The sequence below is a fragment of the Trifolium pratense genome, linkage group LG1, assembly GCF_020283565.1.
Source record: "Trifolium pratense cultivar HEN17-A07 linkage group LG1, ARS_RC_1.1, whole genome shotgun sequence".
Taxonomy (NCBI): domain Eukaryota; kingdom Viridiplantae; phylum Streptophyta; class Magnoliopsida; order Fabales; family Fabaceae; genus Trifolium; species Trifolium pratense.
Genome location: NC_060059.1, coordinates 46,803,307 through 47,091,664, shown reverse-complemented (window position 1 = coordinate 47,091,664; position 288,358 = coordinate 46,803,307). Strand labels below are relative to the sequence as shown.

The window sequence follows — 288,358 nt, the reverse complement described above, 5'->3', positions numbered from 1 at the left end:
TTTTAGATTCTTATAGAATTGAACATGAATGATCTATATGATATAAACTTTCAATCCAACGGTGGATTTTGTAAAATTTGTATTCGTTGAAGCGTTATTGAGCGGTGTAACATTACTCAATTGTTACACCGGTGTAATTTGATCCCTCCCCTATATATATATATATTCTCATACTATAACACCTTCAACAATATTGAAATCTATTTAAAAAAAAGCATCTTTCACATTTCAATGTCTCGTGTTAACAACTTCACCACAATTCGACTTAATTTACTCAGAGGTGTGTATAAACTTTCATTCTGTTTTGTGATTTATTATCTTTATTCCTGAAATCGATATTGTTTTAAAAATTTATGATAACTATATATATATATATATATATATATATATATATATATATATATATATATATATATATATATATATATATATATATATATATATATATATATATATATATATATAAACAGGTCCTTTGAATCCCAATCCTTTAACTGATCAGGAGAAGTTGGTTAATGAATTGCAAATTAGATATCGGACCTACTGCGTTGAGTTTTGCGTAACCGAAGTTAGTATAGTTCCAAATTTTTTAATAGTTTTTACACAAAAATTCTCAATTATTTATATTTAATTTTAAGCCAATAGGTTTGGTCTAGTGGTGAGGGGTTTGGGTAGTATGTTATAGGTCATGGGTTCGATTCCCACTCATTGTAAAAAAAAAATAATAATTATTTTATATGTTATTTCTATTAAAATTATGATACCGAGTATTGATATTAGGATTTTCACACACGACACAATTTTGCATTTAGTGAGTGATTTCTATTATATTTAGATTTAGATTGATACTTAATAAGGAATAAATAATATGCAGTATTCATCTTTTTATAGAACATTGTTAAATGGAAAAAACTCAAATTTCTTTTTTCCTAACATTTTTATTGTTCATTGATTTTATAGGGTGCAGTGATGCTTCTGAAGATGTTTTCTGCTGATTTTCGACACGAAATTTATCGTTTCGCGACTTTGGTAGATCCGTTCGCGAATCAATTTGAAGTATTAGTCGAAAAAATTAACAATAACATTTATTTAACGCATGGCTGGTATGCTTTAAAAGATTTTTACAATATCAGCCGTATCTGGGCTTGGGTTACATTGGTATACACCGGAAGAGGACAATTTGGTATAATTTTAAGGGATAGGTTTCGTGCAGTTATAAATTCATACTCATTATTTTGATGTTAACATTGCAGATTTAATATAAACTGATGATCAATTGATACAATATTTACTAGCAGACACATCATTAGTTCCCGATATACAAAATAGTTTAATACACGACGAATTGAATTAACAAACAATCATTAGCTGAAGAACATGTTAGATTGATGTCAACTATGACTTCAAAGCATCGTAAAGTATATGACACAATCATGACAAGAGTTAATGAAAACAAACCTGGTGTGTTTTTTCTTTATGGTTATGACGGTACAGGGAAGACATTTATCTAGAGGGTCATGTTAGCCGCATTACGCTCAAAATGTGAGATAATTTTAACAGTTGCCTTAAGTGGGATCGCTGCATTGCTCATACGTGGTCGTAGAACAACACATTCAAGGTTTTGCATTCCTCTAAATGTTGACGAGTTTTCAACATGTACCATAGTTCCTAAAAGCCATTTGGCGCTATTAATACAAAAAGCAAAGCTCATTATATGGGATGAAGCATCAATGATGCACAAACACTGTTTCGAAGCTGTTGATTGAACTTTAAAAGATATTCTCAAGTCTGTTGATGAAAAAAATAAACACATTCCCTTCGATGGAAAAGTTGTTGTTTTTGGCGGAGATTTTAGATAAATTCTACCAGTAATACCCAAAGGTACAAGACCAGAAGTTGTTCATGCTACTATTAATTCTTCGATTCTTTGGAATTTTTGTGAAGTTTTAACATTGAGTAAAAAAATGAGGTTTCTTGGTGGTGCTTCGAGTGCAGACATTGAACAAAGAAGATTGTTTTCTGAATGAGTTTTGAGTGTTGGCGATGGAGAAATTGGATATGACAACGACGATGATTTAGAACTTGACATTCCATCAGATTTATTGATTCCAAATTCAGGTGATCCTCTTGCTTCTATCGTTGAAAGCACATATCCCCAACTTTTACAAAACATGAACGATATAACGTATTTCCAAAATAGAGCTATACTAGCTCCTAAAAATTCAATAGTCGACACAATAAATGATTATATGTTGGATTTAATTCCCGGCGAAGAAAAAACATATTTGAGTTATGATACCCCACTCACACAAAATGTAGACGGTCAAACAGTGGATGATGTTCATACTCCCGAATTTTTGAACACGATTTCTACGCCGGGACTTCCAAATCATAAGTTGAGACTTAAAGTTGGAGTTCCAATTATGCTATTAAGGAATTTGAATCAAAAATTAGGATTATGCAAATGGAACAAGACTTATTATTACGAGATTGGGAAAACGTGCTCTTGAAGGAAAAATTATTTCAGGAAGTAATAGTGGTGATCAGGTTTTCATACTTAGATTTTCTCTGACACCATCTGACGTGAGAATTCCTTTTAAATTTCAACGGAGACAATTTCCTATAATGATTTCTTTTGCGATGACTATTAATAAGAGTCGGAGACAATCTTTAAAGCATGTTGGGATATATCTTCCGTCGCCAGTGTTTTCACATGGTCAGTTGTATGTTGCAATTTCAAGAGTTACTTCTATAAACGGATTAAAAATTTTGATCATCGATGACGACGGTGAAGATACGACTAAGATTTCAAATGTGGTCTATAAGGAAGTTTTTGTAATATAACATAATTTTCTTTGTATGAATATTTATCCAAAATTATTGTTGAACTATCGTTTAGTGTACTCAACTTTTTTCATATACCTTACATTATTGGAATTATCATATCTTATTTAATCATTATATATATCATTATATATCTTACAGCTAATCAGACCCGTGCACCGCACGAGTCGATGTTCTAGTTTTTAAAAAGCTAATTAGAATGAAGATCCGCACGTAAAAGTTTGTTTTTTTTTGTGAGTTTATTTGTATATCTATCTATTTATTTCCTTCCTATACTTTTTATTTTCTCATTGAATAGTTCTCTCACCTATTATTATTATTATTATTATTATTATTATTATTATTATTATTATTATTATTATTATTATTATTTTTATGATATCATTGGATTCGTAAATTTAAATAATTTCGATCTAAAATATAACACATTTTTTGAAGAACTAAAATATAACACATTAACACGGATGATGCCAGGACTATAAACTAATTTTGTGTAAAAGTATAAATTGTTTAAGGGAATTGTATAATTGTGTATCTTTAGAACAAAATGTATATAAGTTGCATAAATATATATGATATTGTAGTGAGATATGAATCTCACTCAAAGTGAGTTTCTTGCAAAATGAGCGTCTTAAAGGAAATTGAGAATGGTAGTAGCGCATACACTCGCACCTGGTCCGCACCTCTGTCGGCGAATATCCGTTTGGTTATTTAGCACAAAAATTAACTGTAGCATCTGATGCAACATAACAGACCTTTTGGTTGGGGGGTTCAAATTGCATTGCACTGCACGACCCATTAGGAATGCCGTCTCCGTCAACTCTGTGTGGGTCCACCTACAACCAATCATCCACAGCTGCACTGCAACGCACACTTTTATTCCACATTACCGGAATATGCGGATAATGCGATCATATATATGCTGCTGATTCATGGCTGAGTAAGAATAAGGCACTTCTTTTCTCTTTTGGACAATTAATCAATTAATTTATTTATTGGTTTTATATTGCCCGTTTAACTGATTAATATTATAAATTGATTCTTTAACTAACTAAAGTTATAAATTAATCAATTAACTTTAATTATGTTTATTGGTCATGTCAACAAATGAAATCTACTTGGCATCTGCAAAATCATTGAAAATTTGACATGTCAGAAAAAAAAATCTAGTTTATAGACCATTTTAAAATATTTGAGATTTTGCAGGGACTAAAATAAAAAAAAAAGTAATTACAGGGACCAAAATCATATTTAAGCATATTATCTATAAGGATGACACAAATAATCATTGCCCAAATAATTTCAAAATGTCCGTGATAAAAAAACTAGGAAAAATAATATGCATTGATAATTTTACACCGTTAATTAATAACAACTATGTTTTCTGTCATGCTACCACACTTCATTCCATTTTATTGATATGACAAAAAAGATTAAATCATTTTTATTAGCTGTCAGCGTAAAATTAGTTTACACTTTTTTTATAAGGCGACAAACATCAAGGGACAAAACAATATTTCACCCCATAATTTGCCGATAACTCTTTATTATTATTATTATTATTATTATTATTATCATTATTATATTAATAAAAAGAAGAAAAAAAAATAAAATACAAACAACAAAGAACCGAGCGAACATAAACCTAACACGATGAGCCCATATAAAAGCACGTAGGACAATGAAACATACCAAGTGAATGAACCGACTTTCAACACGGAAAGGGTCCACGTACCTGTTACACATTGCAGCAAATGACGATGGATTTTTCAAGCCAAATAGTCCGAAATCAAGAAACGATAAGTATATTGAAATAGACTGACACTATTTGTTTAGAATCCAAAACAACGTAAAACCAATCGAAAGTCAGATTGAGGGATGTTCAATCAAGTAGGTTGAGCACCTTAAGCATAAAAATCACAAAAAAAACTAGTGAACTCCGTAGCTCGGCGAACTACCACTATAGTCAGCACGGAGTATCTACGCACCTAGTCCTTTCGAACAATATCAGGCTGAATCTGATTCGATCTTGATGGTTCCAACTCGTGGGAAAAACTTTCAACAAAAAATAGTGTCAATCCAACAACACGCGTCAAGAAACAAACACGTCACAATGGAGAAATTTTAACAGCCCAAAAAGGGGTTAAAAACAATTTGAAACAACATGTTTGTTGAATAGTATGCAACACCGATGCAACCAAAGCAATCTCAAATATTTAGCTTCCAATTAATCAAATAAAACATCAATTAAACGCTGGAATTGGAAACACATAAACCTGGTTCAACTAGTGGAGAACAACATCAATCTGGTTATGAACAAACCCAATAGAGAACAAACTTTTATCGGAATAAAAAACAGCAATTCCCCTTTCTGGTAATCATCCATCAACCGCCAATCAACAATCACAAAAAACTGACAGTGTGTATCATTTTTTTTTTTGAACCAGACGGTGTGTATCATTTAAACTCAAAAAAAGACATTATTTATTTTTTATAAAATCACTCTATATAAATAAATTAAATTCATAAAAGAAATAGAAAAAAATATTAAAAATATAGTAGTAGATAGCGTAGAAGTAGAATAGTGATACTGAATGAAAGGTAAGAAAATTCCTTGATTCCATGGGATATATGCCCTTTTTATTTTTTTCCCTTAAATATAAAAAACAGAGCGGGAAGAGAACGCGTCGCTTACACCTCACATTTTCTCAATTCCTCCTCTACTTAAGCATCCTCTTTCCTTCTCCCTTTTCCATTGCACACTCAACAAGCAAACCAAACCAACCCATTCACACTTTCGTTACTCCCATTTTCTCTTCGAGATCTGTGCTTCCTCTTTATCCTTCCTTCTCAACTGTCTGTCGGTGAGTTTTCGTTTCCACTTTTACCTCACCGTATCGCTAGGGTTTTCCTTCCATTTTCATTTCTCCGATACTCCAAAACCACACGCAACATTTTTTTTTTTTTTATAATCTACATAATAGTTTCTTGTTTGATCGTTTTTTTGTTGAAGCGTTGGTTTTTCAAAGGTCAAAGCCGTTTTGCTGATTTTCTTTGTGTGTGTGTGCGCGCGCGCGTTAGGATTTTTATGCAATCGAATAGTTCAGATCTATGGTCGTTTTGAGTTTTTCTACCGTTTTTAATACTGTGATGATGTTATAAATTGTAACGGTTGATGTTCAGGAGTGTTTTGTTCTGCAAATGGCTTCTGAATCGGAAATTATGACAGTGGTTGGTTTCAACTAATTTTACAATTCTTTATTCAACTTGTTTATGGTTTTTTGTTTTAATCTTAAGAAACGTGTTTTATTTGCTTTCTGAAGGGTGTTTCTGAGGTAGTACCAATTGAAGTTACCGAAATCGTGATGAATGTTAATTTTGTAAGTCGTAATTGCAATGTAACAATCATTCGTGTTGTTGTGATGGTGTTTTTGTCAGATTAAGGGATGTATTTTTATGTGTTAGATTATTTCAGTTTTAATTAGTTTGATCTTCAAATGGTGTGAATGTGATTGACTTTTTTATTTTACTATTATTAGTAGTTAGATTTTTTGGTACCTTTGTGTCTGGTGTCACACACGTGTCAGTATCTAACATTGCTTCACATTATTACTAGTGTAGTGTCTGATGTCCATGTTTGTGTCCGTGATTGTAAAATTATGTTGAAATTTTAGTGAAATCATGTCCAATTATTTGAGTATGCTCATTTCCTTTGTTTGGTTGTGTATGCCATTCTTTTTATCATTATATAAAAAAAGTATGAGTATGATGGATTTGATTATGATTATAATTATTTTATTTATATTTTCAGGCTGAAGATATGGCTCCACCAATTGAGACCCCAAACAAGGTTCCTACCTCGAATTATACCTCGCCTCCACCTCTAAATGAGAGGATCCTTTCATCCTTGACTAGGAGATCTGTTGCTGCACACCCTTGGCATGATCTTGAGATAGGTAAACAATTTAATTGAAACGATGGCTACATGTTAATCACTTAATTGGTTGGTCACAATGTGCTGATACTATGTTTGTTTTCTTTACTTATTTTGCATTGTTTTATTCTAACCGTCTTTTCCCAACAATGTAGGTCCTGAAGCTCCAAAGATCTTCAACTGTGTAAGCATGCTGGACACCAATTTACAATGATTTGTATATGTTTCTATGAATAATAGAATTACTTGGGTCCCATTTACTTTCTAACAATGTTATCAATTTTTACTTTGTATTTGTTTGGCTGAGTGACATTTAGTTATTTTTCTTTTTAATTGTGATTGAGAGAACATGGAAGCGAACTAGAGAAAATGCATTTCTGAAAACACTGAAAATAATGTTTTGAAGTTTTATAGAATTTTTTAAAAAAAAGATTCAATCTATTTTTAAAATTTATTTTCAAAAACTTCCATAATGTCTTTTCTAATATTTATTTTTAAAGTGGAAATGTATTAGGCCTTATGGCTATTCTATTATTCTATGCGGGTCTTGAGTTTTTTCCAATAAACTTAAAAAAGTCAGCAGGCCCTTAGTTGATGTCGACTACCTACCCGCTTTTCTTGCCTGAAAATTAACAGATTAGATAGTTCTGATTCTGTTTTCATCCTTGTTTTATCTAGTTAGGGACTTTTATTATAAGAAATGGCTTTCTTGTTATATTGCTGACCTGTTGAAGGGCCACATGTTGATTACCCAGACACAGATCGGACTTTATTATTTATGTTTTGTTTTTTTTTTTTTTTTTTTTTTTTTTTAAATTCCTTGCTTCTCCTTACATGCTATATAATGGTATGTATAAGCTTTTTCAAAATTGTAATGTAATTTTCTTCTATCACAATTTGATCTTAGGTTTGTTTACGTTGAGCTTGAATTGTTATTTTCTCTATTAGACTTCAATTAAGATCTTCATGAGAAATCTCATTTGAATACTTCATTTGTGAAATGTTGATAAATTTTTAGGTGGTTGAAATTGGGAAAGGAAACAAGGTGAAATATGAACTTGACAAAAAAACTGGACTTATCAAGGTTATTATGGTTTTATCTCTTTTTGTCCTTTGTTGTACTTGTTGCCCTTGGTTATTGCTGATCATGCTTCTATGTTCAGGTTGACCGTGTTCTTTACTCATCAGTTGTGTACCCTCACAACTATGGGTTTATCCCCCGCACTATTTGTGAGGATGGTGACCCCATTGATGTCTTGGTTATTATGCAGGTACTTGTTTTCTAGCTCATATTGTCCACTTCCCATTACACATTAACTATTGTGATCATTTCAGATAAATATGAAATGTGCACTACATATTTATACAATACTGTTCTCAAATTTGGAATCTGTTTTTAGTTGTTATGCGATTTGCCTAGTTATTCACTGAATTCCAAAGGGAAACCTCCATGTATTGGAAAAAAATTCGAAGTTAATCTATGACTATGATTTAGCCTCCTTATTACGGTGATCAAAATGTGAGCAATTTCAAAATATGACTACTCTAATACAATTTCACAATATTCAAAAAGATGCTGATTAAGTAATAAGCTGACTTTATCAAGTAATTAGTAGGGATGGCAAAAATATCCGTACCTGCAAATATCCGCGGATCCGCCACGGATACGGGGCAGATAATTTATTGGATATCCACGGATGAAATAAATGGATATTTTAATTACCCGATACTTAATGGGTATGGATACGGATTTAATTATATTCATGCCCACGGATATCCGTACCCGCTAATAAATAAGAAAATTACTTAAATATCCTTAGTTATTAAATATAAAAGAGGCTTTTATATTTCGCATAACTTTATGATGAATTTTATTTTAGTTAGAAATGTATGTATATTATTTTTTAAAAGAGAAATATATGGATATTATATTAAGTTTTGGTAAAAAGAAGAAAAATGAATGTGGTTACATTGTTGTTAAATTGAAAGTGAAATGTATGAATATATTATTATGTGTTAATATTTTTTTTTTACTTCTTTTAAGAAATTTTAGATAATCAGAAAAAAATATTTTTTTAACAATTTATCATCCATGAATATCTGTTAATATCCGCGGATACCTCAAAACCCGCGGATTATCCGCTTAGTGGATACCCGCACGGATATGGAGCAGATACGGATATCATATTTATCTAATGGGGTGAACACTGATATTATACTATCTGCGCCCATGGATATCCATTGACATCCATAGTAATTAGCTGGCTTTATTGAGTAGTAAGTTGACTTCATCTAGCTTTACTATGTTTGATGCATCTTCACTGCTCTGGGATGCTAATTCTTGTGCTTAAATAAAATAGGAGCCAGTTCTTCCTGGTTGCTTTCTTCGGGCCAAAGCTATTGGGCTCATGCCTATGATTGATCAGGTATGTGAGACATTCCATTTGGCAGATGGCAATAACCTGTCTTTTGATTGTTATCGATCAACCACTAATTATTGTGAAACTCAGGGTGAGAAAGATGACAAGATAATTGCTGTCTGTGCTGATGATCCTGAGTATAGGCATTACAATGACATCAAGGAGCTTCCTCCACATCGTTTAGCTGAAATCCGTCGTTTTTTTGAAGATTGTATCCTTCCAAAAATTTCAATCTCTATACTAGACTAACTACACTGAAATACATGAATTTTTCTTTTACTGCGGTATTATATATGATACTTCTTTTTATATAATTTTTCCTTAATAAAAGTAATTAGACAAGAAGAATGAGAACAAGGAAGTTGCAGTAAACGATTTTCTTCCTTCCTCATCTGCCTTTGAAGCGATTGAGCATTCCATGTAAGTATCAATGATCTGACTCATGCATACTAAAGTAATCATTTTCTGTTTGCGGATGGATAATCGTGACATTGATTTGTGTAAAAAATGTCTGTTTTCTTCCTACTTTATATCATCTGTTAAACATAGTAAATGTAATCCAGAATTTCAGTTTTCGTACTCTCTTTTAATAAATGCATTGCTCAAGGATAATTTAGAGTTTATAATATTTTTATTTTTGGTTGTGAAGGACCTTGTATGCGGACTACGTTGTGGAGAGCTTGAGGCGGTAGTGTTGATCCATGTGGGATTCTGCTTGCTTGGTGTTGAAGATATGTTTTGAAGGCTGCCAATTTTATTACTATGATTACGACGAAAAAAATGATTTGTACCGTAATCCTATCCTATATAGCATGTACATTTGTCTCACAACTGACACATGCATATTCTACACATATTTGTGCTAAACTACTTTGTTAAATTTTGATTGTCAAATGATATATTCGTTTTTTGATATAAAAATTTGTTTAATATTCATTCTTGCCTCATTTATGTTGTAAGATGCCACTCGGTTATTTCCTACACATGCAATGATATCATTAATTAGAGGGGTTCACGTCTATACCAATTTAAAATTCACTTATTTTAAAAATAATGTTTCATGTTTGGTGGTAGCTGCTCTGACTCCTTCACCTATCCTTACATAAAATGGAAGGCAAGTGGTTAACAGTGTTGAGTTAGAAAATGCACATGAATGAAACTCACGTTCAAAATGGACTAAAAGAAAGGAGCTGTGATATATCAAAACCAGACTATATATGTAATAAGCATTATTCGGTCAAAACCGCTTATAGGACTCTTCAGATTAAAAACGGACTAATTTGAGAGATACTGATCTCATTATTCACTAGTGGAAGGCCTAATTAAAGTCATGTTTTGCTATGTATATGAACTGATCTTGCACAACAAGTGGCATCAGCTGTACAGGAGAAAACCTAATGCAATTTCAACCCTCTATTATTTCAAAAATGTGATCTTATAGAATCTTCTCTCCGGTAGTATGATATTGGAGCAAGGTAAAAAACCAGAAGATTATCTCTACTAGGAAGAAGCCTATACTTATACTAGTGCAATCCACTCAAGAAATGTCTTTTCTAATTAACCATTTGCAAACAACTAGCCAACTTGCACATTTCCTTTCTTGTCTTTGGTCTCTAGTTTCTACTTACTCAGTAGAGATAATCTTTTGTCTTTGATCCAAGATAAAAGCATAATACAAACTTTTTTGGAATAGGCATGATAATCTTAAATCCACAAAATATATACTTCCTCTACTCCTTATTATTAAAAAAAATAAATTATTTTTTAAATTCATTAAATGATTGATAATATAGATCAAATCTATCAATTATTCAATGAATTGATTTTTTTAATATAAGAATTAGCAGGAGTATAAGACAAATGTCTGTTCAATTTTTAACTGAATCTGATAGGCAAAAACACCCAATCCTAATTATGAAAGAGGAATAAAATCCTATTGTGAATAAAATATCCAAGACTTTTCAGAACAAATCAAACATTGTACCAGGAAATAGTATTGAGTAATGGTGACGCGACATGAGTGTTTTTGGGGTTTCTGAAGGTGACTTTTGCAATGGTGGTGCCACTGCCAGCGCTGGTGAATCAATGAGAATGAAAGCTTCATACGACAAATATTTCAAATACTATTAAAATAAATTGAGATCTCACTCGAGATGGTGTGTAGAAATAATTTCTTTTCCTAATTTTTTTTGGACTAATTTTCCTATAATTTTTTTAATCTAAACAAAATATATTAAAAACAGAAATGCTATTGAAACACATTTCAATACCAAAAATCCAACAAAAATACTATACTATTCATTTATACCAATATTTCTATTTTATTTTTATTTTTTATATCACACTTTCACACATGTGACTTTCTTTTCCATTTAATTTTTTTTCCTTTCTCTTTCTTCACCAAACAGCAACACACACAGGACACATTCTCAACCTTCTCATCACTTGTCTCCGGCTTCTCTCCCTCACCACATGTATTTAGCGCCTTGCCACCTTCGTTAAGCTCACTTTTCCTCTTCTCTGCATTGTGGATTTATTTTTCTTGACATCTTGCTTTTAGAGTTTCATCTTCAATTCATAGAAAATCTGATTTTAAAAGGTGAGTTAGTTAATTTCATCTTCAATTTCACATTTTTCTTATTTACAATAACCTTCAATTTCTCGTTTCCTTTCAATTCTTCAAATTAAATTTTCAGTTTAGGGCAATTGTACTTCCTGGTTTCCAAATTATTTCGGTTAAACATATGGTTCAATAATTAATGGTTGTCACTGATTTCTTCTTGTCTTGGATTTGATATATAATTATTTTTATATTTAGATGTGATGAGTAGTTTAAACATATATGTTGGAAGATTTGTTAATTGTTAGTGTAAGTGCTTATAATGACTATGAGGGGAAATTTTTGCTTTCTATTTTTTTAGTATTCTCACTATCTATGAACATTCATCATCATTGTACACAAGCTATTTGATAAAATGCTTAGAAGAAAAATAGTGTACTTTTTTGGAGTGATTTTTTTTTTTTGACACAAGTTTGGAGTGATTTTTTAAAACCATGTATATGGTTTATGTTTTCAATGGTTTTTTTATGTGGCTAGTAAATTTATGGAAGTTTAGAGTTGCTAATATATTCACTAGTTTCTAATGGTTCAGTTCACAGTCCGGATTGATATAGCCTTACTCCGGTCTACAATCTATGACCGAACCGCACCGCCGCTGTTCTCCCTCGACCACAATACAATTGCCACGGCCGCTCTTCTCTGTCGATCGATTTCTGTTTTTCGCTCTTCTCCGTTGTTCTCTCTTTTCGGCAGAAAATGTAAATGTTCAAGTCTAACATTATTTGGAAAACGGATGGACAATGACATTTGCCAAAGGAACCCATGCTTATTTGATAAGTGAATGATAGTCTATGTATTTGGTATTCTAGACGATGAGGCATTAAAATGCGTACTATGAATTATCATGGGGCGTTGTAGAAGTATTAACTTGGTTGCATTTCTTTGAAGTGTTGGTGCTACCATTGAAAGCTTTCTCTTTGTAAGAGGTGTGCATAGTACTACATGTGAGTATACGTGCTTTTTGGCATAGTGCTTCAATTAAGCAAACTGGTATAAGATGTACATGTCAATCTGTTCTCTTTTTTTAATGAATGAAATCTTCTAAATCATGTGATTAATTTTGAATTGATTCATTTGATTACTATACAAAAGTTGGACTAAGAAAGAAAATAGATGCTCACTGAGGCCTTGAAGGAATAAGGATAAAAAATGGGCTAAGCTCATTGTAACAGTTGTCATAATATTCTTGCATTTTTAGGTTGGTTCATTGAATGCGGTGCTTAGATCAATCGACTTATTTAGGATTGATACTTATCATTGGGAATGCAAGCTGATAAACTAATTGGTTAACTCAATCACAGGACAAGATTCACCAGTTTGCATGAAATTTGTAAATTAGTGGTAGTACATGATGAATTGTAATTTTATTGTAAAATTGTGTTAAGACATGATGAGTTGTAGTTCCATTGTAAAGTGTTATCAATTTGTTAGTACAAGTTTGTAAATTTTGTATTTGGGTATAATGAAATAAGGTTATTTTGTTTCATTGCAAATTTTTCTTACCCACAATGCTGCAAAGACTTGCAATAATATCAATTTGATATGGTTTGAACCCATACAGAGAAAAAATTGGGATTGATCACTAATTTTGTGAATAGATTGACCGCTTTTTTTTTTCTGATGGATTGATCACAATTTTATTGAGTATGAATTATCGACAGGAACATGAAATTAACCAATAGGAGACCAATATGATAAAATTATATATTGACATGAATTATTGAGAAAATTGACAAAATTGGGTTTAACCATTCTTTTATGAAAGATAACCAATTAGTTATTCTGATGTAAATTATTGGCTTTAAATTATTGATTCACATATAAATCGTGTAAAATCATGCACATTTAACTTTATTTTAACATATAAATCACACACCAGTTATGAACAAACGCGCATAAATCACAACATGCAGCATGAAAAAATGTACAAACAGAAATCACCAAAGCTAAAGAGATCATTTTAGACCACGGTCCTACTTCACGTTGGCTCATTTAACCTAAATTAACTTTAATTTTACCAACCAGGTGGGTGGGTTATGTTTATATAACTGGGGAGTTGTTTAATAGATTTGGTTAACTAACTTCAAATCTTTTAAAGATAAAAATATCATTCAGCTTTAACTTTGTTTTAACTTTTTCATTTGAAAACAATCAAAAGTGTGTCACATGTACGCTGTACAGTGTTGGTCATGAACAAATAATGAGATTCCTTAAAATTTCACCAACATGGATATGTGGAGTCGCGTGTATATAACCGGGGAGTTCTTCAACAGATTTGGTTAACTGGCTTAAAATCCTTCAAACTTGAAAAAATATTTACCTTTAACTTTATTTTAACTTTATCATCTGCAAACAATCAAAAGGTGTCCCATGTACAATGTTGGGTTTTGAGTGTTGGCTACAATTTTGCAAAAACAACAACAACCAACTATTGGACCAAGATGTCGTAGCATGTTTGTACAACATGTGTCTCCTGAAGCAGAACGCGTTATACTCTGTTTTTATATCTTGTGAAGATTTGATTTACAAATAAGTTCGTGCTCATCCAGCAAGCTAAACACGCCTTCCACTACAAGTTGTTTAAAAGGCGATTTGTTTTATTTGTTACAAAAATATGTTTCAATATTTTTGCATCAAATCTTTTAGTTGAAGAAATCTTTTTTTGGAGAAAATATTTTCTCAAAGAAATATTTTTGGGAGTGAAGAGTTTGTTGAAGAATATCTTGTGAGCTGACATCGCGTTTTCCAGCTGTCAACAAAAGATTTACTAGGTTGATTTGTTCCTCAAGTTTCTCAAGTTTGTTATAAAAGTTTAAGGAATTATTTAAAGTACGATATGTAGGCACCTTAAAGTTATTAAAACCGTTAACATTTTGGATGTATTGATGACTTTGATATTATGTAATGTGAGATACTTATGTTTATGATGGAAAAAGTTGATGTTTGCAAACAAATATCTAGTTTGGGATGAATTTTTTAAATTATTCAAGGAATTAAATTTGTGCAAAAATTATTAAAAAATAGAAATTAAAAAGAAATAGAAATATTTTAAAATGAAATAGAAATTGGGACGGAATATAAAGAATATGTCGCCAAATTGGGACGGAATTTAAAACATTTGTCGCAATATTGGGACGGAATGAAATAATGTGTTTAATCAAATAGTTCACAATCTAGATGTGGGGGTTATGTGTAGAATTTGTAGATGACCGGGGAGTTGGGGTACAAATTTGGTTAACTAGCTTAAAATCTCGAAATTTGAAAAAATCATTCACCTTTAACTTTGTTTTAACTTTATCATCTACAAACAATAAGAAGTGTGTCCCGTGTACAATTTCACTCTTGAACAAATAGTGATATTCCTTGAAATTATTCACAATCTAGATGTGGGGAGTTGTGTGTAGATAACGGAGGAGTTGGGCTACAACTTTGGTTAACCGGATTAAAATCTTCCAAATTTGAAAAAAAAAATTCACCTTTAACTTTATTTTAACTTCATCTATAAACAATCAGAAATGTGTCTCGTGTACAATTACACTCTTGAACAAATAATGATATTCCTTGAAACTAGAACTTTGACCCATGCGGTGCATGGGTCTAATTAGGTGTAATATGTAACAATAAAAAATAAAATACAAAAATTCTAATAGCATTTTCAATAAGAGTAGTATAGGGAATTTCATGGACTAATTATTCTATATTTGTTTATGTGCTTATTTTATATTTTATATATTTTTTAAATAATTTTTGAACCCCATCGTTTTGTTTACTTATTAAAAAAAATTGCTGATAACTAAAGGTTAAAAAATTGATGATAATTAAAGGTTAAAAAAAAAAAATTAAAGACATAATCAAGAACATAAACTTAAGTAGACATCCATAAATAAATAAAAATTGTGATTAATTCCGCCGTTCAAATTTATTGAAAACAGGGTTAACATATTAGGATTCCTAAATTCTTTCATAATTGAAGCACATGTTTTAGCGGTTGAAAGGTTTTATTGTAAGTAAGAGATGCAGGTTCGATGACAAATCTGTATATTTTTAATATAAAGCTGCAATAAAAAGAAAGAGAAAATGAGGGGAAAAAAATTTGGTTTAGGGTTAGCTTATGTTAGCAAGCTTATAATATAAGAGATTATCGGTTTTTAATTGTTTAAATTGTGCAATGAAAATTGATGGTGCTTAATTGTCGTATGAAATCTTTTCTATGAAAGTTGATGGAGCTTAACACTTTGTGGACATAATTTAAATCACAATTGGTCTGCTAGTGCATATTATATCAATTGATCATCGGTTAATATTAAATCTGCAATATTAAAAACAAAATAATGAATGTGATTAGTGACATGACTATGGTTGTGTTTGGTTGTATTGCAAAAAAAATTGATTTAGTAGAATTGAGTTTGATAATAACTTTCCAAATTACACGTGATAATAACTTTCCAAATCTCACATGATAATTATTCTCTAAATTTATGATCCGGTAGAAAAAAAAATCATTGATCAGGAAAGACATAAAAATATTTCGTGATGAATAATATAGTCAACAATAATTTTGATATGATATACTTTTAAAATTGATGGTGCTTATCAATTATTGCACATAATTTTAATCACAATTGGTATACTTGCCATAATGGTTGGAAATATTGTCTTGCATTGAAGGGTTGTGGGTTTGAATCCTAGTCAAGACAAAATTGTATTATTTTTTAATAAAAATTGCAAGATAAAATGGAGGGAAAACAGGGAAAACAAATTAGGGTTTAGAGTTTGCTTGTGTATACAAGCTTATAATATAAAAGATTATTCACAATCTAGATGTGGGGAGTTGTGTGTAGATAACGGGGGAGTTGGGCTACAACTTTGGTTAACCGGATTAAAATCTTCCAAATTTGAAAAAAAAAAATCACCTTTAACTTTATTTTAACTTTATCATAAACAATCAGAAATGTGTCTCGTGTATAATTCCACTCTTGAACAAATAGTGATATTCCTTGAAATTATTCACAGTCAAGATGTGGGGAGTTTTGTGTAGATAACGGGGGAGTTGGGCTACAACTTTGGTTAACCGGATTAAAATCTTCCAAATTTGAAAAAAAAAAATCACTTTTAACTTTATTTTAACTTTATCATCTATAAACAATCAGAAATGTGTCTCGTGTATAATTTCACTCTTGAACAAATAGTGATATTCCTTGAAATTATTCACAATCTAGATGTGGGGAGTTGTGTGTAGATAACGGAGGAGTTGGGCTACAACTTTGGTTAACCGGATTAAAATCTTCCAAATTTGAAAAAAAAAATCACTTTTAACTTTATTTTAACTTTATCAATTATAAACAATCAGAAATGTGTCTCGTGTACAATTACACTCTTGAACAAATAATGATATTCCTTGAAATTATTCACAATCTAGATGTGGGGAGTTGTGTGTAGATAACGGGGGAGTTGGGCTACAACTTTGGTTAACCGGATTAAAATCTTCCAAATTTGAAAAAAAAATCACCTTTAACTTTATTTTAACTTTATCATAAACAATCAGAAATGTGTCTCGTGTATAATTCCACTCTTGAACAAATAGTGATATTCCTTGAAATTATTCACAGTCAAGATGTGGGGAGTTTTGTGTAGATAACGGGGGAGTTGGGCTACAACTTTGGTTAACCGGATTAAAATCTTCCAAATTTGAAAAAAAAAAATCACTTTTAACTTTATTTTAACTTTATCATCTATAAACAATCAGAAATGTGTCTCGTGTATAATTTCACTCTTGAACAAATAGTGATATTCCTTGAAATTATTCACAATCTAGATGTGGGGAGTTGTGTGTAGATAACGGAGGAGTTGGGCTACAACTTTGGTTAACCGGATTAAAATCTTCCAAATTTGAAAAAAAAATCACCTTTAACTTTATTTTAACTTTATCAATTATAAACAATCAGAAATGTGTCTCGTGTACAATTCCACTCTTGAACAAATAGTGATATTCCTTGAAATTATTCACAGTCTAGATGTGGGGAGTTGAGTGTAGATAACGGGGGAGTTGGGCTACAACTTTGGTTAACATTCACCTTTAACTTTATTTTAACTTTATCATCTACAAACAATCAGAAATGTGTCTCGTGTACAATTTTACTCTTGAACAAATAGTGATATTCCTTAAAATTATTCACAATCTAGATGAGGGGAGTTATTTGCAAATAATTGTTTTATCATGTTTGGAAGGTTTTAAGTTTGTTAACCAAATTTGTTCCCAATTATCTACACATAACTCCCCACATTGATATTTTTAATAATTTAAAAGAATCTCACTATTTGTTCACAAGTGAGATTGTACATGAGACACACTTCTGATTATTTTTGAAGATTTTAATCCAGTTAACCAAAGTTGTAGCCCAACTCCTCCGTTATCTACACACAACTCTCCACATCTAGACTATGAATAATTTCAAGGAATATCAATATTTGTTCAAGAGTGAAATTGTACACGAGACACATTTCTGATTGTTTGTAGATGATAAAGTTAAAATAAAGTTAAAGGTGAATGTTTTTTTTTTCTTTTCAAATTTTGAAGATTTTAATCAAGTTAACCAAAGTTGTAGCCCAACTCCCCTGTTATCTACACACAACTCCCCACATCTAGACTATGAATAATTTCAAGGAATATCAATATTTGTTCAAGAGTGATATTGTACACGAGACACATTTCTGATTGTTTATAGATGATAAAGTTAAAATAAAGTTAAAAGTGATTTTTTTTTTTCAAATTTGGAAGATTTTAATCCGGTTAACCAAAGTTGTAGCCCAACTCCCCCGTTATCTACACAAAACTCCCCACATCTAGATTGTGAATAATTTCAAGGAATATCATTATTTGTTCAAGAGTGTAATTGTACACGAGACACATTTCTGATTGTTTATAGATGAAGTTAAAATAAAGTTAAAGGTGAATTTTTTTTTTCAAATTTGGAAGATTTTAATCCGGTTAACCAAAGTTGTAGCCCAACTCCTCCGTTATCTACACACAACTCCCCACATCTAGATTGTGAATAATTTCAAGGAATATCACTATTTGTTCAAGAGTGAAATTGTACACGGGACACACTTCTTATTGTTTGTAGATGATAAAGTTAAAACAAAGTTAAAGGTGAATGATTTTTTCAAATTTCGAGATTTTAAGCTAGTTAACCAAATTTGTACCCCAACTCACCGGTCATCTACAAATTCTACACATAACCCCCACGTCTAGATTGTGAACTATTTGATTAAACACATTATTTCATTCCGTCCCAATATTGCGACAAATGTTTTAAATTCCTTCCCAATTTGGCGACAGATTCTTTATATTCCGTCCCAATTTCTATTTCATTTTAAAATATTTCTATTTCTTTTTAATTTCTATTTTTTAATAATTTTTGCACAAATTTAATTCCTTGAATAATTTAAAAAATTCATCCCAAACTAGATATTTGTTTGCAAACATCAGCTTTTTCCATCATAAACATAAGTATCTCACATTACATAATATCAAAGTCATCAATACATCCAAAATGTTAACGGTTTTAATAACTTTAAGGTGCCTACATATCGTACTTTAAATAATTCTTTATGTTCTACATTCAAAAATCATCAATATACTCATCAACATGTGTACCATCATTTGCATTACTTCCATGAGTAGTATTACCAATAGAAGGATTTCGTTCATTCAAATCTGTTGGATCCATATCTATATTTCCATGTTTAGCTTGCGGCAATTGTTTTATTTTGACAAGCAACTGTTGTTTGTAATCGGCTGTCTTAATAGCGGATAGATGCAGGCCAAAAAATACAACTGATGAAAGGCTCCAAGCATAGAAACAGATCAACCAAACATGCCTGAAAACCACCAGCAAAAAACAAATGCTCAAAACAGAATCACAACTGCATAGAGAAAAAATAGGCAGCATTGCATCTCAGAAATCCAAAACCAAGGTCAGGCTAAAAAAGGGTACCAAAACAAACCCAGAAGATACACTAGTCATCTAGCTAGAAACTCAAAATCCTTAAAAACAAAACACATTTTTCATACCAAGACACCTATAACAGTACTATACAACTTAAATTGAAGCTCCCCTCTGATTTACACACTTTAATCCTCACACTGAGTACACTATAAATTAGCTTATGGTATCTAACACATTACTACGAGTACTCCAATTCTAATCATGACACACCGGACACCTAGAAACAAACAAAACAAAACAAAACCACCAGCAGGAAAATCCAAGCGATAAGACACCCACAAACAACAGATTTAGTTCATGTAGCCTAACCTTTAAGCCATATACCATCACCAATATATACTCCACACCCAACCCTCACAAATATAGTCCACATACAAGATGGGAAGAATAAAAAAAATCCACTTAGTACTGAACTATGATTGTGGTATGAATCAGACCAACTTCAACTCCACAACAGATCCTCACAATCCAAGAAAATAGCAATTATATATCATGTCAATTACTTCAAACCATTATCATTGCAGCACACAAAATTTAAAAGAAAATAAAAACAATTTTGCATAGTCATTCAATCATAGTTTTTCACAATTTAAAACGCGAAGTTGAAGAATAAACAATATCAGTTGACATCACGTTTTTTACACAATTGAGTAAAATTAATCACCAGTTACTGTTACATATTCACATTCACTTATTCAGTTGAAATACTTTCAAACACATTCATACAGTTTATTTATTTTCTGGAAACCCAATCAGCAATAACAATTTGTTAGGTAACAACAAAGTGAATTATTAGAATAAATATTTTACATGTTTCACCATAGACATTGCACAAACTTTGTAAAAATTTCACATAAACAATATACTTTAAAACCAACATTTAAATGCAGAGAGAGGAAAATGAAAAGTCAAGTGTAATACAGCATCAGTACAGCTATTTCTAACAGAAGTAATGTAGTTCATGGTTTATATGTTGTTCATACATAAGATATAATTTGGTATAAATAGAAGAGCTGGAACTGAGATATAGTTTTCCTCTAGCTTAAAACTTTGCTTCTATCAGATTTAGTGGTAAGTTGTAATATTTGAACTTTGAAGGAAAAAATAGAAACCATGTTAAATTAATTGTATAAATTGTAAGGCAAATTTAGGCTAAAAGTGATCATCAGATAGATTTCTAAGAAACCTCACATAAGCTAATCAGTCCTTACATTATCCTTGTTGTGCCGTAAGTTTGACCTTTCAACTGAGTAGTAATTGACATCAGTTATTTTATTAAGGTTTTCAAAGTCAAAATACCAATTACTAGAGCCTATGCTCCCAACAAGTTTAGATTGATGACATTCGAAATTAATTGTAAGTCATAGTTATTACCTTATCTTTCATGATTTAAATTTATAAAGCTTTGAAAAGACTTCTGCAAAACAATAAGCTATGCTTATCAAGGAACTTGTGTAACGTCAAACTGGTTGACTCACTTCCGGCAGTAGAAGAACCTACAAAACCTACAAAATGGAAATTGTTATTACAGTACAAGAAATAAAGGGAATTAACATGTAAGCTCTCATACTTCGTAAGAACTCATTAATAAGTCATAAAAAACTTTAGAATTGCATGCTCAATCTTCCAACAAAGGAACTTAAAAAAAGACACCCTTTATCTTTTGACAACTAGGATCCCAAAACACAAATCATGGTTAAACTTTTTGGATCATAATCTATTATAACTCTTTTCAAAAGGATATGTGTGTTATCATCTAAAAAGAGTTCTTCCAAGTTTTGTGATGAATACGTCTCATTAGATGTCATGATTTCACATTTTATCATAAACCAATTCCACATGTTACATAAAAGTATATTATTGAACCATTACACATAGGGGAATTACACCAATAACAAACACAAAACTCAGAGTCATGTTTACACGCTTAAATATCGGTGAAAACTTGATTTCAAACATTAACTTCATATTCATTTTGATATACAAATTTTAAACATTGAAAGCTTGAAAGAAAGTTGAAAGAAGATTGAAATTTTAAAAACCTAATTACTAAATTTCAAAATCATACTGAAATTTCAAAAACCTAAAAAATTTAACAATAAACAAATGAGAAATTGAACCTGGATTTTGAAGATTGAAGCTGAAGGTTGAACGAATCTGAGGAGAAGGTTGAATGAAGGTGAAATCAGAGAACGGCGGTGGAGGAGATTGAACTGTGTTTTGGGTTGAGATTAGGAATTTCACATGTGTTTTGGTGGTGTGAGGGAGAAGAAAAAAAATTAAAATATAAAATCTGAAAAAGAAGGCCACACGTGTGGTTGATGAGCAAATTGACAAATATACCCCTTTGTGTTGTATATTTGTTTGGTCTTTGTGTCCCTATAGCATTTCTGTATTAAAAATTACGGAACCTGCACATCTTTTTTAATAGACTTGTTTTTTTCGCGTTTCTACCGTTTCTCACTCGCGTTCCCCACCTTCTTCTCCCCATTTCTGCAAGTTAAAAAAATGAAAAACCCTTAAAAAGAAATCACTAAATACCCTAAAACGTGAAAAACATTGTCCAACTAAGGATTCCCGGGAAAGAAGTGAAGATTGACATAAGGTAAGCCCCTATTTGAACGTTTCATTCATTTTTCTGCCTTTTTTTGCGACAGGTGCGTTTCACTCTCTGGATGCGAACTATGTATTAGATGTTCGCTTTCCAGAAAGTGAACTCCTCTGTTCCTGAATCAATGGTTGATTCAGTTATGTTTTTTGGTTTTTGTTGGATCGTGAGTTGATTGAAGTAGTTAGCAATGGGGGGAAGTTGTTTAAGTTTGCTGTTGACATACATAGGATTAAGTGGTGGGAACCAGCCAGCCATTAAGGCCACAGGAATGTCGGGGCTGGCCGACACAGGATACACGTTCTTTGATCCCGGGTTGTTGTCTATGTCATCTGTTAGGCAAGATATTTACTGCGCCTGGTGAAAGAGTCTTAAGAGATTGTTAAAGAAAGAAGTTTAGGACCAAGAGAAGTTGCTGACTAAGTTGAAGGCTGACATGAAACAAACTAAAGAAAGTTTACTGGATGTGAAATAAAAGAATTACTTCTAGACTTCAAGAATTATCTTCATGGCTCGAATATAACTTTTGTTATCAAGGAGGAGGAGGTGTTCTGTGGCACATGCATGTTGCTGCTTCTGGGGAATACAACAGCACACCAATTTCAAATGGAGGAGGTGGTTTTGAGATCAATGGCAGCAGAGCTAAACCAGGAGACAAGAAAAGCTGGTTCAAGAAACGAAGGGAGGAGGGAAGGTGCATTCGTTGTGGTCCGGGTCATCGTTGTCCAAGTGTTAGTGAATGGACCTGCACAAGTGTTAAGTATAAACGATGATGGAACAAGAGTGTAAGTGAATAGACCTGCACAAGTGTTAAGCAGGAGGATTGACTCAAGCACACATTATGGGCAATCTATAACAGACAGTGTGAGGGGAGAATAGCTAATCTTTTCTTTTGTGAACCAAACTGAAATAGTATGAGCTGAACTTCTATCTATAAGAACTCAACTGTTTTTTTTTTTTACAAAGATAAGAAATATGTGGCCTAGTTGACCTTAATTAACTATTTTCATCTGAGTATTTCTGTTAAGTATAACAACTTTATATCATCAAACAGAATAGATGGAAAATGCATAGTTTCATTGCTAAAATCACATAAGTTGGCAACAATCAGAAGAGTTGGGGTACGTCAGATGGTAAGTTCTGTTTATACGGTTATACCTATTAATTAGCACTCACAACTGTTAATAAATTAAGACCATACATAACAAGATTAAAGTTTATCTAAATAGAGATAGATATAGAAAATATATAATATAGATAGCATAGAAAAGCAACATGTGGATTTCCATAGTATCTTGTTTTCATAGATCAGATATACTCCCATTTGCTCCATAGAATAGCTATTCCAATTTGCTCATAGCTTGATGTAAGTGTCTGAAATCATAAGAAAGCACCAATCTTCCATCCATTCTCTCCAATACAAAACTTTCAACCAACACATAACAACTCAATTTCTTCCATTTATCTTCAACTTTTGTTACTCTCACTGGTCTTCCAGTTGCAGCAATCCGTCCAAATATTTCTTGTTCCCATTTCATTGCTTTAACAACTTCCAACCTCAATCCAACACTAGTCTCTTCTCCCACACATTTTCAACACTCTTAAACTACAAAACTCCACCAACCGATCTATTTTCATCCAAAACAGCTTTCCTTCCTGCAACCTCAGCAACTTTTGCTTGAATAGCAACATCTACAAGTACATTATTCTCTTTATTGTTTTCATTTTCTTTTGAAACTATCTTCTCCCATCGTTGCACAAGTGTTAGCTCATAAAACATTGACATCTTCATCCGCTTTTTTAATTTCATTCTTTCCTTCACAAACATAAAAGGGCAATATACCACTTTCCAACAACCACAGATTTAGAGCGATCGTTGGACATTGGAAAGTCGAAATTTGGTAGCTTGGAACGCAAGGAATCATTTGAACCTAAAGCTTGTTCTAAATGGTAATTGTGAGGAGTACTAGCACTAATACTCCACCCGTATTCCCTTAATACACCAGGAGAGATTCCATCTGATGCAACCAATTGCCTGGAAAAAAAATTCATTCATGATTAACTCAACCTGCTGATAATCTTGAAAGGTTCCAACGGTCTTGGTTGAACCAATGGTCCAATCAAACTACTCAAAATAATTTATATCAACTTGTGCTATTATATTCTTATTTTAATAATTAATTAAACTAATTTACTTAGTTAAAAAAATTCACATATAGGGTCTATTTTAAATTTAGTTATAATAATTATTAATTTATTTATTATTTTAACACACGCACATGCGAATGCACGCACGTACATTAGAAGAGGATTGATGAATTGAATGATTCTTTTCCATTTTTTGTTTTTAGATACATGGTAGAAAAGGATGTAGTTTCTTAAATTGGTTTGATGAAGAGATGACAACGCGTGGAAAAGAAATTATTTTATCTCTAATGAAGAGGATTGATAAATTGAAGAACAATCAAATCGGGACATGTTACTACTGACGGTTTTTTATACGGTTAGGACGCAATCAAACTACTCAAAATAATTTATATTAACTTGTGCTATTATATTCTTCAATAACTTAAGCACCAATCTTCCATCCATTCTCTTCAATACAAAACTTTCAACCAACACATAACTAAATTTCTTCCATTTATCTTCAACTTTTGTTACCCTCACTTGTCTTCCGGTTCCAGCAATTCATCCAAATCTCTCTCGTTCCCATTTCATTGCTTTAACAACTTCCAACCTCAATCCAACACTAGTCTCTTCTCCCACATCTTCAACACTCTTAAACCACAAAACTCCATCAACCAATCTATTTTCATGCCAAACAGCTTTCCTTCCTGCAACCTCAGCAACTTCTGCTTGAATAGCAACATCTACAAGTACATTATTCTCTCTATTGTTTTCATTTTATTTTGAAACTATCTTCTCCCATCGTTGCACAAGTGTTAGCTCATAAAACATTGACATCTTCATCCGCTCTTTTAATTTCATTTTTTCCTTCACAAACATAAAAGGGCAATACCACTTTCCAACAACCACAGATTTAGAGCGATCGTTGGACATTGGAAAGTCGAAATTTGGTAGCTTGGAACGCAAGGAATCATTTGAACCTAAAGCTTGTTCTAAATGGTAATTGTGAGGAGTAATAGCACTAATACTCCACCCGTATTCCCTTAATACACCAGGAGGGATTCCATCCGATGCAACCGATTTTGCCTGATAAAAATATCCATTCATGATTAACTCAACCTGCTGATAATCGTTGAAAGGTTCCAACGGTCTTGGTTGAATCAATGGTTCAATCAAACTACTCAAAATAATTTATATTAACTTGTGCTATTATTTTAATAATTAATTAAACTAATATTCTTAGTTAACAAAAATTCACAAATAGGATCTATTTTAAAATGTAGTTATAATAATTATTAATTTATTTATTATTTTAACACACGCACACGCGAATGCACGCATGCACGCTATATCTTGATCTTTGATATGAATTAGATTGTACATGAATAGAAGTCAATCACTCTTAACACAACTTATTTGATAGAAGATGATAAATATTACAATTTCCCCGAAGTTTTGTAGTCAATTCACGAATATGATGACAACTTAATCGTGAAAATATATCACTTTCTTCGCTTGTGATGACCAACTATTTTCACGATTTCTATGACTACCCTTGTCTCTTTCTTCTAGTTCACTGTGTCCGTTTACCATTTTTCTACTTATCCTTCCTATCTTTTTTGTTGAAACAGTTTTTATACATGCATTGAACCATTGATTCTCTACTACACAAATGCAACAATTCTATCCTCTCTGGCTCTATCATTTTGGCATTCACCTTCAGTTCCCTTCCGCCATTTTTCTTTCATTTTTCAATATTTGACTTTAATAATAAAGGATAATAAATCTTTTTTATTTTATATGGAATTTGTTTTTAGAACAAGTATCAAGAATGGTGAACTTCTTAGAGATTTTGATTGGGTGGTTTTTGTTGGTTAACAGTATTTACAAAGATGGGTAATTTGAATAGTCCTTTTGGTCTGACCTTGGTGAAGAACATAAGGCGACTGGTTGATATGGAGTGGGAAGTTCACATCAATCATGCTTATAGAGAATCAAACCAGTGTGTTGATGCTTTGGCCAACATTGGGTGCACCTTAGATAAATAGACTATCTATTATGAGGATTGTCCTTTGTCAATTAGAGATCTATTGTTAGCTGATGTAATGAGGATTACTTATTCCTAGAGTTATTTCCGTGTAATTTTTTTCCTTTGGGCTTGGGCCCTCTATTCTATAAAAAAAAAAAAAGTATTTACAAAATCCCCACTTTCTCTATTCTCACTTTCTTCTTACAACCAAACACACCCTTAAATTAAGTTGAACTGAAAAATGGTAAGGATGTGTCATCTTTGTTATGCAGATTTTGGGACAGACTCCGACCTCCACAGTCTCTCTATCCAACCATAATTGATATTGCTAAGTAATGTGATTTGTAAAACTATGATTCAGCTGGAATATCCAAAATGGTTATCTGGTGATGAAGATGACAGCCATTGACTACACGGATTAAAAGTCAAATGAAAGTATAGAAGAGTGACTATATCATAATACTTGCATACCAGAGATAAATGATAGGTGACATTGAAAATTTAATTTAACAACAGTTTGGAATTGTATTTTCTTGAGAAAATAATGCCACATACATTGCCATATTCATCTTTGTATCATACTACCAAGAAAATTATTAGCACTTCTATAAGATTGAAATGAAATAAAACCAATATTCAAAGTCAACTAGCAGCAGAAAAAATAAATTGAAGGTTGTGTGCTTGATACAACGCAGAGTTGCCCTGAATTGCAGGCCGGTCAACAAGATGCCACAATTCGGGTTGTTGGAAAGGTGTTATCGGTTCCATGACATGAATCATAAGTATTACAGAATAGGTAGTCCATATGAAATCGACTTCCAGCGTATTCTCATTAAAAATCTTGACAAACCATTCAACGGATTGGAATCAGGACTTGTTTGTTTCTTTTGTATCAACATGTCTCCAAGGGTTGAGAGCCTCTCTAACTGCCTGAGCATCTGGGGAATTCTCCCAGGCGCGCTTTTCTGACTCCAAAACAGTTACTTTGTCATCTGCATAATGCAAAATCAAAGTGAAACAAATTCAAATTTTGTAAAGCTAAATCCTTTGATGAAGACAGAATTTGAGAGAGAATACAAATATCCTCTTCATATGCAAAATATCAAGTTAATTGGATAATTTGACCAAAATAAATTATGTATAAGACATGGAGGACTTTGTTTAAATTTACGTAAATTCATTCGAAAATAACTTCTCAAGAATATAATGAAGGGGATTCCTAAGAATTATTTATTAACGTGGACTGTGGAACCAGTATAAGAAGGAATTATAAAAAGAAATTGTAAATAAAATTTCATACTAACTTCATGGGAATCAATTTCCCCAACCCTTCTCCATTGGGAATAAAATCATGGGAATGTGGAAGTTATTTGTTTTCTCATGGAAAACTATAATATCCAATAATACTAATTTTTTTAACCAACATGGGGAATACGTCATCCGTTGGGCAAGATATTATTGCACCTAGTGAAAGGGTCTTGAGAGTTTATCAAAGAAAGAAGTTTAGGGACAATAAATAGGCCTCTGTTTGTATATTTTGCGAGGCAGCAGTTGGGGCCTTAGGGGTCAGTTAGAGTAGTTAGGTTGTTATTTCTGTTAGTCTTTTCTGTTATGGTCAATCTATAAATAGATTCCTCTGTTTCTAGTTTAGGTATCTCAAAAATTCATTGAGTTGTCTTTTTTGTTTTGATGGGTGGGCACAATGGAGAGCAGAGTCAGCACCGTGGAAAAATTGGAATGTGAACAAGAGAAGTTGCTGACTAAGTTGAAGGCTGACATGGAACCAACCAAAGAAAGTTTACTGGATGTGAATTGTGAAATAAAAGAATTACTTCTTGACTTCAGGAATAAGACGATGCCATCAGAATCGACAAAGGCGAGAAACCAGACGGATAAGATCCGGACAAGCATAAATCTGACGAAGGTGATGAGAAACTGCGACACTCGTGGTTGAAACGAGTGAAATTACGCACCTTTAAGCGAAGCAACCCTGTGGGTTGGGCTGCAAGGGCTGAGAGATTTATGGAAGTGCAGAGTGTCAAAACCTCTGAAAGATCAAGCTTAGCCTTCATCAATATGGAGGGGAATGCAGTCCATTGGTTCCAATGTTGGCACCAAAAATCCAAGAATGCTTCTTGGGCGGAGTTTGTGACGGCACGGTTGCAACGATGCGGAGGAAGTAGATGTGGAACTGTGTGCGAAAGGCTCGCGGCGATACGAAAAGGGGAGAGTGGAAAATTAGATCCAAGATTTTGAACTCTTGGTGTCTGAAGCAACTCTGATCCCAGAAGAACAACTGATGGGGTATTTCTTTGCAGGATTGCGTCAAAAATATTCGTAATCATATACATCCTCATGACCCACAAAGTTTGATTCGAGCCATGGAGATAGCGCGCGACGTGGGAGAAACTTTAAAAGAAATGAGCTAAATAGGACGGTCTAAAAATCAAAATTCAAGTTCTAGGTTTCGTTATCAAGGAGGAGGTGTTGTGTCGCATGTTGCTGCTTCTGGGGGAATACAACAGCATGCTAATTTCAAATGGAGGAGGTCATTTTAAGATCAATGGCAGCAGAGCAAATGTGCAAAATTCAGGGGCTAAACTAGGAGACAAAACAAAATGTGGTTCAAGAAACAGGAGTTTTTGATATCTCTCTTACCTGGAGCATCTGAAACGAAGGGTGGAGGGAAGGTGCGTTTGTTGTGGCTTGGCTTATGGTCCGGGTCATTGTTGTCCATAGAAGAACTTAATGGCAATCATATTGGCCGAGGATGAGAAATTAAATGATGAGGGAAAAATCACAAAAATTGAAGTAGAGGAAATGGAGGTGATGGAACAAGAGTGCAAGTCATTGGACCTGCACAAGTGTTAAGCAGGAGGATTGAGTCAAGCACACATTATAAGCAACTTATAAATAGATTTCCCTGTTTCTAGTTTAGGCATCTCGACTATTTGTTGACTGGTTTATCCGGTGTGAGGGGAGAATAGCTCCTTTGTGTAATCTTTTCTTTTGTATGAATAAACTCAGGGGCGAATGTATCCCTTTCTGCTTGTGGGTTGTTCAAAGTATCCTGGCATATCCCCTACCTACCTATATATATATATATATATATATATATATATATATATATATATATATATATATATATATATATATATATATATATATATATATATATATATATATATATATATATATATATATATATATATATATATATATATATATATCACAGGAGAGTATTTAGATGACTTAAAACAAACACACTATATGATGGGGGCCTATGACATTTCCCCAAAACTCATTTTCCATTGAAAGACCGTGATACTACACATAACTCAAAATTCACTACATTAAGTAGTGATGTATCATGTAGTAACGGTAGCAATATATTTTACTTTAAGATAGTAATAGAATAACCAGAACCACTATTCTGCTACTGTACAGCCCAGCAGTTCATACTACCATATCAAACAATAATTTGAAATCGGAATTTCTATATAATAGATTTTTAAAGGCAGTATTATGAGAACATGAAATGGAAAATACATGAAAAGGAAAAGATGAAAAGAGTATTTAAAGAATGAGTAAGGAAATTTTTCACACAGAAGCCAGTTTTGACCATGAAAAATTCCATGGAAGCACCAACCAAAGCCGACGCAACCCCAATCTTGACGTACCAATCGAGAAACTTCATTTTCATCTGGATGAAATTGCAACAATGATTATTAAATGAACAAGAATTGCATGTGAAACAAACTAAAGGTTAGATTAATCAGGTATTCTGAAGGGAAATTGAAAGGGGAAAAGGTAGACACGAGAGAGATCAGAATTTGAGAATAGTTATTACCAAACAATTGCAATTCACTTTTTTTTTTATTTGGGTCTCGTCCAAGTCCCTGCTTGTGTCACGCCACAAGATCTTCAATGGAGGAGATTGGTACTAGGTTTTTATTTGGGAACGCCGTGCCAGAGAATAAGAAGATGAAGCGCGATTCACCTTTTTTTTTTTTTTTTTAATTTTACATACACTCTCTATCACACACCATAAATAATTAGCCACGTCATCCCTCTCTTTTATTTGTTCACCTGTTAACCGGTTGTATAGGTTGAGATGAGTTGAGATCCTCTCTATTTTTTATGTTTTCCATTTTTTTTATTATCAAAGTTTTTAAATATTTTGGGGTGTATAAATGACATTTGGATCACTTGATGTCACATTTTTGCATTTATATTCCCAAAACTATATAATAATGGAGGAAATGGGAAGAATTGAAAATGGAGAGAATCCTAACTCGATTGAGATATATGCAATTTACACGCAAAAAATAAAATAAAATAAAATTACAATCCATGTATTAGAGATATAGTTAGTTGCATTAGTTACTAGTTAGTTAGACTATAAATAAGTCAATTGTAAGGGTGGACAACAGGCCGGTTTGGGTCGGTACGGGCCCAAAACCTCAAACCGGCCCAATCCACAGGTGGAGATTATTAGCCTATACCGAACTGAATCTGGAAATCGGGTTAAACGGGTTTGGGTTTAACGGGTACCGGGTAAGGCGGATGGATTTTTGCGAGTTGAGCTAGTTGTAGCCCAATTGATCTTCTTTTTTTTTAGTGGGCTTTTTTGTTTTTTTTTCTTCTTATAACAGTCCAATTCATTTTTTTTGCTCTTTTTTTGCCAGATGAGTCAAAATCTGAGCCTTTTTATATCTTGGATATATTTTTATTTATGACCTTTTTTGCTGTCATTTTTCATTGGACACTTTTGGCCAATATTAATTATAAGTAAAATACAATATAAATAACAAGTATAAAATATTCAACAAACCACTTGTTGAGATAATAAACATATAACCATGTTAAGTTTTGGTTACAAGTAATTAGATAATAAACACCTACTAATTGTTTAATTTGACTCTACAACTAACTATATTATATAATATATTACAATAAATGACTGCATGGTTTATGACTTCAGTGTCATTTTTAATAACACCTACTAATAGATATTACAAAGTCACCGATTCAAGAAGCAACATGCCCAGGGATTCATCTTGCATTCAATCAACAAACTGTGAAATTAAATATTGCATTCAATCAGCAAATATAAAATACAATTCTCAAGAAATAATTTAAACATTTTAATCAAGGAATCAACAGTTTCACACAGGGCATTGAGATTTGATCTCCTAAAATATCACGAACAACAAAAGTAAATAAAAATTATCATAAAAAAATAATTAAGTTAATGTAAAATCATGTTAGTAAAAGTTAATAAAGAAATAACATTGATGCATATTCTTCCATCGATAAAAAATATATCGATTAAATCAATCTGATCTCAAACTCTGAAATTTTGCATTCTTTACATTCAATTCTAATTATCATAATCTTGAGTCTCCACATTTTATATGTATTTTTTATGGTTATATTATCAATGGAGAGAAACTTGTAGCCATAGATTTTTAAAAGAAACCATAAACGATAACCATGATGATAAATCAATCTCAGATGTTTAGCATGGGAATTGATGTAGGGGCAAGGACGAGTTTTTCCCTCCTCAAACCAAAACTCATAAAGTTTAAGTATCCCAATACTCGTCTCAATTCTTAACGGAGATAATAAGTAGAACCTCAAACTCATATCTGACGGGGTTCAGGTATCCCCAATAGGGTTCGGATATCCCCATTTCCCTCCACCCACATAAATTTGGATTGTATTTTAGTATTTTTTTTTTATTAAAAAGTCTCAAACCCAAAAAAAATTATTCCAACAATATAATTTTTTTAAACAAGAAAAAAATATGGAGCAAAACAATTGTTTAAATACTCAACTCAAAAATAAAATTTCGATGTAAGTATTAATATCTCCATTATTCCGCTCATCTTCCTTGAGTCATTTTCCATCTTCCTATGAAGAAAATTTTTTATTTTTTATTTTTTTGGTGAGTAAAGAGGGCAAAGCCCAAAGAGAAAGAAACACTACAGAACTACTCTAACACTCCTAGGCATGCAAGCCCTGGATACATCATCAAAGAGGATTTGTTGGAGTTCCCTAGGAGGATCCTCCAAAATTCTCACATCATATGAACTCTGGTTGAGACTAAAACTAGCTAGCCAATCCGCACATCTATTTCCTTCGCGCCATGTGTGTTTAAACATAACGTGCCACTGTAGGTTCGAGAGGTCTTGGATACGATTAACCAAGATAGGAGTTTTTCCATTGAGCTTGCACCTTCCCGTTACCATATCAATCAGAAGCTTGGAGTCACTTTCCACTATGAGGTGTGTATACCCTTGTCTTCTCGCCATTTCCATTCCCGTAAACATTCTCCACATTTCAGCATGAAGAGCATCACAATCTCTGATCCTTTGTGTATACCCTTTTAGCCACCGACCATCTGAGTCCCGAAAAAGACCGCCACATCCTGCAATGTTCATTGAGTCCTTGTATGCCCCATCACAGTTAAGCTTGATCCAATCTCCATGTGGATTTTTCCATCCGATGTAAATTGTTTCACGTTATCTACGAATTCCCGTCATGAGAGTACGTTCATATTGCTCAATATCCTTAGTCATCCTAAGAATCACTTGTGATGGATCATTAGGTCGTTGAAAGTCTTCTTCAAAAATGGCTTTGTTTCTCCAATTCCAAAGGTGCCAACAGGCCACCATGAAAATTGATTGCCAGCTCCCCTCTTGACTCCCAATGTCTCTGTTGTTTAAGTTCATGAAAATCCACTCCCTGCAATCAAAAGAAAAAAAAAATTAGTAATTTGATTAGAACTTACTAACTTGATCCAAATGCGAGTTGCAAAAATGCAATCCCTAAGAGTGTGAATAACAGTCTCATCGTCATTTACACAAATAGAGCAAATAGGTGAAACTCCTACTCCCCACTTGCTTCTACGAGCATTTGTTAAAAGACGGCCATGAGCTGTAATCCACATAAAAGTTTGGATCCGATGAGGCCCCTTCCAAGCCCAAATCTTATTCCAATCCCCATTTATGTGATGGTCATTCCCATGTTGCAAATCATAAGCGCTTTTAATGGTGAAATGATGGGTATTAGTGTCTTTCCAACCAATCGTATCATCTCTGTCTGTACCAATAGGTGCCGGAATAGCCATTATTTGGCTCATTATGTTGGGATTGAGATGAGTATGTAGAAAATTAAGATCCCAATGTCCTTCCGTCGTCAAGACATCTTTAACCAAAAGAGTTGTGTCAATTATGTTATTAGTGGCATTTATCATTAGAGGAGAGCCATTAGGAGTCCATTTATCCATCCAAAAGTTGATACTGTTACCATCCCCCAATTGCCATACAATGTGATTTTGGAATTGCTCCCAAATGCTAGACAAGGCTTTCCACAGAGGGGAGTCATAGGGCTGGGAACTAATCTCATATTGAAGGTCTTTATTTCTTCCGTACTTACTATAGAGCACTTGGCACCAAAGATCATCAAGCTTATTAATCAAGTTCCAAAGAATCTTCATGAGAAAAGCTTCATTCATAAGACGAGGGCTTTTAAATCCTAGCCCCCCATCATTCTTGGATAAACAACATATATCCCACCCAATCAAATGAGGTTTGCGTCGCTCCTCTTTGTCACCCCACAAAAAACCCCTTTGAATCTTCTCCATATCATCACAAAGAGTTTTAGGGAGTTTAGCATACTGCATGTGATAGTAAGGGATTGAACTAAGCACAGACTTTGATAAGGTAAGTCTACCCGCAAAGCTCAGGCACTGCTGCTTCTAGGGTTGGGAATAGGCCAGGCGGCCTACAGGGGCCTTCGGCCTGGCCTATATAAGCCTGGCCTGGCCTGGCCTGGTTATTAAAAATGTCAGGCTTAGGCTTTGAAAACGGCCTGTTTACATAAATAGGCCAGGCTTAGGCTTCTAAAAAGGCCTACGAAGCCTGATAGGCCGGCCTGTTTATAATAATTATTATTTATATAATATTATTATTTATATCTTATAAAAAAATATTATTTATATAAATATTATTAGCTTTTAATTATTGCGACTTTTCGTAATCGTATTTGTTATTTGATTAGTTTTTAATTATTGTGTTAATTATATTATTAGCTTTTTCTTAATGTTGTAGAAATTATAAAAATTTAAATGTGAACTTTTTAAGGCCTGTTTAGCCTATTTAAAAAAACTATATAGAGAAGTTTTAATGTAACACAGGCTTTTAAACAGGCTACAAGGTCAGGCCAGGCTTTTAAAAGGCTCAGGCCAGGCCAAAAAAAATATCATTTGATAGGCCACATGCCAGGCTTAGGCCTGAAAAAAAATCGTAGGCCAGGCTCAGGCCTGTCAAGGCCTGGCCTGGCCTGGCCTGTTCCCAACCCTAGCTGCTTCCAACCACTAAGTCTATTTTGAATCTTGCCAATGATGTGTTGGAACTTTCCCCTAGTTGATCGACTCCTTCCTATGAAGAATATATGAAGAAGTTGTCAACAAAATTATTTATGAAAAAGAAGATTAAAAAATGACGATAACACTTCATTTAATGTTGGTAACTAGGGGGTTCTTATGCAAAGAAAAACTATGGAATGATTGTGAAATTGACTTCCATAAAATTAAAAAGCTTGCTTCTCCAACAGTGGGAATTGCCCCACATAATAACTCTGCAAGCCGGTGAAATCGCAACACCCTAATCTGAGTGTTTGACCCACAGATTTGAACAATATTTATAGCCAGATGGTTATCAAAATCAAAATTAGGTCGAGCTCGATGGCAACTTCATCGTCTGGAGCCAAATATCATCTCAACCAACCATGGGTGTTTCTTCTTCAAAAGTAGTATTATTTGTCCATCAAAACTTTTATGTTCTTCGTTAATCTCCATTTCATCAGAAGATCCGAAACTTTTCTTACACTAATGCAACAAAAGAATAAACAAACAATCTTTTTGGTAGATAAATATGAAGGATTTTAAATTAGTCTTAGATCATAGATACATGATTATAGCATATTTACTTTTATTAAATAGATCAAAGAAAGGAATTGTGTACCTTGAATGACAGCGGATGAATCTACCATTGATCGAAACTGAGGAAAGGTTGAGAAGGTGCTTCTACCTCTCACTGATGAGAGATTATGCGTGTTATGTTTTCCAGTGTATCTAGCTTAATGGGATGACTAGAATATATACTCATCAGTGGAGGCAGTGACCTCTCAATAGGCTGACTAGAAAGAACGGCCCAACCCATCACGGTCCGTTCATCATTAAGCCTTATATTAAATATGACAAGTAATTGTATTTGATATTATACACTTTTAGTTATATTTTAAATAAATAATTAAAGTAAATCCAAAATATTCAACAATCTCCCACTTGGATTACTTTAATTAGTCTTTAAAATATAACATAAGAATAGTGATAGAAGTATATCAAATATTAATAATAAAACTTGTCTTTAAAATAGTATAAGAAATATAAGATTTAAACAGTGCAGAAATTGAATACGATAAGGCAAACAAAATCATACATGTTAAACCTTAAATTTCACATAGAATGGTAAATATGGATTAACATTATAACATTAAGAATTTGTAATCCAATAATGGTCCATGCATCTAAAATGCTACAACAAACTCCCACTAACCCAAAATATAGAAGACTTAATCAAATATATATAAGTCTGTCGTTAGTGGTTCTGCCAATGAGTTTTTGATTTTATAAAAGTCATAGAATATCCACATAGGTCAAGTAATTACTAGCTTATAGGGATAGCCTATTAAGAGAATAATTACTTTTAGTTGAAATCAATAAATGTTCTACAATGTTTGACATTCAATTAATCCAAATTTTAGCAAAAATTGTGACTATGAAAATCCATAAAGAAATAGGAGACCGGAGAATCTCCGATTGGATTAACATAACCATTTAGTTTAAAGAAAATAAGATATGGATTAATGTGGCCACAAGAATGTCAATAATGAACAAATTATGATTATCCAATTCATAAGTACTTTAGGAACACAATATCATACTCGATAGGAGTATTGATATTATACGTAGTACTTACTATTTATGACCTTATAAATTGTGTAATGTTGGTAAAAGAGAAAGCACAATATATTTGCATGCTAAGAGATAATTGTGCATTTTCCAACAGAATTGACTTAAGCATCTGATTATGATGCTTCCTGAGATTAGAGAGAATTTATGTATATCTCAATATAGTAGAATGAGACTGAAATTTAAAGTCTCGTAAGTTATGCCATATTTTATTTAGCGCGCAAGAGTATATGGCAAAAGTGAGATCATAACTTTAAGTTTTGTGTTTATATCATTGTGTACATATTTCCATTGATCTCAAATATATGAACAAGAGTGAAATTTCTTATTTGAGCTCATAGTATATAATATTATGTACACACTCCCACTGATCCCACATATATAAACAAAAATGAGTGGAATTTTTTTTAGTGTTTTCATTAGTGATCACTGATATACAAATATTATGATATGTAATATTTAACAGTGGGATACTTATTTGCTAGTGCAAAATTTTCTATGTATATGTGGTTATATAATTTTATTTTATTTCAATACTAGAGTGTCACAAACTCAACCACATTTTGCACATGAATATAGCAGAATTACTAACACAAGTGGTAACTCAATATAGGGATGACAATTTGACCCATACCCAGAGGGTACCCGCAAAAATTACCCACAACGGGTAGGGTAAAAACCCGCATTTTGGGTATGGACACGGGTATGGGTAATTACCCGCAAAAATAAACGGGTATGGGTGCGGGTACGGGTACCTTAGTACCCACCCCGCCCCATACCCGCATAATATATATTTATTTGTTTTATTTATATTATTATATTATAATATATGTAAATCAATTTAAAACAATAGAACTCTACTAAATTATTACATATTTTTAATAAAAATGTTTATTTATAACATAATATAAAAATAATATGAATATTTAACATAAATATGAACTTTAACATAAGGTTAATAATAATTTTGTTTATAATTTTCATTAGTCAATATTAAAATCCTTGAAATTTTTTTAATTCTATTAAAATTATATGATATTTTATAATTGATCAATTTATTTTTAGTAAAAATGCGGGTAACGGGTACGGGTATGGGTACCTAGGTACCCATAAGGTATGGGGACGGGGGCAAAAGTTGTTACCCACGCGGGTATGGGTACGAGTATTTTTTCAATCCGTGGGTATGGGGATGGGTATTATAGTACCCTACCCATACCCTACCCATTGAGTCTCAATAATAATATAAAATCCAATATATACAAAACTTTTCAATGGCAGATTTTTATAAGTGTTGGATTTCATGGTTAACCACATATTATGCATTTAGAATTAAGGAGATTGTTAATTTTCACTTAACAATTTATAATATAAATCTCCCTATAACAAATAAAATTCTCAAAAGAATTTTTATATATAAAGTAGCTATCATATAAAGAGTATGATGATCATATATAAAAGGTTTATCATCATATGAGTGAGATTAAGTCTCTAGTATTGTAAAATAGGGTATGAGACTATATATATTAAAAGTTTAATAACTCACTCATAAAACTCAAATGCTACAATTATAGACACACACATTTGAGAAATAGTTTGGTTACACGCAGCGGAAATACACGAGACTTACATTTTATTATTATTGAGGATATATGAGAAAATAGTCATTAACTTCCATAAGTGTTGAAAAATAACAATAATATGAAATATGTCAAATATAGTGCAAATTGAAAAAATTTAATATCTCAAATGTACAATTTAAAATAATGACATAAAATAAAGAGAATTTTTCTTGATAAAATTGTTAAACATTTGAGATTTTTGACATATTGCGTTTACAAAATGAGTTTGCAAAAATATATAATGATATGGAAGTGTATAATAATTTATTAGAGAAGACTATAATTAATATCCTCAATATAAGTCTCTACGGTAGTTTTATGTCTAGAATTATGAGACAAATAAATATATTTGTTTCTTAGCTATAGTTAATTTGCATGTAGAATTTTCCTCACTCGACAAAGAATGATAATTAAAATGGTGAGATATTTTTCTTACACCAAGGAGAGGATGATCATGTTAAGCAATGTCATACCGATAGGGTATGTCCATCACGTCACACAATACATAGTGAGGATTCTCCCACTTGATAGAGAATGATAGTTGAATTTAAGGTTTGAAAATATTTTAAATAAATATTCAACTATTTCTCTACCACATGATGATCGTGTTGAGTAACGTCACACCGATAGGGTTATGTCCGCCACTTAACAAAATCAAGGGATAGATGACAATCCAATTTTATTTTATTTTATTTTTAAAAGGTTTAAATAATTCATTAATTAAAATTAGGATAATATTGGATTGCAGAATTAAGATAGTAGCTACATGCGCTATAATATATTTAGTAAAATTTCTTACTTATCGTAATCTCGGTATTAAGGATAGTAAGTAAGAAGTATAGCATTTCAATGTACGGTTTTATGTCACAACATTTTAATAGTGCCAAAGTATTTGAAATATAAGTATATAAAATTAAAGTACATTGAGTAATAACGAATATTATATTAACAACAACACACCGATAGGGTATGATTGTTGTCGATACACTTTGCATAATTGTATCCACGATAGGTGAGATTACAATTATACAAATCATTAATGTTTATGCTTAAAAGAATATGATAAAATAATACGATGCATAAACAATCTATTTAATTTACTCAATTTTAGTCATATTCAAGTAATAGAAAAACATGCTTAAAAGTATTTCAAATTAGCACATCATAAATATGACTTTATAATTTATATATGAAAGAGTGTGATAGCAAGAGTTATTATTTAAAATAAAAGTGTGTAATATAGTTTTTGTATTTTATCCAGAATAGAACTCTTAGAATAAAGTTTTAAATACTCCCACTATAACTTAAATATAAATTGAAAATGGAGTATTATCGTAAGAAAACAATATATATACGATCTTTATAGAGTTCTATTTAAATTTTTCTGGAAAAAGAATTCCACTTTTATATACATAATTGCTAAGAGAAAGAAGAAATAAATTTCTTCATATATGCAATAACAAATAATGGGTCACAAGAGGTTAAAGAATTTGATTAAATTGTGACTAACCTCATAAAGTGTGACATTCATCCTTGTCTTTAGAGTTATTGACTTTTGATGATTTGGCGAGAATACCACTTGATAGCATCATCTCAGAATATTCATGAATAAAGAATAAACCATTATAAAAGAACATACATGAGACTCTAATTATAAGTCAATGTGATTTATATAAATATTTCGTTACAAGGATGATAATAGTTTTAAAATAGCCTCAATTTCAATAAACTTATTTTGATGATATTTAAGTGATAAACAACAATGAGGCGTATAAATTTTAATTCATACTTAGAATTTTAGCATAAAAAATGCAAGATTGCATCATTGAATAAAATAAAATATATAGTTTAATATTAACTTGATCCAAATATTTAATTGCGACAAGACACTTAATTAACATAATTAGAAAGTTTATAATATTTGTCAGAAAATTAAGAACAAGTGTCTAAATTTATATTTGTCACAAAAGAATTGTTCAACTTTAAATATTTGGATCTTTATGCTAAAATAATATCAATTGAAGAATTTGATTAATAGAGTAAATACACAATTGTCCGGAATAGAACTCTCAAAATGATTTGATTTTGAATACTCCCAAAATAGTTTTTAATTTTAAATGGAGTTAATTAACAAGAAATAAGAGATTAAAGAGTTCTAAAATTCAAAATTATTCCGGACAATAGTTTATTTTATATATATAATTGCACATTTTATATTTTCACAAAAGGAGTATATGCAACTTTCTCCTTATATACAATTATATTATATAATTCAAGTCACATACCTCAGAGAGTGTAACTTTCATCCTTGTATGTATGGTCACTAAGCTTTAACAACTTTAGCCAGATTCCAGGAAGTCTTTTACGACCACATCTCAAGCAGTTCATAAAATAAACAAAGAGAAAACCCTTATATCAAGTCATAAAACTCTATTTTAATAAATCAATACAAGGATGTTATAATTTAATTTGCCTTTGAGAATTTACAAGTGGAAATTTTAACTAATAATAATAAGGCAACATATAATTTAATAATAATGATAATTTTAAATTCAATAATATACATTTGGTGTCGATAATCTCCAAAGTTTGAGCCTAAATAATTTACGATCATAACACTTTCATAGAAAATAAAATACATTAGTGTCACTACTATTTATAAAATTTTAGAAGACGGCTCAAATTAATGTTTGAGAATATGTTATTCAATAGTATGCAATTCTCACATTTAATGATTTAAATAACACCAATATTATTATCATTATTAATTTATTTTGAAGGTCATAAATCAAAATTACCATTTTGTTTCAAAATAACAGAGTAGCAATTTGAATGATATGGAATAAATTAAAATAATTTAATGACACATTAATTTGATGCAGAATGAATAATTTCTTTAAGTGTCATAAAAGAGTAAAGAAATTACCATATTAATTTTGGACCAAAATATTTTGAGAATACGAAATGAAAATTACAATTTATTCTCAAAGTAATAATTAATGTAAAATATTTTAAGTGTCCAAAATTTGTGCCAAAAGGATTAGAAAAATAAATAATAATTAATGGGCAAAAAATAAAGAATAAAATATGGAATTTTTAAGATGGCACGCTCCCCACACGCCTGAGGCGCGAGTGGCCATTGATGCTGGCTGGACCAGCTTCTTCTTTACCCAAAAAACAGGAAAACGGGTCACGAAAACCCGCGGTTTAACCCGGGTTGTTCTCTCTCTAATTGCTATGAAACGCAGCGGTTTTATGTGGCTTTTGTTCATATCGATTGGATTTATAGAAGCTACATATCAATTGAGAATTTTAATTCTTTCCCCCTTAAAAAAAAAAAATTGTTCTAAAAATTTTGAAGAGTTTTGCGTTAAACAAGAAAATCATGATATATGCATCAGAAACTTTTCTAAATATCTCAACGAGAATTTGTGATTCATGAGAAAAATTGATCGCATAACTATACAGTAAATGGGCATCAATCAACAAAACATATATCATACTTTTTATTTATTTACTGAGATATTGGATCCAAGAATTTGGAAATCAAATGACTACGCGAGTGAGCAGCGATATATTTGTTCAATTTCTATTTCTCACAGACTCACACATAGAATTGAAACCTTGTCTCTACCAAAAAAAAAAAAAAAGAATTGAAACCTTGTACAAATTAATAACCCTCATGCCAGTTTTGGTTTTCGTGTATACATAAGAAATAACGATTTGGATTATTCGTAACCATAAACACGAAAAAGAGATATATGCGATTAATTATCACTACTAAGAATGTAAATTAAAACAATAGCTATGACATGCATCTAAGCGGCTCTGATACTAATTGAAGGATTTTAAATTAGCTTTAGATATGATTACAGCATATTTACTTTTATTAAATAGATCAAAGAAAGGAATTGTGTACCTTAATGACAGTGGATGAATCCACCATTGATTGAAACTGAGGAAAGGTTGAGAAGGTGCTTCTACCTCTCACTGATGAGAGATTATGCTTGTTATGTTTCCGGTGTATCTAGCTTAATGGGATGACTAGAATATATACTCATCAGTGGAGGCAGAGAGCTCTCAATAACGGCTCAACTCATCACGATTCGTTCATCATTAAGCTTTATATTAAATATGACAAGTAATTGTATTTGATATTATCCACTTTTAGTTATATTTTAAATAAATAATTAAAGTAAATCCAAAATATTCAACAAAATAAACAAACAACTTAATTATATATAAAATTGAAATTATTACAAGAGAAAAGTTTTTTGCCTCAATAACAACAACAATTACACTATATGCTGCTGTTGTAGATCAATGGCGGCAAGAGGGTAGAAGAAAGAATGGCTTTTTTATTTAATTTCATATTTTTAGAATAATTGAGAAACTGTCGGCACGTGCAATCTTTACTTTTCACACGTTTCATCGATTTTCGTCACTATATGGTTCGCACTAGCATGGCTCGTTAAACAACAAAGGCTCCGGATCCAATTATGCAACACATAAAGCCCAGGTGTACGTTTCAATCACCTTATTTTAGCTTAAACGTTACTTTAAAAATAAAGTTGAAAATAAAAATTTTAAACTTAAAATTAAAGTTATTTGGTATTTATTATTTTTTTCAATTTAATTATCACTTTTAAGTTAAATCTATTTGGTAAAATAGATTAATAACTAACTTATCATAAATTCATATTATCTAAATTTAAAAAATAATTATCCTAATAATATAACAAACTTAAAAATAATAATAATAATAATCACTTGAAAAAGATAATTATAATAAATTCTTTTTTTATTGCTTCAAAAAAAAAATCTTTTTTTAAGTCACTTATACTAAGTTTTTTTCATTAGAAAAAAAACACTTCCTATTTTAATAATTTTATCAAAATTGTATTTGACCCTACTTCTCTTAAAAAAATAGAAAAGTAAAACATAAGGAGGGTGAAGGGACACTTGGTCTATATCGAATATGATAACTTATACCCCACAAGGCTAACTATACCCCATTAACATTAATTTGGCACATTATTAGCCACAAAGGTGGCCTTGTTTGAACATGAGACTTTGACAACATGTCACCAAATCTTTTCTTAGAACGACTCCTCCAAAGTCATATATAAAGGACCATTGACATCCATCCACAAAGGTTACACAAGTCATGCAAAGTTAGGTTTCCGTCCTAGTCAACCAATTTTGTTTACTTCTCTATTTTTTTTCTGACTATGTTGTTCTTCCCCCAATAAACTCTTTGATTGAATCCAAATTATCCACAATAATTAAGATCATCATATTCATATATACCCCTTATTTTGATTTCTATTCCAAACTATGGAGTTAAACACAACTACTACAAATCTAGAGGATGACACAATAAAAACACTCTACAATGCATCCTTAAACGGTTGTGCAAATACCTTAAAACACACTCATCCAAAACCATTCTCTAATTTTACACAAAGTTTCACTCTCTCCCTTTAGTGAAACTCCATTACATATTTCCTCTCTTCTTGGACACTTAGAATTTTGTGAAATTCTTCTAAGAAACAAACCAAGTTTCACCAATGAAGTGGACTCAAAAGGACGTTGCCCTCTTCATCTAGCTTCAGCTGAAGGACACACTGAAGTAGTGAAAGCTCTTTTGTTAGCAAACCAAGATGTTTGTTTGGTTTTTGACAAAGATGGCATGATTCCTTTGCACTTAGCTGCGAAAAGAGGACGGGTAGGAGTAATTAAGGAATTGATTAATGCTAGACCGGATTCGGTTTGGGATGATGATGGTTCTGTTCTGCACTTGTGTGTTTGGTATAACAATTTGGAGGCATTGAAGTTCATACTACAATCAGGTAGAGGAGACCAAGAGCTGTTGCTTGCCAAAAACAAAGAGGGGAATACAATTCTGCACTTAGCAGTTATGCTCAAACAAATTAAGGTAAAGTCTGATATTTAAGTAATTCATTTTAGACGTTAAATTTATTATTTTGGCGTGTTAGTGATTGGGTTTTCAATAACCATTTTTTACTTTTACAGAACATAAAATACTTACTTTTGCAGCCTGAAATAAGAACAGCAATTGCTTTGAACAGGTTAAGTTTCACAACTTTTGAGCTGTTAGAACCCTCCTCAAGAGATTTCATAAGCCTTAAAATTGAAGAGATGTTAATTGAAGCCGGGGTTATAATATCTGAGCCGCAACATGCACCATCACCAAACATAGCTAGTCAAGAGCAACAGAATCAATCTAATCAAGAACATCCAAATGAAAGAAGGAAAATGTGGGAAAACTTGTGGTACAAGTATCTACAATTCCAAGGTAATTGGATAGAAGAAACAAGGGTAACATTGATGTTGGTGGCTACTGTAATTGCCACAATGACTTTTCAATCAACAATAAGTCCACCAGGTGGTATTTGGCAAGAAAGTACACATACTGGTGGACTTAACTGCACTACTTATGGTATATGTGAAGCAGGCACTGCAGTTTTAGCTTATGCTTGGCCACATGAATTCATTAAGTTTATGACATACAACACCACTTCTTGTTAGAATATTTTATGATATTCCAATAATATTATGTGGACAAATATCTTTATATAATTATATTAGCTATTTATCAATTAGAAGCCTTAATTGATTAAGTGATCAAGTAAAGTTAAAAGGTTAATTAGATTTCTATTTAGAATTAATTAATTAATTTGATATGGGCTCAATATGAGTGGATGTCAGGATGGCCCATTTCGGAATAATGAGAACCCTAATTGGCCATCACACTATATATATAGGCTATGGTCCTCAATATACCGGACACACTGCATATCACCTCTTCTCCCCATCTGAAGAGTGCTTAGGGCATAAGGAGTCCCGTTTGAGGAAGAACCACAAGCCAACAGATACTCGTCGTCCGTCTCTCTCTTTACATTTCAGGATCGGTTTGTTCTACTTCCATCTGACGGTTAGTATCTAATGGATTCTTCTATCCAGGTATTCCTAATACTAATTCTTGATAAATCAACATGTTGTAGATCCTGTTTTATATACATGCTCATGTTTATTAAGCTTCCGCATTAAAGTAAGATTATGGATTTATAATCTTTATATTGTTGAGCATGATTTGTACGATTAATATTAAATTAAATCCAACAAGTGGTATCAGAGCGGGTCTTCATGTTTGATTTATTGAGATTGCTTAAAATTTTACGCGTGGTTGAAAGTTTTGCCCTAAATTTTTTATGAACCCTGAAATATTGAATATAGGATTCTAGTGTTTCTTTTATGTTCGGTTTGCGATGATTGTCTTACCATCGCAAAATTGCTTCTCGTAAAATGCTTCATGGTAAATTACATTAATTCTGTTTTCGGCTTTCTTTTCTTTGATACAAGTTTTCGGCTTTCTTGAATATTGTTTTGACGGCACTCCATTATTCAACCACCTGTATTTCATATACTTATTTCATGAATAATATAATTTTTATTTAGAGATTTGTTTTTCTCTAATGGTGAACGTTTTGATATTTGTTCCAAATATATTGCTTTGGTCAAATATATACATGTAAAAGTAAATAATTTATTTTTTTTTGTTTGTTTGATTGCCTTTGGTAATTAATTTGAAACCATGTATGTTTTGATAATCGATGGTTTCGTTCAGCAATCATAGAAAATTACGTATAGTATAAGGATTCGGATGAAATTTGTTGTGCAATTTTAATTATTTGATTTTAATTATTAAAATCTGGTATATGAATTTTTTTTGTAGAATATTAGGATGTGGATAAGGTTTATATCACTATATGAATTCAAAATAATAAAGTTTCCCTTTTATTTGATTTCAAGTGATCCACAATTTTTGTTTAAATCAAATCTTTCAATATGATTTATTCGTAAAGTTTGTTGTAGCTATATACCTAGTTATCATTATAGCCAATAAAATAAGTCTATTTCCTAAAATTAAAGATTTAGATTTGACTTGTTTTATTTCGAGTAATTCTCAGTTTTCAAATCAAATCTTTCAGTTTGGCTTGTTTATTAAGTTTATTGTATTGTTATAATTTTTCGGTTATTGTTATAGCAAATACATTTTGTTGCCTAAAAATAAGGATTAGAAATTATATTAAATTTCTGCTTGACTGGATTATCTAGACATTATTATAGGAATATGGTTTTGAAGTTCAGTTGATTTTGGTGATTTGAAAATTAAACTTATCTAAACTTGGCCTAATTTTCAAATATCAACATGCAGTTTGAATTCCTATTTGAAATTTAAATCGGTTCACAAATTTTTGTACTTAAAGTTTATTTTGAGAACTAAGACATATAGATTTAGTTATACATTTGGTTATTATATATACTTCTTTGTAGAAGATTAATTATCGTTAAAAGATAATTGATAATCATTCTCAAAATATTACGATCCAATTTGGTATGTACAAATTTAAAGTTTTCGATTCTTTAAATGTTTTGAAAAATATAATTATAGAATTTTATTTATTTATTTAAATAATCCTTGAGTATATTGAGTATATATGTGAATTAGTTCTAGCATGACAATATTTTGCTACATAAAGATGCAATTTTTATTTGATTTAAAAATTGAATATTTGGACTATAGCATGATTATGATGTCTAAGGTTATTGTTATTAAGTTTCTACAATATTTTTTTTCTTCATGCTTTTCAAATTTATTTCATGCTAATGTTTGTTTAATAGTGTGATTTTATTCTCACATAAGGGATGTCATTTGATCTTATGATTATCAGGCGACATCATAAAGAAAAATGACCTACATTTTGTGGGTAGTGCCTTGTAAATTAAAGAATTTTCCCATTTTAATTTATTAAATTGTCTAGTAATGACAATTGAGTTGGTTGAAACAACATGTTGCCGAAGTAACCTCTGTTGGGTAGATTTGATTCGATTGAACTTACAAAAGATGTAGTGTGAAATTATTCATGTGAGTTGTCGTCGGGCCGAAGCAAGGCACAACTTGACCGGATAACTGCATACTTGTGATGGTAAATGTGTGGTGATTATAAAGTTATTTACCATGTGGATAATAGGATGCCCGAAGGTGACTGTTATTTGACAGGACTTATCACCAATGTTTGATCATTCTTACAATCCGAAGATTGAGGATTGATGGTGCGCTTGGTATCTTGTTTGAGTATTTTAATTTACAAATAAAGTTTTGCATGTCTCTATAATAATTTATTGACATGTCTAATAAAGTGGTGTTGGTGTAAATCCATACAAGTATTTAGTGGATTGCATTAACACTTATAATGGTAAGCATGTGGCGATCATAAGGAATTATTGTTTGTCAATATTGATTGTCAGTGTTTGATCATTGTCACGAAATACCACTAGCAATTGATGTGATTTTCTAAGGGCTTGACATCAATGGTGCACTAGGTATCTTGGTGAGTAATTTTTTGTTCTCTATAAACTAATATAGTTTATGTATCTGCAAATTCATGTTAGAATTTTAATGAATTAAAATTCTAGCGATTAGGAATATAGGAAGAACATTTTGTTCTTGGATCTAAACCTTATGTAAAAGTGAAGAAACTCAAATTCTCTCACAATTTAGTATATTTTAAGTGAGACTCAGGTTAACAAAGTGAGTATACTCCAAATCACATAAGTCATATGGTCATAAAGTTTTGAATTCCAGAGACATTTGAGGTATTACTTAAGATGACATAATTTTTGTCATGTTTTCTTTGCTTAAATTAAAGGGCTTCTAAAGCAATGAAGCGAAAAATAAGCTCTCGTCGGAGAGATAATATTTCATTCGGATTATTAAGCAAAGAAAATCTCAAGAGCACATTAGGTAACTATTTAATCTTGCTAAAGCGATATAATTTTGACAATCAAGTTACTTTGTCGAAAATTTAGCATATAGTGTTCTATTTGCACAAGCACAATTAGTCTTATAACTATTAAAGTTAGAAATGATTCTTTAATAGAATCATTTCATAAAGTGTGCAATAAAGAAACAATTGAAGCAAGAGATAATAAAATAGTGCTCATTATGTAAATACCTCAAAGGATAAAGACAAATAAATAATAATAAGAAAATTTGATCAAAACTGACAAATTTCCAATTTGAAAAACACATCAATCTGACGGGGAAATAAGTCGGTGAAGATTGATGGTTTTTTCAACTATTTGTTAGATTGTTGTTACTAACTTATATTTGTATTTAAAAGACAATTTGGTGAATCATTGTTGGATTTTTGTATGTTGGCTACATTTTGCAAAAACATCTTTTAGCCAAGTGTTGAGACATATGTGCATACGACATGTGTTGAGACAGATGTGCGTACACATTGGAACAACACCTGTCTGTCTGAACTGCGCGCCAGCTAGCGTTTTTATTTTCTACTCAATCTTTCGAAGATTTGATTGAAGAATTGTTTCGTGGTTTCTTACTCAACAAGGCGCACGTGATCAACGTGTTTCAGAAGGCAGCTGAACCCTAGTTCTATTTTCTAAAGGAATAAAATAACTTTTAGAAAATATAATATTTGTTTCAAAAATATATCTTGTGAAGATTGCTGCAGAAAATATAAAAGATTTATTTCAAATAAATCTTTGTGCTTCAAGAAGATTAGAAGATTTAATTTTAAAATATATTCACAACAAATATATTTATGGGAGGAATATTTGATGCAAAGAAAGATTTGGTAAAAATATATATTTTGCATCTAGAAGATTTCTTGGAGCTGAAGCATTGTGAAAAGCCCACGAGGCTCTGCTATTTAAAGGGTGCTGCTAACCCTGTTTTATTCACCGAAACTTGAAGCTAAAATAGAATATCAAAGATGTAGTCTTTTAAGGGTTTCGTGTCTTTAAGCCACTCTCTAGGAGAGTTGATGTAAAGTGAACCACTCGGGTTGTGAGATGGTCACTATGTCCTCACTCAGAAACCTGTAGGTAATGAGTTGAGAATTGTACTTGAAGGAAGCTTTTAAGCAACTCCAAATTGTGAACTTAGTCGTTGGTTAGGTGTTAATGTCATTGAAGTGTGCCTTCATCTTTGTCAAGGAGAGTGTCTCCATTCTGTTGTTATTGAAATCCTTACTGGTTGTAAGGTTGAGGGGAGTGAGACGGGGTCTCATATCTAGGAGTTCCTAGGTAGAAGTTGCATTGAGTAGGGATTAAGTGAGGAGTTGTAAACGCGGGAGTTTAGCTCTGAATTAATAGTGCTGATAGTGAATTTCCTCCTGGATTGGTATCCCCCTAGATTAGGCTGTTAGGCTGAACTGGGTTAACAATTATGTGTGTTGTTTATGCTTTTCAATATCTGTTTTTAATACTCTGCTTTATTGTTCTCTCTGTTAAGACAAGTGTTACGACAAGTGTCTGAATATCGTGGACAACACTTGTCTACTGTGTACCAGAATTTCAATTGGTATCAGAGCAGTCATCCTGTTCTGTATCTGGGTGAGATCCTAGGGAATATACTTTCTGGTTATGAACAAGTAAGGAATACTGAAAAGTTGTTTGGACTCGGAGAAGTTCATATTTGTTTGAATGGTCCCTAGAAGTGGAGGATGGATTATTCATGGCAAGGTGTGTAGCTTTGGTGCTGAACTGCTGTATGGTTTGATTTATTTTCAAACCTATGTTAACCTGTTGCACCTGGAGTTTGGAGTTTGTGCAAAGGTCATTATGGTGTGCCTGAAGTTTGTTGAGGAGTTTTCTGGTTTGAATTCCGCTGCATATATATATGATGGAAAACTCCTAGTGGTTTTGAGTGTGCAACACTCAAGTCCACTCATAAAGGCAATCATACATGAGTTTGTTGAAGAGAGATCTGAAGGGAGTTATGAGCAATTTATTTTTTGCCTCCAACCCTAAAAGCCAACCTCCAGTGGCTTTGATAAAGGATCTCTTGGTGTGTTCCTTGAGAAGGGGACTAATGTCCTCCCAGATGTTGGTACATCTGACCAGCAGTATGCAGAATCTTGTTGGATTTATTTTTACACTAGAAATTTATGGTTGACTTCTTGGGTGAGTTTATTTCTGATCCAAGTAAGTGATAGTGCAGATGTGTGTTTTTCTTTTCCTGTGGAAGCTTGATAAAGGTATCTAATTCAGATTCTTTATGTGGAGGTCAAGCTCAAATGTCAAGGACATTTTCTCTGACATCTGGAGAATCCTTCTGATCAAAGGAGCCAGATTTATGGAATCTTGTTTATGGCCATGAAACAGATTCTGTTTGGTGATGAGGAGTCCTTAATCTGAAGCTGTGAGACCTTGAAGACATGTCAGGCGTAATGTTTTGACATCTTTATAATGAGAATTTATTTTTCTCAATATATCTGATGGTATTTCTCTGAAATAGGATGGAGGTTGTTTACTCTAACTTGATATTATCAAGTCTATGAGAGCATGGAACTCTTGTTCTGTTGTAGTGAAAAGAGCTTTATGGGATTATGAACATTGGAGCTGCTTCAACCTATGTCCAATGGTTGAATTGTCATCTGCACTTTGGGGTGTCATCCAAATCACCTAGGACAGACATTTCAGTTGTTTCTAGCAAGGAGGGGTTATTATTTTTGGAGCAAAGGATTATTGTTCTTTGGTATTGAAAGTTGATGATGGTTGATTCTCTTGTGTCCCCCTGCTGTTGTTAATTATGATGTTGGTGCTTCCACTAAGGCCACAAGTGAGTTGCTGCTGATTCACTCATGGAACTCGTCCCTAAGACGGATGTTGTGTCAGATGTTGACACATCTATGGCACTGGAGACTGGTGTTGTGCCAAGTGAGGATACATCTGCAGCACCTGAAACTGTAATAGATCAGAATGTTTCAGATATTTTTTACCAGATGAATACTATTGAGGAAAAGAATACTACAAAGTAATGATGACTGGTAATAATTCTGCTGATCACAATGTTGTGAACTCTCAATTTGATGAGAGTATGAAGACTGTGTCTAAAAATCTTGGGGATAATTAGCTTGTTGGTGATCTTGCAGCTCATGCTCTGATTAGTAGTGTGCTAGTTTTTGTCATGATGTTTGTGGATGTGTTCTGCTATGAATCTAGTCATCCTGATCTAATCTGTTCTTTTGTGAGAATTTATTTTTCTCTGTCAATGTGCTCTGTGGGCTGGGTGAACCCAATTCCGCTACTGCATGCCTCTAGTGTGTTTGTGTTTAAGTGAAAGATGGTATGTCATGTATCTCTCTCTCCATTGTCTGGTGCACGCTAATCAAGGGAAATATGATTTAAATTCTTCGGCAAATGTTAATTCTGCTGTTGATGCTTCTACTAAGGTCAATAGTTACTGTATTGATGAGTATATCAAGGAAACTGTTCTTGAGACTAATGTTGTGCCAGATGTTTATACATTTGTGGCACCTGATACTGATGTAGGCAAGAATGATGAAGATAATCCTGACCAGGTGGATACTACTAAGCAAGAAAGAATTCATGTAGTAGTAAGGACTGATAATAACTCTGGTAATAATGTTATGGGTTATTCTAAATCTGATGAGAGTATTAGGTCTTTGTTTGCTGATAAAGAACCTTCTGTTGACAAAAGTGTGGGGTGATGATCCTGATGTTGTCATTGTGTATGATATAGTGGCTGGTGACAAGTCACTAGATAAGACACCTAGTGCTAATGTTGTAGGAAGAATCATAAGTAGGGCTGATAAAAATGTGACAACTGTCAATACACTTGTCCAAAAATCTAAATCATGAAAGGTGACAAGATTTGCTGGGAAGAAACCTTTGTATGGTCCACCAAGGACAAAGAGTAATAATGTATCTGTTACTGGGGAGAAGAAAAAGAGTCTGAAAAGAAAAGAACCCCCTTCTAGTAAATCAGACTTTGAAAGGGAGACAAGTGTAGCTACATCTGGTGGCACATTCAGAAGAAGTGTGAAAGGAAGGAAGGTCTAATGAGAACAGTGTCTAATCTAGGTGACTGTTTTGATAAGCTGGTAAGGGAATTTGTAGTGAATGTTGGTGACAATTGTGATGATCCTAAAAACCCTGAGTATAGGCAGGTCTGTGTGAGAGGCAAGTGTGTTCATCTCTCTCCATAATTAACAAATTTTTGGGAAGAAGTGATGAGGAAGTAGCTGAGCTGGAAGCCACAGATAATGAAATTTGTAGAACAATTTGCTGCTGTTAATTGGGTTCCTACCACTCATTCCAGTAATGTAGCCAAAGAATTGGCTAGGTTCATTTATGTTATTGGAACTAAGGTCAGGTTTGATTATGGTGCTTATGTCTTTTATGCCACTTTGGAACATGCTAAATCTTTTGCTCTGCAACTACCCATAGCATTTCCTACTTTACTGTGTGGTATTGTTCTTGACCAACATCCAAGTATTTTGATCAGCTTTGATGTTGTCTGTAAGAGGGAATCTCCTCTCACATTGCACTATAGACTAGTTGAAGGGACAAATGTCTCACATAATGTTGCAACATCTGGCACGAAAACTTATGGGTTCATGACCAGAAAAGAGATGATTACTGATTTGATGAGACCTATGCAAGTTGGAAATCTTGGTCGAAAAAAGTATGTCTTTTTAGTTGTTGATGATTCCTCCAGATTTACTTGGGTAAATTTTATTAAAGAAAAATCAAATATTTTTAATGTCTTCAAAGACCTTTGTCAAACGCCTCCAAAGAGAGAAGGAGGGTATAATTATTAGGATCAAAAGTGTCCATCGGAAGGAATTTGAAACTGCTAAATTCTCTAACGTCTGCTCCTCTGAAGAATTAGTCATGAGTTCTCATCTACCCTCTATGAGCTTTGGAAGGGGAGAAAACCAAATGTTAAATATTTACATGTGTTTGGGAGTAAATGCCATATCTTGGCTAATAGAGAACAAAGACGAAAGATGAATCCCAAAAGTAATGGTAGGAATGGTGATCCTTTTGTTGTTGTCAATGAATCTCATACTATGACATGTTTGTATCTTGAATCTATCAAAACCCCTAATGTCGAATCAAATGTTGTTACTCATGTTAAAGGTTTTGTCAGTTCAAATGTTGTGGGTAGTGTTGGAACATCTGTCAGATGTACCTCTGAAACTTTCAATCTAGTATGAATGTTGTTGTTATTGATGACACTGTTGTTGAAATTGTGCATGTGTCATCTTCCAAGGTTGTTGGTTCTGACGCTTTGTCATCTCTCACTAAAGTTGTGGTTGAGTCCCCCAAAGGAACATCACATAAGTCTGTCATATCGGATGTTGAAACATCCTGGACCAACCCGTTAGTGTTGTTGAAACCTATTCTGCAATCCCCCAAACTGATACTGATATGGTTCTGAGAGTCCTCAATCTAATGAGGATCAACTAATGGTGGTTTGGAGTATTGAGGTTTTGAATGTGGTAGAAGAAACTGATCTTGATGATCTTCCACTTGACCAAAGTTGTTGCTCAAAGTGTGACTAAAAGAGAACTAGCATGGTACGATTGTTTGTGTGGATGTGCATTCTGCTGAGAAGTATTATATGTGTTCAGATGTGTTATGATCAGATGCGATAATGCTCAGATATGTAATGATCAAAGGTGATTACTACTATTGTAAGTGACTGTTTCAGACCTATTTCTGAAACCTCTAGTTTGATGTTCTTATGTGATGACAATATATCTATTGTTGAAGATGCTTTTGGTATATGTCTCTTGAGATTGAAACTAAATAATATTCATCTGTGTTGAATAACTTGTCTGTTCTGGTACGAGATGTTGTAACATCTGTCTCAACATCGTGTTATCTCAAGTATTCCAACATTGTGTACAACATCTGTCGCCAGAATGTGGTTGACTATGAGCCAAATATTGAGGATGGTGTTCTGGGCATCATGTCACTTGATAGGAAGAAAGTTGACATCTTTGTCCTCTTAGAATGTTTCATTCATCTTAAAGAAAATGTCTAGAAATAGAAATTTGTGTTTTAAAGGAGATAATGCTATGAGAAGCTGGATTTTTTGTGAGTATGTTTTTAACTATGAAGCAAGCTACAACGTTTATGGTGAAGCTACCAATAACCTTTATGGGTGTAATCTCTAAGAGTATTATGAGACAACTCTTTGAGATTGAAAGATCAGAAGCACTCCAAAGCCAAAAAGGGAGTGTCTTTGACTTCTGACTATATTGTCGGACCACATGTTCCTAACATTGTTTTCTCTGTCGGTTGGTACATGTTGTTTCCAAGAACAATGTTTTCTCATGCTCTTGTCATGTTGTGGAGATAAGGGGAAAATGTCTATTTTATGAGTGTTGACTATGGAGTTTGATGTGGTGGATATGATATGGTTCCTCCACTACTGATTTATATATGATAAGGTATGTATCCCATGGTGTTATCTTCAGTAGTAGTAGCTCTGTGCACTATGTGGTTGATGTGATGAAGATAGTATAAGTATATACCTTATGACTTATGATCTTCATGCTATACTGTTGGAGTTTGGTTATGGAATTGTGGATGAAAGTTCGCATGTTCTCCTTCCACTACTTCTGTTTTCCGTATCTTTTGTGGGCTAGGCCCTGGATTTCTAGCACCTGTATGTGCCTATGGTCTGTAATATGTGCACTCTGGATATTTCTGTTTTTGCTACTCTGTGTTCTGATATGTATGATGTTTGTCAAAATTATGACTAAAAAGAAGGAGTAGTACAAATGTGTGGACCGATGTTCTTACATTTGGTGAAGTTGTTGTTCTTATGCTTCTATGCTCGTATTGAGGGGGAGTGTAGGTTATATATATATATATATATATATATATATATATATATATATATATATATATATATATATATATATATATATATATATATATATATATATATATATGCATGTGTTGAGGGGGAGTAATGCTATTCAGGAGGAGTAGTAGTGTGTAGCTAGCTTGATAATGTGTTCTGCTAGCTTATGCTCTGATAGTATGCTTGATGGTTGTGGGAGTGCTATGTTCCTAACGTGTGATGTCATGCCTGATGTCTAGACATCCTGATATGATGTGTGAGAATTTATTTTTCTCAGTATGTGGGAGTTTATTTCTCCTTATGTGGTTCTTTTGTTATATACTGCTATGGTACCTCTATTGACTTTATTTGTCAGAATTTGTGGCTAAAAAGGGGGAGTAGTGATCTGTGGTATGAAAGATATATATGTGCGGGATGTGTGGACAGATGTGCTGACATCTGGTGTGTTTGTTGTTGTTGTAGTTCCTCCTGTGATGTGTTAATCTGTTAGGCCTATGTCTGAGCGGAGTAAATGTTACCTTAAGCTTTGTGTGATGTGTTGCAAGAATTCCAAAAAGCATTTAAATTTGTAGCATAGGGCATGATCATAATCATAGTCATAGAAATATGGATGATTCATCGTGCTTAGTCACAATCATAGAGATATGGATGACTTTTATGCTTAGGATCACAATCATAGAAATATGGGTGATTTGGGTCACAGTCATAGCAATATGGGTGACTTAGTTAGTTACAGTCATAGAAATATGGGTAACTTGTACATGCTTATTTATGAATGCACACATGTGTGTCTACAACAACCATTAAGCGTTGATCACTGAAGCGGGTGGAAAAATGCGCGGGCGTAAAACGCTCGCTTAAACAGTAAAGTCGCCACCGAACTTTATTTATTCCCAAAGGAAAAGAAAAATATCGATAAAACCTTGAAAGAATAGAAAAATGGTTGTCGCAATCATTTCCGAGTTCGGGAGTCGATTATGTGAGGGGAAGGTATTAGCACCCCTCACATCTGTTGTACTCAACGGGAACCTTCTCGTTAATTTTAGGGTTAAAAGAGTGTTTTAATTTATTTGCTTGCTTTTATTAATTATCGGAATTATTTACAAGTGGGGAAAAAAATTAGTTTTTTATTAATGGGCTCGACAAGATGTTGAATCCTGCTCCTACGTATTCCCTGGTGTGATGGGAAACTCAAAGCCCCGTAGTTCTGTGTAGAAAATGTTTGTGTGTTAGTTGATTTTATTTGTGAAAATTTACTTGTCGCGCTTTAGCAAAAAAAAAAAAAGTTTGTTTGATTGAGAACAAGACGAACTCATGCTTGAGCGATAGTACCCATTTCGGAAAAAAATAATAATTAGAAGTGTGCGTACGAGCGCAAAAAGTGATTAAAGTTTGGTGAGTTAAAATTGGTTTTATTTGTGGAAGACGAGCAACCAGTCGACAAAGCGTTTCGCTAAGCCTCCGATCATTCGAGAAACAAACTGATGTACATCCGTCCACCCTCTTTTAATCCAAATTTTATTGTTTTTCTTTGATGTAAATTTAAATTGATGTTTTGTATTTCTTTTAGGTTTTTTTAGCATTTTTATATCTTCTGAATTAAATAAAATAAAGCTAAAATAAATGAATAAGTATATAAAAAAGTAAATAAATAAAAAATAAAAAAACCATAATATCGCACGGAGATGCAGAAGGTAAACAGGGGGTGCAGAAAACAACAGAAACAAAATAGACCCAATCTGATCAATCAGACGGTCTTGATGAGACTTCGCTGAGGGACGTTTTCTGGCCGCTTGATGAAGATCAACGGCCTGGGATAAGTGTGCTACGGTGGACATGCGAGCACTGGATCGGAACACTATATATACCACCATCTACGGATTCTCCTTTATTATCACAAATTTTTCTCTTCTTCTCTTTCTCTCTCTCGGTCTCTCATATCTCTCTGCTAGGGTTCTTATTTTTCATCCCTTCCGGCCAGCCACCACCGCACGCCCAGAATCCGGCGGCGGTGCCACCGAGCCGGCCGCTGTTAACCACCGCCAGAAAACCCAAAATTCCCAAAAAATCCAGAATGCAACCAAACCCCTTTTAACACCTATTTATCAATTCTAAACACGGATTAAGCCTCAAAACCCGAAATAAACACCCAACAATTTTTACCCAAAAAGACAATTTCAGATTCGCTACTATTTTATATTATTACCATGAATACAGCCACAAAATCAAACAAAAATTACTCTACCAATACATATAAATACACAGCAACAACAAAAATAGAGATTTATATCAAAAATCAAATTTAGGAGAATAATAACCAGGAACGCAGTAAACTCCCTTGCTTCTCTGTCCTTCCGCTTTCTGTTCCTTCTGCTTTTCGTCCTTTTGATTCTTTTCGATTTTTGCTGCGAGATACTCCAAGACCAGTGGAGATGGAATTATTTTTCTCTGTGATTTTTCGTTTTTTTTTGTTGTTCTTCTCTGTGTGTGTGTTTTTTACGTAGAATTCTGTGCTATTTATATAGCAATAGGACTAAGTTTTGGCATTGAATCCTGATTGATTTGATATGAATGATGATTGAACAAATTTGCAAGTGAATGAAAATTTTCCTTTTTGGTTTGATTTGTTCTCATCTACAACTAACTAGCAGGACACCCGTGCGTCCGCACGGGAGTCGCGGCGTTGCCGCTCCTCACTTGGTATGAAAGGATATAATATTTGGTAAAAAAAATAGAAAAAGAACAATGGTAAAACCATCACAAAAAAACTTTAGGTCTCCGTATTAATTTAGGAATATAAATATAGATAATGTAGAAATTATGAAGAAAAAAATAGGCTACCTTATTAATATATTAGTAAAAACATAGGTGTTGAAAAATCACAAAAAAAACTTATGTCCATGTATTAATATATGAGTATAAATATAGTCCCGTAAAAATTATTAAAAAATAGGCAATCATATTAAAATGTTAGTGAAAATATAGGATAGGTCTCGCCACAGTCATCAAAATAATCAGGTCATCGTATTAAATATGAGTATAACCAGAAAAATTGTAAAAAAAATAGACAACTTAATTTTTATTTTATTTTTGTTTCAAACAACTTAATTAATATATAATTAAAAGTATAAGTCCCGTAGAAACCACACAAACAAAAAAGTTTCCATATTAATATATGAGTTTAAATATAGGTCCCCGCAGATGTTATAAAAGAATGGGCAAACTTATTAATATGAGTAAAACACATAGGTCCCCATGTACAAAAAAAAAACACATAGGTCCCCATGTACCAAAAAAAAAACACATAGGTCCCCAGAAATCACACAAAAGATTAGGATCTCGTATTAATATATAATTATAAATATAGGTCTAAAAAAAATAGTAAAAAATTGAAAACTTCACTTGATAACATAAAATAGTAATTTATTGGGAAGTAGATTAAAAGATTAAAAAAATATAAAGATATAATATTTGGTAATAAAATAGAAAAGAACAATGGTAAAACTATCACAAAAAAACCTTATGTCTCCGTATTAATATTTGAATATAAATGATAATGTAGAAATTATGGAAAAATAGGTTACCTTATTAATATATTAGTAAAAACACAGACCTTGTAAAAACCACCAAAAAATTAGGTCTCTGTATTAAATATATGAGTATAAATATATCCTTTTAAAATTATTAAAAATAGGTAACCTTGTTAATATGTTAGTGAAAATATAGGTCTCACAAAAATCATCAAAATAATTAGGTCACCGTATTAAATATGAGTATAACCCGTAAAATTGTAAAACAAAATAGGCAACTTAATTAATATATAAATAAAAGTATAAGCCCCGTATAAATCATAAAAAAAAAGTTTCCATATTAATATATGAGTATTTTATAGGTTCCGTATATGTTATAAAAGAACGGACAAACGTATTAATCGTATTAATATGAGTAAAAAACATAGGTCCCGCATAAACCACATAGAAGATCAGGTTATCGTATATTAATATATGAGTATAAATTTAAGTTCACAAAAAATAGTTAAAAACTGTAAATTTTATTAATAAGAGTAAAAACATAGGCCCTGCGTACATGTATGATATAAACTGTTGTTGTTTTGTTTGGCACACCTTGTGTCAATCAGGACTCATTATTAATAATAAAATTCATTTTAGTTTGTTAAAAAAAAACACAGGCACCGCAGAAATCACACAAAAGATTATATCCTTCTGTTAATGCATGAGTATAAATATATGTCAAGAATGAGCAACCTTATTAATATATTAATAAAAAAAATATGGCTCGTAAAAATGAACAAAATAATTAGGTCCTTGTATTAATATTTGATCTAGTATAACCCGTAAAATTATAAAAAAATAAACAACTTTATTAATATATGATTAAAATTATAAGTCTCGTACAAATAAAAAAAAAGGTTATCTTATTAATTGATGAGTATAAATATATATAGTCCTACATAAATTATTAAAGAACATGAAATTTTATTAATAAGAGGAAAAACATATGCCACTTTTTGCTTTTTCATAGTCGCCCCACAACAACAACATAGTAAACCCTACTTTTTGCTTTTTATTTTTGTTCATCTTTCAATGAGGGGTGATTTTGGATCAATTTTGATCTAAAATCACCCCTTTTTTATTGTTTTATATTTTTTTTTTTATTTAAATAAGTGATTTTTCACACATTCTTATGTTTCATTTGAGTTTTCTTTCGTTGTTCTTGTCTGATGTTGTTTTAATCCCGTCTTAGTGCAGAGTTTTTTTGTCTTGAGTTCGCGTCTTGGTACGGTGTCCGGTTTAATTCTGTTGTAGTACAATGTTTGTTTTGTTCAGATTTGCAGATTTGCTCCGATTCACATTCAGTGCAGATTCACACGTACTCTACTTACTTGAATAAATGAATATTGTTTGTTGTTAGTCTAAAAAAAAAAAGAAAAACATAGGTCCCGTAGAATTCACACGAAAGATTATGTCCCCATATTAATATATGACTATAACTTGTAAAATTATAAAAAAAAAATAAACAACTTTACTAATATGTGAGTAAAAATATAAGACCCGTAGATATATCCAAAAAATTAGGTTCCCGTATTAATTTGAATATAACCCGTAAAATTATTTTAAAAAAATAGTCAACATAATATTTTAGTCCTTTTTTTTCTCCGATAATTTTCTTCCGCATAGAAAAATCTCATAAGAATGAAAGTCATATCTTTCTTATTATATCTTTCTTGTGTGATTTGTTTATGGTTTTGTTTCTCTGACTCTTTGTAAACTTTTGTAGTCTATGTTAATATATCTCATTTTAGTTTGTTAAAAAAAATATTAGTCCTTATATCAAAAACAAAAACTCTTTAAAAAAAAAACTTCTAAAAAATGTCATTTATTTTTCAACTATTTTCAACTTTATATTTAATTTTTACTGCTTTTTTTTAAAACTAAATGTATTATTCACGCGCAACTGTAGAGAATAATCCTCTTGAGGTAACTGACAATTTTTATTATTTTTGTCTCACCATTTTTTTACGGGAGTTTTTCAGTTTTTCTCCCACCATATTCTTGTATTAAATTAATTAAATTTATTGAGTTGAACTACAAATTGAAAATTAACTTAATTAAATATTGGATTGAAGTCCATAAATCAAGTTGAGTGAATCTAAAATAACGAAACATAAACAACAAATGATAAAATTACACTAAAGAAATGGTTGAACTCAAATAAAATATCATAAATAAATGGAAACAACACCATGTACCTCTATATTGTAAAAAAAAAAAAAAAAACATACATTTGTTGTCTTATTTGGTATAATGCACTTATGACGTTGAAATAAAGAATTTCATTGAATCTCTCCTTTTATTTGTACATGAATTTTACTCTCTTATTATAAAAAAGAAAAAATAAATAAACACTTCCCCTTTCTTCTTTTAACTTAACTCATGTTAATTATATGTTGGTTCCAAAAATATAACAAATTAATTCATATGGTTTAGTGGTAAATCTAATAAGAATTGTAAGTAAAAGGTTAAGGGTTCGATTCCTACTAAGAAATTTTTTAGCATTTTTCTACTAACGTTTTTTAATAAAGACACAAAATAACCCTGAATTGATTATGTGTCAAAAAATGAAAAAGGGGCAAATTAGGAGTTTCATAGGTACTTTCTTTTCTTATATAGTAGATGTGATTCAATGTTGTTTATGAGTGAGATTTGAATTTTCCTTTCCTTTCCTGGATTAATACGCGTACTGTACCCTTATCCTTTGATTTATTTTTATTTTTTATTTTTGATTTTTTTTTTTGTGTTTTTTTTTTAGTAATAAAAATAAATAAATAAATAAATAAAATAAAATGAAATAAAATGAAATAAAATAAAATATAAAAAGGACACCAGTGGGATTTGAACTCATGAACTTACACTTGCAACTCCTCAAACTCTCTTCTCAATACCAAACGGACTAAGTTAAATATTTGAAAGTGAAATGCATTGCAAATAATATAACACTAACCATGAAGTCAAAATTTGGGGTATGACAATCACTCTGATTGAATGCTTCTGCTATTACAAGGATGTTTGTAGTTCCTATGGTTGACTACATTGTATGCTTGTGCTCTGTCATGCACAAATTCAGGGGGAGTGGTAGTATGAATAAGTGACAAGTGTGAAGCCAGATGCTGAGACATCTTGGCTTTATTCTCTGGTGACTGAGAATTTATTTTTCCTAGTTCTATGTTTGTGGGAATTTATTTTTCCCTGGTGATCTTTTGTTGAATGGATGTACTCTGATTGTAGGAGTTTATTTCTCTTATCTTTGAATCCACTGTGAGAGTTTATTTCTCTCTATCTGCTCTGTGAGGCTATATGTGTTCATTCCTGCTGTTGCATGCCTCTGTTACTACATACAAGTTATTCGTAGTTGAAGAGCTCTCTTGGAAGTAGTCTTACTTTGTTTTACTGTCTTTCCTAGTTGTGTGATCATGTTGACTCGAAGGAAAGGTGATACTGTATCTCTATATATACTGGTCTAATATTGTTTTAGCCAAAATTTGCCAAAGGGGGAGATTATTGGGTTTTTGTATGTTGGCTACATTTTGCAAAAACATCTTTTAGCCATGTGTTGAGACATATGTGCATACGACATGTGTTGAGACAGATGTCTGTCTGAACTGCGCGCCAGCTAGCGTTTTTATTTTCTACTCAATCTTTCGAAGATTTGATTGAAGAATTGTTTCGTGGTTTCTTACTCAACAAGGCGCACGTGATCAATGTGTTTCAGAAGGCAGTTGAACCCTAGTTCTATTTTCTAAAGGAATAAAATAACTTTTAGAAAATATAATATTTGTTTCAAAAATATATCTTGTGAAGATTGCTGCAGAAAATATAAAAGATTTATTTCAAATAAATCTTTGTGCTTCAAGAAGATTAGAAGATTTAATTTTAAAATATATTCACAACAAATATATTTATGGGAGGAATATTTGATGCAAAGAAAGATTTGGTAAAAATATATATTTTGCATCTAGAAGATTTCTTGGAGCTGGAGCATTGTGAAAAGCCCACGAGGCTCTGCTATTTAAAGGGTGCTGCTAACCCTGTTTTATTCACCGAAACTTGAAGCTAAAATAGAATATCAAAGATGTAGTCTTTTAAGGGTTTCGTGTCTTTAAGCCACTCTCTAGGAGAGTTGGTGTAAAGTGAACCACTCGGGTTGTGATATGGTCACTATGTCCTCACTCAGAAACCTGCAGGTAATGAGTTGAGAATTGTACTTGGAGGAATCTTTTAAGCAACTCCAAATTGTGAACTTAGTCGTTGGCTTGGTGTTAATGTCTTTGAAGTGTGTCTTCATCTTTGTCAAGGAGAGTGTCTCCATTCTGTTGTTATTGAAATCCTTACTGGTTGTAAGGTTGAGGGGAGTGAGACGGGGTCTCATATCTAGGAGTTCCTAGGTAGAAGTTGCATTGGGTAGGGATTAAGTGAGGAGTTGTAAACGGGGGAGTTTAGCTCTGAATTAATACTGCTGATAGTGAATTTCCTCCTGGATTGGTATCCCCCAGATTAGGCTGTTAGGCTGAACTGGGTTAACAATTATGTGTGTTGTTTATGCTTTTCAGTATCTGTTTTTAATACTCTGCTTTATTGTTCTCTCTGTTAAGACAAGTGTTACGACAAGTGTCTGAACATCGTGGATAACACTTGTCTACTGTGTACCAGAATTTCAATCATCATGTGAATTAAATTTTGCTTTAATGTTATAAATTCTTTATTATTATTATTTTAAATGAGAGATTCAATTTGTCTTTTAAATTCAAATATTATTATAATCAATTCAGTGATGACTTGTGACAATCTATAATTGTTGAAAATTTTGAGAAATATAAACTTTGGTCCCAAGTTAAGGAACATTTTGAGACAAAAAAAAAAACTACAAGTCTCTTGAAGATATTGAGTTTGGGGGAGAGATAGGGTAAAAGAACAAAATTGAGTGAGGAAGAATTGGTTCTAAATCAATTCATATAGTTACTATTTATATAGTAAATTTGGATCCTCATAAGGACATTAGCGTTCTTCCTCTCAATTAAAGTTAAGAGATTAATTCATTAAGATCAAACTCAATACCTTCAAGAATTAAAGTATCAAGTGTCATAAAGTATTGACTGAAAAGAGAAATCATATTCGTTTTGTTTTGAAAACTCTATTAGGACAGTCACGACACTTGTTATTTGTTATAGTTTTTGGAGGTAAATAATATGGATATCAAGATAATGTTTTTTAAGGGCAACATTAAGAAACACGATAAAATGCAATTAGGTTAAACTTTATGTCAATAGACACAAAGTAGATAATGTGCAAACAAAAGAAATCCATTTATTTGTTAAGAAATATTGTCACAAAAAGTCTCATAAGGTGATTGTCTCATTTGATTTTGAGATATATATTATGGAGAGTTGTGGGTTATACAAATTCAGTGGGAGTATGCTTATATTTCTAATAAGTTTAATGAGTCGATTTTATTTTATTTAGTCAACATTGATATATGATTGTTGTGTGAAACCAAGAAATCACTAACAAAAGTTTAGTGACAAAAGATCTTGGGCACATCTCTTTTGTATTAGGCACTTTGATACTTAGATTTCTCAATGTATCATTCGGTTATCACAAAAGAGTTGTATCAATAAAGTTGAAAGTAAAATCGACATGAAAGTCAATAAACTAAGGGATTGCCTTAATCACAAAGGGAGATTGTTTAGTCTCAACCATTGTCCAAAAGAAAATCTGGAAATTTAGAAAATAAAGTATTTTCCTATATGCTTTAGCATTGAGAAACTTATGTATGATCTTACTTATACGCATCCGAAAATAGTGTATATAATAAGATCATTTGGCAGATTCTTGAGCAATTCAAAAATTTGAATTGTTGAAATGAGGCAACCATAAGGATTGTTATAGAGGACAATAATTTGTGCTCATATATCGGAGATTTAACAATTTGAAGATCATATGGATGTTCAACTCCGATCCTTTTAGATGTCTATATATAATGGACAATCTAACTCAAGAAATGACTGTAAATATTTATGTCACTTGGTTGCATAAAGTAAAAGATTTTGAAAGATAACTCAAGGTATATTGTGACATACATCGGTCGGATAATGTTTCAACATCTATTTTATAAAGTTTGTTGACTTATTAGTTGTTGTTGAATGATAGAACATATAGAGATAAAGTTTATGCTAGCTGACTCACTAATCAAAGACATGACACCTAAGGTCTTTCATATTAATTTTGTCACTAAGGATGTCTTGGATTAGTGGGAGTCTCTCATTCGTTATGTTCTAACTTTGGTTTTGACACTTTGTTAAAGTTTTCTGCAGAAATAAAGTTTAAGGTTATTATTGTTATAACCGGTTCTGTACCTTTTGTGCAAATAATGAACTTGCAAACTTCAGTTTGATCTCACTAAAGTTTTCAGTTGAACTAGTTGGAAATAAGCATGATATAGAGATCACATTGCATGAAATTTCCATGCCACTCATCCATATCTATCTATGTTGTCAAGTACATTGATGTGGTGGTCGTCGGGGTTCCGTCACGTTATACGTTTGTGACGACAGCCGCGGTGGTCCCATTATTGATGTATGAGATGGACCAGATTGTAAGGTTGAAATCTAAAGATAAATAGCATTCGGATGCGCGCCTAAGGAATAATGATATAATTATTACGATATATTGCCCAAGTGGGAGATTGTTGGAATATTTTATGATATTCCAATAATATTATGTGGACAAATATCTTTATATAATTATATTGGCAACGTCTATTATGCACTCTTTTAAGGTGCACCCCCTTATACACCCCCTCATTTTGACTGTTTTACCGTGGGCCCACTTAAGGGAGAAAAATTAAAAAAATTGAAAAGCATTATGTGATTACGTTTTTGCCCTCTTGCATTGATTCCATTTCTCAATCTCTTGTCCCTTCATTCATTTTGCAGAAACCACTTTTCTCTTACTTTTCTACTCTTTTCTCTCTCTTTATCTTTCTTTTCCATCTTCTATGAACTCAATCTTTAATTAACAGATATGGATTTTTTACTGTTAAGTGGAAGCTGTTTGTAAGATACATGTTGTTTGTTATAGCTCTGATCGTCCAGCTCTTGTTCCTATTTTCTTGCCTTTTCTTCCCTAGTTCTTTGGTGTTGATTTGTTATGACTTTTTAGTCTGTGAATTAATGGGTGGAAGACGAGCAATGAAGGCTGCATAACTCTTGAAGAATATGTTCAATAAATGGTTTTTTTTTTTTGGTACCTTGTTCAATAAATGGCTTTTTAATTTAAAAGAAGTGGTTTTAGTTTTAAAGAAATGTTTTATTAGTTGTTGAAAAGTTATCATTTTAAATGTGATATATGCTACTTTCTATTCAATGTTTGGGTCAATCTTCTTCCTGCAATTTTTTTCTGTTCTTCCGCCTGCAATTATTTTTCCATGTGCGCTACAGTGACAACATATCTTAGGTTAGGGAAGAAGAGTAATGGGTTCTATTCATTTTTCTGGGCTCGTTTTTTCTTAAGGCCCATTATATTCATTTTTTTTTATGAAATGTTTTTACATTTAGCAATATTTTATTATTTAATGAAGATAAAACAAGGTGGCTTCTAACACGAGGGAGCTATCAAATCCCTCACAGGTGAGGCACTTAAAAAATACCGTTAGATCAAATGGATGGTTATGATCTTTTAAAAAAAAAAGGAGAACATCTATAGATATCTACATTCAATTTTACCCTCAATATTATTCCTAATTTCTTATAACATGTTTCGTATGAGTTTCTTTTTCATCGATCTGCAGATTTACAACAAAAACAAGTCTTCATCAAATCACATAAAGCATCTGCAATCATAACCATTTCCTTTAACAAAACCCTAATTTCAACACTCTGGCCCTCTTCTTCATCTTCCACCAATTCCCAAAACTTGTTAAACCTAGGAATTCAAATTAGACGATGACTATCACTAATTCCATTATAAAAATTATAATTTAGACATTCGAATTCGAATTAGACGATGCTTATGTCTAATTGCACTATAAAATACTTAATTCATCGTCTAATTTGAATTCATAGGTCCAAAGTAAGTATTTTATAATGCTATTAGTTGTAACTATCGTCTAATTTGAATTCCAATTTCTAAATTACAAATTTTATATTGCGATTAGGCATAACCATTGACGACAGTCAATTATATGATGTTTTTAGTAGTATTTTATGTTAGTTTTTAGTAGTTTTAGTAGTGTTTGAAAACCAAATTCAAGCAAATACATGAAGTTACGAAGTTACTTAACCAAGAAGCAAGAAAAGTGAAAAATGCAAAAAAAGGGCAAAAAAATGAAGAAATACGCTCAAAACCACATCGTACCAAAGCGAAAGCAAAACTATCTTAATTCCTAAATGAAACTAGTCGCCTTGACATGATCCCTGTGGATACAAACTCATTCTAAACACTAGAGTGTGAATTATTACTCGACGACAGACTGGTCCACTTGTCAGACTGCAGTCAACCATCATCTAATTTGAATTCTAATGTCTAAAGTAAGTATTTTATAATGTGATTAGTCGTAACCATCGTCTAATTTGAATTTTAAGGTCTAAAGTAAGTATTTTATAATGGATTTGTGGTAGTCATCGTCTAATTTGAATTTCCAGGTCTAAAGTAAGTTTTTTATAATGGATTAGTTGTAATCATCGTCTAATTTGAATTTCTAGGTCTAAAGTAAGTATTTTATAATGCGATTAGTCGTAAATATCGTCTAATTTGAATTCCAATGTCTAAAGTAAGTATTTTATAATGCCATTAGTCGTAAATATTGTCTAATTTGAATTTCAATGTCTAAAGTAAGTATTTTATAATGCGATTAGTCGTAACCATTGTCTAATTTGAATTTTAAGGTCTAAAGTAAGTATTTTATAATGGATTAGTGGTAATCATCGTCTAATTTGAATTTTTAGGTCTAAAGTAAGTATTTTATAATGGATTGGTGGTAGTATCGTCTAATTTGAATTTCTAATTCTAAAGTAAGTATTTTATAATGGATTAGTCGTAGTCATCATCTAATTTGAATTCATAGGTCTAAAGTAAGTATTTTATAATGCATTAGTCGTAGTCATCGTCTAATTTGAATTCCTAGATCTAAAGTAAGTATTTTATTGTGCGATTAGGCATAAACAATGTCTAATTTGAATTCGATGATCTAAATTAAGTATTTTATAGTGCGATTAAGCATGAACATCGCCTAAGTTGAATTCGAAGGTCGAAATTAAGCATTTTAGAAATCGATTTTTCAAATAGAAGAGTTAAACAATTGTTTAAACAATTGTTACATGCCCTTGAAGAATAGTCATAATCATCGTCTAATTTGAATTTCAACTTTTAAACAATTTGAATTTGAATTTGAATAGTCATAATCATCGTTTGGGTAGATAACCGGTTCTTCCGGCTTATTAAAAAAGAGATAATTCGCACTATGACTTTTTGTGTTTTCTTCATATGAGTTTCATGAGAAGTTTTAAAAAGAATTTTTATTGGTTCACATTTCGGTCGATTGTGAGTCCAACGGATCCAACTTTCTAAAATTGCACTCGTTGATAGTTTTATAGAAACAATCTCACAAGTGATTATGTCAGTAGATAAACTCAAAGAAGTTGATTCAAATAGCACTAAATCAAATTTCTATAATCTATTATGTCCTTGCTATATTAGCGAGAACAACTAAGGCAGAATCACAACTAAAGGTATTTATATAACTAAAGGTATTTAAATTAGACAGTGTTTTATGCCTAATCGCATTATAAAATACTTAATTTATACCTTATAATTCAAATTTGATGATGATAATGACTAATCGCATTCTAAAATACCTAATTAATACCTTACAATTTTAATTAGACCATGTCTACCACTAATGTCATTATAAAATACTTACTTTAACCTAGGAATCCAAATTAGACGATGAATACCACTAATTCCATTATAAATATTTAATTTAGACCTTGAAATTCAAATTAGACGATGGTTACGACTAATTGCATTCTAAAATGCTTAATTTATACCTAGGAATTCAAATTAGACGATGACTACCACTAATTCAATTATAAGTACTTACTTTAGACCTTGAAATTCAAATTAAATGATGGTTATGACTAATCGCATTATAACAACAGTATCATCGAAAATCTAGTTTTAATGAAAATGTTGTGAAGTTTGACTAAAACTACCGATCTTGACTGGATATGGTTATGACTAATCGCATTATAAAATACTTACTTTATAAACCTTACTTATTCTTCAAGGGCGTGTAAGACTTTGTTTAAACAATATTTAGTGTTATACAAACATTGTTTTATCTTTGATTGTTATTCTCTTTATTGGTTTATTTCATTGAGATTGTTTCTCTCGATATCAACAAGTGCGATTTTAGAATGTTGGATCCATCGAGCTCAAAATCGACCGAAATGTAAACCAATAAATTTGCGTGAAGATACATGTAGCTTAAGTTCTAAAATACCTAAGTTTCATCACCTCCATGAACACTAGCTTAAGTTCTAATTTCAAAATTAATTGAAATTCATTACCGTAAATCAATTTCCCCCTGATTAAATTGTGACTTCTTCAATCTATATCCACCCTAATAATCTTGAAAACAGCCTTAATGAATACATATACATAGTGATAATGAAATTCAATGTTATTTTCACACATAATAAATTGTAATCAAGGTCTAAATTTAAATTATAAGGTCTAAATTAAGTATTTTATAGTGCAATTAGGCATAAGCAATGTCTAATTTGAATTCGAAGGTCAAAATTAAGCATTTTAGAATTCGATTTTTCAAATAGAAGAGTTAAACAATTGTTACATGCTCTTGAAGAACAATCATAACCATCGTCTAATTTGAATTTCAAGTTCTAAAGTAAGTATTTATAATGAGATCAGTGGTAGTCATCGTCTAATTCGAATGTCTATATTATGATTTTTATAATGGGATTAGTGGTGGTCATCGTATAATTTGAATTTCTAGGTCTAAAATAGGTATATTTTATTATGGAATTAGCAATAGTCATCGTCTAATTAGAATTCCCACGTCTAAAATAAGTATTTTATAATGTGATTAGTCATAACCATTGTCTAATTTGAATTCTTAGGTCTAAAGTAACTATTTTATAATGGTAGTAATCGTCTGATTTGAATTCGTAGGTCTAAAGTAACTATTTTATAATGCGTTTAGTCATAGTCATCGTCTAAATTGAATTCTTAAGTATAAAGTAAGTATTTTATGATGGATTAGTGGTAGTCATTGTCTAATTTGAATTGTAAGGTATAAATTAAATATTTTATAGTGCGATTAGGCATAATCATCGTCTAATTCGAATTCGAATGTCTAAATTATGATTTTTATAATGTGATTAGTGGTAGTCATCGTATAATTTGAATTTCTAGGTCTAAAATAGGTATATTTTATTATGGAATTAGCAGTAGTCATCGTCTAATTAGAATTCCTACGTCTAAAATAAGTATTTTATAATGCGATTAGTCATAACCATTGTCTAATTTGAATTCCTAGGTCTAAAGTAACTATTTTATAATGGTAGTAATCGTCTGATTTGAATTCGTAGGTCTAAAGTAAATATCTTATAATGGATGAGTGGTAGTCATCGTCTAATTTGAATTCCTAGGTCTAAAGTAAATATTTTATAATGTGTTTAGGCATAGTCATCGTATAATTTGCATTCGTAGATCTAAAGTAAGTATTTTATAGTGGATTAGTGATAGTCATCGTCTAATTTGAATTCTTAGGTCTAAAGTAACTATTTAATAATGTGTTTAGTCATAGTCATCGTCTAATTTGAATTCCTATGTCTAAAGTAAGTATTTTATGATGGATTAGTGGTAGTCATTGTCTAATTTGAATTGTAAGGTATAAATTATGTATTTTATAGTGCGATTAGACATAATCATCGTCTAATTCGAATTCGAATGTCTAAATTATGATTTTTATAATGAGATTAGTGGTAGTCATCGTCTAATTTGAATTTCTAGGTCTAAAGTAAGTATATTTTATAATGGGATTAGCGGTAGTCATCGTTTAATTAGAATTCTCAGGTCTAAATTAAGTATTTTATAATACGATTACTCAAAACAAAGAACGCATTAATTTCGATGCCAAAATATCGTTTCAAAACTTATTGTTGCGTGTCACTCACCCATTTGGATAATTGGATCTCTCCTTTTGTTCTTAATACAAATTCTTAATCATGACTTTTAAATGACAACTGAATAGCAATTAATTAATTTTAATCCCTTAGTTAATGCGGTTACAACACTGTATGAAGTAATATATATTAGTAGAATCATAAATTTACAAATAAAGTAAGGACAGCTTTGAGGAATTTCACACTAACATCCAAGTCCAAGTCTCTAGTTCGAATCCTGCTTAGGAAAAGCATTTATTTATTTTTTTTTTATAAAAACTCTTTTTTCTGCGTTTTTTTTAACTCTCCTTCAACCTCTAGACGGGTCAAAACGACCCGGTTAAAACCCGCGAAACCCATATCTGGAATACACGATTTTAGGGCATTTTAACACCAGAAATTCAAGTTTTAAGCATAGAATCAAGAATCTAACAACATTTTCATATTGTTTTGGATTGAAAACTGGTGGATGAAGTTAAAATCACGTCTTGGAAATGGTGGATAGGAAGACCCAAAGCTTCTCCTTGCTTGTTCTATGAATGGATTTTGGAACCGGAGATTTCCTTGAAGAGATGAAGAATCGGAATTGATGGAGTTGGATTCAGATTGAGATTGAATTTGTTTAGTTTGAAATTGAAAATCAAAATTTAAGGAGGGTTGTGAAATAGGAGATGGAAGTGGAGAAAATTCACCAAAAAGATGTAATGAGAGTTCAGAAGAAAGAGATTAGGATGGTAGCAGGAAGTGGAGAAATTAAGATGGTGTTGTGAAGAATTTGGTGTTGTTCTTGTCATGTGAAGGAGAAATAGAAGGAGGTGGTTAGTAAATCAATCCAAAAGGGCATAAACGTAATCTTACATTGTTAATTAAAATAATCAGATATTAAATTGAGGTGGGACCGCAGTAAAAATGGTTTGGTGCACCATAAACCCCCATTTTTTGGGGTGCATAATAGATGCTGCCAATTATATTAGCTATTTATCAATTAGAAGTCTTAATTGATTAAGTGATCAAGTAAAGTTAAAAGTTAATTAGATTTCTATTTAGAATTAATTAATTAATTTGATATGGGCTCAATATGAGTGGATGTCAGGATGACCCATTTTAGAATAATGGGAACCCTAATTGGCCATCACACTATATATAGGCTATGGTCCCCAATATACCAGACACACATATCACCTCTTCTCCCCATCTGAAGAGTGCTTAGGGCATAAGGAGTCCCGGTTGAGGAAGAACCACAAGCCAACGGATACTCGTCGTCCGTCTCTCTCTTTACATTTCAGGATCGGTTTGTTCTACTTCCATCTGACGGTTAGTATCTAATGGATTCTTCTATCCATGTATTCCTAATACTAATTCTTGATAAATCAACATGTCGTAGATCCTGTTTTATATACATGCTCATGTTTATTAAGCTTCCGCACTAAAGTAAGATTATGGATTTATAATCTTTATATTGTTGAGCATGATTTGTACGATTAATATTAAATTAAATCCAACACTTCTTTCTTTTCCTCTCTTGGTGTTGTGCTGCTACTTATTAGTGGATTCCCTCTTAAGAATAGTGGATCTTGACAATCACTATGACCGTTGCAGTGACGTTCATGGCACTCACGTATGTGTTTGCACAAGGTTTGGTTACCCCGTATCATATTATTCAGCAAGTTTTTAGCATGGCTTATCCTCTTGTTTTTGCTTGGGGAAGATTGCTTTTGGTTATTGGTTTGATTCACACACTCAGGTTGGTTTTCTGGGTAAAGGAGAGAATAAAAATGAAACTGCACAAATCAAGACGTGTGTTCGTTCACAAGGGAAAGTTACCCGGCTGTTTAACCATCTAGGAAAGATAACTTAATTGAATTTCAACAATAAGAGAGTCAGTACCCGGCTGTTTAACCATTTAAGTTGGATTTACGGCCTTTTTTTTTATGATGCAAACTTCCAATTCCAACAACCTAAGCAATTGCATCTGCTACATGGAGTAATAGACCCTTCACCGTGAAACAAATCACCGAACCTCTCCTTCCTAGTTCCTTCACCATAAACTCAATTCACGGAACCTCACCTCTGTAAATATGTTTAGAGCTTGTCTGATAAAGGAATTGGAAGATAAAGGATGATAAAAAATCCTTAGAAATGAATTGAATTGCGGTAAATTGAATTATAGAAACAGGAATTAATCGAAAGCTATTAACCGTTGATGAAAAATCAATTTCAGGACTGAAAAATCAATTACTTTGAAATATCAATTTCTAAATCTGCGTTTTTGCTTGCTCGTCATCTCTCTTTGCATTTAGGACAGTACCTATATCAGGACATTTTTCGTAATCAATCAATCAATTTCAGTATTCTATATAAATCAACTTCAGAACGTAAAATCCGAAGCTAAGTGTCTTCGAAACTTACAATCCAAATCTTTGTATAAATTCAATTTACAGTTATGATTAAGATGGAAGCAGTAGCAGCATTTCTTTGGGGTTGAATTGATTGTCGTTCTCTTTGTTTGGGTGGTTGTATACTGTGTTTGTTTCTTTTATTTATGTATGTACTGATAGAGTAAGTTTGAGACACCAACTAGCATAGATAATCCTTCGATGCCATTAATTCTCTACAACCATGAATGCCAGGCTCAATTGTTGTTGGTAAGTTTGTGTATGTACTGATTTCAGACCCTAAGTTCCGAAACCCACTTTTTCACTGTATGTTGCATAATTTCGGAACTTAGATTCCAATCTTGCATAATTTCAAATTTCATAATCCAAATCCCTTCTTAATGAAGAACTTGCAGTAATGATTGTTGTTCCTTTTCCATAATCCTTTTTTATGTAGGAAAATGCAAGGAAGTCAACTTATCTTTAACCTTTTCCAGTACTGGTATATATCGCTCTGTTTTGCAACTTCATTGACCAGAGTTGTTGTGCTCCTTGGTCTTGAAGGATAGGCTCTTTTTAGAATGGTCTAGACTTGTTTTTAGTTTGGTATTTGGCTTATCCTGTTGCTCCTATGTATCAGACTTGCTTAAAACTGATTTTCCTTTGTATAATGCATAATTCCCAAACTTACATTCCAATGTTATATAATTTCGGAATGTATAATCCAAATGCCTTCTTAAGAGCATTTTGGTCAGAATGGGGGGGCTGGAGAGCAATAAAGGGGGCCTAAAAAGCAAAATTCCAAGAGGAGGGGAGGACAAATGGTTTGAAAAGACTAGTCTGCCTCAATCTCAATCTCAATAGCAGTGAAGCAGAAATCCATTCAACGACAAGAAAAAACTTGCAATACTTTTGAGCTAGTTAATTGCAATCACAGGAGTTTGGATATAGAATAATGTATGTAACTAGGGGCATGATAGTTTAATTTGCTACCATGCATGGAAGTTAAAGAATACTATGTAGCCAATTTCAATGAGCAGCAGCATATGGATGAACTAAATCGATGAACAGCAGCAAAGCGACCTCAATCATCATAATAGGATATGAAACAATTTCCAAATTCAATGAAATTTGAAAGAAAATATGTGGAACTAAAATGAATCATAGTTTACATTCAATTTTCCACACAACTGACTTTACCATAGTTTACCTGCATATGGATAAAGTTCAACTTTCATAATACAAAGAAGTTGCCATTTTTTAGTAAATGTATAACATAGAAGACCAAATAAAAATTAAAAAGGCCGGGGATAATCGAGGATGTTGTTTCACATATATAGTCCTTCTGGCACTCCTTCTTTCTTCTTAAACATCACTTTATCCTTTGCCTTCTTAAAGTCAGGATGAGTCACCTGAACAAGATATAAAAAAGTAATTGTAAGATTATCATAAATTGGAGGATCAAACTTAAAATAATGTGTACAAAGTACAAACCAAAAGATAATACAGACAAATGCTTATAAAATAACAGAAGATTGATAGGTTAAGATGGGAACTGATTCAATTGATAGGTTAAGATGGGAACTGATTCAATGAATGAAGTAAAAAATTGGACCTAAATATACACTCAAGTTACCAATGAAATGTAACTGTACGGTTAGGAAAAAAATAAAAATTGGGGAGGGTATGTAGTCCCATTCTAAAGTCAAGACACGCCTCAGGCTCAGCAAGCCTAATACTTCCGATAACCTTTCAATATAGGACCACCCACTGGAATCAAACCAACACTTTTTATCCTGAGACTGGAATCCTCCCCCTTGCGCGGAAGTATGATGATCCAAATGAACAAAAGCAGGTTGGTGCTTTAAAGAGGCACAAGGAAGTGAGTTCCATGATTTATTTTAAAATTAAAATAATTTGCTGCATTGATTTAATTAGTGTATGTTACTTTTTCTTGCATATTTCTCCCGTCCTAACATGAAAAGATGAAACCAACAGATTTCTTTCACTAAAACACTAAGTAGGAACTCTAATATCCAGTTGTGATTGTTTGTTTGAAGTGGAGGAAGTAGAAAATACTACGATTTTTTTTTCTTTTCATTTTTATATTTTTTTTCCTTATGAATGTGTTGTTTTCTTTTAGTATTAAGATGTTAAGTATGTCATGCAGGATTCTTAATATGACTAACTGTTTAATACATCCACACCCAACCCAATATATACTGTATTATATAAATATATGAAACTTGGTCAGCATTCTTAATTTTTTTCTTCTCTCATAATTCTTAGAAACATAATCAAAGAAATGTTATTTTCCAGTTCCTCCACAATTTTTCTAGCATCATAAGTTCATAATACAATCCACCCCACCTCGCCCTTTAGTAGTGTAGGAGGTTGCCAAACCTTGGAATGTTTTAACTTGGAGAAATTAACCTAGTTTTATGTTTCCATACTATATTTGGGTCATATTAAACTGAGCTTGTCAAAACAAGCAACTTAGTTACAACAAACAGCATTATTATACTGTATAAACAATAGAAACATGAATAAGTTTCTAACCTTCATTCGGCGTTCCCGTAGAGCAAGTAAACCAGCTTCAGTGCATATTGCCTTTATATCAGCTCCAGAGAATTCATCCTTGGTCATAACAAATTCTTCCAAGTTGACATCATCAGCTAATGTCATCCTTGATGTGTGTATCTTAATTTCAAAGCATGAAGTCATTCAGTTATGATCAAACAGAATATGCATATTAAGATATCACATAGAATCAACAGAAATAGGAGTTGGTTTCACAAAAAACAAGTCATGTCTACCTGAAAAATGCGTCTCCTTGTTTTGATATCAGGAAGAGGAAATTCAATCTTCCTGTCAATACGACCAGGTCGTAGCAAAGCCGGATCAAGACTTTCAATTCTGTTGGTAGCCAGAATTACTTTAACATCTCCTCTTGAATCAAAACCATCTAACTGGTTCAGTAACTCTAACATAGTCCTTTGAATTTCACGCTCTCCACCTGAGTGAGCATCATACCTGTAAGGCATATTAATAATTAAACTCATGAATGTAATGAGAAAACCTTAAAAGAGTCCATGAAATGATGCAATAAATCACTCTTCTACACCCCCACCCACTTATACAAATCCTAAAGTTGGGGGTTCAATAGCTTACCTCTTTGTACCAACCGCATCAATTTCATCAATGAAAACAATAGAAGGAGAAAGATCATCAGCAACTCTGAAAAGTTCCCTTACAAGTTTCGGACCATCTCCCAGGTACTTTTGTATCAATTCACTGCCAACTACACGCAAGAATGTCGCTGATGTTGAGTTTGCCACAGCCTGAAAGCACAAGAAAAATGTCTTAGACCTAACTGATAGTGCATGTCTTTGTGTAACACGTTACAACTTTACAAGCAATAAAAAATACAATATATCAATTTTGTAACTATTTAAAGAAGCAGATTTTCAGTTGGTTTTTTTCCAGATAAGTTGTTTCTTACTACTAATACAACTGTGTGCCTGTGACAAAACTATGGTCAGAAGAAGAGTAAACTGTATTTAATTTTTAAGCACATGCACACTCTCAAAGTAACATCATAGACAATGCAGACAATCATTTCCAAACTGTACACATCTAATAATAACTCACACAAATTTATTTTGTTCACGTACACTAGAGAAAAACATTCTAAATTCCAAATCATTGATTCATTATTTAGCAATTTTAAGCAAAGTAAACAAGTTCAAACCTTTGCAAGCAAGGTCTTTCCTGTTCCAGGTTCTCCGTATAATATGACCCCCTTAGGAGGCTTAATCCCAATATCTTCATATAGTTCAGGATGTGTCAGGGGCAGCTCAACTGCCTCTTTAATTTCCTGTATCTGTGCATCTAAACCACCGATGTCAGCATAAGATTCCAAAGGAGCCTTCTCAACCTTCATCACAGAGACCATCGGATCAACTTCATCTTGCAGAAGGCCAACAACCGAAAGAACCTGATAGAAAACCAATCATGATAATCATTATATCATCTTAGATCAAATTGAACGAACAATAACAAGAGATACCTAATTGGCTAATTCTATACAGAATATTTCAACAGCAACTTATGTTAAATTTCTTTCCAGGTTCAGAATTCAGATTCTCTCCTAAACAAATTACAATGCAGTATCCGGTTAAGCACATTACTAATTGAAGGATATGAATGCGTCTATGCTCATACGATGTGCAGACAATTCTCAATAACTCCCATTCCCAGTCTACATTAAACAGTAAACTTCTCTGATGCCTCAACTCACTCTAGTTTTATAAAAGGGACGAAATTGTGAGACGAAGTCTAATGATTGAGTTAAAACTCCACTCTCAATTTTCAACACTGCCAACCTTTAGTTAAATCAAGCATAGCTAATGAGCCAAAAAAAAAAAGGCTTGTTTGAATAAAAAGCTTAATTAAGTGCTTATAGCATAAGCGTTATCATAAGCATATGTATATGCTATTTCAATAACAAAAGATAAAATGAAGTATAATTGTTTTCATAAAAACAATAAGCTTTCCTAGACAGTTTAAGAAAATAAGTTGGAAACAGCTTATGGACATATGTTATAAATTGTTTCCATATGCTCTCTGAAAAAATCTCACAAATATTTACCTCACTAAATAAACTGAAAAAAGTCAATCCAAACACGCCCTTATAATCAAAATCATCGTTTTAGAACTTGACATCTTTCTTTAATATGCATCGAATTCCAACAAAATTATAAAAACCAACACCAAACTAAACAATCAATCCTTCAGAAAATAACAAACAACACATCCTTTAAATTTAAACCCTAGATTCATAATTAAAATTTCTCACAAAATTTAAACAATTAAAAATTCAAACCCTAGATTCATAATTATAATATTTCACACAAAATTTAAAAAATTAGCACATACCTTGTTATGCATCAAAATAGCACAACCAGGCTCCAATTGATCCTTATCAACAAAAGACAAAATCCCAACATAATACTCAGGTCCAACCGAAGACGAAACAATCGCATGATTCTCATCAATCAATTCTTCAAGGTTCCCAACACTCATCGGCGAACCACGAAGATCATCAACCTTAGATCTATCTTCTTCCGCCTTCTCTTCCTGAGGTTTGAGTCGCTCTTGATACGCTACAAACTCTTCCTCCATTAACAGATAATCCTTAACACGCTCAAGCTTTAACAACCTCAGTTTACACTTCGACACTGGAGTCACCGTCGGTAAACGAGATGCTGCATCTGGACCCTTTTGTTTCCGTTGCTTACGACCAACACGTGCCGGTGGTGCTGCTGGTTCGAATTTCTTCTCCTTTTTGTCGCTGCCGTCTTGTTTCCGGTCACCTGGATGACCTTGTCGGTTCATGCCGCCGGGAGTTCCTTGACCCATCGCTGAGATTTGGAAAATTGAAGAAGGTGAAGTCTTTCGCACGGTCAAGGGTTCAAAGTTGGGACCTTTGGATTTGCACACTTCCTTTTGGAACCTCACTCTTCTATTTTAAGTTTTTCTTTTTTTCTTAAGTAAATAAATAAAATAACTTCTTTAAAACGAAACAAATTTAACATAAGAATATTTGTTTTTATAAATTAAATAAATCTAAAGAGTGTATGAAAGATTATATTGTACTTTATTAAGAAATATTATTATATAAATAATTCATAATAAATCATCAATTTGATCTCTAAAGTCTAAACTATTGATCTCTCTTCGATTTTAATTTAGTCCCTCAATTTTTTTAAAAATATGAGAAAAAATTATAATTTAGGGACCAAATTGATAAATTTATTCTATTACTTATATATAAAGAGGATACAAAAAAATTTAGTGTGGATTTTTCATAATACCAACAATATCTTTGATTTTTTTTATCAGCAAAAATCTCTTATTAACAAACTCACCATAACATAAGACATGTTTTTTTTAAACATAAATTTGCATAATAGAAAATACGGATCATTGTCTGGCCGCCGGTTGTTAATAATTTAGAGACCATTTAATATATTTCTATAACTTACTTAGAAACCAAATTAGAGAGATGGATAATTCGAGAACAAATTGAAGATTTATTCAAATAATTCAATAGTGATTTGTTTTATTTTACTTTTTTATTGACTAATCATTTTATTTTAATTTTGATTTAATTAGTATTGTGGTTCCTTAAATATATTTTTGATTTTACATTGGTCCATAAAAAAATAAGTTTTGTTTAAATTCCTTGAATATACATTCGTTGCTTCTTAACTTTAAATGTTTAAGGTGGACCAATATTATAGATGGTTTACCATAGACCTCGTTAATTTTTTTAATTTTGACCATTTGATTTTTCACGAGTATTATATCTAATTGTGGAATATCAACGCTTTATACTATTTAACTTTTGTTCATCTTCTTCACTCACTTTCATCATCTTCATAAACAACCTCGTATCTTCAAACAACGAACCCAGAAGAGAAGAAAAATAACAGTAAAAAATTCTCAAATCTCTACCAAATTTAGTATACAACCTTTCACACCAGATACTTTTTTTCCACTGCCTTTCATTCATCGTACCACTGCTCCACACACACACAATACCCATTCAGATCTGAAAGTGTGATCAATAGAGAGAAGATGAGTCAAGGACTTCAGATCTGAAACTTCAACGACTTTCTATCCATTGTTTCAAAGTACATACTCAATACTTAAGAAGCACAAGGATTTATTGTTTATTCTCTCTCTTTGTCTCTCTCTCTCTTTCTCTCTCTGACCCCAGGCAAGTGTACCAGTTTATCGTCGAGTAATAATATTTATAAAGATTCGTCTTCTCTACAAGGATCGTCGAGGTTTCTAGAATTAATTTAGGAAAATAACAGAAAAGTAGAGTATTGCATTCGCTTATAATTTGGTAAATGATAGATTTTGATAGATTGAGAAAGATGGTTAGGCTCTTTCGAATACCTCTCATATTCCTACTTGATAATTTGGCGTCATATCTCTTGCAATTATTTCTATTATCTTGGTTGATTTAACCCTAAAATAGTGAAATGTGCTATCGCATAGTAAAATCACCCCATGCAATTGAAGACACTGACCACTAACACCGGTTGGAAATCATGCAAGCATATTTGTGAATGATAATCTTATTGCCTCTAGCCTCCGGTGCTTGAGTTACATTTTCTAAACATATACAATGCTAAATTTATTGAACTTGTGGTGTATTCAATTATCTAAACATTAAATTCTTTGTATCATTAAATGCTATATTTCTATTTTTAGATAGCTTAACATGTGCTCTTAGACCATATACAATGGTGGTGTTGAGTTTGAACTCAACATGATAAAAGTGGTGCAATGGGTGTTGATAGATGTGTTGAAGGTGAGGTGGAAGAGAGAAGTGTTGAGAAAACTCAACACAATTGAAACTGACAGTGGGGATCACGGGGGAGAGTGGGCGAGAATGGATGCGGAGAGAGAAAGAGTCTTTAATAAGATTCAGCCACATGGCTGGCTCTGATTGGTTGGCTGGATTTTTATCCATTCAATATTTTGAACTCAATTATTTCGTTGCAAATTTGTTTATTTTTTTATTTTTTTTTTACCAAAATTCATGATTTTTTTTTGTCTACAAATAGAGACTTGGTTCATTTGATTTGGACACAGAAAAAAAAATCAAGTTTTTCACTATCTTAATCCTATTATTATCTTTATATTAGTGTTTATTTTAAAGTTTTAGTCTTTTTGTTTAGTGAAATGAATCTCAATAATCATTTTAACACCCAAAATTCTTCTAATTATCCCAACAATTATCAAAATCCCAACAAATTACCAAAATCCAAATCAATTTTCCAACCAATATCCTTAAAACATACATAATTTTGGTTTTGCACTAAATTTCAATCAGCCATCCTCTGTTCCAAACTTTCATCCATATTATGGATCTATGATGAGAAATTCATCTCAAACACTCCCGTTTAATGGTTATATTTAAATAATTTTGTTTTTATTACAAAAAACTAAAAAATAAATCGTTAAGTGTTAATTATTTTAATTTAATTTTAATCGATAATTGTAATTTTATGTAATCATAAAAACAAAAATATAAATTTAAATAAGAATATGAAATAAAAAAGTGGTGGGGTAGAGAAAGGTGAGATAGAGTGTTGAATGAAAAAACTATTGGAAAGTGTAAAAGTTGAATGAGTGTTGAATGAGTAGGTGGAAGAAAGAGAAAATGATGTGGAGTGAAAAAAGTGGTGTTGAGTGTTGAGACCATTGTAGATGGTCTTAGGGCACAAGTTAACATTAATTGCAAGTAATATACATATTTTTCAAACTAAATTACATGTTTCAAGCATTTTTAGGGGAGTTCATCTACTCGACCTAATCTTAAAAATTTAGCTACTCATAGGCATAATTAACATAAAAAAGAGTTAAAAAAATTACACATAAAAAGTAACCTTGATAAAACGCTAAAGATAATTATTATGTTTACTTTAACAAAGCGGTCGAAATAAGAAATGAACCGAAAAGACCACCACAAAATACATATTATATTCAAATATCGTACAAGTACATATAGATACAAAGATAAATTCAAGTGGACTTGACCAATTTGAAAGTTGATATAATGAAATATTAACATTGATTTCGAATTATATTATGGGTGTTGCTAAACAGGTTCCCGAGAACATTTTTTAAGCATTTTTTTTGGGTATAAAAGAGGGCCTAAGCCCAACAAAAAACAAAGCTAAAGATTTATTCTAACATTTCTAGGCATGCAAGCCCCGGATAAATCATCAAAAAGCAAACTACGGAGTTCACTCGGAGGAGACTCCACTATCGAACAACTAAAGGAACTCATTGAAATGCTATAGTTAGCAAGTCAGTCAGCACTTATGTTTCCCTCCCGCCATGTATGACGAATTTGGACCTGCCAATCCAAAGCCAAAAGATTGCGAATACGCCTAATCAAAATGGGAGTCACCCCTCCAATATTGCAGTTTCCCGTAATCATGTCAATCAAGAGTTTTGAGTCACTCTCAACAATGAGATGCGAAATATGATCTCTCCAAGCCATATCCAAGCCCAAATATAGACCCCACATTTCTGCGTGAAAAGAATCGCACGATCCGATCTTCTTTGCATAACCTTTAATCCACCTCTCATCTGAATTGCGAAAGAGGCCTCCACACCCTGAAATGTCGTTATTTCCCTTGCAAGCACCATCACTATTAAGCTTGATCCATCCTTCAGGAGGTTTCTTCCAACCAATATAAATTGTCTCTTTTCGTTGAGGGATCTGAAGGACACGTCGAAATGTACACTGATCGATGTCCATAGAGTATTTCTGGATGATGCGAATCGGGTCGTGAGGCCGCTGAAAATTGTTTTCAAAAATTGATTTATTTCTCCACGTCCAAAGTAGCCAACATGTAGTCATGAAGGTAGTTTGCCATCCATCCTTGGAAGCTCCAAATCCCTTCTTGTTGATGTTGTCAAAAATCCATTCCCTGCAATTAAAAGAGAAAAAATTAGTAATATAATTAGATGGAACAAGCTGAATCCAAACTCGGGTTGCATGCACACAATCGCGCAACACATGGAGGGTAGTTTCATCTTCCCTCATACAACTGGCGCATGTAGGAGAAATTCCCACTCCCCACTTGCTTCTGCGAGCATTGGTGAGAATACGCTCATGGACAGCTAACCACATAAAAGTTTGGATACGGTGGGGTCCTTTCCAACCCCATAAAGTTTTCCGATCACCCTCAACCACAAGCGGCATAGCAATAACATGTTGCAATGTGTAAGCACTTCGAACAGTAAACTGGTGTGTGTTGGTTCCAATCCACCCTAAAGTATCAGGACCGTCAACGTCGGTAGGGGCCGAAAGGGCCATCACTTGACTCACAATGTCATTCGAAAGGTTCTCACTAAGAAATCTCACATCCCAATCTCCATCCTGGTTCAAAACATCTCTAACAGAAAGAGTAGTGTCAATGTGATCCCTTGAAGCTGAGTGGAGAAGCTCTACATTATTCGGAACCCATTTATCCAACCAAAAATTTGTATTTCGACCATTTCCAATTTGTCTCACCACATGTCGCTGAAAGCTATGCCACACCTTCGAAAGAGCTTTCCATAACTGAGAGTCATAGGGTTGCGAGATGCAAGATGAAACGATGTCATTATTCCTCCCATATTTGCTAAGAAGCACTTTGCACCATAGATCATCCGGTTTGTGAATAAGATTCCAAAGAATTTTCATGAGAAAGGCCTCATTCATAATATGGGGTTTCTTTATTCCTAATCCACCGTGTATCTTTTGTTGGCAGCACATATCCCAACCAATAAGGTGGGGCTTGCAACCTTGCTCGGTATCTCCCCACACAAAATTTCGTTGGATTTTCTCAATTTCATCACAAATAGATTTTGGAATGCTCGCATATTGCATGTGATAATATGGAATGGTGTTGAGCACAGAGTTAGAGAGAGTCACTCTACCAGCCAAACTTAAGCACTGTTGCTTCCAACCACTTAGTCTTGTTTGAATTTTTTGAATAATATGATTGAAATGACATCTATTAGTTCTTCCCGAAGATAAATTAGCCCCTAAATATTTTCCCAAGCTATTAACTTGAGAGAAACCAGTGTGTTGCAAAATATCATCCCGAAGTTGTTCGTCCACATTCTTGGAAAAGAATATCTGAGTTTTTTGAGTGTTAATCTTCTGGCCAGACGCTTGACAGAAAAGATCAAGGCAGTGCATAACACAATGCGCTTGTTCAATTGAAGCCTCTGCAAAAAGAAGAAGATCGTCAGCAAAAAGAAGATGAGAGATTTGTGGACCATACCTGCCAGCACGCATAGGTTTCCAATAATTTGCCTCAACTTGATCTGCTATAATATGAGAAAGTATCTCCATACATATGACAAACAGGTATGGAGATAACGGGTCTCACTGTCTTATACCTCTAGTGGGAATAAAAGTTTCAGTTTTATCTCCATTCCACATGATTTTGTAGGTAGTAGAAGTAATGCAATGGTGAATAATCTGAATAAGTTTTTCTGGAAACTTGCATTCCTCTAAACAGTTCTTGACGAAATTCCAGTTAAGTTAGTCATAAGCTTTCTCCAGATCAATTTTAATGGACATAAAAACTTTTTTACCTTTCATGCGTGACATAGTATGAACCATTTCCTAGGCCACAATAATGTTGTGATGTATGTTGCGCCCCGGGATAAAGCTCGATTGATTCGGAGATATAATATCATTCAAAAAAGGCTTAATCCTGTTCACAATGACTTTGGAAAGAATTTTATAGACAACATTACAAAGAGAAATAGGCCTAAATTGAGAAACAAACTCCGGCTTATCAATTTTAGGAATCATCACAAGAAGAGTATTATTAATAAAAGATACAAGAGAAGGATTTACCCAAACCTGGTTGACATAGCGAAAGAGAGAATCTGCGATTGTATCCCAACACTTTTGGAAAAAGATGGCAGGATATCCATCTTCACCTGGAGCTTTGTAGGGACTCATATCAAAAAGAGCTTTTTTGCATTCCATAAGGTCAACCATGGCATTTAACTTAGGATGGTGGTTCTCAATATTATTAGGATAAGTGTTCCAGGACACCACCGAGTCACGAACCATGTTTTCCTTTGAGAAAAGATCTAAATAGAACTGACGCACCAAATCTTTCAAAGCCTCGGGGTCCTCAATCCACTCTCCTGTGTTGTCTCGAAGCGATAAAATTTTGTTCTTCCTTTTCCTAGAGATAGTTTTAGAGTGATAGAATTTGGTATTACGATCACCACCAGTTATCCATTGACTGCGCGACTTCTGATACCATAAGCACTCTTCTTGGTACAAAGTAATGGTCAATTGATCTTGAAGGTCTTTTTCCAAGTTATCCAGGAATTCGTTGTATCCATAGTGAGGGCTATTTTGAATACCATTTAGTCTGGAAAATAACTCTTTTTTCCTCTTGAAAATATTTCCAAAGATATCCTTATTCCAGTCTTTTAAGTGAGGGGTAAGATTTGAGAGCATGTGGATCAACTCAGAATCAGCTTCCCACTTATCAATAATTAATCTATGAAAGTCAGCATGAGTAAACCAAGCAGCCTCAAACCTGAATGGACGGCTCCCACCATTATAAGGAACCCCTTCTGATAAAGTCATAAGAGCGTGATGATCAGATTGCACCCGCGGAAGAACTTTAACGAAACCTTCATGGTATTTTAAGCGCCATGCCACATTACACAAAACTCGGTCAAGTTTTTTGAGACTCTGTCATGATTATTCCATTTAGGACCTCTCCATGTATACTTAGTTCCCACAGTATGCACTTCCATTAAATTACACTCATTAATCCAACTAGAAAATTGTACACACTTGGATATGTCAACTTGAGCTCCCCCCTTTTTTTCATCTGGGCTTGATATCTCATTAAAATCACCCATCATAAGCCAGGGCTCATGAATTGTTTCGGCAAGATCACACAACTTTCTCCACGTCTCACTTCTCTCATTATCACGGGGGCTAGCATAAACCACAGTCAGAAGCCAAGGATCGAGTCCTCCCTCTTTAACTTGAACATGTAAAAAGTGGAAATCTTCCTGGATAACAGTCACCTGAATATCTATTTTATTCCAAAGTAGCCAAATACCACCTGAGAAACCTCTCGCTTCGGAGATAATAAATTTGTTAAAGCCCAAACTTTTTATGGTTCTACGAGCAACCAAACCGCTACATCTAGGCTCTTGCAAAGCAACCAAGTCAATATTGTTTTTCCTGTAAAAAAAAATTAGTGCTCTTCGGAAATTTTTTCCTTGAGCACCTCTACAATTCCAAGTTAGCACAATCATTAAGAAATAAAATATTAAAAAGGAAGTAATTACTAACCTGAAAAAATTACTCCACATCAATGAGTTTGCATAGGCGAGTCCATGGTCATCCCTATTGCCCCATTAGCATTGTCAATAGAAACAATAGTCTCCACATTCGACAAATTAATGTCATCCATATGTTTCATATCATCATTCCCACCCTTAGAATTTCTCATGAAAGACTCATTCTTGGTGGATTCCTTGGTATTATCCATCGTAACAGAAGGCTCACAAATCCTATTAATTCCCTTTCCCATAATTTTATTATTAGACACATTTTTATTCTTGATAGTTGTTTCATTATTATTAGTGTTATTACTATCCATAGCATAAACATTATTAGTAGCAATAGAATGAGTAGACTCATTCAATTTATTATTAGTAACAGAGTCATTACTATTTGGTCCACTTGTATCACTCCTCATTCTTTTCGTTTTATTTTTCAGCCAAGGATGTAAATTTAAATTGTCTCCCTCATAAACACTCATATTACTATTTTGTTTGGTCTTATCTAGAGTAACCAAATCCCCTCCATTATTGCCAATAAATTTAGATTTATGGAGATTGTTAAACATACCTTTTTGAGCTCCATCGGATCCGCGTGGATTGGATTTTTTATTTTTTTCCTTCTTTGAACTTTAATCCAGTTGACATGCAAATCTGTTGGTGTACCATCATCGCCATAATTTTCAGAGTTTACCACATGATCCATAGCAGACATTTTTTCACTATTGACTGACTGAGGCTCCTCATCACCTGGTTTATGCTTCTCTGCTCCATTATTGTTGGCTGTAATTACATCCTTTTTTTGGATTGTTGAGAGGAGGTGTAGCACAGTTTTTTAACACATGACCATAGCAACCACATTGGGTACAAATAACATGAAGCCCTTCATATTGAACATGGTACCATTCGCCGTTAACTCCTACTCTTCCAACAACAGGCTAAGTTAGATCGATTTCAACACACATACGTGCGAACCTTCCCTTTGCCACTCTTAAAGTTTGAAGATCAACCTTTACAGGTTTTCCCACCATTGAGGCTATGGCCCAAAGGACACTCTCATCATAATAAATAAGGTTTAGACTCGGGATACGAATCCAAACCATTGTTTTGTCTATAGTTTCTGTGGCCGCATTAAACGTCGGTTCCCATTGCCTCACTGCCACATAGTGTTCGTATATTTTCCACGGTCCACCATTGATCACCTTTGCTTTATCTTCTTCGGCGTCAAATTTAATCATGTAGAATGAGTTCCCAATGTCCATAAGATCCAAGCTTCCTTTGAGATCCCAAACTGCTTCCAACTTGTCCTTCATGATATTAAATCCCAATCTTTTTCCTAGGAGCTTGACCACCAAAGCATCTTTTCATGGTGTAGCAAGTTCTTCCATAACTGTGGCATGAACGTGCAACATAGGCAATAGACTGTTGCCTTTAACTAGTTCCACTTTAGCAAGATTATTTGCCACTATGTCGGTACGTTCCCTTGCTGCAATTGCTTGTTTTCCCAAGACCTTGTCTCGGAACGAAATCTGATCGGAAGTATTAGCCTTTGTTGGATCTTCATTGGACTGTCTTTCACTACTAAAAACTCTTCCCCGATCTGGAGGATCAGGAGGATGAGTCTCAAATTGATGTGCTGTTGATGTAGAGGCCATGAATGTAAACACCATTAATAAAACTTGATGATTTGCCCTAGCAGAGCCTAAAGACGACGTACAAATAATGTCATTAATGATTAACCCACATGCAAGCATTGAAGCATATAAACATAACTTCACAACAAACACCATCCAAAATTAAAAATCAAGAACATGATACTATAAATTCCACAACATTCAACATCCAAATTAAGGCAAATAATAATGTCATTAATGATTAACCCACATGCAAGCTTCCAAAACATAACTAGCAGCATATAAACATAACTTCACAACAAACACCATCCAAAATTAAAAATCAAGAACATGATACTATAAATTCCACAACATTCAACATCCAAATTAAGGCAAATAATAATGTCATTAATGATTAACCCACATGCAAGCATCCAAAACATAACTAGCAGCATGTAAACACAACTTCACAACAAACACCATCCAAAATTAAAAATCAAGAACATAATACTATAAATTCCACAACATTCAACATCCAAATTAAGGCAAATAATAATGTCATTAATGATTAACCCACATGCAAGCATCCAAAACATAACTAGCAGCATGTAAACACAACTTCACAACAAACACCATCCAAAATTAAAAATCAAGAACATAATACTATAAATTCCACAACATTCAACATCCAAATTAAGGCAAATAATAATGTCATTAATGATTAATACAATCATTCAACATCCCAAATTAAAATCAAAACAATTCACACAATAACTTGCAACAGTACTATCATTAAATTAATACAAATACCCAGGGACGGAACCAGAAAAAATCATTGAGAGTGATGAAAATATAACACTTGTTAAATAACACAACCATAACTAACATCTATTATTTAATAATTGCATACACCTTAGTTTAATGACAAATAAAAAACAAATATCCATGTACCAAAAAAACATATATCCTAAAAAAGCATATACATACCAAATATAGCCATCAAAATTTTATGTTTCTCGTTAAATTTTATGTTTTTCGCATTAATAATTCTAAAATTTTATGTTTTATTTCAAAATTAACCCTTGACTAGCATGATAAATATGTCTCTAATTAATGCACTAGTATTGAAATGAACCTCCGAACCAGATTAAGTGGTCCAGTGGACCGGATATTGGTGGTGAAAACCAAATAAAAATATTGAGGACTACTATTTTATTAACCTGATGATCAGAATGAAGATGGCTGGTTCGTTGAGCAATTCGTTCACCGGAGGGGGGGTTTGTACTTGCAGGTGCTCCGATGCTTAAGTCAGCAAAGAGTACAAGAGATACTAGAAAGAAGAGAGAGAAATTAGAGAGTAGAATGAGTATTGAATACCTGGCTCTCCTGTGTAGGAGAGCTTATATAGTTGCCCCCGGCGCTGGGCCAAAGGTTGGTCTAATGGGCCGAAATAACCGGCCCAATAGACTCAACTGCCAAGATAGTCCCTGTATCGTAGGGGAGGCGGTTATTCGCCCTATCTTGGTTGGAGCCGTTCCGCTTTTAGTGGGTAATGGATAGGCTCCCTGGACGAAGTCGTGGCTGGATAGCACAACACGTGCTATCATGTCGCGAGGCCGTTATGTCGGGGAAGACACGTCATTGGCTGACGTGTCGGGGAGACCTCCCCTTATTGGGTTGTGCCCCCAAATTTCGGGCAGGAGAGTAATTGGGCCAGCTCTTGGCCCAGTCCAGAACAATTCCTTTTTCTAAAAGAAACTAAATTACTTAGGAATATAGACTTGGTGAACAAATTGATTATCTATTTACTGATTAGTGGCTTAAATTAAAATATTAACAAATATAGTAGTATTATTGTATAACCTCTCTATAAAAGAATGAGTGGACCAAAGAGAAGGGTGGCAAACTATGAAGAAAAAAAATGAATGGCAGGGGTGGCTGTATATGTATGCATAAGGATAGTGTAGTAGTAGTGTATATATATATATATGAAGGGTGGTGGCTTCCCCTTTTTGATCAGTACCTAGTTCCGTCCTTGATACCTAGTAACTTCACACAAACCTAGTTCCCTTCCTCAGCATCGTCATAATCAATCTAGGGTTATATAGGTCAAGAAAACAATTTGCCTAGCGGTTTCGCATTCGCAAATCATAAAGATCCTCATATGTTAATGTCGTAAGATCATTGAACACTTGCAATATGTAAATAAATTTATTCAGCCACTTATAATACACATAGTATTTTCTTGCAAAAGCAAAAGAGACTTTATTTAACAAGGCATAAGTCATCCTAAACTACGAATTTTGCATATTTATGATCAAGAAGTTTCTATCATCAAACAAGCTATTTTTGCATATACATCAACAATCAGTGCCAAACATGCTCTATTGGAAAAAAGAATGCTCTGCTTCGTTCATTTAACTACTCTAATTGGGTCAAGTCTAACATGAACAAGTGATTCATGTGGTGTATGGTGCACAAGTCTCGAATAACATCATAATGAATACGAATTTTACAAAATTGACCGTTGGATTGAAAGATTATATCATATAGATCATCCATAGAAATTTTTAGAAAAACTGAAAATCATTTGATATGTTATTGAGATCCATCAAAATTAACGGTATTTAATAAAAACTCATAAACCGTTAATTTTGGAGCAACACCATGCTCCTGGTCTTCATTGAAAGCTTTCCGCAATCTACGATATGAATGATAACGATTTAGAAATTTTCGATGGCCAAGATAAACAATCTTCTTCCCATTTTTCAGTTAACGGTTTCGTAATCCTAATCTTATCTTCTCTGAATCTATCACTAAGATGACTGTCAATATAATAATAATAATAATAATAATAATAATAATAATAATAATAATAATAATAATAATAATAATTTGTAATTTTCTCTGAATTTATTTTTGTGGCAGCAAGTGTACATGGAATCCCACTTTTAATTGTTGATATTGAGTTGTAATTTACTTTTACGGTTATCAAAACCCATTTTAGCAGTGACCACATAAAGAGTAAAATTTTCATTTGTGGCATCTGTGGTCCTATATCATGAATTTTATGCTATAGTTATAGATCACACTAGCAAGTTACATATGCTACATTATTTACAGAGGCTTATAGCTTTGTATTTTAATGAGGATTTTGGTTTTGTTAAGTTTTTATGAAGGATAAATTTTACTGTCTTTTTCAAACTACATGTAATAACAATAAAAATTACTATCATATATTGTGTTAACTATCATACAATTTACCTTTATAATTTCCAATTTACCAGACAAAAAAATCACTGAAACTTTACATGAAAAAAATAAGAAAACATAAAAATTGAGAATCAGTACCTGAGTTTTCAGTCGGAGGGAGAGGAACAAGAGAGAGCTTCGATTCTGCAATTAGGGACGAGAGAGAGCTTCAGTGTAATTTGCGATTCGGTGAATTTGGTTCAGTGAGCCGTGATTCGGCAATTAGGGATTGAAATTTGTGATTCAGTGAAAGGGATTGGAATTTGTGGGTGAGAGAACGAGTTTGACCAGGATAGGGTTAGTGAGAGAACGATTGAGAACTTCCAGAACGAGTTCGAGAACGAGAGAACGATTTGTTGATATGGATCTGTTGTGCGTTTCACGGTTGGAAGATGAGTTTGTTTTGTTTTTTTCGTTTCACGATTGAAGATGAGTTTTTTTTTTTTTACTAAGAATGTTTTTTTTTGTTAAGGAACTTTATCAAACTTTCCATTCAAGCCAAAAAAAAAAGTCATGCTAGCTAACTAGTGCTCCCGGGACACTAGTTAAGGAGCTAAAAAGGGAAAGAAAAGAAAAAAATTGCATTGTAAAAACAAAAATTTAAACTTTTAAGATGTTGACTTCACAAGTTTCAAGATAATATTACTATTTTTAGTTACTTTAATCAGTACCCCGGAGGCACCGGTTAGCATTTTCCAAAAAAAAATCATTTAAAGACTTTTTACATCTGTGGATATTATGGCTCAGATGTACACAATATATTAGACAATCTTAGTTATAATTATAGGATTGCCATTGCATTGACTTTTCATATATATCAGGTAATGTCAAACCAGATGTATAATGTTGACTCTATCTTTGTATTTTGACGAGAAAAGCACATATATTGAAGAAAATTATTTGAAAGAATAACAATACAACAAGTTTATGTAACAAATACTAATAACTAAAAGGATAATAGTACAACAAATTAAAATTTTAAAAACCTATTTATTACCAAAAATCACAAAAGACCTAGTTATAAATATAAAACTAAAGAACCTTTTTAGATAAATTTGACCTATATTAAAATATTGCTCTAGAAAAAAAAAATGTTACAAATATTTCAAATCTTTTTTTTTTAAGCAAATTGTTAGTATATTACAATGTTATGTTAATTTTTCTCCTTGCTAGGACTTGTATTATGGACTTCTAACTCCTTAACCCTTAACTCAACTAACTTAATCAGTTGAATTTGTTGGGTACATGTATATGGCTCTTGTTTACAAAAGTTTGATCTCGTGACATAAATGAGGTATGAAGTCAGAGATATCTTCTTCACTTGAAAGCTTTTAGGTAGTATTTTATTAATCTTAAGTGTTATTTATTAGTAAAATATAAAAGAATAGTGTAAAACATAACAACACATGACAAACTTTAAAATATTGAATAAATTATGTTTGGTGGACAAATAATTATTTTGGTATTTTTGAATACTTGTGCAGAGGATGAAAAGTTGTCTCATGGTTCAATGGAGACAAGAATATTTGTTTTTTTCCACTGCTTTAACCCAAAGTTTGTCCAATATCAAGAGCAATTTTAAAATCAAACACAATACAGTTGAAATTATCATGTCAAATCTTTTATTTGTATATTTGCTGCCATATTTTTATTTGTTGCAATTTGATAAGGAATTGTTAAAATATCGTTTTTTTTGTTAAGTAGTCTAGTGGCTAGATTCTCACACATTTAAATATGAAAAAATGTGAAATTTTGAGTTCGAACCCCGGTCACTCCAATAATGTCCCTACCATTTGAGCTGCACTTTGATATTGGTCTCTTTGGTTGCAATATGACAAGTAATTATTATTATTGTTATTATTATTATTATTATTATTATTATTTATAAATGACAAGGAATTGTTTCTACGCCTTTAGTTTTAGTACAACTAGTCCCACACTCGTGCGATGCACAGGTGTTATGCTGTATTTTATATTATAATGTTGAAAAATCATTTGTATAAATTGAAACAATAAGTATTATGAAAATTATAATAATAACATCAACAACAACAAAATAATAATAATAAAAGTGATGTAAATATAAGATAGATATTAAAGATGTGTTTATGCATTTCGAAAAGATTACAATGGATCCTATTGCATCTACCAAAATAAGTTGGTAATCCATAAATTGTCATGTCACTATGAAAACGGTTTGTGGTCATACTCATACACTGTGCATTTGATTCTTAATTGGACACTATAATTCAATATATAGTATAAAAGATTAATTAGTGCGTATAATTTATATATAGATTAATTAGTAAAAACTATTATTATTAGTTGAGTGAGTGTATAATGAAAAGTCATAGATATATAAATGTAGGCATATGAAAAAGTGTATAGAGATGACAATGATGTAAGTAGAAGTGATGCGACATTATTGAGTGGTTTAATTGGATATAAGTGGCTGACGTGAATTAGGGTTAGATTAGTGGTTGCACAACTATCTAGGAATTATATATATAGATGTTTATACATTTAAAAAACTTATTTATACATCATATTTGAAGTTACTAAAAAACTATGTTTATACATTAACATTGATTAGCAATATCTTTATTGAGTGGTTTAATTGGATATAAGTGGCTGACGTGAATTAGGGTTAGATTAGTGGTTGCACAACTATCTAGAAATTATATATATAGATGTTTATACATTTAAAAAACTTATTTATACATCATATTTGAAGTTACTAAAAAACTTGTTTATACATTAACATTGATTAGCAATATCTTTAACTCTTTCTTCAAAATAACTATGGAAATGACAACATATAATTGACCATGGGAAACAATCGATGTTGAAACATAAGTTTTTATTTATATTATAAATCTCATTAGAGGATTCTGAGTTGGATAAACTACTTCATCATCTCTTACCAAAAAACTACTGTATTATCGAATTTGACATTTATATTAATTTGAAACATATTTGAGCAAAGATAAACCAACTTAACTCATACTCAAATATCGAATATGATAAAAAGTCATACATGGCATAACAACCATTAGTACATTTTATTTTATCTATTTTTTTTACTAACATTAGAAAGTAGTCCTGACAATCGACCAACTCCTTATATTTACAAAGATTGGACAAAAGATTATTAGCAAAAAACATTAACTTTTTTGAAAAAAAAAACAATAAAATACACAAAATAATAAAATGAACAAAAAAATTTAAAATGAATAATAACCCAAAACAATAATAATAATAATAATAATAATAATAATAATAATAATAATAATAATAATTAGATACCCACATTAAATGGATGTAAGTGGATGATGTGGCTAAATGAAAGGTTTTCATTGGTTTGTGGATTAGAGTTTAGATAGACAATTCCACAACTATCTAGGATTTATATATTTTTTTTTTGGTTACAAGGCTAATCAAAACAAAACAAAAAACAAAAAGAAAAAAGAAAAGGGAACTATTCTCTAAGGTAGAAAGTTCCAGTCGCGTCGCTTCGAAGAATATCAAAGAAACCTTCTGGGGGAGATGCATGAATCGTGAGATCAGAATCTGAAGAGGCTCCAAGCTTGGCTAAGAAATCCGCACAATTGTTTCCCTCTCTGAGAGTGTGGCAAAGGGTAATGTTCCTTTGAGAAATCAACTCTTTGATGTCTTAAATCAACACAACATAAACATGATATTTGATATTGGGACCTTTAAGGAGGTTGATGCAGTGGAGAGAATCGGAGTAGCAAACTAACTCATCAATAGCCATATTTTTCGCCAAAGTGAGGCCCTGATAGATGGCAAATAACTCTGCGAGTAGAATGTCTGAGGATCCCTGAATGAAACCCGAGAAGCCTGACAAATAGTAGCCTGAGTCGTTTCTGATAACTCCTCCATAGCCGGCTCTAACAGGTGATCCGAGGCAACTTCCGTCAACATTGAGGATGACATCGGAGTAGTTACTGTTGTTCCATTTAACATGGATCTCTTCCGAAGTGGTTGTTGAGCGGGATGAGAAACAAGAGGTGAGGGTGGCAATCATACTATGAATATTAAAAGAGAGACGATTGATAGACCATGTCTCGTTTTGTAAACACATCAAATTTCGATGTCTCCAGGCCCACCAAACGCAACAAGAGAAAGCGAAAACTTGAGAACCCGTGGAACCAAATTTGAGCCACTCGTGAGCATCCATAGGGATGAAGAAATCGGGGGTGATAAAACCAAGGTGGTGCCAAATGGGTCTAGAGAAATCACAATCCCGAACACAATGGAGAAAAGTTTCTTCATGAGTACCACATCGAGGACAAGTAGAGGATGGGTTCATCTTACGATGGTGGATTAACGAGAGGGTGGGGACCGAGTTGTGGCAAGCTAGCCAATAAAGGAATTTGATCTTCTCGGGTAAGTGAAGCTTCCAAATCCAAGTCCAAGAAAAAGGGAGGGAGGAGGTGTTAGCTGAATCTTTTTGGGACAGGAGCCAACTATAACCGCTTTTGGCTGTATAAGATCCATTCTTGTTATTGGACCAAATAAAAGCGTCTTCAATAGAGTCATTGAATCTGATCTGTAAATTGTTGATGAGATCGAAGGCTGGCGGAGGAAGCTGGGTGTAGAGGATCTGGGAATGAGGGCTGTCAGAGGTGAGTACGTCTCTGACAGTGAGGTGCAGATCATGGATGTCAACATACGGGACAATGGTCCCAAGGTAACCTAAGGAGCTCCAGGGGCTGAACCAGAAGGAGGAAGACCCCGAACCTGCTCGCCAAGAGAAACCGTCTTTTAAGATATTTTTAGCACGGATTATAGAAGACCAAGTGGGGAGGCATTGGAAAGACTATTGGTGTGAAGAATGGCTGAACCTATGGTGTATTTTTTAGAGAGAAGGTTGACCCATAACTTATTTGAAGATTGCACCATATCCCAAACGAGCTTTCCAAGGAGACAAATGTTGGCCTCCCTTGCTGGTCGGATTCCCAAGCCACCTTGAATCTTTGGTCGGGCAATTTTGTCCCACCCCACCAAATGAATTCCCTTATTGTTGGAGTCTCGCCAGATGAAGTTTTTTGTCGTTTGGTCAATGCTATCACATATACTTTGAGGAAGCCAAGAAACATGCATGTAATAATTGGGGATGGAGGAAAGAACCGAAGAGGCGAGAGCCAATCTACCAGGCTTGTTTAAAAGACGATTCTTCCAAGAAGCGAGCCGAGATTGCATCTTATTGATGATGAAATGGAAGTCGCTACGCTTGGCTCTCCCTTTGAGGATAGGGAAGCCAAGATACTTGTCAAGAGAAGTAGTGCTCCTTATGCCAGAGATTGAAGTAAGCTTATTAATTTTAGCTTGAGGAGTACCTGTAGAATAGAAAGCCCTGGATTTAGATAGATTAATCTTCAACCCCGAGGCATTGCTGAAACGCTCAAACAAATCGGTGATGAAGCGAATTTGAGAATTCTTGGCCTTAGTGAAAAGGAGGACGTCATCTGCAAAGAGGAGGTGAGACAAGCGAGGGTCGTTGTCGGAAATATGAACAGGGTGCCAAGCTCTTTGTTGAACGGCATCGTTGATGGCGACTGAGAGCTTTTCCATACAGAGGATAAAAAGATAAGGTGATAGAGGGTCGCCTTGTCTGAGACTATGTGCTGGCTTAAAAGGATGCATTTTGTTACCATTCCAAAGGATAGAGTAAGTTGAGGAAGTAACACAATGCATGATAAGCCGAGTAGTGATATCCGGAAATCCGAAATATTCAAGGCAAGATTGAAGGAATTTCCAGTTAACATTATCAAAGGCTTTCTCCAGGTCAAGCTTGAAAGCAACATAACCTTTCTTTTTCTTTGATCGCCGCATGAAGTGAATGATTTCCTGTAAAACAATAGCATTATCAGCAGTACCTCTACCTGGCAGAAAACTGCTTTGGTAAGGGCCAATAATAGAATCAAGAAGATGCCTGAGACGATGAACAAGAACTTTGGTGATGATCTTGTAGACAATGTTACACAAGCTTATCGGTCTGAAGTCTTTGAAAGTATTTGGGGGGTCGATTTTAGGAATGAGGGAGATCAAGGTTTCAGAAATGGCTGGATCGAAGTATCCTGATTGGAAGGCTGTTTTGACAAGATTAAAAATGTCGTCACCGACTATATGCCAATATTGTTTGAAGAAAATGCATTGGAAACCGTCGGGACCCGGAGCCTTGTAAGGTTTCATAGAGTTTAAGGCAATTGTCACCTCCTCTTTAGTGATCAGTTTGGTAAGGGAGATTTTGCCTAAATCGTCAATAGTTGGGTGGCTACCGTTGGTGAAAGAGGGGATAGTATTATGCTGGTTACTACAAAAAAATATTTTGTAGTAATGTTGTGCCTCTTGTTGAAGGATGAAACTGTCAGATGTCCAAATACCATTAGGGAGTTGAAGCCGATGGATTCTATTACGCTTTCTTCGAATGATAGTTTGGGCATGAAAAAAAGAGCTGTTTTTGTCCCCGAATTTGACCCATTGTTCTCTAGATTTTTGATACCAGAGCATTTCTTCTTGGAAGAGGATGTGACTGTACTCACGCTGAAGGTCCTTTTCAAGGAGAACGTGGTGAAGGGAATCCACACGTTCAAGATATTTTTGAATGCCTTTAAGTCTGCTTTCAATGTGTCTCTTTCGTTTGAAGATGTTACCAAAAACTTCATGATTGAAAGAGATAGATTCTGACCTGACATTGTTAAGAGCAATAACAGTGTTGTGGTTGGATGATTTCCAGGCTTTATCGATCAAAGCAGCGTAGTCTTTATGATCTATCCATGCAGCTTCAAAGCGAAAGGGTCTGGGACCGGAGGCTAGCGGCAGGCCACCAAAGCGGAGGAGAAGAGGATTGTGATCCGAGTGAAATCTGCAGAGAATCTCAACAAAAGCTTCTGGGAAGGCTAGGCGCCACTCAACATTAGCAAGGCCCCTATCAAGCTTCTTCGAGAGAATGCGAAAACCATTATGGTTACGATGCCAAGTGAAAATGCCTCCTGTGGTAGTAAGGTCAAGGAGGTTACAACTATCCATAAAGTTGGCGAAGACAGCAGCTCTAGAGTGTTGGAAAATGCCCCCTCTTTGGTCAATAGGAGAAAGGGTCTCATTGAAGTCTCCGATGAGCATCCAAGGTCCAACAATAGAATGGTGGAGATGAATGAGGTAGTTCCAAAAGTTTGTGCGCAGAGAAGGGTTGAGACTAGCATACACGCAAGTGCATGTAGTAGAAGCATTGCCCCTATTCACGGTAAAGGTAATGGAGTATTGATTGGAATCCTTGATAGTCAAAGTAACATTGGAAGTAGATTGTTGTAAGAGCCGGATACCTCCGGAGTGTCCATTAGCTTCAATAATGTGAACCGGATTATAACCATTGTTCATCCAAAAAGTGGATAATCTAGCATACGGCACATGAGTTTCAAGAATAGCAAGAAAAGTTGGATGATACTTTCTAATCACTTCTTTCATATATATATATATATATATAGATTGCAGTATTATTTACTAGTATTTATTTATTTACAGTATTTTTTTGACAATTAGTAGTACTACAATTGTATTTAAGTGTATGTTGTTATTTCCTGACCACTTATTAGCTCATAAATGATATAGCATGTCAGTGCATTTATGCGACACGAGGAAACTGGTGAGTAGCTTAATTACCCAAATACTACTACGGAATAATTCATATCTTTTGTTTTAAACAACCAACGTTTTATTTTATAAAAAATTACAGAACCCTGGGACAAAACACAAGGTATCATTTACCTAATGTCCAATAACAATACTATATATTTTAATTTGGTTAGCCTATTTGAAACAAATATTTTAGTGTTTAAACTCTAAAGTCATATATTACATTTTAAATTCGAATATAGACCTCTAAATATTAATGGTATTGGGTAAGAATGTCAATTTGAATCAGTTAGGAGGATCTCTGTGACAATTATTTGTCCGGAGTTCCGAGTTCGGAGATTTTTTCTCTCACGAAGATGGGAATCGGAGATTGGAGGAAAAAATTCCCAATGATACTTCAGTGCAGGGATTGAAGATGTAGCGTCCACCTCGTGGACTCCCAGACCCCAACCATTTTAATTAACTATTGGAGAATGATCCTCCTACCATTTTCTACCATATTGACATCAAGTCTTACAAGTACCAGTTGGCGATCGGATTGTACTCAAAAGATGATTTGAAACTGCTTTCTGTTTATCCAATTTTTTTAGTGGGACAATAATAATAAATAAAAGAAAAGTCGTAAAAGAGATAATAGAGTTCTTCCGATTTAGTTTTTCATACTACTATATATAGGAGAAACTCTTAGATGGACACAAACGCAAATGAAATACATTTAGGCACACATACATGAATGGAAAAAAAATAAAAGTTAAATAAAATTGTCACATCAATTAATATTAATAATTTCTTTTATTTTTTAATTTTTTGAGGTAATGTAAGTGTGCCTAAACAAAAATGATTTGTAGTTGTGTCTAAAAAAGTATTTCTCCTATATATAGAACAAGACATACCCTTGACAATTTTTTACTACGTATACAGATATAGCAAGCAAGCCTAATTCTTAGAAGATAAATTATTTTTCATTTATTTTCACATTTATTGTTGTACAATTATCAGACACATTAAGAACGTAGCAATATATGGAACAGAGAGTAGGTGATAGTTCATTGATTATTTACACTATTTAGTTGACCAATCTATGATTCTGATTTCATTCAATTTGCAATGTGACTTGTACTGGTTTCCAATGACAAATTCTTAGGTGAATACTCACCTAACAATTAAGTATTCCATTGCACCATATTATCCATATATAGGAAAAAGGCTCTTGCATTTTCGACATAGCAAGTTCAATATATAGTATTGTTTCTTTTTTTTTTTTTTTATGGTCAAGCATAATTAGTGTTTTTATCTAAAAAAAATGGTGGTACATATTCTTGTGGAATTTTCTTCAATTCATAAAAGAGAATAAAGAAATGAGTGAGATTGAAATCTGCTAAGAAATATGGAAGTAATTAGCAAAAACAATAATATATAAAAGTAATGATTTAGAAAAATAATTGGAGCAAAAAAATTGAAAACGATGGCTTAGATTGAAACAAAGTAAGAGTGATTGGAAGAAATGAAGAAAAAAAAAGTGATTGGAACATATAAGAGAAATTTAGAACAGTACGGGTTGATCAGCAGTGACCTATTGAAAAGGGTAAATAGGGTTTTACCCCCCTACAAAATAGGAGAATTTTGCATTACCCCCTGTAAAATAAAAAGTTGTGATTCCCCCCTCGTAATATTAAGATTCTTTGTTTTACCCCCCTGAATTGACAACATGGATTTGGAATCTTAATTTTGCTGACATGGCAACCATACGTGGTTTTTTTTTTACACATGGCTTTTTTTACTGTTTTTATTTATTTAATTTTTATTTTGCCACATATTGAGCTATGTCATTTAAAAAAAATAAAAAATAACAAACAAAAAAGGGGAAAAACAAACAGCAAGAAACATCAACAATCTTCACCACTCTCATGGGAAGAACAAACAACAACAACTCATTCTTTCATTCAATTAAAAAAAAATAAAATAAAAACAACAACAACAAACTTCATCTTCAATCTTAAATTTCATCTCATCAATTCAATCTCAAACCCATAAATCCAAAACCATAAAAAACTCATAAGTTTCTCAAAACATAAAATCTCACGGTTCATTCTCCACCACCAGCCACCACCACTATCGTCGTTCATCTCTCTTTCCCACCAATTGCATCTCTCTTCCTTGCAGCATCACTCTCACTAATTTCCGCCGATTTTCAGATCTGAATTTTGTTGTTTGTTGATTTTCCAAAAAATTAAAATTAAATCAGAATTAATGATGTTTGGAGAACATGTGTTGTTGTTATTTTTCTTCAACTTGTAATTGCTAACCCAACCCATACCCTTCACCAAGATCAAAGGAATGAACACGTGAGAGGTAGAGACCAGGAAGGAGAGGGATGAAGGAGTTGATTATGTTAGGGTTGTTGTTGTTGGTGGTGGTTATGGAGGAGGTGGAAGAAGAGTTTGAATTGGAGGAACTGTGGAGATGATGATTTTTTTTTTTTTTTCGATTTAGGGATTTGAGATGAAAGTTGCTTCCTGAGATTTGATATGAAAGTTGTTTTTTGGAAGAAAAAAAATTGTGGGATTTGAGATGAAGATTTTTTTAATTTTTTATTATTTTAAATAACAATGATTTGGAATAATTATAATAATAAAAATAAATAAAAATTCTAAGAAAATCCACATATGCATGCCACATCATAAAAAAAAAAGATTCCATGTCTAGTTGGCGAATTAGGGGGGTAATTGAATGAATCTTTATATTACAGGGGGGTAATCACAAAAAAATTTTTTGCAGGGGGATAATGCAAAATTCGCCCATTTTACAGGGGGTAAAACCCTATTTACCCTATTGAAAATAAGGAAAAAAAGTGTATTTATGTTAGTATATTACCTTTTTTTAATGTATTTGTTTATTATTATCTTTTATTTTTGAACAGTATTATTATCTTTTATTACATGTAATAATTTTATTGGATGTACCTATGCTTTAATTGTTATGTGAGTATTCATCGAAGAATTTCTCGTTTTCAAGTTGCTAGTTGGATACTATAAGAGCCCGTTTGGTGCGCAGGATAGGATATTGATAGGATAGGATATAAAACAGGATAAAGATATGATAGGATATTAGCAGGATAACAGTTATACTCAGTTATCATATCTTGTGTTTGGTGCACACAGGATAACAAACATGATAACTATTATATCATGTTTTTAATACATACTTGCTCATAATAATATGATAAGATATATAAAATATTTAAATGACAAAATTACCCTTGTAAATCAATTGTTATTTTTTTAAAATTATTTTGTAATACTTTGAATTTTTTAAATAAAAAATATAAATAAGTAATCAAATAAATTTATATAGTTTTAAATAAAAAACATGAGAAAATAATAAAGTTTAATTTTTTATATGAATCATGATCAAATAAATAACCCAATGATATATACATGTTAGATAAGCTAAATAAATATATGATATATCTCATACGTAAATAATAAAAATACCATTGCAAAATAATTATATTTAATTTCTTATAAAATTTAAATTAATATCCATATTTTACGATTTTTTAATAATTAGTTTACTTTAAAATATTGTAATTTTAGTATAATTTTGATTTTTTTAGATTATGTAAATTACAAAATTACCCTTGTGAGAAAATCACATGTATATTTAAAAATTAATTATTTTATTATTAATTTACTATCAAATTATTTTATTATTTATATTTTATTAATTTTCATTTTTTTTATTTTCAAATATATTTTATAGAATAAATCAGTAAAAAAATAATATTATCCTATCCTGCTGGTAACCCAGCTCAAATTCAGGATAAGAATTTTAACTAGAGAGACAGGATAGGATAAGCTACAGGATTAACTTATCATATCCTGCTGTGTCACCAAACACTGGACTGAAACAGGATGTGATACAGTTATCATATCCTGTCTCTTATCCTATGCATCAAATGGGCCCTAAATGACATTGCCATACAAGGATAGTTAGACGGGAAATCCAAGTGTTCAATATTCAAACATTTACCAAGCCTATACAGTATTAATTAACATTGATACGGATATGGATTGGGTTCATTTAGTTTGATTGGGCAATCATACAGTCACACTATTTAATGGTCCAAATTCAAAACTCACAAAATAAATACTAAGACAAAAATGAAATGGATGGTTAGGTTCACCTGCAGTCACTATTTAACGGCAGGAAATCCATATCCCATTGATACTACTTAGCCTCACAAAAATAATACTCTCCTTTCCAAAGAAACAAAAATAATACATTAATCGTTAGTTGATTCAGTAGTGATTGACGCCAAACTAAGTAGAAAGGATCACGGTTCGATCCCTGTAACTATGATCGGAAATGGTTTGAAATCACTTGATGTCAGAACTGATCTCGAACAAAATTAGACAGTCTAGTAGACCAAATACTAGTGGTAAAAAAAATAAAAAAAATTAATACTCTCTCCAATTTTTTATAAGAGATATATACATGTTAATTAACAAAACGTAATATATTTAGTTTATATTACGTGGTAAATACATTAATCCTCCCATAATTTTACCCACATAGTTTCTAGGAGTTTCATCAATGCCGTTCAACAATAACATGTACTAGTAAATACACTTTCCGCCCCAAATTATAAGGGAAAAAACCTTACTCCATCCGTCCCAAAATATAAGGGAAAATTGGTCAACTAAAATTGATGTATTTAGTCCAAATTCTTAACCAAATACATCAACTTTATTTGACCAATTTTCCCTTATAATTTGGGATGGAGAGAGTATTATTTTGTCCCAAATTATAAGAGAAGTATTATTTTCAAGAACGTTTTTTTCATTAATCTCATAAAATTAAATGCAAATTGCATTTAATTTTTTCTCTCTCATTTCCTCAATAAACAACAACCCATAAGAATTGCTTTTATATCTTCCCATGCAACTTATTCCAAGAAAAATCCACAAAAATATATTTCAAATTATCATGTTTTACTTTTTCTCAATAAATGTGATTTTTATTTTTTTCCTTATAATTTGGGACTGAAGAAGTAGATTAATTATTGATGAGTACTCGTATATATAAAAGTAATTGGAAATAATGACAGTTTGGTTGCTGCAGAAAAATAATCAAATTTGTACCGTCGTGACCATGGCCACAAATGCTAACATTAACCTATTAAAATGTGTGCAATTATGTTTGTAATATTTTTTAAAAAAATGTTTTCCGAATCAAACACCTATAACAAATTAGTTACTATTAGACTTTTATGTTTCCATGTAGGAATGTCAATTATATTTAGAGGTACGGGATTTCTGTGGAACTGTTTGGGAGTTCGAAGACGGAAAAATTTTCCTGCAAGGATGAGGATGGGAAAAAAACTCATCCCGGAAGAGATTTGAGATGATGACAAAATTTTATTCTCCATGCCGTGAAGACTCCATTATCGAACATTTTATTAAAATAACATTTATACGGATACATTCAAGTACTTTATTTATTATGTTTATTTATACTTTCATACTATATAATGTGTATAAATTTTGTTTAATATTTATTGTTGTCACAAAAGACTAACAATAATGTCTTAATTTTTCTTTGTTTTATGATTAAACATTAAATTTTTTTTTTACAACTAGTTTGATTGAAAATAATTGAAATTGGTATTTTTGTTATTGGTGATATGTCCATGTAGGTGGGATGAAAATGGGAAAGAATTTTCCATAAAACATTTGCTCACTATATAATGTATGGAAGTTGGAGAGTACTTCCTCATTCTCTTTCTCACCATCTAAAATACACTTTATGCCTCTATTCTCAGGCTCAGTCTACTGTGCATGACCTTGATAGGTCATGTATGGTGCATGACTTGTTTTGTCCATTAGATTAAATATGATACATGATATTACGATGCACCATCAGCACTATATTCTTTTTCCATTTTTTTTTAGTTATTTTTTTACTTTTTTTTTTTAAAGAAATCGTTTAATGGTGAAGAATTTTTTTACTTTTTACAAAAAAACATACTAATATTATTTTTTAAAAATAAAAACAAACAAAATTGTGACAAAGAATTAGCTTACGAGACAAATTGATCAAGAAAGTATACTATAAGTCCATTAATTATTTAGTAAAAAAAATCCATTAATTATATATTTATAAACACGTATGTAGTCACTCTAATCATCGAGGAATTATTTGGCTATGTATTTAAGGTAATGAATCGGGAAAAAATGTGAATCACACTGTATGTGATATTGATTCAAGTAATAGAATAAAAAAATAAGTTACAGTAAAAAAAAGAGTGAAAAAAATACAGTGTTGATGATGCATCATAATATCATGTACCATATTTAATCTAATGGGCAGAACAAGTCATGCACCATACATGACCTATCTCAAGGTCATGCACGGTAGACTGAGCCTGAGAATAGAGGCATAAAGTGTATTTTAGATGGTGAGAAAGAGAATGAGGAAGTACTCTCCAACTTCCATACATTATATAGTGAGCAAATGTTTTATGGAAAATGCTAAATAATGCTCAAGGGCACTGGTTAAACATAATAAAATAAAAATTCTATCTCAAAATGTGTGTATTTAATGTCTCAAAAGTATAAAAAGTTGTTTATTCAATATAAATTTTATTTTTTATTTTCTTTTTTGGTATGCTTAACAAGTGCCCCGGGGCCACTGTTTAGCATGACCCATGTTTTATTCAACTTTTCTTAGACTAAAAAAACTGTTTAACCAATCGTTAGTTGGTTCACTGGTGATTGACGTTGAACTTGATAAGGAGGATCACAATTTGATCCCCACAATTGTGATCGAGAGGAGGGTGACTTGATGTTACTGACCCCCGAACCAGATTAGACTAATGGTGAAAAATATAAAATAAAAATGTTTCGTTCAACTTAACTTGCAGGGGAAAATTATATCGGCTGAAGAATTAAATGAAGATCAGCCATCAGAGATGTTTTTCACAAAAGGGACCATTATATTTGAAATTTCTTCTTCCAACTTTTCGCTATCCGGATTCGATTTACGTGAGAAAAAAAATTCTTAATAGATAAAATAACATTACTTTTATTTATTGGAATTCGAATTATTATTATTTTTAAAAAAAATTTGATATCCGACCTTAGACTTCTTCTCCTAAAAATAAAGCGTTAACAATAAAATAAAACAAGTAAGCGAAGAATTTCTTTGTGAAATTTCAAGAAGCTGATGGTGCATTTAAAAGACAAGTTAAACTGTTCTACTTCAAGTTATTATGTTTGAGCTAGTGGTGAGAAGTTTGAGTAGTATGTTATATGTTCTGAGTTCGATTCTCGGCTCATTGTAAACAAATAAATAAAAATTGTTCCACTTCCATTTTTATTTTTTAGCGAAAAACACGTGGGCAAGGGATTATAATAGCCAATCAGCACCATTGGTGATACATTCGGGATAAAAACTCTCGGGTTTTCTCTAATATACTCATTCATAATTTGAGGATATTTATCCATCAACAAATGAAAACTAGTCACGTTAGTGGATTTTTATGTGATACACACAACTAACTTGTAACTATCTTTTGGATTACAATTTGCATATGACTTGTTCTCATTGATTAATGGATAAATACCTCAAATTATAAAAAAGATAGAATAATCCTCACCTCTTTTATTTATAAAATTTTCCTTAAACTTTCCTTACATTACATCACTATGGAACACTACTTTGTCATTATTTTTTTGAACAAGACTACTTTGTCATTATTACTTATATATAAACTCCATTTAATCTATGATGCACGTTGCAAGAGTACTCTATTTGAGAGAGAATATCAGTACTGAATACGTATCAGTATCGGGTACATACCTCGTACCTTAATTTATGTCCATATATGTACATTAATTTTTCTAACAATGTCGTACCTTGAAGATAATGTTGCTGCTATATATATATAGGAGTTTTCTAACTTAGACCCTAGTTAGGTCTAAGTTAGCAAGGTGCACCTTTTGAGTTGGACAAAAATACCTTTTTTTTTTTTTTTGAAACAATAGAGCAACTGGGGCATGTATGTAATTTGCATCATAAAAATACCCTTTTTTTTTTTTTTTGAAACAATAGAACAACTATTACATTTTTTAAATTTCTTCCAAATTTCGACCTCATTTTACGTGCGAATCGAACGCCGATTTCAAAAACTAATACCGGAAACCTTTGTAAAATTGAAAAACGATCAAAATCCATATAAGGAACGTCGAGTTTCGTTGAGTATTGAGGGAGATCGAACCGGGTCAAAAACCGGGTCGCACGACCCGTTTCTGCATAAAACGGGTGGGAGGGACGATGAACAGTGCTCGTCGCCCACGCCCACTCTCACCGGCGGCGCGTGGGGGCGCGTGCGGCCTCAGGGAGGCTCTATTTTTTTTTTTATTTTTTCATAATAAAATAGTAGATAATATTCTGGAAATTTTGGTATATTGTATGAAATTTTTGGAGACTCGAAACTATTTTTAGTTAATTAAATGAGTAAAAAGGTAATTAAAAATATTATAATTCCATAAAAAATTTCCAAAATTTTATGTAAAGTACTATGAATTATTTAGAACCCTCTTGTGTACCTCACTCTCCCTAGTTCAAGTCATGAAATTATTTTCACAAATTCCGCTGTTTATTTAAAACCATTTAACAAATAATAAAATTGTGTTTTTATTTGTTTCTAATAAAATATTAGATAATATTCTGGAACTTTTGGTATATTTTATGAAATTTTTTGAGACCTGAAACTATTTTTCGTTAATTAAATGAGATAAAACGGTAATTAAAAACTATTGTTTGCTTCTGAAACCATTTAGCTGGAAGAATGGTTTCAGAGAGTTATACTGTGAAACCATTCTAGCAGTAAAATGGTTTCAGAAGCAAACAATTAAAAATCAACTCCCCTGAAACCATTCTATCAGTGAAATGGTTTCAAAGTACAACGCTCTGAAACCATTGTACCAGCTAAATGGTTTCAGAATGGTTTCAGAAGCAAACAATTAAGAAATTACTCACTGAAACCATTCTACCATTAAAATGGTTTCAGAGAGTTATACTGTGAAACCATTCTACCAGCTAAATGGTTTCACAGTATTATATAAAGATAATTAAAGGTAGTGAAAAATTGAGTTTTTTTTTTTGTGTCCAAATCAAATGAACCAAGTCTCTTTTTGTAGACAAAAAAAAATTATGAATTTTGGTATAAAAATAAAAAAATAAAAAATTAATTTACAACGAAATAATTGAGTTTAAAGTATTAAATGAAATAAAAACACGCCAACCACCCAGCAGTTGACACGTGTCCTGCTTTTTTAAAATGAAATTTTCTCTCTCCAGGCGCAGATCTAGTGTGGTGCACGCGCTGGCTTATCATGGAGAAGGATGATCTGGACTGTCTGATTGATCCGACAGCCATGATGAGATCATCTCTTGGCCGTCTGATGGAAATCAACGGTCTGTAACGGTGGTCCTGCGGTAGGCGGGCGACACTGGATCAGCGCCAATATGTTTTTTTTTTTTTTTTTTTTAAAAAAGAAAGGGTATTTTTGTCCAACTCAAAAGGTGCACCTTGCTAATTTAGACCCAACTGGGTCTAAATTAGCAGCCCCCATATATATATATATATGCTTTGTCTAGGGTGCATAAGTCTTACGTATCTTGCACGGTGAAAGACTAGTTTCAACCATTAGATTTTGAAGGTCCACATCAAACTATCATGGATGTTCTACATCATATTTTTACTCTATTCTTTTCTTCTTCCCTGCGTCTCTTTGTTTCTCTCTCCCACACTTCATCGTGACGTCATGACGAGCAGCGTGGAAGGACCCCGGCCACCGTAGGCAACACATAGAGGGAGGTCGCACGCGATGACAATCGAGATTCAGGCCGTTATCATTTTACCCTCGCCGCTCCTGAATCATAGCCCCTAAAGCAAAAGCCACCGGTTTTCCTGCGGCGCCGGTGCCTTAGTCGTCAATCTCTCCCAAGACGCAAAGGATTCAATCGTCGGTGATGGTTAGGACTGGATCTTCGTCTTTGTAGGCAACAATCAATTACCGACAACTCCCATTTATGGTTTTATTAATTTAATTTATTTTTGTGAAATCTAGAACTTTTTTTACATTTGTTTCGATGGATTGATAATAGAGGTTGATTTACTGTACGTTGGAAGAAGCACATGTGCACGGAGGTTGAAGGTAGCTAGTGGTGAACAATATTGGTTTGGAAGAAGATGATAAAAATTTGGTATGTAGGGTGTATTGTTAAATGTGGTGGGATCGTTAATCTAATGGCAAAATGTCCTTGTGCACGATGCAAGACCTATTACACTTTTTTTTTTTGACAAAAAGACCTATTACACTTCTTCACTAGGGGTGGACAACGGGCCGGGTTGGGTCGGTATGGGCCCAAAACCTCAATCCGGCCCAATCCGCGGGTGGAAACCTCTGGCCCATATCAACTCAAAATCCATTAACGGTTTGGGCGGGTTGGGTTTAAGCGGGTTGCGGGTCAGACGGATGGTTTTATACGGTTTGGGCCAATTGCAGCCCAATTGATTTTTTATTATTTTTTTTGTTTAATTGGTTTTTTTTTTGTTTAATGGGCCTATTTTCAAGTTTTTTTTTTGTAACAGCCCAATTTTGAACAGTACAACCAAAATAGACATTTTTTTAATATATGATCACAACATAAATTATAAACATAACATAAAGTAAATATCACATTCATCAATATGACAACCATATTACCAAAGTCAACCCAGCACATACAAAGCAAGTCATAATTAAGCCATATTAGGTCCAAGGCCAGGGGGCTTTACAGTTTACATAAAGTAACGAGCTGTTTATAAACATAGATTACAACCATTAAGGCATAAACCATCAACATGATGAATTTTCAGATCGAGCAGTCTGACACAACAATTTCACACAGCCTAAATACATATATATATATATATATAATAGTTATAAAGCTGGCTAAAGTCCAATGCGCAGCTAAACAACACAGCCAAATATTATCAACATAACCTCATCCAAATTAACAAATAAATGGATTTTACAATGCTTTAGAAGCAGTAGCAATGCAAGCAGCTGATGCTCAACACATGTAAAAGAACGTTGTTGCTGCACAAGTGAAAGTGAAGCAATATATATTAGTTATCTATGCAATAATTTTTTTTCAAACTTAACTAATAAACCAAAATATATAATTAATTTATAAAGGAATGTCAAATTAACCCATCAAACCATGAAAATTAGGAACGTTGGGCAGACCAATATTAAAAGACTAATATCCTCATCCCCAAGGGACTCCACAATGTGTAAAGTTACAATTTATCAACGTTCCAAAGTAAGCAGTAGTTCCTCTGTTCTTGCTGCCATTTAGTTAGCTTCTACTTTGCAACTGCTAGATTTGGTAGTTTAAATTAAAACTTTGATTTAGTTAGCTTCTACTTTGCACAAGTTGAGGGAAACTGATCCGTAATTGATATATGTAGTACTTGCTTACCTATTTTTAGTTTTACTTGTTTATGACTTCTATTAAGAGTCAGTGTATTTTTACTATTCCTTGACTTTACAACATCCTAGGCTATTTGTTAGTATTTCTAGTCATTAGAAGTTCCTAGACATCAAATGTAATTGTTGCAGCTTCATGAAGGTGTGATGTGATCTTTTAGACACACAATTTTTTTACATATTTCAATAACTTAATATTCACATTGATCCAAAAAAAAAATTAACCCATCAAACTTACCATTTACTAATCTTCATCATATTTCACTAGGCAGCTAAGCATTTATCAGCGTTCGAAATCACATGGAGCCAAGCTCACAAGCAGGCTACATTCCAAAATGTGAGGTTCAAAAGAGTGGCATGTGATGTTTGAGTCATATGTGACTCCAAAATATCAAAAAAATGCATCCCTACAAGTAATTAAATTAAATTAGTATATATAAATAAAAATTAATGAAATACATAAAATAAGAGAAAGAGATAGACAAAAAATTGATTTGTGTACCATAAAAGGGAATCAAACAGAAGGTCCAGCTGCTGGAAGTGCTTCACCAGCAGTACCAGACCGAGACGCCCCACTTGTACTAACTCCAACCGAGAGATTCAACCAACTTTGAGTACATATCAAAGCCTCTACCAAACGTGGGCTCAATGAACTCCAACATGTGTTTAGAACACTACCACCCTTGCTAAATGTGCTCTCAGATGAAACCCTTGACACATTTCCTATTCCCCATTCCCTCAATACCTCTTCAACTTTTCTTGCAATTGAGTCCTCTAAGTCCTCTTTGTCACCTAGAATTAAAGTGAAACTAATGATTCGTTTTTGATCATTCCCATCATTGTTAGTGAAGAAGACAGTAATGACCAAGTAACTAAGTTTTTGAGGTGATGTCCAACAATCTGTGGTTAAGGCTACACTAGTGCAATTAGTTTTGAAAAATGTCTTGAGCTTCAGTTTTTCAGTCAAATAAAGTTTATAACAATCCTTAGCAATAGTCCTCCGTGAAGGGGCAGTGAATTGTGGTTGTAACTGTCTACCCCATTGTCTAAACCCCTCACTTCCTACACATCTAAATGCATTTTCATTACTGAGAACAAAATGTGTAATGACTTTTCTACACTCATCCATATTGAATATTTGACTTTGTGATTGTGGTTCAGCAGATTCTGAAACAATTATAATAAATTAAATGTTTTAGATTTGTAAACTATAAATTTATAGAAAAAGAAACATAATGTGTTTTTAAATATTGATATAACCTTGTGTGCTCCCAGTCGGGGTTCCTTGCAAGATCCTAGCTCTTTGCGCCATCTATCAACATAAAAAGAAAAACATGTTTCAAAACATGCTTACAATCAAAACTAAAACAAAAAAAAAAGAAGAAAGAAACTAATTACATGTGTTTTCTTTAAAAAATTCTTAATCAAATGACATCAACTAATGATAATAAACAAGATAGGTGTAAAAAGAGGGAAACAGAGGAATAAAAAAACATCTGATATATTTTGTTTTTTAGCAGCAAAAAAGATTTTATTGAAACTACTCACCAAATCATAAGGCATGATTTGAGAGCTTATAGTTACAACAAAAAAAAAAAAAAAAACAGAACAGTAAAACAAACAAGGCTAACAAACACATGTAGCCAAATAACAACAGACATAGCAGAAAAGCAAGGGGTAGCAGGAAACAAAAAAACATCTGATGAATTAAAAAAGAGCAAATTAACATGGTAACAATGGATCAAAAACAGAAGAAAGCACAATAAACTGAGAATCATCTATGAAAATCATTAAAGAACTAACCTTGTAATAATAAGGAACAAATAGAAAACAAATAATACTAGACTGAAATTAAAAAAGCAACAAACAAATAAACATTGTTATTACCTTTCAAAAACAGGATAATAAAAACTCTCAGTCAGGGAAACAAAGTAATAAAAACTACAATACCTAAACTAGATAAAACTAGATACATAGATAAAACCAACCACAAATGTTCAAGGAAATATATCATAAATAAATCCAATAACATAGATAAGTTAAAAAACAAAGAATTTTAAGTTTGAATAACAAGTTGTGATGATTTTAAAAACTACAGAAAATAATAACAACTTTGAATAACAAACCCTAAATCAAAAATTCTAAAAATCCAGTGAAGAAGAATGAGAATGGCGAAATATAGAAGATTGAGAAGGATGAAAAAGAATGAAGAACACAGACAGATACATCTCTTGGAAAGAAAAGGTGTGATACATCTTATTGCAAAGAAAACCATTGAATAAAGACATAAAACACAAAGAAAGAAAGGCTGGTAATCGTACCTTCTTTGAAGATGGTGGCTGAGTGTGCGAAGACGGTGGTGGATCGGAGTTTCAGATCTTCACTCTTGTCTCTCTAGATGCGGCGCTGTGCACTGCTAGGGTTTGAGATTGGAGAGGAAGATGTGTTGTTAAGTACATACGCGTATAAGTTACAAAACAATAACATAAATAATTAAAATAAAAATAAAAACTAAGTAGTACGGGTCGGTTCGGGTATCCGTGGATCCCATTTATTGAACCGGACCCGACCACATGAACTCACTTGAAACCGTGAAACAGACCCGCGGGCTCAAAAAACCGCCCAAATCCGACCCAAATCAGTTTTTTTTTTCGGTTTCAAGTGGGCTGGGCTGGTTTTGCGGGTTTTGTCCACCCCTATTCTTCACAATAGAATCCGCCATATATATATATATATATATATATATATATATATATATATATATATATATATATATATATATATAGGGGAGGGATCAAATTACACCGGTGTAACATTTGAGTAATGTTACACCGCTCAATAACGCTTTAACGAATACAAATTTTACAAAATCGACCGTCGGATTGAAAGTTTATATCGTATAGATCATCCATGTTAAATTTTACAAAATTCTAAAATCGTTTGATATGTTTTTTAGATAGATCAAGATTAACGGTATTCAATAAAAACGCATAAACCATTAATTTTGATCTATCTAAAAAACATATCAAACGATTTTAGAATTTTGTAAAATTTAACATGGATGATCTATACGATATAAGCTTTCAATCCAACGGTGGATTTTGTAAAATTTGTATTCGTTGAAGCGTTATTGAGCGGTGTAACATTACTCAAATGTTACACCGGTGTAATTTGATCCCTCCCCATATATATATATATATATATATATATATATATATATATATATATATATATATATATATATATATATATATATATATATATATATATACTACTCCGTCCCAAAATATAAGCAAAAGTTGGTCAACAAAAGTAGGTGTATTTGGTCCAAATCTTTAACCAAATACATCAAGTTTATTTGACCCACTTTTGCTTATATTTTGGGACGGAGGGAGTATATGAGGAGTGCTAGCAACACACTCTTTAACAAACACACTCTCTTCTATTTGTTAGAATTTATATGGGTCCCATAAAAATTATATGGGTACATATTTTTTTATGGGACCCATGTGAATTTCAACCAATAAAAGAGAGTGTGTTTGTTAAAGAGTGTGTTGCTAGCATTATTCATATATATATATATATATGGGGAGGGATCAAATTACACCGGTGTAACATTTGAGTAATGTTACACCGCTCAATAACGCTTCAACGAATACAAATTTTACAAAATCCACCGTTGAATTGAAAGTTTATATCATTTAGACCGTCCATGTTCAATTTTACAAAAATCTAAAATCGTTTGATATGTTATTGAGACCGATCAAGATTAACGCTTTATGTGTTTTTATTGAATACCGTAAAGCTTGATCAATCTCAATAACATATCAAATGATTTTAGATTTTTATAGAATTGAACATGAATGATCTATATGATATAAACTTTCAATCCAACGGTGGATTTTGTAAAATTTGTATTCGTTGAAGCCAGGGGCGGAGCCCTTCATGGGCTGGACAGGGCCATGGCCCGCCCCAGAATTTTTAATTTTTTTTCATAGTTATACTATTTAGCGGCGGTTACAAGCCCCCGCTAAATAGTCTGTGTAGTTTGTTATATTTTGTTTTGCGGGGGTTTCAAAACATACAATCCAGGATTCTTTAACAGGTTTGCATTTTGCGGGGGTTTAAACCCCCGCTATGTTTACGTCCCAGAATTCAAATGATTCAAATATACTTCTTAATTTATTTTTTTAAGCATCCCTTCTAATGTTTTATTGTTTAATAATTTATAGATGTCTTAAAATGTGTAATTTATTTTGTCGAAATATTCAAGTATATTTTTTTGGAGAAAAAAGTACTCAAATTTTTATTTAAAATAGAGTTTGTGCATAAAAATTCATGTTTGATCAATCTTTTGTTAAAAAAATTTAAATTTTTGTTAGAGAGATGCATATAATATTATAAACATAAATACAAAAACTAATTAAAAAGTATGAAGTTTACACATTTGACATAAAATATATTTCATAATATATTTTTAAAATTTATTTAATAAACATGTTAATGGTCCACCTTTTGACTATTTTTGAGATATCCATACTAGACAGACTCTCAATATGATATGTCTTTTTTTTAGTAATTTCTTTTGCATATTCGATTTATATTTGTAGCGGCCCACCCCAATTTTTCGGGCTAGCTCCGCCACTATATATATATATATATATATATATATATATATATATATATTTAATTTGTTGATTTGGATGCTTCACATGAGGCAAACAAATTACTGCAAGTTCAAGTTGTATTTAAATATAAAAGGCGCATATATGAACTTCAAGTTTCGGTTAATTTTTCAAAGGAATAAAAGAAAAATAAATAAACAAATTTTAACTTTTCATTTTGCTATTTAACGTGAACTTCAACTTTATAAAGTGTCTCAATGTTTAAAAAAGATGTTTCTCTTTTATATATTTCCCTGTAAAAGTTCACGTACAACAAAAATAAAATAAAAATCACGTACAAGGTTGCTTTCTTCTATTCTTTCTCTGGTTCTATCCTACTTGTTTTTTTTCTCCTCACATAATGACATTTAGACAAAAATAAAGAGTTCTAGAGAAAAGCATGCACATATCACAAAATATAATATTTCATATGCTTAAATTTTCAACTTTAACTAATAAACTTGGAAATCATGAAATGTATCTCCCTTACATTAGAAAGAAAAGAACACATCATTAGAAAACAAACTAGTCGGGTACTAGCTATAACACACTTTCTCTAGATGAAAAATCTAATCTTAATAAAACCACTAAAATGAAACATTGCGATAACAAACCCAACATAAACTTTTTTTTTTTATTTTCTTAAGAAAAAGTAAACTCCCTGGTAACTAATTAACTTATAACTTAAGGCTGAGGAAAGACACCACCACCACCAGCACCTCCAAGTCCGGGGAGTCCACCTGCACCACCAAATCCAGGGAGTCCACCGAAGCCGCCACCACCACCACCAAGTCCACCGGCACCACCTAGTCCTCCACCACCACCACCAAGTCCACCACCACCACCAAGTCCGGGGAGTCCACCACCACCACCAGCATCACCAGCACCGCCGATGCCTACACCTCCAAAAGGAAGTCCATTGTTGCCAATTCCTCCAAAACTACCGATCCCACCAATGTAATTCTTTTCATCCTTCAAACCAACTTCTCCAACTGGCACATTCCTTGCATTTGTTGCAACCACAGCAAGAGCCAAAACCACTAAAATGAACCTCATTTTTCTCTTAACCTATTTTTTCCCTCTCACTCAAAAGTATACTAAAATAACGAAGAGGATTCTCCTTTTTAAAAGGAGAAGATGTAGTTGGGTGGTTGAGTAAAAAGTAAATGAAATTCAATGCTATTGCAGAGTCTTTTAGCTGTCAATTAACAAGCACAGTGTACCAAAATATTACTGTTACAAACTGTACGTACTTTTTTTAAATTTTAATTTCTTAAATTAAAAAATTGAATTAGTATTTTGTTAATTAATTTGGTGCTTTATGTTTTTTTATGGAAATGTCTTTACATATTACATAAATAATATAGGGCGTTAGCCCTCTTTTTATCAACAAAAAAAAAGAAAATTAAAATGTGATGTGTACGCACCCAAAAACACTTAGATGAGATGACGCGAGTCTCTTCTAACTTAACCAATGTTCTGGGTTTGATCTCTGGCTTGGGCAATGCAGCATTGTTAAAACTTTTAGTGAGAGTTTGCCACTCATTTGAGTCCCACAAGACTCGAGAGATTAGTCTTTGTAGTTGTGCACAGAAGATACCCAGTTTACACTTAAAAAAAATGATGTGTACGTGCTGATTGTTTGGGGATTTGCGTCCTCTCCAATTATTCTCTCATGTTTTCTCTCATAAATCCTTTGTTTGGAGCCTTATTACATGCAAACCAAACCAAGACTCAACTAGAAAATAGTATTTTTAGCGTTTAATTAGTAGTAGTACATTGATTTTTTTTTTTTTTGTTACAAAGGGAAAAATCGTGAGAGGTCATATTGTTAGAGCATGAGGGGAGCAAGAGATCATCCATGTATATGTATATTAAGTTAACAACAATCATACAAGCGATCAAGACACCACATTTTAACCAAATTAAAGCATTGATTTTTATTTTTTTTGTTCAGGATTAAAGCATTGAATCTATGGATTCACTTATATGTAATTCAACCTACACTTTTCATGTAAAAAAAAAACTTCACTTTTTTAAAATAATGAATTTTATTTATTTTTTGGTCAGGATTAAAGCATTGAATCTATGGACACCACATCTAACTCACAAATTTTATTACATAAGAAAGATAATTAATGATACCTCAAAAACACATTGTTGTAAATTTGAATCGAGGATAAAAAGTATATCAGTATCCCCTCATTGCGAACGAGATAACATAATTACTTGCTAATTAGTGGAATGTTTGTTCTCTACGTGTATATCACATCAAATATGTGATCATGAACTATCGGGGTAATATCTTAGTTTTTTTTTTTAACCAAACAAACTTAATTCATATCATTAACTAATAAATGTTTATTATATAAGGGAATAATCTCAAATCTATGGAAACTTAATTTATTAGTTAATGATATTAACTAATAAATGTTTAATATATAAGGGAATAATCTCAAATCTCCCACCGAACCGGCCTAGGGTCCTCAACAGGAACAACGTTATGATGTTGCAGTTGGTAGACAGTAAACCACTCATTCCATACGACGAACGCCATGTTTCCAACTTGGCTCGGGGACTGAATATTGTCATACCAGATATTATCGTTTCGATTATGTCAAATGCACCAAAATAACGATGCAACACGTCGTATCAATGCACTGTCCTCGTTTCTACACATTCGAAATACCCTGTCTGCGACAGTCCCATGCTGGTAAGTTGCATTATGCAGCAACTGTGACAGGCCGGCGACCGACCAACATTCTCGAGTTGCTACGCATCCAAAAAACACATGAATATCATCTTCGACCTCAACATTGCACACAGGACAAACTAGTTCACATTCTACATAACGTTGTCTCAAGCGAACTCACGTCGGCAGACACCCCCTACACACCCTCCATAGTAAGGTACCGTTTGGCCGAACTTATTTCTGACTTTTTTTTCTATAAAAGTAGAAGTCGGGCCAAACAATATTTTTTAAAAGTACTTGATAAAAAAAAGTAACTTAATTTTTATGTGTAAAATATATCAATAATCAACTTTTATCAAAGTTAATATATGGAACTTTTTTTAAGGCAAATTAGCTTTTCGCTAACCACCGTCTTCGAATCCCAGGGAAGGCAAATCATTCATATTTAATTGATATCATCGTGTGTATTATATTTATGCATCGGTGCATCACCCATCATTTCTATATTATTCATTAATATATATGCATCGTAAATCATTCATATAAGTGATATTCATGTATATATATGCACCACCCTTATCATGTGCACTATTATTATTTTGAAAAATTCACTATTATTAATTTTTACTGTCATAATAAAGGTGTATACCACTGGTCAATTAAAAAATAAAATAATCATTCATTTCATTTCAATAACTACATATGTACGTGGATACATAAAAATTACACCAATAATATTATGTCGCGTAATAATATTTTAACAAATATAAATTTATAAAATTTGCGATAGATTTAAAGTTTATATCATTTAAATTATTTATTTAAAATTTTACACAAATTTAAAACTATTTTATATGTTATTGATACCCATAAAAAAAAATTTAAAAAAAAACCATTAAAATTAAAGATTTATACATCTTTATTGAACATTTTTAATTTTTATGAATATTAATAACGTATCAAATTATTTTAAATTTATGTAAAAATTTATATAGATGATCTAAATAATATATACTTCTAATCGAACGGTAGATTTTATAAAACATTATTAGTTAAAATGCTATATATAGACGCACAAAAATGTTAATATTTGTTTATTATATTTTTAAATTATTTTATTTATAATGACTTTTAATATATTTTCATAACTTTTATAAAATATTTCATCAAAAAAATTAAATTGGAGTTTATTTTAAGTTTTTTAAAAATTAAATCACCAAACAACTTTAACTTTATTTTTAAAGCACTTATTTTGAACTTTATTTTAAAGTAGCTTTTAGACCATAAAAAAGTCGGGCCAAACGATACCTAAGTGACGCGTTTTGTGAGGAGATTGAGCTTTCCAAATATCATTCCAACTGCCTTCTACATGGTGCCTATCACTTCGAAGAATACATCTCATGGCTAGATTGTAACCAGATTTAACTGAATAACATCCATTCATTTCCTCCTCCCAAACCATATTATCCTCTTTAACCGAGCTAATAAGAGGGGTTGCAATAATCTCGTCCACTACCCGACCTTGAAGGTGTGAAAACACAAGAAGGGGGGGTTGAATTGTGTTTTAGCTAAGTTAAAACTTTTTCAAGTTCTTAACTCAACTACGTTCGCAGCGGATAAATAACACAAATAATAACAAGAGAGAGAGAGAGATCACACACAAGCAGTTTATACTGGTTCCTCTCACAAAACGAGAGTAGTCCAGTCCCCTTGCACTTCCAAGGGAGTTCACTATAATCACACAAGATTACACCTGCTCAAGCACACAAGCAAGAGACTTCTCAACAATGCTCAAGCACACAAGCTTAAGACTTCACACTTAAGCACACAAGCTTAAGTTCCTCACTTAAGCACACAAGCTTAAGTTTCACAAGTAAATAGTAAAGTATATAAAAATATACAAATGCTCTTAGATGAACCTAAAGAGAGCAAATACAAATATTACAGAGTATTTGACTAAAGTGCAAAAACACTTGAGAAAGGTTCAGAGCTTGTATATCACAGAGTTCAGAGTTTGTTCAGCGCACGTTCAAATCTTGATAATAGTATATTTTTGTTGTAGCTGAATCTTCTAGTATATATACCACTAGAAAAGAGACGTTGCAAAAGGAGCCGTTGGAGTTGATAACCTTTTGTCTTCAAGCAGTCTGTCTTGATGCAGTTTGGTTGTATCCAAAACTAAGAAAGAGTTTCAGTTACTTTGACTACTGCAGAGTGGACTTTCCTTATTCAGCTAACAAAACTGAAGACCCACGTTCTCAGGTTAGGACAGACAAAACAGAGGTAGCTGAACTGATCAGGCTTGAAAGGTCCTTTTCTCCATTGGTAGAAGAGTTGACTGGTGAAAGGAATCTTTCACAGCTATCAAAGAGATCTTCAGAGGTTGATGAAGCTTAGACAGACAAGAAGTTCTGAAGTCTTCATCCTCTGAACGTTGAATCTTCTGAAGTCCAACATCTTCTGAGCGCTTGTGAACTTCTGAATTCACATCCTCTGAACTTCACTCAGGACTTAAATGATGCTTATATCTGCGCACTTAAAATAAATTTTTAGTCCTTCCAATTGTTAATTAATACTTTGTTATCATCAAAACCTTTATAGATTTAGGGGCAAACATTTTTAAATCAATTTTGTTCCAACAATCTCCCCCTTTTTGATGATGACAAACATAAGTATTAATTGACAATTGTTGTTAAATTAACTTATCATATTTCTCTTAGGTTTATGAGGTTTGCAAGCTCCCCCTAAGATTGATACTCCATAAAGTCTGAACTTTATGTTTTATCCATGATATTTAATTTAGTATAAGATTAAGATGGTTAGAAATAAAACAAGTTTCATATTTTTCTTCAGAGTGAGAGGTTTGCAAGCTCTCCCCCTAAGTCTCATAAGGCTAAGTTAAAATTGCACTCTTAACTTATCCTTACTTATGAAATTTATTTTAGTTTCAACTAACTTAGTCTCCGCATTGAAATACGTAAAACAAACTTAAAAGGAACAACTTTTAATTTAACAGATAAAAGCGAGATAAAAGGTGTGGTTTCAGTTTTGGAACTTATCAATTAATGCGTAACTACTCCCCCTTTTGTCATTATCAAAAAGTAAAACAAAGTTATAAAACCAAGACAGTCAAAGAAGAAAGAGTGGTTGTTACAAAGGTGAATTAATTTCAAAAACAAAAACCAACGCGCTCAAGGGTTTATAAAAGGAACAAGTTAACATGCCTTCTTCACGTAAACACAAGAGTAAACAAGTGAAGCAAGAGAAAGTAGGAATAATGAAAAGATTCAGTTTACGCATCGCAGAGTTTAAGAGAAAGAAGAACGAAGAAAAACGCGAAGACGAGGAGAAGGATAAAAAAGATGACAAGAAACCACAAGATGCTGAGATAATAATCATCTCATCAGACTCTGAAGCTGAGGAGAATGAAGAAGATGCTGACTATGTGGAGTTCTTGGCTGGCTATGTTCCAGAAGAGGAACAAGAAGAAGAAGAACAAGAGCAAAACCCAGATCCCATTGAAATATCATCAGAGGATGCTGAGGAGAAATCAGAGATTTCTTCTGAGTTTTATCCATCTGATTAGGATTAGGTTGTCTTTTTCTTTTTCTTTTTACCAATGTACTCTACATTATCAGATCATTAATAAAAATTTTCGTTTTGAAAAGCATCTTGTGTTCTTGTGTTCTTATTTATCAAGAAAATGTAGATATCAAGTAAAAAAATAAGTAATCAATCAAAACATAAACAAAAAACTTGAAATAGATAACCCAGAAAAAGTGTTCAGAAGATAAACAAGGAAATAAACATGACAAAATAAGCAAGCAAGACATAGAAATATGAAGAAAATGTGCATAGAATCCTAGGGTTTCTTAAGAAAGGCTAAGAGTTGGTCAAATTTGTCATTCAAAGATCCCACATTGGAAACTAAACCATCCACCTTGGTTTCCAATGTCTCTTGAGCAGCTCTTTGACGTTCTAGACCTTCTTGCTGTTCCCTCAGGGCTTCTTGAAATATTTGCAACTGATCCGCCATAGCAGGAGCTTGATCTTCAATCACAGGTTCTGGTTCTTCAATCAAAGGTGCCTTGCCTTTATCAGAGGGTTCACCTTCCTCTGGATAGTCTATCATCAGCACATCCTCTTGATCCTGAGAAGCAAGCACATCCAGTACATCCTCTTCTGTGGTATCTTCATTATGAAGCTCATTTACTAACTCAGCAACTCTAGCAGCAGCTTCTTCCAGACGTGCAGTCTCAGTCCTTTGATCCTCAAGACGTTGCAGAAGAGTAGAATCAACCCAGCAATCTTTGAATTCAGACATACGCCTCACAGCAGCAGCTATAGCAACAAGCTTAGCACGCTCATGCTCTTCATGATTGAAAGATGTTAACCTTTTCAACTCAGCCCTAGCAAGACTGTCCCTCATGAAGCTTATACCTTCCAGATCCCGCTTACCAATAACAGCCTTAACCTTTGCAGCAGCAACATCCAAAGCATTGCAAATCCTTGCCTTAATGCTTGATACTTCGAGATCCACATCAGAAGGACAAACTAAGAACCTGTCCTTTATTGTAGATAATCTAAGCAAGTCTTCATGAAATTGAGTGGATAGATTTCTAAAAGTGTTGGATGATGATGGTGAAGGGTTGGGAATGGTAGAGAGAGTAGGTATTTCAGGAGTAGGGTTGTCAATAGTCACAACTTCTACCTCTGAAGGCTTGGGAGCACAAGTATGAATACGCTCAGGAGAAGCATGTTCAGCACTTGGGTTAGGATGGGGTTCAGGGGTTGGTTCAGGTGATGAGATGTCAGAAGTTGATTCAGGGTAAACATGTTCAGGAGATGGTTCAGGAGATTTATGTTCAGGAGTTGGTTCAGGAGCAATTTGTTCAGAGGTTGGTTCAGGAGGTGGAGATAATTGTTTTGTGGGAGAGGTTGGTTTAGTGACAAGAATATCTGGTTGAGGTTCAGATTGTGGAATGTCAGGTTGAGGTTCAGTTTGAGGTGATGGAATAGGTGTTTCTTTTTGTGGTTGAGGTTGAGGTGATTGAGGTTTAGGTGGAGATGAAGGTTTTTGGGTGAAAGTTTGGTTATTCAGAGGGTCAGGGCTAAGATGTTTTTCAAGTTCAGATAGGGGGTTATCAGAGGTTGGATTATCAGAGGTTGGTAAAATGGTTCTGAGAGGTTTGGTGTAACCTAATCCAATCTCATTTTCATTAAAGACATACGTAGAAGATTTACCTTTATCTTTAGGAGTAGGAGCAGGTCTTTTCCTCAAACTAGCAGCAATAGTCTCCTTATCAGAGTCAGTCTCATCTTCTGATGTAGATTCCTCAGATGAACTTTCAACTTCAACAACCATAGGCTTTTTGGAAGCTCCCTCAGCAGCCTTGTTTGAAGTTTCTTCATGCTTCCTCTTAGTTCTTTGCTCAGCCATAGATTGCTCAACTTTAACTTTCTTCTGAGCCAGAAGATCTGGCTTTGGTAGATTATCTTGAGCTTCAGCCTTTCTTTTTGGTTTCCTCTTAGGATTATACAGATTGACAGGAGCAGGAGGAACCATACTTCTATCAACAACAAATCCTTCTTGTCTGAGCACTTCCAAGTAATCCTGAATTACATGCTCAGCATCAGCTTCAGATATGACTGGGTAGCCTTGGACATACAGACGATCCTCAAGCCTAACAGTGAATTCTTGTGGGGGAGCAACAGGCTTAGATGCAATCAAACGCATCTTGGACAGAAAATTAGCATTCAGAATTTCTGGATAGAACCTCTTCTCAACCAGTTCAGGGTGAAATTTCCTCAAGTTCTGAACAACATGACCTTGATGCAGAAGGTCAGACAACAGCCTAGGATAAACTATAGTAGTTTTCCTCTGAGATTTACTTGCAAAGATGGCTTCACAAATCCTTTCAAAGAAGTAATCTCCGAGATTAACCTTCTTTCCAGTCAGAAGGAAATACAGCAGATGACGATGCGTCCAGGAGATTGTATCAGTCCCACCAACCCTTGGACTGATAGCTGCTAGGATGATCTTGAAGAGAACTCTACATTCATCAGTCAGACCCTTTACTTTCCCTTTTAAAGAGAAATCTGTGCAAATGAGATGCAGAAGATCATCCCTGTATCTTGTATCCTTTTCAAACACATCTAACTCTATCCCAGAGTTAGGTAGACCAAGAAGAGCATTGAAATGAATAGGCGAGATTGCCATGTTCATCCCACAGATATTTGACCTAATCTGTACACCTGTATAATCCAGCAAACCCATTTCCTTCCTAGTTTTACCCTTCAGACTAGGATTTCTTTCTATTGCTGCAAGCTCTTCCTTCTTAGCTTCATGCTTATCAAACACCTTTGCTTTCATCCAGAATTTCTTCAACAAATCTGGGTAGATAGGACCGTTAAGCATGTCGAAATACTTATCCCAACCTTGAGTGGTAAAGTGCTTTTTAACATCAAACCCATTAGCTTGTAGACCGTCGAAATCAACCATCTTCTCTGAAAGAAAAGTAAGTTCAGATTCTGGAAACTCCATCTCGTTCCCAACGATCTGAAGATTCTTGAATATGAACGGTGGAATCCTTTTTGAAGAAGAAGATGAAGTACCAGCCATTGTTGGAGATTAGGGTAAGGTTTGGAAAACTAACGAGAGAGAAAGAAAGTTTGTTGGAGGTTTAGAGAGAATATGAAAGTGTAGGTTGTGAAAGTGAATAGTGTGCAAGTGTATTGTGTAAGTTTTATTTAAATGCACACAGTTAACACGAAAATAGCAAATTTGGGAAGTTACGCTAATTGACAGAAAGTTGAATACCAAAAATCATCATTAACCACCCACTACCTGACACACGTAGACCACGTGCAGAAATTTACTCGGTAACCGCTATTTTAATGGACAACTGTTCAGCAGTGAATACTAAACGTTTCCCACTTAAATAGTTCAGAGCCTCTGAGTTATTTAAAATTCTCTATCAGAGTTAAGTACTTCAGAGCTTGTGTTTCAGATGATCTGAATCATAAGTTCTGATATACATAACCTCTTACACTTTAACTGCCAAAAAAAAAATTTTCATTCAGAGATTGAAAACATGTTCAGATGTTTCTTAATAAAATCAAATCTTTCAACAGATAAGGCTTTAGTAAATATGTCAGCCCATTGATTTTCAGTATCAACAAACTTAATATCTATAATGCCTCTCTGAACATAATCTCTGATAAAATGGTGTTTAATTTCAATATGTTTGGCTCTAGAGTGTAGAATAGGATTTTTAGATAAATGAATGGCTGCAGTATTATCACAATATAAAGGAATATTGTTACTGCTTACCTGGTAATCTTCTAACTGATATTTTAACCAGAGTAGTTGTGTGCAACACTTAGCTGCTGAAATGTATTCTGCTTCTGCTGTAGACAAAGCTATAGTAGTTTGTCTCTTACTAGCCCAGGAGATAAGGTTTTCACCAACAAATTGACAATTGCCACTCGTGGATTTTCTTTCAATTTTATCTCCAGCATAGTCAGCATCACAGAATCCATTTAGCACATAATCATTGGATTTCTTATAGAGAAGTCCAAGATTAGTTGTTCCTTTCAGATACCTAAAGATTCTCTTTACAGCAGTAAGATGAGACTCTCTAGGATCTGACTGGAATCTTGCACATAAGCATACACTGAATAAAATATCTGGTCTAGAGGCTGTCAGATAGAGTAAAGAACCAATCATACCTCTGTAGATCTTTTGATCTACCTTTCCTTCATCATCTGACTTGCCCATGTTGGTAGTTGGATGCATAGGAGTATTCATTATCTTGCAGTCATCTAAATTGAATTTCTTCAGAAGTTCTTTAGTGTATTTTGATTGATGAACATAAGTTCCTTCCTTCTTCTGATTGATTTGAATTCCAAGAAAGAACTTCAACTCTCCCATCATGCTCATTTCGAATTCATCCTGCATTATCTTAGAAAAGTTCTTGCACAAAGCAGCATTAGTTGAACCAAAAATAATATCATCAACATAAATTTGAATAATTAAAATGTCTTCTTTGGTTGTTTTTCTAAAGAGTGTGCAATCAACCTTTCCTTTTTCAAAACCTTTTTCAAGAAGGAAATTACTGAGTCTGTCATACCAAGCTCTTGGAGCTTGTTTCAGCCCATACAGTGATTTCTTCAGTTTAAAAACATGTTCAGGGTTTGAGATATCTTCAAAACCAGGAGGTTGCTTAACATACACTTCTTCAGAAATAAAACCATTTAAGAAGGCACTTTTAACATCCATTTGATATAAGGTTATTCCATGATTAACAGCATAAGATAGAAGTAACCTGATTGCTTCAAGTCTAGCAACTGGTGCAAAGGTTTCAGTATAGTCAATCCCCTCTTGTTGACTATAACCTTGTGCAACCAATCTAGCCTTGTTCCTTACCACTTCACCTTGTTCATTCAGCTTGTTTCTGAATACCCATTTTGTTCCAATAATGTTCTTGTGTGAAGGTTTAGGCACTAGAGTCCATACATCATTCCTTTGGAATTGATTCAGCTCTTCTTGCATTGCTACAATCCAAGCATCATCCTTCAGAGCTTCATCAATCTTTGAAGGTTCCATCATTGAGATAAGACCAACTAATGATTCCTCATTTCTCAGTTGAGATCTTGTCTTCCTTGGACTATCCTTGTTGCCTAAGATCAGTTCCTCTGGATGTGATGATTTGTATTTGAAAGTATTTCTTGGGGGCTCATCATCTTCAGACTCATCAACATCAGGTTCAGCAGATGCTTCAGTACTTGGTTGTTCAGAGTCTGTAGGAACTATTGTGTTCAGAGGTACTTCAGAGAATGGATGTTCTGAGTAGTTAGGAAAATCTGAATATTGATCCTCTGATACCTGAAATCTAGACAAACCTTCCACAAGCTCTGACACTTGGTCAGGCTCTTTGTCATCAAATTTGACATGCATACTTTCTTCCACAGTATGTGTTTCAGAAATATACAGTCTGTATGCTTTTGAGCGTTCAGAATATCCTATAAAGATACCCTTATAACCTCTAGCATCAAATTTCTTTAGATGGACTTTGTTATTTAAGATGTAACACGTACATCCAAACTGATGGAAATAAGAAATATCAGGTTTTCTTCCTTTGAACAATTCATAAGCAGTTTTGTTCAACTTAGATCTGATATAGATTCTATTTTGAACATAACATGCTGTGTTTACAGCTTCTGCCCATAAAAACTTTGCTACATTTGTTTCATGCATCATGGTTCTGGCCATTTCTTGCAGAGTTCTATTCTTCCTTTCTACAACCCCATTTTGTTGAGGAGTTCTAGGAGAAGAGAATTCATGCAGAATACCAAATTTTTCACAAAAGTTTTCAAAAGGTTCATTTTCAAATTCTCCACCATGATCACTTCTAACTTTTAAAATAGTGTAGCCTTTTTCATTTTGAATTTGTTTGCAGAAGATGCTAAACTCATCATAAGCTTCATCTTTTGTTCTTAGGAATTTTACCCAAGTCCATCTACTGTAATCATCAACAATCACTAATCCATACTTCTTTCCATTGATTGAAGCAGTGTTAACTGGTCCAAAAAGATCAATGTGAAGAAGTTCCAATGGTCTTGAGGTAGAGACAATGTTCTTAGGTTTAAAAGATGACTTTGTAATCTTTCCTTTTTGACATGAACCACAAAGTGTGTTTGAGTGATATTTAATTTTAGGTAAACCTCTGACAAGGTCAAGCTTACTAAGCTTAGAGATTAACCTCCAGTTAGCATGGCCTAACCTCTTATGCCAGATCCATTTTTCTTCACTCAAGGTCAAAAGACACATCACTTTTTGTTCATTCAAATCAGAAAGATTAATTTTATAAACATTGTTCTTTCTCAGACCTTTGAAAATCATGGTGTTATCAGATTGTTTAGACACAGTACATGATTCCTTATTAAAGACAACTACATAACCATTGTCGCAAAATTGACTTATGCTCAATAGGTTATGCTTAAGTCCATCAACTAACCAAACATCATTAATAGATAGGGAGGAATTACCTACTGTACCTGTACCTATTATCTTTCCTTTCTGATTACCTCCAAAGCCAACAGAACCTCCTTCTTTCAAAGTCAGCTTAGAAAATAGTTGTTTATCACCAGTCATGTGCCTTGAACACCCACTATCCAGATACCATGAATGATTCATGATACTTCTTTGAGTGACAGGCTGTATGAGAAACAACTTTAATCACTACGGTGGAACTCTTTATCACAGTTAATGATAAGGTCATCCCAATATTCTTCCTCTTCATTGATCAAGTTCTGATTGTTCACTTGAGAACTTGTCAGCCATTGGTCAAGGACATAAGCCCTTCTTCCTTTGCATAGAACTTGTTTCCAAACTCTAGGTAGGACATATCCTTTCCTAGTTGGTAAATCTGAATGATACATAATTTCAGCTTTTGGTACCCATCTTCTGGGTCCACGCTTGTTAGTCCACAAATGATTACTGTGTTGTTGAGTGTGAGAGAAAGATTTTGGTTTGGAATAATAACTCTTTTGAAAATATTTCTTAGTTTGAGTTCTGTTATTATTCCAGGACATGGATTGTTTATGCTCCCAGAGTTTGTATTTATCACCAGTCCATTGGTTTGACTGGTTATACTTACCGACTCTAGAATCATAAATGACCTTAGTCCTATGTTGCCTCTGAGGTTTGAGGTTTGACTTTCTTTTAAAACCTTCTGAGCCTTTAGGTTGACTTTTCTCATGAACTGGAGTTCCTCTGGTTCCAGAAGTTGAAGCCTCAGATTTTGAAACTTTCAGAACATCTGAACTGACACTGTCAAGTTCTGAATAGCTTTTATCTTCTGAGCTTTTCTTCCCAGATCCTGAGGAACTTGGTTCCTCTGAGTTGTCATTTCCCAAATCTCTCAGATTATTATCCTCATCTTCCAGAGTACCAAATTTCTTTCCTTCTTCACTCTGAGGTACAACATAGTAAACCCAAGATTTTCCAACCTTTTTGGGATAGGTCTTTAGCTTTGAATATGTTCTACCATATTCATAGCCAAGTCCCTCTCCTCTATGTCTCATGACATTATAAACAAGATTAGCAGCTTTGCTCTTACCAAGGTTGAGATGCACAAACTGCTGAAGAGCCATTTCTTGCTCATCAGTAGGTTTGTGACACACAGCACAACCCTTTTTAAGATCATTTACTCTATTCAGAGTTTCTTGATATAGACCTTGAAAATGTTCTGCTTGTTCAGTCAGAGTGTTAAGGTTTTCTTGTAAAATTTTTTGTTTACTTAACACTCTGAGATGTTTCTCAATAACCTTGTTAAGTGCAGTTATAAGTTGAGATTTAGAACAGTCAGAAAATACCTCATCAGTTACTTCGGAATCTGATTCTGATTCATCGTCTGAGTCTACATCTGAGTCAGTTGAAGCCATCAGGGCTAGATTTGCTTCTTCTTCTTCCTCAACTTCTTCCTCAGATGATAGCTCTTCAAAAGTAGCCATCAGACTCTTTTTCAATTTGCTCTTGAATTGTTGCTTCTTTGAGCTGTATCTTTTGCTTTTGTCTTTAGCAGACATTTCTGGACAATCAGCAATGAAGTGTCCTGGCTTCTTACAGTTGAAGCAGTTCTTCTGATCATCCTTTTTGCTGACAAAATTTCTGGAGCTGTTTCCTCTGAAATTTCTTTTGTTAAATCTGTTCCATTGCTGAAACTTGGTGAATAAAGCAAACTCATCCTCATTCATTTCATCCTCTTGACCATCAGCAGAAGATTCTTCTTCAATATCAAGAAGCTGAGTCTTAAGAGCCTTAGAAGTAGTCTTAGTTGACTGTAAAGCCACTGACTTAGACTTCTTCTTAGTTTCTGAGTCAGCATCCAGAACCATCTCATGGCTTCTGAGATTGCTTATCAGAGCTTCAAGACTCAGAGTCTTGAGATTTTGAGCTTCCTCTATTGCAGTGACCTTAGGTCTCCAAGCAACAGGAAGACTTCTCAGAATCTTCTGAACATGGTCATAGGTTGAATAACTTCTCTTAAGAGCTTTAAGACCAGATACAAGGATTTGAAACCTTGTAAACATAGTCTCAATGTTTTCATCTTGTTGCATAGTGAAAAGTTCATATTGCCTTATCAAAAGACTAGCTTTAGCCTCTTGAACCTTTTCGTTACCATCATAGGTAGCACACATAGAGTCAAAGATAGATTTAGCAGTAGACTTGTCCTCTATTCTGACATAGTCTTCATGTCTAATAGCACCAACAACAATGTCCTTTACTCTATGATGCTTAGTGTAGGTTTTTAAGTTAGCTGGTGTGAGTAACTTTCTATGCTCAATGGACAACCTTCCATGTTCATTTAAGTTTTCAAAAGTTACTCCCAGCTCAACCAAATCCCACAACTCATGATCAATAGCAGTAATATTGCTATACAGTCTCTCTTTCCACCATTCAAATAATGAAGCATCACCATTGAATATAGGGGCTTTTCTGTTGCCACTATGTTCATGTGATTCATTACTTAAGTAGTCATAACCAAAAGCATTTCTAGGACCACCACTGGCCTCACCAGTTCTAGTACTACTATCGTCTCCTCCAGACATGGTGTTCTCACAAGATCTTTACTGTCTCACTGTTAAGTGAAAGTAACAGACCAGGCGCTCTGATGCCAATTGAAGGTGTGAAAACACAAGAAGGGGGGGTTGAATTGTGTTTTAGCTAAGTTAAAACTTTTTCAAGTTCTTAACTCAACTACGTTCGCAGCGGATAAATAACACAAATAATAACAAGAGAGAGAGAGAGATCACACACAAGCAGTTTATACTGGTTCCTCTCACAAAACGAGAGTAGTCCAGTCCCCTTGCACTTCCAAGGGAGTTCACTATAATCACACAAGATTACACCTGCTCAAGCACACAAGCAAGAGACTTCTCAACAATGCTCAAGCACACAAGCTTAAGACTTCACACTTAAGCACACAAGCTTAAGTTCCTCACTTAAGCACACAAGCTTAAGTTTCACAAGTAAATAGTAAAGTATATAAAAATATACAAATGCTCTTAGATGAACCTAAAGAGAGCAAATACAAATATTACAGAGTATTTGACTAAAGTGCAAAAACACTTGAGAAAGGTTCAGAGCTTGTATATCACAGAGTTCAGAGTTTGTTCAGCGCACGTTCAAATCTTGATAATAGTATATTTTTGTTGTAGCTGAATCTTCTAGTATATATACCACTAGAAAAGAGACGTTGCAAAAGGAGCCGTTGGAGTTGATAACCTTTTGTCTTCAAGCAGTCTGTCTTGATGCAGTTTGGTTGTATCCAAAACTAAGAAAGAGTTTCAGTTACTTTGACTACTGCAGAGTGGACTTTCCTTATTCAGCTAACAAAACTGAAGACCCACGTTCTCAGGTTAGGACAGACAAAACAGAGGTAGCTGAACTGATCAGGCTTGAAAGGTCCTTTTCTCCATTGGTAGAAGAGTTGACTGGTGAAAGGAATCTTTCACAGCTATCAAAGAGATCTTCAGAGGTTGATGAAGCTTAGACAGACAAGAAGTTCTGAAGTCTTCATCCTCTGAACGTTGAATCTTCTGAAGTCCAACATCTTCTGAGCGCTTGTGAACTTCTGAATTCACATCCTCTGAACTTCACTCAGGACTTAAATGATGCTTATATCTGCGCACTTAAAATAAATTTTTAGTCCTTCCAATTGTTAATTAATACTTTGTTATCATCAAAACCTTTATAGATTTAGGGGCAAACATTTTTAAATCAATTTTGTTCCAACAGACCTGTAAACAAGTTACGAATCTTAGCTATATCTCACGCTTTATAATTCTCAAGTAACAAGTCTTTAACAACTAAATGATAAGCATCTTCCACTTGAGGTGAGGACACCCATCGATGACCCTTTCCACGCAGCCATGGATCATACATAACACGGATTCTGTCGCCACTACCAATCCGCCACCTACACCCACGTAAAATAATTTGTCTAGCCTTCCAAATACTACGCCACGCAAAGCTAGGATTATAACCCAAAGATGCTTCGAGTAACGATGAGCGTGAGAAATACCTTGCTTTAACTAGTTTAGCCGCCAACGAGTCCGGATTTTGAATGATGTTCCATGCAAACAGAAGGTGAGACACCTCCGAGGCGCCACGACAAATTCTCGCTCCATGAACATCACCCCTCCCAACCGTCCGGTGAATAAGAGAAGTCAAGCCCTCCGCTACCAGAATAAACAGATAAGGAGAAAGAGGGTCTCCTTGTCGCAACCCACGACCCGGTATAATCGGTCCAACTCTGTCATAATTCATGAGTACCGAGTAATTGACAGAGCTTACACACATCATTATCCAACGTATCCAAACATCACCAAATCCCATTCTAGTGAGAACTCCACGGAGAAAACCCCAGTCCACCTTATCATAAGCTTTGCTAATATCAATCTTTAGTGCTAACTCACCTCTACGCCCTGTAGTTTTTCTCTTTAAAGCATGAATCACTTCGATCGCAATAAGAGCATTATCAATGATCGATCTACCTTCCACAAAAGCTGACTGCTCTTGGGAAACACACTTATCGAGACAAATCTTCAACCTATTAGCAAGCACTTTAGATATCATCTTATAAAGGACGTTACAGAGAGATATAGGACGCAGGTCTTTCATAGACATCAGATTGTCACATTTAGGAATGAGACAAATGTTTGTTTCGTTAAGACTCGTGGGGAAGTACCCTTTCTCCAACCAGTTAGATGCTGCCAAAAAAATACCGTCACCACATTGCTCCCAGAACCTCTGATAAAAAGCTGGATTAAATCCATCAGGCCTTGGAGATTTATCCGGATGCATCTGAAACAAAGCTTGTTGAATTTCAACTTTTGTAATAGGCGCTACAAGGTAGATATTATCCTGATCCGTCACACGCCGCTGAATTAGATTAAGGACCAGTTCCTGTTCGCCATTCTTAGGCTTAAAAAGATCATCGAAGTATTGTTTCGCTACCCCACAAATCTCCTCTTGAGTATGAACCTCGGTGCCGCCTTCATCGACAAGTTTACTAACCTTCTTTTTCTTATGGCGAGCAGTTGCCGACTTATGGAAAAACTAGTATTCATATCACCTTCCTTAAGCCAATGCATCTTCGCGCGTTGTTTCCAATAGTCCTCTTCTTGACCCATCAGAAGGGCATGTCGGTCATGAATCTCCTGATAACGTTTGCCTTCCTCCTCCCCCTGATTTCCCCTTAACACCGTCATCTCTCTCACACATTCGTCTATTTCCTCCTTAAATTTTACCTTTTTATGTTTTCCCCATCTTTGTAGTCTGTTAGCGCATCTAGCTACACGGTCCACCATCTCAATATTCTCGTGAACACCCCAAACATCAAGCACTACCTCCTCTAAATCTGGTTCTCTCAACCAACTATTCTCAAAGCGAAAAGAACCATTGAACCGGGATCTAAAAGAAGGAGAACATTGCAACAGTATCGGACTATGGTCTGAATGTGAAGCTAAAAGGTTAGATAACCCCACATTAGAAAAAAGATGGAGCCAACTTGCACTAGCCATCGCCCTATCAAACTGTTCTTCAATCACGTGAGGAGTACCATGACTTTTTATCCAAGTGAACGGATAATCTTCTAGTGGAATATCCGACATATCACAATCACTAATCGCTTGTCGAAATCCCATACACAACGAATTCGGGTGGGGATGATTACCTCGTTTATCCTCCTGAGAAAGTAGATCGTTAAAATCACCAATGATATACCAAGGAAGAAATGACATATTACCCAACTCTCGCAACAAATCTCATGCACTGCTTCGCCGACTACACTCAGGATACCCATAGTAACAGGTTAGCCTCCACTCCCCCCGTTCCTCATCCTGCACTAATACATTAATAAAATTTCTCGTATAGTTTAGAATGCTGCAATGACCACTTTCCTTCCATAACACTGCCAAACCCCCACTCCGTCCCTCCACGTCGACAGCTAAACAAGAATCTGACGCAGTACGGAAGCATGAAGGAAAAGCAAGCGCTAATCCTATAATAAAACACAGGTTCGCAAGCGACAAACCTGTTAGATAAGGCTCTGGAATCCACCAGATTTCCGGAATCCACCAGAAAAAGTAACTAATCTAGAATCCACTAGACTTCCGGAATCCACCAGAAGGAGTAATTTGGAATCCACCAAATTTGAGAAAAATCTCTGTATTTTTATTCAATCAAAAGGTTGCCTTCAAGGCTACAATAATTTAGTTTAAATAGGAGTGAAAAATAAAATTAACAAATCTCCTAAAAGATTGTAAAAATAAAAACAACAAACCTAGCTAAATAAAAATTACAAATCTACCTAAAATATAAAAATAACGAACCTAGGTGAAATATAAAAATAAGAAATCAACCTAAAATATAATAAAACTAAATCTAACTAAAATAATAATATACAGAAGAAATCCTCCTACATCAGTCTCCTCTACCTCAAAAGAACTCGACCCCGAGTTCTCGTTTTGATAAAGAACTTCCTTTGCAGGTTGACTCCTCCAATGAACAAGAGACCACCCTCCTGGATCACATTGAATGAAGTGAGAGGACCTGTCTCGTGTCAACACATCCAAATGACCACCGGGGTTCCATTGCTCAAAGATAGCACACAAAATTTGAAATTTATCACAAAAGGGTATTTGACCCAACTCAGTTAACATGCTTGAGTTAGTGCCGAAACCATAATATTTAAGGTAAAACCCGAATGGAACCCGATCTACAAGCAAATCCTTGAGTTCAATGTGACAGCTGTGATGCGGCGGTTTTGCTAAGATGGAAGTCGCTGCATGCATCCTAGTGTCCGGAGGTTCTAGTGGCGCTGAAGTTGTTGCCGGATTTCGCACAAATACATCTGGCTTAGACGGAGCCGCCACAGGTAGGTCGACATCAAGTTGTGGATCGCCAGACTTGCACAAGACAATTTTTTTTATCCTAGTTGAAGTCTCTTCACCTCCCTTCTCGGACACAACTTCCTCATCCTCAGAACTCGAGTCATCAGTAGATGGATTGTTGCGGTTGTTGTCGCCGTTTCTGTTGTTGTTATTGTTTTTATTGTTGTTGCAGCTTTGGTTGTTGTTAGCGACGTCGTCCCCCTTAGTCGTCAATGCCGTCAACTTATCCGACAGAGCTTTGACCATTATAGCTAAATTGACAAGGTCTGCCCTCGTCGCCATGGCTGATCACGTTAGGAAAAGAACAGGAGAAACCAGACTCTGATACCAACTAACGCAGTACGAAAGCGTGAAGGAAAAGCAAGCGCTAATCCTATAATAAAACACAGGTTCGCAAGCGACAAACCTGATAGATAAGGCTCTGGAATCCACCAGATTTCCGAAATCCACCAGAAAAAGTAACTAATCTAGAATCCACTAGACTTCTGGAATCCACCAGAAGGAGTAATTTGGAATCCACCAAATTTGAGAAAAATCTCTGTATTTTTATTCAATCAAAAGGTTGCCTTCAAGGCTACAATAATTTAGTTTAAATAGGAGTGAAAAATAAAATTAACAAATCTCCTAAAAGATTGTAAAAATAAAAACAACAAACTTAGCTAAATAAAAATTACAAATCTACCTAAAATATAAAAATAACTAACCTAGGTGAAATATAAAAATAAGAAATCAACCTAAAATATAATAAAACTAAATCTAACTAAAATAATAATATACAGAAGAAATCCTCCTACATCAGAAGCAAAACCCAATAAAACTCGAATAGTTTCAAGATGTCTAGTATAAGATAAAGTCTCAGATAGAAATAAAATATCCAGCTTGTGTACCCGGACGAGCTTACGTAGGTTAGGAATTGCACTCGGGCCGCCCAATCCCCGACAATTCCAACTGCCAGGACCTGCCGATAAAAAATGCTGTTGAACAAGATCATTTGATGCCTCTGGGCTTATACCTGCAGCCCGCCTTCTCTTCCTCTCCATCTGGACCTCTGTATAATTATCATCAAAGTGGCTTCCACCAGCCCCCTGCGGTACGTCGTGCACAACCGGGCTGGTCTGTGTAACACCCCTCTCATCCATCGCAATCTCAATCTGTCGGGAATTCCCGTCATTGCTCAAAGTCAGGATAGGACGACGGGACAATGAAATAGTGGTACCTGATGTAATAAGGGCTGACTCATGAGTAGTGTGCGGATTCCTCATAGTGGCACCTGATGTAATAAGGGCTGACTCATGATGTGTATTCCTGCTTGTGATCACTACCTCACTACCACCCTGAAACCTTTCACTACCATTATCACGAGCGTGTGGTTGTGTCTCATTCGACTGTTGGGACCTCGTATGTTGTGTCTCTCTCTCACTAGCATGGCAATCAGGAGGTACATCACCCCTACTACTACCTTCATCGCGTAACCAACGAGATTCAGCTCTACCTCCAGGACGGCGCACCTCCGCTCTAATTTCATTCGACCAACCCCTTCTACCATCATCCCTTTCCATGGCATATTTGACCTCACACTTATTCTCTGAGTGGCCAATAACGCCATAGACAAAGCAAGAAAGACCCAATCTTTCATACTTAAATTTCACAACACCCCCTAGACCGCCATTCAGAACGATCTTTTTTTCAATCTTCAATGGTCTCCTAACATCCACTCTCACCTTCACCCTCATGTACTGCCGCCAGAAGCTCGTATTATTGTTCTTGTCATACTCCACAAATTCTCCTATGTAATTTGCAAGACCCTTCCCCACCTTCTCAAGCATCATACCAACAGGGACGTTATGAATTTGCACCCAAAAATTGACATGATAAAGCGGAATATCATGTAAAGCCATCCCTACCTTCATCCTTTCAATAACTAAAGTGAAATTATCAAAAAGCCATGGCCCTCCCTTGATAACCTCCTCCACATCCAGGGACCAGGGGGTGAAAAAATTTGAATAAGTATAACCCCTGGGTGGCTTCCTTCACGGCCATACTCTTCAATGGTCTCCAAACATCAGCCATGAAATTCCGGCAGGCTGGCGGACAGATGCTGTGACAGATGCTACAGCATCTTGTACCAGTACAGAAAACAATAGACAAGTTAAATAAAGTGCAGAACGTAAATAACACCGGTTATTTGTTAACCCAGTTCGGTGCAACGTCACCTAATTTGGGGGATACCAATCCAGGAAGGAAATCCACTATAATAGTGTTAATTCAGAGCTAAACTCCCCCGTTTACAACTCCTCACTTAACCACTACCCGTGCTAACTTCTACCTAGAAACTCCTAGATATGAGACCCCTCTCACTTCCTCTCAACCACACAACCTGTGTTTTCAATCAATAGCAATCTGCAAGGAGTCACACTCCAATAAAACTAGATTCTACTCTCGCTTAAAAGCTCTTGAGTAAATCACAAATAAAAAACAAACTAACTCCATACTTCAAAGCTTAGGAGAAGTTCACAATACTCTACTCATTACCTAAAGGTTTCTGAGTGAGGACATAGTGACCATCTCACAACCCGAGTGGTTCACTTTACACCAACTCTCCTAGAGAGTGGCTCAAAGACACGAAACCCTAAAAGACTACATCTTTGATATTCTATTTTTGCTTCAAGTTTCGGTAATTAAAACTAGGTCTTGAATCATCCTTATATAGGCAGAGCTTTGTGGGCTTTAATCAATATTCTTCTTCTCCAAGAAACCTTTATTAAAAACAAATCTTCCACAAAAATATTTTCCTCAAATATTTTTGTTTCCAATTAACCTTCGGTGGATATATATTAAAATCAAATCTTCCACAAAAATATTTTCCTCAAATATTTTTGTTTCCAATAAACCTTCGGTGGATATATATTAAAATCAAATCTTCCATAATTATATTTTTGCAACAACCTCCTTGAGCACAAAAATATATTTGACACAAATCAAATCTTTTTGATTCCTTAATCTTTTATAACAAACTTGAGAAACTTGAGGAACAAATCAACCTTGTAAATCTTTTGTTGACAGCTGGAAAAAGCGATGGCCAGCTCACAAGATATTCTTCAACAAACTCTTCACTCCCAAAAATATTTCTTTGAGAAAAGATTTACTCCAAAAAAAATATTTCTTCAACTAAAAGATTTGATGCAAAAATATTGAAACATATTTTTGTAACAAATAAAACAAACCGCCTTTTAAATAACTTGCAGTGGAAGGCGCGTTTAACTTGCTGGATTAGCACGAACATATTTGTAAATCAAATCTTCAAAAGATATGAAAACAGAGTATAGCGCGTCCTGTTTCTGGAGACACATGCTGTACAGGCATTCTACGGCATCTGGGTACAGCAGTTGGCTTATGATGTTTTTGCAAAATTGTAGCCAACATTCAAAACCCAACAAGCCATACGCGCCTTCATTATATTGAATTTAATAGGCCTGTCATGAATGAATCGACCCACCAAACAGAGATAAACATCATGTTGTTCATCAGAATTCTCCTCCAAATCGAAATTCAAAGCCTCTTCCTCATTGATATTAAGGTTTTCCAAATTAACTCCCTCCATGTTATCAGAATACAATGCAGGAACCCAAGGAAACAAGACAACAACAAGTAATAGTAGTTTTTTTTTTTTTGAAGAAGCAGGAAATAACAGTAGTTTAACGCAAACTCTCACAAAGTGGAGAGATACCCAACCTTAGCAGAGTCCGAAAAGCTCGCTAAATTACTAACAAATACGTCTGTAACCCAAACAGAGAAGGCAGTCGAAGAAGACAAACTCAGCAATTCATTGAATCACCAATTAAGAATCATGACGGACAAACAGAGTAATGGTGGCGGGAACAGAGTGACTGCGGCGGAGACAGAACGACAAGGAACGAAGGCAGAGTTCGTGAATCGCCGAGGCAGAGGCTTCGAGATCGCAGAGGCAGAGTTTGTGAATCGCAAACCCTTATCGCAGAATCGCAAGCAAACCCTTATCGCAGAATCTCAGAATCGCAGAATCGCAACTTTAATTGATTGAATTCCTTCATCTTATAATGATTGATTGAATCGCAGAATCGCGACTTCAATTGATTAAATCGCAGCTTCTGAATATCGCAGAATCGCAATTGATTGAATCGCAGAATCGCAGAAACCCTTATCGATTGTGTGTGCTCTTCATATCAGGTTGAATCGCAGAACCGCAATACCACCTGTAGCTTTGTTTATAGGTATATTGTTTAATTTGTTTTTAGCCAATATAGTCATAACATTGGGGAAACAGTCATTTTAGTCCCTCAATGTGTAATTTGTTGTCATTTTAGTCCCTGACTAAAGACAAAATATAAAATAGTCCCCGACTCTGCAATCCGTTAATCATTTTAGTCCCTACCGTTAAAATTGGCCGTTAACTTTACAAAAAAAAATGACATTGCATTTTTAGAGACACGTGGCACGCTGAGTAGACATTAGCTGGCCAAATGGCCCGATGACATGGCCAGGACCAAATTGACAATCTTCTTCTTCTTCTTCTTCTTCTTCTTCTTCTTCTTCTTCTTCTTCTTCTTCTTCTTCTTCTTCTTCTTCTTCTTCTTCTTCTTCTTCTTGATTTCAGTTTTGTCACTCCCTCTACTTGGCCCCCGCTTATATTTTTCTTCCTATATAAACTTCTCCAAACCTCTTATGTCTCATCACCATCGTCATCTCACTGTCACCTGTCACCATTAATTAATGGCCAACAACAACAAAATTCTTCCATCATCGTTCAACCATTCGATGGTGATGATGATTATCACAGTATTGATCAACAGTATTGTCATTTTGGTCCCTCACCACGTCATCAGACCACTTGTCCAACTAATGCCTACTCAGCGTGCCACATGTTTCCAAAAAATGTCACGTCAATTTTTTTTTTTAAATTTAACGGCCAATTTTGACGGCAGGGACTAAAATGACTAACGGATTGCATAGTCGGAGACTATTTTGTATTTATTCTTCAGTCAGGGACCAGAATGATAGCGAGTTTCACATTGAGGGACTAAAATGACTATTTCCCCTATAATTTATTGTTTTTTTTAAATAATACTACTAAATTGACATTTCCCTCAAACGCGTGCCAAGTGGCAACCCACTTACCGCATTTTATGTAGAATCCAATTTGTTTGTGGTTAGGGGTAATATCTTAGTTAGTATACGAAATAGTTTATATAAATAAAAAGTAGGATCCGTTGAATGAGTTTATTTTTGAGATTATACGAAATAATTTATATAAATAAATAATTTTTTAAATGTCATTGCTCAATTTTTTAATTTTTTTTATTATAAGCTTTTTAATATAGTTTATGAAAAAGCAGCTTATAAAAAAATTAATGAAAACTTACGAAGTAACATAAAAATTTATTTATTTGCATAAGATATTTTCATAAATATAAAAATAGGCAAATCCAAACAGGCCCATAATATGGAATATATTTTCAACAATTTAACTCTAATTAATTAATAAATAATAATAATAATAATGTTAATTAGAGACTTCAATTAACTATTATAAAAAAAATATTATTTAGTAAGAAATTTCTTTGCAAGAAAGAGAAGAATCTTATTTTAAAACTTACAAATTTTATTGTTCCAAAACGAAATAGCATGCTCTAAAAAAAAGACTCCAATTAAAAAATAAAAAAAAGGTTTATTGAGTTATAGAGGAAACTATAGTAAAAGAGGACAAAAATATACATATATACATTATAATTAGTAACAAAGGCCCCTTTTTTCTTTCCTTTCTTAAACCTAGTTTTCTCTTTTTTCTCATCCATCAAAGAGAGGTGATTTTAGGGTCGATTTTTAACACAAAATCACTCCTCTAAATTGTTCTTCCTTTTCTTTTTATTAAAATAAGTGATTTTCACATATATTTAATTGTTTTCTCTCTTCGTGATTTCGTCGTCTTGGTGTGGTTTTAGATTGACAGATTATATTCGATTTAGTGCATATTCAATCAATGACTTTGACGTCGTCAACGTTGTAGACTCGAAGACTTTGACATCGAGCACTTCAATTTCAGCATATTTGTAGGCTGTCACATTTGTACGCATTTTTTTGTTGTATGCTATTAACGTGGATGTTGTGAGTTTATTCGCAGATTCTTTTTTTTTTTTTTTTAGGGATTTTAAATTTATATTATTTGATATATTCTATCAATTTGAGCAGATGAATGTTGTTTTTAGTCTAAACAAAAAAAAAGAGAGGATTTATGCTTTTAACACCCCTTAATAATCCAGTTACACCCCAAAATGACCCAAATACCCCTTTTATAAATTTAATTTTCAAAACAACCTATTTTTCTGATAAATCACTGTCACGTATTCTTCTTCTCCCACTCTCTCATTCTCTTTCACAACCTTCACATTTTAATCTCCTTTCTTCTACATTTGTCTAGTGTCTACAAATCATGGTACATACGTTGGTCTCGTTCAAATATATATATCATGATATTAGCCAACGAGTACTTCAAGCAAATTTAAAATGCCTAAAAATAAATTAACAATCATAACCCTTTTCTTCAAATGAATGAATCTCATGAAAATCCAATCTAGACAAATCACGAATTATCGTTATCTACAAAATTCAAAATTGTTTTATTACTGCTTAATTTGCAAATTTTATATTTCTTCTAAAATATGTAGGCTTGTACCTTTGTTGGTATAAATAGAACCATCTTCACTTTGGGTTATACGTGAATTGAATTTACATTGTCATACATAAATTAAATTTGCATAGTCATGCTAGAAAAAATGAAAACGTAGGATCTAACTAAAAGCGCAGAAATTCAACTATGTATAAAACAACTTGTGATTCAATGTTTAATCATTCATAAAGTTTGGATACATCTCCAATCCATGAATGTTTGTGTGGAAGAGAGGTGGAGATTGAAAAACGGTTTTGGAAAAAATTATATGAACAAGGGTAATTTTAGTATTATGATAAGTTGTTAAATTAATTTGGGTGTAACCAGATATTTTTGGAGTGTTATTTGAAAAATTCAAAAGAGAGGGGCAATATAATAAAAGAGGGGAGTCGTGATAGGAAATAAAAAGGAAAGAACAAAATCAGGATCCTTATATGTCTTCTCCAAAATAACCACACACATTATCTCTTCCTTCTCCATAAGAGCCAGAAGCCCTTTTTACATCTGGCCAGTGTCAGATGCAGATGCACTAGACATAGTAAGTTCACACGTTTTACATCTGGCTTTCGTCAGGTGTAAAATGTGCATTTTTTTCAATTATACTTCAAAATTAAATTGGACTTTTTACATCTGACGGGAGACTTCCACTGATGTAAAATCTTCACTTTTTTCTTTTTTTTTTTAAAAAGTGTTTTTGTTCTTACTCCAGCATTTTTTTTTAACCCACATGTCAGCATCCAAATCATAACTTGCAAATAAACCTATAACACACACCATTCAAAATTAAAAATCAAGAACATGTGACTACAAATTCCACAACATTCACGTTCTTAACAAAAACAACTTCCAGGAGTACTCAAAAAACACAACTGCCAACAAACAATATACAGGCTAACCTATCAACAAAGACTCAAATACTCTAGCCACAACCTTTGTCACACTTTTATTTTAATAAAATATCATTCACTATACCAATTAATGTCGATTTCAGACGCAATCAGAAAGTATCCATAATACTCTAGACTTAATGAAAAGGTCATTCACTACACTATACACATGCTTTCAAATGCTCAGTTGATCTTAGCTTATGATTTTGTAGCTGGATTCATGCAATTGATCTATTAATTAAATACTAACAAATATTTGGTCCTAACAATCACAATAGGGTTCAAGAGCTCGTTCATCCTAATTCCCTTACCCGCTATATGTCAAAAACAAAAGGAAAGGTCAAACATAGAGACAAAAGTAACTCTCAGATAGATCCAATCCAATCAATAAAATGATGATCAATAAGGTTTTAGAATAATATACCAAGAAAAGAAACGTAAATTCATAAAAAAAAAAAAATCACAATCTAACAACAAAATTCTTCATGAATATCTACAATTTAAGAAAATTTGGACACAAACTTAATCTAACAAAAAATCAGCCCCCTTTAATCAAAATTCGATTTAGTTTTTTCAAATCAATAATCAAAGGCCAGAGTAACCTAAACCAATTCCCCTAACAAGTTTAAGACAAAACCTATTAGTGAAGCTCTCTCACACTTACAGAACCAATCTATGTTAACATGAGTGCTCATCTCTCACGAACCCATTCCCAAAACTAAAAAGCAACTTACCAAAACTCATTGATGGCTACTGCCTACTTTTGATAACTTTCTCTTTCAAGCTGAAAACTTCTTCGCGAGCTCCTGCCTATTTTTGCTTTCCTTTACGATTTGCTTTCGATGAATCGTCCGTACTCAAGACCATGTTCTGAATTAGTTGAGAGGTCCCGGAAATGCGATGATCTCTGCAAATGTTATTTAAGAAGAAAATCTGTCATAAAAAACAACTGAATATGAGGCAAAATGTCATTCTATCATCCATCTATCTTTATACTACTAATATTCCTCAACAAGGAAATTAGGCATTCTATAAATGCATAACATTATAAGCTAGCTAGTAGATACTAATATCATATATAATTTAGACGGTGAATAAGATACTACAACTACCCACAAACAAATCACATACATGGTTATAAGAAACATGAACAATAAAACATTCAACAACCTATATAAACACAACTTATATAGACATGTTAATACCCAAAATTCAGCAACAAGCACAGAGACGCCACTTATATAGTACACTCTGTCCTATAACAGAAAGGGGTCATAGTGTAGGAATTTAAGCTCTGTCCATTTAAGTTATAAGGTCACACTCTTATCGGTGAAATGACACTTATAGGAAAAATTATGTTTTCAAGTTCCAAGAATAGTTAGCAAATATCCTTTCAACATATTCCCATCTCTCCCCAAACTTATAAAATATACGTTTCTGAAGTTCATTTCTAAAGTTCAAATGATAGAATATATGTTTGTTATAGGCTAAATAGAACTCTGAAGCTAAGCTACAGGTGTTGGAACATTGTGAGTGAAATAAGGTTGGACTTATACTAGTTGAACATGTATTTGACCAAGATTATTACTAGATATGTGAAGAAAAGGTATGTGTAATATATCAAACTCTCTTTTACAAATACAGATCAGTAATTAGGTATAAGTATAACACATTTGATTCACAACAAATATTGATTTTTTTTTTCCGAATAAATGATAAGAGGGTATTTTTTTCAAACCTTGAACGGACATTGTCGTATAACCACTTTCCCTCCACAAAGGAATGAAAAAATATCAGCTGCCAAGGACAAGTAGAAATAAAAACATGAGATCCAGAAGAGCACAAATTCATAGTATAAGTATATATGTTGATCAAATTGATTAGCATTCCTTAGCTCAATGCTCTAGCAAGTGATAAAGTTTTGCTTTCATAGACGCTCTAATATGACCTCTACCTATGTGATACTGAAACAAATTAAAGAAACGTAGAAACTGATATAAACCCAGATCACACATTATGTGCTAACTGTCTCTAACAGGTAGGAACTTCATCCAAATCATTATTAGCTTCAATTCCCATAGCAAGACCAATAGTATTAGTAATATAATATCAACACTCCAGTAAGACCACCATGGAGCACCACCAGAATTTCCACCACCCCACAACTTTATCACTCTACACAAACAACAAAAATGCCAAAAAATAAACAACAAAAATTACACCAAGTTTACACATTAATATTTGCAAAGATAAAGAGTTTAGCCTTATAAATATAATCCCAAGCTACCTGAGTTTAAATTTGTGACAATTGTAAAATTGCTACTAGTGTCACTAATTAATACAAATTTCCAAAAAAAATAAAAATTGCAAAGATAAAGAAAATAAAAAAGGAACAATTAGTAATTTGATATATAGTATATGAATCTTACTTATATATATGACCAGATTAAACAAACCACGTTCTGTACCAAGTTCAAAACTGCAAGGTGTTCAAATCTCTCACCGTTTGGACCGAATAGCTTCGTTGACCTGAAAACCAAATCACAGAGAGATCAATAACTACTTGCATTTCAAAATTCGCAACAATTTTTTTCAATTGGAGCGTTGGAAACGAAGTGAAAATCTTACAGTGTTTCCTGAAGAATGCCTTGCCTTGGTAGATATAGAATCAGTACCTGTTTGTGTTTCGATTCGTTTCAATGAGCTTAGATTTGGGATTAGTGAGCCTTGATTCTGCAATTAGGGATTTGAATTTGTGATTCGAATATCCATGAATCAAATCAAATATCCATAAACTTTATAACAGAGTTTTAGAACCCTAAAATAAATATCTTATAAATCGAAAGAAAAAAATAATGGGAATCAAGAACTTACAGCTTCGCAAAATGCGATTGAAGGCTTCGGTGAGTGAAACAGCGACTGAACTGAACAGAAATAACAAGTGAAGGCTTCGGACGACTAAAAGGAAACAGCTGCTTCGATTGAACGGAGGGATGATACGAACTGAGAAACGACTGCTTCGATAGTGAGTTAAGGTTCGATATTCGCGTGAGAGAGAGAGAGAGAGAGAGAGTTTGGAGCGAATGAAGTTTGAGAGGAAAGGGAAACAGCTGCTTCGATTGAACGGATATACTGAGTGAGAGAGATGGAGGAACTGAGATAGTGAATGTTTTTTAGGGTTCTATATCCGCGTGAGAAAGAGATATAAAAAGTTGTGTCTATGTATTTTTCACTTCACAATTGAAACCAGATGTAAAACATACTCCATATTCCTTTTCACATCTGGCATCTCTTCCACTGATGTAAAACTCTTGGTAATAAGTCATATTTGTAGTAGTTTTTTTGAACAAGCCATGTTTTTTTTTAGTTTTTTGCGATTTTAAATTTGTATTATTCGATATATTCTATCAATTTGAGTAAATGAATATTGTTTTTAGTCTAAACAAAAAAGGGAGGGGTAGGACTAGGATGGGTGAGGCTTAACACAAACGGATCATGTCATGACGATGGTCATATTGGATGTGATGGTATCATTAGGGGCGGTGATGGCAAGTGGTCAGGAGGTTTTGCTAAATTCATTGATCAAGGTAACATGTATGTAGCGGAGTTGTGGGGAGTTCTTGAAGGACTCAAGTATGCTAAAAAATTAAATTTCCACCGTGTGGAGTTGCATATTGATTCCATGGTTGTGGTAAAAGCCATTACTTCAAAGGGTGGTGGAAGCACGAGTGGGAGATCTTTAGTACAAAAGATTCGTCAGTTTATCAACTTAGATTAGGAAATTGTGGTAAAGCATTCGTACTGTGAAGCAAATCAATGCGCGGATGCATTAGCAAACATTGGAAGCAACATGACAGTAGATGGTTGTGTCTTTTTTGATACGTGTCCTATCAACATTAGACATATTTTTCTAGTAGATGTTATGGGGATCGCGACCCCTAGATTAATTCACTTGTAATCGTTACATTTTCGGGCCTAACCCTTCTTTTTTTAAAAAAAAATATGCGGGGCAATATAATAAAAGAGGGAGAGTTATGATAGGAAATAAAGAGGAAAGAACAAAATAAGGATCCTTATATCTCCAAAATAGCCACACACATTATCTCTTCCTTCTCCATAAGAGCCAAATCAATTTCTTCAATTAATTTCTCTTCAATTCCCCACTAACAAAGTCTGGCATGCCTCCATATCCATAATGTGTGTTATTATAGTTTATAGTTCCAGTAAGGGGTTTAGGCGTTTAGCGGTTATGGTTAAGGTCAATTTTTTCTCGATCTTGCAAATAGTTTGTCAGTATGTGGTATAATATGTCATTTTAGTCTTTCAGAGACATGTGTAGTCGATTTTTTGTGCGAACACGTGCAAATATCTTTTTTTCGGAGTTGGACGTCATCAAAGATTGAAAATCTCAAATTATTATTGGTCTTTGGTCATATGTTGAAGGATTGAGTAAGGTTAAGATTCAGATTTTGGTTTGTCAACGTTATATTGTCGACCAAAAGTTTTATATGTATTTTTTGTGAGCATTTAACTATCTTTATATCTTGTATTATTGCTATTTTAGCATATAAATGAATGGCATTTGTTTTATTTTTTATTTTTTTAAAAAGAGTTGTATGCCTATTTTCTTCCAACGCTTTCATTAGTCAAAGATTTAAATATCAAGTTCTATTCCTCTTTCTCTTTTCTCTCTTGGCCGAAACTCTCCCTCAAAACCTTAAATTTCAATTAAAACGTAACGACGTCCTTCCATACCCGAACCTTCCATACTCGAATTTATGCTTCGAATTTAGCTTTTGGATATTCGGAAGCTAAGATAAGTAAGAAACAATCCATCATTTCCTTCCTTCTTTTTTTTTTTGACTAAAAAGATAACGATATTCATTCATTCCAATAATTGATATAGTACATCAGATCCAAATACACATTCAACATCGCTAAAAACAAAAAGGATGAATCTGCGAACAAACTTACAGCATCCGTGTTAATAGCATACAACGGCAAAATGCCTACAAATAATAATATGATAAAACTAAAGTCACCGAAATATCCATGCTTCCGGATCTGCAACGTTGATGCCCAAATCATTGATTGAATCTGCAATTGATTGAAGATGATCTTTCAATATGAACTAAAACGAACACCGTAACAAGACGGAGAATTCAACAACGTCGTACCAAGACGACGATCAACACAAACGCCGCACTCAGACGACGATATCACACAAATAAAAAAAAAAAAAACAACTAAAAAACTTAATCTATGTGAAAAATCACTTATTTAGATTGAAAACAACAAGAAAAAAGGTGAAGAGGGGTGATTTTAGGCCAAATATGACCTAAAATCACCCCTAACTAGTAGAGGAAGAAGAAACTCAGAGAAAAAAAAAATAGGGCCGGCTAGAAAAAGTCCTTCCTTCTTCCTTCTTTTGTTGGACAGAAAATCTTTCATTTTCCTTATAATCCTAAAAGTTTAAATTTTAATATTATTAGGAATTGAAATTCGTAAGGAGATTGTTGCTGCAAACCATCAAATTGAATGTTAGGAAACTAAGTTAAGAAAGAAGAATTTATGTGAAATTCGTATTGGACATGTTTTCGGGAATTAAGTCATAGTTTTCACTCTAAAATCCATATTGAAGTGGTTGTTGAATTTTCAGAATTTAGACTCAATTCCTTTCGGTTTGAGTACTAATTTCAAAGGATCGAAGTTATATATAGTTTAATTAGTTAAATGGTCCTTAAAGACATTTTAGATTTTACAATGGTCCCTTAAATAAAAAAATGTCTGGATTGGTCCTTAAAGACATATCCGTTAATCACATTGTTCCCTTCCGTTAATTTTTAACCCCAAAATTATAAGGTGGACCAACATTGTAGTGGTCCACCATAAATCTCATTAATTTTTTAATTTTAACCGTTTGATATTTTTGTCTAAATAAAACGATTGAATCTTATAGGTCTATTGTATTCAACGATGAACCATCAACACCTAATCTTGTTTTCCTTTTCTTCATTTCTTCATTCATTTGTTCTTGATCATCTTTTAATTTGCAGAAGTAAAACATCGGTTGATACTTATTTATTTCCGATCCTAATTTCTTTGTTCTACCTAATTGCCTTAATCTATTAATGGTGGGTGAGTTTGACCTTTGGCGTTGATGGATCTAAATTGACTAGATCTGCAAAAAATGAGGATTGGGGATGTTTATTTCACCATGAGTTTCTCGATCTGCATCCATGAGGATTGTGGTTAATATAGTAATTACTTGTTTCAGTCTCTTCATTTTGGAATTGCCAAACTTTTACTTACCTCAAGAGGAAATGGTATTCAGTTCAAATCAGTAAAAACATTTAGATAAGAGGATAATAATCAGTTTGGATTTTAATGTGGTTGCTGTTTATAATTCTTCAATGGATAAATTATCATATTGTTAAGGAAAGTGACAATTCCACTTGTGTTCCGATCAAAACTTCAGATGAATACTTACATGTTTTTTAATTTAATTTTTTTGGATTGTGGTGTGTTTCTTGAATTTGTTTAAAGATCTAAATTTTTTTTGTTGAACGGGTCGGCGCATACCCAACTCTATTAATTTGTAACTTAAAAAGTAAATAGACCAATTTATGATGTTATTATTTATTAGTTAAGAGACCAATAAAAAAAATCAAGATAACGTTTATCTAACATAACATTTTTATTTAGGGTAAATAGGGTTTTACCCCTGTAAAATAGGTGAAATTTGTTTTACCCTTGCAAAATATTTTTTTGTGATTACCCCATGTAATATTAAGATTCTGTCATTTACCCCTCTCAATGCCACGTGGATTTGGAATCTTCATTTTTTGTTGATGTGGCAAGCTTAGGTGGCACATGACTGGACAAAATGATTTCATGGCATGTTGACTGTATAGTACGATGATGTGGAAAGCACACATGGACTTTGTTGATTTTTTACACTTTTTCTAAGTGACATGTCAGTAAATAGGTGTAATTTTTTTTAACACTTAATTTTTTAAATGAAAATAAAATTCAAAAAAGAAAGAAAAAACAACAACAAAATTCATCAAATCCATTACCATAAAACCATTCACAAATCCGAAAAACGCGGAATTAAAAAACACAAGGGAGAGAAAATAGATCTATGAAGAACATAGATCTTGTAGAAACTCATATTTGATCAAGAACACAAAAATCAAATGAAACCGAAATCTAACATAGGTCATGAATCGCTCAAAACCGAACACATAAATCAAACCAAAATCTTTGTTTTTGTTGTTCTGTGTCTGCAATTTCTTTTTTCCTCTTAGGCTTGCGTTTTTTAGTGGTTCACTGGTTTTGTTGTTGTTGTTGATGATGAAGTGCCACTGATGAAGATCTGACTCTTCATCTTTTGATAACGATGATGATGTTGTTGCTGTTGTTGTTATGATCCAGAAACCGAAACCCATAATTCATCTCCTAGTGTTAATGTGTAATCCTTGGCTCTAATGTAATCTTGTACTATGAGTTCCTTTCGATAAGAATTTTGCAATTCTAAAAACAAAAAAGATTGAGTTTTATTGATTTTGAGTTTTTTTTTTTATGATTTTGAGTTTTGTTACTAAATCATGGGTTTTTTAGTTTTGTGATGTAGGAGAGTTTCTTGAATAATTTATTATTTTAGATAGATTTAGTTCTATTATATTTTAGGTAGATTTCTTATTTTTATATTTCACTTATATTAGTTATTTTTATATTTTAGGTAGATTTGTTATTTTTATTCAGTTAGATTTGTTATTTTCTTTTACAATCTTTTAGGAGATTTGTTATTTTTATTTTCCACTCCTATTTAAGCTAAACTATTGTAGCCTTGAAGGCAATCTTTTGATTTAATAAAAATACAGAGATTTCTCTCAAGTTTGGTGGATTCCAAATTACTCCTTCTGGTGGATTCCGGAAGTCTAGTGGATTCTAGATTAGTTACTCTTCTAGTGGATTCTGGAAATCTGGTGGATTCCAGAGCCTTATCTAACAGGTTTGTCGCTTGCGAATCTGTGTTTTATCATAGGATTAGCGCTTGCTTTTCCTTCACGCTTCCGTACTGACAACTGAGATTTCTCTCAAGTTTGGTGGATTCCAAATTATTCCTTCTGGTGGATTCCGGAAGTCTAGTGGATTCTAGATTAGTTACTCTTCTGGTGGATTCCGGAAATCTGGTGGATTTCAGAGTCTTATCTAACAGGTTTGTCGCTTGCGAATCTGTGTTTTATTATAGGATTAGCGCTTGCTTTTCCTTCACGCTTCCGTACTGACAACTGAGATTTCTCTCAAGTTTGGTGGATTCCAAATTATTCCTTCTGGTGGATTCCGGAAGTCTAGTGGATTCTAGATTAGTCACTCTTCTGGTGGATTTCGGAAATCTGGTGAATTTCAGAGTCTTATCTAACAGGTTTGTCGCTTGCGAATCTGTGTTTTATTATAGGATTAGCGCTTGCTTTTCCTTCACGCTTCCGTACTGACAACTGACGCAGTACGGAAGTGTGAAGGAAAAGCAAGCGCTAATCCTATAATAAAACACAGGTTCGCAAGCGACAAGCCTGTTAGATAAGGCTCTGGAATCCACCAGATTTCCGGAATCCACCAGAAAAAGTAACTAATCTAGAATCCACTAGACTTCCGGAATCCACCAGAAGGAGTAATTTGGAATCCACCAAATTTGAGACAAATCTCTGTATTTTTATTCAATCAAAAGGTTGAAGGATGATTACTACGAGTTTAAAATCTCTGATTCGACATATCGTTGTCCGTTTTGTTACAACAAAGATTACTCGTTGTCTGGCCTTTTGAGGCATGCTTCCAGAATGGCAGGTAACTCGCGTAAAACGATTAAAGATATTACTAAACATTCTGTTTTGATAACGTATGTTAATTGGTATGTTAATGTTAAATTTGAGGAAGCATTTAACATCTTCAATAATGCCAATAACAACAATCATGCCAATAATTTTCATCCACGCCACATAGCTACTGAAACCCTAGATGATAACCAACCATCTCTTCCCGAGAAACTTGACGATCCTGCTTATAAATCCAAACCGAAAGAAACCGAAGTAGTTGTTGAACAAGATGCTTCGGTTGAAGTTGATGAATCGAAAGATAAGAAGGAAGAGATCGATGAACATGATGATTCAGAGAAAGATGATCAAACGGATGTGGAGTCTAAAATGGTAGAAACTACAATCGATGAGGAAGGAGTGCTCAATCTAGAATTGGAGGGTAGTTTCAACGAGAACAACAATGGCATGGATTGCGACATCCAAATAGAGGTGACGCCAGAAATTGATGAAGAAACAAAGGAGAAAGAATGTCGTGTAACAAATTTATCGTCGTCGGCAACGCAATATGATGCGACCTTAAGGACAACACAAACAAAGAAACTTATGAACATTTATCGGTACTCTCATGTTATGCATATAAGCTCTACCGCCCTTGTGGAGTTATTAAACGGATTAACAAGCTATTATCTCAAGTTAGAGGAGAAAAATCCAGCTTTTAAAGAAGAAAATAGTCGGTATGAGGCAAGACTAAAGGAAGAGCAAAAAGTAGCAATCAAGCAAACGAGAAAGAATTTGATAATTAAAACAGAACCAGTACTATGTTTCTACTATGATAAACGCATGAGTCAGTATCAAGATGAGAGCTCGGGGTCGAGTTCTTTTGAGGTAGATGAGACTGATGTAGGAGGGTTTCTTTAGTAATTTATTATTTTAGATAGATTTAGTTTTATTATATTTTAGGTAGATTTCTTATTTTTATATTTCACCTAGATTAGTTATTTTTATATTTTAGGTAGATTTATTATTTTTATTTAATTAGGTTTGTTATTTTCTTTTACAATCTTTTAGGAGATTTGTTATTTTTATTTTTCACTCCTTTTTAAGCTAAACTATTGTAGCCTTGAAGGCAACCTTTTGATTTAATAAAAATACAGAGATTTCTCTCAAGTTTGGTGGATTCCAAATTACTCCTTCAAGTGGATTCCGGAAGTCTAGTGGATTCTAGATTAGTTACTCTTCTGGTGGATTCCAGAAATCTGGTGGATTCCAGAGCTTTATCTAACAGGTTTGTTGCTTGCGAACCTGTGTTTTATTATAGGATTAGCGCTTGCTTTTCCTTCACGCTTCCGTATTGCGTCAGTTGGTATTAGAGCAGGTTTCTCCTGTTCTTTTCCTAACGTTATCAGTCATGGGAGAATCAATTCCGGTTATTAGGGTTCGCAATAACAACCATATTGTTACGTACATAAAATCAGAACATACGCGTGGGGAATCTGATTTGGAATACTATGAGCGTCGATATTACAAAAGGTTGAAGGATGATTACTACGAGTTTCAAATCTCTGATTCGACATATCGTTGTCCGTTTTGTTACAACAAAGATTACTCGTTGTCCGGCCTTTTGAGGCATGCTTCCAGAATTGCAGGTAACTCGCGTAAAACAATTAAAGATATTGCTAAACATTCTGTTTTGATAACGTATGTTAATTGGTATGTTAATGTTAAATTTGAGGAAGCATTTAACATCTTCAATAATGCCAATAACAACAATCATGCCAATAATTTTCATCCACGCCACATAGCTACTGAAACCCTAGATGATAACCAACCATCTCTTCCCGAGAAACTTGACGATCCTGCTTATAAATCCAAACCGAAAGAAACCGAAGTAGTTGTTGAACAAGATGCTTCGGTTGAAGTTGATGAATCGAAAGATAAGAAGGAAGAGATCGATGAACATGATGATTCAGAGAAAGATGATCAAACGGATGTGGAGTCTAAAATGGTAGAAACTACAATCGATGAGGAAGGAGTGCTCAATCTAGAATTGGAGGGTAGTTTCAACGAGAACAACAATGGCATGGATTGCGACATCCAAATAGAGGTGACGCCAGAAATTGATGAAGAAACAAAGGAGAAAGAATGTCGTGTAACAAATTTATCGTCGTCGGCAACGCAATATGATGCGACCTTAAGGACAACACAAACAAAGAAACTTATGAACATTTATCGGTACTCTCATGTTATGCATATAAGCTCTACCGCCCTTGTGGAGTTATTAAACGGATTAACAAGCTATTATCTCAAGTTAGAGGAGAAAAATCCAGCTTTTAAAGAAGAAAATAGTCGGTATGAGGCAAGACTAAAGTAAGAGCAAAAAGTAGCAATCAAGCAAACGAGAAAGAATTTGATAATTAAAACAGAACCAGTACTATGTTTCTACTATGATAAACGCATGAGTCAGTATCAAGATGAGAACTCGGGGTCGAGTTCTTTTGAGGTAGATGAGACTGATGTAGGAGGGTTTCTTTAGTAATTTATTATTTTAGATAGATTTAGTTTTATTATATTTTAGGTAGATTTCTTATTTTTATATTTCACCTATATTAGTTATTTTTATATTTTAGGTAGATTTGTTATTTTTATTTAATTAGGTTTGTTATTTTCTTTTACAATCTTTTAGGAGATTTGTTATTTTTATTTTTCACTCCTTTTTAAGCTAAACTATTGTAACCTTGAAGGCAACCTTTTGATTTAATAAAAATACAGAGATTTCTCTCAAGTTTGGTGGATTCCAAATTACTCCTTCTAGTGGATTCCGGAAGTCTAGTGGATTCTAGATTAGTTACTCTTCTGGTGGATTCCAGAAATCTGGTGGATTCCAGAGCTTTATCAAACATGTTTGTTGCTTGCGAACCTGTGTTTTATTATAGGATTAGCGCTTGCTTTTCCTTCACGCTTCCGTACTGCGTCAGTTGGTATTAGAGCAGGTTTCTCCTGTTCTTTTCCTAACGTTATCAGTCATGGGAGAATCAATTCCGGTTATTAGGGTTCGCAATAACAACCATATTGTTACGTACATAAAATCAGAACATACTCGTGGGGAATCTGATTTGGAATACTATGAGCGTCGATATTACAAAAGGTTGAAGGATGATTACTACGAGTTTAAAATCTCTGATTCGACATATCGTTGTCCGTTTTGTTACAACAAAGATTACTCGTTGTCCGGCCTTTTGAGGCATGCTTCCAGAATGGCAGGTAACTCGCGTAAAACAATTAAAGATATTGCTAAACATTTTGTTTTGATAACGTATGTTAATTGGTATGTTAATGTTAAATTTGAGGAACCATTTAACATCTTCAATAATGCCAATAACAACAATCATGCCAATAATTTTCATCCACGCCACATAGCTACTGAAACCCTAGATGATAACCAACCATCTCTTCCCGAGAAACTTGACGATCCTGCTTATAAATCCAAACCGAAAGAAACCGAAGTAGTTGTTGAACAAGATGCTTCGGTTGAAGTTGATGAATCGAAAGATAAGAAGGAAGAGATCGATGAACATGATGATTCAGAGAAAGATGATCAAACGGATGTGGAGTCTAAAATGGTAGAAACTACAATCGATGAGGAAGGAGTGCTCAATCTAGAATTGGAGGGTAGTTTCAACGAGAACAACAATGGCATGGATTGCGACATCCAAATAGAGGTGACGCCAGAAATTGATGAAGAAACAAAGGAGAAAGAATGTCGTGTAACAAATTTATCGTCGTCGGCAACGCAATATGATGCGACCTTAAGGACAACACAAACAAAGAAACTTATGAACATTTATCGGTACTCTCATGTTATGCATATAAGCTCTACCGCCCTTGTGGAGTTATTAAACGGATTAACAAGCTATTATCTCAAGTTAGAGGAGAAAAATCCAGCTTTTAAAGAAGAAAATAGCCGGTATGAGGCAAGACTAAAGGAAGAGAAAAAGTAGCAATCAAGCAAACGAGAAAGAATTTGATAATTAAAACAGAACCAGTACTATGTTTCTACTATGATAAGCGCATGAGTCAGTATCAAGATGAGAACTCGGGGTCGAGTTCTTTTGAGGTAGATGAGACTGATGTAGGAGGGTTTCTTTAGTAATTTATTATTTTAGATAGATTTAGTTTTATTATATTTTAGGTAGATTTCTTATTTTTATATTTCACCTAGATTAGTTATTTTTATATTTTAGGTAGATTTGTTATTTTTATTTAATTAGGTTTGTTATTTTCTTTTACAATCTTTTAGGAGATTTGTTATTTTTATTTTTCACTCCTTTTTAAGCTAAACTATTGTAGCCTTGAAGGCAACCTTTTGATTTAATAAAAATACAGAGATTTCTCTCAAGTTTGGTGGATTCCAAATTACTCCTTCTAGTGGATTCCGGAAGTCTAGTGGATTCTAGATTAGTTACTCTTCTGGTGGATTCCAGAAATCTGGTAGATTCCAGAGCTTTATCTAACAGGTTTGTTGCTTGCGAACCTGTGTTTTATTATAGGATTAGCGCTTGCTTTTCCTTCACGCTTCCGTACTGCGTCAGTTGGTATTAGAGCAGGTTTCTCCTGTTCTTTTCCTAACGTTATCAGTCATGGGAGAATCAATTCCGGTTATTAGGGTTCGCAATAACAACCATATTGTTACGTACATAAAATCAGAACATACTCGTGGGGAATCTGATTTGGAATACTATGAGCGTCGATATTACAAAAGGTTGAAGGATGATTACTACGAGTTTAAAATCTCTGATTCGACATATCGTTGTCCGTTTTGTTACAACAAAGATTACTCGTTGTCCGGCCTTTTGAGGCATGCTTCCAGAATGGCAGGTAACTCGCGTAAAACAATTAAAGATATTGCTAAACATTTTGTTTTGATAACGTATGTTAATTGGTATGTTAATGTTAAATTTGAGGAACCATTTAACATCTTCAATAATGCCAATAACAACAATCATGCCAATAATTTTCATCCACGCCACATAGCTACTGAAACCCTAGATGATAACCAACCATCTCTTCCCGAGAAACTTGACGATCCTGCTTATAAATCCAAACCGAAAGAAACCGAAGTAGTTGTTGAACAAGATGCTTCGGTTGAAGTTGATGAATCGAAAGATAAGAAGGAAGAGATCGATGAACATGATGATTCAGAGAAAGATGATCAAACGGATGTGGAGTCTAAAATGGTAGAAACTACAATCGATGAGGAAGGAGTGCTCAATCTAGAATTGGAGGGTAGTTTCAACGAGAACAACAATGGCATGGATTGCGACATCCAAATAGAGGTGACGCCAGAAATTGATGAAGAAACAAAGGAGAAAGAATGTCGTGTAACAAATTTATCGTCGTCGGCAACGCAATATGATGCGACCTTAAGGACAACACAAACAAAGAAACTTATGAACATTTATCGGTACTCTCATGTTATGCATATAAGCTCTACCGCCCTTGTGGAGTTATTAAACGGATTAACAAGCTATTATCTCAAGTTAGAGGAGAAAAATCCAGCTTTTAAAGAAGAAAATAGCCGGTATGAGGCAAGACTAAAGGAAGAGAAAAAGTAGCAATCAAGCAAACGAGAAAGAATTTGATAATTAAAACAGAACCAGTACTATGTTTCTACTATGATAAACGCATGAGTCAGTATCAAGATGAGAACTCGGGGTCGAGTTCTTTTGAGGTAGATGAGACTGATGTAGGAGGGTTTCTTTAGTAATTTATTATTTTAGATAGATTTAGTTTTAATATATTTTAGGTAGATTTCTTATTTTTATATTTCACCTAGATTAGTTATTTTTATATTTTAGGTAGATTTGTTATTTTTATTTAATTAGGTTTGTTATTTTCTTTTACAATCTTTTAGGAGATTTGTTATTTTTATTTTTCACTCCTTTTTAAGCTAAACTATTGTAGCCTTGAAGGCAACCTTTTGATTTAATAAAAATACAGAGATTTCTCTCAAGTTTGGTGGATTCCAAATTACTCCTTCTAGTGGATTCCGGAAGTCTAGTGGATTCTAGATTAGTTACTCTTCTGGTGGATTCCAGAAATCTGGTAGATTCCAGAGCTTTGTCTAACAGGTTTGTTGCTTGCGAACCTGTGTTTTATTATAGGATTAGCGCTTGCTTTTCCTTCACGCTTCCGTACTGCGTCAGTTGGTATTAGAGCAGGTTTCTCCTGTTCTTTTCCTAACGTTATCAGTCATGGGAGAATCAATTCCGGTTATTAGGGTTCGCAATAACAACCATATTGTTACGTACATAAAATCAGAACATACTCGTGGGGAATCTGATTTGGAATACTATGAGCGTCGATATTACAAAAGGTTGAAGGATGATTACTACGAGTTTAAAATCTCTGATTCGACATATCGTTGTCCGTTTTGTTACAACAAAGATTACTCGTTGTCCGGCCTTTTGAGGCATGCTTCCAGAATGGCAGGTAACTCGCGTAAAACAATTAAAGATATTGTTAAACATTCTGTTTTGATAACGTATGTTAATTGGTATGTTAATGTTAAATTTGAGGAAGCATTTAACATCTTCAATAATGCCAATAACAACAATCATGCCAATAATTTTCATCCACGCCACATAGCTACTGAAACCCTAGATGATAACCAACCATCTCTTCCCGAGAAACTTGACGATCCTGCTTATAAATCCAAACCGAAAGAAACCGAAGTAGTTGTTGAACAAGATGCTTCGGTTGAAGTTGATGAATCGAAAGATAAGAAGGAAGAGATCGATGAACATGATGATTCAGAGAAAGATGATCAAACGTGTTGTACCCTAAATTTTGACTACGATGTTTCTCGTCTATTTTATTTTTCTGTCGTCTTTTTTAATCAGTCGCGACGTTCTGACGAAATTTCGGCAGAGAGGTATTTTAAAATACCTCATTTTGTTTGTTCAAGTTTTTTTTATTTATTTTATTATTTATTCTTTTTTTTTTATTATTATTATTAATATTATTATTTTTATTTATTAATATTATTATTTTTATTTTATTAATATTATTATTTTTATTTATTTTTATTTTATTTATTTTTCTCAAAAAAAACAAAAAGAAAGCCCTTTCTCTTCCCTTCTTTTTTTTCTTTACGTTTTCTTTCTTTTCCATTCTTTATTTTTGTCCTTTTTATTTTATTCATTTTTTTATTAAAAAAAATCAAAAATTGCCCAAGAACAGCAAGGTCAGGCACACAATCCTTGAACCCAGAAAGGATCTTTCCTTTCCCTTCTTTCTTTTTTTTCCCAAAGTTCTGCAACATAACAGAAACAAGAGGAACACGTTAAAACAATTCCTGCAGCCACCTGCATAACAAACTCAAAGCACTGTCCTTTTTCCCGTTCAGAACCATTGCTTTTAACAAGGAAAAATTGAAGTCAATCCTTCCCTTTCCCATCAACACAAACCCTAGACATTTGGGTATAAAACAACAGAAACCAAAACGAAAAAAAAAAGGAGAGAACAGCCGCACCTTCAACAAACAACAAAACCCTAAAATTTCTCATCACAGAAAAAACCAAAAACCACACAGAAACCACCAACCAATCTTCAACCTCCATCCAGTTTCAACCATATCCTCAAATCATTAAAAACCAAAGAAAAAACAAAAGAACAGAGGATAGAAAGAGAGAAGAAGGAGGAAAGAGCGAGAAGAAGAAAGAGAAAGATTTTTTGAAAACTGACTACTCCGATCTACTTTTGGGTGAGGATTTTGATCTTTTTATGCTCATATTCGTGTTCTAGGGGTAGAATAAGGGGGGTTTAGTGTAAGATTTTTCTTTTTTGGGTGGTTTTAGGGTTCCGGCACGGCGGCGGCGCCGCCGTCTGGCCTGACGGCCGCCACGCCGGCGGTGGGTTGATAAACAAACCCTAGCAGAGCTTAGGGAGAGAAGAGAGAAGAACGAAAGAAAAAATGAAGAATGGATTAGGTTTTCTCTGAAACTTTGCTATTTATAGCAATGTTTTTTTTAAAAAAAATGTTTTAATATTTGGTTTAATATATGTTAGTTTAGGTTTTATTTACAGTTGCGCCCACAGCCCAGTTGGCTGGAGCGCGCGCCCTAGGAGACAGAGGGGACGAGTTCGAACCTTCCCCCCTGTTGTTTTTCCTTTGTTTTTTTCTTTTCCGTTTTTTTGTTTTTTTGTTTTTTTTTATCTTTTTTTAGTGTTTTATCTTTCGTATTTTTATTTCTTTTAGTATAAAAAGGCGGAAATATGTTAGATTGTTTTTTAGGGTTTAGTATGTTAGAATAGTTTATCCTTTTTTGTTAAGTTATTTGTGTGAAATATGTTAGAATAATTTATCTCTTTTGTTAAGTTATTTGTGTGATAAAAAATTGTTGTCTTTTTTTAATAAAAATAGAATGAAAAAAGATCGGTTTGTCATGTGGCTCTCCGGTTCTCTGGTTATTCGTATTCTTGGTGATTACCTCGAAATGTGGATAACCGGCGTTCTTTTAATTATTTCTTTTTCAAAAAAGTAATAAAAACCATAAAATGAACGCAACGCACTAAACTGAGTCTTTTTCGTGAGAAATGTTTAACTGAGTCTTATGTGTTTAAGAAATGTTTTTGAGAGTCTCATGTGTTTAAGAAATATTTTGAGTAAGTGAAAAGGAGTCTTATGTGTTTAAGAGGTTTTTTTCATGTGTTTAAAAAAGAGTCTCATGTGTTTAAAAAAGTATTTTGTGTAGCTAAGAGTATATTATGTGTTTAAAAAGAGTGTTTGTGTAAAAGAGTCCTTTTTGTGAATTAAAATCAACCAACAAACACATATTTTCTACCCTAGAACTGCGTGTAGCTTTGAATTTCCCATCGCACCAGGGAATACGTAGGAGCGAGATGGTGTATCTCGTCAAGCACATTAATAAAAAAAAACCTTTTTGTGTCAAAAAATATTAAGAGTCTTTAGTGTCTTTTAACGTCTTTTCTTTGATTAAATAGTATAGAACAAATAATAAAGCATCATTACACAAGCGCGAGAACTAATTTTAATCCTAGATCTGAAGAGAAGGTTCCCGTTGAGTACAACGGATGCGAGGGGTGCTAATACCTTCCCTTCGCATAACCGACTCCCGAACCCGGAATTTTGGTTGCGATGACCACCCTTTCCACTTAAAGGTTTTATCGATATTTTCCTTTTCCGCGTGGCCGCGTGGAATAAATAAAGTTCGGTGGCGACTTTACTGTTTTAGCGAGCGTTTATCGCTTCGCGCAGTTTTTTGTATTAGCTAGTTGAGTAGATTAGCAGTTCATCCTTAGAATTAGCCTTAATTTTTAGGGAGGGCGCTACAAAACGGATGTGGAGTCTAAAATGGTAGAAACTACAATCGATGAGGAAGGAGTGCTCAATCTAGAATTGGAGGGTAGTTTCAACGAGAACAACAATGGCATGGATTGCGACATCCAAATAGAGGTGACGCCAGAAATTGATGAAGAAACAAAGGAGAAAGAATGTCGTGTAACAAATTTATCGTCGTCGGCAACGCAATATGATGCGACCTTAAGGACAACACAAACAAAGAAACTTATGAACATTTATCGGTACTCTCATGTTATGCATATAAGCTCTACCGCCCTTGTGGAGTTATTAAACGGATTAACAAGCTATTATCTCAAGTTAGAGGAGAAAAATCCAGCTTTTAAAGAAGAAAATAGTCGGTATGAGGCAAGACTAAAGGAAGAGCAAAAAGTAGCAATCAAGCAAACGAGAAAGAATTTGATAATTAAAGCAGAACCAGTACTAAGTTTCTACTATGATAATCGCATGAGTCAGTATCAAGATGAGAACTCGGGGTCGAGTTCTTTTGAGGTAGAGGAGACTGATATAGGAGGGTTTCTTTAGTAATTTATTATTTTAGATAGATTTAGTTTTATTATATTTTAGGTAGATTTCTTATTTTTATATTTCACCTAGATTAGTTATTTTTATATTTTAGGTAGATTTGTTATTTTTATTTAGTTAGGTTTGTTATTTTCTTTTACAATCTTTTAGGAGATTTGTTATTTTTATTTTCCACTCCTATTTAAGCTAAACTATTGTAGCTTTGAAGGCAACCTTTTGATTTAATAAAAATACAGAGATTTCTCTCAAGTTTGGTGGATTCCAAATTACTCCTTATGGTGGATTCCGGAAGTCTAGTGGATTCTAGATTAGTTACTCTTCTGGTAGATTCCGAAAATCTGGTGGATTTCAAAGCCTTATCTAACATGTTTTTCGCTTGCGAACTTGTGTTTTATTATAGGATTAGCGCTTGTTTTTCCTTCACGCTTCCGTACTGCGTCATTTTGTTAGATTTCGAGTTGTTGCTTTCATGGGTTTATAGATGTTGTTGATGTTTTTGTTGGGAAAAGGGATGAGCATGGTGATGGGTTGTTCTTGTTGATGTTCTTTTTCTGGATTTTATTGATGATGTTGTTGTAAAGTCTGGTGGTAGGGATGAAGAGGGAAAAAAAAATAGAATTTAGTTTTTTTAAAAAAAAATCAAAAATAGGTAAAAGCCACGTAAGCATGCCATGAAATCATTTTGTCCAGTCACATGCCACCTAAGTTTGCCACGTCAATAAAAATGAAGATTCCAAATTCAAGTGCACTGAGGGGGGTAAACGACAGAATCTTAATATTATAGGGGGTAATCACAAAAAAATATTTTGCAGGGGGTAAAACAAATTTCATCTATTTTGCAGGGGTAAAACCCTATTTACCCTTTTATTTATTAATAATGAAGTTGAGTATCGAACCTATAATAACCTCTCGATATTCTTTATAAAAAAAAAGAAAAAATCTCTTGACATTCTTAGTCTCAAAAATGAATAATTTTAGATCTTCATAAGCAAATTTAATAGATACACTCCGGTCTTTTATTATTTGAAGAAATTTACTTTTAAATTCATAGAATATTAGGGGTGTACATGAGCCAGATTGAGTTGAGTTTAGCCAAACCCAAAACCCGAACCCGAACCATATCGAACATACCAGATTGAGTCGAATAAAATAACCACCCACTTTAGTATTGGGCCGGGTTGGGTAAACCCACTCATTTTTGGGTTGGATTGGGTGGGTTGTGGGTTACCCAATTTATTTTTTTTCTAATATTAAATGACAAATGATGAATCATCATATATTTTTTATAAAAGTAGCAAGTTTTTTTTTTTTTTATTTTTGTAAGATATTTTCACTACTTAAATCATAAAATGATAATATCATCACAATATTTTTTTTCTTCATAAAAATATCCTATTTTCACTATTTTCAAATAATTATATTTTTTAGCACCACTATTTTTAAATGGCAAAAGGAATCGAAGAGTGGAGACTTAAAGGAGATGATGAAAGAATGCGTTAAAATTGTGATGCACGGGAGAGTAATTCGCTTGTCTTTGAAATAAACATGCATGCAACTTATTTTGAAAATTGGAGTATTGAACTTGTTGCTTTTCTTTTTTAATGAAGAAAAACCTTTGATATTTAGATGAAAAATATTTTAAAAAAATCATAACACTACCGATTCAGTGGGTCGGTGGATTTTTTGCGTCTAGGTTGCGTTTTGCCCGAAATCCTATTCTTTTTATATTTTTTTTATTTTAAAATTCATACCCACACAATGACCCGGCTCAACCCACTTTTTTGGGTTGAATTAGATTGGATGAGTTTGACCGGGTCAAATGAGTTTACCGAACCCATGTACACTCCTAGAATGTCGGATGTATTTAATAAATAATATGACGCAGAAGGGAGAATCAAATTGGGTGCATTTAGCACCGTGACTACATATTTCATCCATCCAATTGAGATCGGGCTGCCCAAATTTAAGATAGTAATTTTTATTTTAAAACTCCTGAGCCGTCTGATTTTGATCGGACGGTAATGAACTGTAGACAGCATATATGGTGAGCGCACTTAATCCATGTACTTATAATCACACGCTCACTTACGCGTCTTCTCTCTCTCTCTCTCTCTCTCTCTCTCTCTCTCTCTCTCTCTCTCCGCTTCTTCTTTCTCTCTCCACACTTCTTTTCCTCAAACAAAAAAAAAAAAAACAAAACAAAAACTCTTCTTTTCAGACTCTTCTTATTCTTATCAAAAGAAAGAACAACAAAATTAGGGTTTTCCATTCGGGAAAAATATAAAATTGATGTAAAAATTAATCGTAGAAACACGGTTGTCAATGATAATATGAGGCGCATCACCGTCGGCTATCGAGATTCCTGTTCTTCTCAATTCTCTGATGCTTATCCTAAAAGGTTATAATCCTTGAAGATCCATCTCTATTTTAGCGATTTTCAAAATTTGCACAGATTAAGATAGTTATATTTATATAGTTCTTTTTCGTTGATGAGTATGTATGTTTGTTTATTAATTAATTTATAGAGAAAATAGATGAAGAAAAATCATTATTTTACATAGTTTGGGTTTGTTGATATTTTTTATTTGTTTTTTGTTTCCTCACAAATTGAATTGATAAATATAGGGGTTTGATGGAAGGGAGATATAGTGGGGATTGATATGATGATGATGAAGTTGTTTATAAGTATGTTACTGTTTTGTTGAATTATTTTTGGGATGGCAATATTGTATCAACCAGCAATGAAACTCATCAACAAGATGATGATGATGATGAGGTAGCATTGGCGATTCCTGTTTTGCTTCTTTGTCAATGGAGAATCATCACCCTTCTACGCTATTGTCCATGGATTCAAGTGCATCTTCTCCTGAGGAAATTGACTTGGAGATGAATCGACAAATCAGACTTTCTCGTCCGCCCGATATTAATTTGCCTCTTTCTGCCGAACGTAGCCCACCTCCGCCACAGTCATGGATTTCTGACCCTTGTGATATTTTGGATGTTGGTCTTGGTACTCAAGGGTATGATACCGAGACTTTTCTCACTCTGTCCAAAGTTGGAAGGAAATGTGCTAAGCGAATTGATAGCATATGGGGTGCTTGGTTTTTCTTTAGTTTTTACTTTAAGCCGGCGTTGAATGATAAATCTAAGGCCAAGATTGTCAGGGACAGCAATGGCATTTCTGGTTTTGAGAAATCTGATCTCAATCTTGATGTTTTCATGGTTCAGCATGACATGGAAAATATGTACATGTGGGTTTTCAAGGAGAGGCCTGAAAATGCTTTGGGTAAGATGCAATTGAGGAGTTACATGAATGGCCATTCTCGCCAAGGGGAGCGCCCGTTTCCTTTTAGTGTTGACAAAGGTTTTGTTCGATCTCACCGGATGCAAAGGAAGCATTATAGAGGACTTTCAAACCCCCAATGTGTGCATGGCATTGAGGTTTTTCCTTCACCCAATCTGATGAATCTTGATGAGGATGATCGTAAAAGGTGGATTGAACTCACCGGCCGAGATTTGAATTTCACAGTCCCAACTGAAGCAAGTGATTTCAGTTCATGGAGAAATCTTCCCAACACTGACTTTGAGCTTGAGAGACCTCTTCCTTCAATCAAGAGTGCTGCAAATGGACACCCAAAGAAGCTGCTTAATGGATCTGGACTGAATTTGTCAACTCCTCTGTCTAACCACACCAACGGTGATTTATTGGACCTATCTACTACCAACGGAAAAAAGAGGAAAGACTTTTTCCCTCATGGAAACGGGAATGGAAATGTAAACGGAAACGAAGATGAATGTTACCTTGCTGTTAATCCTCCATCTGATCGGGTCCAAGATATAGAAATGCACCCAAGTGAACCTCACTGGTTGAATGACTTCAGCGGCGTGATAAAAAATGTTTACGGACCGGTTACAGCTGCAAAAACTATCTATGAGGATGAACAAGGTTACTTGATTATTATCAGTCTGCCCTTTGTAGACCTTGCAAGTGTGAAAGTTTCATGGAGGAACACTTTGACTCATGGTATCATCAAGGTTTCTTGTATGAGCACATCTCGAAAGCCTTTCATCAAGAGACGCGATAGGACATTCAAGCTTACAGATGCATCCTCAGAGCACTGCCCCCCTGGGGAGTTTGTCCGTGAAATTTCTCTTTCAACCAGAATTCCTGAAGATGCCAATCTGGAAGCATACTATGATGAGCCAGGATCGGTGCTAGAGATCATGGTGCCAAAACACCGCGTTGGGCCAGAAGAACATGAAGTCCGTGTTTGTCTTCGCTCTCATCTGGGAGGGAATGATCTTATGTTGACTTGAGATAGACCATTATTAAATATTGCTAGGGATGCTGTTAGTTTGGTGCTTTATCATAGTTTAGCTCACTTATTGCCTTGGTTCATCACATTCTTCAAGCTTTTGATTGTAAGCATTTATCATTTATAAGGAATTATCATATCATACATCTGGAATAGTTTATTACTGAAATAGAAGAAGAATTGATTGATAACTTCAACCATTTAACTGATTTTTCTGTTTTATCGGTTATACTGTCTGGTTATTCAATTTGTACTTCGAGATATCTGATTTATTGTATTGGGTAGAAGAATTATATATCCACATACCAGTGGGTAGTTTCTATTTGTTTGTTGACACCGTAAGCAGCATTTGCAAATTGCAACCATAACATGATTCAATAACATAGTTAACTTTCACTTAGGATATAAATGGGTACTCAATAGCATAGTTAACTTTCACTTAGGTTATAAATGGGTACATCAACATAGTTAGTATGATATTTGTGTCCACACTATACACCCTATGCACCGACCGTGTAAAATAATTTCACAATCTCAACTAATAATAACCATTTTTTCTGCCACATCAGCCTACTTCACACCTCTTTTTTGATTTGACATGGCAAGTTGATCATTTTTTATTTGATGATCGTGTAAAACTATTTTACACTGTCAATCCATCTCCATTAAACTGTAAATATAATGAGAAAATACGGCATGCATTGACGGTGTAAAATAATCTTACACTGTCATCTAATAGCAACCATGTATTATGCCAAATCACTTCACTACACCATACTTTAATGGTATGATGTGGAGGAATAACAGATTTTCATTGGACTTCTGTGTAGAAGTAATTTACACCGATAGATGAGAAAAGGGATATGCACTGACATTGGAAAATAATTTTACATTGCCATCCAATTTCAACCATGTATTCCGTCGAATCACTCCACTACACCCCAATTTAATGGTATGATGTGGAGGAATAATAGATTTTCATTGGACTTCTGTCTAAAAAAATTTACACCAACAAAGAGCATGTCCAACTAACCAACTCAAATATAATACCCTTGTCCACATTACTTTCGTACGTGTATGAGTTAAACGGGTAATTCACGAGTTTTGAGGTATTTGTGCATATTTTACAAACATTTATGGATTACATTTTCTTTTAAAAAAATGGTTATTGAAAAATAAAAATATTTTATTCATAAATTTTATTCTCAATTAAACAACAAAAGTTCATCACATTTTTTTTTTTACTAAAAAAGTTCATCACGTTTGTTTTCTGCTTTTTACCAAAACATAATATTTATACATTTCTAATTAGGGATGTCAATTGAGCGGAGATTAAGTGGAGGGTACTTTCCCACTCCCCTCTCAACCATCTAAAGTGTTTCATATTTTTATTCCCTACTTAAGGGAGTATTTTATTCCCATATCTGCGGATCTTCATAGTTCTTGCGAGGATCCATCAACATTAAAATATCAAAATTTTGATATCTTCAATCAAACTAGCCTAAAAAGTTCAAGTGTAAACTAAACAAAAATATTAGACATTATTGTGACATTTCGTATAACAATGAACGTGAAAATATAAATAAACGTAATATATAAAATATTGAATATATACATACATATTAATGTTATTTTAATAAAATGTTCGGGGACTGAGTTTCCGTGGGTCAAACCTCACAGAAATCCCATTTATAGATACAATTAACACCCCTATTTCTTTCCTTTTTTTTTGTGAAATAAAGGGGCAAAACCCAAAAGAAAAAAAATTACAGAGTTACACGAACATTCCTAGACATGCAAGCCATATGTCGTCAAAAAGCATATTTTGCAGCTCTCGAGGAGGAGTCTCCAAAACATGAATATCAAAAGAATCAAGAGAGTAACTAAAATTAGCAAGTCAATCTACGCTTCTATTAATGCGAAACACCAAAGTGGGGTGCTTCCATTGAACTTAACTCTATCAATCACCATATCTATCTACACTTTAGAATCATTTTCAACATGGAGATGAGTGATTCCCTGCCTCCAAGCAAGGTACATTCCTAAGTACATGCGCTATATCTCTGCGTGAAACACATCACAAGATCCAATTTTTCGAGAGTAGCCCTTGATCCACTTGCCATTCGAGTCCCTTAACAAACCCATGCACCCAACAAGGGCCACCCTATCATTTTGAGATCCATCACAGTTGAACTTGATCCACCCTTCTCGATGTTTTAACCAATGTAGATAGTGTTATTTTTTCGATTGCTTCCGGGTTCCTGAGAACACCCTTCAATCTCTTTTGTCACTTTGAGAGTAGTAAAAGTTGGATCGTGTCTGCGTTGACATCCCCATTTCTAACCAAAACAAATTCGTTACATTCATTTTCTATTAATTACCACGTAATAATTATTCCAAATCCGAAGCCCACATATATTATATCAAAGGCATCGGTTTTGTGCTAAAGAGTTTACCTTTTTTCCATTTTTTGAATTTTCAGTTTTCTATTTATAAAATTAGAAATATGTACCCGGTATTGTTTATGACAGTATGTCTCTTATTTTAAATAGTGATACCATGATGCATTTCTTATCTATGATTTCCCTTTCTTATATACAGATTTCCCTTTCTTATCTGATGCATTTCTCTCGATTTTTTTCCCAGTACCCCCTATTTTTTCCGTTTTTTCCGTAATACCCTGTTTTGAAAATATTGTCGTAATACCCCTTCTTCTGGAACAAAACCTGACGCGTTGCAGTTCCCCATTGATGGCGGAACTGACAACGTCGACATGTGCAGGGTGATGGCGGAAATGGCAGTTCCGCCATTGACCAAGACTTTTTTTTTTTACTTTTCGTTTTTATGCCAAAAATGGCATTTTTTTGTTTTTTTTTAAAAAAATTAATACCATCATCACCATCATAAAAAACAGACGACCATATAAAAACCCATCGATCCAAGAAGTAAAAGGAGGTTTTGGTTTTGAACTGCAACACAAAGAAAAAAACACAGATCTGAGAGGGAGACAAAACAAAAGAAGAAAAAAAAAAACAACACTAACAACCCAAAGAAGCAGGCCGAAAAAAACACAGAGAAACAAAACAAAAGCTCCCACACCATGCACTGATATGACTCAAACAATATTTTAAAAACCGGACCGGAGATCGAACCGGTGAGAGCTCCGGTTCATGGTTCAACCGGTTCAATCGGTTGAACCGCTATTAAACCGTTATTGAACCGAATAATTAAAAATAAATATAATGCTGAAGAATAAATAATAATTTTAGACTCAATAATTTGATTTTTATTTTTTTTTTACATAGTAAAAAAGAAAGTTAGTTTTATTTTATAATATATTGGGCCATTATTTTATCAAGTTGTATTGACCCAAAAACTCAATTATAAGCTAAACCCTAGAATTGAAATATCATCTCATTCCTATTAGTGAGCAGCCTCCACTCCACTTTCTATCTTCTTCTATCACGTAATTTCTTTCTTTTTCTTCTTATTTTCTTGTTTCTTCTTTTTCTCTCTTACTCAGATCTGTTTCATTCATTTCTTATGTATGACCATCAAGAAATAAAAAACTATTGTGTGACTACAACAGATCTATTCCTTAATTTCTCAAATTCATCCGTGTATTTTTTCTTCTTCTTTTTCTTATAACAAATAACAGTGGCATTTTCATGTTTCTGTTTGACACTTATGTTCTAGTGAAAAAAATAACTCTACCCTAGTTTGAAAATAGAATTTTTTTTTTTTTTGAAATTCCAGTTTTTTTATTAGAAGAGAACCGACCGGTTTTCCGGTTTCCCGGTTCGCCGGTTTTTCCGGTTTAGACCGGTTCAGACCGGTTCAAAGCGGGTTTACCCCGGTTTAATGGACTAGCGGGTCTGGTACTTGTTCCGGACCGGTGCTGTGTCCGGTTCACGGCAGAACCGGTCGAACCGGCCGGTCCGGTCCGATTTTTATAACATTGGACTCAAAAAGAGGTCTTGATTGCAGATCTGAGAAGGATACAAAATTGAAATTTTGATCGTTGTTGATTTGAGTTTCTTTCAATTTTTCAGTTCTAGAAAAAGAAGAATTAGAAACAATATTTTTTTTGGTTTTTGGGGTTTAGTTTTGTTTGTTTAGATTTGGTGTTCTTGGGTTTGATTTGAGTTTAAAACTGTTAAACAAGTGTTTTTAAAGGTGATTTGGGGATTATTTTTTTTGGGGTTTTTAGGGTTCAGGTGGTGGTGGGCGGCGGCCGGAGCGGTGGCTTCTGGTTTGGTGATGAACATTTGATGGAGTCAGAGAAAAGAAGAGAGAGTGTGAAAGTGAGAAAGAGAAGAGAGAGAAAGAAAAGAGAAAAATGATATTTTTGAGAAGTTTTGTGTATTTATAGCACCCGATCCTGTTCAAGCCTACCGTGCACCTTCACTCTCCCAATCGTTTGATTAATCAAACGGCTCAGATCAATGGCGGAACTGCCATTTCCGCCATCACCTTGCACATAGCGATATTTTCAGTTTTTGTCCTAAAATAGGGGTATTACGACAATATTTTTCAAAACATGGGTATTACGGAAAAAACGGAAAAAAAATAGGAGTACTGGAAAAAAAAATCCACGTCTTCAATTTCCTCTCCGCACAAATTTTCGGATTGCTTCATTTCTCACAGCGACGAGCACACGACTACAACGAAGGTAAGCAAGATGATGTTCGCTCTAGTGATGAAGAGTCAATGATGAAGAAATAACCTTATTTGTTTGAAGATTCAATAAGTATGTGAAGTGAAAAGAAGGCTATTTTTTATCTGTATTCTACTACAACGGTTAAAAATCGTATCAATACCATTTTAAATTATTTTAATAATATATATATATATATATATATATATATATATATTATTTTATTTTCTTTTCATTATACTGTTGTTTACGTAGGAATTTGGTAAACAACCGCTAGTTTACGTATTTAAACTCGAGAGATCAACTAGTAAATCTCAGGACAATATTGTGTTTTGTTTACTTAGAAAAACGTTTGAGTGTTCGTCTAAAAAGTATAACAAACACTTAAGAATTAAATCTTGCGCAAACAATAAAAGAAAAAGCTAGTTCGAATCGCCTCGATACAACAGTTTCATGAACAGACATCAAATAAAACTAAAGAACATTGCTGAAAAGTAAATTGCATTGAATGAAAAGCAATTACAAACTAAATGGTTCACAAAACATACATCTTCTCTTCAAGATTCCTTTCGTTCGATCGCTGAGTGCTTAGAATTTTCAGAGAAAGTTTTGTATAAAATTTTGTCTGAAAATTCTAAGTACTCAGCGATCGAACGAAAGGAATCTTGAAGAGAAGATGTATGTTTTGTGAACCATTTAGTTTGTAATTGCTTTTTATTCAATGCAATTTACTTTCCAGCAATGTGCTTTAGTTTTATTTGATGTCTGTTCATGAAACTGCTATTTCGAGGCGATTCAAACTAGCTTTTTCTTTTATTGTTTGCGCAAGATTTAATTCTTAAGTGTTTGTTATATTTTTTAGACGAACACTCAAACATTTTTCTAAGTAAACAAAACACAAAATTGTCCTGAGATTTACTAGTTGATCTCTCGAGTTTAAATACTTAAACTAGTGGTTGTTTACCAAATTCCTACGTAAACAACTGTTTTGTTGTTTGTTTGTGAAATTTTGAAAACAAAATAAATAAAAGAAACTTCTTCCCAAAGAAGCGTTACTTTACGTAAAAAAAATCTATTATTTTATCTTACTTGTGTTTGTTTCAAATTTTTTCAAAAAATATTTTAATAAAAAAAATATTTTTTTCATTAAAATGAGAATCTATTTTCAATAGCTTTTATCAAAATCCATTTTTTTTATCGTTCATCATCACTCACCATCTTAAAAAAAATAAATAGATTTTAATGATGGTAAACAACTTTAAATTTTTTCCAAAATCTGTAAAAAAAAAATGATTTTCTTGAAAATAATTTTAAAAAAATATATAATTTTATTGAAATCTCAAATAAACAGCCCGTATATTTTCTTATCCTTCTTCTTCTCAAACTGATTCATCCCCAAAATCCCAATTCAGTAAAATTTTGAGTCACAAAATCCCTGATTGAGCTCAGATTTTTCTCCCTAATATGTTCGTTGTTGTGTTGACTGTGCTCACAAACTCAGATTCTTCTCCCCTCTTCGTCTCGTCTCGACAAAAAGCTATTCTTTCCGACATCTATTCTTGCAAGGTACTGACTCTTCTATTCATTTTCAAATCTTATATGGGAGGTGAAAAGGGTAGAAATTTAGTTTTTTTTTTTTTTTTTTTGTTATTAGGCAGATTCTGTTTTTTTTTCTCTGAAATAACAGAGGGGTTTTCTCTTTTGCACTAGTTTGTTATTAATCAATAATACAGTTTCCGGTTTTTCTCAACTTGGGTTTCTATTGTTGAGGTTTTAATCACTTCTATTATACTTTTATTAATTACTAATTAGCATTACATTAGTCTTTATTAACAACTATATGTTTGATGCATTAACACTTGCTGTTTCTATTCCATACTCCAACTCTGTTTTTCTTCTAATCAAGACATTTGTTGTTGCATAAGAGAGAGTACTCTTCACGAAGGTATGTTCCATTGTTCAATAGTCATAAACCTGCATAGATGCAAGTGAAATTTTAAATAGTACTTCAGAAAAATAATTTATCTATTTAAGTATATGATTGTCATATGTGTGTGCCTAACCTAACCTCCCAATTTGAAACTGAAAGTGAAACTGACTGTATAATTAGGAATACTATGTCTAAATAGGTACAACAAAGTATAGGGTTTTATAAATAAGAGCCTCTATGGGAGCCTTTACATTTTTATCAAACATGTACTAACTTCCTTTGAAATTATTTTCCATATATACAGTAGTCTCCTCGTAAACCCAATGGACAAGTAATGGATAAAATTGGATAGAGAGACTGATGAGTACCAAAATGATCTTGGTTTTTTTCTAGATTATGCATACACCAAAGGAAACCAAATTTGGAATGTTAAAAAAATTTATGTTTCGCTGAATATAGAAAGTAAGTCATCAAAATGCCCAAAATATAGCTCAACTGAAATTTAGACATCGAACAGGGAATAAAGTCTTTGTTGTTATAAGAGAAAACATGGTATTCTTCTTCATCAACGCATGCTCCAAATGATAATGAGGTATGATTGAACTATATTTTGTGGTTGATACAATATATTATAGTTTATATGATTCAATTGAATTGCATAGGCCTGATCGTTAATTTATGTTGCTATAATTGGTTTAGTATGAGCATTGCTTTTTCTGATTTGGATTTCTTTGTCATGGTTAAACTTAAATGGAACTGTGTTGCTCTTAGTTTGGTTATTTGGTTGTGTTTTAGAGATTTGAGTGTTCTAGTTAGTAGCCATGCTTAGTCTGTTTCACCTTGCACTACTATCATCAATCACAACATTATAATGCAGTGAGAGTAATGCATTTTTACATCATATATAATGGAGATTTTCAAATGTGCATAGATTTTAACAGCTCTACGATGGAACAGTATTCATAAAGTGTATATTTCAATGATCAGATCACTAGAAAACGCCTTTTTAGGACATTGAAGGAAAACTCATGGGTTACATTATGCAGTTTACACAATGGATCAATAGAGACAATTATACGTCAACAGAGAAGTTGTCAAACCAACATTGTTGCTAAGTCAATATACAGACTATGCCAAGTAAAGAGCCAAGCATGAAGTAAATTAGCATACACTCAATTGAGCATAGTGTGCTTTGTTGTGAGAGAGTGGTGAAGCCAGATAAAGAATCTAACAAAAGATCAATTGAGCATAGTGTGCTTTGTTGTGAGAGAGTGGTGAAGCCAGATAAAGAATCTAACAAAAGAGTGAATCAATTTTATTGTACTGTCTAGTAGTTACCTCTGTTTTAAATATGATGAGAAATTGGTCAAAGAGTTTGCCAATTATTTTCCCAATTTCAAACCATGTCATTAGCATATTTTCATGAATCATACTCTCGCACTATTAAGCAATTTCCTTTAATTATATTCCAAGAATTTCGCTATGAAATGTTAATAATTTTTATAGACCCATTTGTTTACAATGGCAATTAATTGAAGTTCATAATCCAATATTAATGTATGGTTGACTTGTATTTGTGTATGTATTTGTGCATAATGTTTGTGCATGTTATCTATGTGTGTCGTGCCTTATCACAATAGCAGAAAACAAGGGAAAAAATTTAAGACTCGACTTGTAGCAAAGAGGTACCCACAATGTAAGGGGATTGACTATGATAATATTTTCTCTTTTGTCATCGGACATACTCATCAAGGCAATGTTAGCCCTGATAGCCTGTCAGGACATGCATTTAAAGAAGATGGATGTGAAAACATTATTTCTTTTCGGTAATCTAGATGAGCAAATTGAAGAGGTCTTTATATGGTTTAAAGCAGTCACCAAAGCAGTGGTACAAGTGCTTTGATTCATACATGTTTCAGATAAGCTACAGTAGGTGTGAGTGTGATTGTTGTGTTTACCTTAGGAACCTTGATGGTGACTCTTTTATTTTCCTGTTATTATATGTTGATGATATGTTGATTGCTGTTAATTATTTACAGGAATGATTTAATGCTATAAAATTATGGCTCTTTCAAAAAGGATATATTGAAAAGGTGTTAGACAAATTTGACATGAACAATTTGATGGTTGTGAGAGTGCTCCATTAGCGAAGCACTTTAAGCTCTCATTGGATCAATGTCTGAAGGAAATTGCAGAAGTTGAGTATATGTCAAAGGATATGGTTTCCACTACAATAGATTTGACACAAGTTGTAAGTCAAGTTTGCTAGTTTATGTTAAAACCAAGAGTCATTGGGAAGTCGTCTAGTCAATTTTCAGGTATTTGAAGGGTACAATAGTTTATGATATCATGTTTAGCATTGGAGAGAGTGGCTATGTGTCCACAACTAAAAGCAGAGGACATGGTATTTAAGATCTTCTTCTTCTACTCTAAAACCGATCTGTTTATGTGGGAATATGTGTTGCTTTCACCGGTTTCCGGTTGAATCAGTTCGACCAACTGGTTTGGTCCGGTCCGATTTTCACAACCTTGCCTAGAGCACACGTTAACACTTTTTTTTAACGGTTATTTATTTATTTAATTGGCTTTCTCATTTAATGGGTCATGCAGCCATTATCATTGATGTAATGTGAGGATAACTTTATTGGATGATAAAAAGTTTGTCTTTATATTAACCAAAAAAAAAAATGGTCTTTATTTACTAAAAATATGTATTCATTCAAATTGAAAATACACCGATCATTACAAATTCAAAATTGCTAAAAACTGAAAAAGGTGAATTTACAAACAATCTTGCAGCACCTAGGTTAATAGCATACAACGGTATCATGAATTTGCCTACAAATATAACAAAATAAAAGTAATCGGAATCTTCATACTCCCGAATCTGCAACGTTGACGTCCAAGTTTTCATCAGACCTGTAATGAGTTGAGGTAGATATGTCAATTTGAATCAACGAAACATCGTACTAAAATGAAAAACCAACAAATGTCGCACAAGACGACGACAAACACAACGCTGCACAAAACGACCACAAACATAACACCACACAAGACGACAACAAACTTAAAAAACAAAAATCGGAAAAGCAAATATATGTGAATAATCACTTATTTAAATGAAATGAAAAGCAAAAACAATTTAGAGGGGTGATTTTGGGTCAAAAATGTAGATGAACAAAAGAAAAAAGCTAGGGTTGATGGGGAAGAGGGGCGGCTGTGCAAGTGAGAGAGAGAACTCAAAGAGATTTACATGTCGCACTTTTTTGTTGTGTGGACTGTGGAGTATGTCGCACTTTACATTGTGACTAATTACAATGATATGATATAAATTAACTTTGTTTATTTTCTTGACAAGGGTAGTTAGCTTTGTTTAGTTGGAGGATGAAAAGGGAAAAAGTGACAATTTTTTTTTTTTGAAGAAGCTAAATTAGCCCACCTAAAAAAAGTGACAATTATTGAATTTTATAAGATGATATAAGTGTTCCAATTTTAGGAAAGGCATACAACTTATATCTTATCTTATATGTAATAATGTAATATTATACACCCGTAAATATAAGGAACCATCATGCAAGGTTCCTCCTAACAAATAAAGTAATTCAACTTTCCATCGTGATGCAACAGAGATATATAGCTCATCCCACCAGAAAAAGAAGAAATTCATGATAGGAAACGCATTCTATTTTAGTTTTACTTTTGCGTCATATAATAATTTATATAATTTATATGATATAAAACTCTTTACACACAAAAAAAAAAGCGTCATATAATAATTTATCTATAACAATATATAAAGGGGATAAGAGAGTTTGGGCTGGATTTTTTTTGGTCCATTTTGCCCTTAACTTCCTTTATGGTTTTTTAATTATTCCATAATTGCCCTTAACTTCCTTTTTTTTTTTTTTTTTCTTTTATGGTTTTTTCATCTATATCTATTCTATACTATAATATATAAAAAAAATACATGAGTTTTGGGGTAGAATTTTCATAATACCAACATTACCCTTGCTTTTTTTTAGTAGCAACAAAAATCTTTTATTAACAAACTCACCATAACATAAGGCGTATTTTTTTTTTTGGGTACATAAGTTAGACATAAGGCGTTCCGCGCCTACCTGGCCCGCTAGTACAGTATAATTTATATCATATAAAACTCTTTACACACAAAAAAAAAAAAAGTGCAGAAAAAATATAACGCCATTTAGTCAAAGGAATTAAAGTACCTCGTACCGGAATAAGTGTGTTTAATTTTTCTAATATATATTTATGACTAAAAAAATCTTATAAACATAATTTGGGTGTGTTTGCCTTAGCTATTTTTAGTCATAAAAGTTATTTTGAAGTTAATGCTAAAAATAAAAACTTTAAAGATAAACATAAAATTGTTTGATGATTTCAGCTTTTTCGATTTAAAAGTTATTTTTGAGAAAATAAATTGTTTTGACAAATATTCTTACAAAAGTTTTTAATTTTTATAGAGATAAATAAAAATTCATAAATAATTATATTAAATAAATGAAATATTCAGTAAATAACGTTGATAAAATGGAAAGGGAGACCAAAACTATAAAAAAATGAAAATAGAGGATTAAAAAGTTGATTTTTAAAATAGAGGAACTAAAACTTTAAAAAATTAAAAATAGAGAACTAAAATTGCATTTAAGCCTAAGTTATATTTGGCTCTGATGATAGTCCATCATGTGATAATTTTAGGATAGTTTTGATAGTTAAAATCTTATAATTATTGTTATTTTTAGAGTTTTATTTCAAAAGTTATTTGAAAAATTATTTTTATGTTGTTTTTTCGACATAACCGTGTTTAATCATAATTTTGGTCGTTCTCATTTATTTATTTATTGTTTACAATGTTGTTAATGAAGATCGATACTAAAATCCCATACATATACTACCTAAACTTCTCAAGATCAGACCTAATAGTTTTTTGCGATTCTCTATTATCTTAATTCATTCACTACAATAATCTATATCTTTAGTACTAGTCTTATATTTCCTTTGACTAAGTCTAGCAACTTATTTCTCATCATTAGGAACAAGTGACAAACATAGAAACAAAACGCACCAATTTTCCATCAATATTATAATAGTTTTGTTAACAAATGTCCTGGAGATACTATTTAAGCATTTTATTTAAAGAAATTTTTTATTTAAAAAATTAAACACTATAATTTCCAATGCGTTGACTTTACGCATTTCCATAAAAACTTAGGAGTTCGTTCCAATGCTTGTCGTGCCTTGCAAGATTGAGATATCAAGGCGGGTACCAAAGCAAAGAGTACTTCCTCTAGTCTTAATTATAAGAGAACTTTTACTTTTTAGGTACATTGGAATGCTAATGTATCTAAACTATAATATAATCAAAATACATTGGTTTTCTAATGAACCTAAAAAATGAAAATTTTCTTATACTTAGGACAGGAGGAAATACTATTTAAGATCTTAAAAAATGTGTCGGATACCTTCATTAACATTTGCCGTATTATAATTCTCACCTTTAAAACTAGGTGAAGGTTTAAGGTGGGAAGACCTATTAGTATTACTAATTCTTACTAGCAGTGGCGGTGAAACCTATTAAAATATTAAGAGCCTTGCCTCTCTCTTGACTATTGCATTATTATATTGAGTCTTGTTAACAATTGTTTCCGGAATATGCTTTAAGATTTCATTTAAAAAAAATATTTATTCAAATAGTAAAATATTCAAATTTTTAATGTGTTGACTTCACACATTTTCATAAATATTTCACAAAATTTTACTATTTAAGGTGTTTAAAGAGTGCATCAATGCACTATTTAGCATTTTCTTATTATATTTTAAAGTAACCAAAAAAAACTATCCACCATTGTTTTCGGCTAGTGTATTTTAGGGGTGTTCAAATTTAAAATATCCACATAAAAATTGCAGAAAAATAATACATTTTAGAAAACCCATACAACTAATACTCAAAAAATATGGAATGGTGGTAGACTGGTAGTGGTAGTAAAATAGACTTGTTGCAAAAAAAAAAATGAAGAATGAATAGGTATTTGTTGAGAAGAAGATGTAAATGTGGATCTCTCTTTTTCACATTTCAGCAAAAATAAAAATTAGTCAAGAACCATTTTATTTATAAACTAGTTGAAAGACCCGTGCGACACGAGTGCATCGACTTTAATTCGATATTTAAGTTAATTATTATATAAATATATAAATATATTTGATTTTAACTCCTTTTTGCCCTTTTTAAATCTTAGCCGCTAAATAAAATAATCAACATGTCAATGGTAGAAATTTAAGTTGTTCTGTCACTTCTGGTATAATTTCTTTTAGGATAATTTTAGTAGTTAAAATGTAATAATTAGTAGTATTTATGTAAAAGCTTAGGAATGAAACTGATCGTGTTGACCAGAATGATGCGACTTCGCCGGCGTTTTGCGGTGGTTGAGAGCGTTTGAGACCCCTGTTGGAGCGGAGGGGGGTTGTGTACCTGCAGGCACTCCGACGCTCAAGTCAGTATGTGTGTAAGGTTTTCTTAGCTATAAAATGCGTACCTTGCAAATGAAGTGAGATGCATATATATAGCCCCCAGCGCTGGGCTAAGGCCCTTGATGGCATTAATGGCCATCAAGTGGCTGCCGGAAAACGGCTTGGAGGCCTTGATGTGCAGTAAATGCTCATCATTCCGGTTTACGGCCGTTACAATACGCAAGGGTATCTGACCGTTAGGACGTGCTCGGATGGTGTATGTGTTCGACACCCTCTGATGCTCGAGCTCGATGCTCGGCCCAGAACAGGAGCCCCCCAAGTCGTTATGCTCGTAGGCGAGGGTAATGACTTGAAGCTTTATCGATTCATCTCGATTTACCGAACGTACCAGATCCGAGTTGGGCAGCTGAATTTTCGCAGTGTCCCTATGGTCAAAGTCAAGCTTTGGAAAGGGAAAATCGTTTATTCCAAGTGGTCAATCCTAGGATTCTGCAGCCGCCTCTCGCATTTATGGGATGTCAGGTGTGGTGACTGGTCCTTTGGGTGGCAAGTTTTGCTATAAATACTTGCTTATCCTTTGGCTTCTCATATCCTGAGTTTGAAGGCTAGCGATGGATAATAGGGATTCCAAGAAGGTTGTTGCTGATGGCTCTGAGTCTCGAAGAGGGAAAAAGAGAGCGGAAGTTCCTAAGCCTGCACCGGCTCGTTCTCAAAAGGGGAAAGAAGCTAAGGTGATGTTCCCTTCCTCGGATACTTCTGATACCTCCAGTTCCGACGAATCGGCGGATTTCATTGGGGCAGTCGAGGAGTTCCTGAGGGCTCATCAATCTCCCCATCTCTATCCTCCTGGCCCTGCCTCTGGTGAAGGGGGGTCCCAGGTTGGGAAAGAGGCTAAGATATGGCCAGAGGAGGTGCTGTGGACTGATTCGGATTCCGCGATTAGCTCAGGTTCCGAGCACGAGGATTAGGTGCTCAGATCCATTTGTAATTCTCTTCCCTTTGTAATGGACTATCATTAATAAAATAATTCTCTTTTGATTTTCCCGAGCATAATTTATTTGCACTCATGCTTTATGTATGCTCTTGATTTAATAATGTCGCTAATTTTCCGAACCATTCCGAGCGGACTTTCGATCGAAAAATTATACTCATTGTTCGAGCATGTTTTCGACTTTACGAATTTGTCGAGGAGCGCGGTGTTCTTATTCGATTGCTGCGGCTTTCCCCGTATTTTTAGCAAAGAAATAAGGGGAAGGATTCCGAGGATCTTGCGTTTCCTTATTTGGTCGCAATTTTCTCGGGATGTGGTGTCTTGGATTTCGCGAGATTTGCGCGAGCAGACGGGTGTGACTTGAAAGGACGAGTCGCTTCGTTTCCTCTCGCCACGTGTAAAGGCTATGAAACAGCACTCGAGTGGCTATTCTTTGAGATTTGAACTTCGAGGTCGTTTTGGACCGTTGGATTTTCGCGCCTTTTCGTTTCTCCTGAGATCACATCTGGGCCACTTGATCGTGATTGATCCGGACCGTTAGATCGATCCTGTGGTTCAGATGGAAGCGGCGCGAATTTTCCTGTACGGATGCGTTGGCCTATATATAGGAGGGAGGTTTTTCGTTTGAAACTTTACAGTTTCTCACTTACTTTCTCTATCATTTTGCCTTTCCGGTCCAAGCTTTCTCTGGTGTTTTTCTACTACAAACTCCTCATTCCTATCTTCATTTGATCAACAAGTAAGTGTTTTATCCTTTTAATCTTTGAAGATTTTGTTTGGATTTTACTTTGGATTGTTGTAGATAGTTCACGCGGTGTAGGGCTGTAGTATGTTTCCTGTGTAGTCTGGGTAGTCTTTTTTGAAGGTTGTAGGTGGTGATTAGCACCCTTTTCCCCCCAAAAGAGGGGTTTTTCGCGGTTTTCCGGCGAGAAATCGCTTGTTTTCACCAACTGACGGTTGGGTTTTAACTTAGAACAGCGTCGAGCACCATATGCATTTCGTGCTCGGGTGTTTACATGAATTTTACGTTCGGAGAGATGATCTGTCACTTTTAGTTTCCGCGTAATCTTTTGTTTGAGATCCTCGCCCTTTCGCTTGATTTGGCGGTGGAAGGGTGGATTTGAATGTCGAATTCATTTTTCCTTCCTCTGCTTTTTCAGGTTTTCTAGATGGCTGAGGGATCTCAAAGTGACTTCGCGTTCATAGATCAACAGCCTTCCTCATCGATTCGTATCCGAGCCGACGTTTCGTGGGTGGCGGATGAACCTCGAGAGACGGCGTCGGTTTATCAGGACTGCGAGAGTGACATCCCGGAGACGATGTGCACGGATATACAGACTCCTCCCACCGAAGATTTCGAGGTGCGGATTCCCACTGCTCGCCACCGGATCTGCGGCAACTGGGCTTGGGGGACGATTCCTATGTACGAGATTGCCTTTAAGCATCTGGGAATTCGGTTGCCCTTCACAGATCTGGAGGTGTCCATCTTTCGCCATCTTCACTTGGCCCCTTCTCAACTTCATCCGAACTCGTTGGCCTTTATCAAGGCTTTCGAGAAAACCGCAGAGTATTTGGGTCTGGGCCCCACCTTGCCTTTATTCTTTTACCATTTTGGCCTTCAACGGAGCTGTCCTCGGGGGGAACAGGCGAAAGGGAAGCTCGCGAAGGGAGCCCCAGTACCGAGCACCAAGCATGGATGGGTTTCTTTGAGGCAACGGAAACGCCTCTTTGATATGTTCGACGAGTCGGTACGAGGGTTCAAGTCCGTGTTTTATGGAGTTAGGCCAATCACGACGAAAGGTTGGAACAATTTCGTTCGTAGGGGGCATCGCATTGATGAGCTTGGGCAGGAAGTTCTTGATGAGCAGGGTCTCCCTATAGAGGAGGATTTTGCTAGATTTCCGTTCTATTGGCGCAGGGATCATTATTCCATGTCGACCAAAGAATTTGTTTTTACGCTGGGAGCGTTGTCAGCTGAGGAGAGAGCTGATTATAAAAAATTATTAGAGTTTGTGGAGGGCTTGCCTCCATTCCTTCTGAGTGACTCGAATGGCGAGCCTTTGCTTGGGGAAGATGGTCGAAGATTGACCTGCCCGAAGGTGATCGCTACGAAAGAGCTGCTCGCTTGTGACACCTCGGAGGAATTGACCGTTTTTTGGAGTATGCTCGTAGCTTTCTTTATTTATTTTCTACCAACTGTTATTGCTTTCTCTATTTGCTCGCCTTCTGTTTTGCTAACTGATGCTCTGATTTGTGTAGGTACAATGACTAGTGGATCTGCTGCTCTCCGCAAAGCTCGTGCTGCCAAGAACAAGAGGGAGGCGAGTAGTGCTGCTACAACTTCTTCTGCCCCTCAGTCTCCCACGGCTTCCAACGTGGATCGCTCGAAGAGGACTCGACTGGAGGAGGAAACCTCTTCTCGTCAGGATCATGTGGTTGTTGATCTTTCTGGTCAGGATGATCCTCCTCTCCCCGGACCTCACAGGTTGACTGCTGGTGTCCCTGCTGAAAATTTCGTCCTTCCTCCACTTTACGCTCATGAGAGACTGCTGTCCGGAGAGACCAAAGTGAAGGTTGATCCGGCAGATGAGGCCATCCTCTCGGATATGGGTCCCGAGGGTCTCCGGACTGAAATTGCCGCTCAATCGATGGCTCTGCTCAAATTAGTCGGGGTGGCGACTTTTTTGAATGGCCGGGAATGCAAGTATCTGGAGGAAAGGGACGAAGCTCGCAAGGAGTTGCCGTTGTTGCAGCGGCGGTTGGCAGAATCCGAGGCCTCCTGCGAGGTGTTCAGGGAGGAGCGTAAGACCCTCTCGGCCAACCTTAAGGAAGCGGAGGATAGGCTCAAGACAGTTTCGGAGGAGAGGGACAGCGCTGTGCAGAAGGTTGAGGAACAGAAGGCTATGATCGGCGAGTTGACAGGGAAGTTGGAGAGGCTTCAAGTCACCGGGGTCGTTGAAGATCGGGAGAAGGAGCTCGATCCTCAAGGGGAGTATGCTTCCTCCTCTCGTGCTGATATGCTCGCCAAGATCCAGGAGCTTGAGTCGAACATGGTGGCTGCTGCAGCTTTTAGCTTTAACAACGCAGTGGCTCAGCTTAGGATTCTCAACCCCGGTTTGAACGAGGAGGGTTTAGATGAGGAGAAGGAGGTGAGAGATGGAGCCATTGTCACCCCTCCTGATGATGATGAAGTGTAAATTTGTTTTTCTTCTTTTATTTTGTCCGGGCGTTTGCCCTTCTGATGTAATCGACAATTATGGCCCCTCGGGGTCTTTAACTATCAGTACTTTAATTTATCCACCTGCTCTTTTACCTTTATCTCGTCTAGATTTAGGGTTTGTATGGCGACGTTTTTAATTTCCTCTGAATGTTCGAACCGATCGTTTATACGCTCGACGCTTTTAAGCTTATGCTTTGATTGTCTTTTTGTTTGCGCTCGACCAATTTTGAGGTTTTTAACTTGGTAATTTTCCAAACATTCTATACGCCGAACTATTTGTTTCTTCGCGCTAGTGTGTGTTTGGATGGTGGTCATCGTTGTGGTAGCTGGTACCATTTGATGCCGGGCTTAGAAGGTGCGGGGAACCATTCTAAGTGTTTGGAGATGTTAATCCAAACTAACAACGAGGAGAGGGGCTGTTGTTAAGCTTTCCTCCTCGGGGTGTGAACATCCCATCGCGAGCTGGGGTTCTACCGGGCGTGTACTACGACGATGGTGCTCCGTGGTCTAGAGCTTTCCTCGCCAACATCATCGAGCTCAAAACGTCTCGACTTTGTTTTATATTTTAAGATTCATGCCCGTACCTAAGCACTCCTCCGTTGTATAGGCGTGTTTCTCATGGGCGAAGACACAGCCTTCGTTGAGGGATGGTTTTGACCTTCTCTCAACTGTAGTATTGTTTGAGCTTTTCGGCATTCCAAGGTCGGGGAATTTCTTTTCCGTAAAGATCTTCCAAATAATAGGCACCGTTTTCGGTTTTGGCTCGAACACGATAAGGTCCCTCCCAATTTGCCGCGAGTTTACCTTCACGAGAATCTTTTTGGTTGCGTCGGAGTACTAGTGTCCCAACGTCAAATTCTCGCTTGATGACCTTTTTGTCGTGCCGCTTTGCTATTTTTTGTTTCAAAGTAGCTTCTCGGAGGGCTGCGCCGTCTCGGAGTTCTTCCAAGAGGTCGAGCTCCTCTCTGAGCATTTCATGGTTGTCTTCCCCTTCGAGGGGTACTTCTGTTCGGAAGGAGGATGCTCCGGTTTCTACTGGAATTACGGCCTCTGTTCCGTACGTCAGTCGGAAAGGCGTTTCTCCCGTTGTAGAATGTGGAGTGGTTCGGTAAGACCAGAGTACGCTGTGTAGTTCCTCTGTCCATTTTCCTTTTGCTTCATCTAACCTTCTTTTGAGTCCTCGTAGTATAACCCTGTTCGCAGCTTCGGCTTGTCCGTTCGTTTAAGGGTGTTCGACAGAGGTGAAATGTTGGGTTGTACCTATTTTTGCCATAAATTCTCGCACTTTCTTGTCCGTGAATTGAGTCCCGTTATCTGTAATGACAACTTGAGGGATCCCAAATCTCGCAAGTATATTGCGTTTGAAAAATCGCAACACGTTGAATGTTGTGATGTGGGCGAGAGGTTCGGCTTCGATCCACTTCGTGAAGTAGTCGACAGCTACTATTAGGTATTTATTTTGTCCTGCTGCCGTTGGAAACGGTCCTAAGAGGTCCATCCCCCACCAAGAAAACGGCCACGGGGACGATAGCGTTCTTAGCTCGTTTGGAGGGGCCAAGTGCATATCCCCGTGACGTTGGCATTTGTCACATTTTTTGACATGCTCTTTTGCGTCTGCTTGCATGGTAGGCCAATAGAATCCTGCTCGCAAGGCCTTTCTGGCCAAGGAGCGTCCACCGATGTGTTGACCGTTTATTCCTTCGTGGATCTCGCCGAGGATCGAGGCTACCTCGCTTTCCTCAACACACCTTAGCAGAGGGATGGAAAATCCTCGGCGGTACATTTTTCCATTTAGGATTACATATGCGCAGGCTCTCCTTTTTACCTTAGCCGCCTCCTTCTTATCAAGTGGGAGGTTTCCAGTGTTCAGAAATTCGAACACGGGTGTCATCCAGCTGTTGGCGTCGATCTCGCATATCAGGAATACCTCGGCGGGTTTTACTATGCTTGGTTTGGACAGCGTTTCCTGAATAAGTGATTGATTTCCGCCCTTCTTTTTCTTAGTGCTTGCGAGCTTTGATAAGATATCTGCTCTTGCATTGTGTTCGCGAGGAACGTGCTTGATTTCGGTTTGTCTGAATTTGGTTAATTTTTCTTTGATCAAGTTTAAATATTCCGTGAGTCGCTCGTCTTTTGTTTGGTATTCCCCGGTTATTTGTGATGCGACGAGCTGTGAGTCCGTGAATATTTTAATTTCCTCAGCTTCCATATCCTGAGCCAACCTTAATCCTGCCAAGAAAGCTTCGTATTCGGCTTGGTTGTTTGTGGTTGGAAAGGCGAGCTCGAGTGAAACTTCTATGAGCGCTCCTTCACCGCTTTCGAGTATGATACCCGCACCACTCCCTTGTGGATTCGAGGATCCATCTACGAAGATGGTCCATTTGTTTTTGTTCGGGGTAGATGATGTGGTCATCTCGGCTATGAAGTCTGCTAGCACTTGGGCTTTTAAAGCCTTTCTGCTTTCGAAAAAGATTTCGAATTCGGACAACTCGAGCGACCATTTTAGCATTCGTCCTGTCATATCCGGCCTCGCAAGGAGTTGCTTGATCGGTTGATCAGTTCGAACCACGATGGAGTGAGCTAAGAAATAGTGTCTTAGCTTCCTCGCGGCCATGACTACTGCTAAGGCCGTTTTTTCAATCTGTAAGTACCGGAGTTCTGGTCCTTGCAGAGCCTTACTCACGAAATAGACGGGTTTTTGCCCTTGCTTGGTTTCTCTTATGAGAACGGCGCTGATGGCCTCCGATGCTACGGCGAGATAAAGATATAAGGTTTCCCCTTCGTTGGGTCGCGTTAGGACTGGGGGTTCGGATAATGCTCGTTTTAAGTGTTGTAGCGCATCCTCGCATTCCTTTGTCCATTCGAATGCGGATTCTTTTCTAAGTAATTTGAATAAAGGTAGCGCGTGTTGAGCGGATTTTGCGACAAAACGAGATAAGGCTGTGAGCATCCCGTTTAATGATTGGATTGATTTCTTTGAGTCCGGCGTAGGGAATTCAAAGAATGCTCTGCATTTATCGGGGTTAGCTTCGATTCCTCTTTCGGTTAAGTAAAACCCGAGGAATTTCCCAGCTTTTACGCCGAACGTGCATTTTTCAGGATTGAATCTCATGTTATACTTTCTCGCTTGGTCGAACACTCTTTTTAGATGGGCTGTATGATCGACTTCCTCTTCGGACTTGACGATCATATCATCCATGTAGACTTCGAGCATGTCACCGATTTCATTATTGAAGACTTTGTTCATCATCCTTTGGTATGTGGCGCCTGCGTTTTTAAGCCCGAAAGGCATTACGTTGTAATAATAATTACCGGATTCGGTCATAAACGCTGTTTTCTTTTTATCGATTTCAGCCATTTTTATTTGATTATAACCCGAGTACGCATCCATAAACGATAGTAATTTAAATCCTGATGAATTATCTACTAATTTGTCTATGTTAGGTAAAGGGTAAGCGTCTTTAGGGCAAGCCCTATTAAGATCGGTATAGTCAACACACATGCGCCATTTTCCATTCGATTTCTTAACAAGTACAACATTAGATAGCCAGGTGGTGTACCTAGCTTCCGAAATGAAATTTGCCTCGAGGAGGTCTTTTACAGCTTTTTCGGCAGCCTCCGCTTTTTCGGGAGACTGCTTCCTACGCCGCTGAACAACGGCACTAGCCCTAGGATCTAAAGTCAGCTGGTGACAGGCGACCTCAGGGTCGATACCAGGCATCTCTGCAGCGCTCCAGGCGAACAGTTCAGCATTGTCCTTAAGGCAGGCGATCAGCTGCTTTTTGACCAAGTCGGGGAGTCCAGTTCCAATCTTGATCCCTTTGAGGGGGTCTTCGCCCAAGGGCACCAGTTCGAAATCTCCGTCCGGGATGGGGCGGTAGATTTTCTTTTCAGCATCGGCGAGGTCCTTCTGTTTTTCTTCTTGATGCTCCTTTTTTGTGAGTCGAGCATCGATGTCGACGGAACCTCCAACAGTGTTTACCCCCGGGTTTTTCTTTTCAGTTTTCTTGGGGGTTGCCACGGTGCTCAGATTCTTCGCTGCAGCCTCGAAGCATCTCCTCGCAGCGGCTATGTCGCCGTTGATGGTGGCGACCTGGCCGTCCAGTGTGTAGTATTTCAGCTTCAAGTGAACAGTGGACGACACAGCAAATAGCTCCGCTAAAGTAGTTCTGCCGATGATGCAGTTGTATAGCGAGGGACAGTCGACGACCATGAATTGCGTCCTCACGGATTTCATAGCCTTTTCCTCGCCGAAGGTGACAATGAGGTCCACGTATCCCCAAGGTTTGGTAGTCGACCCATTGAACCCCTGAAGGTCGGGTCCTACGTATGGAACCAAGTTCTTCTCCGACAGCTGTAGAGTTTTGAATAGCCCCGAGTACATTACGTCGCACGAGCTCCCCTGATCTACGAGGATGCGGTGGACGTCGAAGTTTGCCATGCGAGCCCTCACCAACAGTGGTATCTGATAGTTTGGTGAGCCCCCAGGAACTTCTGATTTGTAGAAGGCCAGCGGATCGGAGTCTCCCTCAGGTTTGGTGACGGTGATGGGAGTCACCGAGCAAACGTTTTCCAGCTCCTCGAACTTTCTTTTTACCGATCCGAGGGTGATTTTGTTTAGCCCTCCACCTGTTATCACCAGTGCTTTTGGGAAATTTTCCCATGAGCCATTCAGGTGGGCGTTGAAATGCCTCAGGAGCGCTCCCTCGTCTGACCCCGGGGATGGGAGTGGAATTTCAGGAGCTGAGATGGCAAGCGCCTGAGGGACGATGCCTCCGTTTTCCTGCTCGGGAACATCAATGGCCATTGCGACCTCTTGAGGCTCCCGCCTTTGTTGTTGTTGTTGTTGTTGTGCTTGTTCGTCGTTCTGAACATATCTTCGGGCATAACCCTTTTGTATCAGAATCTCGATGGCATCTTTTAAGTGGACACAGTCCTCAGTGACGTGTCCATGGCTTTTATGATAGCGACAAAATTTCGTCCTATCAGTATTTGCCTTTATGGGCTGCTGTCTCGGGAAGTGGATCCCAGCCTTTTTGAAGTCCGCAGCGGAGACTTCGGCGAAAATGCGATCTCTTGACGCATTCAGTGGAGTATATGTTGTGAATTTTCCCCGAGGAGGTTTGGAATCTTTTATCCTTTCCTCCCTTTGCTTTTCGTTACCTCTTCGCGAGGTCCCAGCTTCGTCCTTTTCATGGTTCCTGGTTTTTTCTTGACTTTTCGGCCTTCTTATATCTTTGGCCCTTTGTTTCTCCTCGTAGGTAATGTACTTCTTCGCTTTTTCGAAGAATGCATCCAGCGTTTTCGGCTCTTCGATGCCGACAGCTTTAGCAAAGTCGCTGTCTGGATGTAATCCCCTGTCGAGGAGGTACAGCTTCATGCTCTCATCGACCTTCACTTCAACGGCTGCCTTGTTGAACCGTTCGAGGTAGGCCCTTAGAGGCTCGTTCTCGCCTTGGATGATGGCCTCGAGGGTTGCTTCAGTTTTTGGGTGACGCCTCGAGGAAGTGAAGTGAGCCCGGAAGCGGGCGCACAGGTCCGACCAAGAATCTATGGATCCTGGCGCCAAGCTCTTGTACCAAGCCATAGCGCCTTTCCTCAGAGTTGTGGGAAAGAGCTTACACTTGATAGAGCCTCGTACATTTCTGTACTCGAGGAGAGCTTCAAGATTTTCGATGTGCTCGTCCGGGTCTGTCGAGCCATCGTAGGTATCCATTGCCGGCGGTTTTTCGAGTCCGACCGGTAGGGGGAGTTCTCGGATCCTTCGGGAGAGGGGGCCTTGGTGATTGTCTCTCTCTTCCGGGGATCGGTTCCTTTGGCGACGAGGAGGGTTGTCCCTTCTAGGGGAATGTCTCCTCGGCGGGGTGGAGTTTCGAGATATAGCCTCGTTTCTCCTTTCGCTTCTGTGGCGAGGTGGTGAGCGAGACCTGGAGTAGGTTCTGCTCCTCACTGGTGTGGGTGAACGGCGAGCTGGGCGAGCTTGCGCCGTGATCCTCGACTCGGCAATTGCGTCGATGCGACGGCTTTGTTGCTCGAGCCTTTGATTCTGCTGCTCGAATCGCTGGTTCTGTTGCAGCAGTAAGTCTGACTGGCGGTTGATTGCATTGACCAGCGCAGCCATCATTTCTTGCATGGGAACGCCCGGAGGGATAGCCGCTGCCGGAGTCGCCTGTGGCGGGGTAGCCACAGGGATCTGCGGTTCTTCTGGGTTGTAGGGCTCGTAATGCGCGTTTTGCTCTCCCTGGCCATCTTCCGTTACGGAGGCGAATTGGCCGTCCCCTGGGTGGTACGCTGCGTAGTCCATCGGTGATCCAGGGTTCTCCGCCACGTGCTCCGGGATTTGGTGGTTGTTAACGCCAGCCATTGGTCGTAAAAGGGTGTTTTGAGGAAGTTTTTTAGTTTTTGGTTTGAATAAACAGGGAAACTATGATCCCCACAGACGGCGCCACTGATCGTGTTGACCAGAATGATGCGACTTCGCCGGCGTTTTGCGGTGGTTGAGAGCGTTTGAGACCCCTGTTGGAGCGGAGGGGGGTTGTGTACCTGCAGGCACTCCGACGCTCAAGTCAGTATGTGTGTAAGGTTTTCTTAGCTATAAAATGCGTACCTTGCAAATGAAGTGAGATGCATATATATAGCCCCCAGCGCTGGGCTAAGGCCCTTGATGGCATTAATGGCCATCAAGTGGCTGCCGGAAAACGGCTTGGAGGCCTTGATGTGCAGTAAATGCTCATCATTCCGGTTTACGGCCGTTACAATACGCAAGGGTATCTGACCGTTAGGACGTGCTCGGATGGTGTATGTGTTCGACACCCTCTGATGCTCGAGCTCGATGCTCGGCCCAGAACAGAAACTCAGTGAAAAATACGTCAAGATTTTTTTTAAAAAAAACACACAATTTGAGGTGAAAATCTACAAAATATCATCTTTTACATCGTGATCTGGAAGCTAAAAATATCATCTTTTGCACTCAAATTCTTGCCCATAAAATACAGGCTGGAGAGTCTTGCTAGGCGAACACTCAAATCCATGCCCAGTAAATACAGGCTCGCTAGGCAAGCCAAAGTCTCTCTAGGTGAGCGCTCAAATTCAGAACCCATATAAAATAGAGTAGTGGACGTGATTTTGACTCTGAATCCTCACCCACCCAAGGCTCCAAGTACTTCATCCCAGATGGTCTCAAAATTCCAAGAAATCAGTACTTATGCCAGCCTAATATATCTCAGAAACACTAATTCTTGTAAAACTAGTGATTAGAATTATTAAATTCACAAATTCACTTTTATAAACACAACTTCAAAACAACAACAACTTTTAACTCAAAGACATCAAATTTTAGAATCGATTCATATGAAATTTAATCATTAAAAACAGAACGAAATTGCAAGTTAGACACAACAACACTAACAAAATTATCACAGATTAGTTCAAAAGCACGTGGGAAAAGGAAAGGATGGCAAGGACCCCTCTACTATTCTTGTGGTCAATATCCGGCCCTATATGTGAACTCAGGCACCCCCTACCCTACCTTAAATTTTTGCATAAAGTTTTTGAATTCCTTGCTTGAATCCCTTTATGTTCTTCCTCTCCAATCCTAGTGTGCCTCTCATTTTTGTTTCTAAGTTTATGAGTTTTATTTTTTTCTTTCTAAAATCTTGAGTTGTGATCGTTAATCCTAATTTTATGTTTTTAACACCTATTTATAGAGATTCAATTAGGTTGACTTCCTCCCAAAGTCATATTAATCTCTTATCTTCTATTTTCATTATTTTCTACAGACTTACTATTCTATACCCCTCCAATTCTACTGGGCTTTTTCACACCTCCACTTTTAATCTCTCTAATTAAAGAAATAATGTTAGAAAACAGAATAGTGCTATTAGTAGAAGAGTAGGGTGTAGGAAGTGGTGTGAATAGGAATTCCATTCTAACATTAATTGTTAAATGCTGTAAAAAAAAAATTAATTGTTAAATTAAATAAATTCTAATTTATGTTTTTTTTCTTTCACTAAATTAACACTTCTATCCCGTTAAATAACCCAATAAACATAATCGCATTAAAATCAAACATATTATAATAAGATGATTATTTCTAAAATTTGGGGTGTTACAAGTGGGATGACAAAAATATCTGTTATTGCGGTATTAGCAGATAAAATCCGCCAAAAAACATGGAGCGGATAGTCTAATGGATATCCACGGATAAAATAAATTGATATTTCAACTACAATATAGTTAATGGATACGAGTGCGGATTTAATGGTATCCATATCCAAGGATATTCATGCCGTTAGTAAATAAGAAAATTATATAAATATTTTTAATTATCAAATATAAAAGAGTCTTTTTAATTCTTTGTTTTGATTAGAAATAAAATGTAGTTATGAAAATTTTTCTTAAGAGAAATGTATGGATAGTATTATATTTTGGTGAAAAGAAGGAAAATAAATGTGTTGACTTTTGTTGTTAAATTGAAATTGAAATGTATGAGTATTATTATGTGTTAATAATCTTTTTCATTGTTTTTTTTTTTTTTTATAAATTAAGAGTATCCAAATGTCAGGGTGGGATAGACATTTCAACTACGTTGGAACTACTATCCGTCCCCGTCCTCCACCTATCTTGTTTCTTTAGAAAGAAGATAAACAAATTTCAAGTAACTAAAATAAAAATTCTTTACAAGAATCACAACATTTTTTTAAATAATTATTATTCTTTACTTACTTGTAGCTTATTTTTCAGACGCTATTTTAAATAGTTTATGAACATATAGCTTATATATAATTTATCATTTTTTTCCAACTTTTACCCTTATTATTTAACTAAAATTCATTTTTACTCTTTGTAAAATATTTTAAAATAATATAATCATGTATTTTTTTTATATCAACAATATAATCATATTTTTAAACACAAAACATGACATGTATCATATATATAATTATTTTTCTTAGCAAGCAAGTTAAGATTATCTTAATTTTCTTATATGTTTATTGCAAAATTTCCATAATTGCATCAAATATATTTTATTATTACGTCATTTTACTTAAATGATATAAATTTTGTTATAAATTAAGCATTGCCTTTTTATATTATTTTATGTACGCAATTTCACATTACTAGAGCATATGTTTCTAGAAATCGAATTCTTTTCTTGCCATAAAAAAAATTCGGTTTTTAAAAATTGAAATTTACTTTGAATTTGCTCTAGAAAAAATTCGATTTATGCGAATCAAATTGTTTGGAAGGACAAAATTGGAATATTGAGCGGTATAAAAGAATTTTTTTTTTTTGTTGACATTTTTAACATGGAATTTTATTGGTGATTGGAGAAGAGAAATTAAAATTGAAGACTTAAGTATAATTAATATACGATGATGATTATGATAAAGTAGACATACGAAGATGCACCGTCACTGTAAACAAACGGTGTGGTCCAAAAGAAAGAAGGATGGATGGTGTTATCCAGTGAAGGCTTCATCCTACGAACTTCTCCTTATAATCATACGCTCATTTACGCTTCTTCTTCTCTCCCTCTCTCTCTCACTCTTCTTTTTCTTTTCTTCACTAATAAATAAAAAAGAAAATAAAATTACTTTCTTCTCTCCTTTTTTCATACCCTTCTTTCTTATAAGAAGAACAACACCAACACCAAAATTAGGGTTTTCCATTTGGGAAAAAATAATATTAAAATTAATGTAAAAATTAACATTCCTAGAAAATATGGTTGTCGATGATAATATGAGGCGCATCTATCGTGGTTCTTGTTCTTCCCGATTCTCTGATGCTTATCCTAAAAGGTAATTATGATAATCCTTCAAGATCTCTCTCTCTGATAGAGCTTCTCTTTTTCATTTCTGATTTATGGATATCATTCATTTTGGAGGCTTCAATATAATTCTCTTTTCAAAATTTGCATAGATTTAAGAGAAATATCACTGTTATATACATACATACCTATATTGATATTTATATAGTTATGTTTATTGTTGATGAGTATGTTTATTTATTGATTTATAAAGAAAATAGAAGAAAAATACATTAATTTAAATAGTTTGGATTTGTTGATTTGTTTTTTGTTTTTTTTCTCAAATTGAATTGATAAATATAGGGGTTTGATGGAAGGGAGATATAGTGGGGATTGATATGATGATGATGATGAAGTTGTTTATAAGTATGTTACTGTTTTGTTGAATTATTTTTGGGATGGCAATATTGTATCAACCAGCAATGAAACTCATCAACAAGATGATGATGATGATGAGGTAGCATTGGCGATTCCTGCTGTTTTGCTTCTTTGTCAATGGAGAATCATCACCCTTCTACGCTATTGTCCATGGATTCAAGTGCATCTTCACATGAGGAACTGGATTTGGAGATGAATCGACAAACCATACTTTCTCGTCCACCCGATATTAATTTGCCTCTTTCTGCCGAACGTAGCCCGCCACCGCCACAGTCATGGATTTCTGACCCTTGTGATATTTTGGATGTTGGTCTTGGTACTCAAGGGTATGAGACGGAGACTTTTCTCACTCTGCCTAAAGTTGGAAGGAAATGTGCTAAACGATTTGATAGCATATGGGGTGCTTGGTTTTTCTTTAGTTTTTACTTTAAGCCGTCGTTGAATGATAAATCTAAGGCCAAGATTGTCAGGGACAGCAATGGCATTTCTGGTTTTGTGAAATCTGATCTCAATCTGGATGTTTTCATGGTTCAACATGACATGGAAAATATGTACATGTGGGTTTTCAAGGAGAGGCCTGAAAATGCTTTGGGTAAGATGCAGCTGAGGAGTTACATGAATGGCCATTCTCGCCAAGGGGAACGGCCGTTTCCTTTTAGTGTTGACAAAGGTTTTGTTCGATCCCACCGGATGCAAAGGAAGCATTATAGAGGACTTTCAAACCCTCAGTGTGTTCATGGTATTGAGGTTTTTCCTTCACCCAATCTGATGAATCTTGATGAGGATGATCGAAAAAGGTGGATTGAACTTACTGGCCGAGATTTGAATTTCACAGTCCCAACTGAAGCAAGTGATTTCAGTTCATGGAGAAATCTTCCCAACACAGACTTTGAGCTTGAGAGACCTCTCCCTTCAATCAAGAGTGCTGCAAATGGACACCCAAAGAAGCTGCTTAATGGATCTGGACTTAATTTGTCAACTCCTCTGTCTAATCACACAAACGGTGATTTGTTGGACCTATCTTCTGCCAACGGCAAAAAGAGGAAAGACTTTTCCCCCCACGGAAATGGGAATGGAAATGTAAACGGAAACGAAGAAGAATGTTACCTTGCTGTTAATCCTCCATCTGATCGGATCCAAGATATAGAAATGCACCCAAGTGAACCTCACTGGTTAAATGACTTCAGCGGTGTGATAAAGAATGTGTACGGACCGGTTACAGCTGCCAAAACTATCTATGAGGATGAACAAGGTTACTTGATTATTATCAGTCTGCCCTTTGTAGACCTTGCAAGTGTGAAAGTTTCATGGAGGAACACTTTGACTCATGGTATCATCAAGGTTTCTTGTATGAGCACATCTCGAAAGCCTTTCATCAAGAGACATGATAGGACATTCAAGCTTACAGATGCATCTTCAGAGCACTGCCCCTCTGGAGAGTTTGTCCGTGAAATTTCTCTTTCAACCAGAATTCCTGAAGATGCCAATCTGGAAGCATACTACGATGAGCCAGGTTCGGTGCTAGAGATCATGGTACCAAAACATCGCGTCGGACCAGAAGAGCATGAAGTCCGTGTTTGCCTCCGCTCTCATCTGGGAGGCAATGATCTTATGTTGACTTGAGATAGAGACCATTATGAAATATTGTTAGGGATGCTGCTAGTTTGGTGATTTATCATAGTTTTTCTAACTTGTACCATGCAGTGTTATTTATAATACAAATGTTGTCTTGCGTTTGTATGTAGCAATTATAGTTTAGTTCACTTATTTCCCTGGTTCTTTTTTTTTTTTTTTTTTTTTTTTTTTTTTTCCAGGGCATCATCAAGCTTTTGATTTTAAGCATTTATCATATCATACATCTGGAATATTTTATTACTGAAATAGAAGAAGAATTGAATGATAACCTCAACCACTTAACTTATTTTTCTGTTTTATCCGTTATACTGTCTTGTAATTCAATATCTGGTTTAGATGATCTGATTTATTGTATTGGGTAGAAGCACAAGCACAAGCACAAGTGGGGGGTCTCCTCCCAATTATTATTTGTTTCTTGACACTATAAGCAGCATTTGCAATTTGCAATTTGCAATGATATCAAAATTCAATAATAGAGTTAACTTTCACTAGTAGTACAGTATCAAAGAAACTTCTCCTATGTAGTTGCAACACTTCATTCCACATGTTATGGGATTAGTGGTGGATTCGAACAGTAAAGCCATGGTTGCAAGATAACGTCCACACTTTTTTCTAACGAAAATTTCAATTCACTATACCCTACTTTTTAGAATATCGTGGAATATCGGCAAAAAGACAAAGTTAACATTCATTCATTTATTTATTTATTTATTTATTTATTTTTTTTTTGTGAATTGTCAACATTCATTTATCTATTAAGTAAGTTTGAAGAACAAGTTAACCATAGAATATCTTGCCTTTTTTTTTTATAAATATTTTGTGAAAAATTATAGTTTAGGTGAGTAACAACAAATTTCAAATCTGAGAGTGCTATGTTACAGATTATTCACTAATGAAGTTTTTTCAAATTTGAGAGACTGCCAACGGAGATGTTATAGATTATTTAATTTTCACGTCAATTGTAAAAGTTAAATTCACGCTCTTGCAGATTATGAATCAACGTCTCAGTTTTTTTTCGTATCTCAGCTCCTGCATATGTAGTTTGATGTTTACCAATTGAGCCAGGTTCACGAGGACAATTTCTTATTAACTACTAGTAGTATGTTGATAACTTTTTATTCTTTTTTATTTCCTTATTGGTGTTGAAGCACATGGGTTCAAAATTGATATGTTGACTTACTAACAGAAGATAATTTTTTTGCTTATCCCATTTCAGTTGAGCCTATCAGGTTGTACCTTTTTTTCATATGGAAAAATAAAATACGCGGCGATGAATGACTTATTTGGGTAACTTGGAAGAAGAAGCAAGTAATTGTTGACTAGTAGAGTAGTAGATTGGTCTCACTGTGTGGTGAGAATTTATACAGCCAGATGGATCAGAATGTGATAGAGTTTGAGTCGGCAATTGTTTTGTTACATTCATTCATGTGTTTTTTTTTTTGATAAGCCATTCATTCATGTGTTTAATTGAGATGATGTTTTTTCTCTTACCTTTTTGACAAGTGGATATCGTTTTCTATTAACAACTTTTTCTTTCTCCTCTTTATGTGGCATTAAATTAAATGACTTGTCTCATTTCCTCGTTATCAATCTACTTCTCCGTCTCATATTATAAAAATTTTTTTTTATATTTATCGAGAAAAGTACAATATGATAATTTGAATTATAATTTTTGTATTTCCTTAAAATATGTTTCATAGAAAGATGTAAAATGAATTTTGATTGGTTATGGATTATGGAGAAAAGAAAAAATAGAGTAAATTAAATGCAATTTACGTTAAATTTCCATGAGAATAAATAAAAGTAAATTTTGAAAATGATAAAAGTAAATTAATTTTGCTTATACTTCATCCGTTTCAAATTACTTGTCGTTTTAGAAAGAAAAAAAAAACAAGAAATTAAGAAAATGTATTTTTGCACTTTATCTTCCTATTATACCCTTATTTTAATTCACTAATATTTTTTTCCACACACTTACTCTTTCAAATAAATTTAATATATTATGTACCAAAAAGAAAATTTAATATGTTATGTATAAAAAAAATTTAAAAAAACTTTAGTTTTCCAAATACAGTTTGACCCTACTTTTTTTTTTGAACCAAACAAACTTACTGCATTTCATTAATTATCAAAAGTTCAATACATGAAGGAATAATCTCAAATTTATGGAAACTAGTCCAAGAATTGGCCGCCCTAGCTAAAGTGTGAGCAACCGAATTCACTTGTCTTCTAATAAACTTAACTTCAAAGTTCACACGTGATCGCATAACAAGGATAATTTCATTAACGATTGAAAGAAACTTTGAGTTGCCTCGTCGTTTGGTACGAATAGCATCAACCAACACTTGAGAGTCACTTTCAAATTGGACGCTTTCAAATCCTCTACTCTTAGCTTCATTCATAGCTTGCAATAATGCCCATGCTTCACCCTCCTCTGTTGATAAAGTCAGTTGCTGCCACTGCGTAATTCCAGCCATAAACTCACCAGAATTATTACGAAAACAAGCACCCATCGCGGTCCTACTTGCACCGACAAAAAATGATGCATCTACATTGCACTTTAACCATCCTATACGAGGCTTTTCCCACTGATTGGTGCTGACAAGCGGAACATCATGATCATCGTTACTTCGCAACTTATGGACTGCAAACCACTCGTTCCAATGATCAAACGCAGCTCGACCAATTTGGATTGGACTTATAACATTATCATTCCAAATTTTATCATTCCGGTTATGTCATATACTCCATAACAGCGTGACCACTCTACCTATAGTAGCGTAATCCTCATTCCGACACAAGGCAAACACTCTATCTGCCGCACTACCTTGCTGACAAGCTGCGGAACCCAAGACAGATAGTCCAGCTGCTTGCCAACTGGATTGAGCAGAAACGCAGGTGAAAAAAGTGTGTACATCATCTTCTACTTCATCTTCACATAATGGACAATGAACATCACAATCAACATGACGTTCTAATAACCGACGTCTCGTTGGAATACATCCCCTACATAATCTCCAAAGAAGATGACGCGCTTTGTGTGGAGCATGCGCTTTCCATATTTCTTTCCAATTACCTTCCACATGGTATTTATCACTACGGAAAATACACTTCATAGCAAGCTTGTACCCGGATTTGACAGAGTAATAACCATTCCGTTCCTCCGCCCAAACCATTTTATCCACATAAACCGACCCAATGAGAGGTGTCGCAATAATCCTCTCTGCCACTTGGACTAGGAATAACATGTGAATTTTAGGCACATTCCAAGCTTTATAATTATCTATCATCAGGTCCCTAACAAATAAGTTATATATTCCTTCAGGTTGAGGCGAAGGAATCCAGCGTTCTCCATTTCCACGTAACCAAGGATCAGACATGACGTGTATCTTGTCACCACCACCAATCATCCACCTACACCCAAGTAAAAGAACTTGTCTAGCTTTCCAAATACTACGCCATGCAAAACTAGGATTATAGCCCAAGGACGCCTCAAACAAAGTAGATCGTGGAAAATACCTTGCTTTAATAAGTCTAGCCACCAACGTATCTGGATTTTGTAAGATGTTCCACGCTTGTTTCGCTACCATAGCCATATTAAAGGCTTCAAAATTACGAAAGCCCAAACCCCCTTTATCTTTGGGGCAAGCAAGTCTCTCCCATGCTAACCAATGAATACCTTTACTATTACCATTACCACCTCCCCACCAAAAGGCATTTATCATTTTTTCAATATCATCAATAAAAGAAGAAGGGAGGATAAACATACTCATAAAATAAGCTGGGATGGCTTGAAGTACTGACTTTATCATAATCACTTTTCCAGCTTTCGATAAGGCTCGTCCTCTCCATGAATTTATCCTCTTCCAGATACGATCTTTAATATAGGAAAAAATTGCCTTCTTACTTCTACCTACCATAGACGGTAGGCCGAGATAAATACCTGTGCCCAAAACATGTCACACACCAAGTATACCGGCTAAATCTGCTTGTGCCGCCTGTGACATGTTGCGACTAATGAACACTTCAGATTTAGACAGATTAATTTCCTGACCCGAGGCCTGTTCATAAGTATGTAGGATACTCAAAAGTTGGGTCACCTCAGCAACATTGGCTCTGCAAAATAAGAAACAGTCATCTGCAAACAAGAGATAAGACACTTCAGGGGCACCTCGACAAATTCGCACACCATGAATGTCTCCTTTCCTAACAGCTTGATGTATTAGAGCTGTCAGTCCTTCCGCCACAAGAATAAATAAATAAGGGGACAATGGGTCTCCCTGCCGTAAACCTCTTCCCGGAGTAATAGGACCAACTTTGTCAAAATTCATAAGCATTGAATAGTTAACAGAACTCACACACATCATCATCCATTGTATCCACTTCTCTCCAAAGCCCATTTTGACTAACATACCACGAAGGAAACCCCATTCCACCTTGTCATAAGCCTTACTAATATCAATTTTTAATGCTAACTCACCTATATATCCTCTAGTCTTTCTCTTCATAGCATGTATAACTTCAATAGCAATAAGGGCATTATCAAGGATCGACCGACCTTCGACAAAAGCTGACTGCTCCTGGGAAACACATTTATCCAGACAAAACTTCAACCTATTAGCAAGCACTTTAGAAACTATCTTGTAGAGGACATTACATAGGGAAATAGGTCTCAAATCTTTCATCGAAGTAGGATTATCACATTTAGGGATGAGACAAATATTAGTTTCATTAAGGCTAGAAGGAAAGTAACCCCTATCTAACCAGGAAGATGCGGCTACAAAAATATCGTCCCCACAATGTTCCCAGAACCTTTGGTAGAAAGCTGGGTTGAAACCATCAGGACCTGGTGATTTATCCAGGTGCATCTGAAATAAAGCTTGTTGTAATTCAATTTTGGTCAGGGGTGCCATAAGTAAATGATCATCCTCCTTTGTCACCCTTTGCTGGATAAGATTAAGCACAGGTTCATGAATGCCACTTGTATTTTTGAAAAGAGTATTCAAATAATTCTTAGCTACCTCGCATAAATCCTCTTGAGTATGAACTGCAGTACCTGCTTCATCAACAAGTTTGGTAATCTTCTTCTTCTTACTGCGAGCTGAAGCTGATATGTGAAAAAATCGAGTATTCAAGTCACCTTCTTGAAGCCAATGCATCTTGGCTCGCTGCTTCCAGTATCCTTCCTCCTGAACCAGTAAAGTAGCATGCCTATCAGAGCATTCCTGAAACCTCTTACTCTCTGCCTCCCCCTGATTATCCCTCAACGCCTCCATCTCACGGACACAATCTTCAATCTCCTGTTTAAACTTCACTCTTTTCCTTTTGCCCCACCTTTGTAGCTTGTTAGCACAACGAGCAACACGGTCAACTATCGCAATATTGTCATTCGCACCCCAGCCATCAATCACCGTCTCTTCCAAATCCGGTTCCTTCAGCCATTTATTCTCAAATCGAAAAGAACCACTGAAGCGGACTGTTATGATAGGAGAGCATTGAAGTAAAATTGGACTATGATCCGAATGTGAAGCCAAGAGGTTAGACAGTCTTACGTCAGGAAAAAGATGCAGCCAACTCGTACTAGCCATAACTCTATCCAACCGTTCTTCAATAACATGAGGTGTACCTCGACTTTTGATCCAAGTAAATGGGTGTCCTGCAAGAGGAATATCGATTAAATTACAGTCATTGATCGCTTGTCTGAATCCCATACACAACCAATTGGGCTGTGGGTGAATGCCCTTTTTATCCTCCTGTGAAAGTAGATCATTAAAATCACCAATTATGCACCAGGGTACAGGGGACATATTAACTAACTCTCGCAAAAGATTCCATGCATGTCTTCGTCTACTACGCTCCGGATATCCATAATAACATGTTAACCTCCACTCCCCCTTCTGCTCATCCTCCACTAACATATTAATAAAATTTCTCGTACAGTTCAAAACTCTACATTTACTATTATCCTTCCAGAACACCGCCAGACCTCCACTCTGCCCCTCCACATCAATAGCCAGACAAGAATCGTAACCTAACGTGACCCGAATAGGTTCGAGGTGTCTAGCATGAGATAATGTTTCAGACAAAAATAAAATATCTGGCTTATGTTCTCAGGCAAGCTTCCGCAGATTAGGAATTGCACTAGGGCCGCCCAAGCCCCGAAAATTCCAACTAAGAATAATCATGAGTCCCGACAGTCCTGGGAGCTGCCAGGACCTGCCAATAAAAAATGCTGGTTAAGTTGCTCATCTGTCGCTGCTGGAGTTATGCCTTCAGCACGTCTGCGTTTTTCTCTCTAAATGAGTTTCCATCTGTTCAGAATGACCCACTTCAGTTAACAATGGGGTATTCCGTCTGCTTTCTCTCAGAGTGGAACTAGATGAGAGGGCTAAAAGCGGTGTATCTGTTGGTGTAAGCCCTAGAGGCCAATTATTTATAATTGCATGATACTTGTATTGGATAATTTACTTATTAAATAAAGGCTTTTCTTTATTATATTTATGTGTTAAATAATAATAGAGTCCCTAGAATAGTAAGTTCATTGAATGGAACGTTAAGTGTGACTTAATCGTGAGAATCCATTACACATGAGAACACTATTCTTAAAACATCCGTAGTCGAGCTTTGCTGTGAATTGGGATAACATCAAAACATAGAGACTATTATGTTGGAAGACTGATGATCACATCTCACGGATCATAGATAAAGAGTAATCAAGTCTTCACATAGATATAAATATTAAGAGTAATATTTATATCGGATTGACCCACCATGAGAATACTACATAGTATGTTATGAAATGTCATAAGATATTCTCATAGTGATAAGTGGTGTATTCCACCCTTCGACCTGAAACCACTATGTTCCCTAGATGTAGGAGTGTAGTACTTTGTCGCCATTCAAAGTTATCCGTAACAGGATGACTATAAAGTTGGTTGATGGGTATTCCACGAATCATACTAAGGGACATGAGTGACCTAGATGGAATTTACCCCTCCTACATAACAGGAGATATGTCTATGGGCCCAATATTGAACTTAACAAGAGTGACGTACTATGCCTTGTGTTCAATATAGACATAAGGGTAAAAGGGTAATTATACACAAGATATTTATCACGGAAAGGTTTGTCAGATCACGTGACATTCTTGTGACTTGGGTAGCAGTGATGTGTTGCTAGATACCGCTCACTGTTTATAATATTGAGATTAATATTATTGTCAACGTCATAGGAACCTACAGGGTCACACACATAAGGACAGTTAAAGACGGGAGAAATAAGTATGACTTATTAGTGGGGTGCGATTAGTAACAGTAGGTTATTGGGCTTGCGAAGTCCAATAACCGCTTTGGCCTGAAGACAACATAAGAAGCTCTATAAATAGAGCCATATGCAATTCAGTCTTGTGTTACACACATAATCCGAATTTTAGAGAAACCCTAAAATTCTCTAAAACCCTAACCGCACTAAATCTCCCTCTACCGTCGTCTTGCAGCTAGCACTAAGAGGTGAACGGAAACTGTTCGTGTGGACCGGCTAGAGGTGCTGCGATCGTGCGGTTCTTGTGATCAATTCAGAATCGAGGAATTGTTCTTCAAAGGTAATAACCGAAACCCTGATCATGTCCATTCGCAAGGATCCATCGAAGGAAAAATTTTAATTTCCGCTGCGTTTTACACTCTGTTTTAAATGCGATTTTCCTTCAGTATCAACAGTCCTAATAACAACTGGTTCAGTGGGAACAACTGAATTTCGTCTAGTAGCTACCATTGACGAGGTAGATATTATGTCATTGTTGTCATGAAGCACCACAGAGTTACCACCTGGTTCCCTTTCCCTATCTGTAGCGTGTGCACTTGGGCGTTCCAAATTAGATTGGGAAGAATGCGAAGAATTTGTTGCATTTCCCCTTGATTGGCTCTCAGTAAATGTATCAGCCCTACCTCTCCCTTCCTCACGCAACCATCGCGAGTCCATACAACCACCTGGACGGCGGACATCTACTCTAATTTCGTTCGAACAACTTCGCTTCCCATCATCCCTCTCTATGGCATATCTTACATCACACTTATCTTCTGAGTGGCCAAGAATACCACACACAAAGCAAAAGAGTCCGAGTTTTTCATATTTGAATTTCACAACACCGCCCTCACCACCATTCACAGCAATCTTCTTCTCGATCTTTAATGGTTTTCTAACATCTACCCGAATTTTCACCCTCATATACTGTCGCCAGAAGCTCGTATTATTATTTCTATCATACTCCAAAAATTCTCCAATATAGTTTGCCAAACCTTTCCCTACCTTCTCAATCATCATTCCTACTGGAACATTATGAATTTGGACCCAAAAGTTGACATGAAATAACGGAATATCATATAATGCAACTCCCACCTTCAAACTTTCAACAATCAGTGTGAAGTTGTCAAAAGTCCAAGGCCCACCCTTGATTACCGCTTCAACATCCAGTGGATGAAAGAATTTGAACAAATACAGACCCTGTGAAGCTTCCTTTACTGACATACCCTTCACCGGCCTCCATACCTCAGCCATTCGCACCTTCATGACATTGAACTTAATAGGACGATCATGGACAAACCGACCTACTAAACATAAGGTAACATCATCTTGTTCAGTATCATTCTCCTCCAACTCGAAATTCAGAACCTCCTCTTCGCCTAGATTAAGGTTCTCTAAATTTGCTTCCATGGTGAAAACAAAGCGCAGAACAGCCACAAAAACCAGAACAGACTTACAAGCAACAACTCTTCAAATTCGAAAACGCGGCGCAACCAGAAGATTAAAGCACACCGTGACAAACAGGAAGACAGAGCAAAGCAAACAGAAACGAAAACGCACAACTCTCACGATAACGGAGAGATAAACTAACGCAACTCTCACAACGGAGACAACCCCAAATCCCTAGCAAGACCCCGTGGCTATCTTGCTATAATTTCCAATAACCCTGGCAAAACCCCTTGAATGTTTTGCCTTTGCTGCAAGCCTAACGAGAGACAGAGACAATACTGTGAACGACGCTAATCAGATTGGTGATAGAAACACCATCGCAAAAACAGGGAAACAACTTAACAAAGAACCTTAAATCGCAGAATCGAGAGGCGACAAGGATGATATGTCTATGGGCCCAATATTGAACTTAACAAGGGTGACAGACTATGCCTTGTGTTCACAGTATTGTCACGGAAAGGGTAATTATACACAAGATATTTATCACGGAAAGGTTTGTCAGATCACGTGACATTCTTATGACTTGGGTAGCAGTGATGTGTTGCTAGATACCGCTCACTGTTTATAATATTGAGATTAATATTATTGCCAACGTCATAGGAACCTACAGGGTCACACACATAAGGACAGTTAATGACGGGAGAAATAAGTATGACTTATTAGTGGGGTGCGATTAGTAACAGTAGGTTATTGGGCTTGCGAAGTCCAATAACCGCTTTGGCTTGAAGACAACATAAGAAGCTCTATAAATAGAGCCTTATGCAATTCAGTCTGGGTTACACACATAATACGAATTTTAGAGAAACCCTAAAATTCTCTAAAACCCTAACCACACTAAATCTCCCTCTACCGTCGTCTTGCAGCTAGCACTAAGAGGTGAACGGAAACTGTTCGTGTGGACCGGCTAGAGGTGCTGCGATCGTGCGGTTCTTGTGATCAATTCAGAATCGAGGAATTGTTCTTCAAAGGTAATAATCGAAACCCTGATCATGTCCATTCGCAAGGATCCATCGAAGGAAAATTTTAATTTCCGCTGCGTTTTACACTCTGTTTTAAGTGCGATTTTCCTTCATTTGAATCAAAGGTATGTGTTATACATATGCATTTTTATATTCACCCTGATTGACTGATCTGATATTGCATATTTTCATATACGCTTATATTCACCCTGGTTGTGCTATCTAGTTATCAATTGTGTATAATTTTAAATAGTTTTTTTTTATATGTAATGGTTTCAGATAGGTTATACAGTGAAACCATTTTTGATGTTGAATGGTTTCAGATAGGTTATACATTGAAACCATTGGCTAGTGATTGCTTTATATATGTTGTAATTTGTTTTGATTTGGTTCATTTAAAGCTGGAATATATCTGAAGTTTGACTTTCAGTAGTTTATACACTGAAACCATTACTCTTGGTAAATGGTTTCAGTTTATAACTTGCTGAAACCATAAAACCATACTTATGGTTTCAATGTTATATTTCTCTTTTTTTAGGTGTTTTGTATATCCCCCTACCATACGTAGCTAGCTAGTTGTGTATAATTTTGCATGCTTGAATATGTTTAACTTTTGCATGCTTGAATGCTTGAATACTTTGATTTTTATTGTTATATTTCTGGTTTTTGATTGAAATGTATATTTATGGATTTTGATTTTGAGTTTGAATCTCATATGGATGAATGTTGTTTTTGCCTGAAACCATTAGGCAAGTATTATGGTTTCAGGCAAAAACAACATTCATCACCATTTCCTAATTGAATACTTTGATTCTGATATGTTATTCTAAGTTGATTTTGCTTTTGATCTTGATTTTGATTTTGATTCAATTATAATGTCTTTTGTAAACAATTAGATTGTAGTTCTTTCTAATTGAAACAAATATACACATAACTAGCAACATATGAAGAAACAAATATACACTGAAACCATCAACTGATGCCATCCGTTGTAAAGAAGTACACACCAGCTTTGTAACACCCCAAATTTTATAAACTAATATTTTCTTTATATTATTAATTTAAGTATTTTTATAAAATAAATTTGATGATTTAGTTATATTTTCACAATAGTATACAATATCATGTTAGTCCTAGTTACGTGTCTAAAGTATGAGAATGTTTAAGTAATTATTTTCTTGGAAATGAATTTTAGATAAAGAAAATCTATAAATCTAATCTATTAATTTGATGTAAGCTATGGTTTAAATTTCAGAACTAGTAGTGTAAAGGTATAAACCCTTAAAAATAAATAGTTTATGAAAATATGTCATTGTGATACCTAATATTTCTGAATTATTTTAGGTGTGCTTTGATAGTATATTTATTTTGTGTAGATTGATAATTAATATTTTCTCTAGACTGTGAATTTAAGAAAAATAATTTTAGAAATCAATCATGAAATATTTTAGTAGGCTATGATAAAAGTTTGGGCTTAAAATTCTACCGAATTTCGAACAGTAGTTTACTCAACAGTATAAATTTATATCGTAGAAAAAGAAAATAAAAATATCTTTTAGACCAGAAAAAAATATCTATGTTATTAAAATTAAATGAAAAATTTAAATAAAAATTAAGAGATAGGGATGAACTCTTAAGAGATAGGAGTTACACCTCATGTATTAACGTGGCTTAATCTTTCTTCACAAGTGGAAATGAAAACGTGGGCTTAAGTAGAAGAGAAAACGTGGTCTCCTAATTGTCCATAATCATCATTGAAACTCCCCTATAAATAGAACCTTAATCTTTATCAATCCCACACAAACCATCACTGTCACACGAAGCTAGGAATTTCAAGGTTTGAATATTTTCTTTCTTTTCATTCTCCAATGTTTTCTTGTTCTGTTTGTTTGTCTTTTTAAAACTTGTCTCTTTCATTCATTCTAAAAACCTTTAGACACTTGTATTTTCAATAACTTCCAAGATCTTTAATGTAGCTATAGTCTTATTATTACTTATGAAGGAAACAGAGCACTTATGCAATTCTTCTAGTTTTTAGCTTAAGCCAACTCTATGAAAACTAAGAGTCTTTTTCCAATATTGCTAAAAACAGAGCACTTACTCAAATGTTTTAGTTAACAGGTTGTCTATTTTCACTTGATTTTATATTAGCAATGAACTCATGTCTAGTACCCTTATTGATTCTTTAAGTGATCACAAGTAAAGTGTAATTATGTAACAAGTTGGTAACAAGATACTTCTAAACTTTGGATTCATATGATGAGTTGAAAGTCTTTGTTTCATTTACTATGAAACCATATACACGTATGAGAATAAGAAGTAGATGTCATGCAATTTTCTTAATTATGTTAGGTTCCTGTTCTTGCATAATTTCTTTTAATACATTAGTATTGTTAGAATTTAATTATAATTCTAGTTAGTTAAGAAATAGTTGTTTTGATGAGTTAATAGGTGTCCTAGATGAAGGTGATTGCTCGAGTTATTTTGGAAAGCTTCGAGGTAAGGGGAATCGCTAATAATAAGTTTCGATGAGCACAAGAAATGTGTTACTTGTATATATATTATTAGTTATAACTAGGGGTGTTGTGTACTTTATATAGTAATTTATATTCATTAAGGTATGTGCAAAATGTTAAATGATGAGTGATTGATTTTAGTTTGATTATATGTGTGAATAAATCTTCTGCAATATATGATTTGAAAATGTTCATATGTTTGAGTGTTATGGTGAAAAATTGAGGTTAACTCTCATAAGTTGTATGGTGAGTTTTGAGGATTAATATGTCAAGTTGATATTGACAAAGAAAATTTAAGTTGAAAAGTTGAACAGTTAATCACCTTTGATAGGTGAAGAGCAAAACAGGGTGTTTCTTACAGTACTATAATGTATGTAAGACTGAGGATAGGTTCGGCTAGGTCGCCTCAAGACCTAATGGGGATCACCGGCGTTTTGAACTCCTACCAATAGTCAGAGATAGCCACTCTGACTGGAGGAAATCATACAACCCGACGTGGTGAAACCTGACTGTGCAGGACTATCTATAATAAGGTGTAGCGCTCGGGCCAGAATGGTTGAGACATATTTGATATATGTTGATTTGCAAACGACCATGTTATGGCAGTTGAAACGGCCTTACGCTCATAATAGAGGTCTCCATGGAGTAGGTTGAATAAAGATAATACTAACCAAATTAGAAGACTAACTTCGAGTGAAGAATTATGATTAGATTTTATATACATTTTAAATGATTCAATTTCGATGTTTGATATATTTGATGATTGATATATTTGATTTTCCTTGTCTGACTAATTGTTGATTAGTGATGATGATATAATGTTTATGTAATTCACTTTGTGATTATTTGACTATATGTGACTATTTGACTACTTGATTCTATTTAATTAAATACATGATTAGATACTCAGTTATGTATATATACTATTAAATAAATGTATATACTTGTATAATATTATCTGTAACCTTGTGACATCATCACGATGGTAACTTGTGTACGAGTGATTCACCCCTTACAACAGTTAGTGCAGGATTCTAAGAACTCAAGTTGAAGTTCATTGAGAAAAGGAAAACGTGATTGTGAGAGACATTAATTATAATACAAGGACCGTTAGTGTTGATTAGTGATCTAGTTTATCTTTGGAGCCTAAAGAGAAAGATCTCTTTGATATGTATTGATGACGTCATTGGAGTACTCTCTAGGTGACATGTATCTTAGTGTTTGACCAGCTTGTGATCATTTGTGGGTTAGAGTCTTTTGTAGGAATTTATCTTTTATTATTTCATATTGAAAAATTGTAAGATACTTATGTGAAATGAAAATGTTTTATATTTGAAAATCCTTTGAGCAAAATTACTAGATGATTGTTTGATATAAGTGATGCATATTATTTATGGACTTACTAAATAATTTATATAAAGAGAATTTTGAAAACTTTCTTAAATAAAAATAATAGTACTTATATTCGAGAACATTTCTCACTTATACTTTTCCTTTACCAAAAATAAACTAGCATAATTTTATTTACTTGTATTTAAGCATTTAAATTTGGGTAGAGAACTGTGACGCTCTTCTTTTCAGTCTTTGAAAAGGGGGTGTTACAATTAGTGGTATCAGAGCTGGTCGAGTCTTTCGGGAGTCTTTGGGGAATAGGTTCATGATGCTTTTGTTGTGTCATCTATGTTTGCTTTTGTTATGTGAAATTGTAAGATAAAAGTGTTTTCATTCTAAGTTTGTATATGGGGTATAAGGATGGTCTAATCGTAATGGAAATTTTGTGAGTCATTTTAGTGCAGATGATGACAACATGGATATATGTCAGAATGAGTAGAACTCCTGATGGTTAGTCAATTTTCTTTTTCTAAGTAGATTAAGGAACTACATTGAAAGATTTTGATACTTTAAATTATTGAGAATATAGTTGGTTGACTAGTATGGATAAATAGATAATAATGAGATCTAATGATTTTTCTATATGCATAATTAGTTCATAGAGAATGAGTAATAATAGGAAATCATAGAAATATCTTAGAATGTTTAGGGAAACATTAATTTTATATGACTAATAATTATGATAATGTTATGATAGACTTAGAGTATAGTAAGGTCTTGCTTGTTTGAGAGTCTTATGGATTGAAATTTTACTTCACTAAGAGAATCAATGGTCATATATGTAGGTAATTATGTAGTTCAAGAATATGTCACATTGTGTTAGCTTATGGCTAGTTGAATAATATGTGAGCATGGAATTTAGTAGACTTTAGTGCGGATGCCAATTTTTAGAAATGGTATTACGATACGAAAAAAAAAATCATAGTAAATCCTAAAGAAATTTAAGTAATAGTTTGTTAAGGTAAAATTTTAGGGACACGAGATTTTGCTTTGCTAGTCTTTGTTTTTGATGGTATAAGATTCCTTATTTTTTTTTTTTTAGTTATTAGGCTAACTGCCGCGTTGCTGCATTTTTGTGGTTAGGTAAGTACAAACTGATTGTTTTGGTTTCTAGTATGGTGTATTGGTTTTGCTATGTTTTGTTGGTCATGCTATGCTTGCACAATTTTTGTTCTTGTTGTGTTTCTCCTATTATAGGCATTTATTGTAGTTATGTAAGAATTATTATAAATAAAATTGTGTTGTTTCAAAATTTTAAGAAAATAAATAAATTAAGACTCATGGTTAAGGTTAATTATGTTAAAATTGGAAGAGTGTGTCTATGGTCAATTTTACATTGGAGTAAGTTATGTGAAACAAACTAGTTCTATAGGATGAACCAATACAAGACTACTAGAGTAAATTTTAGAATTGATGAAATATGATTATTTTGATAAGTGAAAATAAAATATATTTAACGATGAGTTTGAGATATTTGATTGTGGTGTATTTTAGAAAGTTTAATTTTAGTTATTAAGAATATGATTGAATACTTTTAGTTGGAAATTATAGCACACACTTGCTGCAAATATAAATAGATTATCTTTCAAAAGAAAAAGTATGAGTAGATTTTATTTTTTTTAGAAAAGAAAAAGTGAGTAGATTTAGAGTTAGTTGTAAGAACTATAGTTGACAAAAGAATTTCTATTGGATAGTATGGTTAAGGGAAGATATCTAAGTAAGTATGAAGACTTGAGCTTCAAGTAATGATATAGTAAATAATAAGTTTTGAGGAGAGTCAAACAATATAAATGGAGGTTTTAATATCGAAATGGTGTTGTGGTTTAAGTTGAGTGGTTCACTTTGGAATAGTGGAGAATATATAGTAGGTATATATTAATCCTATGAACTTCTTAGAAGAAGAATCTTTATTTTAGTTTTAGATGAAACTTTAGTTTCTACCAAGATAGAATTATAGTAAAAGCATGACTAATCTTTTGATATAATTTTAATGGTATAGAAAGAGTTTGTGTGGTATATAGAAAATAAAAAAAAACATATCAGCCTATACATAAATTGTCCCACCTTGAGTTGGATTTCTACTAGTGTAAGTAAGATTGATTTTTTGGATTTATCGATTCTTAGATTATATACCGAGTTTAGGAAGAAAAAAAAGAAGAAGTTGGAGATTGGAAAATATTGATCGGATTATGAATTTTGATTTAAATATTAGAAATTTTCAATACATAGAATTGTGCTTAATTTTGCAAGTGTAGAATGAACTTGTGTGGCATCTAAGTTTGAAAATTTAGCTTTATATAACAAAGATAATAAAGTTGAAAGTATAGTGATTGGACTAGGAACTTTATTTGTAGATTAGAAAATTGCTAAGATTTAGAAATGTAGTTAAGATATAAATACATACATTTTTGAAGATAAATGTGAATTCAAAAATTATTATGGAAGTTGAACTTATAGGAATGAATTTTATAAGTAGTATTAAGAATAGTGATGGTTAAGTTTTGATTACACTATATGATGTTTGAAAGACCTATATCTAATGCTAAGAATAGGAAATAGTACTATGGTCGCTGATATTCAATGTCAAGAAAGGTAATGATAATATGATTTTAGTGTTAAGATAAATGATTTTTTTTAAAAGATTATTAATAGTAGACTAGAAATAGTGAAGTCAAATTTTTTTATGATAAGTTTACTAGGTAGGTATGGCCGTAATTGAAGTTGGATCTTTTTGGGGTAAGTTTAGATTTTAAATGTGTATAAAAGAAAATTTTTAAGTTTTGATTGTAACTTTAGCAAGGCTATAGAAAATCATAGGAACATGATATATTAAAAGTTAAGTCTATTATATTTATCAAATGAATTCTTAGAGAAGTATCTATCTTTATTATTATTATCTTTGGGTAAGGAGATTATGTACATATGCTCTTAATTATATAATTCGAAGTTACTAAATTTCTCTAACTATAAGATAGTTGTCATATATTTCTTTGATTACAAATTTCGAGGACGAAATTTTTTTAAGAGGGGTAGTAATGTAACACCCCAAATTTTATAAACTAATATTTTCTTTATATTATTAATTTAAGTATTTTTATAAAATAAATTTGATGATTTAGTTATATTTTCACAATAGTATACAATATCATGTTAGTCCTAGTTACGTGTCTAAAGTATGAGAATGTTTAAGTAATTATTTTCTTGGAAATGAATTTTAGATAAAGAAAATCTATAAATCTAATCTATTAATTTGATGTAAGCTATGGTTTAAATTTCAGAACTAGTAGTGTAAAGGTATAAACCCTTAAAAATAAATAGTTTATGAAAATATGTCATTGTGATACCTAATATTTCTGAATTATTTTAGGTGTGCTTTGATAGTATATTTATTTTGTGTAGATTGATAATTAATATTTTCTCTAGACTGTGAATTTAAGAAAAATAATTTTAGAAATCAATCATGAAATATTTTAGTAGGCTATGATAAAAGTTTGGGCTTAAAATTCTACCGAATTTCGAACAGTAGTTTACTCAACAGTATAAATTTATATCGTAGAAAAAGAAAATAAAAATATCTTTTAGACCAGAAAAAAATATCTATGTTATTAAAATTAAATGAAAAATTTAAATAAAAATTAAGAGATAGGGATGAACTCTTAAGAGATAGGAGTTACACCTCATGTATTAACGTGGCTTAATCTTTCTTCACAAGTGGAAATGAAAACGTGGGCTTAAGTAGAAGAGAAAACGTGGTCTCCTAATTGTCCATAATCATCATTGAAACTCCCCTATAAATAGAACCTTAATCTTTATCAATCCCACACAAACCATCACTGTCACACGAAGCTAGGAATTTCAAGGTTTGAATATTTTCTTTCTTTTCATTCTCCAATGTTTTCTTGTTCTGTTTGTTTGTCTTTTTAAAACTTGTCTCTTTCATTCATTCTAAAAACCTTTAGACACTTGTATTTTCAATAACTTCCAAGATCTTTAATGTAGCTATAGTCTTATTATTACTTATGAAGGAAACAGAGCACTTATGCAATTCTTCTAGTTTTTAGCTTAAGCCAACTCTATGAAAACTAAGAGTCTTTTTCCAATATTGCTAAAAACAGAGCACTTACTCAAATGTTTTAGTTAACAGGTTGTCTATTTTCACTTGATTTTATATTAGCAATGAACTCATGTCTAGTACCCTTATTGATTCTTTAAGTGATCACAAGTAAAGTGTAATTATGTAACAAGTTGGTAACAAGATACTTCTAAACTTTGGATTCATATGATGAGTTGAAAGTCTTTGTTTCATTTACTATGAAACCATATACACGTATGAGAATAAGAAGTAGATGTCATGCAATTTTCTTAATTATGTTAGGTTCCTGTTCTTGCATAATTTCTTTTAATACATTAGTATTGTTAGAATTTAATTATAATTCTAGTTAGTTAAGAAATAGTTGTTTTGATGAGTTAATAGGTGTCCTAGATGAAGGTGATTGCTCGAGTTATTTTGGAAAGCTTCGAGGTAAGGGGAATCGCTAATAATAAGTTTCGATGAGCACAAGAAATGTGTTACTTGTATATATATTATTAGTTATAACTAGGGGTGTTGTGTACTTTATATAGTAATTTATATTCATTAAGGTATGTGCAAAATGTTAAATGATGAGTGATTGATTTTAGTTTGATTATATGTGTGAATAAATCTTCTGCAATATATGATTTGAAAATGTTCATATGTTTGAGTGTTATGGTGAAAAATTGAGGTTAACTCTCATAAGTTGTATGGTGAGTTTTGAGGATTAATATGTCAAGTTGATATTGACAAAGAAAATTTAAGTTGAAAAGTTGAACAGTTAATCACCTTTGATAGGTGAAGAGCAAAACAGGGTGTTTCTTACAGTACTATAATGTATGTAAGACTGAGGATAGGTTCGGCTAGGTCGCCTCAAGACCTAATGGGGATCACCGGCGTTTTGAACTCCTACCAATAGTCAGAGATAGCCACTCTGACTGGAGGAAATCATACAACCCGACGTGGTGAAACCTGACTGTGCAGGACTATCTATAATAAGGTGTAGCGCTCGGGCCAGAATGGTTGAGACATATTTGATATATGTTGATTTGCAAACGACCATGTTATGGCAGTTGAAACGGCCTTACGCTCATAATAGAGGTCTCCATGGAGTAGGTTGAATAAAGATAATACTAACCAAATTAGAAGACTAACTTCGAGTGAAGAATTATGATTAGATTTTATATACATTTTAAATGATTCAATTTCGATGTTTGATATATTTGATGATTGATATATTTGATTTTCCTTGTCTGACTAATTGTTGATTAGTGATGATGATATAATGTTTATGTAATTCACTTTGTGATTATTTGACTATATGTGACTATTTGACTACTTGATTCTATTTAATTAAATACATGATTAGATACTCAGTTATGTATATATACTATTAAATAAATGTATATACTTGTATAATATTATCTGTAACCTTGTGACATCATCACGATGGTAACTTGTGTACGAGTGATTCACCCCTTACAACAGTTAGTGCAGGATTCTAAGAACTCAAGTTGAAGTTCATTGAGAAAAGGAAAACGTGATTGTGAGAGACATTAATTATAATACAAGGACCGTTAGTGTTGATTAGTGATCTAGTTTATCTTTGGAGCCTAAAGAGAAAGATCTCTTTGATATGTATTGATGACGTCATTGGAGTACTCTCTAGGTGACATGTATCTTAGTGTTTGACCAGCTTGTGATCATTTGTGGGTTAGAGTCTTTTGTAGGAATTTATCTTTTATTATTTCATATTGAAAAATTGTAAGATACTTATGTGAAATGAAAATGTTTTATATTTGAAAATCCTTTGAGCAAAATTACTAGATGATTGTTTGATATAAGTGATGCATATTATTTATGGACTTACTAAATAATTTATATAAAGAGAATTTTGAAAACTTTCTTAAATAAAAATAATAGTACTTATATTCGAGAACATTTCTCACTTATACTTTTCCTTTACCAAAAATAAACTAGCATAATTTTATTTACTTGTATTTAAGCATTTAAATTTGGGTAGAGAACTGTGACGCTCTTCTTTTCAGTCTTTGAAAAGGGGGTGTTACAAGCTTCTTTTGCATTTATCCACAGGCAGTATGACCTTTTCTTCAAATACTATTATCAGGAGGACACATCAAAAGGGTCTGAGTTAAATAAGTTTTTCAAAGTGTTCACAATTGAAAAGGTTGATGATCCTGATGAAGTAGATGATCATAATGATGATGATGCTGATAATGATAATGGCGGGGCTTCAAATTCTGATGAATTTCAAGAAATTATGTCCCCGAGTTTTGAAGATCTTGATCGACTTGATGAGAGGGTTGTCACAGTTGACATTAGGAGCAAAAGTTTTAGTTGCACATGTCGTATGTTTGAGAACAGGGGATTCTTATGTCGACATGTTTTCAAAATCTTGGAGTTCTTGGGTGGTTCTGTGCAATATCATTGTTTGAAGACAATACCTGCACAATATGTTTTGAAGCGTTGGACTAGAGATGTGCGTCCGTCTGTCGATAAGCTGAAATCTTCCGTTAGTGTTGGCACTGAAGACACCACCCAAGCACAACGATATCAACAAATTTGTGCTGTTACAATTCAGCTTTCTACGCGTGTTTGTGCAGATCCAGAGGCTTCTCAAATTTTTCTTGATGGTGTTCTTGAAGCTGGGGAAAAGGCAGAGGAGTTACTTTTTTCTAAAGGTATTGGTACAAACCCGTCGTCAGTGACGCCGTCTAAGTCTTCAAAAGCAATTGTTGTTGTTGGTGAACCATCTTCCGAGAAGTCCACTGCACCAAAGTTCAAAGAAAGACCAAATCCAATTAAGTCAAAGAAGCGACTTAAAAGTGATTATGAAAAAGCTAGAGAAAGGCAGAAATTCATTATAGAACGGAAGAAACAAAAGAGAGAAGATGAGGAGGCTTTAAAGAAAAAAAGTGCAGCAGGAGAAATGCAAGAGCAGCAGTAATGTTCATGACTTCCAAGGGTTATCTTTTCTTCATTTCTTGATACAGTTGGGTTATCTTTGTTTTTGCTTGGAATATTTCAGTAATATCTAAAGTTTAATAAATGGAATGCAACACTTTCAATAGCATTATTATATGAATGTATTTGATATTTTAGTTTAATGAATTGTAATCTTCCTAGTAGCTGTATGTGAAATGATTGCAGTTTCTAGAATAGATAAAGGGAGTAAATTATATGGTTTTTTGGTTTTCTGGTTTGTATATGGTTTCATTTGATAAGCTTATGAGTTAGTAGTGAACAATGTATGTTCTATTAATGCAGAATTTGGCCATAGAAACATGCTTGATCTGATTTAGTACATCTTTTGCATGAATTGCAAATTAAAAGATTCATTCCAATTTGATGGCTGCACAATGGAAAGAAGTAGGACATAACAATGTGTCAGTTGTTTGGATAATTTGTTTTAATATTCAGATTTAATACACAATTTGATGTTTGGTTGTGCTACATTGTGATTTATTATGTTAGAAGTGTTATAGTTTCCTTTTGACCATTTTTTTTACGCGCTTTATTGCATTGAGTGCAGCTTTACCACTGAATTTGATGCTTTTATATTTGGTTTATCTAATGTTCTTCTTTACTGAAATCTCCAAGTTCTAAGAATTTCATAAGGGTTGCAAGCAGAGGTTGATGCCATCGTCTCATTCCCTTTTGTGGAGCAAATGATTGTTTTCACTCTACAAATGTCAAGATTAAGCTTGCATTTGTATGTCTATTTGAGCTTTAAAATCAAACTTGTAAAGGATGTGAGACATGGTTTATTAATAATTCATTATCTTTGATTGGTAAATTGATAATATAATAACATTTTTATATTTGGTCCATTATTATGATTATATTTAGCCATTTGTTACTTTCTTCTTGCACTTTTAACAAGACTGATGGAAGACTAATGGAAGTTCCTGAACCTTTTATCAAAAGTGTATATGTAACTGAAACCATTTAACAAGACTAATGGTTTCAGTGTATAACGTACTGAAACCATTTATCAAGCATAATGGTTTCAGTGTATAACATACTGAAACCATTTAACAAGAGTAATGGTTTCAGTGTACAAATCCATCATGGGTTAATAATATTCAAAATCAAGGTTATAATATTGAAAATCATAAGTATGAAAACCAAAATCAAGAGTTTTTTCAAAATTGAGATAATTTTCAAATGGGTCTGCTTAATAGTTAATGTCGTTCAAATACATTTATAATTAAATTGAGAGTTAATGTATTGAACCTTTTATCAAAAGTGTATATGTAACTGAAACCATTTAACAAAAAAAATTAAATTTCGAAAGTGACGAAAGGTTTTTTCAAAATTAAATTGAGATAATTTTCAAATGGGTTTGCTTAATAGTTAATGTTGTTCAAATGCATTTATAATTAAGTTGAGAAAGATTAAAATGTAACTGAAACCATTTATCAAGAGTAATGGTTTCAGTGTATAACTTACTGAAACCATTTATCAAGAGTAATGGTTTCAGTTAATATGAGTGCTCATCTTTATCCAAACTACAAGTAATATGAGTGTATAACCCACCAATAGATAAACACAACAATCGCAGAACTTCATCTCAAGTATATCACATTCTACAATTAATATGAGTGCTCATCTTTATTCAAACTACAAGTAAAATGAAAATGATAGATTACTAATTTTCAACAATGTGAAAGTCAGATTCTTCCTTTTTGGTGTATAATAGTCATGCTCAATAATATCAAAATGACATAACTCATAATAAATAACAAATATGCCTTCTCCACCAAATTGGGAATTAAGACATGAACCACCAATTCTTCATACACCAACTCACATGTCAGAGACTCAACAATGAATACATAAAAAAGTTTCAACCTGGTCTCTGACTCTTGGTCACTCATTATATCCTCTAGAACCTATTTAAGCAAGGCATTTTCAAAAATTCAAAAATTCAGAAATCTATCATAAACTAACATAACAAGAAATTCAGAAATTTATCTATATACAAATCCAAAAACTAAGTAAGACATCATCTAGAACCTAGACATCATGTTGCAGCTTTTGAGCCATTTCTTGATAGTAAGAAGCTGCTTTGTTTACCACATATTCCGCTTTTGAATTGCTGCAGTGAGTTAAAATTGTGGAGCATATTCCAATCCTCAAATCCATTAGCTTTGCCACTTTGTCTTGCTTTTTGAGTTTGTTCCAATCTTTGAAAGAGTCCATTGAGGTCTTACTGTCACCTTCCCATTCAGCTAGGAACTTCATGCAGAAAACTCCACAATTGTCTTTGTCTGGTTGAGTTGGAATTTTGGGAGTTTCCCACTTAAATTTGCTGAAGTCGAAAGGCATTGCCATTTTCCAATGCTTATACAATTCTATGACAAATGCCTCGACTTCCTTAAACCAGACATCAAACATCTTCTTGTAAGTGGCTGGTTCTCCTGACTTCACAAGGAACCTCTCTCCATTAATGCTATTTGTAACACCCTCATTTCACAACCGATTATCATTAATAAAAAATGTGATTACTTTTTTTCAAAAGAGGATGTCACTTACTAAAATCCAAAACATAATTTCTATTTAATTAAACAACGCAGCGGAATGAATAAAATTGTCTGAAATACAAACTCTGATTAAACTGAAAAACTCTTAATAATGTCTGAATAATTTTAGAAATAGAATAAAGTGTCGTTTGGATGAAAATAATACATCAAAGTTTCCCAAATGAGGTATTTATGAAATAAAAGAAGTTGAAAATAAAACTAGATGAATTTTCCCCCATGTTACTAGTATCAGAAGAGACGTCTACATGTCAACCTCAAGTATGAGTAAAGGATTTCACCGCGAAATTTAAGGTTCACCCTATACCTGAAAATCTACGATTGCACATCGTAGGGCCAAGCCAACAAATAAAACGTAACAGGGTAAGCACTAATATTCAATAACTGAGATGAATGCAAGCAAAGTAATTAAACAAATAAATACGTAACGGATGGTAAATGCTAATAAAAATGAATCACATAAAACAATACAAAAAGTACAAATAGCAAGGTAACTAAATTTCAAAATCAAATCAATCAATTCCCAAATGTGTTGGAACAAAATTGATTTGAAAATTGTTGCCCCTAAATCTATTAAGGTTTTGATGATAACAAAGTATTAATGTACAATTGGAGATACTAAAAATTTATTTTAAGTGTGCAGAACTTAGATACAGACAAGCTCTGAAGAAGACTCAGAAGTTAGTTCTCAGAGTTTCGTAAGAACTCAGAAGAAAAGAATCTTCAGAAGTTATATGCGTCAGAGGATGAAGACATCAGAACTTGTTAAAGTCTGAAGTTAATCAAACTCTGATGTATATCTTGGATTGTGTGAAGATTCGTATTTGAAGGTCAACTCTCTTACCAATGAAGAAAAGGACCTCTCAACCTTGATCAGAACAGCTACTTACATTTTGTCTGTCCATAAGGGAGAACGTGACTTGTTTGACTTCTTAGCTGAATAAGGAAAGTCTTCTCTGCACATGGTCAAAGTTGCTGAAACTCTTACTTAGTTTTAGTAACGACCAAACTGCATCAAGACAGATGTGTTGGATATTTGAATTGGCTTAATTTTGCTAAAACAAATATACTAACAAGATGTTGGAAAACATGTTACAACATCATACTGTATCAAGGAAATCTCGCGCAAATCTCGCGCATTTATGAGAGCATCTGCTATTTATGGAAATCCACTTAAAGAGCACGCTTAATGGAGATTTGATCTGATCAGGAATTTTAAGGATAAGATAAGACTTAATGGTACAACGGTATGATCACACTTATCCTAGAAAGTCCCTTAAACACTTTTGGAAAGTTTCTATTCATTCTTGATGAAAATCAAAAGAGAATCAGATCATCTTTTATGAGCTACAAGGAGCGTCCTATTCTTTCTGAAGTTAGAAGAGCGTGCTACTATACTATATATACGAAGACAAAGCTCAAGGCTAAGTATCTCATTGGAAAAGTACTAGTTACACATATTGAGTCTTTGTTGAGTCTTTTATTATTTGATTGTAATTCTTGCTTGTGGATTCTATAACACGAGTTAAGAAGTAAGTTTGTTATTTTAAGGTTACTCCTAACCTTTGAAGTACGGAGTTTACCGTGTGTGATTCACTTGAAGCTTTTAAGCAAAAGTGAAGTGTTGTCTTGGCAAGTTGTCGCCACATCATTCCCAACATTGTATAATCAACACAGGTTGTGTTGTGTGAGTGGAAGTGAGATGGGATCTCATGTCTAGGAGTTCCTAGGCAGAAGTTGCATGAGTAGTGTCGAGGTTATAAGGCGTAAACTAGGGGTTTGCTGGAGGTCTTAGTTTAAGGCGTAAATCCTAAGGTTTGCTGGAGGTCTTAGTAACTAGAGCTATTAGTGGATTTCCTTCCTGGATTGGTATCCCCCATAGTAGGCAGTTGGCTGAACTGGGTTAACAATTACTTGTGTCATTTATTTATTTTCTGTCAGTTTTTTATATGTTATAAGATGTGCCAACAATAGAAACAACATTATTCATAAAGTAGTTGTTGGGACATCTTCGGTAACATCATTCTAGTGATACCAGAATTTCAATTGGCATCAGAGCAGGCACCTTGTTCTGTTATTTTGGGTGAGCTCCAGGGAGAGTACTTTCTGGTACAATGGATAAAGAAGGAGGGTCAGTGTCTAAACCTCCTTTACTGACAGGTCCTGAGAACTATGATTATTGGAAATCTCGTATGGAGGCTTTCATAAAATCAATTGACAGCAGGACATGGAAGGCTGTGTTACGTGGATGGGAACCACCAATGGTTCTTGACAAAGATGGCAATAAAACTGATGTTAAGAAGCCACATGATGAATGGACTAAAGATGAGGATGATTTGGCACTTGGCAACTCCAAAGCCTTGTATGCAATTTTCAATGGTGTGGATGCTAACATGTTCAGGCTTGTCAAAAGATGTATTACTGCTAAGCATGCCTGGGAGATTCTGAGAAAAGCTCATGAAGGAACATCGAAAGTGAAGCTATCTAAGCTTCAGATGCTCAAAACAAATTTTGAGAATCTCAGAATGAAGGAGGAAGAAACCATTCATGACTTTCAAATGAATGTGCTTGACTTTGCAAATTCGTTTGATGCACTTGGAAAACCTATCTCAGATGAGGAGCTAGTTGGAAAAATTCTCAGATCTTTGCCTAAAAGATTTGATATGAAGGTGACAGCTATTGAGGAGGCTCATGATCTTTCAAGTCTAAATTTAGATGAACTCATAGGATCACTTCAGACCTATAAAATTGGCCTAAACAGGAGGAATGAAAAGAAAGATAAGAATCTAGCCTTTGCTTCAAAAAGTGCTGCTGATGATTTACAAATTGAATCTGAAGGTGAAGAAAGCTTAGCTGAGTCTATGGCTATGCTTGGGAGACAGTTCAACAAGTTGATGAAGAAAGTGGATCAAAGGCACAAGCCAAATGGTCGATTCAACAACAACAAACAGTCCAGCTTTCAGAAAAAGACAAATGAAGATGAAAGAGGAGTGAAATGCCATGAATGTGAAGGTTTTGGCCATATCAGACCTGAATGTCCAACCTTTCTAAAAAGGCAAAAGAAAAGTCTTGTGGTTTCATGGTCTGATACGGATTCAGAGGAGGAAGAATCTGCCAAATTTGTTAATGCTTTAACAGGAGTTTGTGTATTTGACTCAGAATCATGTGATGAGGAGGTAACCTATGAAGAACTAGCTGCTACTTACAAAGATCTTCATAATAGAAGTATAGAAGTTTGCAAAGCATTGGAGAAACAAAAGAAGATAAATGGCAAACTGCAAGCTGAGAGAAATGACTTACTCATGAACATTGATAATCTCAACATTAAGGTCAAAGATCAGAGTAGTCAAATTCGACAGTTGGAAATGGAGAAGTCTAACCTCCTGTGTAAAGTTGCTGAACAAGGTGAAGAAGTAACCAAGTTAAAAGCTGACTTGGATCAAGTCACAAAAGTGGCTAAAATGATGACCAAAGGTACTGATGCCTTTGAAGAAATGTTACAAAAACAAAACTATGGGAAACCTAAGCCCATTGGTTTTGAACATGAAAGAGTAAAGCAACAGATGAAGTTCAACAATGCCACTATACATACTCCAATCAACAGCACATTTGTGTCAGGAGGATTGTCGCAACATCCTATGGGACATCCTATGCCCAGGTTCTATAACTGGACATGTCATCATTGTGGAAGGAAAGGACATATTAGGCCTTTCTGCTATAGGCTGCACGGATATCCAAGGAGAATCCATCAAGAATTCTACACTCCTGTCTTTCCTAATGTTGCAACGAGACAGGAATGGAGAGAAAAGAAGAAGATCACAGGTCTGATAGCTCATACATCCTTGAGAGCTTCTTCAAGAGAAACCTGGTACTTTGATAGTGGCTGTTCTAGACACATGACAGGTGTTGAACACTATCTTGAAGACTTGAAGTCATATGCTACCAGCTTTGTGACCTTTGGAGATGGAGCCAAAGGAGAGATCAAGGGAGTTGGTAAACTTGCAAACCATGGCTTACCAAAGCTAGATAATGTGCTGCTTGTAAAAGGGCTTAAAGCAAATCTAATCAGCATAAGCCAACTTTGTGATCAAGGCATGAAAGTTAACTTCACAAAAGCTGAATGTCTAGTTACAAATGAGCAAGGAGAGCTGTTGATGAAAGGAGTAAGGTCAAGAGACAACTGTTATCTTTGGATACCTAAAGAAGAAGATTTATCCACATGTCTTATTAGCAAAGAGGATGAGGTAAAGTTGTGGCACCAAAAACTTGGTCACCTGCACCTCAAGGGCATGAAAAAGGCAATAGCTAAAGAGGCAATCAGAGGTCTTCCAAAACTCAAAATTGAGGAAGGAAGTATATGTGGAGAGTGTCAAATAGGGAAGCAGACAAAGATGTCGCATCCAAAGTTGCAACATCTTACCACAACAAGGGTACTAGAATTGCTACACATAGACCTGATGGGGCCAATGCAAGTGGAGAGCCTTGGAGGAAAAAGGTACGCGTTCGTCATGGTAGATGATTTTTCAAGGTTCACATGGATTGAATTTCTAAAAGACAAATCTGAAAGTTTTGATGCATTCAAAGAACTTTGTCTTCAACTCCAAAGAGAAAAGAACTCTGCTATTGTAAGGATACGAAGTGATCATGGTAAAGAGTTTGAGAATGCAAGCTTTCTTGAATTCTGCATCTCTGAAGGAATCAAGCATGAATTCTCAGCTCCAATCACACCTCAACAAAATGGTGTTGTTGAGAGGAAGAACAGGACAATACAAGAGTCAGCCAGAGTGATGTTGCATGCAAAACATCTTCCATATCAATTCTGGGCTGAGGCCATGCATACTGCTTGTTATATTCACAATCGTGTCACACTCAGAACTGGAACTTCTACTACACTATATGAACTGTGGAAAGGCAGAAAACCAACTGTCAAACACTTTCATGTGTTTGGAAGTAAGTGCTATATCCTATCTGATAGAGAGCACAGAAGAAAAATGGATCCTAAAAGTGAAGAAGGATTGTTTCTTGGATACTCAACAAACAGCAGGGCCTACAGAGTTTACAACCAGAGAACTAAGGTAATAATAGAATCTATCAATGTTGTGATAGATGATTTGACATCTGCTAAAACATCTGATACTGAAGATGATGTTGCAACAACTTTGCCAACATCTGAAGAAGCTGTAGCAGAAAAGGAATCAGATTCAGATGATGAATCAACCATTCCTACACCTCGTCCTGTGAGTAAAGTTCCTTCAATAAGAATACAAAAGAACCATCCCAAGGATCTCATCATAGGAAATCCTAACCAGGGAATTGCTACAAGAAGGACAAATGAAGTGGTTACTAATTCATGTTTTGTCTCAAAGGTTGAGCCTAAAAATGTAAAAGAGGCTCTCACTGATGAGTTCTGGATAGAAGCCATGCAAGATGAATTAACTCAGTTTAGAAGAAGTGATGTGTGGGATCTTGTTCCTAGACCCAATGGTGTTAATGTCATAGGCACAAAATGGGTGTACAAGAACAAGTCAGATGAAAATGGTGTTGTAACAAGAAACAAGGCAAGGTTAGTGGCTCAAGGGTACACTCAGGTTGAAGGACTTGATTTTGATGAAACATTTGCGCCTGTAGCAAGACTGGAATCTATTAGGCTACTCCTTGGTATAGCATGCATCTTCAAATTTAAGCTGTACCAAATGGATGTCAAGAGTGCCTTTCTTAGTGGGTACTTGCATGAAGAGGTTTATGTGGAGCAGCCAAAAGGTTTTGTAGATCCTGTCAATCCTGATCATGTGTACAAGCTGAAGAAGGCGCTCTATGGACTGAAACAAGCTCCAAGGGCTTGGTATGAGAGGCTGACAAATTTCCTTGTTAGTCAAGGATACAGAAAAGGAGGCCATGACAAAACCTTGTTTGTCAAAGAACAGGAAGAGAAGTTGATGATTGCCCAAATTTATGTTGATGACATAGTATTTGGAGGTATGTCTGAAAAGATGGTGCAACATTTTGTACAACAGATGCAATCAGAGTTTGAAATGAGTTTGGTAGGTGAGCTAACATACTTCCTTGGTCTGCAAGTCAAACAAATGGAAGACACCATATTTGTTTCTCAAAGCAAGTATGCGAAGAATATGATCAAGAAGTTTGGAATGGACACTGCAGCACACAAGAGAACTTCAGCTGCTACTCATCTGAAGCTAACCAAAGATGAGAATGGCATTGATGTTGACCAAAGCCTATACAGGAGCATGATTGGCAGTCTCTTGTAACTTACAGCTAGTAGACCAGACATCACCTTTGCTATTGGTGTTTGTGCAAGATATCAAGCCAAGCCAAAGATGAGCCATCTTGTACAAGTCAAAAGGATTCTGAAGTATATAAAGGGCACCAGTGATTATGGGATTCTGTATTCCCAGACAAAGAACTCAACTTTGGTAGGGTATTGTGATGCAGATTGGGCTGGAAGTGCTGATGACAGAAAGAGTACTTCAGGAGGATGCTTCTTTTTGGGTGATAATTTAATCTCATGGTTCAGCAAGAAGCAGAATTGTGTGTCTCTATCTACTGCAGAGGCTGAATACATAGCTGCAGGAAGCAGTTGTTCCCAGTTGATGTGGATGAAACAGATGCTGAAAGAATATAATGTCGACCAAGATGTCATGACATTATATTGTGACAACTTGAGTGCAATCAATATATCAAAAAATCCAGTTCAACACTCAAGAACCAAACATATAGACATTAGGCATCATTTCATTAGAGACCTTGTGGAAGAAAATTGCGTGGAACTTAAGCATATTGGTACAAGTGAACAGCTAGCTGACATTTTTACAAAGGCACTTGACGCAAATCAGTTTGAGTTTTTAAGGGGCAAATTAGGAATTTGCCTGCATGAAGAAGCATAGCAGTTATTGCAGTTGTGGCGTGCAAAAGGAAACCGCTCTCTCTCCTATCCATCAATGCACGCTAATTTAGGGAACTCATTACACACTTCCCTTAAATATGTCATTACACGCAATCAATGCTTTTTCTTCCAAATTCTAACTTTTGATCGTGAACCCTATTCTCACACTCCTCTCGTCAAACTCCATCTATTCATCTTCTCAAACCTCAGAAAACTTCAACTAAACATGTCTGAATCATCGCAAACAACAAAGTCTGCACGTTCTACTCGATCAAAGGCAAAGATCGAATCTGCTCTAATCATCAAGGATGCTGTACCGGTTACAACTGTTCGTGCTTCCAAACCCAAAGTTCAATCAAGTGTTGCTGAGAAGAAAGGGAAGGGAAAATCAGTTGAAAAGAAGAAAACTCCAAAAGTAAGTGATGTTATCTCTCCATCTGGTAATAAATCTGAGAAAGGAACTTCTAAAAGGAATAGAAGGGATTATAAATCTAAGTTTTCTCTTTCTATGTCTGATTTGGTTTTTGAATCAAATGTTAACACATCTGCGAAAGCAACTGAAGTAGAACCTCAAAACCCTAAACCTGTGTCTGAAGTTGTTGAAACAATTATTTCAACTGCTGGTAACCCTAGTCAAGAAAATTTGGGATCTGAAGCTGAAAAGAGAGATCTTAATTCTATGCCTGTTGAAACTGAGATGGAAGACACTCCTACAGAGGTTGAAACAGAAACTGCTAATAAATCACCAACAATTGCTGAGATGGTGGCTGAAAAATCAACCCCTGTTGTTACTGAAGAAGTTGTCATGACAGATGTTGAAACATCTCTGAATGAGCAAGAGGAAGTTGAAACTGCTGAGGAAGAACCTGTGAAGGAAGCTGCTGTTGAAAAAGATGTTGAGACAACTGACACAACATCTGAGTCCACAGATGAAGAAACTGGAACTGCTGATGAGGGTACTTCTGATAATGAAGGGGACACTCAGTCTGAAGAAAGCAACCAGTCCATACCCACAGAAGAACCAGAGATTGAAGCTGACAAATCTGCAGAAGCTGAGAAGGAAAAAGAAAAGGATGTAGTAGATGTTGATGATTATGTCACCACCAAGACTGCTGTAAAATCAACTGGTATAACAAAAAGGTTGAGAAGCTGTACAGGGAAGGCTGTGGCCACTGCAAGCAAGACTCCTGCACCAAGAGTGAAAACAAAAAGTGTTGGACCTGTAAAAGGTTGGAGTAAAGTTCTATCCCCTCCTGGCAAGAAAAAGGATACACTGAAGAGGAAGAAGGAGTCATCCAGTGACTCAGATTATGATGCTGCTGAAGATGTTACCATAATCTCATCTCCCAACCCTAAGAAGTCTACTGCAAAGAAGGCCTCTCAAGGTGTTGAAGAAGCCCCCTGTGACAACATCTCTTTTCATCGTGCTGCTTTTGCACTGAGATGGGACTATATCTACCAAAGGAGATTGGCTGTTGAAAGAGAATTGACCAAAGATGCTCTGAAATGTCAAGACATCTTTGACTACATCAAGGAAGCTGGTCTGATGAAGACAGTCTGTGATTTCAGTCCCTGCTATGAGCTGCTGGTGAAAGAATTTTTTGTGAACATACCTGAAGAATGTGATAACCCACTGAGCAAGGACTACCACAAAGTTTTTGTCAGAGGTAAATGTATCAATTTTTCTCCTGTTGTCATAAATAATTACTTAGGTAGGTCTGTAGAACCTAAGGCTGAATTAGAGGTTGCAAATGATGTTGTGAGTACTGAAATAACTGCTGGTAAGGTTAAGGTCTGGCCCAAAAAGAAGCTGATACCCACTAGTAAGTTGAATGTCAAGTATGCCATCCTCAATAGGATAGGATCAACCAATTGGGTGCCAACTAAGCATGCAACCAATGTTGCAACCAACCTGGGTAGATTTATATATGCTGTAGGAACCAAGGTTGACTATGACTATGGGACCTTTATTTTTGATCAAACCATTAAGCATATTAGATCAACTGCTGTGAAGATGCCAATAGCATTTCCATCTTTGCTATGTGGAATTATCTTGACCCAATATCCAGACATCAAGGTTGTGACTGACACACCAAAGAAGAGGGAATCTGGTTTTACTTTTCATCATAAGTTATTTGGTAATCACAATGTTACTGATCATGTTGGGACATCTGCTGCTGGAGCTGGTGTTATGACCAAAAAGGAGATTATTGCTGGTTTGAAAATTCAATGTCAGGACATTGATAAACAGCAAGCTGAGCTTGAGGAGAGGAAGAAAGTGTTCTTGAAGATGATTGAAGGATTGGAAGCTGATGAAGTACCTGTCAAAGCTAGTGCAAATATGGCTGCTACAGGTGATCAAAACAATGCAGAGGATGATGAAGGCTATGATACTGCTACATATGAGGATGAAGACTCTGATAGCAGTGATGATGAATGATTTTGTAATCTTTTTAATGTTTTTACTGCACTTTGTTATTTGGTTTGTGGGTTTTTGTGCCCTGGATTTTAGCACCTTCTGAGTGCATGGTCTGTACTTTGTTTAAATTCTGCACTTTGGATACTTTACTTTCCTGTTTTGGCACATTTTGTGGCTAAAAAGGGGGAGTAGCATTTTGGTTTGTTTGTTTCTGCTACATGTTGTTATGTCTTTTGTTATGACATGTTTTAAGTAGCAGTAAGCAAGTATTCAGGGGGAGTAATTTTTTTTACCCTGAGATGATGCACAAGCTGATGAAGTCAGGGGGAGTTTGCTACTGAATGGATGCTGCCCTGATTGGACGAACATGTGCTAGAAGATGTGCTCCCATATGTCACAACATCTTTGATGACATATGATATGATTAATCATTTGCTCTGATACCACGTTTTATTTTGCTCGAGGCTATTTGATGATAACTCCGCTGTTGCTGCCTCTGATGCATATATTTTTCACCTATGTGAAATTTTGTTTAAATGATGCTCTAACATTCCTTCTTTTGTGTGACCATAGTGATTTGAAGGATTGCGCTTTTTATATCTCTCAAAGGTAATGGCCTGAAATTGTTTTAGCCAAAAATTGCCAAAGGGGGAGATTGTTGGATATTTGAATTGGCTTAATTTTGCTAAAACAAATATACTAACAAGATGTTGGAAAACATGTTACAACATCATACTGTATCAAGGAAATCTCGCGCAAATCTCGCGCATTTATGAGAGCATCTGCTATTTATGGAAATCCACTTAAAGAGCACGCTTAATGGAGATTTGATCTGATCAGGAATTTTAAGGATAAGATAAGACTTAATGGTACAACGGTATGATCACACTTATCCTAGAAAGTCCCTTAAACACTTTTGGAAAGTTTCTATTCATTCTTGATGAAAATCAAAAGAGAATCAGATCATCTTTTATGAGCTACAAGGAGCGTCCTATTCTTTCTGAAGTTAGAAGAGCGTGCTACTATACTATATATACGAAGACAAAGCTCAAGGCTAAGTATCTCATTGGAAAAGTACTAGTTACACATATTGAGTCTTTGTTGAGTCTTTTATTATTTGATTGTAATTCTTGCTTGTGGATTCTATAACACGAGTTAAGAAGTAAGTTTGTTATTTTAAGGTTACTCCTAAGCTTTGAAGTACGGAGTTTACCGTGTGTGATTCACTTGAAGCTTTTAAGCAAAAGTGAAGTGTTGTCTTGGCAAGTTGTCGCCACATCATTCCCAACATTGTATAATCAACACAGGTTGTGTTGTGTGAGTGGAAGTGAGATGGGATCTCATGTCTAGGAGTTCCTAGGCAGAAGTTGCATGAGTAGTGTCGAGGTTATAAGGCGTAAACTAGGGGTTTGCTGGAGGTCTTAGTTTAAGGCGTAAATCCTAAGGTTTGCTGGAGGTCTTAGTAACTAGAGCTATTAGTGGATTTCCTTCCTGGATTGGTATCCCCCAGAGTAGGCAGTTGGCTGAACTGGGTTAACAATTACTTGTGTCATTTATTTATTTTCTGTCAGTTTTTTATATGTTATAAGATGTGCCAACAATAGAAACAACATTATTCATAAAGTAGTTGTTGGGACATCTTCGGTAACATCATTCTAGTGATACCAGAATTTCAAGATGCATGAAGACAAAAGGTTATCTCCATCAAGGGTTACTTTTGCAACGACTCTTTCTCAGTTATATATACTAGAAGAAGCGGATTGCAAATAATAACAAGATAACACAACACACGCACGAACAATCTTTCATCTGCTAGTACAAGCTCTGAACCTCTGAACCGAGAAACTCACTCTTAGTCTAAATACTCTGAAGTCTTTGTGTACTCTTTGTATTTGATTTTAAAGGTTCTCTTAAGAGCATTTGTATTACAATAGAAGAACTTTATTAACTCTTGTAAGTTTGAGAAGTCTCTTGCTTGTGTGCTTGAGCATTGTGGTGAAGTCTCTTGCTTGTGTGCTTGAGCAATTATAATCTTGTGTGATTATAGTGAAATCCCTTGGAAGTGCAAGGGGACTGGACTACTCTCGTTTTGTGAGAGGAACCAGTATAAATCTGTTGTGTGCTTTTCTCTCTCTGATCTTGGTTATTGTTATTGCTTTATCCGCTGCGAGCTTAGTTAAGTTAAGAACTTTGAAAAAGTTTTAACTTACCTAAAACACAATTCAACCCCCCCTTCTTGTGTTTTCACACCTTCAATTGATATCTAGAGCTCTGGTCTGTTACTTTCACTTAACAGTGAGACAGTAAAGATCGTGAAAACATCATGTTTGGAGAAGAAAGTACATCTAGAACTGGTACTGCTGGTACTAGTGGTGCTGGTGAAGGCAGTGGTGGTAGAGCTGCTTTTGGTCATGACTATTTGAATAATGAATCATATGAACACAGTGGCAACAGAAAAGCCCCTGTATTCAATGGTGATGCTTCATTATTTGAATGGTGGAAGGAAAGGCTTTATAGTAACATCACTGCTATTGATCATGAGTTATGGGACTTGGTTGAGCTGGGAGTAACTTTCGAGCACTTGAATGAACATGGAAGGTTATCCATTGAGCACAGAAAGTTACTTACACCAGCTAACCTAAAGCTCTATACTAAGCATCACAGAGTAAAGGATATTGTTGTTGGTGCTATCAGGCATGAGGATTATGTCAGGATTGAGAACAAATCCTCTGCTAAATCTATTTTTGATTCTATGTGCGCAACTTATGATGGTAATGAGAAGGTTCAAGAGGCTAAGGCTAGTCTCTTGATAAGACAGTATGAACTTTTCACCATGAAACAAGTTGAAGATATTGAAACCATGTTTACAAGGTTTCAAACTCTTGTATCTGGTCTCAAAGTTCTGAAGAGAAGTTACACCACCTATGACCATGTTCAGAAGATTTTGAGAAGTCTTCCTCTTGCATGGAGACCCAAAGTCACTGCAAATGAGAAAGCTCAAAATCTCAAGAATATGAGTCTTGAGGCCCTGATAAGCAATCTCAGAAGCCATGAGATGGTTCTGAATGCTGACTCAGCAGCTCAGAAGTAGTCCAAGTCTGTGGCCTTACAGTTAACTAGGATTTCTTCCAAAGCTCTTAAGACTCGGCTTCTTGACATTGAGGAGGAATCATCTGCAGATGGTCAAGAGGAAGATATGGGAGATGATGAATTTGCTATGTTCACCAAGTTTCAGCAATGGGCCAGGTTCAATAAAAAGAACTTCAGAGGTAATAGCTCAAGAAAATCTGGTGGCAAGAAGGAAGAACAAAGGAAATGCTTCAATTGCAAGAAGTCAGGACACTTCATTGCTGACTGTCCTGAAATGTCTTCCAAAGACAAGAGTAAAAGGTACAATTCAAAGAAGCAACAATTCAAAAGTAAGCTGAAGAAGAGTCTGATGGCTACATTTGAAGAGCTATCATCTGAAGAGGAAGTTGAAGAGGATGAAGAAGCTAATCTAGCACTCATGGCCTCAACGGACTCAGATATAGACTCAGATGATGAGCCAGAATCAGATTCAGAAGTTGCTGATGAGGTATTTTCTGACTGCTCTAAATCTCAACTCATAACTGCTCTTAACAAAGTTATTGAGAAGCATCTCAAGGTATTAAACAAGCAAAAACTTTTACAAGAAAAACTTAATACCTTGAATGATCAGGAAGGTCACTTTTAAGGTCTGTATCAGCAAACTCTTGACAGAGTAACTGATCTTGAAAAAGCCTGTGCTGTTTGCCACAAACCAGTTGATGAGCAGGAAATGACTCTTCAACAGTTTGTGCACCTCAATATTGGAAAGAGCAAGGCTGCCAATTTAGTTTACAATGTCATGAGACATCGTGGAGAGGGAGTTGGTTTTGAATATGGTAGAACATATTCAAAGGTAAAAACCTCTGCCAAAAGAGTTGGAAAATCTCTGGCGTACTATGTAGTACCCCAGAGTGAAGAAGGAAAGAACTTTGGTGCTCTGAATGATGAGACTGCTGACTTAAAGGATTCTGAAGCTGATGGCTCAGAGGAACCAAGTTCCTCAGGTTCTGGAAAGAGGAGCTCAGAAGATAGAAGTTGTTCAGAGTCTGAGAATATTAAATCAGATGTTCTGAACACTTTAAAATCTGATGCCTCAACTTCTGGAGCCAAGGTGACTTCAAGACCTAAAGCAAATCAGCCTAAGAACTCAAGGTTTTTTAAAAGAAAAGAGTCAAATCTCAGACCTCAGAAGCAACACAAAACTCAGGTTATTTATGACTCTAGAATTAGAAGATACAACCAATCAAATCAATGGATTGGTGATCAATATAAATTATGGAATCATAAACAATCTAAGTTTTGGAATAATAACAATTATCAAGCTAAACAAAAATTTCAAAAAGGTTATTATTCCAAACCAAAGTCCTTTTCTAATGTCCAACAACAAAGCAAGCATTTAAGGACTAACAAATCTGGACCCAGAAGCAAATGGGTACCAAAGTCTGAAATCATGTATCATTCAGATCTGCCATCTAGGAAAGAAGAAGACGAGTATTGGGATGATTTTATTATTAACTGCGATGAAGAGTTTTATCGCAATGATTGAAATTGTTTGTCATACAGCTCACCACTCAAGGAGGATTCATGAATCATTCATGGTATCTGGACAGTGGATGCTCAAGGCATATGACTGGTGAGAAACAATTATTTTCAAAGCTAACTCTCAAAGATGGAGGGTCTGTTGGTTTTGGTGGTAACCAAAAAGGGAAAATCATAGGTACATGTACAGTTGGTAATTCTTCTTTGTCTATTAATGATGTTTGGCTTGTCGATGAACTTAAACATAACCTATTGAGCATAAGTCAATTTTGCGACAATGGTTATGTAGTTGTTTTTGATAAGGAATCATATACTGTATTAAAACAATCTGACAAATCCATAGTATTCAAAGGAATGAGAAAGAACAATGTTTATAAAATCAATCTTTCTGACTTGAATGAACAAAAAGTGGTGTGTCTTTTGACATTGAGTGAAGAAAAATGGATCTGACATAAGAGGTTGGGCCATGCTAACTGGAGGTTAATCTCTAAGCTTAGCAAGCTTGATCTTGTCAGAGGTTTGCCAAAAATTAAATATCACTCAAACACACTTTGTGGTTCATGCCAAAAAGGAAAAATTACTAAATCCTCTTTTAAACCTAAGAACATTGTCTCTACCTCAAGACCATTGGAACTTCTTCACATTGATTTGTTTGGGCCAGTTAACACTGCCTCTATCAATGGTAAGAAGTATGGATTAGTAATTATGGATGATTACAATAGGTGGACTTGGGTGAAATTCCTAAGAACTAAAAATGAAGCTTATGATGAGTTTAGCATCTTCTGCAAACAAATTCAAAATGAAAAAGGCTACACCATTTTAAAAGTTAGAAGTGATCATGGTGGGGAGTTTGAAAATGAACCTTTTGAAACCTTTTGTGAAAAATATGGCATATTGCATGAATTCTCTTCTCCTGGAAATCCTCAACAAAATGGGGTTGTTGAAAGGAAGAATAGAACTCTGCAAGAAATGGCCAGAACCATGATGCACGAAACAAATGTAGCAAAGGTTTTATGGGCAGAAGCTGTAAACACAGCATGTTATGTTCAAAATAGAATCTATATCAGATCTAAGTTGAACAAAACAGCTTATGAACTGTTCAAGGGAAGGAAACCTGATATTTCTTATTTTCATCAGTTTGGATGTACCTGTTACATTCTAAACAATAAAGTTCATCTTAAGAAATTTGATGCTAGAGTTTATAAGGGTATCTTTATAGGATACTCTGAATGCTCAAAAGCATCACTACCACAAAAAAGGGCATTTAATAGCGCTTGTTTTGACTTTTAATAGCGCTTAAAAGCGCTATTACTGCTACCGCTATTATATGTCTGAGTGCCTATAACAGCGCTTTAAAACGCTATCATATATGGACATTTAATAGCGCTTCCGTTGAAAAGCGCTGTCATATGTAAACTAGCGTTGCCTGAGATTGCTTCGGGAATGAGATTTAATAGCGCTTTATTTTGAAAACGCTATTATAGTCATATCTTTAATAGCGCCCATGCTCTAAAATGCTATTATAGGTCTACGTTTAATAGCGCTTTTTCAAACAAGCGCTATTAAAGCTCTCTTTTTTTTCAAAAAAAAATATTTTTTTAATTAAAATGAGCTACACAAATTTTATTAATCAGAAATTTTGGTTAAAATTCAAACACACTACATAAGTCATTCAAACAATGTACCATACAAAATTTTGGTTAAGATTCTCAAACAATATAAATTAATATATATTACAACACTTGTATGATGACACAAGTTAAGTAGCATGCCACTAATCTGACACAATTACACCACCCTATCTACTAAAATCAAGCACTTAATAACACAAGAAAAAAACATTAAGAGAAATAATTGATTGAACATCGTATGGACTTTTCAGCATCACAAATACATCATATACAAGATATCTGCTTCTCCTCTATGTTCATGTCTAAATAACAGGCGTACTGGTTCTTTAATTTTCTTGTCCATTTGACTATATCATCCCTGGGAGCATCACAAAAACACCTAAAAATATAAACATTTCAATTGATTCAAGCAAAAACTTGCAATAACGGGAACCAAAGAAGAAACAAGGCAGGAATCTTAGCTAAAGCAATTACAAGACTAAAAAACAATAACATAAGCCTTTCTCCTTGCACCTCAAACCATACACAAGATCTCTGCTACGGTGCTGAATGAACCTGTAAGAGAAAGAAATATTAAAAGAAAGATCTAGCGCCTAAAACAGAGGCCAACAACTCAAATACCTATATCCATTAGACCATGATTTATTATTGATAGCCACAAACTCCATCAAAACACCTGCGGAAATTACAATCAAACAGAGCATAAAATTTGTCACAGAGCAGAGAAAAAAGAACAAACTGAAGGGGAGCAACTTCGCTAAGAGGGTTTGAACTTTGAAGGGTGCGGTCTCGCAATCAAAAGCTCTAATATCAATTAAGAGACGATACAGAGAAGAATCTATGAACACTAATTCCTTAAAGTAAATTAAAATCACTTGAAACAACCTATAACATAATTGAAATTACTAGCTTGATTCAAGGAAATTAAACTCTATTTTAAGTCAGGAACCATATATATGAATAGAAAATATACCAAATACTAATACAAACAAGCTCATATAAGATAACAATGAAAGATAGAGGGTTCATAAAATCAAAATTCAGTTAGTGAGTGTAACTTACATCTTAGAGAAATCGGGTCCGAGATTATCCTTTAACACTTTCTCAATGACTTTAAAAGGAAGAGGAGAAACCTAAATCATCAAGATGTTCTAATTAGAAAGATAACTAGCCAAAAACAAAAACTAATTAGACAATCTAGAACCATCAGAATACATTGCAGAAAGGATTGCAGGCAAACAAAAATACAACAACAAAACTACCTGGACAAAATATCCCCGGGATCGAAATGAATCTGTTATTTCTTCATTTGCTTTGAGGCATGACTACAATTCATTTATTAACAAAATCAAGTTTTCATTCGATATTTGAAAGCTTTGACGAAAATTGGAGTGTTTTCCTTCCCAACATTGCTACAGCCGTGGTTCTTCATGTTTTCCATTCCATTTGTTTGGCGAGAAATGGCATTCGCTTCAGAAACGCAAAGAGAACTATATATGAACGCTGCACAATAAAAAAATTTAACGGCAAGCAATCTGAGCGCGTCATTGGCTCCCGGGCTGTCAAACGCAGCAGAAAATGCGATTCTGCAGAAGTTCCAGTTTGCGCCCAAGCCAGCAGCTGCATCATTGAATAAATTGGTGCTTTGGCGGTCTCCAATCTTCGGATGGATGAAGGCAAATACAGATGGATCAATAACGAATGACTCGGCTGCTTGTGGCGGACTATTTTGCGACCAAACAACAAGGTTTAGGGGCTGTTTTGCACAAAAATTAAGTGAAAACCATGGCCCCTCTGTCATCACACGGAGATCATGGCATTGATCATTGCTATAGAAATTGCACGCAACAAGAATTGGAACTGTCCGTGGCTCGAAAGTGATTCAAAAGTTGCAGCCAAACAAAGTACCCCCCTCTAAAGCTACAAAAACAAATCCAATACAAAGCTCTAATGCATTTGGTATAGTAAAAAAACACACAAGCAGAAGCACAACCACATCAAAAAATGGTAGCAACACAAAAATATAGAACATCAGTAGCTAAAACACTAAGCCTCACAGCTTGAAGATTTTGTTTGCCAAATTCACAACTTGTAAAGCATGATAAGAAATCAAACATGGTAGGCATAGTTTTATCCTCCATTCAATTTGATTTCAAAGTATCTTTTTTTAAAGTTCTAATTCTAATATATATGAAATATATTCCTTGTGAACTTCACTAATCCAAATATGAAAAATAACCAAGTAACAAACCACAAATACAAAAAAATTGCTTTAAACCCTAAATTAATTGTACTAACAAACCGCAAACACAAACCAAACACCTAAAACCCTAAATCAATTGTAGTAACATACCACAAAGCAAGCAAAAGTGAAGGAAGAAGAGGCAACCTACAGTAGTCAGAGCTAAAAAATTCAAAGAAATCTGCAATTGAGCATGGGGCTCAACATCAAATTTCTACAACTCAGGTAAAATTGAAAAGTGAAAACAAGAATGGACATGAACAAAAGCAGAAAGAAATTGATCAAAGGAATGACCTGTTTCGTATAATTGTTCGCAGCGAGGGAGAAGGGAGGCTTGATAACGAAAACAGAGTAGATGAAAATTTGAGCACTGTGTTGCTATTTTTAGAATTTATGAGTTCTGGGTTCAACTGATTTTTCTTTTAGGGTTCAAGGAGGGAAACGATGGAGACAAGGAGGTTTCTAGGGTTCATGTGAGTTTAACTGAGAAAAGACAGTTTATGAGTTTGACGGAGAGAAGAACGGACAAGACAAAGGTTTCTAGGGTTCAAGTGAACTGCTGGGGAGAGAAGAAGAAAGATGAGTTCGATAGAGAGAAGAAGATGACTTAACTTTGATGAAACGCGTGATGGGTTTTGTGAATTTTGCGTTGTTTTTTGTTACATTATTTATTTTTATTTGATAAAGAATCCTACAATAACGCTTAACAAAAAGCGCTAAAAAAGGACTACCCCTTTAATAGCGTTTATTCACAAAGTGCTATTAAATGCCTCCGTTATTTTTTAATTAGCACCTTATAATAGCGTCTATTCAAAAAGCGATATTATAAGCAATATCTATAATAGCGCCCGACCAAAAAGCGCTGTCATAAGTCGCTGGGTGTAATTTTTAATAGCGTTTTACATAAAAGCGCTATTAAATTGGCGCTATTATATGTCAAAATTGTAGTAGTGCATACAGACTGTATATTTCTGAAACACATACTGTGGAAGAAACTATGCATGTCAAGTTTGATGACAAAGAGTCTGACCAAGTGTCAGAGCTTGTGGAAGGATTTTCTAAATTTCAGGTATCAGAGGATCAATACTCAGACATTCCAAACTACTCAGAACATCCTATTTCAGAAGAACCTCTGAACATGATAGTTCCAATAGACTCTGAGCCTCAAAACAATGAAGCAGCTCCTGAACCTGCTGTAGATGAGTCTGAAGATGATGAACCCCCAAGGAATATTTTCAAGTACAAATCATCTCATCCAGAGGAACTGATCCTAGGCAACAAAGATAGTCCAAGAAAGACAAGATCTCAACTTAGAAGTGAAGAATCTCTAGTTGGACTTATCTATATGGTGGAACCTACTAAAATTGATGAAGCTCTAAAGGATGATGCTTGGATTGTAGCTATGCAAAAAGAGCTGAATCAATTTCAAAGGAATGATGTATGGACTCTGGTGCCCAAACCTTCACACAAGAACATTATTGGAACAAAATGGGTATTCAGAAACAAGCTGAATGAGCAAGGTGAAGTGGTAAGAAATAAAGCTAGACTGGTTGCACAAGGGTATAGTCAGCAAGAGGGGATTGACTATACTGAGACTTTTGCACCAGTAGGTAGACTTGAATCAATCAGGTTACTTTTATCTTATGCTGTTAATCATGGAATAACTTTATATCAAATGGATGTTAAAAGTGCATTCTTAAATGGTTTTATTTCTGAAGAAATGTATGTAAAACAACCTCCTGGTTTCGAAGATATCTCAAACCCAGAACATGTTTTTAGACTTAAGAAATCACTGTATGGTCTGAAACAAGCTCCAAGAGCTTGGTATGACAGACTCAGTAATTTTCTTCTTGAAAAGGGTTTTGAGAAAGGGAAAGTTGACTGTACACTTTTCAGAAAAACAACCAAAGAAGACATTTTAATTATTCAAATATATGTTGATGATATTATCTTTGGTTCTACTAATGCCTCTTTGTGCAAGAATTTTTCTAAGATAATGCAGGACGAATTTGAGATGAGCATGATGGGAGAATTGAAGTTCTTTCTTGGAATTCAAATTAATCAGAAGAAGGAAGGAACATATGTTCATCAAACCAAATACACTAAGGAACTCCTGAAGAAGTTCAACTTAGATGACTGCAAGATAATGAACACTCTCATGCACTCAACAACCAACATGAGCAAAATAGAAGATGAAGGAAAAGTAGATCAAAAGATCTACAGAGGTATGATTGGTTCTTTACTCTATCTAACAGCCTCAAGGCCTGATATTTTATTTAGTGTCTGTTTATGTGCAAGATTCCAGTCAGATCCTAGAGAATCTCACCTTACTGCTGTAAAGAGAATCTTTAGGTATCTGAAAGGAACAACTAATCTTGGATTACTTTATAAGAAATCCAATGATTATGTGCTGAATGGATTCTGTGATGCTGATTATGCTGGAGATAAATTTGAAAGAAAATCCACAAGTGACAATTGTCAATTTGTTGGTGAAAACCTTATCTCCTGGGCTAGTAAAAGACAAACTACCATAGCATTATCAACAGCAGAAGCAGAATACATTTCAGCAGCTAAGTGTTGCACACAACTACTCTGGTTGAAATATCAGTTAGAAGATTATCAAGTAAGCAGTCACAATATTCCTTTATATTGTGATAATACTGCAGCCATTCATTTATCTAAAAAACCCTATCCTTCACTCTAGAGCCAAACATATTGAAATTAAACATCATTTTATCAGAGATTATGTTCATAAAGGTATAATAGATATTAAGTTTGTTGATACTGAAAATCAATGGGCTGACATATTTACTAAAGCCTTACCTGTTGAAAGATTTGATTTTATAAAGAAAAATCTGAACATGTTTTCAATCTCTGAATAATATTTTGTGGCTTCTAAAGTGCAAGAGGTTAAATATGTCAGAACTTCTGCATCAGATCATCTGAAGGCAAAAGCTCTGAAGTGTTTACCTCTAATAGGATCTTTTCAACTCAGTGGCTCTGACCTATCTCAGTGGAAAAACGCTTAACATTCGCCGCTTAACCGTTGTCCACTAAGATGGCAGTTACTAAATAATTTTTTACACGTGGCCTGAGCCTGTCAGGTAGTGGGTGGTTTATGATGACTTTTGGTAATCATGTCTACTTCAAAGAATCCTATCGTCATTCCTCCTCATCTTCGCAAGAATCTAGAGTACACCGGGAATGAAATGGAATTTCAAGAATCTCTACTCACGCTAGTATCGGAGAAGATGGTGGATTTCAACGGTCTGAAATCTAATAATTTTGATGTGGAACCGTACTTTGTTCATCAAGGATGGAAAAGGTATTTTGAGATGTTGAACGGTCCAATCTATCCAGATCTTCTTAAGCATTTCTGGATGAAAGCTAAGATCTTCACGAAGTATGAAGCTAAGCAAGGGAACAACAAGCTATTGAGAAGAATCCTAGTTTGAAAGGCAAATCTAGGAAAGAAATGGGTCTTATGGAGTTTACTGGTCCTCAAATTAGGTCAAACATCTGTGGTATGAACCTAATTTATACTAAGGGACACTTCAACGCGCTGCTTGGATTAGATGACAAGGGTTTGATTTTGGATGCTTTTGAAAAGGAGACAAAGTATAGGGAAGATCTTCTTCACAGAATGTTCTCGGATTTCTCTCTGAAAGGGAAAGTCAAAGGAATGACTGACGAGTGCAGAGTTTTATTCAAGATTATCATATCATCTATCTGTCCAAGATTAGGTGGTACTGATACTATCTCCTGGACGCATCGTCGCCTCATCTACTTCCTTCTGACTCAGAAAAAGGTTAATCTGGGAGATTACCTTTTTGAACGAATTTGTGAAGCCATTTTTTTAAGCAAAACTCAGAGGAGAACTTCTATTGTTCATCCTAGACTCTTATCTGAGTTATTCTTTCAGTGCAGGATTGTTAAGTTGGTTAAGAAACATTATCCTGAACTTGTTGCAAATGAGATCATGCCAGAAGTTTTGTCAGCCAACTTCTTGACCAAGATGCACATAATCAACACAAAGTTAGTTCAACCTCAGCAAGACTTTCAAGTTCGCACTGGTGATCCATTCTATATAGATGGGTATCCCATTGTTTCTGAACTGAACTGTGAAGAAGTCATTCAGAATTACTTGGATCGTCTCAGAGAGGAAGGTCATCAAGTAACAAGGGAAATGGTGCCTAAGAAGCCAACTGCTGATCTGTATAGTATGAGGAGAAGGAAATCCAAGAGAAAAGCTGAGACTCAGGAAGAAGTTCAGGCAGATCTTCTGACTCAGAAGAAGATTAAGGTGGAACAAGCTGCTGAACAGAGATCTAAGCATAAGCATGAAGCTCCTGCTGAGAAGGTAGTTGAAGAATCGTCTGGGGCTAAGAAGAGGAAACTGAAACTAGATGATGATGTTGACTCTGAAGAGACAGATTCTGATGAGCAAACACTTGCTGCTAAGCTACAGCAAAAACAAGCTCCTGCTCCTAAAGGTAAAGCTCTTAAGATCTCATCTGAAACTGATAAGGAATTAGGCTATACCAAACCTCTTCGAACTATTCACCCTGACTCCACTCAACTCATCAATATTTCATCTTCTGATAACTCAGAAGAACTTAGTTGTTCAACTGATGAGCTAATCAGGAAAGGTAAGAAAGGAGTTTCTAAACTTACCTCCTCTGATAAGTCTAAGCAGAAGGACAAACAAGTTCTCTCTGACGACCCCCTCATAGAACTTGAAAAACACCTTAGCCCTGACACCCTAAACACTCATAATTTCTCACATGAAACCACTCACACACACAAATCACCATAACAACAACAACCTCCAACTTCCACACCATCCTCACCAATTAAACCAACATCTGACTCACAACCAGATGAACCAAAACAAATCTCTCCCACCAAATCACCTGAACCAAATTCTGAGCCAATAGACTCTGAACCTATTTCTGAGCCTATGGACTCTGAACCAACCCAAACCCCAAGTGCTGAATATGAATCTCCTGTACGTGTTCACACTTGTGCTCCTTGCCCTCCACCTCTCACCTTTGATGATCTTGTCATGTCCTCTTCTATTTTTGATGAAGCATTCTCTCGCTTCAAAGATTCAGAAGTGGATGTGGTATCTTATATTTCAAGAACAGATCTTCATTCCATCAAATTTATCAAAACTCCTCCTGAACTACCCAAACCATATAATGTCCCTTACACATATTCCAAAACCTCTGACCCTTCAGCTGACCCTTTTGATAGCTTATCCAATCAGTTTTATTGTGATCTTCTGAGGCTATCTGAGCTTAGGAACAAGTTCCTAGTGTTTCCCTCGGATGTGGATGCTGAGATTTTTGCTCTCAAGGCCAAGCTGAGTGATCTTCTGGAGGTTATTGGTCAAGAAATAAAGGAAGAGATTGGTCAACGAGGTATGGAAGCTGCAAAGTTAATGATGGAAGCTGTTGAAAGAGCCAGTCAAAAGAGATTGACTCTTTACAGTCATGCAGAGGCTGAGTCTTCAAGGTCTGAAGCTGAAGCTGTAAGAAGGGCTGCTGATGAAATGCTACTACAAGCTCTTAGGGGTTGCCGGGTGGAATCAGAACTTCTCAACCGGTTAGAAGCTCAACGGATTGAAACAGAGAGGCTAGAGAGGCTAGCCCAAGAGTCGGTTCTTCTGATAGAATATCCAGAGGATGATGGTTCCTCCTCTGACAAAGACAAAGGCAAAGCACCTATGGATTCAGATGTGGATGATAAGCTCAAAGTTCTCGAGGAAGCTATTGGAGCTCAGAGGTCTGACCATCAAGTTCTTGCGGGCAAAGTGGACACTTTGGATTCTAAAGTGGATGGTCTTCATGCCAAATTTGACCAAATTCTTGCTCTCCTCTCTAAACCCTAGGGCTCTATGTCTTTGCACAATTTTTATTTATTTATGTTATGATTTTTTTGGATGTTGAACTTTCAAACATTGGTTTTGTTCTAATTATTTTTTATATTGGTTTTGCATGTTCTTAATTGTTTAATTTTTTTGCGCAAACGAAACATTAACAAGTACTAAAGAGAATAGGCAAAGAACATCAAGAAGTAGAACTCCAATTTTTTTTTTATTAAAACATTTGGCTGAACGCCTTGATTACAAGTGCAACAAGAAAAAGAAAACCTAGTCTATTCAGATGAAATCTCAAAATGTTTCTCAGATTCATCTGAGGAGATCTCAATTGGTTATGGGTCTTCTTCTTCTTGTTCCTCCTCAGGAACATAAGTTGCCAAGTACTCAGCGTAGTCAGCATCTATTTCATCTTCTTCAGATTCTGATTCTGAAGAGATGATGATTATTTCTGCTTCTTGCTTCTTCTTGTCTTTGTCCTCTTGTTTCTTGTTATCTTTCTCTCGCTCCTCCTCCTTCTTACGACAGAACTCAGCGATTCTCATGCTAAACCTTTTCATCTTTCTTGATTGATATTTTTTTTGTTTAGTTTGGTTGTGAATGACAATGATACTTTGTAACGTATTTATAGCGTTTTTGGCGCGTTGGTTTTATCTCTTGAAATTAATTTCTTTTCGTAACAACCAATCTTTTACCCTTGACTGTCTTGAAATTTACATCTTTGACTATTTGACTTTTACTTTTTGATAATGACAAAAGGGAGAGTAGTTACGCATTAATTGAGATAGTTAGGCATTAATTGATATGCTTCAAAAATCTGAAACCACGCTTAAAGCTGTTACTAAAGTTTGTTACAAGTATTTGTTTTAATTAGTTTTTATGCAGAGACTAAGTGTTTTACAACTGAAAATAAATTTCATATGTAAGGATAAGTTAAGAGTGCAATCCTAACTTAACCTTATGTGACTTACGGGGAGAGCTTGCAAACCTCTCGCTCTGAAGAAAAATATGGAATTTTATTTCACTATAAAAACAACTTAATCTTATACTAAATTAAAATATCATGGATAAAACTTAAAGCTAAGGCTTTATCGAGTATCAATCTTATGGGGAGCTTGCAAAACTCATAAACCTAAGAGAAACATGATAAGTTAATTTAACAACAATTGTCAATTAATACTTATGTTTGTCATCATAAAAAAGGGGGAGATTGTTGGAACAAAATTGATTTGAAAATTGTTGCCCCTAAATCTATTAAGGTTTTGATGATAACAAAGTATTAATGTACAATTGAAGATACTAAAAATTTATTTTAAGTGTGCAGAACTTAGATACAGACAAGCTCTGAAGAAGACTCAGAAGTTAGTTCTCAGAGTTTCGTAAGAACTCAGAAGATAAGAATCTTCAGAAGTTATATGCATCAGATGATGAAGACATCAGAACTTGTTAAAGTCTGAAGTTAATCAAACTCTGATGTATATCTTGGATTGTGTGAAGATTCGTATTTGAAGGTCAACTCTCTTACCAATGAAGAAAATGACCTCTCAACCTTGATCAGAACAGCTACTTACATTTTGTCTGTCCATAAGGGAGAACGTGACTTGTCTGACTTCTTAGCTGAATAAGGAAAGTCTTCTCTGCACATGGTCAAAGATGCTGAAACTCTTACTTAGTTTTAGTAACGACCAAACTGCATCAAGACAGATGCATGAAGACAAAAGGTTATCTCCATCAACGGTTACTTTTGCAACGACTCTTTCTCAGTTATATATATACTAGAAGAAGCGGATTGCAAATAATAACAAGATAACACAACACACGCACGAACAATCTTTCATCTGCTAGTACAAGCTCTGAACCTCTGAACCGAGAAACTCACTCTTAGTCTAAATACTCTGAAGTCTTTGTGTACTCTTTGTATTTGATTTTAAAGGTTCTCTTAAGAGCATTTGTATTACAATATACGAACTTTATTAACTCTTGTAAGTTTGAGAAGTCTCTTGCTTGTGTGCTTGAGCAATTGTAATCTTGTGTGATTATAGTGAAATCCCTTGAAAGTGCAAGGGGACTGGACTACTCTCGTTTTGTGAGAGGAACCAATATAAATCTGTTGTGTGCTTTTCTCTCTCTGATCTTGGTTATTGTTATTGCTTTATCCGCTGCGAGCTTAGTTAAGTTAAGAACTTTGAAAAAGTTTTAACTTACCTAAAACACAATTCAACACCCCCCTTCTTGTGTTTTCACACCTTCAAAATGTAGGCCATGTCATAAAAATTCAAAACTCCCTAATACACGTGGTACCAGGGTCGGAGGTCATAAATGTACATTCCTCTGCACGATAACAAATTTGGAAGCCGAGATAAATTGTAATCGGTTATTCCTCTGCACGACAACAAATTTGGAAGCCGAGATAAATTGTATTCGGTCATTCCACTACACGACAACAAACCTACGGCGGGGACTTCTTATTACTCAATTTGAAACCAACCACGTTTTAATCAAGCCTTCATCCAGAGAATTCACCAACAACATATTTTTATTCAAACTATACATATACTCATCCACTCAATGAACAACTATGCTAATCCACTTCATTGTAATAATTGGATGTCAACATAAACCCACGACTAGTACTCAACCTGTCAGCAATATACTCATTTATCTAATTATTCATTTATTTTATTTTATTTTTACAATTTTTATAACTCACAAACAATCATCCAGTTTCTTTCTAAGGTTAAAGGGTAGATATAAAAAACAATCCAGTTTTAACTCAACCTTAAACTCACCCTTCTAAATTTTAGAGAAATAGTCCCAATATCCCCCTTATTCATGTCTATCATAACAACACTACTCAGAAACTGAAAAACAAGTTGCAGAGTAACTTCTCCAACACATTAGTCACGAAAAATTCAACGACTACGGCATACGGGATTTGAATCCCACCGAGAAGCAAGCAACAACATAGGCACAAACAACGGGGGGAAAAGAACAAAAAATTAAAGTTTGATTTTTAAGTTCCGAACAATTCCAAAACAATCCCAAATTAATCCAAATATAATTTCCTATGATTACTAGTCAATTAGGGGCTAATTTTTGTGATTGAAGAACACCTAATTTTCTGATTTTAATCTTTGATTTGAGGTTCCGATTTTATTTTTATTGTTATTTTCATTTTTATTTTTACAAGAACATAAACACCCAAGTTTCAAAATAGACATCCCCTAACGCTCTATTATTCAAAAGAACTTAGGCTAATTACTAATTCATTCACCTACTAATTTTATGCAAAAAGTGATTAAGTTTCATTTTATCAAACACCAACTGTTCTAATAAATTAAAAAGTCACTCAAAAACCTTCGCCATCCCTAACTCACAAGTTGTTAATTGCTCAAATTAATTCTATTAACTATTTTCTAATATAAGACCATCACATACACATTTTCTATCAAATTTGTAGCATGTACCGTAAGTAAGTTTGTACTACAATTTCACTAAACTATCACTACACTCAATAAGTACATCAAAGTCCACCTCTATGACATCAACTAGTTATTAAGTACATATTAGATAACCAACTTCCTTTCACTAACCTCATAGATCATCACTTTCTCAAAAGTAACCCATTTAAAACACCACCCAAAGACTAAACATGGCATTCACGCCACCAGCAATATAATAACAATATATCATCATAGTGTTAAAGCTTGATCTTTTAGTTTCAAGCAACCCCAGAAGACAGCCCAAAAATTAATCTAATATTAATTTTCTATGATTATCATTCAATTAGGAACTAATTTTGTGATGGAATAACATTTAATTTATGATTCTAATCCCTGGTTAGAATTTCTGATTTCTCTGCCCAATTTTCAACCCAAAATATACACACTCAAAACATAAATGCATAACCCAATATTCCAAAGCAAAGTTTCAGAATGTAAATGCACAATTATAGCAGATTAAGGCAAAATGAAATTGCACTCCAAAGTACAAAATCACCAAACAGAAATCAAAAGGAAGAAATTAAAGAAAGCATAAAACCTATTATGATTCACCCAATTCTTAAACATAAGTCTTCCCCTAACCTTAAGTTTTGATGAATTCTTTCTTTGATCCTAGCTGCTGTTGAAATCCTTTCTTCTCCTTCCTATGGGCGGCTGCCTCTACCTCTTCTCTACCTCAATTTTTCTGATTTTCTTTCTAAGTTGGAAAACTAGGTTAATCTCAGGTTTACTTAAACTAGTTTTAACATAATTCTTATTCTTTGGGCTTCCTATCCGCACCGGTCTTTTACTTCGTGCTATCACAACCCAAGTCCACTTACTAGTTTTCTATTATTACTATTATTTTCTATTTTTCTATTCTAACTAAAATAAGTCATAAACCCACCTTCTAAACTCGTCTACTATGTGCGCTGACAATTTCACAATTCTTGTCAATTTCTAACTACTAATTCTCTTCTAATTTTATTGTCTAAAATTCTAAATTTGAGTTTACTAAAAATTCTATTATTATAATTTCTTATTTCCATTTTCTATACTAACTAAATAAATGAATAAATATACTAAGTCTGTCTCTTAAGTTACAAAAATTCTTAACTCTTGCTAATCACTAACTACTAAAAATCCAACTATTATACTTACCCTTAAGGTACCCCACAAACACACAAGACCAGAAAATTGCAAAACATGAAGAAATAATTAAATAAATGAATAAAAATAACCTAATACAATATATTCTAAAAATCGGGGCGTTACACTATTCAAGAATTGGAATGTGCAGCTTTTGAAATTAACAACAAAGCACACATAGTGACTCCTTGGATTACCAATGAGTGCTGGTGTCATGATCTGTTTCAAAGCACATATAAAAAAAGGAACAGAAGTGAGCAGACAAACACAAATTATGATACAAAGTCAATAGAGTAAAACCTAATTAACCATAAGACATTGAAACCATTCAACAAACTTGCAGAACAGGTGAAAATGTACCATCTAGCAGTTAAACTATCACAATTTATCAAAAAGAAGATAACAAAACAAGCATTCATATGCAGCATAGATGAAACTGACACACTTAGTTGCCGAGAACATAGCATGTTAATTTCCTTAGAAAATTAATTAATAACATGTATGGAAAATACTCTAACATATGCAGCATTCATTCTCAAGACCACTAACATCAAAACCACAATGTTTCAAATCAATCGCAATGCTCCCAGAGAATGCAACAACAAAAACCATTCAATTCGGTTACTCACACAAAAACAACAACGTAGTTTCAACAAAGCAATACTGTTTCATGCAGCATCTTCAAGAAAAACAACAAGAAGTACTACTAGTATTAGTACTACTCATCATTCAGCATCATTGAAATGAGAAAAGATTCATGGTGATGAGAAAAGATTGATTCACATACGTCCAAACCCTCTTCACAACTAGCTAGCTATTTATAGTAGGGGGATATACAAAACACAGAACAAATTCACTATACAAAACACCTAAAAAAAGAGAAATGTAACATTGAAACCATAAGTACGGTTTTATGGTTTCAATAAGTTATACACTGAAACCATTTATCAAGATTAATGGTTTCAGTGTATAAACTATTGAAACCATAGACTTCAAGACTAACAAGTTTTGGGGAAACAATTATAGGGTCTGTTTTTATGAATCACACAACAGTTATAACTAAAGGCCACAAGTAATGTAACTTGGCATAAAGCAAAATCCAACAGATAGAATAATTCTTAATCAAAATCCAACAGTGTATTAGATGTCCAAACATAAGGCCACAAGTAATGTAACTTGGCATAAAGCAAAATCCAACATAGAATAATTCTTAATCAAAATCCAACAGTGTATTAAATGTCCAAACATATATAATGAGTTGCAGCTGGTTCTGAAACTCAGCAAAAAACCATAGACTTGGAAAACAAAACATATATGATCCATCAACAACCAAAAATGAAATACAATTGATGAAATACAACAGTAATAGTCGGGGAAGGACTTACGTATTCTAGTTTAGTGGGGTCAATTTTCTTCCAATTCAGGTATTTGAACCATTTAAGCTTGTCAACAAAGCTTCTGAATGCAGTTGCTTGATCCATTTCCAATGCACCGGGTCTTTCCAAGTTGTCCTGTTTATATGAAATAGGTAAAATCAATTCCAAAAAAACTTAAAAGTAAGTAAACTATTAATATTCATGGGATATAATGCATACATGATTGACATATCGTGTAACCAGCCTTCTCATTTTTCTGGTACGTTGGCCCCAATTCAAGCAATTCACCCAAATGTTGACAACAAAGCAATGCACCCATTTGTCCTTGTTTAGGGTCCACAAATCACATCGTTGAAGAGAGAATTTATGAAATCCGGAGCAGTAGAGAATTTCTGACATATATAAGTGAATTAAATTATATATAAGGATTACAAAAGACATTATATTAGCTTCAAATGATTGGACGAAACAAATTAATTACTAACACTGAAACCAATAGTCTTAATCAGACAGATAATTTGATACAACAAACCAAAACCATTCAATTACAACAACAACAACCAAAACCATTCAATTATGTTACTCAGACAAATACAACAACATAGATTCAACAAAGCATTACTCTTTCATGCAGCATCTTCAAGAAAAACACAAAACACATCAACGTAGATTAAAACACCTAAAAAAAGAGAAATATAACATTGAAACCATAAGTATGGTTGTATGGTTTCAGTAAGTTATACACTGAAATCATTTACCAATACTAATGGTTTCACTGTATATTTGTTTCTATCATATGTAGCTAGTCATGTGTATATATGTTTAAATTAGAAAGAACTACAATCTAATAGAAAGAACTACAATCTAATTGTTTACAAAAGACATTATAATTGAATAAAATTATATATAAGAATTTCCTAGCTATATAATTATTTAGTTACTTTAACATTTATATTCTAATGACTTACTTATCGAGTGCAGTGCTCCAAGCAAAGGTGGATACGTCTTTCTGCAACTTAGATGCAGTTGACTCATAAACTGCATCATCATAAGGACTTGTTAAGTACTTTGAATTTTTGACTGCTCGTCTACGGTCAAGGTATGTACGATCCTCCACGACTTCATGCTTCCTCCTTTTTGGCTTCATGGTGACCTCTTGACTCAAGTCTATAATTTGATCCGGCAACACAATTCGTAAGGGAGTTGGCCTGTCAAATTGATCACATAACTATTAGTTTGCAGAGTTTAATTAATACGTTTATTGTCGAGAATTTAAATAATGTTGCTTCTTACTCTATAATATCCTTCTGCTCCTCCACCGGATCATGTCTAGATGGTGTCTTCTTTATTGGATCTTCTTTGTTGCTGGAACAGGCCACATTAGAATTTAGTAAACACAATAGATAAACACAACAATATAAGTTTAATTATAACCAGTAAAAGGAGAACATAGTTTAATTAATTGTTGCTTCTTACTCTAGACTATCCTTTTTGGATGGTGTCTCCTTCATTGGATCCTCTTTCTTTCTTCTTGAACCTTCAGGGGCATCAAAAAATTCCGGAAACTTCAAAATTGTTTCCTGTGTGGGTGAAAGTCCCACATTGCATGTCGTCTTCACTAGATCATCCATCTTATCTACATCAAACTCTTCTTCTTCACTACTTGGATGCTCATCATTTTTCTTATCAACTCCACATCCCACATCCTTTGTCTCATCCTTTGTCTCATTTGTCTCATCCTTCTCCTCATGCTTCTTCTCATCGCCTTTCTCATCCTTCTTCTCATACTTCTTCTCCTCAATTTTGTCATCCTTCTTCTCATCGTTTTTCTCTTCCTTCATTTCATCAGATTTCTCCTCCTTTTTGTCTTCCTTCATTTCATCTGTAACTTTACCGTCATGAAAATACTCGGGAAACTTAATGATTGTTTCTTGTGTTGGGGAAAGTGGTGTTTATGGAGCTTGTCCATCTTCTCCTTGTACTACTTTTTTTCTGTTCGCTGAAGATTTATACCTCAAAGTTTTCCCCTTTGCCTGAGAGATTCTTCGTTCCAAGGTGCCTACGCTTGTACTGTAGATTTGTATACATGCCCTACAATGATTGAGGTGCATTTCTGCCTGCAATTGTTATTAGAGACCATAATCAGATCCAGATGAATTTGCAGAAGCAAAGACACATATACAAAGCACATATAAGTTTAATTATTATTAGAGAAAGTAGATCAAGATGAATTTGCAGAAGCAAAGACTCATGTACAGAGCACAGTTTAATCAATTCTTGTTCAATTTAGAAGTAGACAACCAAATACGTTTAATTATAATGGTTTCATGCACAATATTAATGGTTTCTCTCACCTCAGATAGTGGGCATGTATTAGGATCAAAACACATTACAAACGACCGTTCATCAGTGGTATTCAGTTGTGTGACACCAGCTGTCAAACCATGTTCAAGACCCATGACATCATAAACCTTTTGAATGTCTTGATTTGCCATCTTTACATCTCAATCCCGAAGTGATGGGTGCTTGTATTTTCCAGTTAAAAATGGGCTTCTCTTCCCCATTTTATCCAAGTAGTTAATCTGCAGAATAAAAACAAAACATACATATCAGGAAAACAGAAGATGTAAAAGCAGTTACTGAATGTGAACAAGAAATCAGGAAGCTAATAACATGCAAAACAAATTATAACATTGAAACCATAGACTAATGGTTTCAGGTCAAAATCCTTTCACAACTAGCTAGCTATGTAATTCCCCCTACCATACAGGCTATACAAAACACATAACACATTCACTATACAAAACACCTAAAAAAAGAGAAATATAGCATTGAAACCATAAGTATGATTTTATGGTTTCAGTAAGTTATACACTGAAACCATTTACCAATAATAATGGTTTCAGTTTCAGTGTGTAAAATTATAGAAAACACCTAAACAAATAAAACACATAACACATTCACTATACAAAACACCTAAAAAAAGAAAACACACAACACACACAACACACAACACATTCACTATAGAAAACACCTAAACAAATAAAATTATAACATTGAAACCATAGACTAATGGTTTCAGGTCAAAATCCTCTCACAACTAGCTAGATATGTAATTCCCCCTACCATACAGGCTATACAAAACACATAACACATTCACTATACAAAACACCTAAAAAAAGAGAAATATAGCATTGAAACTGTAAGTATGGTTTTATGGTTTCAGTAAGTTATACACTGAAACCATTTACCAATAATAATGGTTTCAGTGTGTAAATTATTGAAGAATATGAAGTAACATGAAGTAAGATGAAGTTATAGTTAGAATGTTTACCAATAGGAAATGAAAGTCTGCAAGTGGGTTTGCAACACCTGGACTTCGCAGTCCTTATTTCATATAATCTAGGATATGTGCGCACCAATTGTACGATGAAACACTGGCTGCATCTTCTAAGATGTGGGCATAGTGAAGAGAGACATCACTGTGGTTAGTCGGGCACAATATGTTGTGAATTGTGTAACATATTGCGCCCTTCACCCAAGCAGTTGGTTTCTCGGTTGTCTTCAAGACTCTCTCCAATTCTGCCAACTTCACATATTGAGAAAAGCCTTCATTCAATCCTAATTCTGCCCTCAACCTTTTTATTGCCTCATCCGAGCAAACACCGGTGTTTATCTTTTTTCCAACCATTGGAAGCTCGTATACGCGGTGGACATCATGCTCTTTTAATTCAAGCACTTTTGTCGTAGTCAATCTGATGCACATGTTATCCTTGTCAAAGTTGTTTACGATCCAATCCACAAAGAATGTGTGGATTCTTGTCCAATTGCAAATGTGCAGCATTCCTCCAAACTTGCATTCGTTCAATACCTCAATTATCTTCTTTTTTGTTTTTTTTCCATTGACAGATTGCATAATATCATACACTTTAGGTATGCTCAAATTGTGTCTCAACCTATGTTCAGCCTCGGTAGGTTTTTGCTTCTGTTCAGTTGCTTTTGCAGCTTGCATTTTCCCCTTTTGTTGTCGGGTAGTATGCGAAGATGAAGCCTTCGAGTCTGATGACTGCGATAGGCCAAGGCTGAAGCTTGGTCCTGACTCGTCAACCTGCATTGAATGAAACCATTATCAATCAAAAATCCCATACTAACAGATCAACAAACATTGTCATATCACATATTCCCACTGAAACCAAAATCCTTGCCTAATGGTTTCACTTAGATAGCAGACATTATCACATATTCCCACAAAAGCATACACTATTATCAACAAACACAGTTCAATCCTCAAATGTGGAAACCATTCAAGTATACAAAAGTTCAAACATATACATATATGAGTAATAATCCACAATTCCAAAATAATCAAACCTAATTCCCAAAATATAATTAGGAAACCATTTAGTACATCCAATGGTTTTAATCTTGTGAAATTACAAAATAATCAAACCAAAATAAAACCTAATTCCCAAAATCGAATTAAAAATCTAGCTCTAACCTGTTTTCTTTTCACCATTTTGTGTTTGGTTCGTTCAAATTATGTATATGTTGGTGAATGATGATGAACTATGATGAATGGTTTTGAATGATGGCGACGGTGAAGATGATGAAATATGATGAACTAATGATGAACGGCGGTGACGTTGAAGATGGAAAGCGTTAATGGCGACGACGACGGATGAAGTGATGTTGGGCTTTGATTTCCGGCGAGGATGATGGCGATGAAATATGATTTATGCGTTGATGATGATGGCGATGGTGATGATGTTGAGCTTTGATTTCCGGCGAGGGTGATGATGATGGCAACGGTGTTGACAGTTATGATGTTGATGATTTATGCGTTGATGATGATGAAAATGGTTTCCTGAGGTTCGTTTTCGTTTAACCGTCTGCAAATAATGAGATTAGTGTAGTTTGGAGAGGGCCGCTTGGAGTTGGGCTGTTTGGAGATGGGTTTTGGAATGGGGGGTGTATGACGAAGGAGGGGGTGTACGAAGCAAAGCGTTGAGACTTATGCACCGTGCATAAGTATGACTTATGCACAGTAACCAAACCTCGTTCTGCTTCCTTTTCCTAGTTGCAAAAAAATTGATCTCTCATTGTTTTTCAATCTTGCCACCACTCGAACAAGAAGCACCCTAAAAAAGCTTTGCAAGAAATCTACAAACACCATGGTGAATAACCTTGTAGAAATTTATCAACCTTTAAAATTCTTTAAATAAACTTTATGTATTTATAATTTTATCTCACATACATTACTATCTATTTCTCATCGAAGGGTATACCTCATCATATAACAAATACATTCACCCTAGATGCCACCATCCTTTTCCTTTTGACTCAAGAAGCCACCATCTTAAAGAACCAAAAATTTATAAAAGTAATCTTTCACCGAACCATTATTTGAATAAGAAAATAAATAAGAAATTAGAAGGGGCAGAATGGTAATCAGGGGCTTATGAGTATATAAGGCCAAAACATCTCCTTTTCATTTATTCATATTTCCCTTTTCAGCAAAACACTCACTACGATCTTCATACAAATCCCTCTGATTTCTCTATCTCTTCCTCTCCCTCGTGTTCCTTCACAGTTCATACAAATCCATCACAAATCGAAATGAGCAATTCAGTTTTTCAAATTCATGCTTGCATTTGCAAGATTCTACTCAAGTTGAAGCTTTTGAGCAATTGGAAACTAAGGTAAAGATGAATCAAACCTTTCCTCTGTGTTCTTTCTCTTTTTTGTACCAAACCCTAGGACCATAGATGATAGTTTTCTTTGTAAAAAAATAAAATAAAATTAGAATGGTCTGGTTTTATTATTAATGGATTATGCATGTTTGATTCCACAAGTTTACGTGAAAGTAAGAAGGAGAATTTTGGCTCCGGCATCTCTTCCAGAAAGTAAGTTCTCAGCTTAGGGTTTACCTCAACCGAGTTCTGTGTAGAATATTGTGTCATTATATCATAATTGTTGTTTCTATGTTTTTAAATCTATTAATATGACTTGTATGAAAACTTGGAGTAAATTTCTCAAGCTAATGCAAAACCAGAGGTCACTTAAATGTTTTTTTACTGAAATAAAATTATCATATTTGACAAAGGTAAAATCAATTATAATGTCAACGGAGGTTGGTTCAGTTGGTAAGGAGTTGACTCATACCTTGCAAGGGCGTGGGTTCAACTCTCACTGCCGGCGGGCTAGTGTGGGGACCTCGTTGGTGGGTAATCTATGAGTACCTCTATTACCCTCTTCGAGTCTTGAGGCATGCTCTGACCTTTGCGAGTCATCAGTATCAAACTAACCTAAACTTTAATCTACCATTTTTTTTAATTATAATGGTTTTATTGGAGAGTTAACCTTGGTGAGGCCAGCTTAGCACTGTGATAGCTCATAGAAATGGTTACTAACAGTTAGCAGTTAGTTAGCTTGCACTGCAAGTTTCCTTTTCATGTATAAATACTTGTTTGTATTCATTCTCTCATTTATATCATGCAATACAAAGATGATTCTCTCTCATTTACTATTGTAAGAGGTTTCTAACGTTTTTGCAAACACACTTAATTTTGTGATTCAGGGAAGAAGCAGGTCAGATTTTTGTTTCTGCTCCTATTATCAAAAGAACTGATCTGTTTTCCCTTGAGAAATGGTTACTAACAGTTAGCAGTTAGTTAGCTTGCACTGCAAGTTTCCTTTTCATGTATAAATACTTGTTTGTATTCATTCTCTCATTTATATCATGCAATACAAAGATGATTCTCTCTCATTTACTATTGTAAGAGGTTTCTAACGTTTTTGCAAACACACTTAATTTTGTGATTCAGGGAAGAAGCAGGTCAGATTTTTGTTTCTGCTCCTATTATCAAAAGAACTGATCTGTTTTCCCTTGAGACTGCGGATGGTATATATGTTTACACTAGGGGTTTCATGAACAAGCAGCGTACACTGGAAAATGGTTTTACTCCTCAGGTTTGTTATAATAAATTTCAATGTCTTTGGTGGTTGGTCTTGCAAGATGTTGTTTCTAATGTTAGATGTTCCCCATTTGATGATGTTCATTTTGCATGCTACCCTTGGACTGATTGATTTTTATTTTATATACTATATGGTTAGATTTCAAAGAGTTTTTTATATGGTTTTCCTCCAAATTGGGAAAGCTATGCTCTAGAATGCATCAAAGAAGAATTTGAAGCTGGTATTGATTTGGCTAATGCTGTTCCAGAGAATGTATCTACAATTTGTCACGAAATCTTGTATGATGGTAAATATTTTGGTGATGATTGTAAATTATTTTTGTCCATGTCTTATAGGTTTGTTATGTTTTTATTTTATCATTTATCTCTGTAGTCTCTATATCCAACTAATTGTTTTAATTGTTGTTGCAGGTGAGGAAAATTCCATTCCTACTCCGTTGGTGTTTCCTGAAGAAGCCCCAGGAGAATGCAATAAACCATCCGCTGTAGACAAATGCAAAGTCTCAAAGGAGATGAGTGGGGTTGATGTTGCTTATGGTAGTGACGAAAATAGACGTTGTACCAGCTTGTATAATAGTAAAGTTTGTCAGCAGCAGCCTGCGTCTGGAGGTCCTCTCAAGCATCCAGATACAGAGCAGAGCTCTACCTCGATGGAAGTGGAAAATCGTAATCCGGATACTGCTATTTCTAATAATGTATCCGCAAATCTTCCAGAAATATCACCTGGTGGTAAATTTATAGACAATGCTTGTAAACGATATTCATCTCGTATTTGCTTAATGTTTTATCATTTCCTATATATATACAGTCTCTATATGTTGACATTTTAAATGTCGTCGCAGCTGTGGAAAAATCTTTTCCTACTTCTTTTGTATCATCGGAGAAGGCCACAGGAGATTATAAGTCAATTAAAATGAGTGAGGTCAATGTTGTTCATGGTAGTGGTGGGAATAGACGTAGTGTCCGGTTGCATAATATTAAACTCAGCCAGAAGAAGCAACCTGCTACTGAAGGTCCTCCAAAGTATCCAATTGAACGCCATATCTCTGCCTCAACAGCTTTTGAGATAAGTGGTGGAGGACAGGAAAGTCCATCGAAACCCGTTCAATCAAAATTGAAGGGACCAGTAAATGCATTGTCTGAGCAGGTCAGAAATAAATTCACATCCAGAGTATGCAAAACTACGCCAGCAAAAACTGACCGATGATATAAGAGAAAAAGGGTTACAATTATTAAATCCACATCTTCTGTGAAATCTTCACAAGAAAGGAATGTAAGTGACTTGAACAAGGGTAGTAAGAAGAGATTATCAGCCGTTTCTCCAGAGTCATTGAGTCTCAAAAAATCTAGATCTGGTAATTGTTTTAATCATTATTAATTAATCAAGTAACACATCTTATTTGGTAACTTATATACACACTATTTGCTTTTCATGCACTCTCGTTCATGTTGTCCAACTCTTCTCACCCAATGCTATTTTTAATCGTTATTAAGTCATCAAGTAATACATCTTATTTGGTAACTGATAACATATACACACTATTTGCTTTTCATGCACTCTCATTCATGCTGCCCAACTCTTCTCACCCAATGCTATTGTTAGCATTTTGTATATAGTAATCTAAAAGCGGTATACTTCGCACTAATGTTTGGGTTATTTTGCAGGAAGGTAACTTCTACCTCGCTTAGAGTTTTCGCGCAATCAAATACCCATTTATAATATGGTATGTGAATATGTGATATCTTATTTCATAGTGCTGATTTTTTTCTCTGTTTCCATTAGGAGATTGAGACATCCTGCATACCGCATTATATATAGAATCTGTTTTCTCTTTAAGGTGGGATAAGATAAAGAAAGGGTGAAGATTTAGAACCTACAATCTTTTAACTGTTTCTTTAAATCTTATTACATTTTACCATCCAGGACAGTGAGATTACAGATATTCAGGAAGGCTCATCTTTGATATCACCTTTCCGGTTATCATTGGGAAGGTACATATTTCTTTGTCGAGAAACATTTTCCAGTTAAATTTTATTAGAACTTTCACTTGAATGAAATTTCCTTATTTCGTCAAATTATCCCAGACCAATTAACCTAACTAATTCTCAATAACAAACGCTTAACCGAGGTTCTGAAAAACGATGGGGCTAACCTTGTTGCATGTCTGCAGAAAATGAGAGGTGGAAAAATGATTGTACTGAGAACAATGCAGAAATTATAAATAGTGAAGACTGAAGTTTGAAGAGTGCAAGGGAAAGAAACAATTAGGGGAGGGTAGTGTACAACAGAACAGACAGATGGTATATATTTGGGAATCATGGAGACGGGAGAATAGGTAGGTATGTGGATGTTGGGAAACTGGAGTAGATTGTGGGTGGCCTTTGGCATAGAAAGGACTGCTCCATTGTAGATCCTTGTTGTTCAGTCTTTTTTCCTTTTCTATCTTTTGTGTTTTGTTCTTGACTCTAGAAGGAGCTGAGCTCCCTTGGTTAGATAAATAACACTCTTCGATCTTCAGTTTACATACCATTTCTCCGATCTTAATATTTCTATTATGTTGTTGCTCATGATCTTGTTTTTCACGGTGTGGTTGCTGTTTTCTATCTGTTTTAGTGCTGGTTTTTCCGATTACGTGGTTGCTTTTATGGTACCTCAATATACAGTCTACAGGGTGTCCAGAGCTCGAATTACTCTGTTGTTTAACATTCTGGCATATATTTTGATAACTTGTTTTCTTGCATGTTATTGCAATAGAAAACTGTTAAAATTTACCCATCACAGTGTATGTTTTGATTGTGAAAAGAAATGTGTTGGGCTTGTATTCATTGATCATTATTTGGTTTGCCTAGTGAATGGGGAAGGAATGAATATTTTTCAAATGTTATCCCCTGCGATGATTAATTTTGTATATTAGTAATTTAGTATTACTCAGTGAAATCATCCCTTGCAATGATTCATTTGGTTTAATATTATTGCTCGAGTCTTTGAATATGATCATCCACTTCTGGCCACCGATAGGTTTTTGAGTCTATTGATAACTACTGTGTTATGATTTCAGATAACTAAATTGAGGAATTTAAAGGACACATAGCATATGATCCAAAAATGAAGGAAATAAGGAGAAAATGCTAACAGAAATATTCCTCAGTATGCTATAAGAGGCAATGCAAATGATTGGCAAAGGGGTGAAGAAAATTGATAGAAGTCTCTCCTCTCTCTTTGGTACTCTCTAGTCTCTAGTAGAGTAATGGCTTAAGTCTTGGACTTAGTCTTCTTTTATCTTTCTCTTTTATGTACTAAGAACATCAACTCAATTTTACCTTTGAATGAATAATCAATTTGCAATTATGCATATTTCATATTACCAATTTTGAGAACCCTTACATACTGCAACCCTTTGAACATGGCATATCTGAACCAGGCTCAGCCAATCATGGTTTATGTTCTGTACACATGATACTTTATTGTGTATTACTAGTAGTGTATCATAATTTCATAAAGAAGGTAAATCTTGTAAGACGTTGCTTCTATAAATGAGCCATGCAGTTTTCAGACTTCAACATTATGGTTGTATTTGTTCGAATGAGTCAATATTGTTGTTACTCTTTATTTTTTTGTGACAAGTGTTCCACTTACATGGATGCTTTGTATGATTTATATATATCCTTAAATCTGAGCATGATTGGTTTTCAAAACATTTTAAAATAAAAAAAACTATTCCCTTTTAAAAGCTGGTTTCCCAAAACCCTTCTTAAAATCTGATTAAAACCAGATTGTTAACGATTCATATTCGAGTATAGTTGGAACCACGTGTTTATGCAATGTACAAAAGAAGTTTGATATTTTAGAATTTTCAAGAGCATAAAATGGATTCAGGAACTTGAAAGTTGGAATGTTATACCCATTACCCAAGTGTTATTTACAACTCAAAACAAGCTCCACAAACTCTTGTTATTACTACTAGTCAATTTGCACATAGAAGATGCTTGGTTTGATGTATAGACACCCAAATTAAATAAAATAAAACAAGAGAGAAGAAGGAAAAAACACTTATGAATGGTTAGTGTGTCTAGCTTTTGCTTGAACTTCTTTTAGGTTAACACCACATAATCAGATCACCACTATTTTAAGCTGCTTGATGGAGATAAGGACTTAATATAAGAGTAGATTAAGAAGGAGTCATCGTATAAAACCTCCTATTATGATGCTTGAAAATTTGTCTACATATGGCAGAAAATGGTGGAAGAAATTGCGCACCAATACAAAGAATACCCAAGGTATATGTATTATTGGTAAACACATAAAACATCAATTGGATCTGTGGCGCAATGGTAACGCGTCTGACTCCAGATCAGAAGGTTGCGTGTTCGATTCACGTCAGGTTCATTATTTTGCCTTATATTTTTATTTCCCTCATTCCTAGTTTCCCTTGTTCTGTTGTGCAGGAAAATAAAGGTGTAGACCACCATTACAAACGAAACAGCAAGACCGTAAAAAGAAAGGGGCCAAAGCCAAACTACATCCCAACATAACAAAACACAAAAAACCTCCAGACCCCTCCCCACTAACAGCAAATACGTTGAGCACTACACCAAAACAACCCTCCCAATTTTATGGTTTAATTTTAAGTTGCATGAAAAAGATAGGTACAGTGGTTTGATTATATGCTTTGCTGCACTACTTGATTATCAGTTGGAAACAACATACAAATTCTGTCAAGGAACAAAGTACAGAGGAGTGGCGTGCATTAACGTCGGCGGTGACAAGAGCGGTAACGTAGCTTAGCGGCGGCGACAGCCTTTGGAAGTTTTATTTGCCACATGGCGCACATAACAGGACAGGAAAGGGATTGAAAGAAATGGAGCTGATCCGCTCATTCCTTTGGCCTAAGAGACGAGAGCTTTGCTCCTTTTCCGTTAGCTCTTTTTTATTCCCGTTGATTACACATTTGAATGACACGTGGAAAACGGCTGAGATTAAATGGTTACATTGTTTTTAATCTTTACTTACAATAAAAGATAGAAGTTGCAACCCTAATTGGATGACATCATACATGATGTCATTGGAAACCCTAACTCCTTAAAAAACCTTATCCATCATGGCCAATCATCTCTTGACACCTATAAGCATGTGTGGGCCTATCATGTGTAGTCCAATAGTGATATGACAAGTGTGCCATGATCTTTGCACTTAATGCCTTATGTCATGTGTGATGCAATAAGTCCAATGCTCATGTGACAATTGTGTCTTGGTAATTACTCAAGAAGCTTTTGGAACCTCCATCATGCATGCATTGACCACATATATCTTCTTCAAGCCAAATGACACCTTAATCAAGCGACAAGTAGTGCTTCTACTTCATTCTCTACTATCCATCCATGGTTTTGCATAATACCATTTGTTATTTTTCTTCTCTACTATCCATCCATGACTTTACATAATACCATTTGTTATGTTTATCATATACTCATTGCATTGCAAGTGTAAGAATTTCATTGGCTTTAAAAGCTTCACTTAGCATTCATCTATCCTCTTCACTTTCGAACACTCTATATAAACTCATTTAAATCCATCAAATACACACACTAGCTTAACATTTCATCCACCACCCTCACTCTCACCCACACACACCACACACATCAATTTTCTATCTCTTCCACAACCTACATCACATTAAATCTTCATCTTCTTCTCAAAACCACCACAATCACCATCACCACCGCAACAACACAAATTTTTACACAAAAATTTTACAAAAAAAAAAGAAAGACTAGAGGATTCAATCACTTTGTTTAAGGCTTGCTCAAGCAACCCGTCTATTTAAGGTGCATCAAGTTAGAGCAAAAATCATGCAACTATAAGGAAAAGTAGATAATTCAAACACTTTGTTTAAGAGATTGATTTTGAAGAAAATGAGATTAAAATACTTATAAATGTTGTTTATTTTGTTTAAATTTGAGATCACTATCAAGAAATGTGATGAACATGTTGTAATAATATATGTTTTTCTAAGCATGATTTAGTGAAACTTAACAACAACAAAATTGGTGAAGGTGAAAGAAGAGATATGAGAGAGTTTTCAGATTAGAGAGAGAAGAAGAGAGAGAAAATGAATGGAAAATGAGCAAATTTGGGTTTTTGGGTATTTACATGGACTAGATCCGGTGTACGCGCAACTATGGCAGAAGCATGCACCCGCGCCATCTTGGCCTTTGAGCTTTAACAAATAGCCCAGGGTGCTTCTCCCCTTATCAGATCAAGGTTGTATAATTAATTTCCATATAAATCAATTGACTTTAAACAAATTTCAAACTGGTTATGCCAACCCTTTTTTTTTTTTTTTTTTTTGAAAACTTGGTATCCGGCCTTAGGACTGACTAATCCAACCCTTAATCCTAAAAAACAAAAATAAAAATGTGTACCCTTATGAATGCTATACCAATTACTCGATGACCAATTATTTGTAATCAATATGACAATATCCCTAGAGAAAAAAAATGTATCCCTATGAATGCTATTTTTAAGGGATTAATTATGAATGCTATTTTTTAGGGAGGGTTGATAACTAAATTATCTCTATCTAAATCTTTCCACATTTTTAGTTACACAATTTAAGATTTTCGCCTTCTTCTCTAAATACTATTTTCTCCTAGAGGTGATTAGATTTGTAAAACAAAAAAAAAATTGATAATTATTGGAAATCAATGACCCATCTCACCACACAAATTGAATTTGATTTACGCAAACTTATGATTAACTTATATCATTCAAACTTATGTTTTACGATTAATTTATATTATTCCCGTATTACTTTCCATCTCATTTATTTATCACCATTCCATTGTTGGTCTTTGAATACGATGAGACTCATTCGCGTGTTAAATTTGATTAATGCATCACTTTGATCAATAATTGGGTAGTATAACTTTGTTAATAAGTATTTTAATATCAACATTCATGATTGACAACGTCCATGATTAACATATATATATATATATATATATATATATATATATATATATATATATATATATATATATGGCGTTCCGTCGAACCTGTGCAACGCACGGACTTTGCTCATATATTTGGGTAGTATAACTTTGTTAATGAGTATTTTAATATCGACATCTATGATTAATAATGTCCATGATTGACATATATATTATATATGGCGTTCCGTCAAACTCATGCAACGCACGTGCTTTGCTCATATAATTGAGTAATATAACTTTATTAATAAATATTTTAATATCAACATCCATGATTGACAACATTCATGATTAACATATAACGTTCCGTCGAACCCGTGCAACGCACGGGTAATCGACTAATAATAATAATAATAATAATTATCCCTAATAATAATAATAAGGGCTTGTCCTCGTCTTCTTTCTCTGAAACAATACTAATACAGTTCATCTTCTCCGTCTTCCTCTTTCCGCCGTTGCTGCCGTCTCCACCACCGCCCACGTCGCCCGTCCTAACAGCGGTGTTCTTACTCTCTTCTGCTACACGGCGGCGTTCTTCTTCCTTTTACACGCCGCCTTGCTGTCTCACCGTCGTCCTCTAAATCGCTCCACCTCTTTCAATTCACTACTTGCGATTTGATTTTTGACAGCGTTATTTTGACGCCCGTGAAATTGAAGAGCGCAAGAACTAACTCGCCTGAAAGACGGTTACAACAACAGCATTTCACCCTTCTTCTCCAACTCAATTCTTCGCTCCCCTTATCCCACTGCGTGCTAATTGCAACCATGAGTGTCGTCAAGATCGAAGAGCTTGAAGGAGATATAGTTCCATCTATAGATCATTTCTTCGTCAAAATTGGCGAACCTATTCCTTTGAACTCCAACGATTCCAATTTCGATCTCCAAACTCCAACGACTCAACCTATCGCACTCTCTCAACGCTTTCGTCTCACTTTCCTTGCTCATTCTTCAGGTAAACTTTAACTAAACTCAACTTAACGCTAACGCGATTTTCAGTTGTAGATTATGTTTAAGTGATTTTATGTTTGTTTTTAGGTTTTTATGTTGTGAAGACCAAAGACCTTATTGATTCTGCTAAAGGTAGTGGCTCTGCTGTTGAAGAGTTGAGTCTTGTTGATGTTGGTATTGGCAGGGTTCGGATATTGGCTCTTTCTACGGATAATTCAACTCTCGCTGCTTCTGTTGGTGGCTATATACGGTTTTACTCTGTTGATAGCTTTCTTAATAAGGTTAGGTTTTGTCAACAGTTTCTTTTAGCTTATTCAGAAATTATTGTTTCATAGGGTCTGATTGGTAAAAATAAGCTATAAACTAGCTGATAGCTGAAAATCTAGCTTATAGCTGATAGCTGAAAAACTAGCTAATTGAAATTAAAGTGTTTGGTAAAATTAGCTTTTAAAGTGGTTAATAAATATAAAATGACATAATTGTTAGTGGGTAGTTTCTTTTATAGAGTATAGTTATTAAATTAAAGGGTAAAAATGGAATAAAGTGTAAAAAGCTATAAACTATAAGCTCAAACGCTACTTGAAATAGCATCTGAAAAAAAGCTATAAGCTAGTAAAAAAAGCTTGTTACCAAACACCTCTAATTTTTTGAAACAAGCTTATAAGCTCATATAATAAGCTATAAGCTAGCTTATTTGTGTTACCAAACATCCCCATACAATACTCCTGTTTGGTAGTAAAATATTAGCTTATAGCATTTGAGCTTATAGCTTATTTTTGGCATTCTTTGTATGCATGATATCTCTACTTAGTGATGATGCATTGTTTTCTCCTAATAAGTTAGGATCAGTTTTCAATTTATGTCCTAGGATTGATTTCCATATTTAATACTACTTGTTACTGTTATTATTATTATTTATTATTTTTTTTATTTCCCTATTTATTTAGGATTTAAGTCTATGTATCCCTGTTAATAGGGACTAGTGTTTAGTCTTTGATATAAACTCAGTATCAAGTTATTACCAATAATATTCAAAGTTCTTATTATTTTCTCTCACCCTTTTATCTAAAGCCCCACAACTTCAACAAACCTATTTATTTATATTGTATTATCACTGTTTAGGAATTGAATCAAATCGAATTCTGGTTCTCTCAATGATTTGGCATTTGGCAAGGATACATGACATTAATCATTTTGTTGTATTGCATTTCCCAGGAAGTGAAGCAATCCTTTTCTTGTTTACTTAATGATTCGACCTTTGTCAAGGACATGCGATGGACAACAACATCTGAAAATTCCTATGTCGTTCTTTCAAATACCGGGCAACTATATCACGGTGGGGCTGGTTCTCCTCTTAAACATGTGATGGACAGTGTTGAAGCTGGTATGCTTTATTCTTCATGCCTCATTATTAATATGTAGTATGTTGATGTTTATTAATTTGAATGGTCTAAGGTTTCCAATTGACAGATGTTAATATTTGAATTATGGTGCGTGTCTTTATTTCTAATTATTATCATTTATCTTATTTTTCTCTTCATTGTGGTTGGGACGAGCTTATGATATTGTTTATACACTGTCAAAATGCTTCTCTCTTTCTTCCTCCCTTCAATTCACAGTCACCTCATATCTGAATATGGTAGGGGTATTGGGTGTTAAATCATATGTTTTGTTCAATGTATTTTGGCATACTCATTTACTTGTTTGAATTTTCTTCTTTGTGAAGTTGATTGGTGCGTAAAAGGGACATTAGTTGCCGTGGCAAGAAAAAATGTTCTGAGCATTTTATCCTCGAACTTTGAAGAAAGGGTTTCAATTTCACTACCCTTCAGATCTTGGATTGGCGATTCTGAGGCAAATATCAGTGTAAAAGGTTTGCAATTTTTTTCTTTCATTTTTCTATTTAGTTTGTGTGTGTGTGTACATATAAATTATATTGCATTACAACTTTTAAGTTCTTCCTATTCATTGATTTGTTAAATGCCCTTTTGGGCCAATGATTCAATTAAAAGGATGGTTCGTCAAAGCTATCAAAATGAAAGTGGAGTCAATGAAATAAGTAACTTCATTCTTGCCTGATTCTCTTTTAACCTTGAAAACAAAATTTAGTGTCACCATTTGCGACCACTATGAAATAGAATCATAGTAATGAAACTCAGATGTGTGAGAAAGAAAGAAAAAGTTTAATAAAGTGAGAGAAAAAAAAATTTGGGAGAGTGATTTGCTAATCTAGGTTTTTCTTGAACAATTGTACCAGTTGATTCTGTCAAGTGTGTTCGACCTGATTCCATTATAATTGGATGCTTTCAACTTACTGAAGATGGCCAGGAGGAAAATTATCTTATCCAAGTTATTAGCAGCAAGCATGGCGAAATTTCTGATGTAAGTGCTAAATATCTGCAAGTGCTTAGTTAATAACAAACATCCTTCCCATATCTGCACCTCACCAATTTAATGAGTTTAGAAGGCCAAAATAACAATCATATGCTCTTGTTTTGGAACTGAATATTTGTTTGTCAAATCTTTAATTTTTGGTTAAGTAAACATAAGTGTTACATCTTGTATATTCAGAATAATGAATATTACACTATGCATAAGATATTTATAGAGTCATTACTCATTTGAGTCTAACTGATTTGTAACAATGTAAAGGAACCAACTCCTACTGGGCCTAAAGCCCGAGCCTAGCTAACACAGAGGAGAGTTCTGGAGTGTTCTAGACTCTGCCACTTAAGAATGAAAGCCACAAACACATGCTCCTATCACCCCTCCAAACCCAGTGTGGTTGAGGCATAGTCAACACCCTTAGTTTATCTCTCAGTATTTTAACTCCTGCATAATTATTTTCTTTGGCTGCATTCTATAAACACAACCGTAAGAAATTATGTAATAAGCCAAAGAAAATTGCAGTTGTTTATTCTCATGTAGCATTAAACTCTGAATTTGTATTTTCTTTTGCAGGATTGTTCTGAATTAGTTGTCCAATCATTCTATGATAATTACCCAGGAATGGTTGATGATATTGTATCCCCTGGAAGTGGCCCCTACCTTTTATTGGCTTATTTAGAAGAATGGTAGTTATTTTCCATTTCATGTTCCGAAGTTATAATCTTATCTTATTCCCTGTTTCTTGGCCTATTTTTTTTTGTCTTTACATGTCATTACATCTTCCCTGTTTTAAGGTTTTTATGCTGTAAAAGTTGGCTGTTTTATTTTTAAGCATTTATGTAATCTGATACTCCCTTTGTCCCACAATATTTGTCGCATTTGACCATTTCACACAAATTAAGAAGGAAAATAAATGAAAGAAAGAGAATGACGATTTTACTCAATTACCGATATTAACTATTGGTGTAATTCTGTTATCATAAATGCAAAGTGTAGAATAATAACTTGGGAGTGATGCACATAAATACGGTACAATTGGAAAATAAGCAATTAAAGTTGCATTGGAAACTAAAAGTGACATTTCTTTTTGGGACAATATTTTTTTTGCAAATGTGACAAATTATAGGACAGAGGGAGTATATGTTATCCACTGATCCTGGCTTCCTTTCATTATGAATCTCTCCAACTATATTAATAGAACCCGATTTAGGCTAAAAAGCCTAAAGCCAAGATTAAATCTGTGTATAACTTTACAATCAGTGATTCATGAATAATAATGTCATAATAGTTTTTTTTTTGTTTCTTTCTTAACGTTTCATTGCAAGATAAAAAATTAAGGATCTTGTCAGTTTGTCATCTAATCATCGTTTAACTTTTTAAGCATGTTTAGATATAGTGGAAAAATTGGTTTTCACTTTTTTTTTTACTGTCTGCATGTTTTAAACATGTCTACCTGCTATTAGCATCATTCTTTATCTTCCAAGAATTTTGTTTAATTTACTTATCCATGAAACAAAACTTAGAATGCAAATTAATGGCTAATTTTTTTTAATAAATACAGCCAACTTGTAATCAATGCCAACATGAAGAATACAGATAATCACATTTGCTTGCTTGGTTGGTTGCAAGATGATGATAAGGGTGAATCTGCAATTGTTAATAAACTTGAAATTGACCGGTTAAAGTGGATTCCAAAAATTGAACTTCAAGGTACATGTGCTTTTTAGTATGAGATTTATTTTATTTAATTTTTTTTACTTTTATAATTTATAAAAACAAGAAATTTATGTAATGGAGCAAAACTGCCAAAGTCCTCTCCTCTTTTGTTTGGGAAACCCAATTCAAAAGACCACGTTCTTTGTATCCGACTCCTCTAAAGTTTTTTTTTGCTATGGCCTAGTGGCCAACACATACTTAAATAAACACACACACAAATCACTAGACTATAACACCAAGGACAATAAAGTTAGTAATATCAACTGTTTATGAACAAATTAATGGTTTATATTATGTACACTTGTATACTAAAGCATAGGTGGTTAAAATGTCAACCATTGTTTTACTCACTTTACTAGTGGCCTTGGTTTTAGATTATTCAATTGCTACTTAGACCTGAAGTTTAATCTTTTCTGTCGCACCCTGTCTCCTCCTTTCAATTTACGTGTGCTTACATTGCATGCTTATAGAACCTAATAATTATTAACTCTTTCTTGACCTAACACAGCAGCTTCATAAACTTTTGTTGACCTATAAATTGGATTGAGTTTTATATTTTACATAACTTCGCTTACGTGCGTCTTTTTCAGCAAACGAGGATGATAATCTTCTCTTGGGGCTATGTATTGATAAAGTTTCAATATGTCAAAAAGTTAGAGTTCAAGTTGGTGCAGAGGAGGAAGAAACTGAGCTCTCACCTTATTGTGTCCTTATGTGTCTCACACTGGATGGAAAACTTGTTATGTTCCATGTTGCTAGGTAAGGTTTTGAGGTTTTTTACGATTCTTTCATTTTCATGCACAATATATGATTGACTGCGTTGGATAAAAATAAAATGAAAGATGCATTTTGGCAATAAAAGTGATTCAAGGTAACGTTTAACATGATGTATCGATGCACCACTTTTTGAATTTTTAATTCATCAAGGGTCCTGAATAACAACAAGTGTAAAATCACTCATTTCTCTTCTTTCTTCCTCACTTCCTCCCCTGCCCCTCTGTGTTCCCCTTCCTTATGGCCCACTGCCATCTCCAGGTCACACCAATGTCTGCCCCACAAAACCACTCACTAAGACAGCTATATGAGAAGAACGTGTCTAAAGTCTAAACATCATTTACAATTTTTGGCGTGTAAAACCCAATATACTCAAACCCAAGATACCCTTTAGAAATCAGAAGAGTAAAAAGAGATTTTGGATCAAAGCCTGAAATAAACATTAGGCATGAAGATCTTCAAAATTTGAACATGATGAATGATATAAAAACTGCTAAATAATAATTGAATGTTTATATCTTTCAACCAGGATTGGCTCCAAATTAACAAAAGGCCTGTAGTTAAAAAACCAACTTTCTTACGATTACGAGGTTCATTCGAATATGAAATCCAATCCTGGAAATATAGTATCCCACCCTTTTTTGCTACTCAAGGTTTCGATACATTTCAACATGAGTTTCTTGAACAACTACAGTCAAAAAAGGAAGAAATTTTAAAAATGGTATGAAAGAATAGAAAATCAAACAGGAGATTGTGATCTTGTAAACCAAGGTGAGGATATGAGATATCTAAAAAATCACAGAATAAAAGGGAAAGATGAAGTGATGAACTTCCAGATCCCCACACTCACACCTGCTTTTGTAACTGCTATACTGTAGCCTGGGAAATTAATTAAGCACAATGTGGTCTCGCATAAGAGGTGTGGTTCCGGTTTAATGCTTCGGCGGTGGGTTTCATAGGTGGACGAGAGCAAGTTTTTGTCCCATGTAGGTAAATCACGGTGTTGTGATGGAGAGATGATTGAAAGAGAGATACAGGATTGGGGAAAAGGCGAAAAACAAGAGGCATGAAATTCCCTTTTTGTCCATGGTGTACTAGAGGTGAAAGGACAGAGTAGTCCACTCTAAAAGCCACTGAGATTTTATATTCTCAACGTGCTTCAAAATTTTTAAAGTTCAAAGGTTGAGTAGTTTTTGTCTTCAGTCTTGCAGGAAATAAAGTTTCACCTGCGGTTGATTCTGCTGCACCTGCGGTTGGTTCTGCTGAGCATGATGAGGAAGATGCTTCTATAAAGCTACCCGTGGATGGAAACTCCAATTTTTCTTTTGACTTGCAGAAAAATGAAAAGGAATTGGATCAGGTATTTTTTGGATATTTAGTTTTGCATATGAAAAGGATAAGAGTTAGTCCACTGAATACAGATTGTTCGCGCCTTCAGCTAATTAAAGTTAAAAATTATGTGCAGGATGTTGAGGTTAGTGAGAATCTAAAGCAAAAGATTAGTGAGAATCTGAAGTCCAAGCCTTTTGCTGAAGAAATGAAGCCTTCACTAATTTATCGCAAGTACCCTGAAGTAGGATCAGCGGCAAATGTACAGTCTTTGAAGTCTGATGTGCAGCAAAAAGTTCCAGGTGTAGATGTGAAGCAAGTTAATGATAGTCAACTTCGATTTCCTCCAAGTGAACAATGGAGAAACCTAGGTCAAAAGACTTCAGCACTTGAAACAAGTATAGGTTCTTTTACAGTAAACCGTCCTTCTGCTGCTCCTGGTTTGTCAAGTTATAAAATTTTTCAAGCTAATACTGAGAGGACCAAGGAGCTCCAGAATACAAATAGTTCACGAGACTCACAGAGAGATAATCATCTATTGCCTAGTGAAACACTTTCATTCCCAAAAAACTCTAATGTGTCTTCAGTTTCTGTATCAAGAAACGTTAACGGTACTGATCATCAAAATAAAAATTATACTGTGGGTGCTACAAATGCTCATGCTGCAAATATGCCTGGTATCATTGGTGGAAAGCCTTTATTTGTAAAGGATGCGAATGTTGAATCACCTCCTATCCACTCTTCTGGTAGGCCAGTTCAGAGTAGTGGACAACTACCTTCCATAGGAGCAGAAAGTTCACGTTTGTCATTACATGGAAATTCTACAACTGCAAAGTCATCTATACAAAAATGTCATCCTTCTGATGAGCAGCATGTAAATTCATCCAAGGCTGCGATTTCAAGTTCTGATTTGTCAAAGCAGTTTGGAAATGTATTATTTCTGGATATCTTTCATAATTTTAACATATATTTGGTGGTAGATATTTTTCCCATAATGGGGCACTGTTGATGAAGATATATTAATTTGTTATTTATCTCGTCGTTTCTCCTGTCAGTAGGAGTCCTCATAATTTTGTTCTGTAATTTTCTTCTCTGCTGTTAAATTCTTCAATAGTTATTAAATAAGTTATTATGTATTAGATAAATAGAAATCTACTGAGTAAGATGACAAAGATCCTCATAGTCCTTTTCTATGTTCTTATTGTGTTATCATTTTTGCCTCTGTCGTAGATTAATGAGATGACCAAAGAATTGGATCTGCTTTTGAAGTCAATAGAAGAGGCTGGAGGCTTTAGAGATGCTTGCACCAGGTCACTACAAAGTTCAATTGGTGAAGTGGAGCAAAGCATGGAATCTCTATCTAAACAATGCAAAATACGGACGGTGATGTTTCTTTTTCTGTTTGACACTGCCATTTCATTGTTGGAGCTTGAATCTATCTATTCACTGTTGTTGTGGGCATTTATTTCCCTCTCCTCTTTGATGATTTATTCTAGTAGTTGTTATGATTCTAATCCAGATTCATATCACTTTCCTCTGACACTTGTTAGATATAATAGAGATATTCTTTTTAACCAAAATTGGTATGCCAAAGCATCACTATGATATTTGACATCTCAGCTATGTTGACACCACACCTCAACTACCACTAATGCTTTGCAGTTCACCAATAAATATAAATACTGGGTGTATCTTCTGCATTATCTAGCAATTGAATTGATGTAATAGAATTTGTAAATACAATTTTCTGAATCTTATATCGTATCTAGTGCCAATTGATCCTCTTGGAATTTGGATTGAACCTAACTCAACCTTACAAAACCGTCTTGTAAGGTGAGGACTGCCTCTACTTATAAATCCATGTTCAGGCCTTACCTCATCCAGTGTGAGAATCTTAAACCCCCCTACTTATAAACCCATATTTATATTTTACTGGTTTTAGTGGTCGTTCTAATACCAGAGGCCGTGGTGTCAGTTTTGGTTGTGAATTGGTATTAAATATTTTGCAATTAATGTTGGAGCTAGGGACTTCAAGCAGTGGATCTAGGTGAACTGTTTGGTTTAGACTCTTGTGATTTGGGGTATGTTACACAATATTTTCCCCCAAACATCCACCATATCCTGATTCAGTGTTCAATTAACCAGCAACCGTAACCACTATGTAAGTTCCACCATAATCAAAATCCCCATCTGCGCGAGCAATCATAGTCATAGCATCTCCTAAGGTCCCAGCAGAGGCATTCATCCTTTCTTTTGTAGCAGGTTGATGAGTCAGCATTTTGACTTTTCAGCTTGATGATATAACTCCATATTTCCCCCAACCTCCTCAGCTATCGGAAGGATTAATCCCCTTGCCTACTGATGCATTTTCAACAGAACTACAGCTCTACTAGATCATTAAGACTTAAGAGACCACATTTCGACAATGATGCATATGTCTTTGCCAAATTAGTGTACTACTACTCTTCGTAGTTCCTTCCAGTTTCCAAATTCTTAAGTTGTAATTTCCCAAGACAGCTATGTCAGCACCCAAACACTAAAACATTCTGGTTAACTTATTCTGGGAAAAGATCTATCCAAATAATAAAGGGACATTCATAATAACTGCTGCAAATTTTGCTACCACACTAATCTTACGGTTCACTTTGTCTACAAGGAACGTGGCATGTGCAAAGCCCACTACCATGAAAACCAACCAAAATTGCAAGTCAAACTGAAATAGTAATAGACCCCAACCTCTTTCCTTTGGCCTCATAGTATACTGGAAGTTTCATATGCTATTATATGATATGGAAAATGTTAACATGTGCACCAAAGACACATGTTAAGAATACAAATGTAGTAATATTCTCTTGTAACTTGTGCATTATATTTTTTAAACATTAAATTCTTTTATGTTATTAAATGTAAATTTCTATTTTTAGATACCTTAACATGTGCCCTTGGTGCGCATGTTAACATGACCCTTATATGATTATAGTTTACTTGCAAACAATTGATGCTTCTAGTTCTGCCTTTTATTTGTGCTTTAAAATACCTATTTATTTAATGTCATTTACTTTGTTCTGTTCTTGTTCTAATGGAGTTTTACAAATATCAATATCATTTTATAATATTCAAACTTTGCCTGCTTCACTTTGCAGTGGCAAGTGGATCAACATCTTGAGGAGGTTCATTATCTTCTTAACAAGACAATACAAGGTAATATAATTTTCCTTTATAAGCAAGTGTTTTATATATATATATATATGAGGAGAGATCAATCGACTCCAAGAGTAACTCTTATGAATTACTCCAAATCTAAACCTTTAATTTTAATATTAGTTAATGGTCATGATTAATACTAATAAGTCTTATGGTGTGCTAAATTTTTGTAATGCTTCTCTCTAAAATCACATCTAAATCAATCGACATTGCAACTTTTACTCCTTCCATTGATAAAGGGTCATGTCTTCAATGGCAGAGAATTTTTTAGTTTTTTAACAAAAAGTTAATCGGATGCTCATTTTCGTTTATATGATATATTTCCAATTACCCTAGCCCATTTGCTTTGATGAATCTCATTCCCTATCTCTAATACTATGTGCTTAATTCAGTTAATTGAGGGGTATATGCAAATCAAAACCTAGGGGTATGAGATGTTTTCTTATAATAAAGTGAAGGCTATTCTTAAATTAAAAACAAAAGAGGTATACAACTCATGTACCAATAAAACATCACCGGAATTACATTACATGTGCCACATTCTTCGGACCTAACTTTTTGAAATGAAAGGCATAGACAAAGTTATGTGATTCAAAAAAAGGGTTTTGCCGTCAGTTCGGAAAAATGTGTAGCAAAAGTTGGTTCATCATAAGGATTTTGGTATTTAATCACCACCATTCATTAATTTAAAAATGAAAGGCTAAGATTGGGAGTAACTCATAATAGTTACTCTTGGAGTCAACGGATCCCTCCATATATCTACCATGTTAATCGCAAACAAGTGTCGTGGCTTCCAAATTCAAAATTTCTATCACGGGACCTGAGATTTCTGTATGATTTGTATCCAGTTGTATAATAATTTTTAGTCACTCAATTGAAACGGTTCAGTTTCAATCTTATGTTCGAAAACTTTAGCTTTTCATGCTTCAAAATATTACAAAAATTTTAGCCTCCCTGTATTTTATTTATAAAATACTCAACTTTCTTTTTTGTGCAAAAAATAATATTTACTATCATGAGTCTCTGATGTGCTAGTTTTAATTACGTAAAATCTTTTCTTTGTCTGGTTTAACGAATCAGCGTTTCTCCGTTTGACCTGGTTTAATATCAGTTGTGGCAAGAAAAGTATACGTGGAAGACATATATAAGCAAGCTTGTGACAGCCGATATTGGGACCTATGGAATAGGCAAAAGTTGAATTCAGAACTAGAGCTAAAGCGGCAGCATATACTTAATTTGAATCAGGTATGTCGATTAACTTGCCAACAAATTATTTCTGTGGCCTGTGGTGAACTCGTTATCTCAATCATTATTTCAGGATTTAACTTATCAGTTAGTTGAATTGGAGAGACATTTCAATGCCCTTGAACTGAACAAATTCAGTCAATATAGTGGCCATCACATTGGTCGTGAAGCTTCTCAAAATAGATATGGACCTTCAAGGTATGATTAACTTGGCTGTGGCTTTTCCAATTAGTATATCTAATAATCAAACCACTTAATGCAGTTTTTATAATTTGAATTGTACAGATGTTGATTTCATCTAGATCAATTGGCTTGTTTGCCTTAGTTTCCTAACCATTTTTCTCTTTTACATTTCTTTGGTGTATTTTTATTTTACAATCTTAAAATAATCTATTATTTTGTCTTACCATTCAAAGCTAATATAGTGCCTTTTGTGCCTAATGCTAGTACGTTGAAAGGCCATTCCTTAGTTCCCTTTTTACTTGAGGACCGAGTTATTTGTGCATAAGGGTGAGAATAGGCTGGGTTGAACTAGAATTTACAACTAAGCCATACCTGGTCAAAAAATTCAAGGCCTAGGCCTGGCCTTTTTGAAAGTATGGTCTGTCCTTTTTGAAAGTATGGTCCGTTAGCCTACTTAAAGGCCTATTTCATTTTTGAAAAAGTAATTTGACCTATGTTTAAGTAGACTAATGAGCTAATAAACCAACAGGATGAAGCTCCATCTTGATATTTAACATGACATTTTAGAGAATATTACTATATATGATATCATATTATAGTTCTAATTTATAACAATACATTTAAATATGCGAAAAATTATGGTAGACTAGTAAACTTAAATTACTGAAAATTATAATATTTAATATAATAATAATAATAATAGAAATTAAAAAAATATTCATATTTACTTAAGTAGGTTGGTCTGGTAGGCCTTATAAGGCTTTTTTATGGCATGTAGTCTGCTATTTTTAGCTAAATAAATTCCAAAAACTTAAAAAAAATGTCTAGCCTGGGCCTAACGTATGCTAGACCGTAGGCCAGCCTGGCCTTTGCATGTCTAGCTGTGTTCGTATTGTTGTATTAGGGGTGAATATAGAACAGATAAAATGCAACAAAGCTGCTACTATTCTGTTCTATACTTCTTATTATTAGAATATATATGTGAATGTTGTAATAATTTATTCCTCAGCTCAAGGCTGGTTTAAATAGAAAGAGTACAATTAGTTATCTCGTTGAATTAAGTAGAAAATAGTTACGCTTATCAAAAAAAAAAAAAAAGTAGAAAATAGTTACAAAGAGAAATAAAAGGAAATAATTGGTAAGTTTAGAATCTCCTAGAAATAACAATCTAGGAAACTAAGGGCCTGCTTGATTAAGTTTTGGTTTTTTGTTTTTGAAAACTATTTTAAATATCAGTTTTGGAAACTAGCTTTTAAGAAGAAAACAAAATGAAAATTTGTTTGGCAGCCCTTTTTTAAAAACTGTTTTCAAGATGAAAAAATAACAAAACTTGTTTGGTAGAAATATTTTCAAAATATGTTTTAAAAAATGGATTAAAAAAATTGTTTGATACTTACTTTTAAAAAGAGTGTAAATGATGAAGAAAACACGTATATCTATAAAAAGGAATTTTTTACTTATCCTATTTATTTTAAAATTTAATTTTTACTTTTTTAAAAAAAAAAAAAAATAATTATTATAATTGTATACTGTATTATAAATATTATTTTCCAATTAATAATTATAATGATTTTTTTTCACAAATTAAATATTAGTTCCACACGATGTAAGTGGAGTGACACGTGTTATATGAAAGAAGTTCATACAGCAACATTGTTTAACAATATAGTACTAAATAAAAGATTCTATAAAATAGTATAATAAAAAAGTATCAATAATAAAAAGAATTATTTGGTCAACAAATTAAAAAAGAAACTAGTAATGTTGCAACAGTTAGGCATGATGGCACGTACAATGTTTCTTTTTTTTTGTTTGAAAAATAAAAGTTGGTTAATATTACAAGATTGCCATTAATGAAAACAACTAATTTTCCGTGTGTTTTCTACTCCTCATCTAAAGTATCAAAATTGAAAAGCAAAAGGCAAAACATGATTTAAAAACAATTTTGCAAAACAATACACTCAAGCAAGTTTTGGATTTTTCTAATTTTTAAAAACAGAAAACAGTTTTTAAAAGGTCATTCAAACAGGCCCTAAATATTTTCTGCACTAATATTCCATCATTAATATATTTCATCTCGGGTTGGGTAATGGAGTCTCTTGCTCTTATTTTGCCAAGAATTATTATTTTTTAATACGTAAAATATACAATGGACCAGATTTCAGATATAGAGATGTGTTGTCTAGATATGCATTAGATTCTAATCTTTTTAAATTTTTACTGTTTTATTAGTGTCTTTGATTTATTTGCAGACACATACAGTCGTTGCATAGTTTACAGAATGCAATCAGGTCGCAACTTGTAGCTGCAGAGAATCTCTCGGAATGCCTTTCAAAACAAATGGCTACATTGAGTTTAAGGTCCCCATCTGAGGAACAAAAGAACGTGAAGGAACTCTTTGAAACAATAGGAATTCCCTATGACACTTCGTTTGGCACTCCAGACACGAAAGGTTTTATGAAGACTCCTTCTAGTAAGAAGCTCTTGTTTTCTGATTTGACTAGTAATAAAGATAAATCTAAGAGAGTTCAAGGTAGTGCTGTGAAGAATTCCGAACCAGAAATGGCTAGGAGGAGGAGAGACTCACTTGACCAGGTATTTTGTCACTTACAAGTTACTCTAGCTTTGCCTGTATACAAATATATAACATATAGTTAAGTAGACAGATTGGTTTGTGCTGCTCAGTTAGTTACTCGGGTAAAGAATGTGTTGATATATTTATACTTTCTATCTTTTACTGTTGAATGTCACAAATAAATGGTCTCTCTTATTTAATTGCTACCATTTATCAAGATTTTCACGAGAGACCATTTACTTGTGACTCACATGGTAACTTTATGTGCCACTTGCTTAGTTGAAATACATCTATCTATGGATTTAAAAATTGGGATGAAAATTAGTTTAAGATTTGCAGTTGAACATGTGTGAAGAAAAGAGGAAAGTTGGGCCTAGCTAAATTGTGTTTACAAGAGGAGAAAATAATCAAACTCATACTATCCTCAATGACCAATCTGTTTGCAATTCTTGTTGAGTTTTCTAGAATTTGGAATGCTATTATAATAATGTAATTATATTCATTATTCTTTTCTTCACGTCTGCCATGGACATTTTCTGGCTACCCTTTCTCTCTCTCTCTCTCTCTCAAGTTCTCACTGTCGTATTGTTTTTCTGCCCAGTGTTTCCATAGCCTGCCTTAAAAGCCGTAGATCAGTTTGTTTTACTATTGTGTCCTTTCAACAAACGCTGACTAACTAAATTTTGTGACGTGCTAGTGATAAATTAGCCACGATTCTAACAACCTCCAATTGTGAGTTATACTAATGCTATTTATTCCATCTCAGTGATGAGTCATGCCTTGATGAAATTTTACATGGTTGTGATGCACACTACTAGCTTTAGTTTCAATTTTAAATTTTATTTAATTTTTGAGTTTCCTGATTTCTCTTGTGGTTTAAAGCTTCCAAATGTTTTTCTTGGTGGATTTTGAGATGTTTTAAATGTTTTTCTTGTTGGTCAGACTACGTTCTTACCATCTCTTAAAATTGATGATTGTTCTGGCCAGCTTGCTGAGTTGTATTTCCAACAGTGGTCATTTCTACAGCGATTCCAGCATCCTTGAATTACCTTTCTAGCCATGCTTTGTGGAGCCCATTTTATATTTTCCTTTTTTTGAGAGTTTGAGGGAATGTGAGGGGAGGGCTTTGGAGGGAGGGAAGTAGAGGGAAAATAGAGAAATCTTTCATATTTTTTGAGAGAGTATTTTTATTTGTTTGTGTATCATGATTTGGTTGCTCATTCAATAAGGAGTACGAGTCTAGTATTAGTATAAGTAAGGGTTAGTGTTCCTTATGCTCTGACTTCAAAATCAAATAAGGAGGAAATAGTGGCGGTAGAGTGTAACAAATTTAAAATGTGGCAGCAAGCCATCAGAGGAAAATTGTGTAATGATTGGTACGAGAAAAGGAAACATGAATAGTGGAGAGGCATAACCGTAGTCTGAAGTAAATTGGTTATCTAAATTAGGGAGGCAGAGTCTGTGTATATACTTTCAATTGTTATCCCTTATTTCTGCATTTTTTCTATTCCGTTATCTGTTTCTGTTGGTAGTGTAATTATAGGATGGGCCTATATACATATCAAATTCATAATTTTTGGCAGGTATCTCTAACCTCACCATGTGTTATTCTGATAGTTATTGTATGTTTAAACACCTTTGGTGCAGAGTTGGACCCGTTCTGAACCTCCCAAAACTATCATCAAAAGGGTGTTGCTGCAAGAACGCCAGAAACCAAAGTGGAAAGAATCATCATTTTCAAAAGAAAAAATCAATTCTTCCATGCCAGTGGAATCTGCTCCTCATCAAATGGATGCTAGAATTCCCTCAGGTGTCGCTCCCTGCTTCTGGAATGAAATGAAATTAATTGTTGACCTGATTCAAAACTATGGTTTATAATGTCTGACACTCTTTTATTTTATTTATTAATATATACTTGCAGCAAGCTTTCTGGATTCCCATCTTGCAATTAAAGATGTGTCAGAACACTCAAAGGCATTTATACAGGATGGCAACCTCAAAGCACACACTCAAGTTTCAGATTCCAAGTCTCGTGTTTTGCAAAAAAGTAATGTCTCTGCAGTTCCCGAACGTCCTGCATTCCACTTGTCACCTGCAATCGTGCATGGTCATTCCACCGAAACGAGAGATTTGGCAGCTGAAAAATCGAATTTTAAAAAATTTGATACAAGTTCGAATAATGAGAGCAAACCTTTTTCATTCATGGAAATGCCTCAAAAATTCTCAATCTCTACCCGTTCAACCACAGAAACACCTTTATCTGTGTTTAAATCGAGTGAAATGCCCATTACAAACAGTAAAATGAGTTCGGCTACAAGCTTAACGATGGGAGACAAACCTTCAGGTGCATTTACTTCTGAGTCTTGGAAAAAAAACATTCCATCCTCACAGTCACACTCGTCCTCTACTTCTGCCACTTCAAACATCGTTGGAAAAGTTACTGAGTTCAATTTTAAGAAAAGCTGGCCTGAAAATAATATTCCAGCAGTGCCCAATTATAGTAATTCTCGTGAATCTCTGTCTTCTTCTACTAGTAAAACACCATCGGTTTCTTCAGCATCATCATCTGTCTCGTCTATAGCTGTGCCTCCAGCAGCAGTGCCGGTGACATTAAGCAATACTATGACTAGTTCAAACATCAGTGTAGACTCTACTCACATGTCAACATCTTCAGCAACAGATTCTCTTGACTTATCTAACCAGGTCCCTAAACAAACATTGTCTCCGTCACCTAATCCTCCGTTCCTGAACTCAACATTGGAGTTGCCCAACTCAGAGATTCAACCAGCTGCTGTACCTAATTTAAAGACTAATTCAGATGCTGCTACCAAAGTGGCCACTCAACTAAACGAACCTCTAAATGGTGAATCTGAAATGAAGCTTGGATCTTCAAGAAACTTCGGTCCTACTAATGAACAGCCTGCCGGCAATACAAGTTCTGACATCAACGTTGTCTCAGTTCCTCAATCACAACGGCCTTCAGATGCACCTCTGCAACTTTCAACTTCTTTTCTTACTTGTGCTAGCGTTTCAAGCGGGAAAAATGGGGGTTTGGATGTTGGACTTACTCAAGAGGATGAGATGGAGGAAGAAGCTCCTGAGACAAGTAACTCAACAGAACTTAGTTTGGGAAGCCTTGGCGGGTTCGGGATTGGCTCAACCCCTAACCTATCAGTTCCTAAATCAAATCCATTTGGAGGTTCATTTAATAATGTAGAACCAAGTTCATCAAGCTCTACAATTGCATTATCAGTTCCCAGTGGAGAGTTGTTTCGACCAGCATCTTTTACATTCCCAAACTCCCAATCATCTGCACCAACTCAGTCAACAAATTCAGGTGCATTTTCTGGTGGCTTTGGTGTTGGGGCAGCTGTTCCTACACAAGCTCCAAATGCATTTGGGCAACCGGCACAAATTGGATCAGGACAGCAGGTTCTCGGTTCAGTACTTGGTAGTTTTGGACAATCAAGGCAACTTGGTAGTGCTCTACCTGGAACTGGTTTTGCATCTCCCCCCGGTTTTGGTAGTGGATTTGCTGCCAATAATAATACTGGTGGATTTTCAAATGCTGCTGTTGGTGGAGGGTTTACGGGCAGAACATCAGCAGGTGGAGGGTTTGCTGCCATAGCATCCACAGGTGGAGGGTTTGCAAGTGTTACATCCACTGGCAGCGGATTTTCTGGATTTGCTTCTCCTGCTGGTGGTGGTTTTGCCGGAGCTGCTCCCGCTGGTGGTGGTTTTGCCGGTGCTGCTCCTGCTGGTGGTGGTTTTGCTGCTGCTGCTACTTCAACTGGTGGATTTGCCGGAGCTGGTTCTGGTGGTGGATTTGGAGCATTTAGCAGCCAAGGAAGTGGTGGTTTTTCAGCTTTTAGTAACGCTGGAGGTAGACCTGAGCTGTTCACGCAAATGAGGAAGTAATTACGCATGGCATTGCATCTTGTATTGTAAAGTTCTTCCGCAAAAATGATTTGAAAGCAGTGAGACTCTATTGTGGTTCTCCATAAAGAAATTACGCCTTTACTTAAGCGTACCATATCATACTACAAAAGAAAATGGTGCAATTTTGAAGTGTAGAATTTTCTTTTATCCCGAGTACTTCATGCAAAAAAAAAATCTTGGGAAAATACATGAAGTTTGTACTCATTGATATGGTAAAAAAAGAATTTTAATTTTGTACTTTTGGATTAAAATAGGGTTTGTTTTATATTTTTTACCTAATAATCGATATCTAACATACTAGTTTAATACTGTAAAAAAAACATACTAGATTAATGCATATTAATTTTTTTTTATGAAAATAACTGCATACTAATTTTCTGATAATAATATCATAAAAAGGAATTTCACTTTGAACCGTTTAGGAAGATATGATCCCTTCAAGTCCAATTTCGTAACGTGTCTTCCAAAACGTCCTGAGGGGTATTTTTGTAAGTTTAGGGGGGCTGTGAGCAATTTAGGGGCCTAAAGAGCAGCTTTCTAATAAGAATTGCACTCATTTATGTTAGAGTTTAATTGTTGTGCATCATCAGTGTAATTTTTTTTTACACATGTATTCTATTATGTGTTGCCACATCATTTAATGAATGTGACATATCATGTATTTTTAAACACAATACATGATATGTTAATATATTATTAGACGCATGTGTAAAATAACTTTAAACTATATAAATTAAATTTTTATGTTATGCTTTCAAAATTGCTTCTAGCATTGCTAATTGTCATCCATTTTTCATGCATGAAATAACTAGGCTTGCACCTTAACTAGAATGGCAATGGTTTATCTTTATTATACTCGAGATAGAGCCCTCAAGATATACATATGTAGGATAGGAGAATGTATATATTACTAGTGAAAGAAAGTATTTAGTGATGGAAAGACACATTAGGAAGAGAAGTTTCACCTTCGATTAGTGACAGATTAGTACTTCATCACTATATGAATAAAGTTATGCTCGATATAAAATCCAAGTAAGAAATGAGTGAGATATGATAATCTATTCTAAGGTAATTGTATTATTAGTAGCTATAACCATGAGAGGTCCATGACTTTACCTTAGAGCTATTATTCTTTTTTTTTTAAAAGCTGTTAATGAGTTGTTAGCCTTGCATTTAAGTGAATATAGCCTTGACGATGTGAGTAAGCAATAGAAATGTTTAAGCGCTATCTTAAGAGGATTAGAATATGTATGAATTCAAGGGTATGTGAGTAATCAATTGCTTATTTTTCTCTTTTAAATTACATACATTTATATGATCATTTATCATGATTTTGAGTAGTATGCAGGAGGTCTTAGATTCGATCCTCTTTGGTTCCATTGTAACAAAAAAAAACATGAAAAAAATGCATATAATAATGACAAACTATGAAAAAGACAACGAAGGAAGAACAACATATTCAACCTCAAGGCAATAAAACCATACACAGTACTACTAAGAGGCAACAAACACATTCAAAATAACTCTGAAATTTTCACATCACAATATTGTTTCATCATACTGCTCTCAAGAATTAAGATTTGGGCAATTAGCCCCTTCTTTCAACACTTGTAAAAAGTAAAACTATCTTTCCAGCCGAAGTTTCCAAAATGTTACATAGGAAAAAATTACAAGTGGACAAAGTACAGAGTAAAGAATAACTTGCTGAAAATATGCCAACCTCAAAAATCTTTCTTCCTGCACATAGAGTTTGAGTTTAAAAATGAAAAACGTACTAATAAGTTACAGTCGACAGTCCTTTCACATGCATAATGGTTTTTGGGGCACCACGGCTTTGCCTGCATGTCATCAGTTCAAACGCGGTTGTAGTTTTTGTCACCAATGTGGAACAATCTCGAAACTAGTAATACGGATGGATCGAACCTGGTCCAAGAAGTATAACAAATGATATTATTTTTCAAATAAGAGGTAGAACATAACATACATTAAACATAGCATAAGGGAATGTATCTTCTAGTGTCTGCATAATATGACTGTTGTGTTAACGTAACTCAACCATTTAATTCTTTTAAAGATAAATAAATCACATGGGAGGATCCACTCCCAAAAATTGATAACACGATAAAACATTAATAACAATTTCCAATTCCCCCTCTCCACACTCAACCCCCACAACAGACGAATACAGATAGCATGCATTAGAAGTTCCTGGAGTTCGGTGATGATGTAGAGGGAGTAGAGATCAAGAGAATTGATTGGTAAAAATTCATTTACAACAAATATGGAGTAGAGACCAACCGTTATCCAAAAGTTTCACAGATAAGACTGGGATGTGTTTTAATAATCTATTTCAGCTAATGATAATATTCTGGCATATATACTTATAGGTGTACGATGCAAATAAAATGTGAAAGCCTACCAAAGAAGTATTGCATGATCAACAAACTTTAGAGAAAGCCACCCCCCGTCCAAGCATCATCTGATTTCCCATTATGTCCAACAGTTTTCTTATTAGATGCACCATCATAAAAATTATCGAATCCATCATCTTTGGCATTATCCCAGCCAGCCCAACCAGCATCATTATTATGGGGAGCCGATCCTTTAGCAGGTTCTTCCTTCCTAGAATCTTTGTTGTCCCAATCATCCCAAGAGCTTGGATTGTGAGTACCAGACTGACCACCAGATGAATAAGGAGTTGATCCTTTAGTTTGTCCTTCCTTCCAACTATTTTTGTGGTCCCAATCATCCCAAGAGTTTGAGCTATTAGTTTTGAATTGCCCTGACAAAGATTGTTCTCTTCCGGTAGTAGAATTGATGCCTTTGTTCTCTTGATTGAAATCCTGATAGTAGCCATTTCTATCATTCTCATTTCGTTGCCAGTTATTAGTAGTCGAATTTGAGTTCTCTTTAGTGTACTCCTCAACCTTCTGTGAAGCCAAAGCCATGACCCCTTTCATTAAACCCCATGTCCTTTGACCAATTTCTGATGTCTTTTGAGTGACAACGCTGACAGTTTCATTGACCTTTTGATCATAACCACCTTCCTTGACCTGAAATAAAGAACAAAAAAAATTATTTAACCAAAGAAAAGTTGGAACAAAAATACCATGAAAAACAAACAATTAGCCTTTTCCACATCTCCATGCAAGGAAAGAACCTATCATATATGATATATGTGACTAAAACAAGATTACACTCTACCATGAACACTACAATTGCTAATAACACATTGCATATGATACATCAATTAGCAGATGCACCATAGTTGCATTGTGAAAATAAACCTCTGAATATTCACTCCAAAAAACTTCATTACAACAAAAATGCCTGATACATTTTCTCGAACCATGGTAAGTTCCATGTAAAAGGTTCCGAATGAAATAATTTATTTGTTTATTTATATATTTCATAAGAAAATTTAGGGTGAGGGGACAACAACATAAAAAAACATATATTGATGCCAGAGACAATCATGAATGTACTTTTTCTTTTACCAATATATCAATTTGCCAAAAATAGCAACAATAAAGACTACTTGAGAGAGATTTCTAAATTGTTTTATGCTTCTACTTCAATTACATTACACTCTGTTCACTATTGGCCTCATTCAACAGCTATCCTAAACCCCGCACTATGCTCATAATAACTGCATTTCACAATTTTGGCCCAATTAACATTTGCCATCCTGAGAAATGAGGCAAAACTCGATGAAGAAATGGAAATAACTACATTTCACCAAAAATATCAAATATATATATACACAGAAAAACAGTCATTTGTGTCTCATTTGTTCCTCATTTATTTATATATTTAGTCGACAAAGAGAGATAGGAGTGACTGTATTAAGAAATCATACACCCGCAGTAAACCAGTGTTGTCAATCACATATCATAGGAAATAGCACTACAGCCGCTATTTGACAACATTGATGGGTATATTGCAGGTCATGGACATTAGTTATCTGTTCAAATTTCCGCATTTATAACAGCTATTTGACAACATTGCGGTAAACTGTATATATTGACATCAAGTCCTGGTAAGGAGAAAAACTAACATAACAATTAACATACTAACATTTGCAATTCACAAAAAAAAAAAGTCATCAATCATCTTATTTATTGAACAAAATTGATCTAAATACCTTAGAGGTGATATCTTTAGTGCTAGCCTGAACAACATTAGCAGCAGAAGCAGCAACTAGTGATAACTTACCAATCCCCTGAAATAATTCATAACTCAATAAATACAGAAATAAGCGATTAATCAACCAAAAACAAACGAACTCAAACAATTCAATTACCTGTGAAACAACAGATAAATAGTCGTTTTGCGGATTACTCCTTTGCGAAGGCGCGGGACTGGATCCAAACCCAACATACTTCCCACCTTGAGACGGTGGAAGTCCTTCCGGTTTCGATTCATTCTCCAACATCTTCTTCGCGAAGAATCCCTCCTTATTGGCCGCAGAAGCCTCCAACTGCGACCGCGTATAAATATCCTCCGTCGACCTCGATCTCACCGGCGCTCCACCGCCGTTCAAGCTTCTGAAATCCCCAGTGGACTTACTCCTCACATCGACGGAACTTCCTCCATCCCAATCATCCCAAGAGGAATCGTTATTCCGACGAGTCTGTGACAGCGGCGGCCTCCCCTTGGAACCAAAATTCTCCTTAACAACAGGCGGATCGCGCCATGGACGACCTTCTGACATAGCTTGGATCCTGTCACGGTAAACGGAAGCGGCGTTGGTGTTATACTTTGTAACGATATCGGTTTCCTTAGGTATTGAATAGCGTGCAAGGAAAGCGTTGAGATTGTCGTTACCACCAGCTTCCATTTTTTTGATTTGGATTTCGGACCAAGCATCCATGGTGACGGATCGTACGAAGGATATGTGAACCCCGAGGCCACGGTGTTTGCCGGAGCATTCCAGGCACATGAAGATGCCGTAGGATACTGATGCCCACTGTGGATTCTTCTGAGAACAATCGACGCAGATCTTGTTTCCTGGTTGGGATTGCAGCTCCCTGAGCCGCCGTGATGCCGCCATGGATGGCCGGAGTTTGAAACCGAAAAGAAAGGATGAAAATGAGTGACACGGTGAGGTATGGTTGTGTGACGAGTTGGAGAAAGTGGTTTAATGTGTCGCAGTAGATCACTTAACAATATACAATACAATGGATTTGGACATTGTTCATTCGAATCCGACGGTTCCCAATTTTTAACATTTTAATTCTCCAAACTGAATTTTTTAATATTAGCTTTATTTTTGTAACGCAAATGGACACCTGAAAAAATATAGGGTAGAATATGTTTTTCGTCTCTATTTTTATAATGAATTTTAGTTTTTTTTGGATTAATTTTTCATTTTGGTTTTCATCCAAAATAGGTTAATAGTTAGTTGACTAACGAAAATCCACATGTCACGACACATGTATCATTTCAAATATTCTTTCTATCTCAATATATGAGACTCTTTTACAAATTTTTGTTATCCCATTTTATGATACTCTTTTCAAAGTTCAAGGTGTATTAATTAAATTTTCTCCAAACTACCCTTAATTAAATAAAGAGAAGTAAAATATTTTTTTTTCTTTCTTAATAGTTGAAGGGTAATTTTAAAAATAGGAGATATATTTTTGACAAATTTAATGCAAAAACTATTTTTCTTAATTCTTATGTTTTTGTCGAAGAGGTTTTTTTATATATTGGGGCAGAGGGAGTATCTGGCATCCAACGTGTACTGCCATGTCATTTCCAATTATTTTAATTAAAAAACAACTATTAATTGTATTTATTTAAAAAACATAAAGGATTTTTAATAAAATTCCTAAATCAATTGTTTCAAAATCCCCAGCTCTCTCACCATTCGCTCTCAGACAGAATTTAACTCCAACTTCTCCTTCAAATCCATGAAAACCCCATTATTTGAGTTTTGAAAGAAAAATTAACAACAAATTTCCTTCTTAATCCTCAACTCACAAATTTAAGAAAGAAGATGAAGTTTCTATGAAGATTCTTCTGCTTATTGTTGTCATCATCTTCACCATACTAAACTTCATCTTCATCATCTTTGGGGCTGGTCCAAGCATAAAACAGTCCAAGTCTTAGTTTAGGTCCCAAATATTATTTTATTTTTAATAGAGGATTTAGGTCTTTTTTTTATCTTTGTTTAATATATATTAAAATAAACCTCCGTTTTCAATCACATTAAGCTTCACAATCCGGTTGATTGGGCGCTTTATATGTTTACATTTGTTCTTGTGAACACTCAAAGGGGGGTATATTTTAAATATATGAGAATAATATTACATAAGTTATCAGAGAATGGACTGATAAAAAATATGTCGATCCCTTTACAATAAAAATGTGTAGCTATTTATAGGCTGCAAATTTCTTCTCGTCCAAGTTTGATCTCCTAGAACTTCGGTCACCACCGCCTTCTCCGGCGAACCAGCGCAAGAATAAGGGTGGTTATCCTTTCTTTCGTCCCCAAGCTATGGAGGTTATGGGGGTGATGATTTCTTCCACGCGAAGCTAAGCAATTGACCATTTGGGAGAAGAAGATATTTTGGGCGTGATTCATCATTCAAAACTAGTTGGCGCCACGTTGCTTCATCTCGCCACGTCAGGTAGTTTCGCCATCTCGCCTACTGGGTCTTCATGGATCACTTTGATTGGGCTTTGTTACTTTTGAACTTATTGTGCCTAATTGATTTATCTGTTAGCCCATTGTCCGGTCCAATTTGAATACCCGTTCAAGTCTTTGTTGAGGGATGTTTTTTCCACTTATTTTTTATATTGTTCTAATTGTTTGAAGAATATACTTATTAAAAAGATACATTGTGTAGTTGCGTAGAGAATATTATTTATTTGACTAAAAAAAAATAGAGCATTATTTATTTCAAACAAATATTAAAATACAGATTTTAGAAATATATTAATTTTTGTACAAATTTGTTATTTTTTCTTTGGTAGATGTACAAATTTGTTCTTCACAATGTTTTAATTAAAGTTTATAACATACAATCCAAACAAATATTTTGTGGTAATGTTTAGTAAATTATAGAAATAGTTATTGCAAAAGTTTAATTTTTTTTAACAGAAAATGAATTAAATATAAATTTTTAAGTTTTTGGCGCTTTACTCAACAAAAAAAGTTTTTGGCGCTTAAAATTCATATTCAATTTACCATTTGTTAAAAAATTCTTAATTTTTGCGAGAACGATTTTTATTTTTATTTTTTGAAAAAACGAGAACGATTCTTATAATACTATAAATCACATTAATTTAGACTCTTAAATCACCCACGTTAACGTGGGATGGAGCAGTAATCGGGACACCAATACTCACCTGAAACCCACGTTAATTTAGAAGCTTAAATCACATTATTTATTTATTGTTATTTTTAGGCGAGCCTTAAAAAAAAATTGTTTTGGAAAATCATATTGTTGAAAGTGCATAGTTTTATATTTTATGCTTTATTTTCTTAATAAAAAATACTATTGAGAGTAGTTCTTCTAGCACTTTAAAGTGGTTATTTTGTATGTGTAATTTTTTAACCTCTTTGTTATATTTTGTATGAGTAATGACGAGCGCCGAACTCAAAAAAATTAATAAAACCGAGTTAAAACACTACTTGTAGTATTAGAGACAACCTGAATCGTTTCCAAATTGACCAACTTTGAAATTCGACCGGATTTAGAAACAAAATCAAAAGGTTTTTGGGGGTTTCAGTTTGAAGATGAAATAAACATAAACAAGAGCAAATAGAATTGAAAATATATTTAAAAACAATAAATTTGTTATGAATATATTAGTAGATGTCCATTAGTTTTGGCTCATATTCATTGACCCATATATTGTCCTATAAATAGAGAATATGATACAATGTAATATACACCTTGAATAGAACAATACAAGAGTCTATTTTCTCTTCTTTCTTCCTCTTCTTCTCTATTCTTCCATATTATTGTCCATGCTTAGAAATAGTTCATAACACGTTATCAGCATGATAGTCTCTCATTTTTCAAGAAAGGTAGAGCAACAATGGGAAGCAAGGTTATCAAAACCGGACCGGACCGGCCGGTCGGACCGTGAACCGGTCATGAAAACGGTTCGGTTTTGAGCAAAAAACGGATAGGAAACCGACCGGCAAAAAAACGCGTGAACCAGGGTCGGACCGGGTCGAACCGGCGAACCGGCCAGGCGGTTCAAGCAGTTTTGCAGATTTTTTATTTTTTTTAAAAAAAATAGGGCAAAACGACGTTGTTTTAATTTTTTTTTTGTTAAAAAAAAAATCTGAAACAAAACAACGACGTCGTAGGAATAGGAAAAGTTTTTGTTTTTCATCTATTTTTCATTTGATTTGAATTATAAATTTTATTTTATTTTGACTTGTGATATTTTATCTTTTTAATTCGTGAAATTATGAAATATTGAGCAATTATTCATATATATATTTATTTATATATTAATTATAATATATATTTAATTAAAAACGGTTCGACCCCGATTGAACCCGGTCCGACCAATTGAACCTTGAACCGGTGAGCTCGCCGGTTCGATGACCGGTCCGGTTCTGACAACCTTGATGGGAAGTGACAATTTTATTTTATGTATGATTGTTTTTTATTCTATTTTTTTTAGATCATTTTTTCTCTTCTCGTTTTTTTTATATATTGATTTACAAACCTACGATCCAGAAGTATCGTAGTAAAATTTTTGAATTATGAATCCTGAAGAATCATAAGCCTCAATTTTTATAAGTACCGTAAAATATTTTTAAAATATGAATCCCGAATATTCATAGATATAAGAATGAATCCCAAAGATTTATAGATATAAGTAAAATGAATTGGATAAATAACTGATTTGATCTATTATTCATTTAGAATTCCAAAAGAATTCAATAGCATCCCTGAAGGATAGCACCAATATATTTCTCATACTTTATAGTATATATTATACAGTTCCTGAAGAACT

The 288,358-nt window shown here is 34.4% G+C and overlaps 16 protein-coding genes, 6 long non-coding RNA genes, 1 other non-coding gene and 1 pseudogene across 37 annotated transcripts; 11 read left to right on the top strand and 13 right to left on the bottom strand.

Annotated features, from left to right (window-relative positions):
* The first annotated feature begins 5,508 nt into the window (after positions 1–5,508).
* LOC123905282 (soluble inorganic pyrophosphatase 4) lies at positions 5,509–10,134 on the top strand. Of its 2 annotated transcripts, XM_045954896.1 has the most exons (11): positions 5,511–5,708; positions 6,028–6,075; positions 6,168–6,224; positions 6,656–6,800; positions 6,934–6,962; positions 7,797–7,862; positions 7,942–8,049; positions 9,139–9,204; positions 9,289–9,409; positions 9,537–9,618; positions 9,848–10,134. In XM_045954896.1, exons 2-11 carry the CDS (start codon positions 6,046–6,048, stop codon positions 9,888–9,890), a joined length of 747 nt encoding a protein of 248 aa, XP_045810852.1. In that variant the 5' UTR covers positions 5,511–5,708; positions 6,028–6,045; the 3' UTR covers positions 9,891–10,134. The 2 variants fall into 2 exon arrangements, with proteins under 2 accessions (XP_045810855.1, XP_045810852.1); XM_045954899.1 differs by lacking the exons at positions 6,028–6,075; positions 6,168–6,224 and having other exon boundaries at positions 5,509–5,708.
* A 1,321-nt stretch (positions 10,135–11,455) lies between these two features.
* Positions 11,456–13,304, top strand: LOC123905277. The gene is made up of 2 exons (XR_006808356.1): positions 11,456–11,797; positions 12,351–13,304. It is a non-coding gene; the product is annotated as an uncharacterized LOC123905277 (long non-coding RNA).
* A 6,004-nt stretch (positions 13,305–19,308) lies between these two features.
* On the bottom strand, positions 19,309–22,167 carry LOC123905273. Its single transcript, XR_006808355.1, has 3 exons — positions 21,948–22,167; positions 21,202–21,332; positions 19,309–19,699 (listed from the first exon to the last, which is right to left on the bottom strand). It is a non-coding gene; the product is annotated as an uncharacterized LOC123905273 (long non-coding RNA).
* A 1,608-nt stretch (positions 22,168–23,775) lies between these two features.
* LOC123895357 lies at positions 23,776–26,155 on the bottom strand (annotated as a pseudogene).
* A 936-nt stretch (positions 26,156–27,091) lies between these two features.
* Positions 27,092–30,620, bottom strand: LOC123905268. Its single transcript, XM_045954885.1, has 3 exons — positions 30,442–30,620; positions 30,198–30,294; positions 27,092–27,583 (listed from the first exon to the last, which is right to left on the bottom strand). The coding sequence occupies exons 2-3, from the start codon at positions 30,292–30,294 to the stop codon at positions 27,459–27,461; spliced, it is 222 nt and encodes a 73-aa protein (XP_045810841.1). The 5' UTR covers positions 30,442–30,620; the 3' UTR covers positions 27,092–27,458.
* A 12,969-nt stretch (positions 30,621–43,589) lies between these two features.
* Positions 43,590–44,804, top strand: LOC123895347 (ankyrin repeat-containing protein ITN1-like). The gene is made up of 3 exons (XM_045945626.1): positions 43,590–43,662; positions 43,781–44,190; positions 44,289–44,804. The coding sequence occupies exons 1-3, from the start codon at positions 43,590–43,592 to the stop codon at positions 44,802–44,804; spliced, it is 999 nt and encodes a 332-aa protein (XP_045801582.1).
* Positions 44,805–74,248: 29,444 nt separating this feature from the next.
* Positions 74,249–78,709, bottom strand: LOC123905263 (26S proteasome regulatory subunit 4 homolog A). The gene is made up of 6 exons (XM_045954878.1): positions 78,067–78,709; positions 76,880–77,125; positions 76,300–76,469; positions 75,945–76,161; positions 75,688–75,828; positions 74,249–74,540 (listed from the first exon to the last, which is right to left on the bottom strand). Exons 1-6 carry the CDS (start codon positions 78,547–78,549, stop codon positions 74,457–74,459), a joined length of 1,341 nt encoding a protein of 446 aa, XP_045810834.1. The 5' UTR covers positions 78,550–78,709; the 3' UTR covers positions 74,249–74,456.
* A 6,680-nt stretch (positions 78,710–85,389) lies between these two features.
* Positions 85,390–86,016, bottom strand: LOC123895341. Its single transcript, XM_045945617.1, has one exon. It carries the CDS (start codon positions 86,014–86,016, stop codon positions 85,390–85,392), a length of 627 nt encoding a protein of 208 aa, XP_045801573.1.
* Positions 86,017–109,290: 23,274 nt separating this feature from the next.
* Positions 109,291–112,593, bottom strand: LOC123905242 (zinc finger BED domain-containing protein DAYSLEEPER-like). Its single transcript, XM_045954865.1, has 5 exons — positions 112,435–112,593; positions 111,374–111,425; positions 110,616–111,280; positions 110,352–110,520; positions 109,291–109,720 (listed from the first exon to the last, which is right to left on the bottom strand). The coding sequence occupies exons 2-3, from the start codon at positions 111,423–111,425 to the stop codon at positions 110,628–110,630; spliced, it is 705 nt and encodes a 234-aa protein (XP_045810821.1). The 5' UTR covers positions 112,435–112,593; the 3' UTR covers positions 109,291–109,720; positions 110,352–110,520; positions 110,616–110,627.
* A 2,591-nt stretch (positions 112,594–115,184) lies between these two features.
* LOC123905229 (glycine-rich protein 23-like) lies at positions 115,185–115,888 on the bottom strand. 2 transcript variants are annotated; one of them, XM_045954860.1, is made up of 2 exons: positions 115,566–115,887; positions 115,185–115,496 (listed from the first exon to the last, which is right to left on the bottom strand). In XM_045954860.1, the coding sequence occupies exons 1-2, from the start codon at positions 115,831–115,833 to the stop codon at positions 115,462–115,464; spliced, it is 303 nt and encodes a 100-aa protein (XP_045810816.1). In that variant the 5' UTR covers positions 115,834–115,887; the 3' UTR covers positions 115,185–115,461. The 2 variants fall into 2 exon arrangements, with proteins under 2 accessions (XP_045810816.1, XP_045810809.1); XM_045954853.1 differs by having other exon boundaries at positions 115,185–115,888.
* A 25,916-nt stretch (positions 115,889–141,804) lies between these two features.
* Positions 141,805–145,239, bottom strand: LOC123905215. 3 transcript variants are annotated; one of them, XR_006808352.1, is made up of 6 exons: positions 144,896–145,239; positions 144,650–144,754; positions 144,451–144,550; positions 143,976–144,196; positions 143,760–143,818; positions 141,805–142,928 (listed from the first exon to the last, which is right to left on the bottom strand). It is a non-coding gene; the product is annotated as an uncharacterized LOC123905215 (long non-coding RNA). The 3 variants fall into 3 exon arrangements; XR_006808350.1 differs by having other exon boundaries at positions 141,806–142,928; positions 143,760–144,196; XR_006808351.1 differs by lacking the exon at positions 143,976–144,196 and having other exon boundaries at positions 141,806–142,928.
* An 18,219-nt stretch (positions 145,240–163,458) lies between these two features.
* On the top strand, positions 163,459–194,278 carry LOC123905191. Of its 3 annotated transcripts, none has more exons than XM_045954824.1 (2): positions 163,459–163,520; positions 192,593–194,278. In XM_045954824.1, the coding sequence occupies exon 2, from the start codon at positions 192,648–192,650 to the stop codon at positions 194,151–194,153; it is 1,506 nt and encodes a 501-aa protein (XP_045810780.1). In that variant the 5' UTR covers positions 163,459–163,520; positions 192,593–192,647; the 3' UTR covers positions 194,154–194,278. The 3 variants fall into 3 exon arrangements, with proteins under 3 accessions (XP_045810780.1, XP_045810776.1, XP_045810787.1); XM_045954820.1 differs by lacking the exon at positions 163,459–163,520 and adding an exon at positions 191,714–192,144 and having other exon boundaries at positions 192,456–194,278; XM_045954831.1 differs by lacking the exon at positions 163,459–163,520 and adding an exon at positions 191,743–192,144 and having other exon boundaries at positions 192,573–194,278.
* LOC123905208 lies at positions 163,514–165,251 on the top strand. Its single transcript, XM_045954836.1, has one exon. It carries the CDS (start codon positions 163,556–163,558, stop codon positions 165,059–165,061), a length of 1,506 nt encoding a protein of 501 aa, XP_045810792.1. The 5' UTR covers positions 163,514–163,555; the 3' UTR covers positions 165,062–165,251.
* Positions 194,279–196,903: 2,625 nt separating the features above from the next.
* Positions 196,904–198,085, bottom strand: LOC123895332. Its single transcript, XM_045945594.1, has one exon. It carries the CDS (start codon positions 198,083–198,085, stop codon positions 196,904–196,906), a length of 1,182 nt encoding a protein of 393 aa, XP_045801550.1.
* Positions 198,086–205,455: 7,370 nt separating this feature from the next.
* Positions 205,456–207,727, top strand: LOC123905186. Its single transcript, XR_006808349.1, has 2 exons — positions 205,456–205,709; positions 206,324–207,727. It is a non-coding gene; the product is annotated as an uncharacterized LOC123905186 (long non-coding RNA).
* Positions 207,728–211,386: 3,659 nt separating this feature from the next.
* LOC123905183 lies at positions 211,387–213,658 on the top strand. Its single transcript, XR_006808348.1, has 2 exons — positions 211,387–211,640; positions 212,255–213,658. It is a non-coding gene; the product is annotated as an uncharacterized LOC123905183 (long non-coding RNA).
* Positions 213,659–213,679: 21 nt separating this feature from the next.
* Positions 213,680–215,542, top strand: LOC123895322 (protein FAR-RED IMPAIRED RESPONSE 1-like). Its single transcript, XM_045945578.1, has 3 exons — positions 213,680–213,685; positions 213,876–214,838; positions 215,474–215,542. The coding sequence occupies exons 1-2, from the start codon at positions 213,680–213,682 to the stop codon at positions 214,818–214,820; spliced, it is 951 nt and encodes a 316-aa protein (XP_045801534.1). The 3' UTR covers positions 214,821–214,838; positions 215,474–215,542.
* A 1,048-nt stretch (positions 215,543–216,590) lies between these two features.
* LOC123905174 lies at positions 216,591–251,964 on the bottom strand. Its single transcript, XM_045954807.1, has 10 exons — positions 251,604–251,964; positions 250,440–251,213; positions 249,460–249,687; positions 248,582–249,222; positions 248,399–248,470; positions 248,074–248,313; positions 247,325–247,502; positions 247,115–247,240; positions 245,861–245,948; positions 216,591–217,332 (listed from the first exon to the last, which is right to left on the bottom strand). Exons 4-10 carry the CDS (start codon positions 248,980–248,982, stop codon positions 216,893–216,895), a joined length of 1,545 nt encoding a protein of 514 aa, XP_045810763.1. The 5' UTR covers positions 248,983–249,222; positions 249,460–249,687; positions 250,440–251,213; positions 251,604–251,964; the 3' UTR covers positions 216,591–216,892.
* LOC123905180 lies at positions 217,489–245,402 on the bottom strand. The gene is made up of 2 exons (XR_006808347.1): positions 245,184–245,402; positions 217,489–217,731 (listed from the first exon to the last, which is right to left on the bottom strand). It is a non-coding gene; the product is annotated as an uncharacterized LOC123905180 (long non-coding RNA).
* On the bottom strand, positions 249,610–251,621 carry LOC123895315. Its single transcript, XM_045945567.1, has 3 exons — positions 251,604–251,621; positions 250,644–251,213; positions 249,610–249,687 (listed from the first exon to the last, which is right to left on the bottom strand). Exons 1-3 carry the CDS (start codon positions 251,619–251,621, stop codon positions 249,610–249,612), a joined length of 666 nt encoding a protein of 221 aa, XP_045801523.1.
* Positions 251,965–252,605: 641 nt separating the features above from the next.
* On the top strand, positions 252,606–257,689 carry LOC123905154. 8 transcript variants are annotated; one of them, XR_006808340.1, is made up of 10 exons: positions 252,625–252,804; positions 252,958–253,008; positions 253,930–254,074; positions 254,219–254,366; positions 254,491–254,808; positions 254,922–255,434; positions 255,745–255,803; positions 256,004–256,071; positions 256,251–256,415; positions 257,139–257,607. XR_006808340.1 is itself a non-coding variant. In XM_045954799.1 (6 exons), the coding sequence occupies exons 1-6, from the start codon at positions 252,722–252,724 to the stop codon at positions 255,284–255,286; spliced, it is 1,110 nt and encodes a 369-aa protein (XP_045810755.1). In that variant the 5' UTR covers positions 252,625–252,721; the 3' UTR covers positions 255,287–255,708. The 8 variants fall into 8 exon arrangements, 1 of the variants encoding a protein (XP_045810755.1); XR_006808343.1 differs by having other exon boundaries at positions 256,251–256,419; XR_006808344.1 differs by lacking the exon at positions 252,958–253,008 and having other exon boundaries at positions 256,251–256,419.
* Positions 257,690–258,394: 705 nt separating this feature from the next.
* TRNAW-CCA lies at positions 258,395–258,466 on the top strand. The gene has a single exon. It is a non-coding gene; the product is annotated as a tRNA-Trp (tRNA).
* A 2,929-nt stretch (positions 258,467–261,395) lies between these two features.
* Positions 261,396–279,607, top strand: LOC123905141 (nuclear pore complex protein NUP214). 2 transcript variants are annotated; one of them, XM_045954778.1, is made up of 17 exons: positions 261,396–262,021; positions 262,105–262,298; positions 263,233–263,401; positions 263,744–263,890; positions 264,275–264,399; positions 264,979–265,091; positions 265,967–266,115; positions 266,712–266,880; positions 268,099–268,255; positions 268,361–269,155; positions 269,455–269,607; positions 271,368–271,425; positions 272,540–272,673; positions 272,747–272,871; positions 275,109–275,451; positions 277,079–277,241; positions 277,353–279,607. In XM_045954778.1, exons 1-17 carry the CDS (start codon positions 261,835–261,837, stop codon positions 279,347–279,349), a joined length of 5,178 nt encoding a protein of 1,725 aa, XP_045810734.1. In that variant the 5' UTR covers positions 261,396–261,834; the 3' UTR covers positions 279,350–279,607. The 2 variants fall into 2 exon arrangements, with proteins under 2 accessions (XP_045810734.1, XP_045810739.1); XM_045954783.1 differs by having other exon boundaries at positions 261,452–262,021; positions 272,762–272,871.
* Positions 279,608–280,865: 1,258 nt separating this feature from the next.
* LOC123905134 (ADP-ribosylation factor GTPase-activating protein AGD7-like) lies at positions 280,866–284,673 on the bottom strand. The gene is made up of 4 exons (XM_045954772.1): positions 283,674–284,673; positions 283,515–283,592; positions 281,790–282,423; positions 280,866–281,293 (listed from the first exon to the last, which is right to left on the bottom strand). The coding sequence occupies exons 1-3, from the start codon at positions 284,421–284,423 to the stop codon at positions 281,818–281,820; spliced, it is 1,434 nt and encodes a 477-aa protein (XP_045810728.1). The 5' UTR covers positions 284,424–284,673; the 3' UTR covers positions 280,866–281,293; positions 281,790–281,817.
* Positions 284,674–288,358: the final 3,685 nt, after the last annotated feature.

Coding starts and splice junctions, on each gene's coding strand:
- LOC123905282 (XM_045954896.1), top strand. CDS start 6,046: ATGGCTTCTGAATCGGAAATTATGACAGTG. Junction 6,076..6,167: donor AATCGGAAATTATGACAGTG/GTTGGTTTCAAC, acceptor TGCTTTCTGAAG/GGTGTTTCTGAGGTAGTACC. Junction 8,050..9,138: donor ATGTCTTGGTTATTATGCAG/GTACTTGTTTTC, acceptor TAAATAAAATAG/GAGCCAGTTCTTCCTGGTTG.
- LOC123905268 (XM_045954885.1), bottom strand. CDS start 30,294: ATGAAAATGAAGTTTCTCGATTGGTACGTCAAGATTGGGGTTGCGTCG. Junction 27,584..30,197: donor CATGGTCAAAACTGGCTTCT/GTGTGAAAAATT, acceptor TGCATTATGCAG/ATGACAAAGTAACTGTTTTG.
- LOC123895347 (XM_045945626.1), top strand. CDS start 43,590: ATGGAGTTAAACACAACTACTACAAATCTAGAGGATGACACAATAAAA. Junction 43,663..43,780: donor CTACAATGCATCCTTAAACG/GTTGTGCAAATA, acceptor TTGGACACTTAG/AATTTTGTGAAATTCTTCTA. Junction 44,191..44,288: donor TTATGCTCAAACAAATTAAG/GTAAAGTCTGAT, acceptor TTACTTTTACAG/AACATAAAATACTTACTTTT.
- LOC123905263 (XM_045954878.1), bottom strand. CDS start 78,549: ATGGGTCAAGGAACTCCCGGCGGCATGAACCGACAAGGTCATCCAGGT. Junction 76,470..76,879: donor GAAAGACCTTGCTTGCAAAG/GTTTGAACTTGT, acceptor TTGTGCTTTCAG/GCTGTGGCAAACTCAACATC. Junction 74,541..75,687: donor TACGGGAACGCCGAATGAAG/GTTAGAAACTTA, acceptor TATCTTGTTCAG/GTGACTCATCCTGACTTTAA.
- LOC123895341 (XM_045945617.1), bottom strand. CDS start 86,016: ATGATTGTGCTAACTTGGAATTGTAGAGGTGCTCAAGGAAAAAATTTC.
- LOC123905242 (XM_045954865.1), bottom strand. CDS start 111,425: ATGGCGCAAAGAGCTAGGATCTTGCAAGGAACCCCGACTGGGAGCACA. Junction 111,281..111,373: donor CCCGACTGGGAGCACACAAG/GTTATATCAATA, acceptor TAATTGTTTCAG/AATCTGCTGAACCACAATCA.
- LOC123905229 (XM_045954853.1), bottom strand. CDS start 115,833: ATGAGGTTCATTTTAGTGGTTTTGGCTCTTGCTGTGGTTGCAACAAAT.
- LOC123905208 (XM_045954836.1), top strand. CDS start 163,556: ATGGAGAATCATCACCCTTCTACGCTATTGTCCATGGATTCAAGTGCA.
- LOC123905191 (XM_045954824.1), top strand. CDS start 192,648: ATGGAGAATCATCACCCTTCTACGCTATTGTCCATGGATTCAAGTGCA.
- LOC123895332 (XM_045945594.1), bottom strand. CDS start 198,085: ATGGTAGGTAGAAGTAAGAAGGCAATTTTTTCCTATATTAAAGATCGT.
- LOC123905174 (XM_045954807.1), bottom strand. CDS start 248,982: ATGAAGGAAGACAAAAAGGAGGAGAAATCTGATGAAATGAAGGAAGAG. Junction 247,241..247,324: donor TTACACGATATGTCAATCAT/GTATGCATTATA, acceptor TCATATAAACAG/GACAACTTGGAAAGACCCGG. Junction 245,949..247,114: donor ACCCCACTAAACTAGAATAC/GTAAGTCCTTCC, acceptor GCTTTGAAACAG/ATCATGACACCAGCACTCAT.
- LOC123895315 (XM_045945567.1), bottom strand. Junction 249,688..250,643: donor CCGAGAAACCAACTGCTTGG/GTGAAGGGCGCA, acceptor TTTATTCTGCAG/ATTAACTACTTGGATAAAAT.
- LOC123905154 (XM_045954799.1), top strand. CDS start 252,722: ATGAGCAATTCAGTTTTTCAAATTCATGCTTGCATTTGCAAGATTCTA. Junction 254,367..254,490: donor TCACGAAATCTTGTATGATG/GTAAATATTTTG, acceptor TTGTTGTTGCAG/GTGAGGAAAATTCCATTCCT. Junction 254,809..254,921: donor TCCAGAAATATCACCTGGTG/GTAAATTTATAG, acceptor ATGTCGTCGCAG/CTGTGGAAAAATCTTTTCCT.
- LOC123905141 (XM_045954778.1), top strand. CDS start 261,835: ATGAGTGTCGTCAAGATCGAAGAGCTTGAAGGAGATATAGTTCCATCT. Junction 265,092..265,966: donor TTGGCTTATTTAGAAGAATG/GTAGTTATTTTC, acceptor TAATAAATACAG/CCAACTTGTAATCAATGCCA. Junction 271,426..272,539: donor TCTTAACAAGACAATACAAG/GTAATATAATTT, acceptor GTTTAATATCAG/TTGTGGCAAGAAAAGTATAC.
- LOC123905134 (XM_045954772.1), bottom strand. CDS start 284,423: ATGGCGGCATCACGGCGGCTCAGGGAGCTGCAATCCCAACCAGGAAAC. Junction 283,593..283,673: donor ATTTATCTGTTGTTTCACAG/GTAATTGAATTG, acceptor GAATTATTTCAG/GGGATTGGTAAGTTATCACT. Junction 282,424..283,514: donor CTAAAGATATCACCTCTAAG/GTATTTAGATCA, acceptor TCTTTATTTCAG/GTCAAGGAAGGTGGTTATGA.